Source organism: Trachypithecus francoisi, unplaced genomic scaffold (genome assembly GCF_009764315.1).
Source record: "Trachypithecus francoisi isolate TF-2019V2 unplaced genomic scaffold, Tfra_2.0 Lachesis_group9, whole genome shotgun sequence".
NCBI classification, from domain to species: Eukaryota; Metazoa; Chordata; class Mammalia; order Primates; family Cercopithecidae; genus Trachypithecus; species Trachypithecus francoisi.
The window spans coordinates 18,589,255-18,877,612 of record NW_022681474.1 but is presented as its reverse complement, the minus strand read 5'-3'; the positions used below and the strand labels follow the sequence as shown (position 1 = coordinate 18,877,612).

Below are 288,358 nucleotides of genomic sequence, written 5' to 3'. Positions count from 1 at the left end.
AGGGCTTGTTTTACCTTTTTGGGGAGATACGTTGGATGGAAATATTCTTGGATGATCGTTGTTCAGGGACGAATGCTTTTCCATGAGAATATTGTCAAGGTAGTAGGAGTCGATTGTTACGGAACATGGTTTGTTGACGTTTGAAAATAACTATGGTGCACACGTTCTTTTGGAATGTTCCATCCAATGTCGTCGTACGGGGCCGGGAGGTGCTTCGCTTTGCAGACACCTGCTCCTCTGGCATCGCCACTCCACGCTTTTACTTCCACCTCGCTCTCACCAGCTGTATTTAGCATGCTCTAGCACCTTCCAGGGGTGTTTTGTGGGTGAGATTCTTAGATGAAACACTTGGGATTCTTGGATGCTAGGGGCTGTTGTGACAAGCTTCGGCTCTTCCCTCCCCGCCCACAGCCACAGTTTTGCTTGCAGCCTACGGGGCCTGTTGGGGGCATGAAGCGGCTAAGGCTCTCCCCTAGCCAGAGGCAGCTCCTGGATGAGGCAGTGCCAGGGTTCCACTCAATTCCTTGCTGATTCATGGAATCTTCTCATAGATCATTTTTAACATCAACCTTAAACCACAGACATCTTTATTTTTAAGCTTTTTGCACTTGCAGACCATCAGTTTTTCTGAGACTTAAAAATCTGATTTTAGGCTGGGCACCATGGCTCACACCTATAATCCCAGGAGGTCTGAGGAGGAGGTCTAAGGCCAAGGTAGGAGGATCGTTTGATGCCAGGAGTTCCATATTAGCCTGGGCAATATAGCAAGACCCTATCTCTACAGAATATTTAAAAATTAGCCAGACATAATGATGCGCACCTGTAGTCCCAGCACTTTGGGAGGCTGAGACAGGAGGATCTATTGAGCCCAGGAGTTTGAGGCTGCAGTGAGCTATGATCGCACCACAGCCAGGGCGACAGATCAAGACTCTGTCCCTCAACTAGGAGGAAATGGATGAAAAGTGTTAAGTCTGCTGAATCTACCCAGGGCTACAGTTTTTTTTTTAAAAACTTTAAACTCTTCATTCTTTTTCACGATTTTTTTCCCCCAAAAAACTCAGAAATGTGAAAGTGAAAAAAGAGAAGGATGGAGTTCAAAGTCTCATCTCCTGTTGCACTCTTAGAGATGTCTTCTCCATTATCACATTGCCGGGTGTTGACTTGCTTCTAAACACCACTTGGCCCTTTCTGCACACCAGCATGTTCCCTTGCCCACAGAGCTGGGCTCCTCCCTGTCACCTGCCAGTAGCTCAAAGATTGGCATCGGGATGGAGGAGAATCACAGACGAACTTGAGATGCTGTGTTTGTGGCTAGTATTTGCCACTTCAAAGAGAACACGGCTTACATGGGGAAGTTTGTCTTTGCCAGGGAAGTGGAAAAAGGTACCAGATGGAGTTTCTCTGAGCTGCTTCTGCCTAAAGCCCACCTGGAGGATAAAGCACATGTAGGTAGCTGGGTATTTTCTGGCATTGATTTCTAAGGATTTTTAAAATATCATTACTCTATTATGTTTTTGTTTTTAAATAGACATGGGGTATTACTGTGTTTCCCAGGCTGATCTTGAACTCCTAGGCTCAAAGGATCCTCCTGCCTCAGCCTCCCAAAGTGCTGGGATTACAGGCGTGAGCCATTGCACCTGGCCTGCTCTATAAGTGGAACGTGATTCACCTTCCAGAAAATCCATGGGCGATGGAGGAGGGGAAAATAATGCAACGACTGTCTAAAATCTCATGATAATGGCTGGGTGTGGTGGCTCACCCCTGTAATCCCAGCACTTTGGGAGGCTGAGGCGGGTGGATGGCTTGAGTCTGAGAGTCCAACACTAGCATAGGAAACAAGGCAAAACTCCATCACTACAAGAAATGCAAAAATTAGCCAGGTGTGTTGGCATGTGCCTGTAATCCCAGCTACTGAGGAGGCAGAGGTTGCAGTGAGCTAATACCACTCCATTGCACTCCAGCCTGGGTGACAGAGCGAGACTCTGTCTCAGAAAAACTCATGACAATTATAGATTATCATGCCATAATTTAACCAGAGCACAGAAGGAATCTTAGAGGTACAAGACTTACATGTAGAGTTACATGTAGAGTTTCATGTAACATGATTTGGTTAAGGGGTAAATATGTTAATATTAAAGCAATGTGCTCTACAGGGTTCCTGGGCAAAGCATGTAAGTTCCATTCAGATGCCCAACCCTGACCAGGTTGAATCCTCTGCCTGGAGTGCTCTATTTTAGTGAGGTCTGGCACATTCCAACAGAGCGCCTGCTCAGTGGGCGATATCTGCCGTGGATATGAGATGGGGAGTAGCAGTGCTCAGGCCAGATTGTTACTACCCCTGTTTAGATTCAGACGCCTCATTTTCTGTTTGGGGAAACACAAATCACCCTGCTAGGGGATGAATCCCAAAGCCTTCTGAATTCCAATTCACCGTTCTTTGCCCTGTACTCTGAAACCTATAGGCCTGAACTTAGATTGAATGTGATGTCCAGCTTTCCACTGACGTGGTGTATTAGTCCATTCTCACATTGCTATAAAGACATACCTGAGACTAGGTAATTTATATAGAAAAGAGGTTTAACTGGCTCCTGGTTCTGCAGGAGGTACAGGAAGCATGGCAACTTCTGCTTCTGGGGAGGTCTCAGAAAACTTAGAATCGTGGTGGAAGGTGAAGGGGGCAGGCACACCACCTGGCAGAGCCAGAATGAAAGAGTGCAAGGGGGTCAATGCACGCTTTTCAACAACCAGATCTCGCAAGAACTATCACGAGAACAGCACCAAGGGGATAGTGCTGAACCATTCATGAGAAACCACCCCCATGATCCAACCACCTCCAACATTGAGGACTATAATTCCACAGGAGATTTGGTGGGAACACAGACCCAAACTGTATCACATGGCCATGTGTCACCTGCTGTGGTGAAATCATCAGGTCACCTGGGCAGAGAGAAACTGAGAGGGAGGGATAGTGCCAAGAGCAGATGGCCAACAGCCACAAATAGGGAGAGGAAGAGGAATATCAGTAGTGATTCTACTACCACTATGTATGGTATGCTTTTACCGTTTGTCCTTATTGTAAAAACAAGACAAAGCAAAGGCTTCTCTCTAGATACTGGCATCCCTTTTCATGGGACACCAGAGCTGTGTAATGTCACTACATCTAGAGCTATGGGACAATGTGTGCCCCACATGGTTTCCTTCACATGATATTGCTTAAGGCTTCAATAACTTCACATATACAACGTGGCAGAGAAGCTTCCTGTCCGCACGCTGCAGGAGTCCTGCCCTGGTGATTACCAGCTTAATGACTCAGAAGTCACGAGCGACCCTCAGCTGCCCATATAGGAGCCTCGTGTGGCCAGAAAGACTCTAACCCTTCCATGATAATAAAAATTCATTCTGATTTTTTTTTCCCAACAGAAAGGGAATAAAACAGTACTTTTATGTTAATTTTAGTTGAGCCTGGTGACTTGTACCTGTAATCCCAGCTACTCAGGAGGCTGAGATCACTTGAGGTCAGAAGTTTGAGACTAACCTGGGCAACAAAGCAAGATCCCATCTATAAAAATAAAGTTAAAAATATATATATAATGTTAATTTTAACTGAATTCTTTTATAAATAACTAGTATCTTAAACTAATTCTTATTAACATTAAAAATAATTAACATTCTATAAAAGTCCTTTGTGCCTTAAAGGAATTTAGTAGAATCACCCTGATCACGGTACTTTAAAAAAGTATCCACAAGAGGACAATGGCCTGGCTCCCAAAAGGCCTCATGAAGTAGCGCTGCAGCACCTTTATTGAGTACCTAGTCTTCCCTTTAGCCTTAGAAGCCCTGCAAGCTGGCAAGGCGTGCCTGTAATCCCAGCACTTTGGGAGGCTGAGGCAGGAGGAACTCTTGAAGGCAGGTGTTTGAGAGCAGCCTGGACAACACAGTGAAACCCCCCCTCTACTATTTAAAAAAAAAAAAAATCAGACAGGTATGGTGGCACGTGCTTGTGCCAGCTACCCAGGAGGCTGAGGCAGGAGGATCACTTGAGCCCAAGAGATGGAGGCTACAGTGAGCCGTGATCGCACCACTGAATTCCAGCCTGGGCAACAGAGTGTGACTCTGTCTCAAAAAGGAAAGAAAATGAAACCCTGCAGCAAACTGAGGAAAATCGCGTAAGAGGAGGAACCAGAATTCCACAACAGAGGATAACCGCCCCCAAAGATGGGAACACTTGCCTCGGTCTGCACAGCACACATCACTTTGGTAGACAGCTCCAGGCGGGAAGCTGATGGTAGTCACCTGATGAGTGTGGAATTGAGGACATCAGGAAGTGATCCTGGGCTCAGATGTTCAGTCACTCCGTATTTTGGGGGTGACAATTGTGTACAAGGCAGCAGGCACTGGAGAAACAGAAATGATTTACGCCTAGTCCCTGTCCCAGAGGCACTAATGATCTAGTTGGGATCCATGTATTTGGATACCTGTAATTCTTCCTGATAAGCGCAGCTATATATACTTTCATTCAATCAACCAACAAACATTTGTAGTGTGTCCCGGGGACAGTGAACAAGACAGGTAAGGCTCTGGTGCTCTAGGAATGAACCTTCTATCAGGGGAGGCAGGAAACAGACATCAAATAACTAGATGGTGATGAGTGGCGTGATGGGAATGAACGTAGTCAAAGAAAGTGTGGGGAAAGACGACCTGGCTAGGGAACTCACATTTGCAGTAGACCAGAGAGATGGTGTGTTCGTCAGGACTCAGCATTGCTTTGATTACAAGGAACACAAGGCCTAAGAGGGAGGGGGATTATTTGATGATTTTACACTAAACATCCTCCAGCAATACAGCTGACTTTAGGCATGGGGACCCACACAACGTCCCTGGGCCCAGTCTCTGTCCTTCGCTTCTGCTTTGCTGGTTTCTCCTCCAAGCAGGCTCTCAGCACAGTGCTAGGACAGGGTACCGGCAGATCTGGGCTCATCCTTCCTACTTCAAGTAAAACAGGAAAGAAAGGACTTTTCTTCCCACGCGGTTCAAGCTCCAATATGAGGCCTGTTTTTCTCGTTGGCTCTCTTTGGTCCCGTGCTTGTGTGTAAACCAGTTACGGTACCCAGGGTGACAGGACACCCTGACGGACCTAAGACTGAGTCATGTTGACACCAACATCAGGGAAGCACAGCCAGACCCCGGAGTCTGAACACCTGTGGTCACATCACAGTATTTAAACTCTGTGCCTCTGTTTCCCCACCTGTCAAATGGGAATGGTGGTAGCGTCTGTCTCAGGGGGACCTTGGGATGAGCTTTCCAGGTAGAGTGAATCGCAACGGGAAACAGAAGCCCCTAAGGAGCTGGGATCAGGGGCGTGGAGGGTCACGGCAGAAGATATGGAGGTGAGCTGGTCAGAAGCTGGACCGTGCAGGTGTGGACCGCGTGTTCTGGGTGGGCAGTGCCATGTTGTTTTCGGTGATTCCTCCTAGACACATAGTCCCACCAGGGCATCCACAGAACTCACAGCCGCTGGTCCCCACTGCCTGCATGTTCTCCCCGGTTTTCAGTTCTGACTCTGGTGGGCAGGTTCTCTCTCCAGCTTTGTTGATATCCCTGGTCTGCGTAGAGTCGAGGCGCGCTGGTCTGGGAGTTATGCTGGTGTTATTTTGGGTGACTTTTCATGTTTCCGCTTTGATCTATTCTGTGTTGATTTTTATTACTTAACACGCAGGGGAAAACCTTATTTCCCCATACATTCAAGTTTTGGGGTGGTGCCTCACTCTTGCCCCGACCAGAGTCATCCCCAGCTAATTCTGTGTTGGCAGGGCATAAAATCGGAAGCAGGTTATGTTAATATGGACCAAAGTGGTCATTGGTGACTGCATCCTATCATCATCCAGCTAGCTGTTTTAAGAGGTCCATTAGATAATTACTATTTAGATTTTGAGAGCTAGATTCAAGTTAGTGGATTTTCATAGTAGTGTTTTTGAAGAATAATTTTTAAATGGGTAAATTGCCCATACGAAAATAGTTCCTTACTTCCTTATATTTATGAATAGGTTTCTGTATCGCTGTATTACAAGCACATATACAGTTGGATGTCTCTTTTTAATCTCTGCAGATGCCAAGTACTAAAATAATTATTTCTTTTCATAAATAAAAGAAATCCACTCCAGGTACGACGTCTGTCAGGGACGTAGCTTGTTTGGGAAACTTACCAGTGCCCTTGGACTGATTTCCTTTTTGCCTTTGAGTTTATTCTGGAAATTGCAACATTTAGCACTTTGCAGTTTAATTTAAAAGGATTACCCATTTTCCTAAATGCTTAAGCAGGGAAGCAAGCTGCAGTTATTGATTTTTCTCTGCATGTATTCCGTGAAAGCTCCTTCCCCAGGGAACATACCTCCTGAACTGCATGCCTGCTGGTGACAGCTTGGACCTCTGATACATAAACCAAAGACCTCGCCTAATATCCTTGCAAGTGCTCCGGGAATTTTTATTAAGTAAAAGCATCATTAGAGTAGACAGGATGATGAAGTTTAATGAGCATCTTTTGTGCATGATATTGTTAGTTTTGCTCTTCCAGAATCCTCATTTCTCCCCTCCAGTGGGGCAGATCGTGAGTCTAAAATATATGGCTGTTTTGAAATCTGCCTTATATATTATAGCCTATTTTTCATATAGCTTGCTTTCTGTCTTAAGCCAACTACACATTTCCTTGTGGCTGTTTATATAGATGCCATTTGCACATGCATGTTTATACTTTCTTTCTCCACTATGTTGGGAACAGAAAGCAGGTTATAATGGAGAAGAATGTGACAGACACACGCTGCCATTCGTAAATTGCATGGAACCATCTCTTGGAGGTTTGATCTCAAAAAAAAAAAAAATTCATTTCCTTTTGACTTAATGAGACTTCTTACAGGAATTAGGGTAACTGTTAATTTTTTTTTCTTTAGGGCTCAGCAATTTACGTGCTCAGGTTCTGTCACCAGCCCCTGATAGCTGCCGGATAGGAGAAATAAAGCTATTGCCAAGTGCTTATTAATAATCTCAGCTTCACACTCTGTCCGCAGATCTATTTGTGGAGATGTTAAATTTAGGATCCTACCAGAAGATTACAGATTAGAAGCAAAATTATTTTTCTCCATTATTTTCACTGGCCATATCCTGAGATTTTAAAATTGGTTCTTTTCTTGGTCTGTATGAGGACTTGCCATGGAAACACCCAAAACAACAGTAGGGATACATATGACACGAGCAAACGACTTCAGAACAGCATATTGCACCTCTCATATACCTGGCATTCTGAAAGACAATATTTACATAGCACACAATGTGTTTCTAGCAGTGCCTGGAGTGTATAGACTACAAAAGAAGTTAAGCCTGCACTCCCTGCCCTGCAGAAAATGGTAGACTTCTGAAGAAAACAAAACCCAGATGGAAGATGAAGTAACTTAGTGCTTTAAGAGTTTGAACTTTGGAGTCATTGCCTGGGTTTATCAGAGCCTCAAGCTACTAAGCCTCAATTTCCTCATCTGACAAATAATGATCATAATAGTAGCTTCCTCGTTGGGTTGTTGTAGCAGCGAATAATGAATGCACGTTAGCTGCATTGGAAATGTCGTGCTGTGATCACAGCACCCTGCTGATGTTTTGAGATAACACGCCAAGGTCAGGAATCACTTTATGTATCAAGGACTTAAGGATGAGATCCTGATACATCCCGTAGGGCTTTGTGACAGCAGAACGGAGAAGGTGAGGAGGAAGCTGTGGAAGTCCTCAAGGCCTCAGAATACGGACAGTTGCAGAGGGGACCTAAGCAGGCATTCCTGGCAGTAATAACACAGATAAGCAGCAACAACAGAAACAAGCCAAAAGGAATGTTGGCTGTCAGGAAAGGCTTATCTCAGGCCTCAGATTGATTTAGCCTTCTTTTCATTTTTCAAAACACTTCAGAGAGCCCAGGCCAACCTGATTATCAGTTCACCCGCCAGGTAGATAATGGGCGAATACTCCCCTTTTCCAGTTCAGATGGCAGAGGTTCTGGAAAGATACAGGACTCTGAGGCTACTCAGCTAGTAAGTGACAGAACTCACACTCACTCCATCTTTCCTGCACGCTGCCCTGCTTGCCTTAGTGCAGAGAGAGAGGACATTGGGTGAGCCAGGTCCCCCAACCGCTTGCGCTGTGGCTGCTCTGTGCCAGGTGCCAGGCTGGGTACCCCATCCAGCAGCCAGAGGTTGCTGTTTTTCAGGCATGCACCAGGAAGAGTTGTTCAGACATCCTGTGTAGTCACCTGGATCAGGGAAGGGAAGTCACCTGCATCAGGAAGACCAAGGAGGGAACCATTATAATAATTGAATGGCCATGTGACATGGGCCTGATTAGGAGAAAAAAAGGAATGGATGATGGAAATAAGAATAAACGAGGTGCCATAAAATAGCTAGTTAATGAGTTACGGATCTTTTGAGGAGCTGATGAAAGCTATGGTCCCTTTCTGCTGAAATATACACATACAACTTTAGAGTTTCAGACACTTCTGGGGTCCTAGGCTAAGAACGTCTACTGTAGAAGAAACTAAACTTCTATCAGACCTGATTAGTATGGTGACCAAAAAAGAGAATGTCAAAATGACTTCAGCATTTGCTCCTGAAGTTCTAGAGACATGGAAGGACAGACCTGTGGAAGGTGAGGTGAGGGACTCTTCCCTGCCTTTTGGGGTTTGATAGCCACCATGTCCCAGTGGGCTGAAGAGGATGAGGACTTGGAGAGCGGCTGCTCAGAAACAATCATGAAAGTTATAAAATTAGATGGGAAGAAGACACAAAGACACACAAGGACCAATGAGGTGTCCAGAGAGAAAAGAATCAGGATGACATCCTAGAGCCAAGGGAGAACATTTTTAAGAATGAGTGGCTTGGCGGAGGGCATTGCGGGGAGGAGGGGCGGTTTCCTTGCTGCTGCAACAAAGGGATGTAAGACCCTTGGATCTGACGTAAGACTCGGTTTTTTCAAAAATAAAGATGCCCATATTAAATAAAATCCACGTATCAGCCAGGCACTTACGCCTGTGATCCCAGCACTTTGGGAGGCCGAGGTGAGAGGGTTGCTTGAGCCCGAGTTCACAACTAGCCTAGCAACATAGTGAGACCCCTATCTCTACAATAAGATTTTAAAGTAAGCTGGGCATGGGGGTCTGCACCTGTAGTCCCAGCTACTTGGGAGGGTGAAGCAGGAATCCCTTAAGGCCAGAGGTCAGTGCTGCAGTGAGCTGTGATCATGCCACTGCATTCCTGGGTGACAGAGCCATACCCTGTCTCAGGAAGAAAAAAAAAATCCACGTGTCGTGTAATAGAAAATCATGCATCATACATACTGCTTACAAAAAGAAAATGTTGCAAAAGTTATTCTGAGTACAGTAGACTGGAATTTTTTGCTGTACAGTCTTAGCCATCCATACATGGCAGTGGTCAGTCGCAAGGAGCTTGAAGCGGCCTGTGTGCAGGCTGTTTTCACAGCACACCACATAGGTCACTAGCCTGCCGACCCAGGCAGTCTCCAGGATCATTTCGCAAAGATCCTTCTACAGGTGGGCTTCAGCAGGGGTTCCTGGGGTGGCTGCTCAGGGCAGGGCCCACTCCCACGTTGGTGTTGGGGCTTCACCGTGAGATCTAGAGCCCGTGAGCCTGGCTGTCTGGTTCACTCATCTCCCACCACTGAGAGCGTCGCAGGCATCTCATCTTTGAAATCATTTTCAGCAACAGAAGCCTGTTCATCGGACTCTGAAGAGCAATTGATCCTCTCGTGTCACCTCAGAGTGCTCTTCCTCGGTTTTTCCCACATCTTAATTGTCTCCCAGTTCTCTTCTCCAAATCCTGGGTTTCAGGGGAGAGAAGATGTTCAAGGGCTCCATGCCAAAGGGTTTCATCCAGTTCCTGGGCTGAGCATTTTACCCACCAGCCACTGCAGCCCCATGGGTGACCTTGGGCCAGGCTCCCTTTATCACACTTTCCAGCTGCATAGCTGAGTGGCAGTGCCCGCCGAAGCTTTCCCAGAAAGATCTGCACCCAAGTGCAGATTCCGGGCAGCACGAGGGCGTGGCAGCAGCCTGCAAGAGATGGAAGGAGCTGGCCCCGGTAGCCTGCGTCAAAGAAGCTTCCCGAGAGGTTAGAGGCGGCAGCGGTCATTGTGAAATGCCTACTGTGTGCCCAATGAACAAGAGCATTTCCCTAATTTAATCTCCCAAACCCTCCATGGTAGCTGGGAATCTTCATCTTCCTTTTGCAGATGGAGACATCAGACTGTTGGAGGTGAGCGAGGTTCCCCAGGGCACACATCATTCAGGGCCAAGCAGGGTGTGGAAGGCAGAGGTGATTGTCCATCTCAGAGACTGTTCTCCAGGAATCCCCAGTGCAGGGTGCAGTGGGCTCCTGTAGGGCCAGACAGGTGCCACATGAGCAGAGAGCTGTGGTGGCCCCGAGGGTACACGCTGTCTAGGAGGGGACAGCGGTGCCAGGGTCTGAGGGATGGTTGGGGTTTCCCAGGTGCAGGAGATGGAGAAGCTGTGTTCACCAAGGCCCTGGGGGGAAAGTACAAGTTACGCGAGGTCAGGACAAACGTTTTTCACCAACACTGGCACTTCCCCGCATGGCGCTGCGTGCTGTGGCACAGTCTTTCCTCTCAGGAACTGCAAGGAATAGGATGTCTTTCAATGGCACTGACTGCTCTGTCCTCTGTAGTCAGTCACTGCTACAAATTCAATCCAGGTCCATGCAAAACACAAGCCACGAGTGTTAGCTTCAGAGGATGGGGCGACAGGGACCAGCCAGTTCATAGTAGCCAGGGGACAATTTGCAAACCTGTTTTCACTTCCACTCATAGAAACTACACCCATTTTTCCTTGGGGACACACCTTGCCTCTCTGAACCTTGGTTCTTTCATTTTTCCATCTTTCTAATTTATACCAGAAATTCATTTTTCCTGTTGAAATTAAGCAGAATCCTCATGGACAGTCCACCCTGTCAGGCCCAGAGATGCCCACCTACTATGTTAGTTCTCTACTGCTGCTCTAACAGATTACCAAAAACTTAGTAGTTGAAAACAAAACGAATGTGTTACCTGGTAGTTCTGGAGGTCAGAAGTCTGAAAGTGTTGCTAGTAGGTTGCATCTTTCAGATTCTAGGGAAGAGGTTTCCTTGCTTTTCTGGCTTACACAGACCACCTGTGTTCCTTGGTTCATAGCCCCTTCCCCCATCTTCAGAGGCTGCAGTGTAACATCTTCAAATCTCTTTCACTCTGACCCCGTTTTTATTGTTGATTGATTGTTAAGGTCTTGCCCTATGGCCAGGCTGGATTGCAGTGGGGTGATCATGGCTCACTGCAGCCTCAAACTCCCAGGCTCAAGCAATCCTCCCAATGCAGCCTGCCAAGTAAGTAGCTGGGACTATAGGTGAGCTCCACCACACCTGCCTAATTTTTTTTGTACTTTTTGTAGAGATAAGGTCTCCCTACGTTGCCCAGGCTGGTCGCGAACTCTTGGCCTCAAGCAGTCCTCCCACCTTGGCCTCCTAAAGCGCTGGGATTACAGATGTGTACCCCTGCACCTGGTCCCTCCTGCTGCTTTCTTATAAGGATGCTTTCGATGACACTGAGCCCACGGGATCATCCAGGATTCTCTTTCCAGCTCAAGGTTCATAACTAAGTCATGCCTGCAGAGTCCCCACTGCCACGGAAAGTAACAGTCACAGGTTTCAGGGATCAGATGTGGCCATCTTTGGGAGCTGTGATTCTGCCTACCACACTTACTTACCCAGTTGAGGCCCCGTGGCTTGTAACTGGCAGAGCCAGGAATGGAACACCAGACTGTGGAGTTTGTTGTGACTACACCGCCACTGCCGTAGCCACATCCCCGTGAAAATGGCCACTCATGGCCGCTTAGCAAAACGCCAGCTCTCCTCTGCCCACACAGCTGGAGGAGGTAAAGGATCGTGCGGCGGACAGCAGCGTCATCCAGCCCTGCCGATGACTCACTGAGGAAGTGGGCCATGCATCTAGCTCTGTCTTAGTTGCTTGCTTCAAAGAGGATTAAAACCTTTGTTCCAGCGGTGTTTGGGGATTTAACGTTGATAGAAAATACCATGTTATTTTGCAGGGGAAACAGCCCTAAAGAAGGAAGGTAATCATATAATTATGATGATTTAATCACTCGACTGTAACCCCACGTCTGTCCTACTTTTCAGCAAGCACTCGCTGGCTGCTTCCAGTAGGTTTGCCATGGTGCTGGGCTTACCGAACCAGCCTGCAATGAAGACAAACGACATCTCTGGCTTACAGATAAAGAAACTGAGGCATGGAGAGGGAGGCGAACATTGGTAATCATTTGCCCAGAGTCAACATCTAATAAATGTAAAAAGCAGGATTTGAACAGCAAGTTCAGGGCCGCCGGCTCCCACCTGGCCCTTTGTAGTGACTTGCTCTGCAGCTCCAGGATGTTCAGACACACACTGTGGGATCTGAATGTAAAAAGGCAGAGACTGAAACACGAACATTGCAGTTCACTCTGAAAAAGGAGAAGGGCCCTGCAGCTTTTGCAGCCCCTTCTGAAACTGCTTGCCTGGATTCGCATCGTCAGGGCCCAGCTGAACACCCACCCCTTCTGGGAAGCCCCCACACCCACCTCAGCCCTTCCCTCATTCAAGACATGACACAAAGGGCCTTGCCAATTCTTCTCAATTCCCACTGCTCCTCTCCCTCTACTGACCTCTTATCATTGCCAAGACCCTTTCCTTACACTCAAGTATTGCTAGGTTTCCATGGGCATGAACTGTGGAGTCATCTGTCGACTTTTAGAATCCTTACGGTTTGGAGGCCAGGTGCGTGGCTCACACCTGTAATCCCAGAACGTTGGGAGGCCAAGGTGGGTGGATCATTTGAGGTCAGGAGTTCGAGACCAGCCTGGCCAATGTAGCAAAACCCCATCTTTTCTAAAAATACAAAATAGGCAGGTATGGTGGCAAACGCTTGTAATTCCAGCTGCTTAGGAGGCTGAGGCACGAGAATCACTTGAACTCAGGAGGCAGAAGCTGCAGTGAACTGAAATAGTACCACTGCACTCCAGCCTGGGTGACAGAGCAAGACTCCATCTGAAGAAGAAAAAAAAAAAAAGAATCTTTAAAATTTGAAACTATCTTTGAATAAGAACATACATATACATATATTTTTTTTGCTCTGTGCAGATAAGGGGTTGGGAAAGAGAGGGAAGATCTCTGAAGCTGAAAGGAAGCTGTGTGTATCGCTGAAGCTGGGACAGGGCTACTGTCTCCATTACACAAGCAAAAAGACCTCTAAATTCCTACAGATGTGGAAAGCCAATTTGCAGGCTTTCATGTTCTGTCTAGTACATATGGAACCTTCTTGATGCAAAGGAATGGCCTCCCCTTTTCCTGGAGAGCAATCCCAGCACCTGGCTGGATGTGCACACCCTGGCTCGTAGGTCTGTCTCTGGCCAGCTCTGAACCCTGCGTTCTATACTCTGTGAGAGTTACTGTCGATGGAACCTGCTTGTACTGCCTCCAAGGTGACAGTTGGAAGACTGGAATAGAATATAGCATGGCCTCTCAAAACCATAGTGTCCAGCTTTCCTGGATCACAAAATCAGTTGGGCAGTTCCATCTGCCAGCCCTTCCCTTCTGCCTGTCAGCCATGGTGCAGATGTTATCCAGAACACTAGTGTTGGAGACCAGGCACAGTGGCTCATCCCTGTAATCCACTTTGGGAGGCCAAGGCAGGAGGATTGCTTGGGGCCAGGAGTTTAAGACCAGCCTGGGCAACATAGTGAGACCCCATGTCTATGAAAATAATTTTTTTTGGCGGGGCATCGTGACTAAAGGCCTGCAATCCCAGCACTTTGAGACGCCGAGGTGGGTGGATCACTGGAAGTCAAGAGTTCAAGACCAGCCTGGCCAACATGGTAAAACCCCATCGCTACTGAAAAATACGAAATCAGCTGGGCGTGGTGGTGCATGCCTGTAAGCCCAGTTCCTCAGGAGGCTGAGGCAGGAGAATCACTTGAACCTGGAAGGCGGAGGTTGCAGTGAGCCAAGATCACACCACTGCACTCCAGCCTGGGCAACAGAACGGGACTCAGTCTCAAAAAATATATAATATATATTATATATATTATATTTTTTTAATTATCTAGGCATGGTGGCATGTATCCGTAGTCCAGCTACTCAGGAATTCTGAGGCATGAGATCACCTGAACCCAGGAGTTTGAGGCTGCAGTGAGCTATGATCGTACCACTTGCCTTCCAGCCTGGGGAACAGAGTGACAGAGTGAGACACTCCAAAAAAAAAAAAAAAAAAAAAAAAAAAAGCCAGACGCCAGTATATGCTAAACAGCCCAAGATGCCGGCATCCAGAGAGTGTGTATATTCCTTGTGTGGATACTGGAGCTGGGGCCACCTGGTACAGGGACGTCAGGCTCTGTGCCAACCCTCATTCACAGCGACTACAGGCTGTGGAGCTGGGTATGCCCTTGCTGTAGAGGACCTGAGACACCCGCCAGGCTCTCTTGGAGACACAATTATATCAATAAAAGAAGTTTGTGCTGTATTTATTTTAGGGTGGCTTTTAATTTATTTTAATCAGAATTACTCATAAATTATCGATTAATTACCTTCTGCCGTTCAGTTAAATCCTCTCAGCCACAGAGCCAGCTTCGCTGTGCAATGAATGCCATCCACCGTAATTATAGGGCACTTTGTCAGCATTTAATCAGCGGTACTTATTAATGTGGCATTGATGTGTGGTAGCCACCCCCACGCTATCCATCATGGGTGAGCAGCCAGCACAGATTCGAACACCATTGCTCTCTGTCCCATTAGCCAGCCCCTGGGCTTTCGGGCCAAGCATCATGCTCACCTTTCACTAAATGGACACTCTGTCTCGTCCATTCAATTCCATTTTTATCATTGTCGACTTAAACACTCATAAGCTTTTGAACTTCAGTCCAGAACGGCTGAGCAGGGCCTGACCAGTTCTCCCAGTGAGTGTGAAATCCCAAGAGACTGGTCCGTGATCGGACGTCATGGCATGGCATGCGTGTGTAAGAGAATTTTATGTTCAACACAGCATATGACCCAGAGAACACAGAAGTGATCTTTTGGTTTTCTTTGGCTATTTCTGGATAGTCTTCTATTCCTGAAAGCTCTTCCAATGAAAGCTATGTTGTGTTGGCAAAATAGATCTGACGGTGTCCTTTCTCTTGTCTTTGCAGCCTCTATGGCAGACACATGCAGGCCAACCCAGAACCACCAAAGAAGAATAATGACAAATCGAAGAAGATCAGCCGGAAACCCCTGGCAGCCAAGAACAGATAAGGAAGGGGTTGTCATCGGCTGGCCTTCCAGCACCTTCTCTCTCCAGCACTTCATTCTCTCTTGCTCTGTCTCTCAAATAAACACAATGCGTGTGTGGCCTTTTTTATTTTTCTTTTCACTCTCTAATGCTTCCCACCTTACCTTTTAGATTCTTTTGGTAGGTGGGAGATTGTTGTAAGGTCTTTAAACCATTTCCATTTATTTCTTTAAAATTACCAAAAGCAGGGAACAAAGCTCTTATTCAACTGCAGATTCCATAGTGGGCTCAGGCTTTTCTTGAATAGACATCACAAGGTTGCTTATTATCAAAAGAATAATTAAAATCATGTAACCATTTAAATGTCACTGTTAACACTTTTCACTCTTTCTGTTGATTCACACAACTCATTATTTTGCTTTATTAAAAATCTTCACCACTGAGATCTGTTAATTTAACTTACAAATGATTTTAATAAAATCTTGAGTTTGTATCACATGTTACTTGTCGACCCAGAATAAAAGAACAGTCTGATCTTGGGGTATAACACATTTTCATTTACTTTTCTCCCCCAAAATCATCTTGTCCAATTTTATTGGTTATACATGATAAACTTTTCATGAAAGAAATGCAAAATTAAATCACAGTTCGTTTCTTCTCACATTAATTTGTCAAGTTTTTTTTTTTTCTTTGAAGACTTTTTCTAAATTAGGAAGCAGAAAAACAAATCTCTAGGAGATTCTGCCAAAGGATTTTGGAAAGTAGCATTCCTTCGCCGAAGAAATGGTGATTTCTGCCAGGGGCTGGTAGACAAGAACTGTGAAAGGGAGAGAGAAAAAACCTCAACTATGTTTTTTGTCACGGCAGAAAATCTGCTCACATCAAAGCATTCTTCTAAGCGACTTCGATGCCAAGGAAGTTGTGTAAATGTGCACAGGCTACACCACACCTAGGGTAGAAATCACAGTTGCAGAGTCATTGAACAATCAATTGTTTAACATCTGTGAGAGGCAGCTTTCCTTCTTCTCAACAGGGAAACCTATGACAATGAAAATAAATGGAAGCTCAGGTTTTGTGCTCACTGAAAGGGCTGCCAACCCCAGAAGGCCTCCAAAAAAAAAAAAAAGGGTGTGTGAAGATGCACTGTCTTTCCAAATGGCCTTAGAGAGGGGGCCTACCCTTCTCTGCTGTGTCCTTTCAACTTCCCAATTGAGCTCCCAAGACCAGGACGCACTGGGGCGTATAAAAATCCAAAATCAAAATCAAGCAACAAGTTCTGAGTTAATTAGGAAACAGACTTTGCATTTCAATCAGAGAGGCCAGAGAGCAAGGTCTAAACTTCTGGCTTCTAGACAACTTCCTGATAGAACATTTCACTGTGGGAAGAGGCTTCCCCAGGTCCCATCTATCCCTGTTTAGGGATAGAGTTGATAACATTTTTATAGGTGGCATGTTTGCCTCTACCTGAATTTTTTTTAATTGATTTTTGAGCTTTTGAGATTACAGGGAGGAGAACAAGGCCTCTGCTGTTGTGGATAGGAAAGGCTTAACCTAAAATTAAACCAGCAAGGAAGCGTTAGTAAAAATCTAACAATATGAAGGGTTCTTATGAGTGATTTTTTTCAAAAGATGGAAACTCCAGAAACGCACAGGAATGAAATACCTCCCAGAAACATGAAGCAATCATCGAAGACTCACTGGTAATATTTTTTAAAAGTATACAAATCAAAGCAAAATAAGCATGTGTAACAATGAGAAATGTGCAAATATTTTTTAAGGCAGTACTAAGTGCAAGAGGAGTAACACGAAATAAACATTCTTTCACACGGCTACTGGGAATATAAATTTCTCTCCAGAAAGGTTGTAGCAGTTTGACGATAGGTGGCAAAACCTGAAGATTGTGTACTTGGGCACAGAATTTTTATTTCTAGGAATGTATCCTGAGGAAATTATTAAACTGCAATGTTTAGAAATTGTCCGTATAGCATTGTATACACAAGAAAAACAGAGAAAAGCCTGATGCCTGTCAGTGGAAAAGGGGTTCAATGAATTATGGTGTATCTGCATGAGGTTTCCATGACATTAAAAATTGTTGAACAATGGCCACGCACAGTGGCTCATGCCTGTTATCCTAGCACTTTGGGAGGCCAAGGTGGGAAGATGGCCTGAGCTCACGAATTCTAGACCAGCCTGGGTAACACGGTGAAACCCTATCTCTACTAAAATACAAAAAATTAGCCGGGCCTGGCAGCGTGCGCCTGTAGTCCCAGCTACTCTGGAGGCTGAGGCAGGAGAATTGATTGAACCCAGGAGGCAGAGGTTGCAGTGAGCTGAGATTGCACCACTGCACTCTAGCCTGGTCGAAAGAGCAAGATTCCATTTCCAAGAAAAAAAATTGTTCAACAATAAGGGCAAAGGGAGAGAATCATAACATCTGATTAAATAGAAAAAGCAAGATTTTTAAAACGACCTATGTAAGGATGGTCCCTGCTGTGTCAAAAGGAAGCTGTGTTTGTAATATGTATGCATAAAAAATTAAATAGAGATGGAACACAATTTTAAGGCAGATAAATTATCTCCGTATTGCGAACTAAGACTTTCTAGAATTTTACACTTACTCATTCTGTACTTAAATTTTTTCTAATGAACACATATACTTTGTAATCAGAAAATATTAAATACATGTATTTTTCAAAATGAAATTGGTATGTCATGGTATGTTATGCGATCCAGGAAATGCATAAGCTCAAGGCATAATATAAAATGTCAGGAGGATTTTTTCTCTTTTTGTTACCAAAATGGGTTTCACATCTCTTCCTGCAGTTTTTAGTTACTTTATATCTGGATCAGCAAACAAAATATCTGAAGTTTGAAAGGTGGCCCTTTTTTTTTTTTTTTTTTTGAGATGGAGTCTCACTCTGTCACCCAGGTTGAAATGCAATACCATGATCTCAGCCCACCGCAACCTCCGCCTCCCGGGTTCAAGCGATTCTCTGTCTCAGCCTCCCGAGTAGCTGGGATTCAGGCACCTACTGCCACGCCCAGTTAATTTTTGTATTTTTAGTAGAGACGGGGTTTCACCGTGTTAACCAGGCTGGTCTCAAACTCCTGGCCTCAGGTGATCCATCCGCCCACCTCGGCCTCCCAAAGTGCTGAAATGACAGTCATGACCCACTGCGCCTGGCCGAAAGGTGGCCTTTTCACAAAGATAATCTAACCTTTTCGCCCAGTGATGAGATCAGCTGTCCCCGTTGATACCTTGCAGTCCGGTCTTCCAAGTGCTAAGAGCCCACGTGGGAACCTGTGCATATATTTTTATTCCTCATTTGAAACTTCTTCCCCAGGGTTTCTCCCCTTTATGTAAAACACTTGCCCACGTGGCTAGGTATCTTAGAGATGTTATGCAAAATACTTTCATGCACATAATCACATATGGTTTGTGCGAGAGTCTTGTGGGATAGGCAAGGCAGGTTATTTGAGAATAAACTGTATAAAGGTTCTCAGATCTAGGAGAGAAGTGTTTCTTTTTATTTGCTGGAGGTGATATAATGTTTATTAGGAGTCTATTGATTTTTTTTTTTTTCAATTAAGGTAGGAGCAAGTAGAAAAAGTGGATGGGCCATTCAGCCACAAAACCACTTCTCTAAGCTTTGTACCACCCCACGTTGGGAAATACTCCTGTGGGATAAAGCAGCAGGCCCCCAGTCCCATCAGGCTCACCCTTTGGAATAGAAGCGACTTGTACACCACTCTGCAGAAGTGAATCTTCACTTTGATAAACTTAAATATAGAAGAGAAATCTTGTGACTGCATAGAGAACGGACTTGCCCCAATCATTGTGTCCGTATTCACTGAAAACAGAAGTTGCCCGTGTCCATGTTTTATCCTGTACTTTTACTTCCTTCTACAGACTCTACTCGACACTTGTTTGTTGCCTCGAATTCCAAAGTCAAGTCACTAATAGTTCAATTTCTAATAAAGCTTCATAGTCATAATATCCCATAAGTACCATGTTAGAAAATCCTCTAGGCTCTACCTGTAAAACAACCCGAACTGAAGACTTCGCACCATCTTCTTCCCTGCTGACCCAGGTCACCCTGCCCTCTTGCCTGCTGCACTCTGCTATCCTCTGGTGGGGCTGCTGCTTTTGCACTGAGATCTCCATGCAACAGAGCACATCTTTATATGCTGACATCACAGCAGGACGCTCTTCTGCCCCCGGTCTTCCAGTGAAGTCCCCTTGTCGCTTTCACTCAGAGTGAAAGCCTAAGTTACCCCCACTCCTCCAGGTTCTTCCCCTTCAAGATTTTTGTGCAGTTGATTCTTTTCTAGAATGTTCTGCCAAATATGGACCTATAACTCCTTCGCCAACTTCAAACCCTAGTTAAAAAGTCACTTTCTCAACAGAACCTCCCCTGATTACCCTGCTTTAAATTTGCAATTTATTTGGTCAGTCACCTGCCTCCCACCCCCAGTGCACTGGAGGCTCCTCCAGGAAAAGGGTCAGCCAGCTACAGTTCAGAGGCACCCAGACGCCAAACCTGGTCCACGCCTGTTTTTGTAAATAAAGTTGTGGGAACACAGCCATTCCCATTCATTTACTTAAGGTCTATGGCTGTTTTTTTTTTTTTTTTTTCTTTTTTAATTTTGGAGAGGGCGTCTCCCTTCGTTGCTCAGGCTGGAATGCAGTAACACAATCTCAGCTCACTGCAACCTCCACCTCCGGGGTTCAAGCAGTTGTTGTGCCTCAGCTTCCCAACTAGGTGGGATTACAGGTGTGCACCACAGACCCGACTAATTTTTGTATTTTTAATAGAGACAGGGTTTTGCCATGTTAACCAGGCTTGTCTCGAACTCCTAGCCTCAAATGATCCATCTGCCTCAGCCTCCCAAAGTGCCGGGATTACAGGCATGAGCCACCATGCCCAGCCAGTCTGTGGCTGTTTTTATGTGACCACAACAGAGATGACTGACTGACAAAGAGATCCTATGGCTCACAAAGCAAAAGGTTTCTACTATCTGGCCCTTTCCAGAGAAACTTCTGCAGATTTCTCTATCAGCTGTTACATCCCCAGCACTCAGAATGGTGCCCTGTATACAATAGGGGCTCCATAATTATTTAATTGAATAGACTACAAATTGGATAATTGTGATTTGGATGATATAAAGCTAATATTAAGGTAGAGGGAAGGGAAAAAATCCTAGACATTCCTTTTATACTTTGTCATTCAAGGCTACTTTATCAAAGCTAAATTCTCCTAAGGGAAAAAAACCTGTGAGTATTATTACAGGTGAGAGTTTATGCAACCCTGTAAGAGTTCAAACCTTTACGTGAATGTTTGGTTTTCCTTAAAATTATCCAATTGTTTCATACTTGACCGTTGAGCCTACCTCAAACAACCATCAATTTCTTCAGTAACAAAACCAGAAAGGCCTGGCACCCCAATTTACCTGTATGAACCCAGAAGAAGGGTTCGTGTCAAAGGTAAAATCCAAACTGCCCTCGTCAGTGTGAGTCAATTCAGATGTTTAGAAGCAGCAGAACTGGCAGGTGAAGTGACAAGTCTCTGTTCTCCGGACGTTTTATGACCTGAAATCAGGCATTAATCGTGTGTATCTCTCTATTTATAGTATCATGTGATCCTACCATATATGGTGTGTCCTTGTTTTTATAATTGATCTTCCCATCAATAACAGCTTTGGGAGACTCCTGGGCTCTAACATCCTGTTTCTGTGAAGACTGCATAAACATGTTGTATATTACCTCTTACCACATGCTTATTGCATACACAATAGAATGTGGTGATGTGCCACTGTTAAATTTCCCCCTTAATCTATTTTCTTCTACTAATAATAGCACTCATTGATTGAAGCCTGTTCATGTGTCAGGAACTTTGTTTCCGTTCATTCTCACTCAATGGACATCCTCATTTTGTGGGAAATGTGACCTCTGAGCAATTAAGGAACTTCCCGCAGGAGCTCACAGCCGGCAAGTGGCAGAGGAAGGATGCAAAACAACGTGCATTTGACTCTAGAGCTAATGTCCTTTCCTCAATCCCACATCACGCTCTGCTGTCAATCAAGACTCCCTTGGCCTATCCAAAGGCAGCAATTTTCCTTCCCCATGACTTCATAAATTGGAGTTTCTGCTTTTGAGCTCCTGAAGTGTTCATTTTATTAACACATTTAAGTTACTGCACAATGACAGCTTTACCTCATTTCTATAAATGACAGACCTTTGGTTTCTGCTGTCTCTGTTTCCCATGCTTGGTCAGGCAACAGCGTCTCTCTGATGGTTCAGTGATGGATCGAGCAAAGCAGATAAGCCTCATTTCTGAGAATAAGTTTGCCCTTTCTCCGTCTCATCCAGAAATTCACTTCCCACACTGTCCTATCAATGAACCATTTTACTCCAAAGGGGATTCCCTCATATGACCCACCCAAAGAGCAGCGCTTCCTGAAATAGGTAGAAAGTGGCTTTGGGTTTCATTTTGAAGCAGGTTTGGGTTGGCATGATCAGATCACCTGGAGACTTTGTTTTTAGTCATTCAGAGACAGGGCTGGGTGAGGTGGCTCAACATCTGTAATCCTAGCACTTGGGGAGACCACGGTGGGAGGATCGCTTGAACTCAGGAGTTAAGAGACCAGCCTGGGCAACATAGTGAAACCCTGTCACTACAAAAAAAAACCCTTTTTTAAATTAGCCAGATGTGGTGGTGCATGCCTGTGGTCCCAGCTACTGAGGAAGCTGAGGTGGGAGAATCACCTGAGCCTAGAGATCAAAACTGCAGTGAGCTGTGATCTTGCCACTGCACTCCAGCCTGGGTGACAGGGTGAGACCCTATGAAAGAAGGAAGAGAAGGGGAGGGGAGGGGAGGGGAGGGGAGGGGAAGGAGGGGGGAAGGGAGGGAAAGGGGGGAAGGAAAGGGAAGGAGGGGGAAGGAAAGCGAAGGGGGGGGAAGGAAGGGAAGGAAGGGGGGAAGGAAAGGGAAGGAAGGGGGGAAGGGATGGAGAGGGGAGGGAAGGGACGGAGAGGGGAGGGAAGGGACGGAGAGGGGAGGGAAGGGAATGAAGGGAGGGGAGGGGAAGGAATGAAGGGAGGGGAGGGAAGGGAATGAAAGGAGGGGAGGGAAGGGAATGAAAGGAGGGGAGGGGAGGGAATGAAAGGAGGGGAGGGAAGGGAATGAAGGGAGGGGAGGGAATGAAAGGAGGGGAGGGGAGGGAATGAAAGGAGGGGAGGGGAGGGAATGAAAGGAGGGGAGGGAAGGGAATGAAGGGAGGGGAGGGAATGAAAGGAGGGGAAGGGAGGGAATGAAAGGAGGGGAGGGGAGGGAATGAAGGGGGGGGAGGGAATGAAAGGAGGGGAAGGGAGGGAATGAAAGGAGGGGAGGGGAGGGAATGAAAGGAGGGGAGGGGAGGGAATGAAAGGAGGTGAGGGAAGGGAAAGGGAAGGGAAAGAGGGAAGGGAAGGAGGGAAGGGAAGGAGGGGGAAGGAAAGCGAAGGGGGGGGAAGGAAAGGGAAGGAGGGGAGGGAAGGGAAAGAGGGAAGGAAAAGAGGGAAGAAGGGAAGGAAGGAAGGGAAGGAGGGAAGGAAAAGAGGGAAGAAGGGAAGGAAGGAAGGGAAGGAGGGAAGGAAGGAAAGGAAAAAAAAATCAGAGACTGAGGAGAGATCCCATCTCATCCATCCTGGTCTCACAGCTAGTGTGGTACCTGAAACCTTGGACATTCAAACATTATTTCATGCACGTTCTGTTTCCACTGGATATTTCTAATGCCCTATTGATGTTTTTCCCTAAGCGTTTATACTCCCCTTATAAATGGAGAGACCGTGTCCCATAACGGCATATAAGAGTCAGCCAATATCTCTAATAAGTTTTCAGACCCAGCAATTAGGAGTGAATTAAGCAATCAGGGTTGGATAAGAATATAGCATTATCAGAAAAGACTTGTAATTAGAATTGCTCATCTCCAGTTACTTAAGGGATGTGTGAGACCCTCCTTAGAATCGACAAGCCTTCGGTTACATAGCTGACATACACACAGCTCCCTGGAGTTAAGAATTGTGCTGTCCCCCTACATCCACCCCAGGAAGCCTCCCTGTCCGCATTCACAGGACCAAATTTATCTGTCTCTGGAGACAGTCTTCTGGATACGTCTACTGCCCAGCACACTCTGACACTGCCATTTCCAGTGTACAGATGTTGTCAGCAAAACTGACTCCTTCCTGCCCCAGGAAGAAAGCTCTTCCACTGACTAATAGCTGAAAGCAGGGGAAGAAGCGCAATCCATTCATAACTCCCCCAGAGCACCACCCAGAATAGCCGTGCCACACCAGGTGGACAATCTCGCTGTTTGTGTGGGCTGCTGTATTTGTCATTGTGCAATCAGGATTCTAACAAAGAGCCACTTTTTAACTCACCGTGCACAATGCAGCTGTGAAACCCAGTATTTTCATTAAGGAGGGCTGGGTCTAAGATCCAGACCGTCAACCCATTTAGCAGCTCCAGTGTGAGATGGAGCTTTGCTGTTGCCGGCTAGGATCAGTAACTGGAAGGATTTGAATGAAAGGCCATAAAGACATGAGGCCAGGCATGATGGCTCATGTCTGTAATTCCAGCACTTCGGGAGGCCAAGGTGGGAGGATCTCTTGAGGCCAGGAGTTTGAGACCAGTCTGGGCAACATAGGGAGACACTGTCTACAAAATTTTTGTTTTTTGTTTTTGAGACACAGTCTTGGTCTGTTACCCAAACTGGGGTACAGTGGGGCGATCTCTGCTCACTACAACCTCTGCCTCCCGAGTTCAAGTGATTCTGCTACCTCAGCCTCCTGAGTAGCTGGGATTACAGGCATGCGCCACCACACCCAGCTAATTTTTTGTATTTTTAGTAGAGATGGGGTTTGGCCATGTTGGCCAGGCTGGTCTTGAACCTCTGACCTCAGGTGATCCATGTGTCTTGGCTCTCCCAAAGTGCTGGGATTACAGGAGTGAGCCGTCACCACACCAGGCCTACAAAAAACATCCTAAAAATTAGGCCTGATGGCAAGTACCTGTAATCCTAGCTACTTGTTTCCTAGGCACACTATATTCAACTACCACCAAAGTGATGGCTTGTATTCTCTAACATTGCTCTTCATCATGAACAGCAATTAGCACAAATTGAGTTCACCATTGCACCGATGTTTAACAAACTATCATAAAATCAGAGCTCTACAAAGACACTAATATGAAATATTTTAAAATAGTCTTTGCAGTTGTAGTTAGTGATGTTAACTACATCACTAGGTAGGCTGGGGCTGGAGGATTTTTTGACCTCAGTAGTTCCAAGCTGCAGCAAGCTATGATCATACCACTGCCCTTCAGCCTGGGTAACAGAGCAAGACCCCAGCTCAAAGAAAAAAAAAATGGTATGAGAAAGTAGTTGTTTAAATCTCAGGTGTGTAAAAGATACTGGTATCCCTGCTGGCTGGGAAGACCCCACAGAGAGTTGGTCACACCTGCCTGCCTTGGACACTGTTCTGGGTTGAACAGTGTCCCCCAAAGATTCACGTCCACCAGAACTATCAGAATGTGACCTTATTTAGAAATAGTCTTTGCAGATACAGTTAGTGATGTTCAAATGAGGTTATTCTGGATTAGAGTGAGCTCTAAATCCAATGACAGTGTCCTTATGAGAAGGCTGTGTGCCAACACAGGGACATGCAGGGAAGAGGGCATGTGTGAAAGAGGCAGAGATTGGAGGGATACAGTAATCAGCCAAGAGAGCCTAGGACGGCCAGAAACAGGAGAAACTGGAAGGGTCCTTCCATCAAGCCTTCAGAGGGATCGTGGTCCTCCTGACACCTTGATTTTTGGACCTCTTACCTCCGGAAATGTAAGATAACACGTTTCTGGAGTTTAAGCCACCACAACATTGGTGGTACTTGGATATAGCGCACCTAGGAAACAAATACAAGCACCCAGAATGAGCTCAGAGCAGATGCTGCGACATGAAACGTTGCCTGCGGTGGTTGCCCCTGTACTGAGAACAGAGAAGCTAGAGCAAATCGGGGCTGTCTGGCTCTGCATTCCGTTGTTGGCAGGCACAGAACTGTGTGTCACCAACTTCCTTGGATGCGGCAAATCAGCCTGGGCAGTGAACCCCCCTCAGAGTGCCTTAGGGACATTCCCTACCCCAGCCTTGCGTTTCTGGCTCCCCATTTAAGAATCCAAATGGGGCCAGGCGCCATGTCTCACGCCTGTAATCCCAGCATTTTGCAAGGCCAAGGTGGGCAGATCACCTGAGGTCAGGTGTTGGTGACCAGCCTGGCCAACATGGCAAAACCCTGTCTCTACTAAAAATACAAAAATCAGCCAGGCATGGTGGCAGACACTTGTAATCTCAAACGCTCGGGAGGCTGAGGCAGGAGAATCGCTTGAGCCCCAGAGGCAGAAGTTGTAGTGAGCCAAGATTGTGCCATTGCACTCCTGCCCAGGCAACAGAGGGAGACTCTGTCTCAGGAAAACAAAACCAAACCAAACCTGAAGGATTCCTGTCTCATCGGGTAACTTCTGTTGCTAAAATAGAATCTAAGAACAGAATTATCTCTTTTATGGAAAGACAATCTTTTTGGCTATCTCATTAAAGGCCTCTCTCTTCTTTGTAGGAGTTGGGTGACATTCTGTAATCATGTTGATTTTCTGATCCAGAGCTCTAAACAAAGACAAGAAGATTCAATATGAAAAGGTGTTTTTTTTTCCCCCTGAGCTGGCTAAATTATGGGGTTTTTGTTGTTGTTGCCTAGGTAAGGCTTACTCAACACCGTTTTATGAACAGAATGAGAAGCTCTCATCGAATTGCCCCCATGAAAAACTTTCACGATGGGTTTGCAATAAGAGCGATTCATGAATTCATTCATCAAAAGACTATTTGTTGAACATATGTGAAATATATGCTTATATATTCATAGATTATCTCGAGAATGAGATCTAAGCAATGTAAGAGGTTGCATCTGGGGATAGAAAATGAAGACTTATTTTTGCTTTTTATATGTATACCCTTTTTAAAAAAGCATCAGTGTGACAATCATCATTGTAATAATCATCAATGTGTATGTATATGAAATATTTAGAATAAAATTTGTTTTTAATATGGCAATGGTTTCTCTAAAATACACACACACACACACATATTTTTTTCGAGATGGAGTCTTGTTCTGTTGCCCAGGCTGGAGTGCAGTGGCACAATCTCGGGTCACTGCAACCTCCATCTCCTGGGTTCAAGTGATTCTCCTGCCTCAGCCTCCTCAGTAGCTGAGAATATAGGGGCACACCACCACGTCCAGCTCATTTTTTATATTTTTAGTAGAGACAGGGTTTCACCATGTTGGCCAACCTGGTCTCGAACTTCTGACCTCGTGGTCAACCCACTTCTGCCTCCCAAAGTGCTGGGATTACAGGTGTGAGTGACCACACCCAGCCCTCTAAAATATTTTTAAAATAAGTACTTATTGGGTGGTCATTACATGTCTATACTGTACTAATTATGGAACACACATACACGTTTTTTTTTTTTTTTTTTTAACTTTCAGGTGCAGGGGGACATGTGCAGGTTTGTTACATAGGTAAGCTCTTGTCACGGGGTTTGTGATACAAATTATTTCATCACCCAGGTACTAAGCCTAGTACCCATTAGTCATTTTTTCTGATCCTCTCCCTCCTCCCACCTCAGGCAGGCCCCAGTGTCTGTGTCCACGAGTTCTCATCATTTAGCTCCCACTTGTAAGTGAGAATATGCTGGATTTGGTTTTCTATTCCTGCATTAGTTTGCTAAGAATAATGGCCTCCAGCTCCATCCATGTTTGTGCAAAGGACATGATCTCATTCTTTTTCATGGCTGCGCTGAATTCGATGGTGTGTATGTACCAGGCTTTCTTTATCCAGTCTTCCACTGATGAACATTTAGGTTGATTCCATGTCTTGAGCATACAGTTTTAAATGAAGCAGACACGATCTCTGCCCTTGTGGAACTTAATAGCCTAGTCTAATGGAAGAAACTATAAACTAATATTCACAAAATAATTGCGTCATTCAAAATTGGATGCTTATGTGAAAGAGAAGAATTTGGTACTATAAGAATGAATAATAAAAGGGACCACGTAAGATCAGAGCATCTTGGAAAACTGTTGAGGGAATTAGGAGTCATCTGAAAGAAAGCAGAAGTTAACTAGACAAGAAGAAGGAAGTTAGTGGCATGATGAAGCTCTTGAGCAGAACAGGAGCGTAGTCTGTTTCTCTAACTGGAAGAAGGTCAGCGTGGCCAGAGCAGAGTGAAGAGGTAGGAAAGACAAAACAGGGACAAGATCTTACAGGATCTCTATTCATTCAACAAGCATTCACTGGGCACCTACTCCATGCCTCCTGCTGTTCTCAGCACCAGCGACACAGCAGTGAACAGACACAGAGCTATTCCAGCCATCTAATGCAGGTTGGATTTGCTTACAAACCCAAAGGGAACTCACTGAAGGATTTGAAGAAGAGAATCCATATGATCCCATGTAGTTATTTAAAAGACCACTTGGGAGAGGTGGAGAATAGATGTATCAGACTGTCTTGGCAGAGGAGCCCCTGGGTGATGAGCTGTGTCAGGCCATTTTGCTGCATGGAGACCAAGGTGAACAAGACCAGCATTGATTGTACAGGCCTTAAATAGCAAAATGGCAGCCATTCTATTCCACACAATGGTATATCCATACCCATTTCCATTCTTGTAGAAAACCAAGAACTGGGAAGATGGCGTTTAATCTGGTTATTGGTTTTGATTGCTAACTTTTTAAAAGGGTAATAAACTTCTTTTCACCATGAGGAGCAATTAGCACAAATTGAGTTCACCAGTGCACCAACATTTAACTGTCAGAAAATCAGAGCTCTACAATGACACTGGTTCGAGTCCAGGCACCAAATCGTCACACGGAATCAGATAATGACATTCCTGTTATAAGACAACTTTTAATTTTGCCATTTTACTCTTCAAGGGCACTAATACAGCCCTCCTAGCTGCTCATTGATTACTTTTTCTACATGATTTCTGACTGCAAGAGAACAGAGATCACCAACTTTATAGAGATCATATGTACACATTATAAAAGAGTTCTTACCACATTTACATTTTTCACATTTTCCCAAGAAATGCTTCCTTGCATATAGTTAGCAACTTATGCCATTATATATGGAGACAAGAGTAGATAGATATAAGTTTCCTACTCAGCCAATTTTGTTTAATCAAAGTTTTGGGGAAAAAAAAAAAACTGTCATCATCTTATCCATATCCCCCTCCTCCTCTTATACAAAGAGCATAGTCTGAAAACTGGATGTCAGAGAACCTTGAAGGATGTGCTCAGGCAAGGCTTCCAGAGAACATCTTGTTCAGTCCCTTTATTTGGCTGATGAGAAAATAGAAGCACAGAGACAAGTTGAGTGATCCCAGAAATTCAAGAGTCTCACAGCAGATTAGCGGCAAAATCAAGACAAGAATCTGGACATCCAGACATCATTAAAGAATCATCTCAGTAAAATACCAAAGAAGAATAGAAACAAACCAACGAAATGTATGCTAATGTGGTCTATCCTCAGAATTTCATTTTTTTTCGTTTTCTTTTTGAGACAGGGTCTCATTCTGTCACCCAGGCTGGAGTGCAGTGGCATGATCATGGCTCACAATAGCTTTGACCTTCCGGGCCCAAGCGATTTTACCACCTCAGCCTCCCAAGTAGCTGGGACCACCCACAGGCACGCATGAATCAATCAATCTATCTATCTAATATATACATAATATGTATATATATATATACACACACAAAAATATATATATATATATATGTACCTCACTCTCCTCATCTGAAAAGTGGGAATGACAGTATCTGTAGCTTTTGTCTCTTTTATGAGGAGTTGAGTGATTTAGGAGATTTGCTGTTTGGAGACTGCATGGAGTTACCAACAGCAAAGTGTCAGCAACCTAAGAATGTGGCATAATGGTTATTTTGCCACAGTGCAAAACACTCAGCCCAACCCCTGGATTTGAAGGCAAACCACCAGGGTCAAGTCAAGCTGACCCAAAGCCCACATGGCAAAATCCCTGATATCTGGACTGTGATATAACAAAATGTTTATTTGGATAATGTCGGAGACTGACTGAGATTGGGATGAAAATACAACCCAAAAGATCCAAAACAACCCCCTTTCGTTAATTATCTCAGAAAGGCACAGTAAGAGCTCATGCAAAGAGGAGCATATTTTGTTCAGAACCAATGAGGAAGATCCAGTAAACTGAAGGGCTAGTAAAACAGAGCTGGTGCTTTCCTACAGCTTTTGAAGACTGCCTGAAGCAGAGAACTATATGTGAGTTAAAAATCCATCTCAATCCCCTCAGCAGACACATATATGTCCAGCAGGTTTCTTGTAGACCATTCCGTTCATTTGGAACTAGATTTCTCTCCCAAGCTAACAAAGAGCCAGAAGATAAAGAAAGAGAACTAACTATCTATTATTTGACCTGGTCTCTGATATGTTCTGGCTCCTTACACATTGTTTCAGCTAAATTCAAATAACTCCAGCATAATATGGCAGTACTAAGTTGTATGTTTACATATCTCCACCCATTGGTCTTTTTCATTCACCCAGGGTGGGACAAACATTAAACCTGTATGAAATGGACAGCAGCATCCTGTTACATCTTCTCCTCCCCTGCTCTCTCTCACCCCTATAAACCCTCAATCTCCTCTAAAATAAGGATACAAGCCCCAAGCTGCTCTCCCTAAGAGGGAGCTTGAATCCATAAAAAATAAGGAATCCCCAGAATAACTAATTATCTAGAAAGATGTTCAAGGGATAGCCCTTGAGTAGCCTTGTTCATGGGCATCAAAATCTTAGAACTGCCAGAATAACATGGAGGAGGTAGGTGAGGGTAGCAGAAAAATTGTTGTGAAAAATCTGCATGACAATAAAATAATCTGGGTCATTAATAACCAGAATGATGGGAGTCACATTTTCAGTATTATTTGGAGCAAAGGCAAACAATCCTAAACTGCCTTCATCACGTCTCTATTTTGGACATGTAAATTTGGTTAAAGTTTTTTGTTTGTTTTCCAGTCAGATCAATTGAAATCCTCCTCTTAAGGGTGTTCATTCTCCTCCCTCTGGAAATATACAGCCAAGCAGTGGACTTCCGCCCTCTTTTCAACAGAAAAGTTTAACATGGCAGAAGTTTTGAGAATGATGTTGTCTACCATAATTTTATGCTTAGATCTGTGTGTGGCGCAAGAGTTGTTAAGCATCGGTACAGGCTCTAGCTAAATTCCACTGCTTCAAAGGTGCCTAGGGAGTGAGCTCTGAAGCTTGCAGAGTCACAAAAGGGTTCTGCACTGGGTGGAGGGGGTTGACATTACGGAAGAGTCTGTTATAGATGTGAACCTCTTGCTGTATTTCAAAGGCTGTTTCTTGAAACATTTTAATGTCCTTCCTCAGTTGGAATCATCTGTGTCCAAAATAACAAATGGTCCCCCTGTTTCCCCCCTCCCCCCTGCCCTGTATCTCAGGAGGCTTGCTTTTTTGAAGTAGATGGAAATTGGTGTGGAAATCATGAGGTTCAGAGAAGAATCAAATCAGCCATTCAAAGCTGCCATCAACCCCTGGGCCCCCTCTAAATTGCTATTTCCATGTCACAGGATTTTTTCATTTTAAAACATTCTGAGATATTTTCATGGTGTTGTGGCTAACCATTTTTAGTCAGTTAAAAAAATGCCTTTATCACCTCCCACCAGGAAACTCATGGAACACACTGTTGGAGATGTTAAAACTTTTTTTTTTCATTTTCTCCTTTAAAAATATTAATGGTAAGCATTAAAAAAGAAACAAAAAGTCTTTAATTTGGTTTTCAGACAGCTTAGTTTGAAATTAAAAATTGTTCATATCACCGTGAATCAAGCATCTGTGAGTAATCACCGTGAACCAACCTGATCATTTTTATCCAATAGCAGGGTAGGTGCCAAGTTCTCCATCCCACCGAGTGGGTGTAAAGTGCCAGTGTGCACTGGTGGAAATGGCTCTGGGTTGGAGGGCTCTGAGTTACAAAATTAAAAAGCTTCAGTTCACAAACAGTAAGAGGTCTGGTGGATGAGAAAGACAAAGGAAGAGGAAGGTAGCCAGGATCTGGGATAAATGAAGAAGCCAAGACCAGACAGCTTCTCAGCTTGGCATAATGAAGAAGGCTGCAATCCACCTGATGACCAGGAGTCTTTGTTAGGTCTCCTCTCAGTTTCCATCTCTTTCCAGCTCCCAGGGCTCCCTCCCATCCAGTTTCCCTCCAGGCCAGGGGCAGATTGACTATGGTCCTAAATGACCATCCAGATGATCTTTGTGTTTCCCAAAAGCAGCCGAGAGTGCTCACTCAACTTTTCATAGCTTACAAATCCTTCCTGCATCCAGAAGAGCCTGAAAGTTGGTAAAAGGTATGTTTTGCTTTGGTTGGTGGACTACATAAACCATGGCCAACTTCCAGCCACAGTCTCTCATAGAAGAAAAGGATGGCAACAAGACAAAAATGCACTCACAAGCTCCTGGCCATTGGTATTTTCCCCCATTGTGGGAAGAAATGCAAATGCATGCAATAGGATTTTCCCCCTTTTTCTTAAAAAGAGCAAGAAAATAAGTGAAATGAAATCAGAAGAGAAAAGAGTGACAGAAACAAAACCAAGGAAGATAACATAATTATTTATAGAAATAGCTCAGTATATGCACAATTTCCACAACAGCTTTCACCTCCAAGTGGATCAGAAATCCACCCGTAGTCAGAGAAAGGGAACGTGCTACATAGAACGGAGACCCAGTATACTGAACACTTGGCCAAGTTCTTATTTCCTCACCTATTTTCTCTCTCTGGAAAGATTATTTTAAAATCTTTTTTAAAATCTTGTGTAAACAGACACGTGAACTAAAGCACATAAATGAGTAGTGCTCTTAGGGTGAATTATGCCTCCCCAAAAATTCGTATGTTGAAGTCCTCAGCACTGGAACTTTATAATGTGACCTTATTTGGAAATACAGTGACTGCAGATATATTTAGTTAAGATAAAGTCATAATGGAATAAGGTGAGCAACTGATCCAATATGACTGATGTTATTTTTTTAATGTTATTAAAAAGAGAGACATACAAATAAAGAAGATAATGGGAAGAGACACAGGGAGAAGATGAATCTAAAGCCAAAGAGAGGTTAAGACAGATCCTTCCTTCTCAGCCCTCAGAAGGAACTAACCCTGCTGTCACCTTGATCTCAGACTTATGGCCTCCAGAACTATGATAATAAATTTTTATTGCTTAAGCCACTCAGTTTTTGAGACTTTTGTATTAATCTGTTCTCACTCTGCTAATAATGACATACCCGAGACTGAGTAATTTACAAAGGAAAGAGGTTTAATTGACTTACAGTTCTGCAAGGCTGGAGAGGCCTCAGGAAACTTACAATCATGGCAAAAACGAAGCAAACACATCCTTCTTCACATGGTGGCAGCAACAAATGCTGAGCAAAAGGGGAATAGCCTCTTATAAAACCATCTGATCTCATAAGAACTATATGGGAACAGCATGAGTAACCACTTTCATGATTAAATTGTTTCCACCTGGTCCCTCCCACAACATGTAGGGATTATGGGAACTACAATTCAAGATGAGATTTGGGTGGAGATACAGCCAAACCATAACACTTTGTTATGGAAGCTCTAGCAATCCAATAAAAGGAATTTCTTTAGAGCAAGATAGTATCAGATAATATCAAAAGTAAATGAAAGCTAAAATCCATTGAGCAATTTCTAGGTGCCAAAAACTATGCATTGTATATGTATCACTTCTATTAATCCTCACAGTTTCAATCTTCAGTTGCATCAGGATTTGATGGCTGGAGCTGTGGCAGCCATTTTTATCCACAAGCGTGAAGACTGAAGCCAACATACTGAACCTATCAGGGTTGAAAGACAGAAAAATCTGAGTCTCTCATGATGACACTGGGCCACTGAATCAACCAACTCTAGAACCCTCTATATCTTAAGACTTTTTGATGCAATATAATAATATTTAAGTCACATTTTGTTGGAACTTCTGTTACTTGCAGTCAAGAGCATACCAACTGATACATTTCCCTCCTAGTAAATGTTTTTTACTAACTTTCTCCAAAGGTAAGGGTTATGTTATGCTCATTTTTACATTTCTAGATCCAACCACAGGGACTGTGATATGGAGGAAAATTCAGTCAGTGTTTGTTGAATAAGCCAACAGGTAAATTTCTCCTCAACAGATGCCAGGGGTGTCTGACAGATGGAGAGATGAAAACTCCATGAATTTAACTGATTTGCTGAAGACCATGCAATAGTTCAGTGATTCAATGACAGGGCGGGGGTCCCGTGACCACCTCATTCTCACACTGCACTGCCTCTTTTATCATTTTGTGTAATTATGGAATGTTCTCTGTAATTCTCTAATACTCTCTCTTCAGTCTCCTCTCCAATACTTTCAACGTGTACACGATGTGCATACTTCCTACTTGTCCATTGTTTAGAATTTTATTTATTCTGCCTGTGAATACTTTACCCATTTGTATAAGTAAGAGTCTCAAAGCCAGAGAACGTATCTGTGCTGTTATCTCTGTGTAACACCCGATATAGCTCAACTTTAATTTGGCAATAAATAAATCCTCCTGGATGATGATGGTATCTGAAAACATAAAATGAACTCCGCAGAGAAATAATCTTCTCTTCTCAGCCCATATCCTATATCCTCTTCAGGAGGGAATGGCTAAATGAGAAATTAATAGGATTGGAAACATATTGTACCTGTGGACTGAACCACACATATATATATATTTAAGTTTGTGAGTTTATGACCTTTGTACTTTGTGCAAGTTGTAGTTGTGGAGAAAGTATTCACACTGTTTTGAGGTCATGTCTCCACATTTGGAACTGGTAAATGTGGAATGATTATCTTAAAACGCTGGTCTTTATCTCCAATTGCCAAGTAGTCATTTCTTTTCTTTGAGAGTCTTGCTCTGTCACCCAGACTGGAGTGCAGTGGTGCAATCTCAGCTTACTGCAACCTCTGCCTCCTGGGTTCAAGTAATTCTCCTGCCTCAGCCTCCTGAGTAGCTGGGATTACAGGTGCCTAGTGGTCATTTCTATTGGAATGTCTCATTGCGACCTCTATTTCAACATGGTTATGAAAAAACCCACGATCACCTGTGAATAAAAATTGGTGTTTTACTCCAAATCTTGTCACTTTTATTCCCATCCTTGAGGCCACCAAGAACGAAAACTTTATCTGTTAATTATTCCCATCTTTTCCCCTCCATATCTAGCCAAGTTCTGTCCATGTTCCCTATAAAATTCATCTCATCTATTACCACTCCCTTCTGTTTCCCTTATCACCACCTAATTCAGTCCCCTAGCTGCCAAGGACACTGTTATATCTTCCCAATTTGTTTCCTTGAATCCAATCTGTCCCCCATGAAATCAATCCTTTCAGTGCAGGAAAGCCAGCTCCCTTACACATACTCACTCATCAGGACAGTTCCACATTCCAGCTTCACAGTGACCTATTTCTTTTTGTATCTAAATACATTTGTATTTCCAATCCTATCCTAATTCTCCTATGTAACCATATTGCCTACTATTCACTCTTGTAGATTAGTCCTTGTTGATGGATTGGTTTTAGTATATTCCCAAGAAAATCAGGGTTGAAAGAAAACTTCTAGGTCTCTCATGATGACACTGAGTCACTGAATTAACCCACTCTAGAACCAGCTTGAGATGTTTTTCTAATATGAGATAATATTATTATTTAAGCCACATTTTGTTGGAACTTGTTACTTGCAGTCAAGAGCTTAACGACTGTTACAGGACAACTGATACAGGCCTTGGGAACTGATATTTCCAAGCCATTCGAGACACAAGAACATACCTATGTGTGTTCAGAAAACCAAAACGCTCTGTTTTGTTTGGTAGAACCAAGTATTTTAAGTTGTAAATATGTTGTTTTGCCCAACAAGGTAAATCATCCTACTCTCTCAGTCTATTTGGGATGTTGATAGAGCCAGGTTCCAGAGAGGAGAATGTTTCTCCTCAGGGACTCATATAGTTTATTATGACTCTAAAATCTATCTACATTCACGAGGGAAACCTTTTAAATATAAAAACATACAGCACAAAATTAAAAATAAATCTTGGTCTCACCCTCCAGGGATAACCACTGTTAATATTTTGATTTATTCATTCAATTTTTAAAAATGAATATACAGGGAGGGTGGGAGGAGTAGGAAGGATAAAAAATCTCCATATTGGGTACAACGTATATGACTTGAGTGATGGGTACACTACAATCTCAGACTTCACCACTCTACAATTGATCCATGGAACCAAAAAACACTTATACCCTTAAAGCTTTTGAAATGAAAAAATTAAAATGAAAATTAAACAATGAGTACATATACCTGAATATATTCTAAAATGTAAAGAGCATTATATGTTCAAATACTTTGCATTTATTTATTTATTTAGAGACGGAGTCTCACTCTGTTGCCCAGGTTGAAGTGCTGTGGCACAATTTCAGCTCACTGCAACCTCCACCTCCCGGGTTCAAGAGATTCTCCTGCCTCAGCCTCCTGAATAGCTGGAATTACATACCCATGCCACCACACCCGGCCGATTTTCTTATTTTTAGTAGAGATGGGGTTTCATCATGTTGGCCAGGCTTGTCTCGAATCCCTGGCAGCAAGTGATCTGCCTGCCTCGGCCTTCCAAAGTGCTAGGATTACAGGTGTGAGCCACCTCACCTGGTCTACTTTTATTTATTGTTTTTACTTTTTTGAAACAGTGTCATTCTGTCCCCTAGGCTGGAGTGCAGTGGTGTGATCACAGCTCATGGCAGCCTCTGCCTCCCAGGCTCAAGCCATCCTCCCACTTCAGCCTCCTGAGTAGCTGGGTCCACAAGTGCGTGCCGCCACGCCTGCTAATTTTTTTGTTTGTTTGTACTTTTATTAGAGATGGGGTTTTGCCATGTTGCCCATGCTGGCCTTGAACTCGTGAACTCAAAGTGATCCGCCTGCCTCGGCCTTCCACAGTGCTGGTATTATAGGCATGAGCCACTGTGCCTGGCCTACTTTACTTTTATTTGAAACACACACACACATTTTTATTGCAGACATCTAAGAGTACATAAGATGACAAATAAAATATTATCCTCCCACCTTATATTCATCTCATGAATATTTTCCTATAGCGATAACCCCTGTTAACAATTAACCTGTATCTTTCCTGTTTTTTCTATGCATATGCAAATATATATTTTTATTTTTACAAAAATAGCATATTGTTATGCATCATATATGTTTCTACATAATATATTTTGAATAGCTTCCGACATGGTAGAACTCTATCTCTTTCTTTTAATTTTACATTGTAATGCCATTGAATAAATGTAGCAAAAGATTCTTAACCAATCTCCAATTATGGCTTGTTGGATTCTTTCTGCTTTTGCTCCGACAATCGCTTTTGCCAAGAAAGTTTCTGTACACACATATTTCAATACTTGAGCAAGTTTTACTGTAAGACAGATCTGAGAAGTGGAAACACTGGGTCAAAAATGTACAATCTAAATTTTGTAACATACTAGCTATCTGCCCTCCAAATGTTTTCTGATTAGCTCTTAAAAATGAATTTATTTGGATCAAAATGGTTGAAAATTACTAGAGTTTTAGTAAAGGATTCACATGCGCAACTACTATTCTTATTTTAATTTTCTTGCAGTATAAGCTCAAAACTATATCCCAAATTGACTTTTTAAAAAAACTGTGCGTACATATGGGTACATGAGATCTTTTGATCCAGGCATGTAATGTTTAATAATCACACCATGGAAGATGGGGCTCCCATCCCCACAAACATTTGTCCTTTGTGTTATAAATAACCCAATTATACTCTTTCAGTTATTTTTAAATGCACAATTAAATTATTTTGATTACAGTCTCCCTGTTGTGCTATCAAATACTAAGGTATTATTAATTCTTTCAGGTTTTACTTGTAGCTGTTAACTATCCCCACTTCTCCCTACCCCTTGCTACCCCTTCCCAGCCTCTGGTAACTATCTTTCTACTCTCTTCCAGATTGACTTTTGGTTTTGGGTTGAGTCTATCCTTATTCTCTGTGCGAAATCTCTCTCCCACTGAACAGAGTTGGACTGTCTTTGATGTCTGAATAAGTAGGCACCAAGGTTTCCAATAGGAGAAGTAGTACACCTTGGTGACTGTGAAGTCAGACAGATTACATTTGACTCCTACCTTTTTAAATCATTAGCTGTGTGTCCTTGGGGAAATGACATGACCTCTCTTAGTTTCTGTTTTCTTTTCTGCAAAAATGGAAATGACAAGAATAACTGCTACCTTGTAGGGAGGTTTGGAGAATTAAAACTCGTTCTACAGTGCCTATTACGCAACAGATCTTGTTGGTTGGTTCCTTTTCTTTTTTTCTGTTTTTTTTTTTTTTTTTTTTTTTTTTTTTGAGATGGAGTCTTGCTGTGTCACCCAGGCTGGAGTGCGGTGGTGCGATCTCTGCTCACTGCAAGCTCCGCCTCCCAAGTTCATGCCATTCTCCTGCCTCAGCCTCCCAAGCAGCTGGGACTACAGGCACCCACCACCATGCCCAGCTAATTTTTTTGTATTTTTAGTAGAGACGGGGTTTCACCGTGTTAGCCAGGATGGTCTCCATCTCCTGACCTCGTGATCCGCCCGCCTCGGCCTCCCAAAGCGCTAGGATTACAGGCGTGAGCCACCACGCCCGGCCAGTTGTTTTCCTTCTAAGGGTCCAATGGGGATGGCTCAAGCAAGAATGAAGCCTATTACTGAAGATGATCCAAAATGAGATGCCAGAAGGTAGACATCAGACCAAAAAGTCTCACTGTCCACATCAGGCAGGCAATTGGCATTGGTTAACTCTAGAAGACTTTTAAATCATCCTTATCATTTAGTTTCCCTAATAATGACAAATAAAAACAAAGTGGAAAATGAGATGCCTAGATTCCCCTGCAACTAGATTTATCTTAACAGCAAAGGTGGCCAGGCGCGGTGGCTCACGTCTGTAACCCCAACACTTTGGGAGGCTGAGGTGGGTGGATCACAAAGTCAGGAGTTCAAGACCAGCTGGCCAACATGGTGAAACCGCATCTCTCCTCAAAATACAAAAATTAGCCGGGCATGGTGGCGGGTGCCTGTAATCTCAGCTACTTGGGAGGCTGAGTCAGAGAATTGCTTGAACCTGGGAGGCAGAGGTTGCAGTGAGCTGAGATTGCCCGACTGCTCCCCAGCCTGAGCGATAGAGTAAGACTCCATCTCAAAAAGACAAAACAAAACCAAACAACAACAAAACAACAACCTAAAGGAGACTTTTCCGCAGGTGTCAGTTGACAGAGTTATAAACCTTGCACCTCTAGGATGAACCAGACAAGAAGCATTTTGCAAAGATCAAGGCAGCAAGGAAATGTTGTCATTCTTGCATAAGCGAAGGCTGTGTTATTCTGCTATAACCAGAGCATTCTGCATTTGTGCAACAATTCTTGCTCTTATGGGTACACCAGAGCTCAAGTGTGTCATGAAAAGGTAATGGCAAGAAATTCCACAAAGAATGAGTGACAGTAATTGGAAGGAATTTGAGCAGAAGGGATATGAAAAAGTAGCTTTTGATTATTCTCTTCTTTTTTATAACATAAACGATCATTGGTAACACATCTAATTTGACAGCAGTCCAAGGCCTTAAAAAATATTCCTACGAACCAGTTATAAACTGTGATAATCAATTTCCTGGCGATTATACTGATTAAGGAAATTATTCATCTACTATATTTTTCATCTCAGATATTTTTCAAATGTCATGTGAGTCTCTTAAGCTTAAGAAAACCTTACTCTTAGCCAGTACACACAATAAATGTAAAACTGATGGCACCAATATTATGAATAGTACCTCTTAGGACAAAATCTGATTTGTCTGAAGGCAGATGACATTATAAAGAATAGTCAAGATGTCACTAGAGGGACTTGGTATGCAGCTTGATTTACTTAGCATCTTTGTCACTTTATAGATTGAGATATGATTGATGGTAACATTAATATAGAAAGCATGTTAATATTAGAACAGGCTTTAAGATCCCCTACTAGAAAATTCTCCCCCTCCTCAAATTGATATAATTTGGAATAAAATGCCCTAAGGATGCAATGATTCTTAGTCTTGCTAGCCCCTTGATGTAAGCTTTTTTTTTTTTAGAAAATTAAATCAGTTTTATTGAAGTATACTTTATATACAATAAAATAATATACCCAATTTATACATTTTCGTTAAGTTTTGACAAATGTGCACACCCGTGTAACCATTACCACAATCAAGGTACATTTCATCACCACAAAAGTTCCTTTTTGGTCCTTTCCAGGCAACATCCCCTACTCCTCAGCCCTAGGAAACTGCTAACCTATTTTATGTCACTATGAATTGGATTTCTCTTTTCTGAGTTTCATATCAATCAATCTTACAGAGTGTAGAATTTTGTGTCTGCTTCCTTTACTCAGCACAATGCTTCTGAGATTCACCCACATTTCCTGTGTCAGCCGTTCATTGTCTTTTCTCGGCTTTTGAGAACATAGCATAACGTGTGTAGACATTCAATTGATGGCAGCCATTTTTGTTTCCAGTTTGGGGCCATTATCAGTGAAGCTGCTTTACCTATTCATAAATAAATCTTTGTTGTGGACATATTTATTTCCCTTGGGTCAACACCTAGGAATAGTATTGTAGGGCAGCAGTCCCCCATCTCTTTTGCACCAGGGCCTGATTTTGTGGAAGACACTTTTTCCACAGACTGTTGGTGGTAGGGGATGGTTCTGGGATGAAACTGTTCTACCTCAGATCATCAGGCATTAGATTCTCATACAGAGCATACAACCTAGATCCCAGACATGCACAGTTCACAATAGGGTTCCACTCCAAGGTGGGTGGATCATCTGAGGCCAGGAGTTCGAGACCAGCCTGGCCAACATGGTGAAACCTCGTCTCTACTAAAAATAAAAAAAAATTAGCTGGGCATGGTGGCATGCACCTGTAATCCCAGCTACTTGGGAGGCTGAGGCAGGAGAATCACTTGAACCTGAGAGGCAGAGGTTGCAGTGAGCCAGGATTGCACACTGCACTCCAGCCTGGGCGACAGAGTGAGACTCTCTCTTTTCAAAAAAAAAAAAAAAAAAAGATGTATTATGATTCTGCAATCTGTGGCCTGCCTCTTCATTTTCTTAACATTGTCATTTGAAGACGAGAAGTTGTGAATTTTGATGAAAAGAGACACTTTTCAATATCTACTTCTTTGCCTCCTCCACAGCTTTGAACTTGGAATTGGGCTTTTTTGAACACAAAAGTAGAGGCTTAGTTAATCTTTGTTTATTCACAAATTAGAAAAGGCAAAAAAATTCACTCTGAATTGAGAATTCTCTTTTATATATTGTCATTCTTGCTTCAAGTAAATTATGCACAGTTTTAAAATGCAGTCCCATGAGGTCAAAAAATATCACTGCTCCCATTTCATAGAAAAATAACCCGAGGTGTGAAAACCTGAAGCCCATGACCCGAGGTGATGAAAAATGACTGAGGCAGAGCAGGGGATGCAGTGAAACTAATTGGTCACAGTGAAGGGTCTTGGCCGAGCCCTCTGGGGGCTGACGCTTGTGCCTAAACTCACTGAGCTAAGTAATTACAGCGAGGCTGAGCCTGGAGGGATTCGCCCAGGTCTACTGCTGTTGACTCTTCTCGCTTCATTTTCTCTTCTCTTTTTCCACCCTCCTTCCCTCTCTTCTTTCCTTCTCTATTCTTTTTTGTCTGCCTTCTGTTCCATATGAACTCCATTCAGCTGTGCTTGGTTCTGCACTTCTTTGTCTCTCCATTTCTTTCTTCCTCTCTCCTGTCCCTCCCTCTTCTCTTTGGCGTGTCTCTCTTCCCCTCACTCCACGTCTCTCTCTGCCTCTTCCCCCTCACTCTTTCCCTCTGTGTCTCTTCCTCCCACTCCACCTCTCTTTGCCTCTCCCCCTTTATCTCTGCCTCCTCCCTCACACTCTTTCCCTCTCTCTGCCTCCCTGCCTTTCTGTGTACCCCCTCACCTCCCTCTGCCTCCTTCCCCAGTCCCCCACTACTCACCTCCCTCTTTGCCTCCCTCCCCATGCCCCACTTCCCTCTCTCTGCCTCCCTCTCCACCCCTACACCTCCCTTTCCTCTGTGCCTCCCCCCTTCCCCCACCCCCCTCCCCGTCTCCCTCCCCATGCCCCAATTCCTCTCTCTCTCCCCACCCCCCTCCCTTTCTCTCTCTCTCATTCTGTCTGCCTATCTTAAGTGAGGAACTCTCCTTTCGTAACTGATCAAAGCTTGATCTCCATGTTGTACGAGAATATACATGTATGGGTACATCTACGTCCTCTTCTGAGGGTGACAGGACCCAAAGCAATGGCCAGACTCCCCTTCAGCGGCAGATACCAGCCTGGGCTAAAATACTGACTGCTGAGCGGCCGTTCATTGGAACTGAAGAACACATCTCATTTTAGCGGAAACCCGAGTATGTTCTGGATTGTTTTTCTCTCAAGTTTACTAAAAATGATAATTTTCCTATGACTGTACCTCTAAAAAAACATCTGTCACCTCTCTAGACTTTAAACATAGTGATTTTCTCATGACAGGACACTTCTCTGCCTCAAACTTGGATGAAGTCCTAAATGTTTCAGGCAGCCTGCAAGGTCCTATCAAATTAGGATCGCTCTCTGCCCTCCCGGCTCATCTCTGAACACTCCCTCATGTTCCACTGTTGGGTTTTTTGTGTGTGTTTCCTTGTTCGTTTGTTTCACACCAAGCCCCTCCCACTTCAGACTATTCCCATGAGAACTCCCAGTTCCGGAAATGCTCTTCTTCCTGTTCAGTTGACTTCCTGCCCGTCACCTCCTTCTTCATAGTAACTAAGAACTATGTTTGTTTACCAAAAATGCAATACGCTTCAAATCAACAAACTCAAGCAATACAGAGCTCAAAATACAATCTTAAAAAAGTCAGTTCACCACTAATTACTATCATTCACACTGAACATTATTTCAAACCTTGTTTATATACACAAATGTATATGTATACATGTTTAAAACACATAGTACATATTACATACACATACACATAAAATACATTTAATATACATTTGTATGTACATACATTTCAATGTCTGTATGTTACATACATATAAAATATGTATATATATTTTATACATGCTTATGTGAGATATATTACTTACACACACATATATACATGTAAAAAGTACTTCATGCTGGGCGCAGTGGCTTATGCCTGTAATTCCAATACTTTGGGAGGCTGCGGCAGGTGGATTGCTTGAGCCCAGGAGTTTGAGACCAGCCTGGACAATTTAGTCAGACTTTGTTTCTACAAAAAAATTTTTTTTTCGAATTAGCCTGGCATGGTGGTGTACCGCTGTATTCCCTGCACCACTGCACTCCAGCCTGGGTGACAGTGAGACCTTGTCTCAAAAAAAAAAAAAAAAAAAAAAAAGCCACGTGCGGTGGTTCATGCCTGTAATACCAGCACTTTGGGAGGCTGAGGCAGGTGAATCACCTGATGTCAGGAGTTCAAGACCAACCTGGCCAACATGACAAAACCCCATCTCAAAAAAATTCAATTGTCTACTGATAAGTTTTTCAGAACGGAACCCTCTGAATATTACTAATGGTTGTTTTATTTCTATTTTAACAAAGGAGGTAAGGAAAAAAAAAATCCCAATCCATGTCATACTTTGGAATTAAGAAACAACAAAGCCTTGTAAAAGCAAGCCAGGAACTGTGCACACTCTGTAAGGATGTGTTTACACTTCATAAACAGCTAAAGGGCAGGAGTAAGAATGACTGCTGTGTGGCAAATAAACCCTGTTCTTTATACTTCCCCCAAGTGTTCCTCTTCTGCCTGGCTGCCACCCCCAACCTCTCCAAGCATTTTGTCAGTATCTAGTGCGGCTTCCCTCACATATAGGAAACAAGCAGCCGGGTGCAGGGGCTCACGCCTCTAATCCCAGCACTTTGGGAGGCTGAGGAAGGTGGATCACCTGAGGTCAGGATTTCGAAACCAGCCTGGCCAACATGGTGATACCCCATCTCTACTAAAAATACAAAAATTACCTGGTTATGGTGGTGGGCGCCTGTAATCCCAGCTACTCGGGAAGCTGAGGCAGGAGAATCACTCGAACCTGGGAGGTGGAGTTGCAGTGAGCCAAGACTGCACCACAGCACTCCAGCCTGGGCAACAAGAGTAAAACTCTGTCTCAAAAACAAACAAACAAACAAAAACAAACAAGGAAAATCCCCCTAAAGTTAATAAAAACACAGACTAGTAAGTAGACTTATTCTGTTTTATAACAGCTTTCTAGAGCTGTACTTGACGAATAATAAACTGCACTAACTCCAAGCATCGGAGGTGGTAAGTTTTGTGTTTGTACATGCCATGAAACCATCTCCATACTCAGAAGAGTGAACACACCTTCACTACCAAAAGTTTCCTCATGCACTTTTGCAGAATCCTTTCTTTTATCCTTCCCTGCCACCTTTCCCCAAACAGATGTGCTTTCTGTATCTATAAACTATCGATTACTTTGAATTTGTTTCGAGTTTTCTATAAGTAGAATCATTTGTCTGGTTTATTTCACTCTGATAATTACTTTGAGATTATTTGGTGTACTGTTGCATGCATCAGTAGTTTATTCCTTTTAATTACCATATTTCATTGTACCTATATACCACAATTTATTTGTCATTACCTGGTGATGGACATTTGGGTTCTTTCCAACTTGGGGCTATTGCAATGATAAATTGAACTTCTTCAAAAATTTAAAGCATCTGCTCTTCAAAATACATTGAGAGGAAAAAAAGACAAGCCACAGACCAGGAGAAAATATTTGCAAAGCACATATCTGATAATGGGTATCTGCGTTATATAAAGACTCCTCAAAACTCAGTAAGTAAACTAACAACCCATTATAACTTTTAAATGATGCATTTTGATTTTAACAGATTGTTGACTCCTTGCTACAAAAGATTAGAAAATTAGCATTCATACTTTCTCCTACAATTTTCCCCTCCTCCTTCTAGTTTTGCAGTTTTATTACTATTTTTACGTTGTCAAGGTTTATAAGGTTTTCATTGTGGCTCTAACCACAATTACCATTGTGTTTCTCCTTAGTCCTTTATCTAAATGGATTCAGTGCTTGCAGTTAGTTCTTCCACTGTATCATCTTAATTACTAAATTTATTTTATTTTATTAATGTTTTTAGAGACAGGGTCTCACTATATTGCCCAGACCAGTCTTGAACTCCTGGGCTCAAGTGATCCTCCCACCTTGGCCTCCCAAAGTGCTGAGACTACAGGCGTCAGCCACCACACCTGACCTCATTACTAAATGTAGACGAAATTTAGCAATTAAACAAAAATTTTTAATTTGTATTTATTCATGACCTGCTGGATCTGGTCAGCAAGCAACTTTGTCCAACAAGGGCTCACAGCACTCTGTTCCTTAGGTTCTTGAATGCTTAACATAGCTTTCTATTGCCCTCACTCCTCATGCTTAGTTGTGTCCATGTACCTTCTGTCAAAACTCAGCCTAAAAAGTTGTAATTTTTTTTTTGAGACGGAGTCTCACTCTGTCGCCCAGGCTGGAGTGCAGTGGCCGGATCTCAGCTCACTGCAAGCTCCGTCCCCCGGGTTTACACCATTCTCCTGCCTCAGCCTCCCCAGTAGCTGGGACTACAGGCGCCCGCCACCTCGCCCGGCTAGTTTTTTGTATTTTTTATTAGAGGTGGGTTTCACCATATTAGCCAGGATGGTCTCGATCTCCTGACCTCGTGATCCGCCCCCGTCTCGGCCTCCCAAAGTGCTGGGATTACAGACTTGAGCCACCGCGCCTGGCCAAAAGTTGTAATTTTTAACCCTTTCCCTGTTTGCCCCGAGAATGCTCACTGGCAGTGCTTGCAGCTGCAGCATTTACCCCGAGATAACTTTGCCACAAAACAGCTCACTTTCATTGTTACTGTATCGCTCTACTTTATCGACTTTGGAAACCAAAGACATCATTCTATTTATAGCATTCTGGTTTTAGTAGTGGTATTTCCATTTACAAAATATAGTAATTCTCAATTGCTGAAAATGGCAAATTCTAGAAAACGTCGCATTCCTACACATGATGTGAATATGATTCTCTAACAGCCATTGGTCGAAAATTCATTTCATGAATCTGATTTTTCTGAAACAGACAATTCTGATGATTCAGATGGTTCTGATGTTAGTTTTGTTTACAAATAACTCTAAAAACAGGCTTTTTTTTGTTTTTGAGATGGAGACTCACTCTGTTGCCCAGGCTGGAGTGCAGTGGCCTGATCTCAGCTCACTGAAACCTCCGCCTCCTGAGTTCAAGTGATTCTCCTGCCTCACCTTCCTAAGTAGCTGGGACTACAGGCACCCGCCGCCACACCCAAGTAGTTTTTGTGTTTTTAGTAGAGACGAGGTTTCACCGTGTTAGCCGGGATGGTCTCAATGTCTTGATCTCGTGATCCGCCCACCTTGGCCTCCTTAAGTGCTTGGATTACAGGCATGAGCCACCACACCCAGCTATGTTTTTATATTTCATTTTCACATTGAAAATCAGTCAGATTTACTTTAATTTCAGAGTGTGTTTCTGTAAAATTAAATGAGTGTTGGCAGTGAGCTGTACTTTTTCTAAATGCGAAATGGGTAAGTAAGGCTGCATTAGTCCATGCTCGAACTGCTATAAAGAAATGCCTGAGGGCTGGGTGTGGTGGCTTGCACCTGTAATCCCAGCACTTTGGGAGGCTGAGTGGGGGAGTGGTGGGCGGGGATCACTTGAGCTCAGGAGATCAAGACCAGCCTGGGCAACATGGTGAAACCTGTCTCTACTAAAAATACAAAAAAAATAAAAATCAATACCCAGGTGTGGTGGTGCATATCTGTGGTTCCAGCCACTCCAGAGGCTAAGGTGGGAGGATCACTTGAACCTGGGAGGCAGTGGTTGCAGTGAGCCAAGCTTGTGCCACTCTACTCCAAGCTGGGTGATAAAATGAGACCCTGTCCCAATTTAAAAAAGAAAAAGAAATGCCTGAGACTGGGAAATGTATTTTAAAAAATAGGTTTAATTGGCCCATGGTTCTACAAAGCTGTACAGGAAGCATGATGCTGACATCTGCTAGGCTTCTGGGGAGGCCTGAGGAAACTCAAAATCAGGGCCGAGGACAAAGGGGGAATGAGCACTTCACATGGCCAGAGCAGGAGCAAGAGGGAATGAGGTGGGAGGTGCCACACACTTTTAAACAACCAAATCTCATGAGAACTCAGCATAGTGAAGACGGCACCAAAGGGGATGGTGTAAAACCATGAGAAACCTCCCCCATAATCAACTATGTCCCACCAGGCCCCAGCTTCAACATTCTGGATTATAATTCAACATGAGATTTGGGTTGGGACACAGATTCAAACCATATCAGAGGCCTTCCATGAGTTTAGGATTCGGCTAATCAACCTGTACCTTACTTCCAACTTACATAAGACTATAACTCATCAATGATTTGGCCACTAAACAAAAAAAAAATTCATGTAAATCATTGATGAGTTATGGTCTTATGTAAATTGTTGTATGTATGTATGTTATTGTATACTTAACAAGTATGGTATACTTAAGTATGTTATGGTATACATCCATATCATGGATGAGTTATGGTCTTATGTAAATATGCTATATGTTGTCATGTTCACATAAATGATTGATGAGTTATGGTCTTATATAAGTTGAAAACTTCTAAAATATAAATTTTAAGGGTAGAAATTTTGTCTTTCTTGTTTACCACTCTCTCTCAGAACAGTTTGTGGTTCAAAGGTGCTCAATACATTGGCTTATGTATTTAGTATCTATTGTTTGAGGAACTGGAGATACTGTAAATCAAATAGCCAACAACAAAAAATCTCTGTCTTCATGGAGCTTACATTCTGGTAGGGCAAGGCAGAAAATGAACCCATAAACATATATAGTATGTACAGTGTTTTGGAGAAATAATAAATACAATTTCTATATATTAAATATATAGTATGCAGAGTGTTTCAGAGAAAACTAAAGAAAGGTAAAGGGATTATGGTGATGTGAGATGCATACTATTTAAATATGGTGGCCAAGGAAAGCCTTACCTGCAAAGCGACATTTCAGAAAATAGCTCAAGCAGGCAGCATTCACTCAGGACCAGGACGAAGATGATAAGGAATGAAGACAAAGTGTGACTAATACAAACGTGAGGAGGAAGAAAGCAAGCTTAGAATGGATAGCTAATCTCTTTCTTATTACAGGAGTCCACCTTCAACTGGGAATTTATTCTGAGCTAAGTGGCAGAAATATAATTTGGATTTTCTGATTCACTTCTTTCCCTCAACCATCCCTGTTACTGACCAAGGAAGGAAAGGATGTTGGGAAGCCCTCTCAGCCCTCTGTGGAATTGCTAGATCTCAGTCACAAAATAGGAACGAAAAGTAACCACCTCTCTAAACCAAGGAATTTTAATGAAATAACTCCCAAAAGGTTAGGAGCTTCTGTTTTCTGTTCATTTCAGAAGAGGCAGGATAGAGAGGATTTATTCATTCTTTCAATAAATTCCTGTTGAGCATCTTGCATGTACCATAAGCTGTACAACGTCTAGGGGATACAGCTCTGCGCATAGTAGATAAGGGTCTGTCTTCCACACAGCAAGCTTTCAGCTTAGTGATTAATGCTGGAGGGTTACACACTAGATTTATACCACAGAAATGGGCAAGCCCTCCAAATCAGAGCTTCATTTATTATTTGTTGATTTTCCAGGCTTAAAGTGATGGAGAAAATGTTACGTTGCATATAGAACAGAAGCATGAGGCAGTATTCTAGTATTCAAAAATTGTTACCTGAGAGGGTACGAACATCACAGGGAGAGAAATGGCAGAATAGGAGGCAGGACTTCTCTGCATCTTCCACTTTGATGGACAGAGCAGTGTGTGGAGACCTACATCTTGAACTTTTGTTCCAAGGACTACCGCAGGAACATACCAGGAAAGCTAAGAGAATCCACAGACCCTCTGAAGAAGGTGGATTGCTGCTGCAGCCTCCATGGGACAACGGAGGAACTGTGAGTCCGCTTGCTTTTGGAGCTGGGAGACTTGTATCCTGGGGCAAGTTCTCAGCCCTGCTCACTGGCTACCTGGAAATAAACTTGATGCTGTTGGTGGGGCATGGTTGGAAAGAGAGGAGACTGGCCTTTTGGCTGCAGGCTGTTTGAGAGCTGGGTGAGGCCTGTGTGTGGCTACCTGCTTTCCCTCACTTCTTTGGTGACCTGTGTGATGCAGCAGAGACTGCCATAATCCCCCTGGGAACGTAACTCCATTGGCCTGGGAACCACATCCCCATCCCCCACAGCAGCCACAGCAAGCCCTACTCAAGGAGAGTCTGAACTCAGACACACTTATTCCTGCCCCCACCTGATGGTCTTTCTCTACCTCTCCTGCTAGGCAAAGACAAAGGACATAATCTCTTGGGAGCTCTAGGGTCCCCTATACTACCACAACTGATGTGCTTTTGAAAGTGCCAATTCCTGATTGGAGGACAATACAAAACCAGAACACTTAGCAAAAATACAACCAAGGACCCTCACAGAATCCACTTCACTGCGCTGCTACCTTCACCAGAGCAGGTACTGGTATCCATGCCTTAGAGCCCTGAAGACAGATCAACATCACAGGACTCTTTGCAGACGCTCCCCAGTACCGGCCCAGAGCCCAGTAGCTCTGCTGGGTGGCCAGATCCAAAAGAGAAATAACAATCGCTGCGGTTTGGCTCTCAGAAGCCCCATCCATAAGGGAAAGGGGAGAGCACCACATCAAGGGGGCACTCTGTGGGACAAAATAATCTGAAGTCCCAGATCTTCCCTCTGATATAGTCTACCCAAATGAGAAGGACAGGAAAACAATTCTGGTAATATGGCAAAACAAGATTCTTTAACACCGCCAAAGATCACACTAGCTCACCAGCAGTGGATCCAAACCATCATGAAATCTCTGAATTGCCAGAAAAAGAATTCAGAAGGTCAATTATTAAGCCAATCAAAAAGGCACCAGAGAAAAGTGAAGTCAAACTTAAAGAAATTTAAAAAATGATACAGGATATGCATGGGAATATCTCCAGTGTAACAGATAGCATAAATTTAAAAAATCAGAACTTCTGGAAAGCAAGGACACACTTAGAGAAATGCAAAAATCACTGGAAAGTCTTAGCAATAGAATGGAACGAGTAGAAGAAAGAACTTCAGAACTCGAAGACAAGGCTTTTGAATTAACCCAATCCAACAAAGACAAAGAAAAAATAATTTTAAACAATGAACAAAGCCTCCGTAAGTTTGACATTATGTTAAACAAACAAAAACCAAAAACCAAAAACCTAAGAAATTGGTGTTCCCTAGGAAGAAGAAAAATCTAAAAGTTTGGAAAACATATTTGAGAGAAAAATTGAGGAAAACTTTCCTGGCCTTGCTAGAGATCTAGACATCCAATATAGGAGGAGCTCAAAAAATGCCTGGGAAATTCATCACAAAAAGATCATCACCTAGGCATATGGTCGTCAGGTTATCTAAGGTCAAGAGAAAGGAAAAAGTCTTAAGTACTGTGAGGCAAAAGCATCAGGAACCCATAAAGGAAAACCTGTCAGATTAACGGCAGATTTCTCAGGAGAAATCTTACAAGCTAGAAGGGATTGGGGTCCTATCTTTAGCCTCCTTAAACAAAACAAATATCAGCCAATAATTTTGTATCCAGCAAAACTACCCGTCATAAAGAAAAGATAGTCTTTTTCAGACAAACAAATGCTGAGAGAATTCGCCACTACCAAGCCAGCACTACAAGAACTACTAAAAGGAGCTCTAAATCTTGAAACAAATCCTCGAAATACACCAAAATAGAATCTCCTTAAAGCATAAATCTCACAGGACCTATAAAAAACACAATGAAAAAAAAAGAAAAAAAAGAAACAGGGTATTCAGGCAACAAATAGCACAGTGAATAGAATAGTACCTCACATCTCAATACTAACATTGAATGTAAATGATCTAAATGCTCCACTTAAAAGATACAGAATGGCAGAATGGGTAAGAACTCACTGACCAAGTATCTGTTGTCTTCAAGAGACTCACCTGACACATAAGGACTCACATAAACTCAAGGTAAATGGGTGGAAAAAGACATTCCGTGCAAATGGACACCAAAATCGACCAGGAGTAGCTATTCTTAGACAAATCTTAAAGGAACAGCAGTTTAAAAAGACAAAGAGGGACATTATATAATGATAAAAGGACTAGTCCAACAGGAAAACATCACAATCCTAAATACATAGGCGCCTAACATCGTAGCTCCAAAATTTATGAAACAATTAGTATCAGACCTAAGAAATGAGATAGGCAGCAACACAGTAACAGTGGGGGTTTAATACTCCACTGACAGCACTGGACAGTCATCAAGACAGAAATTCAACACAGAAACAATGGACTTAAACTATACCCTACAACAAATGAACTAAATAGATATTTTCAGAATATTCTACCCAACGACTGCAGAATATGCTTTCTACTCATCAGCACATGAAACATTCTCCAAGATAGAACATATGATAGGCCACAAAACAAGTCGCAACACATTTTTAAAAATTGACATTATATCAAGTACTTTCTCAGACCACAGTAGAACAAAATTGGAAATCAACTCCAAAAGATACCTTCAAAACTGTGCAAATACATGGATATTAACCTGCTCCTGAACAATTGTTGGGTCAAAAATGAAATCCACATGGAAATTTAAAAATTCTTTGAACTGAATAGTGGCATAACCTATTAAAACTTCTGGGATACAGCAAAAGCAGCACTAAGAGGAAAGTTCATAGCATTAAATGCCTACATCAAAAAGCCTCAAAGAGCACAAATGAACAATGTAAGGTGACACCTCAGAGAACTAGACAAATAAAGATCAAACTGAAACCCAGCAGAAGAAAAGAAGTAACCAAGATCAGAGCAGAACTAAATGAAATTGAAACAAACAAACAAAAAATAATACAAAAGATGAATGAAACAAAAAGCTGGTTCTTTGAAAAGATAAATAAAACGGATAGACCATTAGTGAGATTAACCAAGAAAAGAGAGAAGATCCAAATAAGCTCAATTAGAAATGAATGGATGATATTATAACTGATACCACAGAAATACCAAAGATCATTCAAGGCTACTATGAATGGTTGCCTTAATGTGCATAAACTAGAAAACCTAGAGGAGAAGGATAAATTACTGGAAATATGCAACCCTCCTAGACTAAACCAGGAAGAAATAGAAACTCTGAACAGATCAACAAGCAGTGAGATTGAAATGGTAATTAAAAAGTTACTAACAAGAAAAAAAAAAGCTCAGGACCAGATTCACAGCTGAATTCTATCAGACATTCAAAGAAGAACTGGTACCAATCCTACTGATGCTATTTCAAAAGATACAGAAAGAGAGAACCCTCCCTAAATCTATGAAGCCAGTATAACCCTAATACCAAAAACAGGGAAAGACATAACAAAGAAAGAAAACTACAGACCAATATCCCTGATGAACATAAATGGAAAAAATCTTAACAAAATACTAGCTACCAGAATACAACAGCACATCAAAAAGATAATCTACCATGATCAAGTGGGTTTCATACCAGGGATACAGGGATGGTTTAACATCCACAATAAACGTGATACACCACACAAACAGAATTAAAAACAAAAATCACATCATCATCTCTGTCAGATGCAGAAAAAGCATTTGAAATAAGCATTTGACAAAATCCAGCATCCCTTTATGATTAAAACCCTCAGCAAAATTGGCATAGAAGGGACATACTTTAAGGTTATAAAAGCCATCTATGACAAACTGACAGCCAGCATTATACTGAGTTGGGAAGAGTTGAAAGCAACCCCCTGAGAATTGGAACAAGACATGGATGTCCACTCTCACCACTTGGTACTGGAAGTCCTAGCCAGAGCAATCAGACGATAGAAAGAAATAAAAGGCATCCAAATTGGTTAAGAGGAAGTCAAAACGTCACTGTTTGCTTATGACATGATTGTACACCTAGAAAACCCCAGAGACTCATCCAAAAAGCTCCTAGAACTGGTAAATGAATTCAGCAAAGTTTCAGGATACATTATTAATGTACACAAATCAGTAGCTCTGCTATACACCAACAGTAACCAAGTCAAGAATCAAATCAAGAACTCAACCCCTTTTACAATAGCTGCAACAACCATAAAAATACTTGGGGGAATATACTTAATCAAGGACGTCAAAGACCTCTACAAGGAAAACTACAGAACACTGCTGAAAGAAATCACAGATGATACAAACAAATGGAAACACATCCCATGCTCATGGATGGGTAGAATCAATATTGTGAAAATGACCATACTGCCAAAAGCAATTTACAAATTCAATGTAATTCTTATTAAAATACCACCAGCTTTCTTAGCAGAACTAGAAAAAATAATCCTAACATTCATATGGAACCAAAAAAGAGCCCACATGGCCAAAGCAAAACTAAGCAAAAAACAAAAAAGACCCACCAGATGTGGAGGCATTACATTACCCAACTTTAACTATGCTGTAAGGCCATAATCACCAAAACGCCATGGTACGGGTATAAAAATAGGAATATGGAACAATGGAACAGAATAGAGAACACAGATATAAAGCCAAATACTTACAGTCAACTGATCTCTGACAAAGCAAATCAAAACAAAGTGGGAAAAGGATACCCTATTCAACAAATGGTGCTGGGATAATTGGCAAGCCACATGTAGAATGAAATTGGATTCTCATCTCTCACCCTATACAAGAATCAACTCGAGATAAATCAAAGACTTAAATCTAAGACCCGAAACCATAAAATTCTAGAAGATAACACTGGAAAATCTCTTCTAGAAATTAGCTTAGGCAAAGACTTCATGACCAAGAACCCAAAAGGAAATCCAACAAGAACAAAGATAAATAGATGGGACTTAATTAAACTGCAAAGCTTCTGCACAGTGAAAGACATAATCAGCAAAATAAACAGATAACTCACAGAGTGGGAGAAAATCTTCACAACCTATGCATCTGACAAAGGACTAATGCCCAGAATTTACAAGGAACTCAAATCAGCAAGAACAAAACAATCCCATCAAAAAGTGGGCTGAGGATATGAATAGACAATTCTCAAAAGATCTACAAATGGATGACATGAAAAAATGCTCAACGTCACTAATGATGAGGGAAATGCAAATCAAAACCACAATGAGATACTACCTCACTCCTGTAAGAATGGCCATAATTTAAAAAATACATGTTGGAGTAGATGTTATTGGGGACCGTGCCAGGGGTGGTGGTGAATGAACAGACACAAGAGACAAAGACAAACAGAGAACATGGCGGCCGCGCCTAGAGCCTCCGCCTCACTTTATTTATACTCCATAAATCCCACGTCAGCAAAAATAACACAATGCAAAACAAACTTTCTGCACCCAGATATAACCTTCTGCTTAGTTCCTTGTCTCTAAGCTCTTTCTTATTTTGTCTGCCTTCTTGGCGCCTACTAGAGTTCATTAAAAGTTCAACTAGAGATACTGTCCTTGACGACTCGAGTTCATTGAAAGTGCAACTAGCTAGAGATACTGTCCTTGAGCCTTATCTATTCTTAGCATATTATTTTCAATGGCCCCTGCAAGATGTGGTGAAAAGCGAACACTTTTACACTGTTGGTGGAATGTAAACTAGTACAATGTCTATGGGAAACAGCGTGGAGATTCCTTAGAGAACTAAAAGTAAATCTACCATTTGATTCAGCAATCCCACTCCTGGATATCTACCCAGAGGAAAATAAGTCAATATACAAAAAAGATACTTGCACATGCATATTCATAGCAACACAATTCACACTTGCAAAAATATGGGACTAGCCCAAATACCCATCAATGAGTGCATAAAGTAAATGTGGTCCATATGTATATGTGTGTGTGTGTGGAGGGGGGGCATCTACCATGGCCTAATACACACACACCATGGAATACTACTCAGCTCTAAAAAGGAATGAAATAATGGCATTCTCAGCAACCTGGATGGACTTGGAAACCATTATTCTAAGTGAAGTAACTCAGGAATAGAAAACCAAACATGGTATGTTCTCACTCATATATGGGAGCTAAGCTATCAGGATGCAAAAACATAAGAATGATACAATGGGCTTTGCTGAGTTGGGGGTAAAGGGTGGGAAGTGGGTGAGGGCTAAAAGACTACACATTGGGTACAGTGTACACTGCTTGGGTGATGGGTGCACCAGAATCTCAGAAATCGCCACTGAAGAACTTATTCATGTAACTGACCACTACCCCTTCCCCCAAAACCACTGAAATTAATAAAAGTTATTACCTAAATCAGCAAAGTAGCCACTCACATCATTGACAAATGAGTGAAATTCGTATATCCATTTCCTTTGTTGTTTTACTTTCCTTTTTCACTCATTAAGCTGAAGGAAAATATCAACCAACATTTATGTCAGAACTATGCTCCTTTGTCCTTCACACAGCATGGCCACAGATACAGGTATTCATCAAATGGCAACATTCTGAACAATCAGTTGGCTCACATTAGAATCCATTGTTTTTTCTGTCCACAGCATCATCATGATCTTGAAATCAAAAGATAGAAGGGCAAATGCTCTGCATTGCTTGTTGGTTTGTAACCAAACGTCTACCATGGCCCAAGGTGAGTAATGGCAGTGGCTGAATATGCAGCAGGGTTAGCAATATTGGGTAAACTGACCAGGATCAATTGTAGAAAGTTTTGGGGACACAGCTGTTTGTATAGCAGATACACACACACCACATCAAGCTTCCAGCTTAGTGATTAACGCTAGAGGCTTACACACTGACATTTACACCACAGAAACAGGCAAACCCTCCAAATCAGAGCTGGATTTTTTTTTTTTTTTTTTTTTGAGACAGAGTCTCGCTCTGTCGCCCAGGCAGGAGTGCAGTGGCCGAATTTCAGCTCACTGCAAGCTCCTCAGCCTCCCAAGTAGCTGGGACTACAGGCGCCCACCACCTCGCCCGGCTAGTTTTTTGTATTTTTTTTAGTAGAGACGCGGTTTCACTGTGTTAGCCAGGATGGTCTCGATCTCCTGACCTCGTGATCCACCCGTCTCGGCCTCCCAAAGTGCTGGGATTACAGGCTTGAGCCACCACGCCCGGCCCAGAGCTGGATTTTTAAAATTAAATTTTTTTTTTTGAGATGGAGTCTGTCACCCAGGCTGGAGTGCAGTGGCATGATCTCTGCTCACTGTAACTTCTACCTCCTAGGTTCAAGCAATTCTCCTGACTCAGCCTCCCTAGTAGCTGGGACTACAGGCATGCGCCACGATGCGTGGCTAATTTTTGTATTTTTAGTAGAAACAGTGTTTTGCCATGTTGGCCAGGCTGGTCTCAAACTCCTGACCTCAGGTGATCCACCTGCCTTGGCTCTCCAAAGTGCTGGGATTACAGGCATGAGCCACCGTGCCAGGCCCAGAGCTTAATTATTTGATTTTTTGAGGCTTGAGAGAGTGATGGAGAAAGTGTTAATCATGCCAATTAAACTGAAAACAATTTTTTTTTCAACTTGCATCTGAGAAGGTACCTCTACTGAGCCTCCATCGTGCAGATTTATTCCTGGCTCCTGACTGTGAGCTCTGCTGCGTTGAATTGTTCTCTCCTTCTGTTTGCATAAGGCTACCATTGGGCTACTGATGGGTGAGGCAACAAGTTACCTCTAAGGATCAAGTCAGCACTCATAAAACAGTGTTACCTCTGTGAGAAACACGGCTCTCCTAGGGCACTAATCCACAGCCCAGGCTACTAACTGGCTCTTTAATGCATATTCATACATAAATGTTAGATAAAGAGCTGCAACAGCAGCTCTACTTTTGTGGGTTGAGCCTTTGCATTTGAGCATCCCTTCCTCAACATTTTCCTGCAGACTCCAGGCATAAATGGCATACCATATAAAGGGCAAGAAAGTTTATATTCTGTAACAGTCTAGGAATTCACTCCTTTGAGGAAGTATCTCTACATCAGAATGTGCCAATGTGACCAGATGAATGGGTTTCTGAATAACTATGGATAAAATATGTTTTCCAATGACCAGGACACTCAGCATACACTTGTTTTCAGTGCTTGCTAATTCTGGGCTTTGTAGATTTAGGCAAGTGATGCCAAGTACCTATTGAATGCATGAGATAATAGTGAAGGAGGAGGAAGTAGAGTTTTTCTTCAGAGTCCCTGGAACTGGATCAGCTCCTGGCTCAGAGGACGAAGGACACAAAGATTTGTGGCGTCATGGATTAGATGGCAAAGCTGGATTTGGGATTCTCAATTACGTAAATGATCTGTCTAGCAAAGCGTTTAACCTGTTATACTAAGTGCAAGCAAGCATTTTCCTTTAGCAATTTATTAATAAGCTAAAGCATTAAGTGGCAGAAGACCACTGAATGTGCTTTGGGTCATTGTTTAACTAAAACAAAGTTATATATATATATATGTGTATATATATATATATACACACACACACACACAGGTTTACCATGCCACTCTAACTGTGGGGTCCTGATGGAACCCCACTGGGCTTGAAGTGCAGGGCAGAGCCTCTCCATCTGCTCCTAGGGTGGGTGTGGTAGAAGGGGACACCTAGCACCCTGATTGCTCCTTTTAGTCCTTCAATGTGGGTAGGGGCTTAAGAATCTTACACTTTTTGGTTTTCTCTTTTAAAAACTTGCAGCTTGGCTTGGCTTGGCACTCAACTAAGGAATATCATCTATTTTATCTCAGTGCATCAGTTGAAATTTATTTTTTCCAGATAGGGAATGTTAGAACTAAGGGAATCTCCTGCTTGCATGAAGAGAACATGCCCACATCTTGAGGGAAATGGATGGATCTTCCAGCCTCTATTTTTTCTCCTATAGTCAAACTGTCCCAGATACAGCCCTAGGGATATCACTTGACTTTAGAGACCAAAATCCAACACCACACTCCACAACTTTCCCACCTATGCAGGAATTCTAATAAACTTAATAACTTGGACAACTGTCTGTGAGCATTATCAAAATCATGTTTCATCAGCAAGCTGTCATAAGCAACTTTAGTTGACTTACAGCTCAAAAAAAAAAAAAAAATCAACTTCATTTTCCCTGCAGCACTCATGTTACACCTTGGTGTTTCAAAGATTTCTCATGTCTCAACATTGAAACATCCATCTTGACTAATGGCAAAATTATACCCACGGGGTTTTACAAAAGACAAAAATTTGTCCTCATTTTCTATCAGAGTATCTCCTAGAATGTTTCAGTCCAGTATCTTTGAAATACCATGTTTCATCCACTGTATTTATCCCTATGTTGCTGGCAGACCCCTTACGGTTTATCTTCTTGTCTTGCTGATACAATTGCACATGAAGGCATTTTGTGTGTCACTAATTAAGAGGAAAATAGCACAGTTATATCAGGAGAAGAGAGACAAGTTGTTCACAGAATAAAAAAGCCTACATAAACTGCACTTACTAAGTGGTTATCATACAATACATGATTTGTTAACCTAAGCACAAATCCCCCTTTCCAAACTTGGATTCTGCCATTGTCCTACACATTTCTTGTCACTCACATTTCGTATTTTCCGCAAATATCAATTTTCAATCAGAGTTCCCCAGTTATAAACACATTTCTCTTTGCTTGGAATGACTTTCTCCCTTGTGGCCTGATATCCAGGGATTAATTCAAATGTCTGTTTCTCATATTTAGGCAGAATTGGTTTTTCTATTCCTTGTAATCCCCTAGAACAGAGGTTGACAAACTACAGTCCTGTGGGTCAAATCCAGCCTACCACCTGTTTTTATAAATAAAATTTTATTGGAATACAGTCACCTTATTCACTTACATATTGTTTGTGGTTGCTTTCTTACTAGTATGTAGAGTTAAGTGGTTGCATCAGGGACTGTTTGACCCACAAAGCCTAAATATTAATTATGTGGCACTTGACAGAAGAAAACGGCTGACACCTGCTGTGTTAGTCCCTTCTGACATTGCTATAAAGAAATATCTGAGATTGGCAATTTACAAAGAAAAGAGGTTTAGCAGGGACATGAAGGAAGCTGGAAACCATCATCCTTAGCAAACTAACAAAGGAACAGAAAACCAGACACCTCATGTTCTCACTCATAAGTGGGAGTTGAACAATGAGAACACATGGACACAGGGAAGGGAACATCACACACTGGGGCCTGTTGGGGTGGGTGGTGGGAAGGGGAGGGAGAGCATTAGGACAAATACCTAATGCATGCAGGGCTTAAAACCTAGATGATGGGGTTGATAGGTGCGGCAAACCACCGTGGCATATATATACCTATGTAACAAACCTATATGTTCAGCACATGTATCCCAGAACTTAATGTAAAATAAAAAAAGAAAGAAGAGAGGTTTAATTGGCTCACAGCTCCACAGGCTGTACAGGAAGCATGATGTTGGCATCTGCTCAGCTTCTGAGGAGGCTTCAGGAAACTTACAATCACGGTGGAAGGCAAAGGAGGAGCAGGCAGGTCACATAGCCAGAGCAGCAACAATGGAAGTAGGAGGGAGGTACCACACACGTTTAAACGACCACATAGAGAGAACTCACTATTACAAGAACAGCAGCAAAGGGACAGTGCTAAACCATTCATGAGAAATCCAATCACCTCCCACCACGCCCCACCTCCAACACTGGGGACTACATTTCAACATGAGATCTGGGCAGGGACACACATCCAAATGATATCACCTGCCCTAATACATTGCATATGTACAATAGGACCCTTGTCATCCTGGATGGAAATTGTTTGCTAACTTACAAGTTCACTCCCTGCCGCCCTCAACGGTGATAGTCCTTCAATGTATACACCATGAAAAACAAGGTGTCTGAAAGTTTCAAGTTTTAGCTCTGCCACTTAGGAGTTATGTGGCCTTGAAAAAACTATGTAATATGTCTGGGCTGCTGGTTTCTCACTTGCAAAATTGGGATAATAATAACCGCAAAGGTTTACTGTGAGGATTAAATGAGATACACCAAAAGTGCTTCAAATACTGTCTGGAACAACAACAAAAAAATGTTAGTGATAAGTAATCTTTTTATCCCACATACCATGGAAGTAGCCCACACTAGTAGAGCGCCTGAAATCTAGTGTCTTCTCCATAAAGTTTCCTGCATTTGTTGGCAGAGTGAATGAAAAGAAAAAAGATATAAATATTCCTGGAAGATTAAAATAATGGAAAATATCCAGTCATAGACTGATTCCATGCACAAAGCAGAAGCTTGACTCAACATAAAGGAGGTACAATAAAGCAAAGACGTAAAAATCTTCATAGAACGATGTCTTACTCCATTTGCATTGCTATAAAGAAGTACCTGAGGTGGGGTAATTTATAAAGAAAAGAGGTTTATTTGGCTCATGCTTCTTCAAGCTGTGCAAGCACGGTGCCAGCATCTGTTTGGCTTCTGGTGAGGGTTCAGGAAGCTTAGTGGTAGATGAAGGGGGAGCAGACATGTCACATGGCAAGAGTGGGAGCAAGAGAGAAGCCAGGCTCTTTTAAAGCACCGGTTACTGTGTGAACTAACAGAGTAAAAACTCGCTCATTACCATGAGGAGGGCATCAAGCCATTCATGAGGAATCCACCCCCCCACCAAGACCCAAACACCTCCCACTAGCCCCACCTCCGACACTGGCGATCACATTTCAACATGAGATTTGGAGGGGATGCATAACCAAATCATTTCAAAGGAGAAAAACTGGAAAGCTTTGTTAAAGAATAGAAATCCTCCTTGTGTTACATGGTTAGTTTGTGTCAGATGGAAATCACAGAAATGTAGTAGGAAAGTCTACCCTCCACTGCCACCCCCCGCTATTCTTTTGAGTTTCAAAGAAGGAAGACAAGACACCAACGTAATCCTCACCTGCAGTTCATGCTAAGCAAGGAGCCTCCGTAAATCCTTATGTACCATGACTTTTTTTTGAGACAGAGCCTCACTCTGTCACCAGGCTGGAGTGCAGTGGCATGATCTCAGCTCACTGCAACCTCCACCTCCCAGGTTCAAGCGATTCTCCTGCCTCAGCCTTGTGAGTAGCTGGGACTACAGGCGCATGCCACCATGCCAGCTAATTTTTGTATTTTTAGTAGAGACGGGGTTTCACCATGTTGGCCAGGATGGTCTCGATCTCTTGACCTCGTGATCCGCCCACCCCAGCCACCCCCCATAACTATTGAATTAACCAAATCATGTTATACAAGAAATACCCACAACTTGGCCCCAAAATGGGACTAGATACTCCTCCAGCTTGTGCTATACCCAGAGCCTCACCTGCCCATCTCTTTCCTAAGTCTGCAGGTTCCTATGGTCTTAATTCTGCAGCCTCTCTGCAGAACCCCAAGCCGTAGTGCTGTAGCTCTGTCACTGCTAAGGGGGAACTGTGCTCACTTGCCATGATTAGAAGATCTTTGAAGGTCTTTGGCAGTTTTTATCAAGGCATAAAAAGCAATTATTGCAATTAATGCAATTTACCATGTGTTACTCTTCCAGAAAAGCTATTTCAGGGTAGGTCTGCCATCTGTCCCTTTCAGAGTGATAAGCCTTATCATTTAACACTGTCCAGAATCTCAGGGTTTGCATGTAAAACCTCAGGGAATATCCTCAGATAAATCCACTCCAGCATTCTCTGTTGGGCTCTTCCAGGTCTCAGGTTCATAGACAGTCTTTACCTCCAATAACAGAAAGGCTTTTGTGTCTGGGTAGGAAGAAGAAAGAATGTGGTCTCGAAATGGACATTCAGATATTCGTTTCTGCAGAGGGAGCCATCAACCAGCAGAGGGAGCTTACTTTTTGCTGTCAACAACCCTTCCCTTAACACAACACTGATGCTTGAAGATATAGTCTACCAACATTGCTTCTGACAACCAGGAAATACAGAGGAAACACCATAACTGGCATATGTTGTTGCACGAGCCAAGGGGAATAGAAGAGTTTCTGCCAAAGAGATCCAAGCTAAACAGGAAGGAAAGGAGACAAAATCACGACTTCTAGTTTATATCGGGTGATTTTTCAAACATAAAAAATAATGGACATCTAAGATCAAAGTCCAACTATCAAAGATCAAGTTAAAATCCACCTGCTATTTTTATTCTTTTGGAAAAAAAAAAAAAACACCAAATACTTGATTCCTTTTTAGATGGGCGACTTGGGAAATATGAAGTGGTATAACCCACTTTAAAAAGCCTAGTGCCAGCCAAATGGCTGGAAAACTCATACTTTGCTTCTCACCAATCTCCCTCATTCCTCTCTAAAAAATCTGGCTGCAGGGCTGCTAAGTGTATCGTGAAAAGAGAAAAAGGGCAGGCTTTCCCCCGTGAAAATAAGATTCACGAAGGCACTGAGAAGCAAACCAGCTTTTCTCCTCGTTCACACATTTGGTAGAAGCTGCCATTTTCCAAGTTTGGCACCTTTTTCCTTTCCAATAACCAAGAAGATTTTATGTATAAAATATTTATGTATCTATCAAGTACTGTCTCTATGCTTTTTAATGACTAAATGTTTTTATAATTCTTAAAATTCCAATGCTTTGGTTTGTAGACTTTTTTTTTTTTTTTTTTCCTTAAACTGTGAGCCCTGTAGACCTTGGGTTTATGAAAAGTTGGAAAATAAATCAGGCTCTTCAGGATGATCTTTGGAACCCTCTGCACTTGTTTATCAGGAGACAGGCTGTTCCCTCCTTGCCTACCTTCCGATGAGCCTAAGGGACTGGGACAATGGTGTCTGAGGTGTAATGACAGCGTGTCCTTCTTCAGTGGAAAGGGCAGGGGTGGGACAGAGAGTTATTTTGATTGTTCCTGAAAACTTTCCATTTTTCTCCAATCGTGAGCCAATGCAGTGCTGTCATTTGCTTTTTAAACCATTTTTTTTCCCCCCAAAAGATACTTCTGTACTAAGGGCTTTTATTTATGTGGTAAGGGAACTAGAGATGTCAGTTTCATTGTCAGTTTCTTAAAAGACGGTTTTCTTCACAATGTTTGAACAGCCTGTCCACTGTAACATTTTATATTTGCTATCAGGCATTTGTTGACAAGATAGATATTTAAAAATTTCTACTGGGGTTGGGTGCGGTGGCTCATGCCTGTAATCCCAGCACTTTGCAAGGCCGAGGCGAGAGGATCACCTGAGGCCAGGAGTTCAAGACCAGCCTGGCCAATGTGGTGAAACCCCATCTCTACTTAAAAATACAAAAAAAAAAAATTAGCTGAGTGTGGTGGCAGGCACCTGTAATCCCAGCTACTCAGGAGGCTGAGGTGGAAGAATCGCTTGAACCTGGGAGGTGGAGGTTGCAGTGAGCTGAGATCACGCCACTGCACTCCAGCTTGAGGGACAGAGTGAGACACTGTCTTTAAAAAAAAAAAAAAAAAAAAGTTGCATTTAAGTTGTTTAAATATTTGAAGCGTTCAAATTTTAAGTTATTGAATACTTGAAGTTTTCAAACAAGATTCAGTTTTGCATATCCGATGTGCAGATGAAATTTGCAAAGTAAAGTTAATAGATATGAAAATAACCAATGAAGAGATTATTATTGTTCCAGCAATGCCCCACCTCCCTGCTTTTGTTTTCCTCACACTCTTATGCCATTTCAGATTGATGAGCTTTGAAGAACACAGGTGATAACTGCGATTCACGTACACAGAATATGAAAGCAAGGCACCCCATGTGGTCACAGACAACTCAACCATTCCTTCTGCAAAAGCAGCCACTGACTGGACCAGAGGCTTGTTGGGGGGCCCACAGATAGCCCGAGAGCCACTGGGCACAACCCACAGAGTCCCACAAAGTGCCCTAGACAGCCTGGCCGTAAACCTGTCCAGTGACCTGACATGGCCTCATACAAAGGACTCTTCCCAAAGTCGCTGTGGTTATGAACTAAACAAAGGAGATGAATCCTCTCTGGAATCAAAGAATACATAAGGGCAGGGTCAGTGAGGACCGACAGGAGAACTGAGAATCAGGGAAACAAGCAGCCGTACTTAGGAGAGAACATACAGACCAGATGATAAAGCCAGCACAAAGTCCGTCTTTGAACACGACTCACTTCCTAATGGTTTTTGCTCCAGCCCACGTGTGTTTTTATGCTCTACGCCACTTTGCTTCAGTTGCTCAAGGGAGGCTGTGTTCCTTCTTTCCAAATAATCCTAGCACCACAGGTGAGGTCTACTGTAAATAACTCAGTTTACTCCCTGGAAAAGAGAGTGTTGTTATTCTTAAATATCTTGTAAATGTGCTTTTAAACCTGTTGTATTAGTCCGTTTTCACACTGCTATCAACATACTACCGGAGGCTGGGTCATTTATAAAGGAAAGAGGTTGAATTTACTCACAGTTCCACAGGGCTGGGGAGGCCTTGGGAAGCTTACAATCATGACGGACTGGGAGGCAGACACCTTCTTCACAAGGTGGCAGGAGAGAAAAGAAACCCAGCCTAACTGCCATTTATAAAACCATCAGATCCCGTGAGAACACCCTCACTATAACAAGAACAGCATGGGTGAAACTGCCCCCACGCTCCAATCACCTCAACACCTGGGGATTACAATGTGAGATGAGATTTGGGTGGGGACACAAAGCCAAACCGCATCACCTGTATAGAATAAAGATAACCACTTTTTCATTTTCACTTAGTACTCTGTAGACTCAACTTCTGGTAACAGGGTATATTTTTTGCTATACAAATGCCATACACAAGATTAAACAGTTCTCTAGAGAATACAGTTACCTGGTGCCTACCCACCTAGAGAACCAGGTGCCCCTAGAGACTTCTCTAGTGAAAATGGCAAGAAAAAATATGATATTTGTTTGCTTGCAGCTGTTCTTTTTACTTACGTGATTTCAAAAATAAATTTGGAGGCCAGGTGCAGTGGCTAATGCCTGTAATTCCAGCACTTTGGGAAGCTGGGTGGGAGGATCTCTTGAGGCCAGGAGTTCGAGACCATCCTAGGAAACCTACCTCTACTCTACTCAACCTCATCTCTACTAAAACTTCTTTGTAAAAAATGAGCTGGGCATGGTGGCACATACCTGTAATCCCATTACTCAGTAGGCTGAGGCAGGGGGAACACTTGAGCCCAGGAGGCCAGGGCTGCAGTGAGCTGTGATTGCAACACAGAACTCCAGCCTGGGTGACACAGTGAGCCCCTGTCTTGAACTCCTGACCTCAAGCGATCCTCCCACCTTGGCCTCTCAAAATGCTGGGATTACAGGTGTGAGCCAGCACGCCAGGCCCTCAGCAGAGTTGGCTACAGGTCTTCACAGCTGTTATGAGTTTACTAGGGCTGCCGTAACAAAGTACCACAGACACGGGGGCTTAAACAACAAAAATGGATTGTCTCGTGGTTCTGGAGGCTGAACCCCATGATTCAAGGTGTTTTCTTGACCAGCAGGGCTGGTTTCTTCCAAGGGCAGTGACGGAAACCTGTTCAGGGCCTCTCTGCAGGGCTTGTGCATGTCCATCTTCGGGTTTATTCGGTGTCTTCCCTGTATATGCCTGTGTTTCTATTTCTCCCTTTTATAAAGACACCAGTCATATTGGATTACAGCCCACCCCACTCCAGTGTGACCTCATCTTCATGACATCTCCAGTGACCCCATTTCCAAATAACTTCACATATTCTGAGATACTGTGGGTTAGGACTTCAGTATAGGATTTTTTTTTTTTTTTGGAGGGGGTGGGGAATATAATCCAGCCCGTAACAACAGCTTTTGTGAACCTGGGTCTTCCAAAATTGTACATCAGACCAAGTCAGTCCCATCCTCCACCTACACTAAGATCCCTTCAATGAAAGAGTGAACCCTAATGTAAATTATAGAGTTTATAACAATGTGTCAGTATCGATTCCCCAATTGTAATAAATGTGCCCACTAATGCAAAGATTAACATCTTTAATAATAGGGGAAACTGAGGCAGAGGAACAGGGGAGAAGATACTTGGGAACTCTGTATGCTCTGCTCTATGTTTCTGGAAACCTCAAACCGCTCTTAACAATAGTCTATTAATTTTTTTTTTTGAGACGGAGTCTCCCTGTGTCACCCAGGCTGGAGTGCAGTGGCGTGATCTCGGCTCACTGCAGCCTCTGCCTCTCGGGTTCAAGCGATTCTCCTGCCTCAGCCTCCTGAGAAGCTGGGATTACAGGTGCACAACACCAAGTCTGGCTAACTTTTGTATTTTTAATAGAGATCGGGTTTTACCATGTCGGCCAGGCTGGTCTGGAACTCCTGACCTCAGGCAATCCGCCCACCTCAGCCTCCCTGAGTGCTGGGGTTACAGGCGTGAACCACCGTGCCCAGCCCATTTTTTTTAAAAGGAAAAATCCTATGTAAACAGAAAAAAAAGAGCTCTTTGACTGGCTATAATGACCAGAGCCTCCAGGGACCTTGGGGTATTGCTCCCTTCCTTCTGGTACCCCTCCTCCTGTTCGCTTCACTCTGCGCCAGCCATAGGGACCTTCCTTCTGTTTCTAGAGCCTGCCAGTCCTGTTAAAAATCAAGCGCCTTACATGAAGTTGTTCCCCCATCCTGGAATCTTTTTCTCTCCCCAGATTCTCCAGGTCCCGCTTTACCTGTCAGTCCTCCCAGAGGACAGTGCCCCAGCTCTCATTTTCCTCCCTGAATTTATCATTGCTAGGTTTGATTCCCTCTTCTATTACCTGTTTCTTCCTTTTCTGTCTCTGATTCTTGCTCTCATTGGGCCCCCTCTGTCTCCACCAACACCTTCTGGTCTAAGCCACCATCCGACTTGATCCACAGCAACTGCCTTCTCACTGGTTATCAATAAGAAACTAATGAAGACAGGTGGAAGTCCTTGAAGAGGTATCCAACAATTTTGTTCTTTCACTGCAATCTGAATTTAATGCACAAGGATTTGTTTCCTCCCTATTTTCTCCTTGAACAGTGTTGCTGCAAACACACACACACACACACACACACACACACACACCACACACACACACACTCTGAACACCCTTCTTCCCAGAAAGAGCTTTGTTTAGCATTTCCGATTGAGCATCTTGGAACTGTTAGGGTAACCACCTGAGTTGATCTCAGCTGGTACAGTTGAGAAAGGTGATCCTGAGAACAGCAAGAATTTATGAGGCAATTTAGAAAGAGATAGATTTAAAAACATTGAGTGTTCCTGGTAGATTTGGGAGCACAGGTGTACTATCTTTGATTTGGAAAAAATTGCAAAGAAATGCTGTCCAACACTGAACATGAGCTGATGTGTGGGAACAGCTCCTACATTACTGTGGAGCAAATGGGCTTTAATAGGTAATTGGAGAGGTAGAGAGGAGGGCAGGGTTTTTATGCTTTGTTTTCTGAAGGAAATCACCCCTATGTCTCAAAATATGATCACAAGGATGAGTGAGTTAATGGTTGTGTTTTGGTTTTTGTTTGATGTTTGTTTTGTTTGGGGTTTTGTTGTTGTTTTTTCAAACAGCAGAAACAAACTCAAACCAGTTTAAGTGAAGAAGTGGGGGTTGACGGCAGGGACTCAGGAGCATCGAGTGGAAAAAAAGGGCAGAGATGGACATTGGCTCCGGGAAGCTCCCAAGCCCACTCCCCTCTGCCCGACTGCCTAGTCCTCTTTCTCTGTGAACTGCCTTCATTGCTCTGTTCCACAAGGTAGGCATCTGCTGCCCCTTTTCCATTGCCTAAATATAAAAGTATAAGTCTTACAGCCAGAAGAGGATGCCGTGAGTCTCTTGGTCTCAGTCCAAGTTCCTGGAAGAAGTAAGCTGCACGGTACAGTGTCCATCTGTGGTCCAGTCTACTATAGCCAAGATGAGGGGTGTGCAGAGACTCATGGTACAAACACTCCTACTTTCCCTCCGTGCTTTGCACACTGTGGAGGAGAAATGAAGAGACAGGGAAGTGAGATGATCCTCAGAGAAGGGAGCTGCTGGAAGCTCAATTAATATTCCCCAAGAGCCCCACAGAATGGGTATATGTGTCATTCATTCATTAAAAATTTACGGAACCACTACTACAAGTGGGCAGAATTTCAGGCCTTAGGGACAACTCTCCCCTTTAGAAGCTGGGATGCTAGCTGGGAATCAAAATATTGCATGCATGAGATTGTCAGGAAACATGTACATAGGAGCTTATTTAGGAAAATATTCACTGAGTGTCTGCCATTGGCAAGATACTGCAGGGTGTTAGGGAGCAAGAGTACTAAGAACTAGCACCCTTCCTCCTTGCCCAAGTTCTAAGCCAATTGAGAAATGAGATAAAGCCAATAGAGACCAAAGCACTACCTCTATGGCCAACAAAGGCTAGGTTGGATGTTGTAGTTTATAGAGGCAGGCAGATGGGCTTCCTTTTCTAAACCCCAGAATGAGGCAGGGATGGGCAGAGCCGGGCACATGCGGACAGGCAGAGCTGGGCACAAAGAATGGTCTTCCGAAACCCATTCACTGAGCACCTTCTGCCCGCCAGGCATTGCTCTAGATAAGGAGACACTGCAGTGAACAAAACTATGTTACGGCCCTTCTGAACTTAATTTCTAGTGAGGGATTATAGACCCCCCTTCAAAAAAAAAAAAAAGTTAGATAGTGGTATATACAGCTGTGTTACTTTGCTCAGGCTGCCATAGCAAAGTAACATGGACTGGGTAACTTGAACAACAGAAATGAATTTTCTCAGCTGGGCGCAGTGGCTCATGCCTGTAATCCCAGCACTTTTGGAGGCCAAGGTGGGTGGATCCCTTGAGGTCAGAAGTTGGAGACCAACCTGGGCAACACGGCAAAACCCCATCTCTACTAAAAATACAAAAATTCGCTGGCCATGGTGGCATGAGCCAGTAATTCCAGCTACTGGGGAGGCTGAGGCACAAGAATTACCTGAACCTGGGAGTCAGAGGTTGCAGTGAGCCAAGATCACGCCACTGCACTCCAGCCTGGGCGACAGAGTGAGACTCCGTCTCAAAAAAAAAAAAAAAAAAAAAAAAAAAAGAAGAAAAGAAATTAATTTTCTCTCAGCTCTGGAGGCTGGAAGTCGGAGATCAAGGTGCTGGCAGGGTTGGGTTCTTCTGAGAGTCACGAAGGAAGGTCTGTTTCAGGGCTCTCTTCCTGGCATGTAGATAGTCTTCTCATTGCGTCTTCACACGGCCTCTCCTCTGTGCATGTGTATGTGTGCTAATCGCCTCTTTCTTATAAGGACACCAGTCATACCAGATCAGGGCCCATAAGAATGACCTCATTTTAATTTAAAGATCACCTCTCTAAAGACCCTATGGTCAACAAAGTCTAGGTTGGAGGATGGAGTTTTTAGCTGCAGGCAGATGCGCTTCCTTTACTAAACCCTAGAAGGAGGCAGGGATGGGCAGAGCTGGGCACATAGAATGGTGTGCCAAATACAGTCTAAAGACCCTATCTCTTTACTTCCAAGACTGGGCTATAGAAAAATAATAATAACTAAAATAAAAAATAAAAATAAATAAAAAAAGACCCTCTCACCACCTCACCTCCCTTCTGGAGGCTGTAAGTCTGAGATTGAGGTGTCTGTGGGTTGCTTTCTTGTACAGTCCCTGTCCCTGGCTTGCAGACAGCCACCTTCTCCCTGTGTCTTCACACGGTTTTCCCTGTGTGTGTGTCTGGGTCCTAATCTCCTCTTCTTAGGAGGGTACCCGTATGACCGTATTTGACCCTAATTACCTCTCTAAAGACCCTTTCTCCAAATACAATCACATCCTGAGCTAACTAGAGGTTGGGACCTCAACATACAAATTTGCGGTGAGGAGGTACAATTCAGCCCATAACATCATAAAGAAAAAGAAAGCAGTGTTACAGGATTTTGGCTGATGGAGCACTATTTCACACAGAATGACCAGGGAAGACATTTCTGAGAAAGTAACATTTGAATAAAAGCTTTCTTTTTAGTTGAGTGCAGTGGCTCACGCCTGTAATCCCTACACTTTGAGAGGCCGAGGTGGGAGGATTGCTTGAGCCCAGGAGTTTGAGACCAGCCTGGGCAACATAGCAAGACCCTGTCTCCACAAACAATAATAAATGAATGAATGAATGATTGAAAAGTTTTCTTGTGATGAATAAGTGCCTTGAGACCTGGAGCTCTTGGAGGCATTCTAGATGAGTAGCATAAACAAGAACCTGGGCCTTGACATGTGTGAGAAATGTCATGGAAAGTAAGAAAATAGATCTGGGGGTCATAGAAGGTTTTTTTCAGTTTTGTTTTCAGTAGCAACAGAAATTAATGTCTTATGTAGGGTGATATCTAAAGTCATAGCAATAGAAATTACAGTCAGAAGTCAAAGACTAAATAAAGTCATATAGGTAGCTGATAAAGAACAATTAATGAGAAGTTAGGGATTTGGGATTAATCTTGAGACAACTGGGTTGAGAGAGTCCTTTGAAGTTTCAGGGAAATGGGAGGAATCATGAACATGGTCTCACAGGTAGAAGAATCTGAACTCGGTACATAGAATGAATGAGAATTGGGATAAACTAAAAGGCCAAGTGACTGTGCAGGAAGCTATTCTGAGGCCCCGTGTACGTGGTCATAAAGGGCTGCCTTAAATTGCAATTGTAGCAGGAGAAATACAAAATTGGAGATGATTTCAAAGGAAGAATGGACTGAGTCAAAACTGGCATTGAAATCTCTTAGTTACATGAACTAAGTCACACTCATTAAACTCCCTGGAAATGGTAACCTAGAAAGAAGCTATGCCATATCTACAGCTCATCTGATGCCACAATTAAAATGCATGAGGCACAGCCACACTCAGATTGGAAAATGCTGAACAGGTCTCCGGTCTCAGGAGATTGCAAGTTCCAGGCCATGCTGTGACTGGAATTTTCATCATCCCTTCTTCTCTCAGGTATATTCACACCTAACACCACTTGTTAACAGCTAAATTGTGTCTCTCCCAAATGCGTACATTGAAGCCCTAACCCCCAGTACCTGAAAATGTGACTGTTTTTGGAGATAGGGTCTTTAAAGAGGTAATTCAAGTAAAAATGAGGTCATATGGGTACCCTTCTAAGAAGAGATCAGGACACAGACATGCACAGATGGAAAACCACGTGAAGGAAGACACGGGGAGAAGATGGACATCTACAAGCGCAGGAGATGGGCCTTAGAATAAATCAAGCTGCTGACACCTCAGCCTCAGACTTACAGTCTCCAGAACAGCGAGAAAATTAATTTCTGGAGTGAAGCCACCCAGTCTGTGATACGTTGTTAAGGCAGCCCAAACAAAAGAATACACCATTCATGCTTACTTCTGAGCATGCCGGGGGCTTCCAGGAACCTTTCCTGATCCTCTTTTCCAGTGATTTGGCTCACGGCCAATACATAGCCTCATTGCTTCCTCTTAAATCCATTTTCTCTTGTTCTGTCCTTTAATAGAGAAAAGGAATTCATATCATCCTCATCATACTGCATCATCTAACACATAACCACTGGTCACTTATGGTTATTTCTTTCTTTATTTTAGATGGAGTTTCGCTCTGGTTGCCCAGGCTGGAGTGCAGTAGTGCGATCTTGGCTCACTGCAACCTCCACCTCTGGGGTTCAAGTGATTCTCCTGCCTCAGCCTCCCCAGTAGCTGGGATTATAGGAGTGTGCCACCATGCCCGTCTAATTTTTGCATTTTTTGTAGAGACGGGGTTTCACCATGTTGCCCAGACTGGTCTCAAACTCCTGACCTCAAGTGATCCACCCGCCTTGGCCTCCCAAAGTGCTGGGACTACAGGCATGAACCACTGTGCCTGGCCCACTTATGGTTATTTAAATCCAACTTAATTAACATGAAATACAATATAAAATTCAGATTCTTTCTTGCAGTAGCTACATTTTAAGTGCTCAATAGCCACACGTGACCAGTGGGTAACTTATTGGACGGCATATATAGAAGATTTCCCCTATCGTAGAAAGTTCTCTTGGACATGCTATAGGAGAAAGCTTAAATCCCCTCTTTTAGAGCCCCAACCTGGTTGTATTTGTTAAGGTTCTTTCAGTTGTAAGCAACATAAACCTGCTCAAGGTAGATTTTTCTTCTTTTTTTAAGGTGGAATAGGAAGGTAGTGGTGGGCCTTATTGGGAGATATAAATACCCCACGAGATCAAAAGGACAGCTGGGAAGAACCAAGGGCAGCTCTGATGACTTTGACAGCAGGCTTTTGTGGCCTTTCCTCTATGGAGCTGCCAGTGGTCTTCAGTTTCCATGTCTTTTTTTTTCTGAGAGTCTCACTCACTCCGCCGCCCAGGATGGAGTGCAGTGGCGCGATCTCGGCTCACTGCAACCTCCACCTCCTAGGCTCAAGCGATTTTCTTGCCTCAGCCTCCCTAGTAGCTGGGACTACAGGCTCCTGCCACCATGCCTGGCTAATTTTTGTGTTTTCAGTGGAGATGGGATTTTGCCATGTTGGCCAGGCTGGTCTAGAACTCCTGACCTCACGAGATCCACCCACCTCGGCCTCCCAAAGTGCTGGAATTATAGGCATGAGCCACTGTACCTGGCTAAGTTTCCATGTCTTTTTCTTTTTTTTTTTTTTGTGAGACAGAGTCTCACTCACTCCGTCGCCCAGGCTGGAGTGCAGTGGCGCGATCCCGGCTCACTGCAACCTCCACCTCCTAGGTTCAAGCGATTTTTTTGCCTCAGCCTCCCCAGTAGCTGGGACTACAGGCGCCCACCACCACGCTTGGCTAATTTTTGTGTTTTCAGTAGAGACAGGGTTTTGCCATGTTGGCCAGGCTGATCTAGAGCTCCTGACCTCACATGATCCACCCGCCTTATCTCCCAAAGTGCTGGAATTATAGGCGTGAGCCACTGCAGCTGGCTAAGTTTCCATGTCTTTTTGTTCCAAGTCTCAAAAATCAGGAAAGAGAATCTGATCGGCCGACGTCGGGACAAGGGTTCACTTGGTCAAATGTGGCTGGTGAAAATGTGGCAACTGGGTCTTCAAGGACAGAGGACAACATGGTTACCGGTCGCCCATCCCAGTGTCTTCCCAATGAACCTGGAGAACAAGGAGTCACTCTGAGTGGGGCCACGACCTCCACAAGGATCCAGGGTACTGGATGAAGGTGTCCCTTTAGTGGCTGATCTAGACCCTTCATTGTACCATAAGAACTGCAAATGCTTTGATCTTAGCTTTACACAAACATGCTATTTCTTTTTACTCATTTGGAAAAAAACACTTATTGTGGCCTTACTTGGTGCACAGGTGCTTGTATAGATGTTCTGGGACATATAAAAGGGAAGAAGATATGTTTTGTTGCAAATATATCCAACCCCTGAATACAGACTTTTTCTATCCAAAACTGAATAATTTGAGAACTGAAAGGAAGCTGGCTTCTTTGCTGATTCTTTCTTTAACAGACTTAAGAAATATTTTTATGATTTTGCTGCTTCATCATTATGAAAAACGAAATCAAACAAAGAGTGCTTGAACCTGGGGCCTCCCTTCGAAGAACTCCATTTACTTGAACAAGGTCTTATTGCCAGAATCAGCAATGGCATTTATGTTATCCTCCCATAGCCCCAAATCTTCTGTTACGGAGAAAAATCCTATCATTTTTCACTTTCATGAATAGTTCATCCAAAAAGATTTTTCCAACTCCAATCGTGTACATTTTATTTAAGTCCATGAAGATATCCTCAATCATCCCACTATCTCGGACTCTAGGATTGCAGCAAAATTCCTCCCAAAGACTCCAAGTCCCCTTAAAACAGGCTATCTACCACAAAGAGGTCAGTTCATTTCAGAGAACTCAGTATAAACTTTCTCCTCCTTTAAATTTAAAAAGATTACACATGTGAGGCCAGGCACGGTGGCTCACGCCTGTAATCCCAGCACTTTGGGAGGCCGAAGTGGGTGGATCATGAGATCAGGAGATCGAGGCCATCCTGGCCAACACGGTGAAACCCCGTCTCTACTAAAAAATACAAAAATCAGCTGCGTGTGGTGGCAGGCGCCTGTATTCCCAGGTACTCAGGAGGCTAAGGCAGGAGAATTGCTTGAACCGGGGAGGTGGAGGTTGCAGTGAGCCGAGATTGTGCCACTGCACTCTGGCCTTGTGACAGAGCAAGACTCTGTCAAAACAAAAAAAAAAAAAAAAAATTACACATGTGAATAATTAAAATGATTGCATTTGTGGTTAAAAAATTAAATTATGAATGATTCCAAAATTAATAATTAGGAAACAAAGGGAGGAGTATATAAAGAGGATGATAGCCAAAATGAATCTCCTGGTTAACAAAACAGTGGAGATTTTAGTTTGGAGTTGCCCACTCCCAGCCCTCCACTCAGAGCACACATCCATCAAGTTTCTGATGAGTAAAAAGGACCATGGTTTATCATGCCACCAGGGCGCTCATTAAAGATGACAGTAGATTTTGAGTTGGTGGAAGAAACTGGCACACAATAGCATGGCAGACTTTCACATTTCCTCTCATGCCTCCCTTCTGGTTATTTTCTTTATTTATTTCTCTCTTTCTTCTTTCGTTCCTTCTTTTTTTTTTTTTTCTTTTTTGAGACAGAGGTTCCTGCTGTCATCCAGGCTGGAGTGCAGTGGTGCGATCTCAGTTCACTGCAACCTCTGCCTCCTGGCTTCAAGTGATTCTCCTGCCTCAGCCTCCTGAGTAGCTGGTACTACAGGCACATGCCACCATGCCTGGCTTATTTGTATTTTTAGTAGAGATGGGATTTCACTATGTTGTCCAGGTAGGTCTCGAACTCCTGAGCTCAAGAAATCTGCCCACCTTGGCCTCCCAAAGTGCTGGGATTACAGGCGTGTGCCACCATGCCTGGCTAATTTTTTGTATTTTTAGTAGAGATGGGGTTTTGCCATGTTGGCCAGGCTGGTCTCAAACTCTTGGTCTCAGGTGATCCACCCACCTCGGCCTCCCAAAGTACTGGGATTACAGGTGTGAGCCACCGCATCTGGCCTCCCTACTCATTATTTTTAATTGCACTGAAAAATAGTGTAACTGTTGTTTCAAAGAGCTTCCAATTTTTCGATCTTTCCATGACCATGACGGGATTCAAACAATGAACTTGAATATGCTGCCATGTTTAAAACTTGAGTTATTCTGAGAAAGCTTATCTATAAAAGCCCTCAAATAAAGCAGCCAAATTATTTTCCTCTCCCATTTAGACTCTCCTTTACTAATGTAAAGTACCCATATTTATTCTTGCATTTCTTTTTTTTTTTTGAGACGGGACTGGTCTGTCACCCAGGATGGAGTACAGTGGCACAATCATGGCTCATTGCAGCCTCAATCTCCCAAACTCATGCAGTCCTCCCACGTCAGCCTCCCAAGTAGTTGGGACTACAGTCACATGCCACTATGCCTGGTTAATTTAAAAAAAAAAAATTCTGTAGAGACAGAGTCTCACTGTGTTATCCAGGCTGGTCTCGAACTCCTGGACTCACACTATCCTCTTGCCTCGATCTCCCAAAGTGCTGGGATTACAGGTATAAGCCACCATGCCTGGCACATTCCTGCATTTTTTTCTCCCTAGCTCCATTCTCTCTTGTGTTATGTAAAAGTATTTACTTCCCCTGTTTGGACACGTAGTTTCTTATTTTGTTAGAGCAGTTTGCCTGTTCTCTTTTGATGATGGAAGAGTGTAACCTTTTGAGCAGTTTTTGGTCCTGGGTGTTAATGCAACCATCACAGGGATGGCAGTACCTTCCGCCGAACCCATTTCCAGTTCATTTGCATTGCACAATACACATTTCCATATCTGTGTCTAGATGTAAGAGGAGCTGAAGATCATTAAAATTCTTACTATACTGAATGCTCAAAAATCTTCAGAAGATGGCTGGGCGCGGTGGCTCACGCCTGTAATCCCAGCACAGGGAGGCCGAGGCGGGCAGATCATGAGGTCAAGAGATCGAGACCATCCTGGCTAACATGGTGAAACCCTGTCTCTACTAAAAAATACAAAAAATTAGCTGGGCATGGTGGTAGGCGCCTGTAGTCCCAGCTACTCGGCAGGCTGAGGCAGGAGAATGGCGTGAACCCGGGAGACAGAGCTTGCAGTGAGCCAAGATCACGCCACTGCACTCCAGCCTGGGCGACAGAGCGAGACTCCGTCTCAAAAAAAAAAAAAAGAAAAAACTTCAGAAAAGTAATTGGCTGTCTCAAGAATACCGTGATGCCTTTACCTTGCATATACTTGTCTGTATTTTGGAGATTTTGAGTAATTATGCAATGACTTACTATAGGGCAAATTAAGGAGTTACTGGGGTTGAAATAAATATTCTAAGTTACAAATTAAATGTGAGGGGGAAATGGCTTTTATATTTGCAGTAAGTAGATCAGTGGTTGCAAATTCAAACAGGGTGCATATAATTGTTAGTTTTTTATTAGAGTAGTTCCCAGCAGTTATGAATATCATTATCAAATAGTGTTGACAATCATTTTCTGTTTTCAAAATTGAAGATTTCAGTGTGATTTTGTTAACTTCCTATTTGCTCAAGGTTGTGTTTTTATAATACAAGTAGTAACATTTTTATATCTATAGTAATTCATGGGTCAAAATATTGTAGGCATGACTTGGGAACAAATCTGCCAAATTGTTTAATTTTTTTTTTTTCTGTAGCTAGTCACACACATTTGACTGATCTTTTCAAATTACTTACTGAAAAGAAACAGAAATGTGGAATGTATTTGCATTCGTTCTAGCTGAGTTTCATCACTCCAGTGATAGCATTTACTGCACTTTTGCTTTTGATTTGAAAATGAGTTGTCACTCCTTCTGGTGGAAACTTCAGTCTCTGCTCTTCAATCTATCCCATCCATTCTGTTCTTGCTAATTGTGCATTTTCTTGGGGTAGTATTTGCCTGTTATTCAACATGTCAGCTTTCTTTGAATGAATTTCAAGGTGTTCTAGGAAATGGTGAACTGGGTAAGACTTGAACTGCTTTAGTGCCTCATTGAGAAGCATTTCTTTATTTTCTATAAAGCCACCTTTAATTAGTATCCATGACATTATTTTATATCCCTCACTTGATAAGTTCTTCCCAGAATTTTGTGATAGGAAAAAAATCTCCTGCCTCATGAAAAACTGGAATGTTTATTTTAAAAAATCATAAGATAAGGGTAACTTGTAGTGTTTCCCTTTTTGCCTTGGCTATTGGGAAACTCAGACAGTATTTTTATTTCCCATATAGCATAGCACATATAGCTATGACATAGCACTTCTGGTACAATTCTTTCTTTTCCATGGCCATTCTTTCCGTCACATAACTGTAGGTCTCTTATTTTTATTTAAAAAAAAACCTATTTTATATGTCTAGGATATAGACGAAATACTTGTCCAGAAACCTTAAAGAGATGAGGTGAAGAACTTCATAGAATATCCACTGAGGTACATAATTTAGGTGGTTCATATGGGCATCATCTTGGGCAGAAATCTGTGAGAAAGTCATGTTCTCTTCCAGTGACCACAGTGCAATTTCTGCTTCCACCACACACGGTGTGAGACATTTTGAAAATACAATAGTTAAACAAATCTAATCATATATTTAAACTACTAGAACCAGTTCCAAATATCAGCGAATCTGCAAGCATCCCTTCCCATCACACACAAGGTGTGACATCCAAGGCCCTAATACATTTTAAACTTCAACTCTTGTGCAAGTTATCTCTCTGTTCTTATCTTTACTTCTTTTGTAAAGAATTGACACTAAGCTGCTTCTTAATCTAACCTTTCTGGCAGAGTTGAAAGTGTCCAGTCCTTTAGGGAAGGTGGGTCATAGAAATGTCTAATTTTCAGTCCAGGATTGTTCACTACATCTAGATTTGTTAAATTTATAGAATAGTTTGCAAGCTGGGCTGCTCATTCCCCATTCAGCCATTCAAATAAACGAACATGTTTTTAGCCCCAGTAAATGTGTCCTTAGTGCCTGGGTGTGGGAGTGAGGGTGGGGTTGGAGACTAGAGATTAAGAGACTTCGTATTTCTCTCAATAACAGGAAAAAGGAAGAGGTTATATGGCAAAAGGAGAATGAGGTAAGTGTTTCAGGAGGAGGCATTCAATGTGCTTGGGGGCACAGGAAGAAAGATCCAGTGGTTGGCAGTTCGGGGCTAAGGGTAGAGAGATGGGGAAGGAGGTGACTTTGCAACAGGGTCTTGAAAGAGGGTTAAGATCAGGAGGAGTGAGAGTGGGGCGTGGTAACTGACGTCTGTAATTGTAGCACTTTGGGAGGTGGAGGCAGGAGGATCACTTGAGGCCAGGAGCTTGAGACCAGCTTGGGTAACATAGTGAGACCTCATCTCTTAACAAAAAAAAAAAAAAAAAAAAAATGCCTGTTGAGGTGGCAAGTACCTGTGGTTCCAGCTACTTGGGAGGCTGAGATGGGAGGATTGCTTGAAGCTGGATGCTGGAGGCTGCAGTGAGCCATGATCATGCCACTACATTCCAGCCTGGACTGCAAAATGAGACACTGTCTAAAAAATAAAAATAAAAGAGAGAGAGAGAGAGAGAGAGGGAGGAGGTGGGTTGAAAGAGTCAAGGGGAAGGCAAAATGAGAAATGACAAGGCCATTTGAGGTGTGAACACCCGATAACTGAACAATGGAGTAGAAGAGAAGGCCAGTTATGAAAATGAAACCTGGGAATTTAGAGAAGTTTTGCACCCATGGTGCAGGGCCTGGCACCACGGAGTCAGACTTTCTGACAACGTGGACAACAAGGAAGGATATCATTGTTTCTGAGCTGAGTGGGCACAGGCTGTGAGCAGTTGATAAAGGAAGATGACCACTGACACCTGTGTGAGACAGTTTGGAGATGGGAAAGGCTGGAGGAAGAGGAATGGTCAGCGAAGTCCACTTCTCTTCTTCTATGCCTTAAATAAAATGGAATTAAATGTTACACATTAATGAGAAGACAATGGAATGGATATACCCAGAGAATTCATTCTAACCAGTGCAGTCAAACATTAGATTAAAGCATTGGAATAGGGCCGTCTGGCTCTTTCCGAATTTCTGAAGGAAAGCTTGATTGTGTAGTCTAGACTCAGTGCATGACTTTTTAAAAAAGTGTTTTATTTTTGAGACAGAGAGGGTCTCAATTTGTTGCCCAGGCTCAAATGCAGTGACACCATCACAGCACGAGGCCTGGCTAATTGTTTGTTTTATTCTTCATCCCTATGTTGCCCAGGCTGATCTCGAACTCCTGGACTCAAGTGACCCTCCCACCTTGGCCTCGCAAAGTGCCGGGATTACAAGCATGAGCCACCATGCTTGGCCCAGTGCGTGATTTTTGTTGAGGATGCTTCTCCTAAAATCCCTTTTAATTCGCTCCTTTGTTTTTTTTCTCTTTTCTGTTCAAGAAGTTTTACAAAAACTGCCACTGAGGCTGAATGCCACCCTCATTCCGGGGGAACATGGGCAGAGGGCCAGTCGGTTGTCTGTGTCATTACAGAACAATGTTCCTATGTACTGGGGCTTTGGACAAAAAGAAACCATCATGAGTACTCAATATCTGACCCTCGTTATGTAGCCATTGAGACCCTCCGCCCACCTACAAAAACAAATTCTTAACAGTAAATGTAAAAGAAATAATATACATATGCATAATGGAAGGCATACACACAAATACATAATGGATAATGGATATCCTATTGGATAATAGACATGTTCAGTTAATCCCCTAATTTAATTGATCGTTTTAACTTTTTTTCACAAAGGTGCCCACTGATAACAAAACAAAAACCAACCAACCAACCAAACAAACAAACCTTACCTCTGTCCTTGTCCCTGCAAAGTTGCTGGCTTACTGGAATGGTTCAAACACCGCAGCTGCAGGCTGCTAAAACTCCCAGGATCATTAGCATCCTAGAAGCGGCTAGAATGGGGAGAAACATCTTAACTGCTGATATGTAATTAGACGGGCCTGTGTGAAAACATAGACACCTTTGTGGGTATTGGCAGGTGTAAGGATTTCTACTTGTATGTTGACTAATCCAGGAAAAACGAAAACTCCAAATCTCCATCTCAGTAGGACCAACTTTTACGGACTTTTTCCACTTTCCAGAGCCAGAGACTAAATTACTGATTAATGAATTAAAGCATGAATTATTACAGCTACTTTCAATGGGAAACACTGAGGGATACAATTACTTATATGGAACATACAGCCACTTACGATAGGTTACTTTTGTCTTCTCTCTTCTCCTCCTGCAACTTATTACAAATCTAAAATACCTTCACAATTTACTCTCAGGATTATGGTTTCAAATTATATCTATTTTTACATGTTATAGAACTACCCCCAAGAGACTGCCTGCATTAGGGAAAAGCTGATATGTCTATTTGCACATAAGTAACCAAGGAGCACGGTATTTGTTTACAGGATGTGCTGCTCCTCGTTGAAGGTGACTTGCTCTGAAGCTACATTCACAGAGGAATGGAGCTGAATACACTTTCTCTTGGTGTTCATGTCTCCTCCGGCCTTATTACTTCAAGAGCCAGATTCAGATTCTAGAAATATCAGCCACTCTTGGCACGTCCTGGCTGTGTTGGGGACTCTCTGCAAACTCTGATTTCAAAATGCGTGATGCTTTAGGTTTTTTGAACAAAACAAAACAGTACAAGAAGACAACTTCGATTCTTATCACTGCCTGCCCAGTTGACAGCTTCTCACCTGACTTCCTATGATGTATCTTTTGTTTGAAAGTTCCCTATAATCTAATGGCAGCTGCTTTTAGTTCTTTGAATTCACTTATTTTCCTTGTGTGAAGAGTTATCATGGCCATAGTTTAGGAGGACTTGCTAAGCTCTCAGATCTCATTCTTGGTAACTTTTCCTTTAATTCTATATCAAGTAAGATTGAACATTCTACCCATGGCAGGTATAAAGTGTCACATCCATACTTGAGATTTCATCCTTCTCTTGACTGATAGAAGTTTGGACCAATATGAAGCCATACATTGTACACTGAGTCTTATGTAACCATCTCCATTTGGCAGTTCAATAATTTTTGACAACACACCTGCCAAGCTAGCTTTCCAAATCGCCTTCTATGGAAAGTTTCGTGTTGAAAATTCCCTACAGTGGTGACTATGACTTAGGTGTCTTTCAGAGGGACTGCTCTTCTAGTTCATGTACAAAGCAGGGCCGGGCACAGTGGCTCACTCCTCTAATCCCAACACTTAGGGAGACCGAGGTAGGTCGATAATTTGAGGCCAGGAGTTCAAGACCAGGCTGGGCAACCTTGCAAAACCCTGTCTCTACTTAAAAAATATTATATATATACACAAAAATTAGCTGGTATGGGGGGTGCATGCCTGTAATCCCAGCTATTCGGGAGACTGAGGCATGTGAATCCCTTGAACCTGGGAGGCAGAGGTTGCAGTGAGCCGAGATTGTGCCACTGCACTCCATCCTGAGGGATGGAGTGGGACCCTGTCTCAAAAAAAAAAAAAAAAAACAAATAAATAAAACAAAACAAACCCCAAAAAAACGACAACAACAAAACAAAGCGGCCCTCTCTGGTATGTTTGCTTCTTTGAGAATTGTTATCCACAGAAACAGTTCCTTAATAACGACCACAGTAATTTTTAAATACACTTGCAACTTGTTGACTTGGGGAATTCCTAGAGGACAAAAAGCACGCGTTAATACATCCAACTAGGTCTTCCATCTGAAAACTTGGGCTATCAAAGTACAATGAATTCAAATGACCTTGATATAAAACTTTGTCTTCTTACTTTGGAGAAGGGTAATGTGATCCTTGTTTTGAGTTTTGTTTTGCTTGGTATTACAGGAGAGTACACCTCGGCAACTCTCCTAGAGAACTTTCGTGTTCCCGTCAGTTTTATCCAAGTCTATCATACTTACTGTTCATTTTATGCCACTTGTCTTAAGTCAGTCCCTTTGGTTTCAGCTTCCTTTACTAAGCCTTGCATTCTTCCATTCAATTCATAGGCATACACTACTCAGTAGTCCTACAATATGCTAAGTTGACAGTTGGCAGTTATTAGGCTCTTATTATAAATTGGGTATCATTGTAATTATATGGATTAACTCACTTAATCTTCACAACAACCCTATAATTTAGGTATTAGTGTTATTTCCACTTTACAGAAAAGGAAATTGAGCCTCTGGGAGATTAAGTAACTTTCACAGCTCCTAAATGAGGGAGCTAGGATTCAAATTAAGACCCATCTGATTCCAAAGCCATCAGGACATACGGCTTCCCTACATAACTCCAGGCAGACTCTTTCTAGTTAGAAATGTACAGTTCTTCAGTCAAAGGAGTATATGTTCTGAAATGCAAATTGGAGACCACAAAATTAAAGATAAATAGTAGATCTAGTTCCAATTTTTTTTTTTTTTTTGTATTTTTTATGTCTGATTCTCTAGACAGTCCTCGGGTTTGTTAATTTATTTTATTTTTTTCCTGTTCTAAGAAATGCTATTTCTGCTTAAGTGCTGCTGCATTTGGAAATCATTTTCATGACTAAATATTTGTTTGCCTGGTAAGAGCCCAGCGTAGGGCTGTGCTGTCCGTAGATACTCAATAATGATTAATGGATGGCCGTGCACGTCTGTGTGGGAGTCGTGTGCTTAGGATCTGCTCAGCTTTCTGAAAGCAACAGAAATGATGTGGGAAAGATGAAAATCACAGGATTGTGATCCAACTACAATCACGGCTTTCTGGATTGGACTTCATCGTCTGGAGGGTCTGCAAGGCCCAGGTACAGGTGGAACTGGGAGTAGGGAGCCTGGTGTTTTCTTGAGATACGGTTGGGAGATGCTGCAGAAATGAGATTCCAGGGCACACTTCCAAGATTCTTATCAAATATGAAAGAAAACTTGGTTCTCTAATGAGGACTGAAGAAAATCAAATATTTTTTTAATTGACACATTTTCTATTATTATATACATATAAAGATGATGAGTAATATGCCATATCAGATGGTTTATCCAAACTGTCGGAACAAGAGCTGAAGCGTGAGTAACTTTGCAGAGAACCTTCTGGGAAATTCAAGCAGTAGAAAGTGGCAAAAACCAGCCATAAGTTCATTTACTACCAAGTCGTCCTTGAAAATCATGAGGGAACCAAAATGTTCCCCCAAAGTGCACAGTGAGACACTTCTAGAGGAGAGGAAGGAGACCAAGAATTTATTGCATCACTACAAAGCCAAATATCCATGCGTTGCCCAGGCTTGTGCAGTTAATAGAAAGTCTGGGGTCAGCCACGTGGCCTGGGAGGGAATGCTTTCGTAATGAATGATGACTGCTGAGTGCCTTTCTAAATCTTAGCAGAGCTTTAAAATGTGAGGGCACTCACTTGCAAAATCAAATTTGCTTTGGCATCAGAGAAAGTAGAAAGAGGAAAGCCTCAGTTACTAGAACTAGTATGACCAGTCTCAGGCTGGGATGGGATGTATCCATATAGTGCAGAGGGGAGTGCAAGCAGCAAGCTCCTTGAATGGCGCTGATCCTCCTGGAAGCTCATTTCGGTCTCATCATCTGCATGAACAGAGGGTCCATTTCAACTCTAATATTTTATGAGCATTGATGAGCATTTTATGAGCATTCGACTCTAATATATCTTAAGGATTAGTCAATGGGAAAACTCCACATAGCTTGAGGTTTTGATGAGAACTTCTCTATGAGTCTCTACCTTTTAAAAACTCCTTTTATGTCACCTACAGAACTCTTCGTAGCAATAGAAAGGCCTTATGAAATTTGATAATTTGGTGCATCAGAGTTTTATTAATACTCTACCCCCCTGCTCCCCCCAGTGCTGGCAGCAAACCTCACCATTTTGTCCTCTAAAAGGAAGGTGACTTTTAAGAAGCAATCCAGAGGTGTGTTAGGAAATAAGATTGTGGCCAGGAGAGAACTTATTATGTGTTTGCTGCTTAACAATTTGAAAATAAGGCAGCTCATGTGAACAAAAGTATTATGGAAGTATGTGTACAATTATGCCCAAGCAATAGGTGCACATTTATAAAACCACTACCCTAAAATAAAAGTTAAAGGCTTGAGAAGTGGGAAGGACTGCTTTCCAATTCCAGGAGCAGTGTGGCTCTGTCAGTAGCCAGGAGGTGGAGACCCCCACCCCACTGGGCCACACAGCACACCTCTTAGGGTTGATTCTCCCAGCCAAGGCTTGAAGGAGCTACTGACATTTCTCTTAAAAGAATCAATGAATCTTTGTTTCCTTCTGTCTGCTCATTTGACCTTATTTTGTTGTGAAACAGAGAAGAAGAAAAGAAATAATTAAATTGGTGGGGGGGACTGGAGTAGGCTGGGGGGCAGGGAGGTTGAGGCACAGGGAGGAAAGGAGAAGTCCATGCTGTGACACCCGCAGACTAGATCACAGGCTGCTTGATCGTCACCCAGGATGTTATTGTTTGCTTGCTGTAGTTTTATTTGTTCCTGTTTCTCATTTCACATTCTCACCCTGATGTAATAAGTCACCGTCTTCCCAGCCATCATCCTCCTATTGACAAGCAAATGTCACCCACGTTTGATTGACATCTGTTGCTCCTGAATGCAGAAATATGATTTAGGAATCAATTCTACTTATTTATTTAAAGCCATTCTTGTGTGTCTTATGTATTTGTTGGTGGGATAACTTGCCTGATATCTACCCTGGGAGCTTTCCAGTAATATGATAAACCATCCTGTTCCTTCTGCAGCTCACCCACTGAGAATGGAGGCTCTTGTTTCTTGTATTCTCCTATTTCTCCCCTCCCTCAGTGTACATTTGGGAAATCTGCTATGGAGCTTATAAGAACTCTTCCATATCCTAGGAAAAGACCTTGCCCAGCACTTGTGTAAATGCTCCTTGCTTGATCTTTTGATGCCATTTTGACACGTGATTATTTCTCGTACATTTAGCGACTTTAAGTAAATGCAACTTCAGGTCCATTGGCAGTATCCCCTGAAAGACTGCTAGAACTGTAAGCCTGTAAGTAGAGTACATATGTATGCACTCACCACGGTGCAGCATTTGTAAAAAGGACCAACCCCCCCCCCCCCAGATGAGGTGGACATGTTCATTTTATTTCACTCAGAAATGTTATTTGGCTTTTCAACATACCTCGCTGTTTTTGGGGTAACATCTTATTCATTTAGAAGGCAGAGGAAGAAAACCATCAGGTTAAAAGAAAATCACATCTACCATCTGGAAAATTCTAAAAGGCCCTCCTTCTGTTAAAAGTGGCATTTTGAGAAACACCTGAAGCACTGATTGTAGAGGAGCCAGCAAAGAAACATTGTCAACTCAGCCACCCTCCTTTCAACCTTCACCTCCACCCTCCAACTGGGGCTGCTTGCAGTGGGGAAATCTGGGACTTAGGTGTGACCCTTGAGCCCTGAAAGCTGTCGCACAGCTGTCTCTCTCCCCCAGGTGGGTCCAGCAGGACCTGCCATCGCTTGGTTCAGCAAGGGAGTATTCAGAATCTCACTGAATACCATGTGCAGAGAGAGAAAAAAAGAGAGGCCGAAAAAAAAATCCCACATTGTCAGAGTAATGCCAAACTCTCTCTGAGTGGGATGAGCAGAGCAGATGCTGCAATGAGATGCCAAAGCGGCTCCCCTTCCTCTGTGCCTTGGGTGCCTATAAATTGCTCCGGCGCGCGTTTGTCAGCCTCCTCTTCTCCTGGCAGGTGGTACCCAGGCAGAATTCTGCCTTCAGTCTCTCTCTCGCTCCGCTCCCGGCCGTGAGGCGCTCGCCGCTGCTCGTTCGCTCCTCCACCCCAGCCCCGAGCCTCGCCGAGCCGACAGTGCCCGCCGCCGCCGCCGCTGGGCGCACCCGGGGGACGCCCGGGCCCACGCGGGGCTTTGGGGTGCGCGTCTATTCGAGTTGTGGTGGTGGCAAAGGAGGAAGAGAGAAAGGAGGCAAAAAAAAAAAAAAAAAAAGGCAGCGGACGGGCGAACTGAGCGAGCGAAAGAAGAGGAGGAGGAGGCAGAAAAAGGCAACTTCAGACGGAAAGTTGGTGCGAACTGGCGCAGTCTGCAAAAACGGAAAAGTCGATCGCAGGCGGCGGCGGCATAAAAGTGTGAGCGGCCCAGGCGAGCGCAGGAGGCGGCGGCTGGCTCTGCCCTCCCGGTGGCCGCGCCGGCGCCCGCTGCAGCCACAGGTGCGAAGGAGCTCGCGGGAGGCGAGGGCGCCCCGCGCACCCCTCCCCCGACCCCCACCCCAGGCTCGGGACTTCGGCTCAAGTCACTGGGCGCCCGCGCTCCCTCCCCAGCCGCAGCCTCCGCGGGGGGAGCAGGAGTCGGCAGCAGCGGCCGGCGCGCGCCCGCCCAGGGGAGTTGGGGTTCGCTGGGGGTTGTTTTCGGCTCTGAAGAGGTCGCCGCCCAACCTTCAAAATTCTGTCCAAAAGCAGACAAGAGGATCGCCCCGCGCTGAGCCGGCTGGTGGGCAGCAGGAGGCGCCTGATCGCCGCCGGGGCGCTGGGGGTGGTGATGGTGCTGCTGCTGGTGATCCTCATCCCGGTGCTGGTGAGCTCGGCCGGCACGTCGGCGCACTACGAGATGCTGGGCACCTGCCGCATGGTCTGCGACCCCTACGGGGGCACCAAGGCGCCCAGCACCGCTGCCACGCCCGACCGCGGCCTCATGCAGTCCCTGCCCACCTTCATCCAGGGCCCCAAAGGCGAGGCCGGCCGACCCGGGAAGGCGGGTCCGCGCGGGCCCCCCGGAGAGCCCGGGCCGCCGGGCCCCATGGGGCCTCCGGGCGAGAAGGGCGAGCCGGGCCGCCAAGGCCTGCCGGGCCCGCCCGGGGCGCCCGGCCTGAACGCGGCCGGGGCCATCAGCGCCGCCACCTACAGCACGGTGCCTAAGATCGCCTTCTACGCCGGCCTCAAGCGGCAGCACGAAGGCTACGAGGTGCTCAAGTTCGACGACGTGGTCACCAACCTCGGAAACCACTACGACCCCACCACCGGCAAGTTCACCTGCTCCATCCCGGGCATCTACTTCTTCACCTACCACGTCCTGATGCGCGGAGGGGACGGCACCAGCATGTGGGCTGATCTCTGCAAAAACAACCAGGTGAGCGCCAGCGGGCGGCGGGGAGGGCGGGGAGGGAGCGCGGGAAGGTGCGGGAGAGAGGGAGGAGACCCCGGAAATGGGGGTGGGAGCCCGCGGAGGAAGGGCGCGGCGGCCGGGCTTCCCGGAGCGACGGCGAGGGGGACGCCGTCCCACGCTGGAGAGGCGGGGGTCGTGAGCGCAGGAGGGCGCCCAGCGGCCTGGAGAGGGCGGTTCCAGAGTCTGGGACCCTCGATCGGTGCGCGCGCCTGCGAGCGCAACCCTCGAGGGGCGGGAAGCCGGGAGCTGGGTCCCCGGGACAGCTCGTGCGCTGGTCGCCTACGGGCTTTCTGGGGAGTGGAGAGGGCTGGGGGAGTCCGGAATGGGCGTGGCAGGGTGACCGACTCGGGGGTGGTAGACAAAGGCCCGAGGGAGAAACAACGGCCCCAAAGGAGTGAGTCCAAGCCGGGCGCAGCCACAACGGAGGAGCGACCGTGGGGCCCGCGGTCGCCAGGTCCTTGCGGCGTCCCGGGCCGTGAATCTCACATATAGTCAATTTCAAGGCGCAAACTCCAGTTTCGTTTTCACCCAAAAAATAGCGGAGGGGAGAGGCAAGGAATGCTGATAACAAAAAGAATAGTTGAGATTCGGGGGTTCATGCAGTGAAACACTGCGCGCAGCTAGACTCAGAACCCAAACTCTCTATGGAGTCAGAGGACGCTCGGGCAGGTGGCTTGCGGGGGCGACCGGTTCGAGCCCAGCCCCGAGTCTATCAGCCTCTGGACCAGCCGGCCAAGGGATTTGATTCCCTGAGCCAGCCGGCGCCGCTGCAAGGGCTACGCATGGGTCTGCAGTATTCTGCTGGGGCCACTTTACTGTGGAGAAATTCGAGGTCATTGCAAAACCGAAGATTGATCTCTTAGTCAGAGGAGGAAAATAATATTTGCAACTAACTAAAAGTGTAATGGGACCTCCTGTGCAAGCTGAAACAGTAGCCACTGGGGCGAGGCCTTGCAGCCTGTAGCCTGCGGTTGGGGCTGAGTTTCTGGGTTTTAACTTTGCTTATTGAGTGGCATAGGGGATGGCCCGCGACCGTGGCATCGCCATCAAGAGACCTCCTCTCCTGCTGCAACTTGGACTTAAACGAGGTCTATTGGGCTTTAGGTAACTCGCCCCCTGGACATTCAGAGATTCTTAGCTATCACCCAGGTTTCCGTTAAGCACCATTCAAGCAGGATTCGGAAGACCTAATTCAGGGTCAGAGTTCTTTCCAAAGTGAAAGAACAACAACAACAAAAAAGATGTCCTAAATGCGTAAGAGAGAAAGACAGAAAACGTCCTGTTCCCTACCCTATCCTACAAATAGCTAAGGGACCCTCAGGACACATAGAACAAAAAGAGGAAAAATGGCCACCAGGAGGCACTGACAGGGTTGTTTATTACAGTTGTTATGCATGAAAATAATATTAAGATAAATAAAAATTATTCACAGAGCAGTAAAACAGTTGTAGGCAAATGGCTAAAACGGGCATGACTCACTGTACCAGAATGGAGCTATTGAAACACCCTCACAAAAAGGCTTATGAACAGCCCCTCAGCAGGCAGCCATGAGACACCCCTTTATTTGCAAATTGGCTGTCTTCTGACTCAAAGGTCAGGTCTGGAAAATACAATCGGGTTGAAGAGATGATTTTTAGAGGTATCGATTAAAACCAAATGATTCCAATTTTATCAGCAAATGTATAAAAATGCTCACATCTTTAAATATCTGGAAATTGCAATTGCATGAAAAAAGCAGGGATTAATACATTTAAATTAGTTTAAATGTTAACGTCTAGACGGCTGAGCCTGTGTATATTACACTGATTCCAAAAAAGTAACACCAAGTAGGTGTTCTATGTGCATTTTGTTTTTAAAATTATTTCAATGTTTGGGGTGTAAAATCTTCCTTTGTATCATGCTAGCACACACATTCCATGAAGATCAGGAAAAAGAATAAGGTAAAACAGCTGACCTTATAATGCATAATGCTTTTCATTGGGAATATTAAGCTGCTGCTTCTGCAAAAGGTATGCAACAGGTAATTCAGAAAAATAAATCTATAGTGGTAAACAACATTGTTTTCTTAGTTCAGTGTGGACTATTTTGGAAAATGGTTACTACACTACTACTGTTAAGGAATTTTATCTCTAGACTAGAACTATTTTGTCAAGTCCAGTCTGCAGGCAGTTACAAATGAGAAATCTTATAAAATCTTTTCATTAATTTTAAATAACACTTCACTCTTTCTTTTCTATTATATTCTGGGTCTGATCACTTCTTAGAATGGCAGGCTCCCTCTCTGAGCTGACCTAATTTGTTTTCATAAAACAGAAACTCAGAGATCCATGTCAGCGTAACGTTCTATGGATTAAGTGGATTTTGAGAAGCACAAAAATTAAACTAAAAATTAAACTAAGAGAGAGAAATGCTTCTGGACCATAACCGAATGAGAGCCATTTTATTTATGCTTTGTGTAGAATGTAAGATCACAGATGGAAACATCAAAGACTGGTAAATTAACCTGATGTGCTACTTAACCTTTTGTTTATGATTCCACAGAAGTACAATGAAAATGAAATAATGAGAACATCAGTGGCAATTAATTAAATTACAAATGTCACTATAAATATTATCTCTAATGATAGATCCTCACTAATAAGATAATGCTAAAACTACACAATCTATTGCAGACACAGATACATACCCCTAAAAGGACCGCAGCTCTCATACTCCCTATGAAGCCATCAACCTAAATTTAATCCTACCATTTGTTGAAAGCCCATGACAGTGCATATTAAAGGTAAAAGTTCGACTCAAATAGCTTTACATTTGAAAGGAGGAAATCTCTTTAATGTTTGTAATCCTCTTAGCAGAAAACATGAAGAAAAATTGCTATTTGAATACAATTACTCTAATGCCACTATAATAAATAAGCCACTGTAATGAATACTAAAACTGTTTCAGGATTAAAAGCATAAAATAAGTAAAGACCAGTTGGTACTCTTAAACATTTATTAGTTATGGCACTGATGCACATGAAATATTTTTAAAAGGATGAGTGGTTTGTGGGTTGGTATTCACTTATTAGAGAGATCAATGACATGTCAAATTAATAATCTTTTTAGGGTTAAAGAAATATGGACTAAAGATAAAGCAGAATCTAAATAGTTATCTTGTAATAAGAAAAGATATTAGAGTAAATTTAGGTAGAAATCGGTCAATTGCGCTGAAGAAAGGATGGATTGTATTCCCAGACAGAATGCTGAAATCAGTGTACACTTAGGAATCTGGAAATAGCCTCCAGGGTGAACACATTACCTTCCTCAATAGTTTGATGGCTTGAAAGAATTGTTGAAGTCACTGAGCTGGATACTAGAGCTTGAAATCTCAAGTCCTGTTATATCTTTAGAGTATGATCAGGTGAGCAGGCATACCAAAATCATGCCAAGTACACTGGAGTATGGCAATTATTTAATTGGGACAGTCTTACGGTACAGTATAGGTTAAAATCTTAGAGAATTACCTTCATTAAAGAGCAACCACACTGGCTTGATCCAACAAAGGTGGTGGAAACTGTGAGGGTAACCTTTCAGTCTGTGGAATCACTCTAATGCATTCATAGGCTTTTGTGGTTACACCTGCTGAATGAAAATGGTGACGTTTACTTGGTTTTGTGGTTACACCGTGGAGAATAAAAATGGCATTCTATTTTTAAAAGGATTATTGTGTCTAAATCACGTAATTTTAGTGTGTCCTGTTTCTCCAATACCTTCATGTAGAAAACCATGTTAAAGCCCAATAACCATAGAATATGTCCTAAACACCCAAAGCACTGAATAAAATGTGTCTGGTTTTTAGTAATAGCTGAGGAGTATATTATGGGTTGATAACTAATGTATTACTAATATAGCTTAATATTTTGTTTTTAAATGTTTTCACCCATTAAAAATCCACAGATGAGAAAAAACACAAGTCATAATACCAATATCCTTCTTGTAGATTGGTTTCCCTGGGAATTAATGGCTAGATGAAATAAATGAACCAAAGCATTCAACTCCTACAAACTCATGATTAATTTTTAGAAAATATTATGAAGTCAAACTGCATTATTATTTAATGGTCAAAATGGACCACTTTACTAAATTGGCATATACTTTGGAGTCAAGGCTTCCAAGCATAATTACATGGTATATTGCTTTCATTATATTAGTGCCTGTTAGTACAGTGCTAAGCAATTCTAAATCCTTTAGGTCATTTTCTCCTTTTGCTATATGATACCCAGAAAGACATTTTAAAGATACTACTCAAATGACTTTACAGGTTCAGCAGTGTTAAAGAGCCTTCTCCTTTTTTTAACGTTTCAGCATTAATGTGAGAACATATCACATGAAAATTTAATTGGAAAACCCATCATTTAAATTTTGGAAATTCTGAACTTCTGTCTCGTTTCTCTCATTTTTCCAAGTGATAAAATCCAGCATATTGTACCCCAAATCATGCATTATTACATAGTGCAGGTTTACAAAACCACTAAATCACTTGCTATGTTATTCAGGGAAATATCATTATAGTGGAATAGAAATGAAACAAGCCACAAAGTAGATGCTTTACTGAAATAAATCAAATCTAAGTCTGCCTGCTGAAAGATTTTCCAAGGCAGAATCAAAATATATCTAAATGAATATGAAGCCTAATTTGAGCTAAGGATCTGACAGAATGTCCACAATGCATGAGATAAGCAATTTGACTGTTTGTAAATGTCTATCAACTCACTAATGAGATCACAGGCTTACCATGGGCAGATTATAAGCAGCCTCTGTCCTCAAATCAAGCCACATATTTAGAATCTCCTAAGTGTAAGTGGATATTCAATGAAATCATTCAAAAACTCTTGAAACGTGAGAGGCCTCAGAACATGAAAATTTAGTCCCTTCTTTAAGTTTTAGATATGTTGAGGTTAAATTGTTGATTTAAATGCACATGTCATAGTTAAGTAATAAAAAGACACGATGGAAAAAGGAGCTCTGAAAACTTGGGTGATATAATCAAAGATGTATAAATGAGCTAAGCTTCTGAAGCAGCCTGGTAAAGGGGGCTTTACATGAATTAGATCTGGAAAGCCCTAAATCAAAAGACTTCTTCTTTTTTTTTCTGTGTAAGTAGTAGAGGAGTTGGTATTTTCCTGGGTATTTTTAGCTATTACATACCTCAGTTTTCTAATAATTGTGGTGAACAGCTGAACTTAGACTTGAACTTCTGTACTCATGAACAGCTGATAAGAATATTGCTATTTGGCTTAAACCAAAATGCAAAAAATACTATTAGTTTCATTTCAAAATGTGATTGGGCATAGGGATTGAAGGAGTTAGAAAAACAAGTGATACAGGAAGATGATAAATTGTATGCATAGTTTAGAATGTGGAGTTAGAGAAGACTGCCAGAATCATCCCCACTGAAGCACTATTTTGTCCCTTTCTGTCCTCCTTCTCACCAATGTAGCTGAAACTGCTACAGCACTATTCTCATAAAGCTCTGAGGCCAACATGGACTTTCCTATGCTAAATTCTGTGCTATGGCAGCAAGTCAGCTTGTGATGCTGCATGAATGGCAAAAAAGAAAACTTGAGAATTCTCATTTACGCATCCTAATTCTTGTCTGTTTCACATAGGTGCGTGCTAGTGCAATTGCCCAGGATGCTGATCAGAATTACGACTATGCCAGTAACAGTGTGGTTCTTCATTTGGAGCCGGGAGACGAAGTCTATATCAAATTAGATGGCGGGAAAGCCCATGGAGGGAACAACAACAAATACAGCACGTTTTCTGGATTTATTATTTACGCTGACTGATAACGCAGAGACTAAGCTTATTCTGAGTTTGAACACTGGATGCGTATGGCTAACGTCAGTGAATCAAGGATCCCAGGGGATGCCAATGGCAGGGCACCTCGGTTGTGTATATGTGGGGAAATCAAACGCTACCTGACTCACATCTGTATCACTCAGAAACATTATGTAAAAAATATCAAAGCAAGATAAGCAGATGTGTGATCCACTACCGCCAAAGCAAATACTCCTTATCGTTAGTGTCCATGTGAATGAAGTCCTATATAGATCACAAATTTTTATAGACAAATCTAAGACATTGAATTATTTCTTCAATATATATGATACTTTGGTGTACTGTGATCTTGCTGCTTTTATCCATATGTCGGCTTTGGTTCTTGTGAGTTTACCTGCTTATTATGATACTTGGAGTCCATTCATAGTGTGGGGAAGAATGATTTTTACCCTGCAGGAGAAGGTCTAATTGAAATAATGCTGCTTGTCCCCAAAGAAATTGTTTGCCTTGTACTCTTGTTAACTTTAGAGCTAGACCTGGGAATGATTCAACTTCAAGCCTTAACCTGGAATTTTCTGGATTTGAGGGAATTCCCAAGCCTATGATCATTTTCACATTTTCTTTTTCTTATATGAATTTTCTTTTCTCTCTTTTCTGGTGATAGTCTTTAAAAATAGAGATTGACAGTGTATCATAGGATTACCCTCTAAGTGTGAAAATGTGTAATTATGTACGGTATTTAGAAAAAGCCCTTATGTGTCCATTTTGTCAACTGAATACATTTAGATTCACTGGGAAAGTCAGAGAAATTTATTCTTTAGTATCAAATCAAGCCGAGGCTTTTGCCATCTTTGGAACAAAAGATTATTCATAACCCAATGCACAAAGGTTTAATTTGAGCTGCTGCATACGTCACCAAGGGGACACTAGGTGAGGCCTTCAAACGGTTACTACAAGTCTGTGGCCTGAGGTTATTTCAAAATTAACAATTTCACATATAACCCATATGACAACAGTGTTTATATTTTATACAAATATCTGCTAAACACGCACACATATACTCACACACACATATATGTTAGATGAAATGTTTTATATACATATAAAACATATCTATATATATGGCTTTATTCCATAGGGCACAGTGGCTGTATAGCCTCAAAATTTTAATATAAAAAAGCATATGCATATATACACACACAAACATGCATAAATTATTTAACTTATTTTGGGTTAAAATATATTTTGAATGACAATATATGGAGTAGCAAAAACAGGTAAAACAACTTCTCTTTAAGAGTTATCTAGAAAATTAATTGTGTTAGGTAAAAATGCCCTTTATTTTAAGGTCTGTAAGTTAAGGCTATGGTTGCTGTATTACCATATGCCAATCAATACTTTAACTGCATTCTGTGACAGATTGTTAATATGAGGACTGCAGACACCAAGTGGCTCTCCTTTGCAGTGTTTATGAATTATATGCATTTGAGCTATCAATTTTTTTTTCTTTTTTCTCAGGTGGACTGAAGCTGACAGTACAGTAGATTTGGAGAGTAATACAAATCTTTTCTTGCTGGTTAGAACACACTGTCAAAAGCCATCTCTTTCATCTAAGGAAAAGATTAAAAATGCATGTTGATATCTCCTAACTATCACAAAACTTCCACTATTACAATGAAAAATCTGTTCCCCTTTCATTGCCTTTGAAAACTCTTTGACAAGTAGATTTCAAAAACAGAAATTTTAAAAATTTGCTTGCTTTACTGGTGAAGGACACTTGCATTTCTTTTTATTTAAAGGAATTAATTTGTTCTCCTGGCTCATTCCTCTTTGTTACTTTCTGTTCCAATACACAGAAAGCTTGATCATCTCTGATCAGCCGAAATATCTTTTATTTAGCAAAGCTCAACTTCCCAAGAGTTATGCATGGTGTGCCTATCTGAAGGTGGTGTTAGCTCTGTTGAAATGCCTGGGTCTGAGTAACTGTCACGATTTTTATGATTAAAAACAGACTTTTCATCAAGAATAAGGACTAATTCTAATTGGCCTTTGTGATATGTAAGATAACTGATAAATGAATCGCAATGGATTTTATTTCGAATTAACTATATATTTATCAAAGAGGAATTGGCAGCAAGGGTTTGGAGAATATTTTTAGGTGCCAAATAGCATAGTGAGGATTCAACCAAAAGATGAATTTATAAGCAGCAGTGGCCATCACCTAAGTGTTTTAATTAAGAGTTTTTAAAATGTTTTATTTACACAAAATATCAGGGCTGGATACCTTTTAAAGAGGAGGCTCTAGTATCAGGCTGTCATTTCCAATAGATCTGACCTTTTCTTCAGATAAATAAGCATTATTTTCTCTGTTTAGGTCCAAGGAAAAACACAAGGTAAAGGAAATAAAGGGAATATATATAAGGCAAACATTTCTCCTTTTTTTTTGCATTATATCTTATCAGTTAATTAAATTGTGGCCTTTGTTATTATAAATGTAATGATTCATTAAACTATATTATGTAATATATTTTGACTTTTATGATTGAATTTTTATAATTCAGTAGTGTTATGTGTTCTTACACAAAGGTTGCAAAACAGCAAAATTTACGGCAAAAATAGATACCAGAAAGCCAAAGATATCAAAACCATTTTATTAGAAGAATATATAGATAGGTGGACAGCATAAAATTAACCTTTCAAAATATTTTTATCATTGTGAATTGGTAATCGTATTACAGACAGTATCCTTTGGGGAAAAAGTCTCAAAATTTAACTTCCCTTGTTGAAGAAGCTATTTTAAAGTGCCATATTATTCATTAGGCATTAATTAAAGAACAGCAGGATAATTAGTAGGATCATCAATATTACAAGAAACATTAGATCGCTCAAGAAGGGAATAATTCAACTAGAAACACTTTACATTTTCTGAAGTAGTGCAGCTGATAGATTAGGGAGAAAAACAACTCCACTTAGGGGATATAGACTTTAAATCATTGTTTAGAAATAGGTACTTCTGTATTTATTTTGTTAAGGCAAAATAATAGGGCTTAATTAGGCTGAGTAACTCCCTAGAGGCACAGGTGTAATAGCTGGTCTCAGAGAAGGCAAACCCTCCCACTTCTCATCAGAAGGAAATGATCCGTCATTAGTCCTAGGTAACTGATGAATAGCTCTCAGTGGACTGGAAATCGCTGAATGTTCTCCGCCAGTTTTACACTCGAGGTGCGAATTAATAAGCAACCATCCTATTTGAAAGTTAGCCATTGCTTAGGGTTCTCTATTAGAATCTTATCAAGCACATTCTCAGTCATGCCTCTCAGTAACATTTTAGGAACAACGTTAGTGAGTATATGAGAATAGCCGTGATCTCTACATTTCATCAGCCGGGTTTTCGTATGTATGTCATGTGCTACCAGAATTTGATCTTCATAGCCCTCCTCCACCAGGAGACGCACCCTGTGAAAAACGTTAACTCATTAGATGTCATTTGTCTTTCATTTTCGCTTTTCAGGGTGCTTTTGACTTTTTACTCATTAACCTATTGTGCTTATCGTAAAGATACTGCCTTCTACTGTGGCGTGTGTACTGAGAGAACTTTAATAAATATTGTGTGGTGATGATAAAAATATTGCTGCATCCTAGCAGGAACATATCCTTATTCCATTCACACAGAAATTTCTAACCTGTGATATGTATGACAACGCCCGGCAATACCGCATTAAAGATAGCTTCTAATAGGATGTGCCAGTTTGGATGAATGACCACTTTGGCATTTTGCTAAATAACTTTGTTCTGGATTTGTATTCAGCAGTCCTCTCTCAAATGCCTCTCTCTGTGGGCCCATTTTTCAGATCTCATTCTTGCTCTCTCCTTTTATCTAGCAAATCAATAACAAGGACTCTTTGTGATTAAAATAGGGAAACAAAAGGAATCTCACTACAAGTAAAATATTCTGAGAGCCAAATCAGTGGATCTGCAAGTGAGGGGCACTTGGTAAGCTACAAAGTCACTGAAAAAAAGGTTGGTCAGTATTTTAACCATTTGTCCCTTTGAAGTCTATGGCAATTTTGATTTAGTTGTGGTCTCTGAGGACTGGATTCAACTGACCAATACAAATGTATTCCGTCTTCTTTCCATGTCAGCAAGATTGCTAAAATAATAAGCTATTCCTTTAAATTTGTAATCAGTGGACTAAAGAACAGCTTCCTGACTATTCTCTAAAAATGAAATCCTTTTTGCTGTGTTAAATGCTGGAATCTGTAGTGTGAGTCACCTCCTGACAGCTACCATCTGTACGTGTCTGGACTCTGGGCAGTGTCTGTCGTGACTTCCATGGGTCTTTGATGGTGGAAGATGCCACTCGCAGACAATGGCTCTTCTCTGGGATTCTCTAAATAGTTTTTTCAGCGTTTAGGTTCTAAAGTGGATCTAGACGGAGGGACAGTGCCTTCCCCCAGAGGCTGATTATTTGAAAGGTATCTTTTTTGTTTCAAAAGCATTTCTTGGTGTCCTAGTACATGAGTCATATTTAATTACTACAGTGAGCAAAACGTGGGGCACTACACACACACAGAAAAACTCAGGCACAAAGCCCTGCCCTCCGAGAACATATATTTTAAAATAAGTTATAATGGAAGAATAGACTTTGTATCTGCAGGTCAAAGGAATGCAAGCACCAGCAGAGAAGAGCCATGCCTGTCCTGTAAGCGCATGGAACGACTTTTGTGCCACTGCAATTTTTTGCCTCACTGAAATTTGTATAATATCCTACAGTTCTGATCTGCAGTTACCTTTGGAACACACTCAGTTTAGGGGAATTATCTAAGGTAAGTTTTATGATCACATTAAAAAAAAACCAAAGAGAAGGATTTGACAGAATGCATACACAATGCTGAACCTTAGTATGACAAACCTTGATCCACAACTTCAAAGAAGTATCATGGTATAGGAGGTTTCAGGAAACACTTTCTCCCTGATATTTTCTGGGCATGTTCCAAAATTTTTGCCCATGTTTCTTATCTGAGAAATAGAATTTCTCATACTACAAAGGCAGATCATGTGGATAAACAAATTCCTCTAAGATGTCTTGTGTCAGACCTTGATGTTATCAAATAGTGAAGTAGAATGAAAGAGTACAGAGGACAACATACTCCTACTTCAGACCGGGAATCCTTACAGCCCATCAAGTCAAGAATCTGGAGACTACTTATCTCAGAAGAAAGATAACGTTATGGCTCTGGACACACAATTGTATCCTGACCATCCAGAAAACCTGCCCCGTCCCGCGTACATAAAAGATCATCTCTCCTGTTGTGCCATTTTATGGAAGAACAGGAATTACAGAGATGCTGCCAGAAAAGGGGGAGCCACTACAGACGAGAAGACAAAAAATCACGGTAATTATAGAAATACAAATGAGTTAGTGTTTGCAAACAAATATTAGAGAGAGACTACAAAGTGTGAAAAGGCAGAGATATAATAAGATTTGAGAAATGGAGCAGAAGATTGAAAACAGGTGTTAGACACAGAATTTCTGGTGCTGAACACCAGAGGTAGGCAGAAGCGTGCTTCTGTGTTCATGCGCTTCAGAGGTTTAAGACTACAATGGCTCAGAAAAGGACTGATGATGCATGATGAAAACCAAGTGTGCAAGACAGTGGGGGACTGGAGCACTTGCAACCCAAAAGGGCATTCGGTGCTTAACATGGGCTGTCCTCGGGTCAAGTGATAATGCATGGTTTAATTTAAGGAAGATTAAGCACACATACATATACATATGTATGGAATAGCACACATGCATTATATACATATACACACATTTATATTATAATAATTTTTACTAATTCCATACATCCAGAATGGCTATATTTAGCACAGTCAAGGATAAACAAATGGCCACAAGGAGCTAAGAAGGAATGCTGGGGGAGCCATTGGTCATCTGACCCTCCTATCTCCTTCATATATGCCCCTTTACAGATCTTTTTCTTGTTCTAGAAGGTCTGGGAGCCTCATGTAAGACACAGATGTGCAAAATATGCACCTTACTACCACAGAGGGGCTTGGGAAAAGGAAGCCAATCCGGAGTGCAAAGTTCCCATTTCCAAGATGATTTAGAAAATAAAATATGTCTTGAGGCCGGGCGTGGTGGTTCACGCCTGTAATCCCAGGACTTTGGGAGGCTGAGGTGGGCAGATCACAAGGTCAGGAGATCGAGACCATCCTGGCTAACACGGTGAAACCCCGTCTCTACTGAAAATACAAAAAATTAGCCGGGTGTGGTGGCGGGCACCTGTAGTCCCAGCTACTGGGGAGGCTGAGGAAGGAGAATGGTGTGAACCTGGGAGGCGGAGCTTGCAGTGAGCTGAGATTGCACCACTGCACTCCAGCCTGGGTGACAGAGCCAGACTCAGTCTCAAAAAAAAAAAAAAAAAGGAGGAAATAGAACATGCGTTGAGGGCATTGATCAGAAAAATCATGTTTTTGAGATTATGAAAGATGAGAATGACTGAATGCACTGTCCTATTTTAAATTCCAGATCCCTTTAGGCAAGGAATAGTCTCCTCTGAGTATAAACTAACTACTAGGGCTTTAGGGAAACAGGTTCACCTGTATTGAATCGGGTTCCTGGGCAAGTAAATTAAAATAATAAAACAAAAATAAACAAAGAATCAATACATCTACCTGTCAAATAACCGATCTGAGTATTAAAAGAAAAGACAGAGCTTCATTGGTCAAGGCAGGTGAAGTCATTTGCTTATGTAGAGTTGAGTGTTGCCATCTTACCTAACTAGAGCAACATTGATTAACTAGCTTTCCCTGCTGATACTAAACTTGAAGCATAGTACCATTAATGAGGTGATCAAGGCAGAATGCCAGAACGTGGAGGCAGCAGAAGGCATAAGGACATAAATGTCGACTTCCCAGGGAAAGATCCTCAGGATGTCCCAACTATGATCACGGGGTCAAGATCTTCCCCTCAACCCAGTGTGCCTTATTCGACTATCAATACTTGAATCTCATGGTTCCTGGACATAACTTCTCAATTCCAGCTTTGCTACTTCCATTGCAATCACTTTTCTGTTCTCATAATTATATTCTAGTTCTTGTCTGAATATCTCAATCTTCAGTTTCCTACTCTGATCATGTTACCTCTTTCTACTTTTTCCACTCAATTCTTCTACTGTATGTGTGTGTGTGTATATATACATATATAGTATATATATTTGAGCATATATATGCTCCACCTACTTCATTAAAGCCTGCAGTCCAGTTATTTGCCCTGCTATGCTTTTCTGTCTATCTGCCCATGCCTCTCTACACTTTCTTCCCTCCAGCTTAGATCCCATGACCCTCATCTCAACCCCTCCTTTATTATCCATCTCTTTCAGACAGAATCCCAACCCTCAATCTCTTGAATTATTCCTATTTTCTGCTTGTATGCACACAACTTCTCTGGTTCCACTACCAAAACGCAAAACATTCTTGCTTTTGGAAAATAATCACGAAATCAAGTGCATTGGTGCCGATGCACAGGCACGCAATCATGATTTCTAGACTCAACTATGTCTCACACATAACACACCCATGTCAAGGTCTCTCTCATTGACCCGACAGCCATTCCTAGCCTTCCTCCTGCTCTACATGGTCCTGCCCTAAATCCACTCTTTATTTCTCAGGAGATAACCATGTCCACCTCACAGAGACACTAAAGGACATGTGTCCTCAGTCTCCTGTTTCCCTCACTAAGACTTTTATTTGCATTCACCCCATTGCTGTGTCACGCCCTCTCATTTCAATGGAGAAAGCATCCTTTCAACTGACATTCTATTTGTTCCCCAGATTCCATCTATTTGTTGCCTTAGGAACCTTGCTCTATATTTCTTATCTATCCAGAGTTTCTAAAAATCAACATCTATTGAACACTTCCATATTCTACACCAGACACTCAGATAAAAACTTGGAATACATTATTTCATGTCAATTCTATAGTAACCCTGTGGAATGGGCACCACTTCCCTGGACTCATTTTCTCTGGCCATCTCTCTGCTCTTGCTCTTAGTCACATAAACATTTCTCAACTCTTACTAGAAACTTCCCTTGATCCTTTGTTGTGCTCTAACTCCAGCCTCAACTCCTTGCTTCCCTCCACTGCCACACTTCTTGAGTCACCTCGGCATCCTCTCTCCTCTTCCTCACGGCCCACTCATTCCTCAAGCCTTTTCCACTGAGACTGCACTTACTGTTTATAAAATGTCAGCCTCCTAATTGTGAAATCCAATGGATGCTTTTCAATCTTTATTTCCCTTGATATTTGTCACTTATTACCGGCATCCAAGCCCTTCTCCCCTGAGTCTTCCTCTCTACTGACTTCCATAACAACATATATCTCTCATGTTATCACTTTGAAAACTTCTTCTCAACCTTTCCTTGAGTGACGGTTCCTACTCCATTCCTTAAATGTCTCTGTCCCCAGATCTCTGTCCTTATCCTCTTCTCTGAGTGATGTCATTCATTCCCACGGTTCAACTATCACATACAAACCATATCTTAGGGCTTCACTGGATAGCAACACTTAGATATTCCCAAATGAAAGTCTTCCTTGTCAATCTCCAATTTATTTCTCCTCCTAGATTTTCTAACTTGGTTCATTCAATCTTCATATCACCATGTAACCAAGACCAAACTAGGTAGGTATTGTTGACACCTAAAATTTTCTACTTGATTACAAAGAATGACTCCTACAATTATCTGCCAGCATCACACATTATACAATTTTGGAAGGTTGCATTCATTTTACATGATGTTTAGTCTTTAGACCTTACACTTTTAGCATTTAACTTGAAATCACCTTTTTAATGAAAACTTTTAATAAAGCATTTCAAATATTACTGGTAGGAAGTTATGGCTTTAGTGTGGTCAACCTGAGAGAGGAACAGCTTATTTCATTAGAGGTAAAAAGAGGAAAATGTCTTTTGTTCTCTGATTTTCATGGCAGGGGTTGGGTATTATCTGTGTTTCCTGTCAGCTGCCCATCTGCACTGAACTTCTAAGGCTCTGCTAAGCTTTAGCCTACTTAGGATGACTCATTTTCTCCTTAAAATAATATAGAGAGATTTTCTCCCTGAAACAGCATAGATATATTTTTCTCTGCAAGTCTGTGGTTCAGCCTGCTTACTGTTTTCTGAATCTTTGCTAATACTTCCCTAGATATGACAATCAAAAAGGACTAGGGAAAGGGAATGCTATGAGAGACTTTACCATATTTACCTTCTAATTCTTTTGTTATCATCAGGCATGTCAATATCTGGGCAGAGTTGGTAATGAAGTAGTTCAGTACCAAAGAGGTCATATTCCAAGTAGCAGCCAAGTTGAGCAAACTCCAAGAGCTCCTTCTTATCAAATATAGTCCTAGAAACAATACAACAGATATATTGTTATTATGAGGAGCCCATTTTCCACATGTACATACTAGAGGTTTTAAGCACACTATGTACAAGAACATAGTTGAAGTCAAGTAACAGAAACTTCTGAAATGGCTCTTAATGATGTGAGTATAAAATAGTAAGTTCAATTTGTTACCAGAAATAACAGAACTTACTCATCTAAAAGGGAGTTTTCCCCTCTAAAGTACTTGAGTACTACAGACTTAGTTTAATGATGCTTCCATTATTGCAAAGCAAGTTTGGAATTCTCCCTCAGAACTGTGTTCAGAATACGCCCCCACACTATTTTGAGAATCCTTAATGGAGTAAATTTTCATCCTCTAAGGACTGCTATGAACTGTGAAAACTATCAGAGGAAATCTGGCCTCAGGTCTGGCAAATTAGGTGAGTAATGCTAATCTGGGTAACACATGAGGCTTTGCCTTGTGGTAGCAGGGTGATTTTCTTGTGAAGATTGTAAAGTGGTTCTAAAATTAATTCTAAAGCCTTTAAAGAATGCCGTTCCAACAACTTTAAGGCACAATACTCATACAGATATTTATGTTCTGGAGTGCTTATTTTTTAAATAAAATTTATTATTTTATGATAAATTTTATGGATATCTTCTCATTTCAATAGCTATCATATAAAGAATATAACTATTTTAGGATGTAAGATTATGTAAATGAATGGGAAAGGAGAGAAATGTAAGACAAGTACAGGCTACAGAGAAGAGTACAGAGCAAGAGTAGATTATCTCAAGAAATTTACATTATAACAAGTAAAAAGAGATGCACTAAGGTAACCCCAAAATGCCATTGTAGAGATCCAATCACACAGAGAGCTAAGAAGGAATAAAAACATCCTAGCAGAAGAACAATATGCAAAAAAAAGTGAAAGAAAAATATACCCCATTAGACATTTCATGAAGGGAAGGAAGACACTGCACGAAGGGAATGGAGGAAAAATATACCCCATTAGACACTGCATGAAAGGAATGAAGGACCTACAGATTTATAAGGGATTGTTTGGGATCCGAAATTGATCTGGAGATGAGTTGAGAACATTAGACAGTCATTGTCTTATTGGCTTTTAATTCATGCTGATATTTCTATTACTTTGGCAACTCCATGATGTGAGGATTAAAGCACTATTTTGAGGCAGGGCGTGGTGGCTCAATCCCAGCACTTTGCGAGGCCAAGGTGGGTGGATCACTTGAGGTCAGGTGTTCCAGACAAGTCTAGCCAACATGGTAAAATCACATCTCTACTAAAAAGACAAAAATGGCAGGGTGTGCTGGCTCACACCTGTAATCCCAGCATTTTGGGAGGCCGAGGTCCATGGATCACCTGAGGTCAGGAGTTTAAGACCAGCTTGGCCAACATGGCGAAACCTTGTCTCTACTAAAAACACTAAAAATTAGCCGGGCATAGTGGTGGGTGCCTGTAATCCCAGCTACTTGGGAGGCTGAGGCAGGAAAACTGCTGGAACCCAGGAGACGGCGGTTTCAGTGAGCTGAGATTACAATCGCATTGCAATCCAGCCTGGGAAACAGAGTGAGACTCCGTCTCAAAAAACAAAAACAAAACAAAAATTAGCTGGGGATGGTGGCAGGCACCTGTAATCCCAGCCACTTGGGAGGCTGAGGCATGAGAATCAACTGAAACCGGGAGGTGGAGGTTGCAGTGAGCTGAGATCATGCCACTGCATTCCAGCCTGGGTGACAGAGCAAGACTCCATCTCAAAAAACAAAAAGCACTAATATCTGGCTGGGCATGGTGGCTCACGCCTGTAATCCTAGCACTCTGAGAGGTCAAAGTGGGTGGATCATTTGAGGCCAGGATTTTGAGACCAGCCTGGCCAACATGGTGAAAACCCATCTCTACTAAAAATAAAAAAATAAAAAAATTTAAAAAATTAAAAAAAAAAGAAAGAAAAGAAAAAGAAAAAAAAAAAGCACTATTATGTGTCCATGAATCTACTTCTAAGAGGTCAGAAGAATTTTCAAAGTTTTTTTTTTTTTTTGAGGCGGAGTCTCCCTCTGTCACCCAGGCTGGAGTGTAGTGGCATGATCGGCTCACTGCAACCTCCACCTCCCAGGTCCAAGTGATTCTCCTGCTTCAGCCTCCCATGTAGCTGGGACTACAGGCGTGTGCCACCACTCCTGGCTAATTTTTGTATTTTTAGTAAAGACAGGGTTTTGCCATGTTGGCCAGGCTGGTCTCGAACTCCTGACCTGAGGTGATCCACCTGTCTTGGCCTCCCAAAGTCCTGGGATTACAGTCGTGAGCCACCACGCCCAGTCAAAGCTTTCCTTACAAACCACAGGAGAACCAATTAAACCACCATGTACCATGGGTGCGGGAGGTGTCTCCTTTCCTGTGAGATTTCTGGGAGTTGACTATTGACTTTCATTCTGAGCTATCATCCCCTGGCTGGCTCCTTTTCATTTTATTCACCAATTTAGCAGAACTTAGAGTTCACGATGTTGTTTTAGGCAGGGAGGCTAAAAAATCTTTCCTTTATACTATAAAATATACATTAGTTCTGTGCTATCTTCTATTAATACTACTCATTTTCCATCTTCTTACCATGGAGACCATCTTTTGCTTCCAAAATTACTAGGCTGAAAGAATATGTGTTTTTCTATAGAAAACATATTCTGTTTTCCCCAAAGAACCATACTTGAAAAAAAACAAAATATACACAACTAAAGTAACGTAAGCGGGAAGAGGTAAGTTTAGTATTTTTTCCTTTTGAGTAAATTTAGTGTGTTAATTATCCAATATGGGCAGGGTACTGGGGGAGGGGAGGAGTCAGGAGGGAAATGGAGCCACCAGTTACAGGTTGGATCATACTCTTATTTCTGCTCCTAATGTCTTTTTGTTTCCTTTGGCCCAATGCCTTGAGAATCACTTTTCTAAATTTTCATTGCTATATTGAGGCATATACTTCGTGAAAAGTCCATGGTAAATGTAAAGCCTTAGAAAAATCTTTAGCCTCAGCTCCAACTGAAAATAAAAAGTAAAGTCACTTAGCATCATTATCATCTTGCTTACAATTATGAGAACTCACTATGTGTCTGACATTGTGTGAAGTGCATTACATGTATTATCTCATTTAATACTCTCTATAATCCCAGCAGGTCTCAATTTTAAAGACCGAGAAACTGGGACTTGAGCGATTAGATACTCACTCAAGGTGATGTGCTAGAATTTAAATTCCTCCTTGTTGGGGGAGAATAGGAGTGATGGTTTAGGGATGTGAAGTTTCTTTTGAGAAAACGAAAACATTCTAAAATGATCATGGTGATGGTTGCACAACTCTGTGAATATACTAAAAGCCATTGAGTTGTGTACCTTAAATGGCTGAATTGTATGGAATGTGAATTACATCTCAATAAAGCTTTACAAAAAAGAAAAAAAAAAAAGAATTTAAATTCATCTCAAAGTTAGAACTTACTCTTCTAAACCACCGTACTGTAGAGTTTCTCCTATTGCTAAATATTGTTTTTTACTCAAAGGACATTTTCCAGAATTACAATGACTGAATGTGCACAGAGTATGCTTTAGTTTTTAATTTGAAATTTGATTTCCTCCCCATGGTACCCTCCAACTGCACTTGGAAAATGGAGAATTTACCATCAAAGGGTAGTATGCGGGGAAGACAGTGAAAATCCCAGAAAGGGAAGAAGGGATTCACTTGTGGAGATTTTTAATCACTAAGTCAGAGGGTAACTACATAGAGTAAGCAGGATTACATCTTTACTGTTATTTTAGACAATTTGAATGACATGATCAAAGAGAAAGGAACTATGGGAATCATGACAACTGCTTACTTTCTTACTATGGGGTGTGTGTGTGTGTGTGTGTGTGTGTGTGTGTGTAGTTATTCATTTTTTTAAACTGACATATAGTGATATGACCCCTTCTGGATAACTAAACACTAGTGTGAAGTCAATTAAGAAATGAATATTACGAATATTGGCGGGGCATGGGGGCTCACACCTGTAATCCCAGCACATTGGGAGGCCAAGGTGGGCGGATCACTTGAGGTCATGAGTTCAGGATCAGCCTGGCCAACATGGTGAAACCCTATCTCTACTAAAAATACAAAAATTAGGCAAGCATGGTGGCTTGTGCCTGTAGTCCCAGCTACTTGGGAGGCCAAGGTAGGAGAATCACTTCAATTTGGGAGGTGGAGGTTGCAGGGAGCCAAGATCACATTACTGCACTCCAGCCTGGGCAACAGAGGGAGACTCCGTCTCAACAACAAAAAAAAAAAAAAAAAAGAAAGAAAGAAAGAAAAAAGAAATGAATATTTCAAATATTAAGGGGCACAGAGGCAACTTCCATCACCAGATCAGACCTCCCTCCTGAAGCCAAACCTGAAATGCAACTGCCCGCTTGCCATCTCTACTCGGATGCTTAATAGCGACTTCAACCTCAGCATGTCCCAAACTGGACCTTTCTTCTATCCCTCAAACTGGCTGCTCCAACACCCTTCCCTATCTCTGTTGACAACAACTCCATTCTAGCTGCTCAGGCCAAAAACCTCGATCATTCTTGACTGCTTTCTTCCTCTGACATTCTACATTTAACCTATTAGGATAGCATGGGGGCTCAGTCTTCAAAATACAACCAGAATCCAGACCTACCATCACCTCCCATACTACCCTCCAGACCCAAATCACCCTGGTCTCTTGCAGGATCACTGCAATAGATACCAAATTATTCTATTATAGTCTATTCTACATACTGCAATTAAAGTGCCACCTCCACACCTAAGTCAGACTAGGTCTCTCTTCTACTCAGAACCCACCAATGGCTTTCTATTTCCCTCAAAAGTAAAAGCCAAGGCCTTACAGTGGCCCATGAGGCATTATGTGATCTCTCTCCATGTGGTCTTGCAAAAGCCTCATCTAGAAAAGGAATGGGGCTGAGCGTGGTGGCTCACACCTGTAATTCCAGCACTTTGAGAGGCTGAGGCACGTGGATCACTTGAGGTCAGGAGTTCGAGACCAGTCTGGCCAATACAGTGAAACCCTGACTGTACTGAAAATACAAAAATTCGCCGGTGTGGTGGCACGTGCCTGCAGTCCCAGCTGCTCAGGAGGATGAGGCAGGAGAACCGCTTGAACCCGGAAGGCAGAGGTTGCAGTGAGCCAAGATCGTGCCACTGCACTCCAGTTTGGGTGACAGAGCGAGACTCTGTCTCAAAAAATAAAAATAAAAATAAAAATAAAATAAAAGAGGAATGGGGAGGTGGCAGGCATGGTGGCTCATGCCTGTGGTCCCAGCTACTTGGAAGGCTGAGTGGGGAGGACTGCTTGAGCCCAGGAGTTCAAGGCTGCAGTGACCTATGATGACACCACTACACTCCAGCTTGGGTGACAGAGTGAGCCCCTGCCTCTAAAAAATGAAATATAAACAAACAAAAAATAAAAGAGGAATGGGGACTGTAGGGACCCAATTCTCCAGACGCAATGAAATATGTTACCTACGTTGTAAACGTTAACTGAAGAATGTCACCATAAGCAGAGATGTCTTTCTAGGGGAAGACTAACACTGTTCCATAAGATTCATCCACACATGTTAAGTTTCAAAAGTAACCCCTGGCCAGGCACATTGGCTCACTCCTATAATCCCAGCACTTTGGGAAGCCAAGGTGAAAGGATCCCTTGAGCCCCGGAGTTTGAGACTAGCCTTGGAAACAAAGCAAGATCCTGTCTCTACAACAAACTTTAAAAATTAGCAGGGCATGGTGGTGTGTGCCTGTGGTTCCAGTTGCTCAGGAGGCTGAGGTGGGAGGATCATTTGAACCCAGGAGTTCGAGGCTACAGTGAGCTATGGTCGCACTGCTGCACTCCAGCCTGGGACAGAGTCAGACCTTGTCTCAAAAAAAAAAAAAAGTAATCCCTGTGAATTCTTACCCCGTCAAAAATCTTATGTAAAGGGATGTGACTTTGGGGAAGCTGTTTCCTCTGTAAAAACATTCTTAAAAATTTCACGGTCACATGCGAGGGGAGATTGCTTCAGAAGGGAAGCAGTTAGGCTGATATTTTAGACATCAGGGAAATGCAGTTGAAAAAGAGGGGCAAGGCCAGATGCAGTGAGTGGCTCATGCCTGTAATACCAGCACTTTGGGAGGCCGAGCCTCTGGGAGGGTTGCTTGAGCCCAGGAGTTTGTGACCAAACACAGAGAGACCCTGTCTCTATAACAAAAATAAATAAATAGAAAGAAAAAGAGGGGAAGAGAAATTTGCTGTCATTAAAAAACCAAGACATACATACATATATATACAGTTTTTCTTTCTGATTTTTTAACTGACATTTATTGATATGACCTCCTTTGGGTAACTACATATTAATGTGAAGGTAATTAAGAAATGAATTCAGCTGCGCACGGTGGCTCATGCCTATAATCCCAGCACTTTGGGAGGTCGAGGTGGAAGGGTCACTTGAGCTCAGGAATTCCAGACCAGCCTGGGCAACATGGCAAAACCTGATTTCTAACAAAAATACACACATCAGCCAGGTGAGGGTGGTGCACGCCCATGGTCCCAGCTACTTGGGAGACTGAGGTGGGAGGATTATTGGAGATCGGGAAGTCGAGGCTACAGTGAGTCATGATCAAGCCACTGCACTCCAGCCTAGGTGACAGAGCAAGCAAGACACAATTCCAAATAAACAAATAAATAAATAATTAAATTAAATTAAATTAAAAAATAAAAATAAGGGGGATGAATTCATTTAAATTATTCTTATTGACAAAGCAAACTGATTGCAAAATCCAGGGGAAGAAAATAGTGTGTGATCACACATATTTTTCAAAGGAAAGTCCTGTAAATAAGTAGAATGTGGTGTGAGATATTAATGAGGGGTGGGACGGGAAATAAGAAAATCAACACCTGATAGGCATCAGGTATTTAATATCGCCCCAGCTTGTTTAATCCTTACAGAAGCTCTATCAGGAAGGTGTGACTGTCCCCATCTTACAGATGAGGACTTTAAGTCTCAGAAAAGATAAACTCAGGTCTCAAACTGAAAGAGCTTCAAAAAAACCCAAACTGCTTTTGTGTTCAGAGGCCTGTTCTTAGACCAGGCTGCCCCTCCGGGGTGTGAACGCTCCAGGCACCAGGCAGCTCCATTCCTCCTCCAAGGCACTCACACTCCGGAGACACACTCACCATCACAATGACATCTAGGAACAAGCACCTTGCACCATGAAGGTCTAACAAGGTGACTTACCTATGTGAAACTGACATTCAGCTGGATGGCTTCCAGGGACTGCCAAAGTGCTACTGAAGTTGCATTTATGCAAGTGAATTTCTTTTTCACTTGGAGAGGATTGACCCCAAATGTCAGTATGCTACCACGGGAAAATGAACTCTGTGTGCCATCCAGCAGATGAGGGTTAAACAGACGTCCTGCCCCTCCCTGTCACCAGTGATCTCACAGCACATCTTGGAAGAGTGGAGGTGCTAACCTCAGCCAGTTTTCTTCATTCTGCATTCCATATCCATGAATAATTCTTGAGAGTTGTTTTTCATTTTATTTTATTTTTTTTGAGATGGAGTCTCACTCTGTCGCACAGGCTGGAGTGCAGTGGCGCGATTTTGGCTCACTGCAGCTTCCACCTCCTGGGTTCAAGGGATTCTCCTGCCTCAGCCTCCTGAGTAGTAGGTGGGACTCCAGGTGCCCCCAACTACACCCAGTTAATTCTGTATTTTTAGGAGAGGCGGGGTTCCATCATGTTGGCCAGGCTGCTCTCAAACTCCTGACCTCAGCTGATCCGCCAGCTGATTTGCCTGCCTCGGCCTCCCAAAGTGCTGGGATTACAGGTGTGAGACACTGCGCCCGGCCATCCATGAATGATTCTATTCTTTCTTACTCCAATCTTTCCCAGCTTTTAAGGTAGGTAGTTTTCGCTTCTTCCCCTGAAGAGTCAGTGAAGTGATTGTGACACACAGAAGAGCTACCGCATTTGACACTGAAGAAATGTTCCATCTTCAAGGTGGATGAAATGATTGCAATGTCATTTACAAAATATCCTGGGATTTCCCAGGAGGAAGATGAGATTTTTGTATCAAGTACTTGTTCATGTCATTCGTATGATATCATTTCTTCTGCTGCATATTTTATACTTTTGCTCAACTAATAAGTAACTTTTCTGTATATAAAAACAGGCATAGATTTAGGGAAAATATATTGCCATCAGCTAAAAAAAAGGTGTCCAAAGTGATTTGGCTTGTTATTTTCAGAATACAGTTATCATTTACCCAGTTTCTTAAGGCTGGTACTATAATGCAAGACAGGTGATTCTATTTTCAACCCCCTTTTATATTCTAGATCTTATCCATATACTGAGGGGTTTAGTTTAATGTCAAAATATACTCTGTGTGGAAGAAAGGAAGTCTGAATGAAGTGATAATTTAGACAAGGGTCTGTGGACTCCCTAGGTAGAAAGAACTAAGGAGCAGAGGAAAGAATTTGATCCGTGGGTAGGATCAAGATAACGAAAGCACCTACCATTTGTCTTGGGCTTTACAGTTTCAAATAACTCTCAGGTACATTATTTCATTTCACACATTGAAACACACCTTCATAAATTAATTCAGTGAACATCTACTATCAGCTGTCTTGTGCTATTCTCTGTGTTAGGAATATAGACACGAATAAAAAATTTAAGATGCTGTCTCAAGGAACTGAAAGTCTGCAGAAGGTAGATATTTAAGCCAATAATTATAGTTAAATGTGTTAAAAACATTTAAGTACAAATAAATACAAAGTATTACAAAAGAAGAATGAGGCAATTCATTTTTTTCACTTGATTCACTTTGATTCATTTGAGTTAAGCCTTGAAGGACACTATTTAGACAAATGTTGGTAGGGTTCCAGATGAACAATCCAGAGAGGCTGGGCATATGGCTTATGCCTATAATCCCAGCACTTTGGGGGCCAAGGCGAGTGGATCACCTGAGGTTAGGAGTTTTGAGACCAGCCTGGCCAACATGAGGAGACCTTGTCTCTACTAAAAATACAAAAATTAGCCAGGCGTGGTGGCAGCTGCCTGTAATCCCAGCTACTTGGGGGGCTGAGGTAGGAGAATTGCTGGAACCCAGGAGGCGAAGGCTGCAGTGAGCCAAGATCGTGCTACTGTACTCTAGCCTGGGCGACGGTGTGAGATTTTGTCTCAAAAAAAAAAAAAAAAAAAAAAAACCCAGAGAACCACCTGCTGAGAGGCAAAAAGGGAGCTTGCTGTTCCTGAATATAAGGGTGTAGTTTATCAGACAGGAGGGGAGAAGAGAGGGGAATCATCCATCCATCTATCCATCCCTCCATTTAATAAGAAATTGTTACTTGCAATCAGCCATGAGCTGGGAAAACAAACACAAATAACACCAGTCCCATATTGGAAGCAGTTCAGTATCTACTACGGAAAACAGACACGGAAACAAATACTTGCTGTAGAGAATTTACCAAGTGTCATGGTAAGAGTGCTACTAGGAACTAGGTTGGCAAGAAGGAGCTATCAAACAGTGCTTGGCTGGTTCTGGAAAAGCTTCATAGAGGAGAAAACCCCTGGTGAATTGCATTTTGAAGAAAGATTCTGCCTAGTAGATAAGGGGAAATAGAACATTCATAGCAGAGAGAAGAGCACGCGTGAGATGCATATAAGGACAACCAATACAGGGCACTCGAAGACACGGTTGGTGTGGCTTTGGCCCAGAGACTGTGTGCATACTGGGAATAACGAGAGAGAAGCTGAAGGGAGGTGAGGGAACCAGAAGACCAAGACCTTTGCCTGAGGCAAAGGTGACCCATTGGAGGGTTTTAAGTCAGGATCAGGGATATAATTAGATTTGCCTTTGGAAAGATCTGGTGGATTGTGGAGGCTAGATCTGGGACCAAAACTAAGGGAGGGATTCGTGTTTGGAGACTTACAATAATTCACATGATAAATGAGGGGCTGAATTCAGAGAACAGCAGAGGAGTGGATAGGAGAGCTTGTATTTGGAGGTCTTTAGGCTAACAGCTGGGTAAATAGCGCTGTTATTAGCCAGATTATGGAGTACAGCAGCAAGAGTGAAGGATGAGGTATTAGCACCACAGGGACAGCCATGCAGGAGGATAATCACGAGCCTGTCTTGCTTGGGCAACTGATTAGATGTTGGCACCATTAAATAACAAGAACAAGGAGCAGGTTGTGAAATTCACAATAGACTGGTGAAATAGTTACATCACATATTAATGTCATTGCACGAATAAAGAAACTAAAACATGGGTCTTCTTTAAAGTGATCAACAATGCAGGTATTCCAACTCCTAATCCAGTGCCCTTTCCATTGTGCTGAGCTTTGATTTGATTGTAACTCATCAGCCATTTGATTCTGTGAATTCCTTGGGCAAGTGGTGGGCCTGTGAGGGCAGTTCTATGTAGGGTCGTGGAGCTAGCTCAGGCACTGACATCTGAAGAATCATAAATTGCATTCCGTGATAAAACTTACAGACTTGGCCGGGCGCGGTGGCTCAAGCCTGTAATCCCAGCACTTTGGGAGGCCGAGACGGGCGGATCACGAGGTCAGGAGATCGAGACCATCCTGGCTAACACGGTGAAACCCCGTCTCTACTAAAAATACAAAAACTAGCTGGGCGAGGTGGCGGGCGCCTGTAGTCCCAGCTACTCGGGAGGCTGAGGCAGGAGAATGGCGTAAACCCGGGAGGCGGAGCTTGCAGTGAGCTGAGATCCGGCCACTGCACTCCAGTCCGGGAGACAGAGCGAGACTCCGCCTCAAAAAAAAAAAAAAAAAAAAAAACTTACAGACTTGATCAAGTATGTTTTAAAAATTGGCATACAAATAAAATAACAACAGAATTCTTATATATACAACTGATTTATTGAAAACGTTGAATTTCAATGACTGATCATTAAAAATTGTTTCCCAAAAAAGTAATTCCAGGCTGGGCATGGTGGGCTCACACCTGTAATCCCAGCACTTTGGGAGGCTGAGGTGGATGGATCACTTGAGGCCGAGAGTTTGAGACCAGCCTGGCCAACATGGCAAAACCTTGTCTCTACTAAAAATACAAAATTGGCTGAGCGTGGTAGTGCATGCTTGTAATCTCAGCTACTTAGGAGGCTGGGGCATGAGAATCACTTGAACCTGGGAAGTGGAGGTTGCAGTGAGCTGAGATTGCACCACTGCACTCCAGCCTGGATAAGAGAGCAAGACATCATCTCAGGAAAAAAAAAAAAAGTAATTCCAACAAACTTTGTCCTCCTCCCCCTTGAGTTGATCAATTTAGAACCAATGAATATTTGTACAACTATGTGGAATTCTTATGTTTTTAAAGTTTTTCAACAACTACTTAGAATAATTACTAAACTCAACTAGAATTATACACTTAATAACCTAAAATTAACGTTAAAATGTTTATAATGCAATATTTTAAAAAAGTAAATTACCATAATCGAGTGATTATAACCTAATTTACTATACTCTGATTTGATATTAACAGAATTTAAAACATTATTCATGTCTACCTTACAATGCTAATGACAGCTCCACTGCAACTACGAGATCTGAGAAATTCTTAATTGATGGAATTCAACTGATCTCAATTAACTAAAAATAAATTTAAATGTCAAAAATAGAAAGTAAACAGAGATGATATAAGTTTTTAATGTGTGGTCTAAACATTGCCTATGATTAAAAACATATAATTTGCTACTTCCACTAACAATTTGCCAAGAATTTTAGTTTGATCCAGACTCAAGCCATAAATGACTACGTTTGCATTAATATACTAGTTTATGCCCAAATATGTAGGTATTTTAAAGATTTATTTTTTATGGGATTTTTTTTGCATGAAGGCATGACATTTATTGAACAATATTTTTGATACTGGAGAATAACTGGGAATGAAATATAATTTAAAAATTCAGTTTGCTATTATCTATATTTTAACAAGCATCTCCCCCCACCACTTCATTCAGTTCTCTGACTGCTTGGGTCGCTAAAGAAATGTTTAATGACATCATAGGAAGGAATGACGTCACCCTTTCAATATTATGACTTAAGTGTAGGCTTAAGCAAAAGGAACAGATGGCTGCAAGAGAGAAAAACCCTTGTTTAAATTAGACTAAACCCAGAAGTTGGCTCCAAATTACAAAGTGTAATTAAAACTTTATTTTAGAATGCATTTCACAGTTTATACATCCCAGGAAGAGCTTTTCACCATATGAACTCTTCAGCTACCACATAGCACAAAAGAGGCTGCGTTTTTCATGTAAGGCAATACACAGTTCAGGGAATGACGGTATTGAGGAGAGTGAAGATAAATCTCATAGACATGGCAATCCTATTTGTTAAAATGTCACATTTCATGAGAATGGTGTCAGAGTCATGAAAAATTGCTTTAGAAAAAAAATTACTAGTGGAAGGCTTTGGTGGGTTGAATGTACTGCATAGAGCACACGACCAGCACTTCCCTTTCACCTGGCAGGCAGGTCTGCCCAAAATAGTATAATTTGGGATACTCCACAATTAATGATTAATTATCACCATAACTTTATTACATTTTATTTGGCACTATTTATGAATATAAAGAATTTTGGTGCATTTCACTTTGTCAAATGTTTGCCTAGATTTCTCTCTCTCTCCTTTTTTTCCTTCTTTCTCTCCTTTCTTTCTCCCTCCCTCCCCTTCCTTCCTTTCTGCCTCCCTCCCTCCCTCTTTCCCTTTCTTCCTTCCATAGGTTCTACATGTTGAGAGAAAATACATAGTAAGCAATAACAGGGCAGGGGTGGGGAAAATTTGCATAATACTTTAGGGTTAAAAATCATTTTTCTGGCCGGCTCAGTGGCTCACGCCTGTAACCCCAGCATTCTGGGAGGCTGAGGCAGGAGGATCGCTTGAGGCAGGAGTTCAAAATTAATTTGGGAAACAGCAAGTCCCTGTCTCTTTTATTCTCAAAAATTTAAAAAAAAAATTGTTTTTGAGAATAAAAGAAACTCAGTGCCATATTCACAGGATTGCAGTTGTTACAAACAAATACATGCACATAGCATTTCAATTGTTCTTAAACACCACTGTACTACTTAACTATATCAAGATGTTTTGCTCAATTTGTTTGTCAAATATTTGCTTGGAATTGTTTTTGAATGACTTCCCATTAATTCACAAATATTCACAGGGATTAAATTGTGTAAGTTCCAAGGAAACCACATAATTATTTTTTGTGGCTTTTCACAGAAAACCTTAAGGTTAAAAATCACCATAATTATAATTAAATAATGACTTTGAAGACAGAGAGTGGGCTGTTCTTCAGGCTACAGCCCAGCGTCTGCTATATGGTAACTAGACACGCAAATATTTGTGGAACGAATGAATGATGTGATATCCCACTCTCTTATTTCACCTAATTAAGAGCATGAAAAAAATATCAAGATTATATCTTTCAAGAGTTTGGCCAATTTGGCACGAATGATCAGAAACACACAGAATAAAATGTGCTGTTGGCCAGTTCCCTAAACCTTTCCCTCTTGTTGTCTTTCAGAAACCCTTAGGTCAATTCCTCTACCTTCCTCCTCAGTCAGGAATTTTCAAAGACAGTGATGTGCTATTTTCCTTCACTTAATTATCATTGTGCCCTTAATCAAACTCGAGGCCCTGGATTTCTATCAAAGCCCTTTGGCTTGTTAAATAGATAACCAAGTAGAAAAAAGAGTCAGGCACCGCACCTGTCTACTGCTCCTCCAGGGGGGTAAAAAAATTAATCAGTAACTAGTTGCTACCCAAATACCTGCCAGCCATGCTGTTTTACTCAGCTTTCATTGGTAAATAATTTTGTTGTCATAAAAGTACCTACGGCTACTCTCATAGTCCATTAAGGATAAAATCTCCTTGAAGATGAATGGCAAAAAGGATATATGTGGGTTTTTTTTTTTCAATTGCATCTAGACTATATTAGACCGGAGGCCAAGGCAGTGCTATCATTACATGTCACCTGGACATGTGGGTAGAGTTTTAACAGGTAGTAAAATTATAATAAATGATTGAAAGGCAGAAAGCCTTCATAGATGAAGATCAAGAAGGAACCCTTAAGTGCCGGTGCTCTTTTCCAATAAATGTTGACTTTGGGTGGCTGTAACCATCAAGGGCGGTCCCCTGCAATGTACCCTAGGGTTAAATTCACAGCAGCCAACAGGCCCACGTTTCTTAAAGGGAACAGATGGTTAGGGGAGGGCCTAGACACAGAAGCAGATTTATCTTGTCAGGCTGTTATCTCCTAGTAAATGACCTTAAGCAGGTCATCAATGGTCACATGACAACAATGTAGTTCAGAGGTCTCCTAAGGTGATGGCCATTCATTAACTCTTCCGTCTCGGGGTCCCAAATGCCCCTTTTGGATAGCTATGTAGCAATTTGTTGTTGTTGTCGCAATGTGTGTATGTGTGTGTGTGTGCACCCACACAAATGCATGAATCCTTATGAAGACTGTACATCTTCAAAAATATTTACCTGCTTCAGTGTGATTGGGGGCATACTGTAAGATTTCACTGTGTATACTCAGATGATGCAGATGATGGAAATACTACTATAAAGGGGAAAAATAAACTAGTCATGGGTAGGTAAGACTGAGGGTGAGCCCCATTGGAGAGTCCCAGCATTCTGGCGGGCTCTGAAGCAGAGCCACTGCCTGATTATCTCCCAGTCACAGGGTAGCTTCAGAGCCTTGTTTTGGTTTTTCATGTCTGAAAACGCATGATGGGGGAAATGAAATAATTTGCCATTTTGTCTTGGTTTTTATTTTTTGGAGGCCTTGTTTTGGGCATGCGTGTCTGTTTTGTGAGGCTTCTGTGCATTTCGTTGCATGAAATACATGCCCTTTGTGATGTGTCCCCATTACAGAAAGCTGAAGTCCTTGGCCTTTCAGTGCGGCTCAGATTGTATGCACAGTCCTGCAGACCTCAGAGAGTCTGTGAGAGGCTGACCCAGTCAGACTTCAGCATGGCCACTGTCTTGCTGTGAGCAGCCACTTCAAAGAGCTAACGATGCCTGCATCTGCCTCCCTGATTATTTTTTTTTCTGTTACTTTATTCGGTATGTTTTTCCAAATGCACTGCTTCTTCTAAAGTCATGTTCCCTAGCTGCCTCTCTACTGAAATGCTCATACTTTCATGTATGTCTTTTTCATGCACTGGAACCCTGAATAATCCATCAGATAGGTACGGAATGGATGGCTGCTCTAGCGATGGTCTCAGAATTTTCTAGAATGTTCTGAGTTTGATGTCAGGTCAACCTTTCCATTCTGTTCTGAGTCATTCTAGAGAGATATATTGAAACTGCAGCCAAATGGAAATCTGGTAATGTATCTTTATTGTTTAACAGAAAAAAAATACATATGTGTGTGTATATATATAAATATATACATATGTGTATATATAGGTGTAGTGTATACATATATGTATATCACTAGGCAATAAAGAAAACATTTGCAATTTATATATTGTTTGATTTTATGAGCAGAGAAATACTACTGTGGTAGAAGCAAAGGTTTATTTCACATTTTCCAATGAAAGCTTGTTTTCTATTTTGCCAAGCATAATTTTCTAACTTACATACATGTCTAACTGTAAATAGATGGAGATAGAAAGATTCTTCTTTACGAATCATCTTGAGCCAGTTTCAGGCAGTATGGCAGACTAGATGTTCACAGAAAACCTTTCCAGCAGAATGCATGTAAAATACTACATTATATTGAAGAGAGGGGAAAAAAAAAAACACCCTATTTTGAAATGCTTGGTTTAGCTGGTGGGAAAGTAACACTTACTTGCTCGGGGGACAGAGACAACAAGAGAGCTGAGAACATGAGGAATAAGGTGAAACCTAGAGCTAGCATTTGCCTAAAAGGTATTAATGAGCCAAGTAAGACAGAGCGTGGACTTGAACCAAGTGGGAGATCAGATTGGAGACATATAAAGGGCTACTCCCTTCATATGGAAGGCAACACACCCTTGAGGATGAAGTAGGTAAAAACTTGGTCCACAAACAGGTTTTGGAGATTACAGATGGTCCCTGGTTAGTTTGCCTTAATGCTTTTTGGACTTTACAATGGCGTGAATGCAATATACACTCACTAGAAACTGTACTTCAAGTACCCAGAGAAACATTCTGTTTTCCACTTTCAGTACAGTATTCAACACATTACATGAGCTATTCAACACCTTATTACAAAATAGTCTTTGCGTTAGATGATTCTGCAGAACTGTAGGCTAATATAAGTGTTCTGAGCATTTTTAAAGTAGGCTACCTTAAGCTGTGGTGTTCAGTAGGTTAGGTATATTAAATGCACTTTCAGCTTACAATATTTTTGACTTACAATGGCTTTATTGGAACATAACCCATTACAAGTCAAGGGGTATCTGTATATATCTTTCTCAGTCTTGGCTTCTAGTGAAAGGAAGGTAAGTTGAGAAAAAGTCTCCCTTTAGAATCCATAGCCCCATTCCAGCACTTGCTAAGCTGAGGGGTCAGAATTCATAGCACCTGTGTGGGTCTAAGTCTCTCAAGTCTAAAATTTAGTTTAAACAATCACAGAAAGCGTTATGTGATTCCATCTACATGAGCTACCTAGAGTAGTCAAATTCACAGAGACAGAAAGTAGAATGGCGTTTGTCACAGGCCATGGGGAGTGAATACACTCAACATTACTGAACTGTACATTTCAAAATGTTTAAAAGATGATACATTTTATGTTATGCACATTTTACCACAATTAAAAAATTTAGTATAAAGTTTCCCATGTAGGTAGTGCCACAACTGCCTACCAGAAATAAAAAATAAATAACCAAAAAAAAAACAGGGGTAAGGGGAAACTAACTTAACACTTATAATAATTTCTAAGAAGTCTGATCTCATAACAAAAAATTCTACTCTAAAACATAAGGAAATAACCTCATAACAATGACAGCCAGAAGAACTAGTAAACTACATCAGAGTAAAAAAAGGCAGCAGAAATCAGATTTATCAATTACACGTTATACATTGTATGTTTAATATTTTTTTAAAGGTTGAATTGAAACCATGTTGAAAGGAAAATAAATGATCAAAATTAACCAAGCAGATTTGAAAAGTAACCAACTAGAACTTAGTAGGTAACAGAAAAAACTATACAGTTCTCAATATTATAAACCAAATAAATTGGCTAAGCAACAGATTGATTCTGTTGGAAAGAAAAGTAGTAAATAAGAAGATCGAACTGAAGAAATTACAGCTCAGTGATGCATGTGGATGGAAATATCAAACAGATGTTAAGAGATACAGAGTACAGGTAAGAAAGCCCTACATATACCAAACTGGAGTTTGTGATACAGATGATAAATAACATGTGAGTGAAACAATATTTAAAGAGATAATGGCCGAGGCTTTTCAGAAACAATGAAAGATACATCCTTACATTCAGGAATCCCAAGGAATGCCAAGCATGCAATTAAAAGAAATTTGTGACCAGGTACAATGGCTCATGCCTATAGTCCCAGAACTTTGGGAGGCCAAGGTGAGTGACTTGCTTGAGCTCAGGAGTTTGACCAGCCTGGGCAACAGGGAGAGAACACATCTCTACAAAAAATATAAAAATTAGCCAGGTGTGGAGGCACATGCCTGTAGTCCCAGCTTCTTGGGAGGCTGAGGTGGGAGGATCACTTGAACTTGGGAGGTTGAGGCTGCAGTGAGCCAAAGTCACGCCACTGCACTCCAGCCTGGGCAACAGAGAGAGTCTCTCTCTCTCTCTCCATATATATACACACACACACACACACACACACATATATTTAAATTAGTAGAAATGCAGAATACTTGAACAACATGATAAACAATTATGTTCTAATAGACACATAGAACACTTATACCGTGTAATAACTTCAGAATGCAATGCTTTTTTTTTTTTTTTTTGAGGCGGAGTCTCGCTCTGTCGCCCGGACTGGAGTGCAGTGGCCGGATCTCAGCTCACTGCAAGCTCCGCCTCCCGGGTTCACGCCATTCTCCTGCCTCAGCCTCCCGAGTAGCTGGGACTACAGGCGCCCGCCACCTCGCCCGGCTAGTTTTTGTATTTTTAGTAGAGACGGGGTTTCACTGTGTTAGCCAGGATGGTCTCGATCTCCTGACCTCGTGATCCGCCCGTCTCGGCCTCCCAAAGTGCTGGGATTACAGGCTTGAGCCACCGCGCCCGGCCCAGAATGCAATGCTTTTAAGAATCTAGGCCGGGCATGGTGGCTCAAGCCTGTAATCCCTGCACTTTGGGAGGCCAAGACGGGCGGATCATGAGGTCAGGAGATCGAGACCATCCTGGCTAACAGGTGAAACCCCGTCTCTACTAAAAAATACAAAAAAACTAGCCAGGCGAGGTGGCGGGTGCCTGTACTCCCAGCTACTTGGGAGGCTGAGGCAGGAGAATGGCGTGAACCCGGGAGGCGGAGCTTGCAGTGAGCTGAGATCCGGCCACTGCACTCCAGCCTGGGCGACAGAGCGAGACTCTGTCTCAAAAAAAAGAAAAATTCTAAAACATTTTATAAAATTTAAAATTATTAGTAATACATTTTTGAAGGTATGACATACTTCACAATGTTTAAAAAGTATCATCATTACTGAATAAATGTGCTACATATATCCCATATCATACAAGGTAACATTATAAAATACATTGTTTTAAATTCAATTAAGCTGTCCAAGATCTTACACCAATGAGAGTCAGAATTTAAAGTTCTCACTGGGTCCGAAGAGTCTAGTTTTCACAGCCTGATGCATTGGCCCTGTGACCATTATAGAAGCCTGCCTCTATCTTATCAGTGCAACCAGAAGATTCCTGAAGATAGCCAAGTATGGATCTTGATAACAACCCGGTTGCCAGGAGAATTGCCTTTATCCTATTGTGCCTCAGTTTCCCCATTAATGCTGACTTCTCTGTTCTGCTATAACTACACCTGTTTATATTTCCTGTACATGATTTTACAATATTTTTTATTAAGTAGAAGAATTTTTTTTTTTTTTCTTGAAACAGGGTCTTGCTCTGTTGCCTAGGCTGGAATGTAGCGGTGTGATCATGGTTCACTGCAGCCTCATAAGGAGAGGCATTTTAACAATACATTTTGTAGGACTGTTAGTTTATTAAGTAGCAATGTGTCCGGTCTGATAATCAGGATTTATCAATATGTGAATATGGCTTTACTCCAATAGGCAAGATAGAAGTACCTGTAATATATTATTAGTCTCACTGGTGCTGTATTAATTCTGTAATAAATTCAATTTAAGGCTAATGAGTAGCCTCAGCAACACTGTTAGACTTGTTCATAAAATTAACAGCAGCTGGCATTTCTTCATTTAGTCGTTTGCTTTACTGTCCCCTATGCATCTAAAATAATATGTAGGGATTAAATGGTTAACTGCAACAAGATACGTCCACATTCTAACTCTTGGAACCTCTCAAAGTGGCATTATTTGGCAAAAAGGTCTTTGCAGATATAATTAAGTAAATGATCTGAGATGAGATCGTTCTGGATTATCTGGACGGGCCATAAATCCAATGGCAACTGTTGTTGTAACAAACAGAGGAGAAGACATAGACAGTGAGGAAAAGGCTATGTGAAGACAGAGGCAAAAACTGTAGTTATGCAGCCACGAACCACGGAATAGCTGGATCTCAGGCTATGGAAGAAGCAAGGAAAGATTCTTCCTGCAGCCTTTGGAGGAAGCGGGGCCCCGACAATGCTTCATTTCAGACTTCTGGCCTCCAGAACTTTGAGAGACTAAATTTCTGTTGTTTAGGGGCACCCAGTTGGTTATAATTTGTTACAAGAGCAATAGGAAACTAATACATAATACCACCCAACACATGCTATGCTTATTACTATTATTTTTTATAATTGCATTTTCCAAAATTCAGATGATTCAAACCACAAGTGACACAAATGTGAACATTTGTATTTGTGGTTTTCTTCTCTGGGTGAAATCATTGACTTTCCCTCCCTTTATATTTGTGACAACTTTATTACTCCAACTACTGTTAAACACTGAGCAAGTGGAATTGGCAGCTACTTTGATATCATCCCATGAGACAAAGAAATGAAGTAGACGGTGACACCTATTATGAGTTATAAAGGATTGAATAAATTAAACAAAATGACTTATGCAAAATACCTTAGGCAAAATACCTAGGATACTATCTGACACAGAGAGGCACAAAAATGGCAGCACTGACTTTTATTAATGTCAGTTGTAAAACTTTATAAATACTACCTTCCATATAGTTAGTGATTTTCTCTACATGATTAGTATTACACTGACGGATTACTGTAGATTCTTAATTTGATCATGTATTAATTATATGGTGGTTTGCATCCATTTGTAACATAGCCTGCTTACCTATCCAGATGTGACATGACTGTTTTAGAGATGTCTGCACCTGCTTCTTGCAATATTCGGATAATCTGAAATGGTGCGCCCTGGAGCTCCGTCCAGGATGGATAATAACAGGACAACCAAGCTGAGCCTGGGCATGAGCTGTGGCCTGAAGAACCTTTTTTTCACTCTCAGTCAAAGGCCAGGAACAACCAATTTCTCCAATAACGCCACACTTAATACTGGTTCCATCAGCTCCATGGAGAATTTCATTCATAAGGACATCCGTAAGCTAAGGAAGAGTGAGAAGGAATATATTTTATAGGTTGTGAAATTTATCAAAATTGATCCACCACAGTATGTGAATGAATTTACTTATTTAGTCATTCATTCTTTTAAAAATGTATTCAATAGTTATCAATCAATGAAAAAAGCATTTTGCTGGCCAAATCACAAATCAACAAGTTACACTAAATCCAGGATTCGATAATATCACACTGTGATTATTTAACAAGAAACGTATAGCTTTAGGAAGCTGGAGGGGGACAAAGTGACTTAATGAGAGTACATTCCGAGTGAAGGAAAAAAATCAATAACTTAACCTGGGGAGCAGCATCTTGAATATAGAAAGACCGCCAATGAATCGAATCTATGTCCCATGTATCAAGTCATTCTTTTTCTTTCTTCTTTGTTTTTTTTTTTTTTGTTGTTTTTTTTTAAAGAGGTAGAGGTCTCACCATGTTACTCAGGCTGGACTTGAACTCCTGAGATCAAGGGATCCTCCCATCTCAGGCTTCCAAGTAACTAGGACTACAGGCTCGCATCACCGCACAAGGCTTCAAGAAATGCTTTAATTCTCTCCTATTCATTCAGTCTTTTATCATAGACAGCATAGAAAATTCACAGCACACTATACTACTATGGCACTTTTTGGTTCATATGCATAGTTACCACGAAGAGTGGTTGAAAGAATGTATAATACTCATCATCAGCATAGTCTTTAAATAACATAAATATATTTAAAAACATAAAGTCCTGGTTGGAAAATAATGCAGATAAAATTTTGAAATACAAAATATTCTAGAGAGTAAGTGATCTTTTGCAAAGACTGAGCTGACACCCTATGCCTGTCATGCAGGTAATGGAAGATACATATGAATATATACATATATGTGTAAACATGTATAAATAGATACATGTGTGTTTAGAAAGAGAACACATACAGGTGCAAAAAAAAGTTTTACAGCTTATTCTTTTTATCCCTAAACAATTTACTTCCTTCTGCCCATTCTTGCTTAAGACCATATTACGTGAAAACACAGGGGAATGAATTTTCTTCCACCTCTCCTGTTTTGTGAAAGGAGACTGAAACATACTCACAAATGTGCCAAGTCTCTGCCTGCCAAGTTTCACCCTACAGTGAATCTTCATTGCTGGTTATTATAAAATCCTGGGTGAAAGAAATCGAGGTAGCATAACTGAAGACGGAAAAGTGAGGTTTACAAATAGACTGTGGTGCCAATACTGAGGACAGATACGATATACATAAATCTAACTATTACCATGTTGAATTTTCCAACGACCAGTGCATTAAGATCTCTTTTCTTGACACTTATTATTATTATTTTCTTTTTTCTTTACCACAAGGCTTGCTTGCAAAATTGGCACTTTCTTTATGAAATACAATATTACTAATTGGGGTCCCAATTGGCAGATGTCCTGGCTAGCTAGCAAATTTCTGTAGCATGCCCAGCTACCTCTGAACCCAGGGCATTTCCAAGGTTCTGGCTGTCCTGAATTTATGAACAAATATTGTCAAAGAACTTAGGTTTTTTACCTGCTCCACTGACATGGCTCTGGTCTCTGAGGAGTGAGTTGCACCCACATAAAACCCGGCTCCGGATATGATATGGACGCCAGTCTCTTCTGCAAGCCTCTTCAACGTCTGTGTGTCTCGGCTAATCCCAGTGGTTGTGTTTTCCACCAAAGCCCCTCCACCATTAGCTTTAAAATACAACAATTCTTCCTTTATGGCTTCTGTCTCCTGATTCAACTGAAGGTTTTCTTTATGGGAATAGGCGTTTTTCTGAATCCAATATAAATTTTTCATCATGATAGGTTCTTTGGAAACAGCTTCCTGGCACGGGGGAGGTGGACAGTAACAGCAGTCGAAGGTCATGGCCAAGTGTTCATGGGTGAGGGTGCGGCCCAGTTTGCTTGGCTCTACAAGGCCCAAAACTGTTTGGACTTTTCCACTTAAGGAAGACATTTCTGATGGTACCACCAAGAGATGTTCTAAAAAGAGGATTTTTTTTTTTTCCTAAAGACAAACAAACAAACAACTACAATCAGAAAATTTAATACACACATAAACTCTTGTCCGTAGGGGGTGGGAGGCTGTGAACATATACCCATGTATGAACGCAAATCAACAAAACTAGAGATGCGATCTCACTTATGATCCTGCCGACGTCAGCATCTATCCTCACTGCAGATCTAAGTGACATGTGTGGTGTTCACTGCCTCCCACCCCTTCCACTGGGAGTCCTCTGCCTGAGTTAGTCCTAACCTTATCTACTGGAATTATTCTTTGATATTTCATTTTTCTTTAGCTTAATTGTATCTCTTAGTCATAGCTATGCATTCTTGGATAAATCAATAGTAATTGTAATTTTAAAAAATTATTCAGAATCTATAACTTACATCCAAACTAACCGTGTATCAGTACTGTTTCATTTGTCACTTTTTAGCTAAATTAAATATCCTGAAGCAACTGATCTTTCCTCCTTTTTTTTCTTTTTCTTTTTGAGAGACTGTCTTGCTCTGTTGCCCAGGTTGGAGTGTAGTGGTGCGATCTCAGCTCACTGCAACCTCCACCTCCGCCTCCTGGGTTCAAGGGATTCTCCTGCCTCAGCCTCCCGAATAGCTGGGACTACAGGCATGTGCCACCAAGCCTGGCTAATTTCTGTATTTTTAGTAGAGACGGGGTTTCCCTATGTTGGCCAGGCTGGTCTTGAACTCCTGACCTCAGGTGATCTGCCTGCCTCGGCCTCCCAAAGTGCTTGGATTACAGGTGTGAGTCACCGCGCCTGGCCACAACTGATCTTTCTACTGTTCATCCACTACCCAAGCAAACAAATTCCTGCTGAAGGTCCATTATGTGCCAGAAATTAGAGCCATAAATATGCAAAAGACAAGATCTCTGACTCACATGACTTCATAGAATATGCCCCTCCCCAAAACAATTGAGGAGCACACTTAGGTTGAACAATGAAATAACAAAAATAAATGAACCTCTTCACTTTGAATGCTTGATTGTCTAGGGCACACAGAAACACACTTCAAAAATACTGAAAAGCAAAGATTCTCAGCCATCATGAAAGCGATTGTGATTTACTGAAATTGAAATTGGCTATCTCTAAAAAGAGCAAAGCCCTCGCTATCCTCAATTTGCTTTCATTTGTAGCACAAATTAAGTGTTCACCAATGTCTATCAGTGACACCAAGAACCCCAATTCCACTGCTTTCCTTTAAAAGTACATTTCCTTTTAAAAAATTTGTTTAAATTAAAAATTAAAGGGCCAGGTGCAATGGCTCATGCCTATAATCCCAGCACTTTGGGAGGCTGAGGTGGGAGGATCACATAAGGCCAGGAGTTTGAGACCAGCCTGGCCAATATGGTGAAACCCCGTCTCTACTAAAAGTGCAAAAAATTTGCTGAGCATGGTGGAGCGTGCCTGTAATCCTAGCTACTTGGGAGGCTGAGGCAGAAGAATTGCTTGAACCCAGGAAGCGGAGGTTGCATTGAGCCGAGATCGCGCCACTGCACTCCAGTCTGGGAAACAGAGCGAGATTATGTCTCAAAAAAAAATTTTTTTTAAAGTACATTTCCTAAATGAAGGGTTTATAAAGGAACGAGAGCTACTGAAAATAGTGAGGGCAAACTCCTGCGTGGCCAAGAGCAAAATCAGGACTTGTATCCCACACTCTGGGAACTGAAGAAAAGGAGCAGCACGTGTTTCTAAGCCCTCAAACTGTTCCTTCAAACGACATTCTGAAGTCATCATTTCCCCCATATCCCTTGAAAGCCTTCTCTGACTTCCATTTCTGTCATCTGTAAATTAAAATAACCAAGCACATTTCACAGACTGTCATCAAAATAAATTAGATACCACAGGTAAAAATACCTGTAGACGCGTTTGGCGCACAGCCCATATTCAACAAATAGTAGCTTTGTTCTGCGAATTCTAGGAACTATTCATGTATTTCCTAGGTTATTTCTTTTCAGAGGAAGTGGCTGATGAGAGGGGAGGTGATTTGGGGGAACAACGGCAAAATCTGTGAAGGGTATAGTACACACGTAAGACAAGGTGAAAACAACATCAGAGCTCAGAGGGTGACAGAATTGTAGGCCAATTTATAGCAAGCCACTGCAATTATCTGGAACTCAGGTGTTTGACATATATTGGCTCATAAGGCATAAATGATGGATTTAGACTTTTGGACAGAACTTAGGACTTGTGGCTAACATGGCCATTGATTTTGCTTGATAGTGCCCTTCTGGAAGCCAAGCTTCTATCAGCTAGGCAATTCAAACGGTGGCTAGGAGAAAAGCAGGCAGTGTCTGTTCAGAGAATCACCATACAGCTGCCAGGCACTATCCAGGGCAATATTTTCCATTAATGATGGATAGGAATTTACTGTTCAATGTCTTATTCCCTGCTACTGAGAACAAGGAGTATGCAGTTCATACCTTCTGTTGATGAAATTGCAGTACCATTAATAATAGGTGCAAGCTTCCATATGGGTTAATTTGCCATTTCTTTCCTTCTGGCTGACCATCTCACAGAACATGTTCCAGAGAGTTACAGAGGGGCAGAAACTGAGCTAAATTGATAAAATGCTGTCACTTTTGCTAGGAAAGTACCAAACTGCATATTTAATTGATGTATATTTGAAAGAGCAATGTTGGTACGTTTCAAGCTCACCAGCTGTGAGTCTTCCTGAAAAAAAAGAAAAGAAAATCACTTAAGAAATGTCATGCCTTCTGGGAAATTCCTCTAATGCTCTTAGGCAGAACTGGCTGGCACTTCCTATGATCACACACAATGTAACCTCCACTCAAAGGATAAGCAACGATTAAAGAACAAACTGTAGCCAACATTGCTCTAAGCTAGAATGTCTTTGAGTGGGGTGGAGTGTGTATCTCAAATGCACGCTTCCTGTGCAGTGAGGGAACCCTTTTCCGTCTGCATTCAGCCTGGAGGTTGCTTTCTTCTCAACATACAGGCAAGGGGCGGCTATTCATGGCTTTCCCCCATAGAGACGAGAGTTCACAGACAAGGAGGAAGGTAAGGAACGATGAGAGCAGCTATACCCAATGGTGCAAACAGAGTGACTACCAACAAACAAAGCAGGCTTCTGGCATTTTCCAGAGCATGCCTGAGAAGCTTAAGCACCACATACACCAGCACAGAAGCTAGTGAGAAAGTGGGTAGCTAGAACTATAAACACATGGTTCAAAAGTTCTGTTGCACTTCAAATGTGAAATCTGAACAATCTGAGAGACTGAGGATAGACTGTAATTACTATTACAGCCTAGCTAAGGGGAACAACCTTTCTAATTCTGATGGATCTAGAACTGCAAAAGAACAGAAGACTATAAAGACAAAAAAAAAAAAGGGACAAGAGAAGAGAATCAGAGGACAGTCCTCCAGCACAGCTGAAAGCCAGAAATGATAAATAGAATTTGTCTTACTTAAAATATGCATGTTTAAAATATGCATATTTTAAAAATCTATGCATAAATCAACTTCCATAAAATATTTAGACAATTCACCTAATTGTTGAAGATTTGGTGTGCAGGACAGTAGTTTGGGGGCAATTTTAGTTTAGTTTCACTGAGAGTTCCTCACAGCTATTTCACCCTTGCCATTATACTTAAGATGATTCTGTCTATGTAGATTGAATATATTTTTCAGTGGCATTTTGAATTTCAGAGGGTAGGACTTTCCAGAACTCTATTTTACCTGTGAATGAGGAGAGCTTCTCTTAACTGCAATACACCGTCCTTATTTCATAAACATAGGCTCTTCTCCCACCCGACTCAGTTATACTCAGCCCTCGACCTGGCTGAAGGTACTTGTCTAACAATTTTAAATGCAGTGGTCAAATTAGGTCAGGCACAGTGGCTCATGCCTGCAATCTGAACACTTTGGGAGGTTGAGGCTGGCAGATCACTTGAGCCCGGGAGTTTGAGACCAGCCTGGCCAGCATGGTGAAACCCCGTCTATAAAAAATACAATTAGCCAGGCTTGGTGGCACGTGCCTGTCATCACAGCTACTCGGGAGGCTGAGGCAGGAGAATTGTTTCAACCTGGGAGGTGGAGGTTGCAGTGAGCCAAGATTGTGCCACTGTACTCTAGCCTGGACAACAGAGTGAGACTCCATCCCCCGCCCCCTAAAAAAGCAACAGTCAAATAGTCAAATTAGAAAATTGAGTTTTGGTGGATCAGTTTTCAGTTGACTTTCTCAACTCCTCCCCCAACCACGAAAGGTCTCATTCTTATCATACATCTCTTGTTTCATTTTACCCACAGTATTAGGTTGGTGCTAATGTAATCACAGTCTTTGCCATTGAAAGTAATGGTAAAAACTGCAATTACTTTTGCACCAACCTAATAGTTTTGTGGCTCTGAACAAACTCTAACTAACAAAAAAGAAAAAAGGGGGAACGCATCTCAGGGATTTATGCAGACAATATGAAGTGAAGAGCCTGGCAGACAATATGAAGTGAAGAGCCTGGCAGCCATATACGAATAGATGAAGGGAGGGGGCCCACTGTACCTGCAGGGAGTCCCATAGGATGTCGCTATTATCCAGAAAAAAATCAGGTAGTGTCTTGTCTGAGATGACACCAGTGGAGATGGCAAGAAACCAGAAGCAATAGGAGGCAGAGCAGATGGAACTTTCTAACTGGACTTGCTGGTACTATAAAAGTATCCTCCAAATAAATGGACTTCTAAGAAAAAAGTGCTGTCTGGCCCAAATAGATGAGCAGTTCTATTTTTTGAAGTGTTATATCACAGAGCGTGGCTGCACTCTAGAAACACTGCACTTAACACTGACATTTGATTTGTGACAAAAATATTTTTTAAATGCATCTTTTTTTTTTTTTTAAAGCTTGTTTGAATACTTCCATTGTACATACAGGTTCAGACCTGCAACATGTCTTCTTTGAAGCCGCCCGGGCCTGGACGCTGACCAATGGTGACACCAGGAGTTCCTCCTTGGACACAGTCACCATGCTTCTACTTTCTCAGATATTTATGGCGTAATGGCCCTACTGCATGTGGATTTATAACTTTTAATATTAAACACTGTCAAAAGAATCAATAACCATGCCTGAATGAAGAGAAAGAAATCCCACCACTTCAGGACACAGAGCAATAATGGGACACAGCAAGTTCTTTAAACTGTGACAGAAATAAAGCAAAACCGCTCACCGATACAAATGAGCAGCTTGTCGTTGGAGGAAAATGTTGGGTTTCATTCCCAACCTTTTTTTTTTTTTTTTCTTTTTTCAAATTGACTAAGAATGTAAGAAGAAAACGTGAGGAAATTTACAAATTCTAAACAATTACAACGACTATGGCAGTGATGCACCCAGCAAGTGACAGAGCTGGGAAAAGGCCTTTGCAGACAGGTCAGCCTGGGAAAAGTCCCCTCCTCTGTGTCAGCTCAGGCTTTCAAAGCCATCCTGCATTCCTTGACATGAGCCATTCATCTTAAACTGGTAAGTAAATCCATTGAAGCCATTCAAAAACCCAGGAAACACATCAGGCTCCTTGAATGAAAAAATCAGCTTGTGGCTTCATTGACTCTTCAATTTAACATGGGTCAGTCAACCTCAAGTCACCAGGGTTGAGTAGACGGCCTTTGTGTAGACTGTGGTCTACAAACTTGTAACTAGTACCACTGGCTTCCCAAATTTCTCTATTTAGTGGCCAACTGAAAATATGGTTTTTTTTGCTTGTTTAAAATGGGGCTGGGCTCAGTGGCTCACGCCTGTAATCCCAGCACTTTGGGAGGCTGAGGCGGGCAAATCATCTGAGGTCAGGAGTTCAAGACCAGCCTGGCCAACAGAGTAAAACCCCATCTCTATTAAAAATACAAAAATTAGTCAACTGTGGTGGCAAGAGCCTGTAATCCCAGCTACTCGTGAGGCTGAGGCAGGAGAATCGCTTGAACCCGGGAGGCAGAGGTTGCAGCGAGTCGAAATCGTGCCATTGCACTCTTGCCTGAGCAACAAGAGCAAAACTCCGACTCCAAAAGAAAAAAAAAAAGGAAACGTGGGAGGAAAAGGGAGAGGGAGGAAGAAAAGAGTATTTCAACCCAGATCGAAATGCAACATTACTCACTATAGTAACATCCTAGAGTTGGGACAAGCGCAATATTATTGTCAAGACACTGTCGGAATAACTGACCTTTAAATTTTACTTAATTTGAAAAAGGGAGATCTCATCTCTGCCCTTTTCATTCTCAGAAGGTTCCACACTCAATGCCTTGAGAATGTCTGATGTAAAATTCTTGATTTTGCTAGCAACATATATTCCTGAGAGTGAAACATACACCAAGCTACTGGAATACAATGGTTATCACTTGCTTTTCTTCATAAAGAACTGTCCACGTTGAAGCCCATCCTCTGCTTTTTCTAGAGGGGACTTTCTGTCCCGTGGAATCCTAGTCATAGCTTGCCTCCCAGAAATAGCAATACTTCGAGTCAGCTGCACAACTGGTCTTTAGCTGTATTTGATCAGTAAAGTGCTTAAAATTTGTATTACTTTTAAGTCCTGGCAAACCATAGACAGATGTTTTAAACATGGAAAATATCTATATTCCTCTCATAGTTTCATCCGGAAGGCTATTCTTGAGGTGCTGTGGTCTAGTTGGTAAAATGATGGGTTCAGAGGCAAGAATTCATGGCTCTTCACTAAATAGCTGTGTGGGTTTGGGCAACTTCGTTAACCACTCCACACATGTTTTTCCCATCTGTGAAATGAAGGGGTTGACCAGGTAACTTCCAGATGGCATCCACGCATCTGTGATTCCTTTAACTTGAATGGGTATTATTGACCGTCTATAGATCATTAACTAACAATGAAAGCTATACTTTTAGAATAGATTTTTAAATGTATATTTTAGGCTGGGCGCAGTAGCTCACGCCTGTAGTCCCAGCACTTTGGGAGGCCGAGATGGGTAGATCATTTGAGGTCAGGAGTTCAAGACTAGCCTGGCCAACATGGTGAAACCCCATCTCTAATAAAAAATAAAATAAAATGTATATTTTATATGCATGTGCAGACAGACATCTATATATATCTATCTCTCTCTCTATATATATATATATAAAGACAGAATGAATTTCCATTTCACATCCTTCAAAGTTTAAAAGAGAACTCCAGGCCCAGCATGGTAGCACATGCCTGTATCCCAGCACTCTGGGAGGCCAAGGCAATCAAGGATTGCTTGAGCTCAGGAGTTTGATACTAGCCTGTGCAACATGGCAAGCCCATCTCTACTAAAAACAAAAAAATTAGACAGGCATGGTGTTGTGTGCCTATAGCCCCAGCTACTTGAGAGGCTGAGGTGGGAGGATTGCTTAAGCCTGGCAGACAGAGGCTGCAGTGAGCCAAAATCACACCACTATACTTCAATCTGGATGACAGAATGAGACCCTGTATCAAAAAAAAACAAAAACAGAGAGAGAGAGAATTCTGGGATGGAGGGGTGGTTTTAAGAACACCCCAATGCCAGGCACAGCAGCTCAAGCCTGTAATTCCAGGACTTTGAGAGGCTGAGGTGGGACAATTGCTTGAGTCTGGGAGTTTGAGACCAGCCTGGGCAACACAGCAACACCTTGTCTCTACAAAATTTGCTGGGCATGGTGGGGCACTCTTGTGGTCCAAGCTGCTCTGGAGGCTGAGGTGGGAGGATCCCTTGAGCCTGTGAGGTTGAGGCTGAGGCTACAGTAAGCCTCGATCACACCACTGCACTCCAACCTGGGCAACAAAGTAAAACCCTGTCTTAAAGAAAAAAAAAAAAGAACCCAAACTTGGAGTCCTGGCTCCAATGTTTTCTGGCTGTGTGACTGTGGAGCATTTAAAAGCTTCTCATGACTTAGTTTCCTCACTTGAAAACTGGAATAATACCTGCCTGATTAACCACATAAGATTTGAAATAAAAAGCAAGTAAAACAATACCTAAAAGTACCACTTAAATAATAAAGTACCGGACTGGGCATGGTGGTTCAGGCCTGTAATCCCAGCACTTTGGGAGGCTGAGGCGGGCGGATCATGAGGTCAGGAGTTTGAGACCAGCCTGGCCAACACAGTGAAATCCTGTCTCTACTAAAAATACAAAAATCAGCTGGGTAGGCTGGCATGTGTCTGTCGTCCCAGGTACTCAGGAGGCTGAGGCAGGAGAATCATTTGAACCCCAGAGGCATAGGCTGCAGTGAGCTGAGGCTGTACCATTGCACTCCAGCCTGGGCAACAGAGTGAGACTCCATCTCAAAATAATAATAATAATAATAACATACTATACAAATGTTCAGGATTATGATTAAACTGATAAGAACAGACACTACACTTGATCTTAGCCAAAAGGCCAAGAAGCGATAGGATTATGATTATACATCAAATTTTGAATTATTTTCCAAATATTTGCTGAGTATCCTTGGACAAATCAGCGTAAACTTGTTCTTTCAAAAAATAAGCAATAAGGGGCTGAAGTTTATGAACCAAACTGAAGCTGTAATTTGCTTATCTTGTAAATGAATTTCTTCATTTGAGGCCTGTGATTATTAAAAGTAGATTGACAGCTGCAATTGACATTACAACTCATTAGGTTTTTGGAAATGATGCACCAAAGTGACTACAGCTACAGGGGGTCCTCATTATCCATGGCTAAGCAGTACTGGAAATGACGTTTTCAATGAATGTGCTTCCTACAGTGGGTTAAGTCTCCATGATGACCTTCAGTACTTTCCAATATTCAAATCCTTGTGTAGCCCCCTTCCACCCTGTACCTGAGCTGGCCTGTGAATCACTTTAACCAACAGAATGTGAAGAAAGTGATGCCAAGCCAGTTTGCGACTCATATCATTGGAAGCAGCTTCTCCTTTTGTACCTTGGGAAACCTTGAGTTGCAATGTAAGAAGTCTGGCTACCTTCCTACATGGAGAAGAAGGGGCCCTGAGACGATATGGAGAGAAAGAGAGAGGCCCCAGCCATCCCAGAGCCCCCATTCATCTCAGCCTTGCAGCCGTCCATGTGAAAGTAGCAGACAAGTGAGTTACCCTGGACATTCTAGTCCAGCCAAGATCCCAAATGATGTCTGGCCCAGCTAAACGCAACTGGGAGAGTCTGACCAACCCACAGAATGATGAGGGACAACAAAATGGTAGTTGTTTGTAACCTCTGGCTTAGGGATGGCTGTAAATGTATGTGTCCCTCCAAAACTCCTATGTTGAAATCCTAATCCCCAGTAACAGTATTAGCAGGTGGGGCCTTTGAGAGGTGATCAACTCATGAAGGTAGAGGCTTCATAAATGGAATTAGTCCCTTTATAAAAAAGATCCCAAAGAGCTCCCTCCTTCCTTTCACCATGTGAAGACACAGCACGATGACCATCTGCAAACCAGGATGCAGGCCCTCACCAGACACCAAATCTGCCAGGGCTTCGAGCTTAGACTTCTCAGCCTCCAGAATGATGAGAAATAAATTTCTGTTTTGTTTTGTTTTTTTGAGATGGAGTCTCACTTTGTCACCCAGGCTGGAGTACAGTGGCGTGATCTCAGCTCACTGCAACCTCTGCCTCCCGGGTTCAAGCGATTATCCTGCCTTAGCCTCCTGAGTAGCTGGGATTACATGTGCACGCCATCATGCCCAGATAATTTTTTGTATTTTTAATAGAAATGGGGTTTCACCATGCTGGCCAGGCTGGTCTCGAACTCCTGACCTCGTGATCTACCCACCTTGGCCTCCCAAAGTGCTGGGATTACAGTCGTGAGCCACCGCGCCTGGCCAAATTTCTGTTTTTTTGTAAGACACCCAGGCTATGTTATTCTGTTAGAGCACCCCAAACAGGTAGGTGGTTTGTTACACAGCAGTAGATAATCAAAATATAGAGACCAACGCCGAATAATATGTCATTTTTAAAGGGCTTAAGATTTTATGCTAAAAAAATGAAAATAAGTCATCATTATAAATATGCCCTAATGGTTAGAACAAAGAATTAGCTGAGTATTAGATCTGGTGGGGAGGGAAGATCATTTTTCTGACAAAATTATGTGAGACGACATTCTTTTCTTGACTTTTGTACCCCAGTGATGAAAAAAGTTCTGCAAAAATATTTTTGAAGAGTATCATATTTTTTTGCCAAAGTCCTCTATTAACTGGTTGTTATGCAACTTCTTCTATTCTGAAGCACTTGTCTTGATACCATTTCTACTGATTTCTCCTCTTGGGCTGTTAAGGGTCTAACTCCCGGGTTCAAACAGTTTTCCTGCCTCAGCCTCTCAAGTAGCTGGGATTACAGGCATGTGCTACCACAACCGGCTATTTTTTTGTATTTTTAGTAGAGACGATATTTCACTATGTTGGCCAGGCTGGTCTCGAACTCCCGACCTCGTGATCTGCCCGCCTCGGCCTCCCAAAATGCTGGGATTACAGGCCTGAGCCACCGCGCCCCGCCTGGTACTTTATTATTTAAGTGGTGCTTTTAGGTATCATTTTACTTGCTTTTTATTTCAAATCTTACGTGGTTAATCAGGCAGATATTATTCCAGTTTTCAAGTGAGGAAACTAAGTCATGAGAAGCTTTTAAATGCTCCACAGTCACATAGCCAGACTTTGGCTTCAGAGGTATTTTGGCATTTCTCCAGTATCTCTTTCAGCAGCTTCATGACAAACTGCATCTTTAAGGTACTCAGTTTTAGTTTGCAATCTCTTTCCATCATATGACTTGATATTTATGAGCATTTACAGCATTCGGCCAGCGACAAAGAAAAAGACGCGGAGATGCAAGGCAGGAACAGAAACTGATATTAAGGACACAGGAATGCTTACAGGAGAGCTAATTTTTTTTCCCCCCCAGACAGAGTCTTGCTCTGTCGCCCAGGCTGGAGTGCAGTGGCGCAATCTTAGCTCACTGCAACCTCCCAGGTTCAAGCGCTAGGATAACTAATTTTTAATAGTTCATTTGTGCATAGATTTGGTTTATCTAAGTAACTTACTAGCTGGGGTGTGGTGGAGATGAGGACTCATAATGAATACATCATGAAGTTCCACAGTATATCCCAGCACGGCATGGATTTGTCTTCCTTTGACTTCAGCAGGGGCTTCGTCAGGCTAGAGGTGGCGTGAGCAGAAGGTCTCTTTTATCCCCAATAGTTATATAGTATCTAGTGTTTAGTTTGCATCAGTGAGACTCAACTGAAATGAATAGAGAAAACGAAAGTATAATAACTAGTTTAGACGGCCGGGCGAGGTGGCTCAAGCCTGTAATCCCAGCACTTTGGGAGGCCGAGACGGGTGGATCACGAGGTCAGGAGATCGAGACCATCCTGGCTAACACGGTGAAACCCCGTCTCTACTAAAAAATACAAAAAACTAGCCGGGCGACGTGGCGGGCGCCTGTAGTCCTAGCTACTCCGGAGGCTGAGGCCCGAGAATGGCGTGAACCTGGGAGGCGGAGCTTGCGGTGAGCCGAGATCCGGCCACTGCACTCCAGCCTGGGTGATAGCAAGACTCCGTCTCAAAAAAAAAAAAAAAAAAAAAAAATAACTAGTTTAAACCTTAAAGAATGAAAGAGCCAAACGGTTTATTCCAAAGTGTATAAAGTACAATGTGCTCTAACTCTAAAATTCCAATAAAGTTTTTCCTTTTTTGAAGTTTGCAAGGAAATTGAGCATATAACATGGAGAGCTATGCCCTGAGACCCACTAGATTAAATTACTCTACAAATAATTACTTTTTCTTTTATGTCCAAACAGGAAGTCTGCTTTAAATTTTGACTTCTTAGTGAGAAATGAAGAGAATAGAAGCTACGTACATAAAATTCTCACTTCTACAAACTAAACCTGAAGCACAGTGTATTTTACTTTCATAAATTGCAGAGGGTACAACATAATAGAAAACTGTTCAAATTTCAAAAAGCTGTCCAAAAGTCCAAATACCAAAGAAATAAAGTATTTATTAGGAATTATTATCCCCAGATAAGCCCCAAAACGTGGTGGGGGAGAAGGACTGTATTAGTCTGTTCTCATGCTGCTAATACAGACATAACTGAGACTGGGTAATTTATAAAGGAAAGAGGTTTAATGGCCTCATGATTCCATATGGCTGGGTAGGTCTCACAGTCATGGCGGAAGGCGAATGAGGAACAAAGCCATGACTTACATGGCAGCAGGCAAGAGAGCTTGCACAGGGGAACTCCCATTTATAAAACCAGCAGATCTCCTGAGATTTATTCACTACCAGGAAAACAGTATGGGCGAAACCGCCCGGTGATTCAATTATCTCCACCTGGCCCACCCTTGACACGTGGGGATTATGACAATTCAAGGTGAGATGTGGGTGGAGACACAGTCAATCCGTATCAGGCATACATGATTCCAGTTTTATCATGGGATAAATGCTAAATAATAAAAATAATATCTGTATAATATTTAAGGAACTTATAACCAGCAATGCAAGAAACACCAAATAACCAATTGCAATTTTTTATTTATAGATATCCAGCTTCACATTGAAGAAAAAATCTTTCCATTTAAAATGGTAACTTAGTCCTTAAAAGTTAGCAGTAGTCATATTGTGGGAATCCCATAGAAAGCATCACTTGAGAGACGGTTACAACAAATCCAGCCCATTCATTGACTTGTTTGTGAAAACAGGAAGACTGTCGTGAGCGTGGAGATATGACAACCTCCTAGCCACAACGCTGGCAAAAGTACAAATTTGCCCAACTTGTCTGAAGAGTAATTTAGCAGTAAGTATCCCGAGTCTTAAAAATGTTACTCTGCTGGTGGGAATCTGTCTTAAGGGAATATTTAGACATGTGTAAAAAAGATTTATGCTCCAAGAGTCCATTATGGCATTATATAGAATGGCAACAAAATGTCTTATAACACAGGAATGTTTACATATAAACAGGATGGAACATTATGCAACCGTTCAATTATATTTGCAAAAAATATTTAATGACATAGAAAAATGCTCTTATATTCTGTATGCTCTTTGATGTAAAGAAAAAAATAAGGAAAATAAAGAAAAATGCTTTTATTACCCAAGAAAGCAAAACACAAAACTAGTTTAAGTATTTTACGTATGATAAAAATTTATATGGAGTGTATGTATCTACATATAAGTAGGCCTTAACAGACAGAGATACTAAAATGTTAAGCTTATCTTTGAGCAGGAGTGAAGACAGATCTTTTTTTTTCTTTCATTACAATTTAATGTATTTTCCAGTTTTTAATGTTTATGACATTTATAATCAATAAAAGGTAGTAAGATGGGAAAAGATCAATGCTACTAGTGTAAATCCATCAGATGCTTATACTAATGTCACAGGTAAAATAGTAAAATATACATTTTGAATCCCCCAACCAAAACACACAGGCAGGCAAAGAGTTATGAAGTCAAGAGCTATTTCAGATTCTTTATTATCACAAAGTTGCTAATTGCCTGTCTTGCCTGAAACTTGATATTGTTCCTGCGCAATATTTCAGATCAAATTACATGCCTTTCTAGCGCTATGGTTCATTTTAATTCAATTCAAGCTGTTTGAGGTAGTCCATAGCTGACTGATTTTGACTTTGGTGGAAGTCTTGAAGCCCAGTGACAATTCTGGAAAAAGTTCCACGGCCTGAATCATTTTTATCACAGTTAAGCCAGACCAGGAACAAGATCTCATTTGAACACACTCATGCGTGGGGTTAGCAGTGGAAATGGAGGCGGGGGTGTCATGAAGGGAACTTCCTATCAGAAATTAGGAAGTGCAAGTCATCATTTGTAAGTTAAAAAAAAAAAAAAGAGAATCAAGAACAACACATTTTAAGTAAAGATAAACCATAAAAATAGAACCACAGAAAGAAATATTTTTAAAGAGTAGACCTGTAAGAATTATTTTTTGTTTGAGATGGAGCCTCACTCTGTCGCCCAGGCTGGAGTGCAGTGGCACAATCTGGGCTCACTGAAACCTCCACTTTCCAGATTCAAGTGACTCTCCTGCTTCAGCCTCCCAAGTCGCTGGGATTACGGGCACCCACCAACATACCCAACTAATTTTTGTATTTTTAGTAGATATGGGGTTTCACTCTGTTGGCCAGGCTGGTCTTGAACTCCTGACCTCAAGTGATCTGCCTGCCTCGACCTCCCAAAGTGCTGGGATTATAGGCGTGAGCCACCGCTCCCTCCCAGGAAACCTTTTTAATGGAGGGCAAACAGCCTCAACAAGATGAAATAAAAAGTTACTATGGATTTGATAAATATGTATTAAGCAGTTAATAAGTGTAAGATGCTATGTGGAGCAGGTAAGGTCTATGGGAGATACAAAGATAGATAAGAGTCCCTTGGCCTCACTTGGAGGCTGGGAATCAATAATCATGCCTTGTGTTCATTGACTAAGCCCCTATGTGTTGCTTAAAGCACTTTACATCTCTCATCTCAAATTCTCACGAATGCATTGCTGGCTTGATATTCTATGAGGAAAGTGAGGCCAAGAAAAGTCAAGAAACTTGCTCCTGGACTGAAAGGCTGCAATTCCAACCTGAATCTGCTTAGAGAAAGGCAAATATTGACTACGAACAGCTCTTCATATAGAGTTCTGTTAAGATTAATTAGACTAGTTTAGCCGACAATGACAAAATAGAATGCAACCTTATTGGATAATTAAAAGCCCAGCACTTGGTAATTTACATGACATGTCTACATTTTCCACATTCTCTCTGATGCAACATCTACAAATGCTCCTATTTAAATTAAAAAAAAAAAAAAAGCCAGGCACGGTGGCTCATGCTATAATCCCAGCACCACTTTGGGAGCCTGAGGCAGGAGGACTGCTTGAGCCCAGGAGTTCGTGATCAGCTTGGGCAACAAAGTGAGACCTCATCTCTAAAAAAAAAATTCAAAAATTAGTCAGGGGTGTTGGCACGCACCTATGGTTCCAGCTACACAGGAGGCTGAGGCAGAAGGATCACTAGAGCCTGGGCTCGAGGCTATAGTGAGTCATGTTCACAATCTCAGAAATGAACAAACAAGAAAACAAAACAAACTCAGATTTCATCCAAGACTCCTGCCTCACCCACACCTACTCAGTTTCTAAATCCTGTAAATTCCACCACTTTAATAGCTCTTCGGTTCATCTCTTCCCCTTCCCTCTCACAGTCACGATCTTAGCAGGAACCACCATCACCTCACAGATGGATTCCAGTAAAAGCTTCTCAGCAATCTCTCCGCTTTCCAGTCCACCTTAGGAAGCCTATACACGGCTCTTTCTAAAATGCAGACATGAACATGTCTCTCCCTGAGTCTTCTAACCTTAAAAAACAAATCTGAACATAGAGTCTGATAGTACCCTGTGAACCCACTCTGCACTTGCCTGCCCTTTCCTGGAATTGACATCTTCTCCCGTCCCAAGGTCTCTGAGCAGGTTTCTGCCTCTGCTCTCAGCTTGTGAACCCAACCCACTCCCACTCTCCTCCCTGACCCTTTCCCAATCCTGGCCAACTTCTACTCAGCCTTCAGTACTCTTCCTAACTAGAAGACTGTCCTGTGGTTCCTCCTTGTTGCTCAAGCAATACAGGTAAGATGTCAATTCTAGGTACTGACATAGCACCTCAAGTTTCACCTTAATAATGCACTTCTTCTGATTTTTGTTTTTTTGGCCTTTTTATTTATTTATTTTTTTAAAGAGACAGGGTCTCACTCTGTCACTCAGGCTGGGGTGCAGCGGTATGATCATAGCTCACTGCAGCCTCAAACTCCTGGGCTCAAGTGATCCTCCCACCTCAGCCTCCTGAGTAGTTGGGACTACAAGGGCATGTTGCCACACCCAACTATTTTTTTATTTTCTATAGAGAAAGGGGTCTCCCTATGTTGTCCAGGCTGGTTTTGAACACCTGGACTCAAGGGATCCTCCCACCTTGGCCCCCAAAGTACTGGGATTATAGGCATTAGCCACCGCACCCAGCTACCTTCTTCTGTTTTATGTCTTTTCCATCAGACTTTGAGTTCGTTGGGGTGAGTCATATCTTCTTTGCCTCTCAGTCCTCAGTTCCCTGAAGTGCCTGGTACATAATATGTATTTAATGAACATCTAGATGCTTGCTTGTTTTAGTCCAGCTTTATCCACAAAGGGTTTGAGGAAACTTACACAAACGAAGCATATAATAAAGTAAGAAAATAAAAATTAAAGCAGAAGCAAAGAAATTATAAATAGAAGTGGAATTAGCACTAGAAAAGAACAACATAAATGTGTAGTTAATAGAGGTTAAAAGTCATTAAAAAAAAAAGAGCTAAACATTTTTCTGGAATCTTTTTTGTTTTGAGATGGAGTTTTGCTCTGTCACTCAGGCTGGAGTACAGCGGCTTGATCTTGGCTCACTGCAACCTCCGCCTCCCGAGTTCAAGTGATTCTCCTGCCTCGGCCTTCTGAGTAGCTGGGATACAAGTGTCTGCAACCACACTCGGTTAATTTTTGTATTTTTAGTAGAGACAGGGTTTTGCCGTGTTGGCCAGGCTGGTCTCAAACTCCTGACCTAAAGTGATCCGCCCTCCTCTGCCTCCCAAAGTGCTGGGATTACAGGCATAAGCCACCATGCCTGGCCATTTTCCTGGAATCTTTATTCAATATATTTCTGACAATAGATAATTCTGAGATCACAGCACAGCCCTTTTATGGAATATCACATTATTTTCTCAAATCGGAAGAGCTAAAAATTATTAAAAAGCATGGAAAATGTTTTTCCAAAAGTGTTTGGGCTCTGGATTTTGAAGCCAGGTTTGTTTTTTCAACTTTCCTGTATCTTCACACTCCAAGTTATCAGAAGGCAGCAAATATACTATTTTATTTTACTATTATTACTTTTTGAGACAGAGTTTTACTCATGTCACCTAGGCTGGAGTGCAACCGCACAATGCAACCTCCACCTTCCGGGTTCAAGCAATTCCCCTGCCTCAGCCTCCTGAGTAGTTGGGATTACAGGCACCCATCCACCACACCTGGCTAATTTTTGTATTTTTAGTAGAGAGAGGGTTTCACCATGTTGGCCAGGCTGGTCTCGAACTCCTGACCTCAGGTGATGCGCCTGCCTCAGCCTCCCAAAGTGCCAGGATTACAGGCATGAGTCACTGTGCCTGGCAGCAAATGTGCTATTTTAGATTATTCTTCTTTACCCAACTACATAGGAATACATGGCCTTTTGTTTTGTTTTGTTTTGTTTTGGACTTGTTTTTGTTTTTGTTTTTTTTAACTTTCCCTTACTATCCACAGTAGTGCCCTCTTATCCACAGAAAATCTGTTCCAGGGTCCCCAGTGGACACATGAAACCGCAAATAGCACCTAACCCTGTAGAGACTATGTTTTTTTCCCCCATATATACATACTTATGATAAACTTTAATTTATAAATTAGGCACAGTAAAAGATTAACAACAATAACTAATAATAAAATAGAAGAACTATAACAATATGCTGGAATAAAACTTACATGAATGAGGTTTCTCTCCTCTCTCTCTCTCTCTCTGCCTCTTAAAATATCTTAATATTTTCAGACTGTGGTTGACTATGGGTAACGGAAACCACAAAAAGCAAAACCATGGGAAAGGTTAGAGTAGTGTAAGAACCAGAATCTTGAGCATATAAAAACTAACAGCAAGTGACTTCATCTCCAAAGACATTTCCTATCTGCATTGGTGGAAGTCAACTGAAAATCAGAAAACTAAAAATACTTAGTAAAATTACTGCAGGTGATTCATGGCCGTAAGTCTTCCTTTATGAAAAGTAAACCTGGATAATGGCTCTTAGGCAAATGTTTTAGATGTATGGACCACCCGCAGGAATTTCTTTCTAAGGCCGTTTAATTTTTAAATAAACTTTGAATCACAGAAAGGCTGTGTGATTCAGTTGCACAAATAACAATACTATGTTTTGCTAATCCAGAGTTCAAAAGAATCAGGCCAGGTGCAGTGGCTCATGCCTGTAATTCCAGCACTTCAGGAGGCAGAGACAGGCGGATCACTTGAGGCCAGGAGTTTGACACCAGCCTGGCCAACATGGCGAGACCCCATCTCTACTAACAATACAAAAATTAGCTGGGCGTGGTGCCATCTGCTTGTAATCCCAGCTACTTGGGAGGGTGAGTCACGAGAATCACTTGAACAGGGGAGGCGGAGGTTGCAGTGAGCTGAGATGGTGCCACTGCACTGCAACCTGGGTGACAGAGCAAGATTCTGTCTCAAACAAACAAAGAATCAGTGCAGGTACATGTTTTTAGATGGTCTAACCTAGCCTGTTAGGTGTAAAAAAAAAAGGTAGTTATAACAGAAAAAGGTCTGTCAGACACCAGCAGGGAGCTCAGAGACTTCCATTCTGACTCTAGCCCTTGCCTTGCTCTGGTCTGCTGCCGGCCTGGACACCTGTCTGGGAAACTCAACACCATAACCAATGAAAGGGAGAGCTGCACTTGTAACTAGATTTTGTTTTGATTACTAACTCCATTCCCATATTTGGAACAGTATATGCAACTCTAAGCTATAACAGTGATATGGTTTGGCTCTGTGTCCCCACCCAAATCTCGTCTCAAATTGTAATCTCCATCATCCCTACATATTGAGGGAGGGAAGAGATGGGAGGTGACTGGATCATGGGGACGGTTTTCCCCATGCTGTTCTCATGATAGTGAGTGGGTTCTCATGAGATCTTCTGGTTTTATGATGCAGTTTTCCCTGCTCTTACTCACCCTCTGTCTCTCCCGCTGCCATGTAAGTCATGGCTGACTCCCCTTCCACCATAATTGTACGTTTCCTGAGGCCTCCCCAGCCATGCGAAACTATGAGTCAATTAAACCTCTTTGCTATTACAAATTACCCAGACTTGGGTAGTATCTTTATAGCAGTGTGAGAACAAACTAATACAAACAGCGACTGCACAGAGTACGATGCTCAATAAATGTCTGCTCAACCAATGAGCAAATATTTACTTCTGTTCTATCCACCCTTCAATTCCACATTGATGGAATGTAATTTCAGCCACAAGCAAACCTACGTTTTCATTGGCATTATGTCCTTTTTATAGGCTTGTGACCAATGATCTTTAAGCTTCCTGAAATATTAAGAAAAGCTGCTTTGATTTACAGATCTGAGGGGGCAACACGGGTCTTAAAGTTCTCAGGGCATAGGAAGGGAATGCAAGGAAATCAGCTTTCCAAACATGTGCTAATTTCACCTGCATACATTCCAATGTAATGTAGCAAATGTTTGCTGAGGATCTACTAACTCCAACAGAAGATTTGCAGGAAAACAAAGATGAAAAAGAAACAATCCTGGCCATAAGAGAGGAGCCACCAACACAGTGTCTGGCACACACATAGTAAGTAATGAGACACTCATTGTTTTATATATTAATAGGATATTTATGATACAAAGCAGAGTGCAGTAAATACTAGAAGAGAGGTACTGATATGGCTTGGCCATGTCCTCACCCAAATCTTATCTCGAATTGCAGCTCCTACAATTCCCATGTGTCATGGAAGGACCCGGGGGAGGTAACTGAATCATGGGGGTGGGTCTTTCTCATGCTGTTCTCGTGACAGTGTTTAAGTCTCACGAGATCTGATGGTTTTATAAAGAAGAGTTCCCCTGCACAAGTTCTCTCTTCCCTGCTGCCATGTAAGATGTGACTTGGCTCCTCCTTCCCTTCTGCCATGATCGTGAGGACTCCCCAGCCATGTGGAACAGTGAGTCAATTAAACCTCGTTTCCTTATAAATTACCCATTCTTAGGTATGTCTTTATCAGGAGCATGAAAATGGACCGATACAGGTACAAAGCAAGTGCCCTGTGAGATTGGTATGGACAACATTCACTGATACTAGAGGAATGAGAAGGCTTCCTGGAGGAGGTGGCATGTCACAGAGACATTCTGATGATATGAGTAATGAGAATCATGTTTCCAGACTTTAAAGCATCCCATAAAGGCTCATTGTAGGTTGCACATTAGCTTACAGTGAAAAATACTGACACAAGGGCTTGACCCAGAGGATGAGAACTATATTAGGGTGATCATTAAGTAGGCAGTTGGAGTACAGGTTGAAAGCTGGAGAAACCAGAGACCAGGAGATGAGCCAGGAAACAAAAGTAATTTTCCTTGTTCCTCAGGGATCTTAAAAGCAGGACTGTCTGTCAGGGAAAACACAAACCTGGATAAATACTCTTTTCCCCTCTGCTCCAACTTATAATAATCATAGTTTGAAAACAAAATAGAAAAGCCTTCAAAGTTGAGTAAAACCAGTATGACCTGAATACTTAACTGATCTCTCGAATGTGTGTATTGACAGGAAAAAAGTTACATCAACATGTTTAGAACAATTAGAAAGTTCCTAGGAATTGAATTCTGAACTCTCAATCCCACAACAGTGACCACTACTAATGAAGTATTGTATGGATGTGTCTTCATAAAACTCTGACTATATTAAAGCCTCAGCTTTCTATATTGCTGGTTTCATTACCTTCAAGAGATTATGGAAGATCAGAAGTGTTATCTACCATGATAATGCTGTGTGTTTCTCTGAAGAGCTTAGATCCTCTACACACTTTAATTAAATCTCCTAATGTCCCGGTGAAATAGGTAAGGGATCAACAGAAGGTGAGTCATCAAAAACAGTGGAAGACCGGACCATCGGATGTACTTTCAGACGAAATCCACATTTATTATCATTGTTCCCATTTCGCCAATGAGGAAATGGGGTTATTATTGAGACAAGAATGATGAGCTATATTTCACTTTCACTAAAGGCAGAATCCACTGCTATAGGTTCCGTAAGCATCCCGTGGGAGACCTTTAAAAATAGGAAAACAAGGCCGGGTGCGGTGGCTCAAGCCTGTAATCCCAGCACTTTGGGAGGCCGAGACGGGCGGATCACGAGGTCAGGAGATCGAGACCATCCTGGCTAACATGATGAAACCCCGTCTCTACTAAAAAATACAAAAAATTAGCTGGGCGAGGTGGCGGGCGCCTGTAGTCCCAGCTACTCAGGAGGCTGAGGCAGGAGAATGGCGTGAACCCGGGAGGCGGAGCTTGCAGTGAGCTGAGATCCGGCCACTGCACTCCAGCCTGGGCGACAGAGCGAGACTCTGTCTCAAAAAAAAAAAAAAGGAAAACAACCATGGCCTCTGAGATTTCTCCTTTGGGAGTTGACCAACACTTACTAATAAACATCTAAAATGTGCACCAAAGAAAATATGCATTGGCTGGGCGCAGTGACTCACGCCTGTAATCCCAGCAGTTTGGGAACCAAGATGGGCGGATCACCTGAGGTCAGGAGTTCAAGACCAGTTTGGCCAACATGGTGAAACTCGGTCTCTACTAAAAATACAAAAAATAGCTGGGCATGGTGGCACCTGCCTGTAATCCCAGGTACTCGGGAGGCTGAGGCAGGAGAATTGCTTGAACCCGAGAGGCAGAGGTTGCAGTTAGCCAAGATTGTGCCATTGCACTCCAGCCAGGGTGACAAGAGTGAGACTTGGTCTCAAAAAAAAAAGAAAAAAAATATGTATCGCCTGTTTCTTATAAAATAACACAGGACAAGAATCCCAATTTATCATGATAATCCCAATTATCATTTATCATGGTAATCTCTTAGCTTTAAGTAAGTGGTTTATCAGGAGCTTGGCTGAGTTCTTCCCTCTGTCTCCAGTTTTCCCTCAGTTTGAGAGATAAGTGAGCATCAGTCTTTTTTTTCCTTTTTTTTTTAAGACGGAGACTCGCTCTGTCATCTAGGCTGGAGTGCAATGGCACAATTTCAGCTCACTGCAAGCTCCGCCTCCCGGGTTCACGCCATTCTCCTGCCTCAGCCTCCCGAGTAGCTGGGACTACAGGCGCATGCCACACGCCTGGCTAATTTTTTGTATTTTCAGTAGAGACGGGGTTTCACCATGTTAGCCAGGATGGTCTCAATCTCCTGACCTTGTGATCCACCCGCCTTGGCCTCCCAAAGTGCTGGGGTTACAGGCATGACCCACCATGCCCGGCAGGCATCAATCTTAAGGAGGTAATGTTGAGTAGATTATGTGGTCGGGCAGAATCACTTGAGGCCAGGAGTTTGAGACCAGCCTGGCCTACATGATGAAACTCCATCTCTACTAAAAATACAAAAATTAGCCAGGCATGTTAGTACATGCCTGTAATCCCGGCTACTCAGGAGGCTGAGGCAGGAGAATCGCTTGAACCTGGGAGCCAAAGGCTATAGTGTGCTGAGATTGCATCACTGCACTCCAGCCTGTGCAACAGAGCGAGACTCTGTCTAAAAAAAAAAAAAAGAGTAGATTATGTGTAAGACAGTACAAATCACAGGGCTGGAAAAATTGCCAAGACTAGAAAACTCACAACAAGTCTTAACTCTTAGTTCTACCCTTAGGATACTCGTATAAACAAACCTTAAAGTCAGACGCAGAAAAACAAATATACATGCAGCCACCATATGTGATTTAATTTGTAAACCAACTGTACGTCTTATAAAGGAAATAAATAAAGTAAGCAAACCACTTTGACAGATTATCCACTGCTCTCTCAATCTAACTACCTCTCAAAAAGTCCTAGGAAAAGTCTGGGGGTGACAGCTCACACCTGTAATCCCAGCACTTTGGGAGGCCAAGGTGGGCGGATTGCTTGAGGTCAGGAGTTCGAGACTAGCCTGGCCAACATGGGGAAACCTCATCTCTACTAAAAATACAAAAATTATCCGGGCGTATTGGCAGGTGCCTGTAATTCCAGGTACTTGGGAGGCTGAGGCAGGAGAATTGCTTGAACCCGGGAGACAGAGGTTGCAGCGAGCCAAGATCATGCCAGTGCACTCTGGCCTGGGCGGCAAGAGAGAGACTTCATCTCAAAAAAAAAAAAAAAAAAAAAAAAAAGTCCTAGGAAATACGGCCATGGCTTCCAATAAAACAGAGACCCCAGTTTGAAAAAAAAAAAATCATGAAAAAGATAAATGTTATTTTAGGTAGTAATTTGGTATCACTCAAGTCTTAACAAGTAATGGAAATGCATATAATGAAACCCTATGGCAATATATGGTTATAAAATAGGGATATGGATTCAGAATATGCTTAAAATGGTTTGGTGATTATAAAAATGAAAAGACAAAATCAAAATTTTGTTGAGAGTTTGTGGAACTCCAAGTTTGAAAAAATTGCTTTAGAGGTAGCCTTTATTAATGGTCTAGGAAAGAATTCAAAGTAACAAATTTTGCCTAGTCCTAAGAGAGTGTGGCACCTGACAGGGAAGTGTTTTGGGGAAAGACTAGCATTTGATGTACTAAAAGTAAGGTAACAAACAGGAGATTTCAACTCCTGAAAGCTGATTTACTATAATGGGGTCAAGGGCAAATCTGTAATGACTACATGTGTCATAGAGCAATAATCACTCTTTCTCGGTCTTTGAGATGGCCAAGAAAATACTCTAACTGAATTCTAAGTTCTCTCGAGAAAAAGCCACGTAAAAATAGAAAAAATCTCTACCATCAAATAACAAATTTTAATTAACTCATTTATATATAAAATTATATACGTAAGTAAAAAGGAATTTAATTATATTTAATTTGCTTAAATTTAATTTGCTTATATATTTTCCCCATAAAAATAAGCTGCATTAAAATATTTAGAAAGGTTTGTCTAGCACCATAGCTTAATTTAGCACCTCAATCATTGCTATCACCTGCTTCCTAAGAATTCACAGAAAATCATGTATTTAAAATATTACACTTTGGGAGGCTGAGGCAGACAGATCAAGAGGTCAGGAGATCGAGACCATCCTAGCCAACACAGTGAAACCCTGTCTCTACTAAAAATACAAAAAAACTAGCCGGGTGAGGTGGCGGGCGCCTGTAGTCCCAGCTACTCGGGAGGCTGAGGCAGGAGAATGGCGTGAACCCGGGAGGCAGAGCTTGCCATGAGCCGAGATCGCACCACTGCACTCCAGCCTGGGCGACACAGCAAGACTCCATCTCAAAAAATAAATAAATAAATAAAATAAAATATTATTTGACACAATGATTTATCTATATACTTATATAATTTTGTAAGTAAAAATCTCCTTTCACTGTAGTTTTAACTGTACTTTAACAATATTGCTGATATATCAAATGACTGTAATTTTCAGCCAGGCACAGTGGCTCATGCCTGTAATCCCAGCACTTTGGGAGGCTGAAGTGGGCGGATCACCTGAGGTGAGGAGTTTGAGACCAGCCTGGCCAACATGGTGAAACCCGTCTCTATCAAAATTACAAAAATTAGCCAGGTGTGGTGGCGGGTGCCTGTAATCCCAGCTAATCGGGAGGCTAAGGCAGGAGAATCTCGTGAACCTGGGAGGTGGAAGTTGCAGTAGGATGCCTGGGAAACAGAATGAGACTCTATTAAAAAAAAAAAAAAAAAAGACTGTAATTTTCATCTCTTTTCGATCAACTTTATATCTGCAACTTTAATAATTTAATAAATTTCTCAAAAAAAGAAAGTTTGAATCAAATTACAAATCTACTGCTAAAAAGTATCAAATTATTACAAGTCATCCAAGTGAGGACTGGTTTTGAATTTAGATTAATGGTTTTTAAAGTAGGTAAAATATGTTATTAAATATTAAAATGTATAATGCTTAAAATGAAAATATTTGCATTTCAATTAATGTTCAATACTATTTGATTTTAGAATTTTTGAGCTGGAATAAATGATGGAGATCATTTAATTTGATGACTTCAATTTTAGATGCTAAAATGGAATCCTTAATCTTTGGAAGGTCAGATAGCCTAAACTAGAACCCAGTCTCTCAACTTGTCCAACGTTTGTTTTACTAAGCTATGTAAGTATTTATTATGAACATCAAAAATAGTTATTCTTGTCTCCATTAATACGGAAGTATTAACCCAAAGTGACATCACATCTTAGCCTAAAAAAGAAGCTATGCTAACCTAGGACCAGAAGACCTAATCTCAATTCTACTGTTCACTGCATGACACAAAGCAAGCCCTTTAACTGCAGTGTGCTTTCCTTTTCCTAATTAGAAAAATAAGACTCTAGTAATTTAAACTGTCTTCTTCATTTGGTCATTGCAAGAGGGGTAATAAAAATAACTCTGGGCCAGGTGCAGTGGCCCCCACCTGTAATCCCAGCACTTTGGGAGGCCAAGGAGGGCAAATCACCTGAGGTTGGGAGTTCAAGACCAGCCTGACCAACATGGACAAACTCCATCTCTACTAAAAATACAAACTTAGCCAGGCATGGTGGTGCATGCCTGTCATCCCGGCCACTCGGGAGGCTGAGGCAGGAGACTCGCTTGAACCCAGAAGGTGGAGGTTGTGGTGAGTCGAGATTGTGCCATTGCATCCCAGCCTAGGTAAGGACAGCAAAATTCGGTCTCAAATAAGTAAACAAGCAAATAAATAACTCTGAAATATACAGCATATCTAAGTGCAAAGCATATACTTAATAACAAAAACTCAACTATATTTAAACCAAGGAGCTGTTTGAGTCATAATCAGGAGGGAATACATACGAGCTGCTGTGTAACCTTAGAACATCTAAACTAGCAGATGCAGGGGTGTAGCTAACAAGTTCTGTAGTTCCTAAATGTTCCTAGTTTTTAAAAACTAATCTATGGTTATCTAAACCATACAATAATTACCAGTTTGAGAACAAATTAGAGCCCTATGATTTCTCAAAGGCCCCATTGATTCCTTAAACAGAGACAAATGTGGAGTAGCGATAGTACTGCTAGTAGAATCTGAAGAATTTACTATAGACCCATCCTGTAACTGACATATGCAGAGTATAAACCTTTCCAAGTATGATTCTTTAATAGTAAAATATACTTGTCCAAGTGACACGTGAAATTGTCCAGCTCGAGCTGACCTTCAAAAAACAAACAAAATTATCAACTGGAATCTCTTGGATAAGAAACAGATCTTGCAACTGGAAGGGGTGAGAAGACTCACTAAGTAGGTTTTAAAAGTGCTGTAGAATGCAAATTTTTGAAGAAAAATACATTGATATTATGCATGGAGAACAGTCTGAAAGAAAATACCCAGAGATGCTAATACAGGTCATCTCTGGGAGTAGAATTTTTAAAGATTTTTAAAAATCTTTTTTCCCTTTGCACTTATCTGTTCTGTCTGATTCTGAATATGGAGTAATTTTGTTGCATATAAAAAAGGTTATTTTTCATGGAAAAAACTTTGCTTTAGTCTCTCGTATTGAGGGAGGTAAGGTGCTTCATGCCTACTTCAAAAATGAAACAAAAAGGCTGTCAATGTTAGCGGTTGTGATAGGATGGAAATTGGACCCACACTTCTTGTGTCTTGGTACTGTTTTTGGCTGCTTTAGAGGACCAGCAGAGAGGGAGAAAATCTGGAGAAGCACTGTCGGTGACAGCTTTCACACCCAGGAAGTACCAAAGGGCAGAGTTGCAAATGGTACCTTGACACTATTCTAAGCTTACACTCGCCATACACTCCTTCCCCACAACTTTCATTTATGGATTGCATGTCTCTGTCTCAAATTTAAACATGCATTGCTTTCAGTGTTTAATTACAATTTAATGGAACTATGACTTGCATTCAAATTAGCTTTTGCTTTTCACATCACAAATGTGCATCCAAGTTATTGTGTCATTATAATCTCATGTTATAATGGCTTCATAATACAAGTCCCTGCAGGGTTGAATTAGTAGTTTCCTATGGTAATTGCCCATCACTATAATATCATAATCGCATAAGCACAGTCCCCACATGCATACACTGCAATCATTTTGACATTGTAAGAGCATTTTAATAGTATTAGCATAGATTCTCCAGAGAAATCATCTCATTGTCACTGCATTACCATATAAGATTAATAGTGATGGAGCCAAGTTGTTGTGATACGAAAGCTTAAAAAAAAAAGTGCTGGGCAGCAGTAAAGCATTTCACTTCTCAAAAGGTCAATCCACTTTGCAGTCAGGTCTTCCTACAATCCTTAATTGAATACAAGGTTCTTCCACAAGATATTAGGGTTTCTTTTGTTTCATTTTTCTTTTTGTTTGCTGACAGTTCATACAACAGTAATAAATTGGGTCAGACCCTCTCTGCCGTAGAGATAGGAAAAGCAGACATGGTGCCTGTCTTCAAGGAGTTTGCAATTTAATCGGGTTTATAACAAATTTTATACAGCATGTAGGTAAACGGAATGAATACACTTATGATAAACAAAGTACTTTGAGGGTCCTGCATGGTGGCAGATGCCTGTAATCCCAGCACTTTGGGAGGCCAAGGCGGTTGGATCACCTGAGGCTGGGAGTTGAGACTAGCCTGGCCAACATGGTGAAATATTGTCTCTACTAAAAATACAAAAATTAGTTGGCTGTGGTGGCGTGCACCTGTAGTCCCAGTTACTGGGGAGGCTGAGGCAGGAGAATCGTTTGAACCTGGGATGCGGAGATTGCAGTGAGCCAAGATCGCACCACTGCACTCCAGCCTGGGTGACAGAGTAAGACTCTGTCTCAACAAAACAAAAACAAAGTACTTTGAAGTAACTGACATTACATAGCAGTGAGAGTAACTAAACAAGGCTTTCCTAAAGAAGAAATGCTTACTAATCAACTAAAGGGTTAAATGTATCAAAGATAATGACTATGAGGCAGAAATGAAGCGCCTGTCGCCCAGGCTGGAGTGCAGTGCCCGGATCTCAGCTCACTGCAAGCTCCGCCTCCCGGGCAAAAAAAAAAAAAAAAAAAAAAAAGAAAGAAATGAAGCGCATGTAACTGGCTGAAGTCTTTGTATTCACTAACTCAGGGACTCTGGGAAGAAGGAAGGCTGTTTCCAAGCTGCTGATAAAGACATAACCGAGACTGGGTAATTTATTTAAAAAAAAGAGGTTTAATGGACTCACAGTTGCACGTAGCTAGAAAGGCCTCACAATCATGGCGGCAGGCAAGACAGAATGAGAGAGCCAAGTGAAAGGGGAAATCCCTTATAAAATCATCAGATCTGGTGAGACTTATTCACTACTACCAGAACAGCATACGGGAAACTGCCCCCGTTATTCAATTATCTCCCACCATGTCCCTCCCACAACAGGGGAAGTTATGGGAGCTACAATTCAAGATGAGATTTGGATGGAGACGCAGCCAAACCACATCAGCCACCAGACACTAGCCATGGACACAGCCACAGCCCTATCCAAGAAGGGAGCAAGAACAGGTAATGTGCGGAATTCTTCTCCTCTGTGGGTACCTCTACTGCTTTCAGTGGAGAGAATGGAAGGTGGGACCTTGTTCTTTATTGCTAACAGAAGAATGAGCAGAGCTGTTCTTCTGAAGCCTGAGACCAAGAGCCAGAAAAAAGGAAACTCCTATGCCGAAAGGATTGCCTAGCTTCCAAGAGTCTCCTTGGTTTGCTTTTCATAGTTGCAACAATGGTGTAAAATGTCTATCCCGTGTCAATGACAAATGAGGCACACTGCAGAGACTGGCAGGATATTGTGTTCTTTTGAGGGGCCTCTAATCTCCTGGCATTCTCTGGGGACACCACGAGAGAACTACAAAAGGATTATCATAACTCTTAAAGAATCATCTCTGCTCAATGTTTAAGTGAGAACAGCATTACAGACAGCATTTAGCACAATGGATGGCCCATAGCAGGATTCTGTAAATGTTTATGGGTGGATGGATAAATGAACTTGACTGGAAAGAATGTACATGTTTTAGAGCTGCTTTGAGTCTGAAAACACAGGTGAACAGATTTAGAATATGTACTCTCTGGTAGCATTAACAGAAGAATTAACAACTGGCAATGTCTTTTGTACGGTGAGAACTCACTTGCCTTCTTGGTTATGGCAAATCACAGCATTCTGGGGATAATGGTTGCTCATTCTCCCTGTCTCAGTTTCTGTTGGCCTGGGAGACCTCAGAACTACTTGGAGGCTCGGTTTCAAAAAAAGAAGTAATAACACTTTTTAAATTGGAACACACTAAGGATAAAGATGTGTTCTCTAAGTGCTCAAAGTGACTTTTACCAGCAAGCTGTGGAGCAATCCAGCATAAACCTATTACAAAAACAAAATTAGCTGTCCTTCCTTTGAAATTATTTTTACCTTCATAGGTAAAGTCTCTGTGGCACTTGCTATGCTATTCTTGAGTTCTTGTTTAGGTATCAGATGAAGTTAAACCTTTACTTCTTGGCTTGTTCATTTCTTGAGAGGGTCTCGCTCTGTTGCCCAGGCTAGAGTGCAGTGGCATGATCGTGGCTCACTGCAGCTTCAGCCTCCCAGGTACAAGTGATCCACCTCGCTCAGCCTCCTGAGTAGCTGGGACCACAGAAATATGCCATCTCACTTCACTCATTTTTTTGTTTTTAGTAGAGATGAGGTATTGATATGTTGCCCAGGCTGGTTTCAAACTCCTGGGCTCAAACAATCCTCCTGACTCGGTCTCCCAAAGAGTTGGGATTACAGGCATGTGTCACTGTACCTGTTAATTTGTTTGTCATTGACACATGATAATCGTTTTATACCACGGTTGCAACTATAGAAAGCAAACCAAAGAAACTATTAGGGCCTGGGCAGTGCTTTTCTGCATAGAAGTTTCTTTTTTTTCTGGCCCTTGGTCTGATGCTTCAGGAGAATAGCTCTACTTATTCTTTGTGTTTTGTTTTGTTTTGAGACAGGGTCTCTCTCTGTCACCCAGACTGGAGTGCAGTGGCATGATTATAGCTCACTGCAACCCCCGACTCCCAGGCTCAAGCGATCCTTCTACTGCAGCCTCCCTAATACCTGGGGCTACAGGTGTGTATCACCATGCCCAGATAATTTGTGTATGTTTTGTAGAGACAGGGTTTCACCATGTGTCCCGGGCTGGTCTTCAACTCCTGGGCATAAGTGATTCACCTGCCTTGGCTTCTCAAAGTGCTGGGATCACAGGCATTAACCACTGCACCTGGCCAGCTTATTCTTTAGGTAACTTATTTCATGCAGTTTTCATTATGCATTAAAATGAAAATGTTCTTTTATTACATTTGATTATCAGTTTTTATTATTTCACTACTATATAGTACTTATTATTTATCAGTTTATTATTATGCATTAGTATTTATTGTTCTATTACTTATTGTTATTAGACATAATTATAGATTAAAAATCAAGAACTTGGAATGTTTAAATGTATGTATACTTACTAGCCATAAAAACGGAAATTATATTTATTATGTATATCTTGACATTGCTTAGAAAAATATGTTTTCCTCTCTTGTTTAAGTATATTAGAAACATAAATAATTCCTGATTCAATAGGTTAATTCTCTAATTCAATAGGTTTTTTTTTTTTTTTTTTGAGACAGTCTCACTCTGTTACCCAGGCTGGAGTGTAATGGCCTGATCTTGGCTCACTGCAACCTCTGCCTCCCAGGTTCAAGCAATTCTCATGCCTCAGCCTCCTAAGTATCTGGGATTACAGGCATGCACCACCACGCCTGGCTAATTTTTTGTATTTTTAGTAGAGATGGAGTTTTGCCATGTTGCCCAGGCTGGTCTCGAACTCCTGGCCTCAAGCAATCCACCCACCTCAGCCTACCAAAGTGTTGGGATTACAGGCATGAGCCACAGTGCTCGGCAGGTTAATTTTGTATTTATACAAATCACAGGAGTTATAAAGTATCTTCTGTGCCACCAAAAATTAATGTTCACTTACTGTATTTCAAAAATGGCTTAGAAGTGGAGTTGGGTGACCATGGAATTTCTGTAATTTAAAATAAAAGTGGATGTTATTTCATTGTCCCCCAAAAAATTGACTCCCCTACAAAAAAATGGACACAGATGGGGCGACATAATGCTTTCTGAACATATCACTATTTCCCCAAGAGGAAGAAAAGCTAAAAGTTTACCAACTGCAAAAATGTGACAAAGCTGATATTCCAGGAGCATGTATTTGGGCCACTTAGTCTGAGGACCTCAGTTTTCTCATTAATAAAACAAGGGAGTTGAACAAAGTGATTTCTAAGCTTCCTTCCAGATACAAGTTGTAATGGTCTATGTGGAGAGATGTTACATGGGCTGTAAATGACCTCTCCAGAAGCTTCTCCATTTGTTCACATCTGTTTAAACATTAAACGAGATAGGGATATATGTATAGTAGAAAATCAGACAGACCATTTTGTTACAAGGAATGTGAAACCTATTGATATCTTTCTCGATATGAATTCTTTTTCTGATGTCCCATTAGGCAAACCATACTTAAATGAACCATATTCCAGTATTTACTTTACTATAAACTTAGTATAAACAACAGATTATTACAAACAGATGCATGAAATAAAAATACCTCACAACCCAGAAGTTCCAGATTGTTATTTATTTATTACCATTCTTCATACTGCTTGTGAGTAAGAATAGAGGCACAAGAATAAAATAATGGTGTCTTTATAGTAGCCCTCAGATACATGATGCTGACTGCCTAAGCAACTGAAAACGGTTGGCTATAGCCCAAACAAAAGTTTATAAAATCTACTATCTAGGCATATGGGTATATATGTGTGTGTGTATATATATATAATATATACGTATATATGTGTGTGTGTCTATATATACACACAGTTTTTAGTTTCCAATAATTACAACACAACTACAGAAACTACTCTGAAACTTTTGTGCCCACTTAACCAGGAATAATTTTATTCTTTAGTGGATGGTGAAATAAGTGTTAAAAAAAAAAAAAAATCGATAACCTGGCCAGGTGCAGTGGCTCACGCCTATAATCCCAGCACTTTGGGAGGCTGAGGCAGAAGAATCACCTGAGCCCAGGAATTCAAGATCAGCCTGGGCCACATAGTGAGACCCCACCTGGGCAACATAGTGAGACCTCACCTCTATTATAAAAAATAAGAAGAAATCGCTGGACACAGTGGCTCATGCCTGTAATCCCAGTAATTTGGGAGGCTGAGGCAGATCACTTGAGGTCAGGAATTTGAGATCAGCCTGGGCAATATGGTGAAACTCCATCTCTAAAAAAGTACAAAAATTAGCCGGGTGTGAGGGCACGCCTGTAATCCCACCTATTTGGGAGGCTGAGGCAGGAGAATCACTTGAACCTGGGTGGCAAAGATTGCAGTGAGCCAAGATCATGCCACCACACTCCAGCCTGGGTGACAGAGCAAGACACTGTCTCAAAATAATAATAACAATAATAATAAATGAGGAAGAAGCAGAAGTGGAAGGAGAAGAAGGAGAACCAGCAGCAGCAGCAGCAAGAGAAGAAGGAAGAAGAAGAGGAAGAAGGAGGAGGAGGAGGAAAAGGAGAGAAAACAAAAAGTCATAGCTGGGCGCAGTAGTTCAAGCCTGTAAATCTCAGCACTGTGGGAGGCTTAGGCAGATGGATTACTTGATGTCAGGAGTTCAGGACCAGCCTGACCAACATAGTAAAACCCCACCTCTACTAAAAATACAAAAATTAGCTGAGTGTGGTTGTGCACACCTGTAGTCCTAGCTACTCGGGAGGCTGAGGCAAGAGAACTGCTTGAGCCTGAGAGGCGGAGGTTGCAATGAACCGAGATGACACCACTGCACTCCAGCCTGGGTGATGTGTGTGTGTGTGTGTGTGTGTGTATTTATATAAATTATATATATCCCACTGGTGGTTCAAACTGATTTTAGGTGATATATGGGCATTTGAAACTTTTTAAAACAAGTTTTTATTTATTTTAATGTGTTTTAGAAAAAAGAAAGTAATCAACATTGTAAGCCTGTGATTTCATAGATATTATTGCTTAGGATAGAGCTAAAGTAAAAAAGTGGATTGGTTTAAAGAAAAACTATTAAGTAATTAGTGGTAAAGGTAGTACACAGGCACAGCAAACACTCTGGAAGATGATACAAGCATAAATCAAGTTTCACAAGAACTGATAAAAATTATACTGAGTTTCCAAAAATTAAAAAGCTTAGCAACATCACCACAATGTCTTGTAATGAATTCATTTAATTTCATCTGTTAAAGAACTGACTCCTTTTCTGGGGAGTAATAACCCTCCCAACACATCAGATATATAGCTTTGACTTCTAATTAGGCAGAGAAAGCTATCATCCAATTTTATTTATTTATTTTTGAGATTGTGCCTAATCTGGGCTTACTGCAACCTCTGCCTCCCGGGTTCAAGCGATTCTCCTGCCTCAGCCTCCTGAGTAGCTGGGATTACAGGAGCGCACCACCACAGCCAGCTACTTTTTTTTGTATTTTTAGTAGAGACAGGGTTTTGTAATGTTGGCCAAGCTGGTCTCGAACTCCTGATCTCAAGTGATCCACCCGCCTCGGCCTCTCAAAATGCTAGGACTACAGGCGTAAGCCACCATGCCCGGCCTATTATCCAGTTTTAACTCTTAAACCTTGTGATGGTTAATATTGAGTGTCAACTTGATTGGATTGAAGAATGCAAAGTATAGTTCCTGAGTATGTCTGTGAGGGTGTTGGCAAAGGAGATTAACATTTGAGACAGTGGATAGGGAGTGGCAGACCCAGCTTCAATCTGGGTGGGCACCATCTAAGCAGCTGCTAGTGTGGCTAAAGTAAAGCAGGCAGGAGAAGATGAAACAACAGGCTTGCTGAGCCTTCTGGACTTCATCTTTCTCCTGTGCTGGAGGCTTTCTGCCCTCAAACATTAGACTCCAAGTTCTTCAGCTTTTGGACTCTTGGACTTACACCAGTGGTTTATCAGGGGCTCTTAGGAGTCACCACTTGGTTAAGCTTACAATAATCCACTGTCATTCTCCAAGATCCATCTGTCTTCTGCACAGGCCAAATAGGAGAGTTGAACAGGGATGTGGTGGGAATCACTACCCTTGCGTCTTTCAAGTCCTTCATGGTGGCACTAATCTCTGCCGTCCCTCCAGGGATGTGATACTGTTTTTGATTTACTATTTTTCTAGGTAGAGGCAGCCCTAATGGCTTCTATTTGGCCTTTCCCAGCATAGTAGCCCTCACTCTACCAGTCAGAGAGCCACTGTGGGGGTTCTGCCAGGTGCTAAGTATGTTTATGCCAATTATGCATTCTGGCACTAGGGAAATGAGCACATGATGAGTCCTGGGACCCACTGGACCCACTGTCAGTCAGAACTGAGCTAAAACTCTATTAAAAGATGCTCTTTCAGCTACTCTTGGATAAGGATTTCAACAACAATTTTCTTTTTTTTTAGATGGAGTCTCACTCACTCTGTCACCCAGGCTACAGTGCAGTGGCGCAATCTTGGCTCACTGCAACCTCCACCTCTTTGCTTCTGCTGTCCATTATGGTAACGATGCCCACGTTGTCATTGATGGTTGAGTGTTGCCACTTGGCCTCTGCCACCTTGGGATCCAATTATTCCCACTGCACTTAAATTTTGTAGTTGAGTGACTGTGGTTCTCACTGTAAGATCTGGCATACAAAGAAGAGCAATCACAGAGCTCTTCAAGGATGCAGGTGTTCCTCTCACAAATCTTTTTCACAAGGTATTGGTGAAGGACATCTTCTGGGCCCTTCCAGCTGGAATGGGTAGGTCTAAAGTGACTAATCCACTCTAATATCTTAATCTCCCTAAGCCCTTGGATCCCTTCCTCTACACTAAACCAAGGGAAATCTGGCATTTCTAGCTCACACACAGTGGGTCATCTTTTGTTCCACATTTCAGCTAACCAAACAAATAAACTATTAGAACCTTTTCTAACTCCCTGAGTTACAACATTAAATGCAGAATCCCTGCTTAGTGGGCCCAAATCAGTAAGTTCAGCATGACCCAACTTTATGTTCCATCCACCATTGTCTCACACCCTTAATATCCATTCCCAAGCTTGTTCTCCAGATTTCTGCCTATATAAATCAGAAAACTAAAGCAATTCTTTTGTAGTGACCCATCTCCTTGTGGGTCATACTCTGAACCTCATCTCTAGGGGCCTACTAGGGCCTTAGTCTAGTTATATATCTAGAAGCAAATGGGTTTTGAGAGTGGGTCCTGAGGAGAATCAACATTGTCTTGCCTGGCAACTGCCTCAGGAGAGGCCATCATCACTGTTGCCTCAGGTAGTGCATCGTTAATCTCCTCAGACAAAGGGGGAAAGGCTGTTGGCAGCATGGGTAGAAGAGGGAATGTTGCCACCACTGGGGATGGGAAAGCTGTTTCCTCTGGTAAAAAAAAGGCTCATAAGAGTTTACAAGCTCAGCGTCCCCAATTTCATCTGGGTCTTCCCACACGTCCCCATTCCAAGTTGCTGGGTCCCATTCTTTTCCAGTCAATGCCCTCACTTTGACAGCAGACATCTAATGAGACTGAGCTCCACCTTTCATTGCAGGTCAGCCACTCACATGATAAGAGCTTGTGTCTGATTTTCCACAATTTGAGCCCTTTGTCTACAGAGATAAGACTCTCCCTCAGGGCAATCTTAGAAGCCCTGAGGCTCAGTATGTGCTTCTGGAGCTGGAAGTTCGAATCCCTGAACTCATTCATCCTTTGCTTCCTTTACCTTGTCCAGCGAACTTAGTAGCAACCAACCAACTTTATTATATTCCTTTATTCTCCACATATGGTCACAGGTATTATGTACGGAGTCACTAAACCCCTTGCCCCTCACGAGTGGTGAATCAGGAGTGTCAAATGCATCTCTTTTGCATAACTCTTTAAACAGTTCACACTAAGGACTATCAGCGTTCTCCATACTATTAGAAGTAGAGTACTCAGCATTTTTGGATGTCATCAGATTAAGCACCCAACTCTAGAAACCCCAAAACGAACTAAAGAACTCCATCCTTTTTAAACTCCAGCCCGTTTATCAAGTGACCTGAAAGGCTGCCAGTTTTGAATGGGGTCCAGAACAGGAGAAGGCTCTGCAACAGGTCCAGGTTACTGTGCTAGCTGCCCCGCCACTTGGGCCATATGACCCAGCAGATCCAACGGTGCTTGGGGTGTCAGTGGCAGATAGGGATGCTGTTTGGAGCCTTTGGCAGGCCCCCATAGGTGAATCACAGCAGAGGCTTCAAAGATTTTGGAGCAAGGCGCTGCCATCCTCTGCAGATAACTAGTGTCCTTTTGGGAGACAGCTCTTGGCCTGTTACTGGGCTTTGGTAGAAACAGAATGTTTAACTATGGGTCATCAAGTCACCATGTGACCTGAACTGCTTATCATGAACTGGGTGCTTTCTGACCCACCTAGCCAGAAAACAGGGTGTGCACAGCGGCATTCCATCATCAAATGGAAGTGGTATATAAGTGATCGGGCTCGAACAGGTCCTGAAGACACAAGTAAGTTACATGAGGAAGTGGCTCAAATGCCCATAGTCTCCACTCCTGCCACCCTGCCTTCTCTCCCCAGCCTGCACCAAGGGCCTCATGGGGAGTTCCCTATGATCAGTTGACAGAGGAAGAGAAGACTAGGGTCTGGTTCACAGGTGGTTCTGCACAATATGCAGGCATGAATATATGCAGGCATATATATAAATATGATGTATAGTGTAAAGAATATGGACCAAGACCTTATAGTCAGAGATAGTATAGCCGCTTACAAAGCTTTCCAATATTTACAGATAAAAACTCTAAAGTTTAATACATCATTCTCTGTATAGAAACAACTTATAAAAAATTGTCCTTAATGCTAATGTGAAATCGTTATGTAATATAGTAATAATGAATGTAAACCTATTTTGACCAAGGTATTACTAACACAAAAATAAAAACAGAGAAGTGAAAACAGGTTAACAAAAAAACTGGTGTCACTACATAATGCAATACGAAAATTCCACATAAAAAATATTTTACAGGCTTAGTGCAGGGGCTTACACCTGTAATCTTAGCACTTTGGGAGGTTGTGGCCAGAGGATCACTTGAGGCCAAGAGTTCAAGACATTGAACTGAGCAACATAGTGAGAACTTATCTCTACAAAAGTTAAAAAAAAAAAAAATTAGGTGTGGTGGCATGCACCTGTAGTATCAGGTATTTGAGAGGCTGAGGTGGGAGGATCACTTGAGCTATGATGGCACCACTGCACTCCAGTCTGGGCGACAGAGCAAGACTCTGACTCAAAAAAAATAGAAAAAAAGACCAGGTATGGTGTCTCATGCCTGTAATCCCAGCACTTTGGGAAGCCAAGGAGGGCAGATCGCCTGAAGTCAGAAGTTCAAGACCAGCCTGGCCAACATGGCAAAACCCTGTCTCTACTAAAAATACAAAAATTAACTGGGCATGGTGGCGCACGCCTGTAATCCCAGCTTCTCGGGAGGCTGAGGCATGAGAATTGCTTGAACCCAGGAGGCAGAGGTTACGGTGAGCCGAGATCGCACCACTGCACTCTAGCTGAGGCAACAGAGGGAGACCCTGTCTCAAAAAAAATAAAGAAGAAAAAAGACAAAGAAAAAAATATTTTACAATCTTGATGGTCTATCAAAATAAAAAAGAAAGAATTTTAAAATTAAGCCTTTTGACCTCACCATGGCAACAATAACTAGCAGCAACAGTCCATGAAATGTTTCTAATGCTAAGAAACTGTATATGTTCTTTAATATATATAACAAATCTAACAATTAAATTCAATACACAAATAGAACTACGTAGAATCCTCATGGAGAATATTTTAAACTTGAACTTTTAGCTTGAAATATTTTGATCTCTCTATCCAACTACAGTAACAGGCAAGAGTGAAAAGATAACACTTGGGAGGAATGAACGTCAACAAGGGGCCCTGCACCAGCCTGACCAACATGGTAAAAACACGTCTCTGGTAAAAATACAAAAAATTAGACAGGCATTGTGGTGCACACCTTTAATCTCAGCTATTCAGGAAGCCGAGGCACAAGAATCGCTTGAACCTGGGAGGCGGAGGTTGCAGTTAGCCAAGATCACACTGCTACACTCCAGCCTCGGCGACAGACCAACTCTGTCTCCAAAACAAAAAAAAGTTGCGGGGGGGGGTGGCGTGCATTGCGCATCTATTTGTAAGAGCCGAACCCCACCCCCGAACATTCAAGATCAACTATGGCTGCAAGTCCAAGTCTCAGTAATGTCAGTATTTGAAATAGCAAATTCTTTACCACTTATGCACTGAGGTGCTCCGAAATATTTGGCACACAAGAGAAAGAGGAATACTCTTGAAGATGTACTTTACTAAATGATAACGGGGCAAGCTCAAAGCAGCACCGAAGCAAAAGGGAATCATCTATGTTAGGCCTGACACTTATGCAGAAATGTGAGCGAGACTCACAGGCCCAGGACAACTTCTAATCCTAGATATGGAGGCTGAGAGGACTTGGATGGGCTTTGGCCATGCCATCCCCTCAGGAGGCAGTGTCCTCTGAAGAACACCCAGGAGAGAGCGTGGCTTCCTTGGTGTCAGCCTGTAGGATCCTTCCTCCAACAGCAGGGAATGTTTTTAGAGAAGGTATTGAGCAGAAGGCACTAGCTACTCATGGTGCATCGGTGCCTCAGAGGCAAGTGGCCTCTTTGTAAATTTCTGTGTTCACTGAATTTGCAACATGGCTAATAGGCTCTGAAATCAAAGACTGAACTTAGAGACACTGCAGCCTGAGAGCCTGGGAAACGTTAACTAGGAGAAAGGCACTGACTCATGGAAGTAATAGACATGTCATATGTCAGAGAAGGATAAATAAAAACATGTCTCAAATAATCTAGGCCAAAACTAGGAAAGATGCTCTTCCAGCTACTCTTGGATAAGAGTTTCAATAATAATTTTTTTTTTTTGAGATGGAGTCTCACTCACTCTGTCACCCAGGCTAGAGTGCAATGGTGTGCTCTCAGCTCACTGCAACCTCCGCCTCCCAGGTTCAAGCCATTCTCCTGCCTCAGCCTCCTGAGTAGCCAGGATTACAGGTATAAGCCACCACGCCCAGCCTCAACAATACTTTTCTACAGACGGATTGGTAGTTAAAACCATACTCAACTTATTATTGTCTAACATAGGCATGCATACCTCATTTAATCTGTGCCTTATGTAGGTATCGAATTTTGCATCACAGGAGGCCATATATTTCATTCATTTATTCTCCTTTTTAAAAAATAACTTTTATTTAAACTTTTTAATATGGACATTCTCCAAAATTCACAAATGTAGAGAGTGTAGTATAGTGAACCCCTACGCATCCATCACACAGCTTCAACAATACATTTCCACTTAAAACAGTTTTAAAGGGAAAAGTGCTTTACAGCCCATTCAAAACCTCAAGTTTTACAAACTATATACTCTTACATACCCACATAACAACCCTCTAATATTTCTGACTACTAATTTACTACAAAAGATTCTTTTAAGGATTAAAAAAAAAACCCTATTATTCTGAAGGAACGTTGTAAAAGCTCATCAGAATCAAAGATAGTATGCATTATAGATATGGACAGATAATGTCAAACTGAGGCCTTCTGTGCCTTCACATTCCCCAATATTTATTTGAATATAAGAGCTTTGCTAGCTGGGTGTAGTGGCTCATGCCTGTAATCCCAGCACTTTGGGAGGCCAAGGCGGGAGGATCACTTGAGCCTTAGAGTTGGAGACCAGCCTGGGCAACAGAGTGAGACTCCATCTCTACAAAAATTTTTTTTTAAATTAACCAGGCGTATCCCTGTGCCAGGAGCCAACCTGGTCTTCCCAAAGGGTAGTACCCCAGTGAAAATAAAAGCAAGAGAATAAAGTTCCCTGTAGGTCCTCTGTCCAAAAAAAAAAAAAAATTAACCAGGCATGGTGCTGAGCACCTGTAATCCAGCTACTCAGGAGGATCACTTTAGCCCACAAGCTCAAGTAAGCTATGATCACCACCACACTCAAGCCTGGGCGACAGAGCAAGACACTGTCTCAAAAAAAAGGAAAGAGGTGGGGTGCAGTGGCTCATGCCTGTAATCCTAGCACTTTGGGAGGCTGAGGCAGGTAGATCACGAGGTCAAGAGATTGAGACCATCCTGGCCAACATGATGAAACCCTGTCTCTACTGCAAATATAAAAGTTAGCTGGGTGTGGTAGCACATGCCTGTAGTCCCAGCTACTCGGGAGGCTGAGGCAGGAGAATCGCTTGAATTCGGGAGGCGGAGGTTGCAGTGAGCCGAGATTGCGCCACTGCACTCCAGCCTGGCAACAGAGAGAGACTCCATCTCAAAAAAAAAAAAAAAAAAGAAAAGAGCTTTTTTAGCTTCTTAGGCTCACATCTCTTCTCAAAGACCTTTCTGTTTTCAGTTGATAATATCGTGACAATTATAAGACACAACATATTTAAGCAAGATAAGCACAAGACACCACTTTATAGAAAGAGCAGATAGGACCACAGCATATTCTAGAGATCCTCTTGTCCTTTTTGATGGTACACCTAAGTACATGGACTCATCATAGTAAGTGTCTGATTTGGAGAGGAAACTTTTTGGTAAAAATATCTGCAAGTTGTTATAGCAAATATTTGGATGTTTGTGGTTCAGACTGCAAGGTACGCTTGATTATGTACATTTTTTTCTTAACTACTTGATGAACTCTATCCAATTCATTTAATAATGTTGCTTCCCTTTTTTACCTAATTCAAAAATGTTTAAAGTCACAAGCATTAAGCTCTCCTCCAAGTAATGTTAGCTAAAAAGAAGTTCCTGAACTGAGGACATTCTCCAAAGATGTGTAGTCGTCACTTGGAAGGTCAAATTTAACAATCAAAGAAAATAACTCCAAAAACAGCAGTTTCCAAACAGACCACTACTATTGCAGGGAAGCATTTTGGACTCAATTGTGTCTCCCCCCAAAATTTGTGTGTTGTAGCCCTAACCCTCAGCACCTTAGGATGTGGTTGTATTTGCAGACAGTCTTTACAGAAGTAATTAAGTTAAAATGGGGTTGTTAGGTTAGGTTCCAATCCAATAGGACTGGTGTCCCTATAAAAGATTAGTCCACAGACATGCACAGAGGGAAGACTGCCATCTGCAAGCCAAAGAGAGAGACCTCAGAAGAGGCCAACCCTGCTGACACCTTGATCTGGGACTTCCAGCTGCCAGAACTGTGAGAAAATAAATGTCTGTTGTTTAAGCCACTCAGTTTGTGGTATTTTGTGATGGCAGTCCTAGGAAAACAAATATAGTGAGTAATGAAGGTCATCTAATCTAAGCTACAGAAATGGCCCTTAATGACACCTGGGGGCTCTGATTTTTTTTTTTTTTTTTTTGAGACAGTCTCACTCTGTCACCCAGGCTGGTATGCAGCGGCACTATCTTGGCTCACTACAACCTTCACCTCTTGGGTTCAAGCGATTCTCCTGCCTCAGCCTCCTGAGTAGCTGGAATTACACGTGTGTACCTGGCTAATTTTTGTATTTTTAGTAGAGATGGGGTTTCGCCATGTTGGCCAGGCTGGTATCGAACTCCTGACCTCAAGTGATCCGCCCGCCTTGGTTTCCCAAAGTGCTAGGATTACAGACGTGAGACAATGCGCCTGGCCTGCAGGCTCTGAATTCATAAAGTGAGAAGAAAATCTGTCAAAAGAGCTAGCCAGGCACATGCAAGTCAACCTAATGCTTTATTTATTTACTTATTTAATAGAGATGGGTGTTTGGATGAGCGGAGGCAAGATGGCGCAGTTCTGGGTTTTTTGCCGTCAACTTTCCCGCGCCCTGGAGAGACGCGGGTCGACTGCGCAGGCGCAACCCGACCTCCAACGGAGAACGGGAACCCGCCTAGCCACGCCTACCGCCCCGCCCCCGACCCGCCTATGTCCCGCCCACTGCCCGCCCACTCCCGGGCCCAGGACATAAAAGCCACTCCCAGCAGGCGCGTGGTGCGAACTTCCTGGGCCCCTCCTCCTCTACGCACTACCCGGGAACCTTGTCCGAGAACGCCGGAGCGAACTTCCTCAGCCCCTCCTCCTGCGCGGGACCCAGGAACCTCGCCCGAGAGCGCTGGAGCGAGCTTCCTTGGCCCCTGCTCCTGTGCGGACCTGGGAACCTCGCCAGAGAACGCCGGAGCAACTTCGTCGGCCTCCACCGCCGGAGGCCGGTGAACCTCGCCCCTCCCTCACATTTGGTTTGTAAATAAAGGTTTTTTTTTTGCCTTGCCTACTTGCCTTTTCTCTGGCATTTGCTCTGGGGGTCGCATTAAAGCCAATCAATGGGGTCTCACTATGTTGCCCACGCTGGTCTTGAACTCCTGAGCTCAAGCAATCCTCCCGCCTTGGCGTCCCAAAGTGCCAGGATTACAGGCATGAGTCATCATGCCTGGCCAACCTAACACTTTTAAACAAATTCTGATGACAATCAGATGACAGCTCAGGGTATGGGCTCTGACCAAATAAATATTTCAATTACTCAATTACATGATCTGGCTTTATCTGTCCTCCAAATTGTTAGAGAGCAAGACTGATATTTTTAACCTTTAGATACGCAAGGAATGTAGGCGATGAGACATGTCAAACTGTGAAGGCATAAACATAAGATAACTTTGAAAATTTATGAAAATTTAAAAAATATTTTTAAAAATCAACACAAATAATTTTGAAAATCAGCCACATCAGGAAAGAAATTTTGTGGGTACACAATAACACAAGGATTTTGTGGTCACAATGGGCTTTCAGTTACACAAAAGAGCATGAAATTAACAATATTTACCAACATTCTCTTCAAAGTGCTTTTCAGACACCAAATAATTACCCAATTAAACCACTGCAAGATAAGCTGCTATTACTCTGGATTTAGTGAAAAGAACTAATAATTATTCTTTTAACAGTTTCTGTGAAGAAAGAACTCAATGTTTACCATATACAAGTGAGGACATCCCACCCTTTTAATGAGTAGGGACAGGAAAAAAAAAGGCTGATTATGTAAGTGAATTCAGTGGAGGACAGAGATGACTAAGAACCACAACCTGTGAAAACAGAGGATTTAATATGTAAAGCAGAGACCACCATTGGCAAAAGGCTATTTATGAATACTGCCAATACTTAGCATTACCGACTGACAATAGGAGATCTTCGGTCATGTCCTGAACAACGTAATTCATCACACTAGTGCTTGGGGCAGTTATGTCCAAGCAATTTATCATCATCATATCACTCGCCTGAGTATGAGAGGGGGAGAACTTTGATTGTTAACCTCTAGGGAGACTGGATTTATAGCCAGCATCCCCTAAGAATGCAGCACAGCTCTGCCCAAAGCACAATGCTCCCTGCTTGCCTTCTGTTTAACTCAGAATAAAAGAGTGAACACATTGCCCCCAGGACATTAACAGCAAAACCTAAGTCTGATACTCTTAGATTGGAAATCAGATAGCCAGGAAATCATATTTAAAGTACTCTTTGAAGCTGCCTGAAAAAAATGTATTAGTCAATGGTAAGTATGGATGATTCATTTCAAATGTCCTTCAGTGACAAAATAATTTCTGAAATGCATCCACTGATAACTGCATTTGGGAAGAATCATCTTTTCACAACTCACCCACGAACATTCCTCTGTATTGGAAAACTTGGAAGTGCACTGAAAATTGTTAAAAATATATAAATTGTGTTTTTCAAAAAATGAAAGCCTTGATTCCTATCCCTTCCAGGCATAGAACCTTAACCCATTTTACACTTTAACTTGGTCTGCCCTTACAAAATGTAATTAAACATCTAAATGTCATTTTTGCCACTTTTGATTAAAATCACAAAGCAGACTGGAGCATAATGGGAACAGCACACCTGCCATCTCCCACACAGTAAAAGCATGATTCATAGGACAAGCCTCTTTCAGGGCCCTCCCCGCAGCTCCCAAGGTATCTGGTAAACCAGAGCCAGAAATCCCCACATACACGCAGCTTATCTGATAATACTCATTACACAGGCTTGACCAGGCTAGGCCACAGTAACACACAAATCCCCAAATCTCAGGGTCCGAACACAACAAAAGTTTATTTCTAGCTCATCATATATGTCTAACACGGGAAGAAGGCAGGGGGGCTCTACTCACTGTTCTCTTTCTGTGACCTGGGCTGAGACTGCTGCCTCTATCTGGATGGTCACTGTGGCAGAGGGAAAGTGATTGTGACACATCTTTCACTGGCTCTTAACACACTTTTACCTGGAAGTGACACAGGTCACTCCACTTGTGTTTCATTAGCCAAACAAGTCACACGGCCATACCTGCCTGGAAGGAGACAGGGAAATGACTGGCACAGCTCACACTGAGCAGGCAGAGAGGTATTTGTACTCAGGTGGTTATTGTTTTGACAAAATAGGTAGAACCACAGAGCCAGTTTATGCCAAATGGAACCAGATATTTTATTTTTCTTAGTCTTTCTTTTCTTTTTTTTTTTTTAATTAAGAGATGACGTCTATGAATGAGAAGCCTTTTGTTATAAAAGTGTTATTAAGGGCCGGGCTTGGTGGCTCATGCCTGTAATCCCAGTACTTCGAGAGGCTGAGGCAAGTGTATCACCTGAGGTCAGGAGTTCAAGACCAGCCTGATCAACATGATGAAACTCCGTCTCTACCAAAAATACAAAAAAATTAGCTGGGCGTGGTAGTGCATACCTGTAGTTCCAGCTACTTGGGAGGCTGAGGCAGGAGAATCACTTAAACCTGGGAGGCAGAGGTTGCAGGGAGCCAAGATAGCGCCACTACACTCTAGTCTGGGCAATAGAGTGAGACTCTGCCACAAAAAAAAAAAAAAAAAAAAAAAAAAGTCTTACTAGGAAAACCTGGACCACTGTAAATACACTAGAAAGAATAGCTAAAGAAAACAGAACAAAGCCACATTTGATGTATGAAAAAGTATTCAACAACTATCTCAGTCAAGTTCCTAGGGATACTGAGCAGACTAGAGCTTGATCAGAAATTCTCAGTATTGTTACTATATGGCTTACTAGGGTATTTAATAGATTTGAAGTTGGCTGGGTGCCGTGGCTCACACCTGTAATCTCAACAGTTTGGGAGGCCGAGATGGGAAGATCACTTGAGCCCAGGAGTTCAAGACCAGCCTGGGCAACAAAAGAAGACCCCCATCTCTACAAAACTAAATAAACAAATACATATTTTAAAAAGAAGATATTTGAGGATAAACATTCCTCCTGTATGAACACTTCAAAGCACACGGAAGCAAAGGTGGACGTTTACCAAGCTCCTCTCATGCTATACAGTTCATCATTTTGTCTTTAAGCTTAAATCCGAGAGCAATCTCTCAACCCCCTGCATCAGGGCTGCTTACTCAACTTAAAATAGTCACAGGGATGCTATGGCCAAGCCCTGGCACCAAGTACGGTCAGGTACTTCTCCAGATTCTACATGATCTATTTTTGTGTTCTCTTGCTCTCTGCTTCTATTTGGCTCAAAATTTACTGACACTTCAAAGGATATTAAATTGCGTTTTTTTTTTCAGAAATGCTTCTCACTTTAGCCATATTCAAGGTATTTTCTGTCCTTCACAGGGAAGGGGAAATTTGCCCAGTGAAACTGATCTTTCCGTAAGTCCTTCCAGAAAAGCCACTGATTTTCCTCCTGTCTCACTAGCCACCTTCTGGCTGGATCCTCCCCTGCTGACCTCTAAAATACACATTTACTGATTTTTGATTGAATAAACAGATCCTTCCTGACTACCTTGTAATTTCAGCAGCAAATATGACCCAAAATTGGAAGATCTCTGAATCTATTCTGGTTTGAGGGCTGTCCAATTAAAAAGGAAAAAAACTGGCCCAAAATATCATTCAATGGTAAAATCAGGATCTTCTCTTCATAAATCCATAGATTATTAGATCCACTAGACTTAGAGACCACTTACCTTTTTTTCTTTACTTTTTTTTTTGAGACAGAGTCTTGCTCTGTCACCCAGGCTGGAGTGCACTGGTGTGATCTCAGCTCCAAGCCACCTCTGCCTCCCAGGTTCGAGCAATTCTCCTGCCTCAGCCTCTCCAGTAGCTGGGATTACAGGCACACCCACCACTATGCCTGGCTAATTTTTTGTAGAAAAGGGGTTTCACCATGTTGGCCAGGCTGGTCTCAAACTCCTGGCCTCAAGCCATCCACCTGCCTCACCCTCCCAAAGTGCTGGGATTACAGGTGTGAGTCACCGTGCCTGGCCTGAGACCACTTACCTTAATGTGTCTAGAAAACATAGGCAGGCCAGGCACAGTGGCTCACACCTGTAATCCCAGCACTATGGGAGGCTGAGGCAGCCACATCACCCAGGAGTTTAACACCAACATGGGCAAAATGGCAAAACCCCATCTCCACCAAAAATACAAAAAATAAAGTAGAAAATAAAAACTAGCCGGGCATGGTGGTGTGCACCTGCAGGAGATTGAGCTGAGAGGATCACTTGAACCGGGGAAGTGAAGGTTGCAGTGAGCTGTGATAGTACCACTGCACTCCAGCTTCAGTGAAAGAGTGAGACTTAGTCTTAAAAAGCAAAAGAGGCTGGGCGCGGTGGCTTACGCCTGTAATCCCAGCACTTTGGGAGGCCGAGGTGGGTGAATCATGAGGTCAGGAGTTCGAGATCAGCCTGGCCAATATGGTGAAACCCTGTTTCTACCAAAAATACAAAAATTAGCTGTGTGTGGTGGCGCACGCCTATAGTCCCAGCCACTCTGGAGGCTGAGGCAGGAGAATCGCTTGATCCCAGGAGGGGAGGTTGCAGTGAGCCAAGATCGCGCCACTGCGCTCTACCCTGGGCAAGGACGAGACTCCGTCTAAAAAAAAAAAGCAAAAGAAAACCAACTTGTCGAAAGTCACTGAGCTGGAAACAGAACTAGAATAGGGCTCTACTCATTCTGGGTCCAAAGTTCTTTAAATCAGCAACCCCTCTTACTGCCTATGTAAGGGTATACCTTTAGTTCCTGTTGACTTGTGATGTACAAAGAATGAGGTGGTCTAAGAGTAAGAGCACACAGGCTGTGGAGTCAGAAAGGCTCCACCTTTAAACTTTGTTTCCATCTGTAAACTTCCCAGCAGTGTGGCCTAATCTTTCTGTACCCTTAGGTTTGTCGTTATCACTAGAATCCTTCACAGGGTTGCAGAGTGGATTAAGCAAGAGTGCACAGGACTCAGACACATGACCGCTGGTGATCAGCTTTTACAAACTGTCAAAAAATATAGACCTGTAATGCCAGCACTTTGGGAGGCCAAGGCAGGCAGACTGATTAAGCCCGGGAGTTCAAAACCAGCCTGGGCAACATGGAGAGACACTGTCTACAAAAAATACAAAAATTAACCGGGCATGGTGGCACGTGCCTGTAGTCGCAGCTACTCCGGAGGCTCAGGAGGCTGAGGCAGGAAGTTCGCTTGAGCTCAGAAGGTCGAGACTGCAGCTGTGATCGCACCAAATGCACTGTAGCCTGGGCAGCAAAGCGAGACTCCGAATAAAAAAAAAAACAGGAAAAAAAAAGCTTATTAAAGGAGGCTTAGCAGGGAATAACCGCCCCCACCCAGCACAGCAAACCGATGACGCCCCGGGGCATTGCTGTCGAGTCAAAGGGAGCTAGAGCCGCAAGGGACCGGCGCTCTTCGCAACGTCCCTCAAGCACTTAGGGAGAGGCGGCAGGGCCCACGCGCCAGTGGCTTGAAAATCCTTCCTTCCGGCAGGACCCTCGCGCGGAACTCTGCAGCGAACTCCGGCCGCGCGGACTCCGCGGTCGGGCCCCACTCTTCCTACTGGGCCCACAGTTCCGGCTCCTGCTCTGACTCCTGAGAGCCTTACCTCGGGTACAACGCGCCGCCTTCTCCCCTGGGAACTTCCGCCAGGCCAACTTCCCGGGCCTTTTTAGTCTCCTCTCTTCACTCCCACTTCGCCCTTTTGTTCTCTCCCCGCCCCTGGCCCGAGGTCACGCCCTCACGGAGTCCTAGGACACGCCCCGTGGGTCCTCTTCGTAGGACACACCCTTCAAACCCTCGCCACGCCCCACCCTGGTCCCGGGCCCTTTCCCGCTAGTCTCTGCCTAGCCACAGCCTCCTGCAGGCGCTGTCTAACTGACTGTAGTTTGGCTGAATGAAAAAAATTCCGGGCTAGATCCCCAAACGGAAAGAAACTGTTGCTTTTTCCCCAGATCCCAGTTCTCCATAGAACAGCCTGGAACAAGGGAGCATTCCGTAGCTCTTTTAGTTTTCCCCAAGAATAAATCGGAGGTGGCGCGCTGGCAATTTGATGTCACAGTGGGTTCTGGACCCTCATGCTGCATACGGAGAACTTTGGTTTTGTGTTCCCACTTGTCACCGTTTCCTGCCCTGGGGCCGCGTTTCCTTCTCTTTAGATTAGAGTGCGGTGCTAGAGAACTTGAACTGGCCCTGGTACTTGCGGTGACTGAAATGAACTTAGTGAGAATGTTTGAGTCTGTTGGCAAAACATGATGCTTGGAGCAGCTGCCACAATGAAGAGTCATACCTTTAGGTATTGTAGGGGGCCAAGGGCAAACCTCTTCTTCATCCTCTGAAGGTTTGCTGAAAATCAACTGACAAAAGGCAGTTTCGCAGTAGAAAAGGCCTACAAATATACTTGATCATAGCTTTATGTGACCCAGGAGCCTTCAGAATGAAAACCCAAAGATGCAGGGGAAACGGTCCATTTTTTTTTTTTTTTTTTTGCTTAGGTTCAACAAAGTATGAACCGCCATGTATTCAGCTGGTGCAAAAGTAATTGCGGTTTTTAATGGCAAAAACCACAATTATTTCTGCACCAACCTAATAGACACTACGATGGCATAAGAAGGGTCTGCTCTAATGCTAATAGACTCAGTGACAAAGCCCTGTCTGTTTGGATTCTTTTTGGCTTTTCTGTGCAGTGTTCCTTTCTTCTGGGTATAGGGCAGGACCCTTTTTGGAATGGAGGTCTTATGACCTACAGTCAAACAGAGCAGGCCAGAGAATTTCTTTACGGCCAGTTTTGACGCAGAAAGGCAGGGGTTACGTAGAGTCAAACTTTTAGGTTTTAGGCTTGGCTTTGGGGATAGGGAGGTTCTGGCTTCTGTGAATCACCTTGGGGAAGAGGGATTCCAGTTTCTAGAATGAAGGGCCAGAGGCAGGAGGACATGAGGTTAGAGAGAGCTGCTTCTAAGGCCTTCATTTTGGGGTATCATTTTCTGAACCCCAACAATATTACACTGTAATCAATTATTATTATTTTGAAATGGCTCTGTTGCCCAGACTGGAGTACAGTGGTGTAGTCATAGCTCACTGCAGCCTTGAACTCCTAGGCTAGAGGGATCCTCCTGCCTCAGCCTCCTGAGCAGCTGGGACTACAGGTAAGCACCACCACACTCGGCTAATATTTGTAATTTTTGTAGAAATGGAGGTCTCGCTATGATGGCCAGCCTGGTCTCAAACAGCTGAGCTCAAAGGATCCTCCCACCTCAGCCTCCCAATGTGTTAGGATTACAGGCACGAGCCAAAGCACACGGCCTAGTCAATTAATTTTATCCTGAATCCTGAGAAAAAAAAAAGAATAGGTATGCAGATGGGCAGAAGCTACAAATGTCATTTCAAAGGAAAGTAGAGATTTAATAATAATAATAATAGATGATGCTTATGGGGGCCAACTCTGCCGGGTTTTGTAATGGGTGTACGGTATTTTGTTTAAGATTTTGAGCAACCTGCATGTAGCAGGAGCTATTTCACTCCAATTACAGACAAGAAAACAGACTTAGACAAGCACCTTGTTCAAGGATAGGACTAGGGACCCAGATTAGTTGATATCAGTCACTACACTATGCCTTCTTAGTAGAGAATGGGGAACTTTTGTTTGTTTGTTTTTGAGACAGAGTCTTGCTCTATTGCCCAGGCTGGAGTGCAGTGGTGCAATCTTGCCTCACTGCAGCCTCCACCTCCTGGTGTCAAGGGATTCTCCTGCTTCAGCCTCCTGGGTAGCTGGGATTACAGGCGCGCGCCACCAGGCTCAGCTAATTTTGTATAATTTTAGTAGAGATGGGGTTTCACCATGTTGGCCAGGTTGGTCTCAAACTCTTGACCCCAAGTGATCCACCCGCCTTGACCTCCCAAAGTGTTGGGATTACAGACGTGAGCCATTGCACCAGGAGCGAATGGGGCACTTTGATAGGAGATTAATAGAAATAAATTAATTCATTTAAATCAGAAAAAAGGAGAATAAAAGGATATACAGGTCTTGTTCTCTGTTTTTTTGTTTTTTAAGGGTAAAAGTACAAGAAGTTATTTAGAAAAGGGGTTGGTTGGTAAAGGATAGTCAGGGAGAAGATATTGAGGAAAAAATTGGTTCTTAAGGAGGGTGGCTGGGTAAATCCTAGAAACATTAAAGGGATAAAAATAAGGTCTAAGAGTAGAAGAGACAAGAATAAATGGAGGGGTTAAGAACCGCAGAGGCATGAGTGCCTGGATATTAGTAGCAATGATTTGGGTGCACACTGAGATTCTATAATGAGGAGACGGATCCGGATCCAGGGAGGCTTCCGAAGTGATTTCAGTGCTAGTTCCCACTTCGTGTGTGCTACAAGTGTGGAGCCGTATAAATGTGTACCTGACAGTGGGTGTTAACGGGAGGCTCGCAAGTCGATTATTTATAATGTTACGTATTTCAGTAGTCCATGCTGCCAGATGTTAAATGATACATGAAGTCCTTGTTAAAAAATGACTTCAGGCCAGGCACAGTGGCTCATGCCTACAGTCGTGCCACTTTGGGGGGCCAAGGTGGGCAGATCAGTTGAGGCCAGGAATTGGAGACCAGCCTGGCCAACATGGTTAAACACCGTCTCTACTAAAAATACAACAGTTAGCTGGATGTAGTGGTGCACGCCTGTAGTCCGAGCCACTCAGGAAGCTGAGGCATGAGAATTGCTTGAACCTGGGAGGTGGAGAGTGCAGTGAGCTGAGATCACGCCACTGCACTTCAGTCCAGTGACAAAAAGAGACCCTGTCTCAAAAAAAAAAAAAAGAAAAGAAAAAAAGGAAAAGAAAAATAAACTTTAGTTTTTCTTTATCGAAGTTACTAAATTCTCCACTGCCCACATTAAATCCACTGAGTAAGATTTGTGATGGATTTCAAATGCAGGCTCTTATTTCTGTGGCTTTACTCCTTAGAAAGATAGTGGTAAAGAGATTTTATTTCTCTTTTGAAAGAAGCAGCTACAAAGAAACTTCAAATTAATATGCAGCAGATTTATTTCAGGAACTTTCTCAAACTATTGTGCACAGGTGTGTTCAAAGAAACACAGAGACCAGGTGTTGTGGCTCATGCCTCTAATCCCAACAGTTTAGGAGGCCGAGGAAGTCAGAAGTTTGGCCAGTCAGTCAGCCTGGCCAACATGGTGAAAACCCATCTCCCCTAAAAAAAAAAAAAAGAGAAACTACAGGCCAGGTGCAGTGTCTCATGCCTGTAATCCCAGCACTTTGGGAGGCCAAGGAGGGTAGAGCACAAGGCACAAGGTCAGGAGTTCAAGATCAGCCTAGCCAAGATGGCGAAACCCTGTCTCTACTAAAAAAGAAAAAAAAAAAATTAGCCAGGCGTGGTGGTGGGCACCTATAATCCCAGCTACTTGGGAGGCTGAGGCAGAGAATTGCTTAAACCTGGGAGGCGGAGGATGTGTTGAATGAAGATCATGCCACTGCTCTCCAGCCTGGGCGACAAACTCTAACTCAAAAAAAAAAAAAAAAAATTAGCTGAGCGTGGTGTGGTGCACCTGCAGTCTCAGCTACTCGGGAGGCTGAGACAGGAGAATCCATTAAACCTGGGAGGTGGTGGTTGCAGTGAGCCAAGATCTCACCACTGCACTCCAGCCTGAGAGACAGTGAGACTCCATCTCCAAAAGCAAAAACAAAAACAAACACAAAGAACAGTAGTGAAAATCATGTAAATCCAATGCACAAGAACAGAAAACTTTTTAGCATATAGCATCTGTGTACATACTGTAATCCTATTTCACTAAGCACTCTTGTTAGTTAAGCACCAGATGCTATAGTATGTTTTAGAAAGTAAAATAAACATTCTTCACTACTGGCCTCAAAATCTACTAGCCCTGGGATAGGCGGACAAGAATGGGTGAAAAGTGTCCTTGATGATGTTCTGCTGTCAAACAGGATAATCTGGCATCAAGCGTGTGCCCAACTTTATTTTTCAGTCTTTCTTCCTAGAGAAGCTTAACTTGGAAATAATTTTTGAAACTGAGAATATCAATGTACTGTCGTATGTCTGTGATGAAATAGCAAAGTTGAAAATCACATTATTAAGGAACTGGGTTTCCAAATCAATGTCTCAGTTAAAGGTTTAGTTCAAATGCACTCTCATTTCTACAGTACTTGCTTTTCATTTTCATAGTATCTTTGAATTTTGACAGTACCTGTACCCAGGAACAGTAAATTGGCAAAAAGAATGAAATCAAAAGCAAACATCCAAAGCTCCTGCTGTTTGGGTTAAACTTCTAGAAAACACCCAGGTTTTCATCACCCTAGTTAGTTGTTTTAAATATTTACACAAAAGTAGTCGATAGAAACCATCTGGGGAGGACACAATAGAAAATAATCCAGATAATTATCAGATAAGCAGCAGGAAAAAAATGCAGAACCTGTGATGTCAATTCTATCAGTAATGTTGCTGTTAGGTTTTAATTGTTAATTGGAAGCTGAAATTTATAGTGCTGCAGAGATTTTCTTGGTTTAATTTTGAGTCATGGTGTGATAAGCCATTCCTATCATTTAGAGGACATCTATTAGATACTAATGTCACAAGAGAACTAGAACAGAACTTTCAACACACAGATCTTTTTCTATCAAATTCCTATTCTTTGTATCCCCCAGAAAATACAACTAACTATTCAAGGTATATTATTATTTCACTTAGAAGCAAAGGAAAAGAAATTTAAATCATTCTAGATTTATTTTATTTTATTTTTTTTGAGACGGAGTCTCTCTCTGTCGCCAGGCTGGAGGGCAGTCTCAGCTCACTGCAACCTCCGCCTCCCGGGTTCGAGTGATTTTCCTGACTCAGCCTCCTGAGTAGCTGGGACTACAGGCACGCGCCACCATGCCCAGCTAATTTTTGTATTTTTAGTAGAGACGGGGGCTTCACCATGTGGGCCAGGATGGTCTCCATCTCTTGACCTCGTGATCCGCCTCCCAAAGTGCTGTAATTACAGGCGTAAGCCACCGTGCCTAACCTCATTCTAGATCTTAAAGGGCCAAACTGAGAACACATAACCCGCAACTGAGTGAACCTTTCATCCGGGACTATGTCTTCATCAGTAAGTTTTTACAACCTTTTGTAGAAGCCAACTACAAGTTTGTCTTAAAAACTATTTTGACTTCATAGCTGCTGTGGATAACGGGGAGGCAATTCGTCAAAAAATATCCATCATAATTGCCAGGTGATCCAGCAATTTCACTTCTTGGTGGAATTCTACCCCAGAAGTAAACTCAGGAGCTCAGTGTTTTATAGCATTATTCACAATAGCCAAAAGGTGGAGGCAACCCAAATGTCCAATAGATGAGCAGATTAAAAAAAAAAAAAAAAAAGTGGCATATAGGCACAACAGAATAGTATTTAATCTTAAAAAAGAATAACATTCTGGGCCGGGCACAGTGGCTCATGCCTGTAATCCCAGCACTTTGGGAGGCTGAGGTGGGTGGATCACCTGAAGTCAGGAGTTCGAGACTAGCCTGGCCAACATGGTGAAATCCCGTCTCTACTGAAAATACAAAAAATTAGCCAGGCGTGATGGTGACACCTATAATCCTAGCTACTCGGGAGGCTGAGGCAGGAGAATCACTGGAACCCAGGAGGCAGAGATTGCAGTGAGCCAAAATCACACCATTGCACTCCAGCCTGGGCAACAAGAGCGAAAATCCGTCTAAAAAAAAATAAAATAAAAAAGAATAAAATTCTGATAATGCTGGAGCTTAGATGAACTTGGAAGACATTTTGCTATGTGATATAAGCCAGACACAGAGCAGACATTGCATTATTTCACTTCTATGAGATACCTTAAGTAGTACCTTTATAGAGATAGAAAGGAGAAAGGTGGTTACCAGGGGCTGAGGGAAGGAGAAAATGAGGAGCTGTTATCCATCTGGGATGATAAAAAAAGTTCTGGAGAGCAGCAGTGTGCATACTTGTACAACAATGTGAATGTACCCATATTGAACTGTACTTCAAAATGGCTAAAACCAAAAATAATAATAATAAAAGGTTAAAATAGTAAATTTTATGTTATGTATATTTTGCCACAATAAGAAATATTTGACTTTGGATGGCTGTGTAGATAACCAACAACAACTCGAATTAGAACACCTATTACACTCACTAATATTTGCTTATATATATATATATTTTTTGAGACACTGAGGCTGAAGTACAAGGCATGATATCAGCTCACTGCAACCTCTGCCTCCCGGGTTCAAGCAATTCTCCTGCCTCAGTCTCCTGTATAGCTGGGATTACAGGCGTGTGCCGCCACGCCTAGCTAATTTTTGTATTTTTGGTAGAGATGGTGTTTCACCATGTTGGCCAGGCTGGTCTTGAACTCCTGGTCTCAAGTGATCCACCCACCTTGGCCTCCCAAAGTGCTGGGATTACAGGCGTAATCCCAGCCTATATATTTTTTTAGCTTAGCAATTTCTTTTGGTATCTGCAACGGTGCCCAGACTACGTATTTTTTTAGCTTAGCAATTTCTTTTGGTATTTGTGACAGAGACTTAATGGTATTTGGTGACTGTGCTCACCGAACCCATTTCCCACTCCTCCTGGACACATGGCTACACTACATTTCCCAGTCTTCCTGGCAGTTAGGTGTGTTCCTGCCACCACATTCCAGCCAATGGGATGTGGGAGAAGTAGACATGTTCCTTCCAGAACCGACCCATCAACAATCATCCTTCCTCTCTTTGTTCATCTGTGGGCTGGCTAAAGAGAATTCTCTAGGACCTGTGGAATGCAGCTGCAGGAGGGCAGGGGGCTATATTTGAAGAGCTATGTGAAGCAGAACTCTCCTACCAACCCTAACATCTGATATAAATATAAATGATATAAATAAGAAACATAGGCCAGGCATGGTGGTGCACACCTGTAATCCCAGCTACTCAGGAGGCTGAGGCAAGAGAATCGCTTGAACCCAAGAGGCAGAAGCTGTAGTGAGCCAAGATTGCACCACTGCACTCCAGCCTGGGCAACAGAGCAAGAGTCTGTCCCCCCCCCCCCCAAAAAAAAGAAAGAAAGAAAAAAGAAAAGAAAAGAAAGAAAAATGTAGTTTTATTGTCATAAGTCACTAAGATTTGGGGATTATTTGGTACAGCAGATAGCCTACCTTAATTAATATGGTATTTGTCCTAGTAAGAGAATTCGAAGAATCTGTATGCAAATTGAAAACTGCCTTTCTTTAGCCAGCCATTAATAACTAATATTAAATAGGTCCCAGGATGACTTCCAAATCCTTGGGAGAATTATTTAAATACTAGAGGCATCTATTAGCACACAATAATGTGATTATTGGTCTCTAATAAACACAGTGTTGAGAGCTGGATTAATTAAACAGAAGGAATTAAACCCTCAAAAAGATGGCCAGGAAGCTATTTATTAACTGGAAGCTCAACCATGTGTATCTGTGAAGAACGCCAAATGGTGGTGTTCTCAGTGTTGAAAAACAATGTGGTCTGGAACCAAACATTGCAAGGATAAGTTGAATTTATAAATCAAAGTCATTGACTTTTTTTCTTTAAGTAATATGAATAATTTGTTTTCATTTGAAGGTCTTCCAAAAAAAATTTTCTGCCATGGAGTTAGTTAAAAATTCTAATCAGAAACTTTGTTTAATACTGTTTTTAGGCCAGGTACAGTTGCTCATGCCTGTAATCCCAGTGCTTTGGGAGGCTGAGGCAGGAGGATCACTTGAGTCCAGGAGTTCAAGAGCAGCCTGGGCAACATAGGAAGAGCCTGTCACTACAAAATTGAAAAATTAGACATTAGGCGGGCATGGTGGCATGCACCTGTGTTCCCAGCTACGTGGGAGGCTTAGGTGGGAGGATCTCTTGAACCTGAAAGGTCAAGGCTGCAGCGACCCGTGATTGTGCCACTATATCCCAGCCTGGGCAACAAAGCAGATACCCTGTCTCTTAAAAAAAAAAAAAAAAAAAAAACTCCTGCTTTTGATTGTACTATGTAAGGAACACATGCCTTTGCAGCTTTAGTTACTAAAGAACTCCTCTGCATGTGTAGTTTGCAAAATTGTGTCACTTACTTAGTAAATATTACCAGGATATATAAAAATATCTAGGATATATAAAAACATCTAGGATATATAAAATTATATATAAAAATAAAAATCGTATATACAATACATAAAAATTATGTTGCAGCTAAAATAACCAGAGTTTGATTCAATCTCCTAGCTAGAATAAAGGAGAAATATCAGAGTCTTGTCTCTGGAATGAATCTCCTGCCAGGGTGTGCTGCAACACGTGGATTCTCTGTGAACATTGGGGACCAGGTGGCGTAGACCAGTCCATTGGAAAGTAGCTCTGCAGTCAGATAGACCTGACTTCAACTTCTGACTCCTCTCTTTTCTGGCTATGGGACCTCTTAATATCTCTGAGTCATGGCGTCTTCATATAAAATGGGGATATTAGTACATCACTCTGGCCAACTCCAGGTTGCCTCAAAGATCCTTTTCCCTTTCTGTCACACTACTAATTTAGTGAGGTTCATGGCCTCCCAGTTAAAGATGACATTGCCCAGCATCTCTTGCAGCTAGGCATGGCCCTACGACTAAGAAGATTAAGTGCATATCCCACCCCACTGGGAGACGATGAGAATTGAAGAAGCTTCCTGGAAACCAGTGTTGAGGATGGCAGAAACCCTGTACCTTTGTAGGGTTGGTGTGTGAATTAAATGATACACAATATGAAAGTGTCTTATTTGGGGTCTTTAGAACAACACTGGAGTTAGCTAGACAAGAGAGGGTAATTAGGATTTAAGTACAGAGAAGTCAGAAATAGCAAACAGAATTGAGCAAATAATGTGCTTTTAACTGAGGTCAGGAGTTCGAGACCAGCCTGGCCAACATGGCAAAACCCCATCTCTACTAAAAATACAAAAATTGGCCAGGTGTGGTGGCATGTGGCTGTAAATGCCAGCTACTTGGGAGGCTGAGGCAGGAGACTTGCTTGAACCCGGGAGATAGAGGTTGCAGTGAGCTGAGATCACACCACTGCACTCTACCCTGGGCAACAGAGCGAGGTTCCAATAAGAAAAAAAAGAGTGGGGGGCAGTGGCTCACACCTGTAATCCCAGCACTTTGAGAGGCTGAGATGGGCAGATCACCTGTGGTCAGGAGTTCAACACCAGCCTGGCCAACATAGTGAAACCGTGTCTGTACTAAAAATACAAAAATTAGCCAGATGTGGTGGTGCCACACCTGTAATCCCAGCTACTCGGGAGGCTGAGGCAGGAGAATCACTTGAACCCGGATGTGGAAGTTGCAGTGAGCCAAGATCATGCCACTGCACTCGAGCCTGGGTGACAGAGCGAGACTCCATCTTAGAAAGAAAAAAATAGTGCTTTTAGACAGGAGGGTAGGTGGGACTCAGGGTGTGGTAGCCTAAGCAATCACCGTGCAGGGAACATCTGCCAGAAACCCAGGATCCAAAGGTCAGGAGAAGGGATCCAACACCATGACTGCGGGCCGGAAACCAAGTTATCAGTGCTCTGGACCCAGAGTCTAGGTGCAATGATTTAGGAATGATTTAGTCAATATAGTGGCAATAACAATAATAATAGTGACAAAAATAACGATCATTTGTTGACAGTCTTGCTAGTCTCTATTCTAGTAGGGCTTTGTAAACATTTTAAAGGTTTAGAGGCACATAATCCCCATTTTACTGATGCTCAGAGATGTGGCCTTTTCGCTCAAGGACTCATAGCTAATAAATAGCTAAGTCAAGATTCAAATTGATATGGTCTGGTTGTGTCCCCACCCAAATCTCATCTTGAATTGTAGTTTCCATAATCCCCATGTGTCGTGTGAGGGACCTGATGGGAGGTAATTGAATCATGGGGGCAGTTACCCCCATGCTGCTGCTGTTGTGATAGTGAGTGAATTCTCACAATACCTGATGGTTTTATGAGGGGCTTTTCTCCCTTTTGCTCAGCAATTCTCCATCCTGCCACCATGTGAAGAAGGACGTGTTTGCTTCTCCTTCACCCAAGATTGTAAGTTTCCTGAGGCCTCCCCAGTCCCACGGCACTGTGGGTCAATTAAACCTCTTTCCTGTCTAAATTACCCAGTCTTGGGCAGTACTTTATAGTAGCATAAGAACGGACTAAGACAGTAAGTCTAGGACGAGCAGACTCTAAAACTCAAACTCTAAGAACTGCTCAATAATCCAATCCCAGTTATTTGGGAGGCTCAGGAAGGAGGATCGCTCAAGACCGGGAGTTTGAGACCAGCCTGGGCAACATAGTGAAACCTCATCTCTTAAAAAAAAAAAAAAATTAGCTGGGCATGGTGGCAGGCTCCTATTGTTCCAGCTACTCGGAGGCTAAAGTAAGAGGGTGGCTTGAGCCCAGGAGTTCGAGGCTGGAGAGAGCTATGATCACACCATGGCGCTCCAACCTGGGCAACAGAATGAGACCCTGTCTCTTAAAACAAAACAAAACAAAACAAAACAAAACAAAACAACACAGTAATCTAAGTGAAGCATTTAGCACAGTGCATAGCAAAGGGATCAATAGACGTTAGCTGTTATCTAGACAAGGGATTGTTAGGCACAGATCAGCAGAAGCAAAGTGGAAACTCACCTGGAGGCCCTGTGAAGGCAGGCTCCTTATATACTGGTGTATGTGTGTGCGTGTGTGTGTGTGTGTGTGTGTGTGCACGCATGTGTGCCTGCATGGGTGTGTGGAGGGGAAGCCAGTGTGTAGGTGGAGGGACACAGTGGGAGGTGTTCTGGTGAGTAAGGAAACTTGACTCATATCAGAGAGTAAAGAAGTGAGGAATCAGAAAGCAAAGGTGTTCCTAATCTCAAGCATTCTTTGTTCTCTTCAATTGTGCAGAGAAGGAATGAGATGCTTTCATAATAGGGAAGCTGGAAAGAAAAGCTAACACTCTTCTTGGTTATCACAGAATCAGAGATGTTTAGAGCCAGAAGAAGATCTTAAAAACAATCTAGTGTCCAACCCTTTCCTCTTGGAAGTAGGCAAAGGACATTCACTGGGATTTTTAAAAATCACCATCTGCAGAGAAATAAGCAAACTCAAAAGGGCTTTTAATGCAAAGAGCCTGAAGTCTCAGAGAGAGGTTTTATAGAAGCAGGGTGAGTCAGAAAGCACTTCATAATCACAGCATATGTGTGAGATTAAGGTTAGAAGATGTGTTAATAGGAACAGATGTAATAGGAAAATTTTCATATTAGGCTTTGGCATTCTTTTTCTTAAGATTCCTTAAACTGTTTAAAAATAGAGTATTTCATTATTCTGATATTTAGATGGTAATGGGATGTGAGGATAATTGGGTCATTTTCATAAGGAACTATCTTTGGCTGGGTGTGGTGACTCACACCTGTGATCCTAGCACTTTGGGGGGCCGAGATGGGAGGATGGCTTGGGCCTATGAGTTGGAAACTAGCCTGGGCAACATAGCAAAACCTCATCTCAAAAAAAAATAAAATAATTAGCTGGGCTAGGTGCAGTGGCTCATGCCTGTCATCTCAGCACTCTGGGAGGCCAAGGTGGGCAGATCACCTGAGGTTAGGAGTTCAAGACTAGCCTGGCCAACATGGCAAAACCACATCTCTACTAAAAATACAAAAATTAGCCGGGCATGGTGGCACATGCCTATAATCCCAGCTACTTGGGAGGCTGAGGCAGGAGAATTGCTTGAACCTGGGAGGTGGAGGTTGCAGTGAGCCAAAATCACACCACTGCATTTCAGCCTGGGTGACAGAGTGAGCCTCCATCTCAACAATAACAATAACAAAACAAAATAATTAACCAGGCGTGGTGTTGCATGCTATAGTCCCAGCTACTTGGAAGGCTGAGGTGGGAGGATGGCTGGATCCCAGGAGTTTGAGGCTATAGTGAGCTATTATTGCCCCACTGCACCCCTGCCTGGGTGACAAAGCAAGACCCTGTCTCAAAAGAAGAAAAAGAAAAAAAGACTATTTTTTTAATCTAAGGATCATAATTGTGGCAGCTCTTATTTGAGTGCAAGCAGACAGTTTTTTTTAAAAATTGATACAGAAGAATAATGCAATATATATTACATAATTTATAAGGCCCAGTAATAAGGTAAACAGCTGTGAACCCAACCCAGCATTGTCGATGCCATTGATGTTCTTTGCATATCTCCCCACTCCCACGTTTCTCACCTCCCCACTGCAGGCAGCCACCCTTCTGAATTTTCTGTTAATTATTATTATTTTTATTATTTTTTGAGATGGAGTCTCACTGTCACCCAGGCTGGAGTGCAGTCGCATGATCTCGGCTCACTACAACCTCCGCTTCCTGAGTTCAAGTGATTCTCCTGCCTCATCCTCCCGAGAGGCTGGGATTACAGGTGTGTGCCATCATGCCCGGCTAATTTTTGTATTTTTAGTAGAAATGGGGTTTCACCATGTTGGCCAGTCTGATCTTGAACTCCTGACCTCAGGTGATTCATCTGCCTCGGCCTCCCAAAGTGCTGGGATTACAGGCGTGAGCCACTGCACCCAGCTTATGTTAATTATTCTTGTTATTTTTAGAGACACCCAGATTGCAGGCCCTTCACCACTACTACCTCCTGCAGGCAGGATACAGAATAGTGGGAAAGTGTTACCCTTGAAAATCAGACCTGCAAAGTGACAGCAAATGCCATTTTTCTTAATACAGTTTTGTTCAAGTGTAACTTGTCTTTAAAGTTAACAGTGGTACTTTTCAGACATGGAACATAAGACAAAAGTCACTTATAAAAGTTCCTTCAAGCGCCAGAATCAACAACAGTTTTCAACACATAGTATGCTGGTTAGATGCTATAACAAATCAATACATTTGACTTTGCCAAAGCTTTTTTGCGATAAAAATTCCCAAAGGGCTAATTTCTACAGTAAGTAATTACTTACTGAAAGACTGTTCTGTTTGTCAGATTTTTGTTTGGTTGTGGGGGGTAATGGTGGGGGTCTCACTACACTGCCCAGGCTGGTCTTCAGCTCCTGGGCTCAAGCGATCCTCCCGCCTTTGCATCTCAGTGCTGGGATTACAGGTGCTAGCCATGACACCTGGCCATGTTTGGCAGATTTTGAATGATTGAGAAGACTTCCTGGCTCACTCCTCTGCTCCTTAATTTAGAGATCCCAAGGGTTTACTGGTGAACCTCTATATTGTAAAAACAGAATGACTCTATTTTTGTAGGCACAGTGTGGGCTGGGGAAGTTCTGCAAAGAGGGTAAGACCTCGATAGGGACAGTTCTGGCCACACTGGCTTCCCTGTTGAAGTTAGAAGAGGAGAAGACTAAGAGCGTAAGCACCAAGACTTCAGGATCTATGGGATCCACCTCAAGTCCCATTGAACCTTCAGAACCTCAGTTCGGATCCGAGGAATACCATGGATAATAGATCGTCCATCTTAATACTGCTTGGGCTCTCCCAGTGAATCGTCTTGACTCAGGTCATTCAACAGAAGGAAACCTGAGAACTAGAGTCCCGGAACCAATGATGATTTGGGATACGAAGGCATGTGACTGTCAGAGAGTGGAGTGGAAATGAAGAAGAGAAGAAAATGCAAGGCAGTCCTGGCTTTGTCTTTCTCTCCAAATAGTAAGTCACTGAATAAAGACAATGATGTGAAATAATTTGCTTTATTCTTTTGAGTATTTGATATCAATGGTTTGAAAAGGAATACTGGTTGTGTCTTATTTTGCAGCGAATTTTGGCACATTTCTCTCTGCCTCTAGTTTTGTGTTCCAGTAATAACATTGGCAAAGGTCTCAGAATGGAGATGCCGGTGGCTAATACGTGCCTGCTCTGAGACAGTTGTTTATGTTGTGCTCTGTTGAAATGCTACCACGAGCTGCTGAGTGTTGCCGTAGAATTCCTGTACCTGATTAGCAGATTAGATAAGTTCCCTTTGCCTGGCTTGAGAGTTATGCTTTGCTAATGAATTGCATGAACACCTAATATGGTTCTTAAGGGCTCACACCTGATCTTGTAGTTGCACCTGTACCGAGTGATTCCTGTGGTACTGTTCACATTCAAAACCCTTAACCAGCCTTATTTAAAGACGACTTCCTAATTGGTAGGGGGGATAGACAGAAAGGCAAGGAGAGAAAAAGTTGGAAAAGACAGGATTTGAAATTAATCAGGGACTTATTTAAAAGAACAAGCTATTATTACTCACATTACTTATTATAGTAATAGAAGACAGCCTAATTTTGTTTGGACATCAGGCAAATTCAATATTTTACAAGAAATCTTGTAGGAATAAGATATCATTTGGACCCCTCAGAGATGGGATTATTGCTTTCCTTCTGGCATAGGTGCAATCATAGAAATGTTTATTTCCCTAACTTTGTTGCTTGCCTTCTTTCCTCTTTTAGATAACAGGACAGCCTGGCTTATCAGCATAAAAAATATTTCTGTCAGCATCCAGAGAACACCAAGTAAGTGTAACAGGATAACAGTTAAGTCAGCCTGCACTTTTAACCTAAGCCTAGACACCAAGGACTGTCGTAAATTAAATAAATAAAAAAAAGTCTCAGGCTGTCACACTAATTAACAGATGATAAGGTGTAAATATGCTAGCACATCGTATCACAGGCAAATTGCGCCTTTTGACAGGCGATAGAAACCTCACATGAAAATATTTAATCGAATATGAGTATTAAGGTGGAAAACGTGACTTTAGGTGGGAAGAAAAAAAAAAACCCTCTTGCTACAGCAAGACACGTTTTCCCTTCATTTGGAAAAGGATGCAGTTCAAAATAACAGTCCACGTGTGTTTCGTGTCTTCGTTGAATTATGATACTGACATGATCTGCTCATCTCCCAAAATAAAAGCACTATCACCACTTTCTTTTGAATTTATTCAGTTATACTGAGAGGTGATGTTGGAAAGTCCTTTTAGGATCAAGTGAATTCCTAATTCCTTTAAACTGAGAAACTTAATTTTAAAATTGGAATAGTGTTTACATATAAATTCGGGGTCTTGACTAAAACTTCACTTTACAGAAGAAATTCATATTTTATGGGGGTTCTATTATAGGTGCTTTTCCTTGGAGGCAAATCTGAAACGCTCGTCATAAGAATAAATTCCAAATACAGAATTAAAAATTGTGTGCTTTCGAGTAATGGTTTGAAAATAAGGAAATTAACCCATTTTCCACAGAGAAGCGGGGGAATTAAAATGTGGTTGTTAAACTTCAGAGCACTGGAGAGTCACAGAGTATTGAGTGTTAGGCTGTAACTTCGTGTTTCTGAAGGTCTCCACTATTTTGCACACTGTAATTACATCCATTTACAGTGTGCTGCAGAAAGAATCACCTTTGGGTGACTTCCTTAGAAGCAGCCTATAATGGCTGGCTGCCTCTGGAAATGAAAAATGGTGGATTTTACTTTTCTGATAAGGGTAGTTCTACGCAAAAGATTTCCATGCACAAAAAAAAATGTCTTTAGACTGGGCGTGGTGGCTTATATCTGTAATCCCAGCACTTCTTTGGGAGGCTGAGACAGGAGGATCGCTTGAGCTAGGAGTTCGAGACCAGCCTGGGCAACATAGTAAGACCCTGTCTCTACAAAAAAAAATTGTTTAAAAAATTAGCTGGGCACAGTGGTGCAAACCTGTAGTCCCAGCTACTTAGGAGGCTGAGGTGGGAGGATTGCTTGAGTCTGGGAGTTTGAGGCTGCAATGAGTTATGATAACCCCACTGCACTCCAGCCTGGGCAATGAAACAATACCTTGTCTCTATTTAAAAAAAAAAAAAAAAAAAAAAAAAAAAACCCAGCCAGTCACGGTGGCTCATGCCTGTAAACCCAGCACTTTGGGAGGCCAAGGTGGGCAGATCACAAGGTCAGGAGTTCGAAACCATCCTGGCCAACATGGTGAAACCCTGTCTCTAGTACAATACAAAAAATTAGCCAGGTGTGGTGGTGCATGCCTGTAGTCCCAGCTACTAGGGAGGCTGAGGTAGAGGAATTGCTTGAATCCAGGAGGTGGAAGTTGCAGTGAGTTGAGAACACGCCACTGTACTCCAGCCTGGCGACAGAGCGAGATTCCATCTCAAAAAAAAGAAAAAGAAGGAAAAAAAGCCTTTAATATCTCACCATTTTCCCAATGCCCTTCCGTTTCTGTCTTTTTGATGATTCTCACACATGCTCTCTGTTCTCCATCACATGCTCTCCTCACTCTGGGGTTTCTTGTAATTGTCACTGGGTAGTGCTGTACATGAGTTCAGCTGCTCAGCAATTTTCCTCGTCCATGCCCTAGCACTTGCTAGGATCACCATTCTCCCTCAATCACACCAACATGAAAATCCCTTGTTGCTGCAAATTTCAAGTTTTTTGATGAAAAAAATAAAAAATCCTTACACCTGTAATCCCAGCACTTTGGGAGGCTGAGGCAGGAGAACCACCTGAGGCCAGTAGTTGGAAGTGAGATCCCCACAGCTACCAGAAAAAAAAAAAAATTTTTTTTTGCTCAAGTATTTACACAGGATAATGGATTCAGGAGTTTCCCATCTAGTTAGGACATTTGCATACTGCCATGCTCTGAATAATTGTGTCACCCCACCCTGAAATTTATACATTGAAACCTAGTCCCCAGTGCAATCGTATTAGAAGGCGGAGATGTCGGGATGTGACTAGGTCATGAGAATAGAGCCCTCTCATATATGGGATTGGTGCCTTTATAAAAGAAACTCCAAAGAGCTAGCTAGCTCCTTCCACCATGGAAGGTGACACTGAGAAAGTGCCACCTATGAACCAGAGAATGAGCTCCCAGCAGACACCAAATCTGCTGGTGCCTTCGATCTTGGACTTTCAGGTCTCCAGAATTGTGAGCAATAAATGTTTTTGTTTATAAGCCACCCCATTTATTCCGTTTTTGTTATAGTAACCTCGTCAGATTATAATACATACTCTCAGTCACCTGGGAAAGATGCCTTTTTAAATCTGAGTAAAACCAATCTCATAAGATGCATTGTAAAACAGTGTCCCATTGCCAGTCAGGTTTGAAAAATACTGCCTGTTATGTCACATTTTTTGGAGATTTGTAATGCTTAGTTTTTCCAAACACCAGTAAGTTCTACGGTAAATACGACGATTTCTTTAAATCTGGGATTTCTTTACATTCATGGACGTTCATGGACATCTGTCTGTGTGTATAGTTTTTTCTTAGTATGACATGGTTTAATGCTCTATGGAGTACACACTTAGAGATATACACTGCCTTCATTCAAAGTAGTGATTTGTCTGATGGTGTGGGTTTCAGATACTGTGATGGCAACTTGGGATAAAGTTTTTTTTTTTGTTTTTGAGATGGAGCCTCACTCTATTGCCCAGGCTGGAGTGTAGTGGCACAATCTCAGCCAAATGCAGCCTCTGTCTCCTGTGTTCAAGCGATTCTCCTGCCTCAGTCTCCCAAGTAGATGGAATTACAGGCATGCACCACCACACCTGGCTCATGTTTGTATTTTTAGCAGAGATGGGGTTTCACCATGTTGGTCAGGCTGGTCTCGAACTCCTGACCTCAAGTCATGCACCTGCCTCAGCCTCCCAAAGTGCTGGGATTATAGGTGTGAGCCACCATGCCCGGTGGGATAAAGTTGTTTGTTGTTTTTGTTTTTGAGACTGAGTCTCACTCTGTTGCCCAGGTTGTAGTACAAGGACATAATCTTGGCTTACTGCAGTCTCTGCCTCCCGGGTTCAAGTGATTCTCCTGTCTCAGCTTCCAGAGCAGCTGGGATTACAAGCAAGCGCCACCACGCCCGACTAATTTTTGTATTTTTAATAGAGATGGGGTTTCACCATGTTGACCAGACTGGTCTTGAACTCCTGACCTCAGGTCATCTGCCCGCCTCTGGTTCCCAAAGTGCTGGGATTATAAGCGTGAGCCACTGCACCATGCCAGCATAAAGTATTTTGAATTAGAGAATCTTTCAATACTTTTAAAGTCAGGCTGTGTAAATAGCTGTCTATTCCATAAATGAGGTGTTAGCTTTCTTATCCAGTTTACATTAACCAATAATCACTTCTATTTATTTGGGGGTTTAATTCAAACAAATCATTTACATAAGAATATTTATCCCTTCTTTCAGCTGCTCATTCAAGACAGAGGACTGTGTGGCCACAAAGAAAAGCCTCATCATGTTTCTTCCAGCCAAATTTTGACCATTTCTTTTCATCCAAAGGAGACAATCTGTAATAATAAGGATCATTGCTCAGAGCATGTCACTCCCACGAAACATAACTCGCAAGGGCCAGCGATCATTGTTGGAATCTGGAAGACTGAGAGAGGCAATCTGTTTCCCTTTGCCCTGGATCAGCTCTGCAGGAGATGCTCTATGAGTGTGAGCTGGGAGCTATCTCAAGGACTCCAGCTGCCATTGCAAAGCTGCACTGTCCAAGCATGTATGCATAGGAAATGTCTTGCTTTTATTTAGAGGCGTTTCTTCACATAATTTGGGATTAGGAATGGAGAAGCAATGTACAGTGTCAACGAAAAGAGTAAAACTCTGTAAAACATTTGAAGAGATTTATTCTGAGCCAAATATGAATGACCATGGCCTGTGACACAACCCTCAGGAGGCTCTGAGAACATGAGCCCGAGGTGGTCAGGGCACAGCCTGGTTTTATATATTTTAGGGAGGCATGAAACAGTAATCAAATAAAAAAATACATTGGTTTGGTTCAGAAAGGTGAGACAACTCCAAGTGGGGGGCTTCCAGGACGGAGGTCGATTTAAACATTTTCTGGTTGACAATTGGTTGAGTTCATCTGAAGACCTGGGATCAAGAGAAAGGAAATGTTCAGGTTAAGATAAAGGATTGTAGAGACCAAGTTTTATTGTGCAGAGGAAGCTCTCAGCCGACTTCAGAGGGAGCAGGTTGTAAAACGTTTCTTATCAGACCTAAAAGGGTGCCTGGCTCTTAGTTGATTATCTCCTGGACCTGGAAAGGAAGGAAGGAAAACAAAGGGGAAAGGGGATTCTTCCCACAGGAGACTCTGCGGGGCAATGTCTTTCTTTCTTTCTTTTTTTTTTCTGCAGGGCAATTTCAAGATATGGCAAGGAAATACATAATGAGGTTAAATATTTTGGTTTTTTCCCTTGTCTCATAATGTTATGCCAGAATCAGATTGGAAAGTAAGTCATGAAATATAGGGCCAAATAAAACCCATCTAGCTGGGTGCAGTGTTTCACGCCTGTAATCCCAGCAATTTGGGAGGCCAAGGCGGTCAGATCACTTCAGGTCAGGAGTTTGAGACCAGCCTGCCCAACATGGTGAAACCCCGTCTCTACTAAAAATACAAAAATCAGCCGGGCTTGGTGGTGTGTGACTGTAATCCCATTCAGTTTGGGAGGCTGAGGCAGGAGAATCACTAGACCCTGGGAGGTGGAGGTTGCAGTGAGCCGAGATCCCGCCACTGCACTCCAGCCTTGGCAACAAAGCAAGACTCCATCTCAGAAAAAAAAAAAAAAAGACATCCAAGAATTTCAGGAGTTGTATGGCAGGAAACAGGGTTGAAGACCAAATGTGTATTTCATAATATTACAGTCTCTCTTCAGCAACTCTGTCTGGCATACACGCTCACTCTTCAGGGAATTAGAATCACCTGGTCCTCACATACGATGGCATCAATAATTTTATTCCTCTATAAATTGGGAAGAGATTAGAAATAAAAACCTTAATAGAAGCACAAGTTTTGTTAGTTTAAATTACTCTAGGGTGTGTAATTTCTGGTGAAAAGTAAAGAGTATGTACTGGTTTACAAAAGAGGTTATCATGGAATAATTTACTAAAGAAAAGTAGATTCGGCCGGGCGCGGTGGCTCAAGCCTGTAATCCCAGCACTTTGGGAGGCCGAGACGGGCGGATCATGAGGTCAGGAGATCGAGACCATCCTGGCTAACATGGTGAAACCCCGTCTCTACTAAAAAATACAAAAAACTAGCCGGGCAAGGTGGCGGGCGCCTGTAGTCCCAGCTACTCGGGAGGCTGAGGCAGGAGAATGGCGTAAACCCGGGAGGTGGAGCTTGCAGTGAGCTGAGATCTGGTCACTGTGCTCCAGCCTGGGTGACAGAGCGAGACTCCGTCTCAAAAAAAAAAAAAAAAAAAGAAAAGTAGATTCATTCATCACACAGTATTTTTCTTGGACTTTATTTAAGAATTTACGGTGGAAGATACTGTTCTCCAAAAACCACAACAAACAAGAATTGGTAAAAATGGCACACATTAGAAGCTTAATTTTGTTCTAAAACAATGTAAAAGACATTATATTTGTCTGTATTTCCTAATACTTTAACATGACTTTTTTCACGCATATAATCCCAGCAATTTGGCAGGCCGAGGTGGGTGGATCACTCGAGGTCAAGAGTTTAAGACCAGCCTGGCCAACATGGTGAAAGCTTGTCTCTACCAAAAAATACAAAAATCAGTCAGATGTGGTGGTACATGCCTGCAATCCCAGCTACTTGGGAGGCTGGGACAGGAGAATTGCTTGAACCTGGGAGGGAGAGGTTGTAGTGAGCCGAGATCGCGCCACTGCACTCCAGCTTGGGTGACAGAGTAAGACTCTGTCTCAAAAAATAAAAAATAATATAAATAAATATGACTTTAAATAAATAAATATGACTTTAAAAAATATTGCTCAGAACTTTCAAATATTGCTCATAAAAACTATAATTTTAAAGATGTACAGGTCAAATTCTGCTAAGTGAGAGTCTTGATAAACTCCACTCAATCTGTTTACTAGAAAATTATACTGGGCATACAGTAAATTTTATGGATTATAATAGTGTGAAAGTATTACATAACAAATATGAAGCAGATCAAATTGCTATTATTATACCGTAATTCAAATTTCTTTTGGGGTAAAAGTTATAAGGAAGCAAGCTATTCTGATTAGAAAACGTAGGCCACTTGTGGTGGCTCACGCCTGTAATGCCAGCACTTTGAGAGGCCGAGGCGGGCAGATCCCCTGAGGCCAGGAATTCGAGACCAGCCTGGGTAACATAGTGAAACCCTGTCTTTACTAAAAATACAAAAATTAGTCAGGCGTGGTGGTGCATGCCTGTAATCCCAGCAACTTGGGAGGCTGAAGCAAGAGAATCTATTGAACCTTAGTGGCGGAGGTTGCAGTGAGCTGAGATTGTGCCACTGCACTGCACTCCAGCCTGGGCGACAGAGTGAGACTCCATCTAAAATAATAATAATAATAATAAAACATAACTGTGGCCCCATGCTAGCAGACCAACGAGCCTCACAGTGCCTCTGTCTCTATGCTTCAGCGAAAGAATTGGAATTTTGAATGCTTGTCCTCAAACACTGACTGACCCTAGATTCATGAGAACGAACTAAAGAATATTTTCTACCTTCTAAGGAAAGAGTTAATGCATCTAGGAAAGTTGTTCAATAAGCAGGATTGAAGTGAAAATGTTTTCTGTTTAACCCAGAGTTAAACAGAAGTTTATCATTGTTAAAAATTATCAAGCGCATTCAAACTGACCACAATACCTTTTAGTGAATATTTATACTAACCCAGGGGAACAGTGACTTTTCAGAAAAAGGGTACCAGAGGAAAAAGGGTGGGCATAGGATCACTACGAGTTAAAATGCATATCAGTGTGTTCCATGTCAAGAGATTCTGATGCATTGATTTAGGATGAGGCTTAGTAATTTTACCAGTCAAAAATCATGACCTCTTGGCCGAGTGAAGTGGCTCATGTCTGTAATCCCAGCACTCTGGGAGGCCGAGGCAAGTGGACCACCTGAGGTCAGGAGTTCGAGACCACCTGGCCAACAGGGTGAAACTTCTTTTCTACAAAAAAATAACCAAAAAAATTAGCCTGCCATGGTGGCACATGCTGGTAATCCCATCTACTCGGGAGGCTAAGGCATGAGAATTGCTTGAACCCAGGGGGCGGGGGCGTGGAGGTTGCAGTGAGCCAAGATTGCGCCACTGCACTCCAGCCTGGGTGACAGAGGAAGATTCCATCTCAAAAAAAAAAAAAAATCATGACCCCTGGCTGGGGCAGTGGCTTATGCCTATAATCCGAGCACTTTGGTAGGCCAAGGCAGGAGAATTGCTTGAGACCCCAAATTTGAGACCAGCCAGGGTAACAAAGTGAGACCCACTCCCCCACCTCCCCACCGCCGTCTCCACAAAAAATACAAAAATTAGCCAGGCACAGTGGTGCATGTCTATAGTTCCACTTACTCAGTGGGCTGAGGCAGGGGGATTGCTTGAGCCACACAGGTCAAGGCTACAGTGGGTCGCTATTGCGAAACTGTACCACAGGCTGGGAGACACAGGGAGGCCCTGTCTCAAAAAACACAAAGAAACAGAAGAAGAAAAATCGAAACAGATGACCCTACCCCTCCTATCCTCACCCTCACCCCAAATGCCTCTGGTGGTTTTCACGCAAGAGGTCTGCAAATGCACTTTGAGAAACTCTGCCTCTATCTTATCGCCAGGTTGTTAATATTTATCTTTATAAAATGTGTCCTAAATACATGCATGCAGAGTTCTGGATCACAGATAGCTTTCATATCAAACACCCCATAGTAAATGTAATAAGTGCGCTGGTACCCCTAGCTTCAGTCTTACCCCTGAGGTAACGTGATGAGAGCCAGGTCAATTGTCCTACAGGAGAAGGCAAGAACAAGGAAAATGATTTCTCCTGTTCCTAAAAGGGTAGGAGGCAGTTGTTCCCTCCTCTCCTGAGAAAGTCTCCTCCTTATCTTATCCTTTTGTGTGTAAATAAAATCTAGCCAGAAGCTGGATAGCTTGGGTGTGTCTGCTGTTATGATCTTGAGACCTCTTTAAATTCCCAGCCTTGGCAGGATGTGGTGGCTCACACCTGTCATGCCAGCATTTTGGGAGGCCAAGGCAGGGGGATCACTGGAGACCAGGAGTTCAAGACCACCTGGTCAACATGGTGAAATTCCGTCTCTACTAAAAATACAAAAATTAGCTGGGTGTGGTGGTGCACACCTGTAATTGCAGCTACTTGGGAGGCTGAGGCACGAGAATTGCTTGAACCCCGGAGGCCAAGGTTGCAGTGAGGTGAGATTGCACCACTGTACTCCAGTCTGGGCAAAAGAGAGAGACTCTGTATAAAAAAAAAAAAAAAATTCCCAGCCTTGTTTCTCTTTGAAATGCAGATACCTAGAAATGTAGCATTGCTGCTTCTCTTGCAACTTGAATTCAGGCTAAGGTGCCTACTGAGGCTGTAACTCTTTGGCTCACCTGGGAAGATAAGAGAAGTTAGTACTGTTTCAGATGGGAACAATTAACTAGACAAATGGCTACAGATGAAGGCTAGGGCTTCTTACAGAAACAATGGAAAAAATTCAGGAAAGTTTTCTTTCTCCCCTCATGTTTACCAGGAGGAGAAGGAAAGAGAAACTTTCTAGCTGATCAAAGCTGCAATAGAAGTAATACTGTCTCTTGGACCTTATGATTTAGCAAATTCAATAGTGCCTGTGCTCTATTGGGATGGGTTATGGAACTTGTATAAAACCTTGCTGGATTTAAGTTGTAAAGCAGCCATTTTTATGAATGGAGATCCAATAACAAGAACTGTCAGGAAGGCAGGTAACAAGGCCATAAATAAGGGGGAAAGGAGACTAAGCAACACAGGACAACAGAGCCAGTCCAGGGGCCCAGTATGGTGGCTCATGCCTGTAATCTCAGTACTTTGGGAGGTCTGAGGTGGGAGAGTCACTTGAGCTCAGCTCAGGAGTTCAAAAGCAGCCTGGACAACATAGCAAGATCCCATCTCTCTTTTTAAAAAAGAGCATTTTTTCTTTCTTTCTTTCTCTTTCTTCTTTCTTTTCTTTTCTTTCTTTCTCTCTCCCCCTTCCTCCGTTTCTCTCTCTCTTTCTCTCTCTCTCTCCCTTTCTCTTTCTTTCTCTTTCTCTCTCTCCCCTTCTCCCTTCCTCTTCCTTCCTTCCTTCCTTCCTTCCTTGCTTCCTTCCTTCCTTCCTTCCTTCCTTCCTTTCTCTTTCTTTTTTCAGGCAGGATCTCACTCTGTCACCTAGGCTAAAGCGCAGTGGCACAATCTCAGCTCACTGCAGCCTCCACCCCCCAGGTTCAAGTGATTCTCCTATCCCAGCCTTGCAACTAGCTGGGACTACAGGCACTCACCACCACGCCCAGTTAATTTTTGTATTTTGGTAAAGACAGGTTTCATCATGTTGGCCAGGCTGGTCTCAAACTCTTGACCTCAAGTGATCCACCTACCTTGACCTCCCAAAGTGCTGGGATTACAGACATGAGCCACCGCACCCAGTCCACATTTTCATTTTCATTTTCACTGCCGCTGCTGCTCTTAGGCAAACAGCCATTCATACCAATGAATGCTATGCTGTTAATGCCACATAGGCTCCAGGAAAACACTTCTGGACATCTCTTTCTCTACATCCTGGAAACAAAATGCCACTCTACCCAATGCTGTGAATGTGGTAGCATCCCTGCCAATGTTAGAGATGAATACTGCTTCAGGGCACAGGGAAAAAGATGAGCAAAAGAACTTAGGTAGGAGAAGTGCAAAATTAACTAGTCAGATCCATCTCAGACACTATCATTGCAATTTATTCTTACATAGGAAACAACATTTCTTAGCAGAAATGTTGAACATCCAAAGATCAGGCATGGTGGTTCATGTCTGTAATCCCAGCACTTTGGGAAGCTGAGTCAGGTGGATCACTGAGCCCAGGAGTTGGAGACCAGCCTGGGCAACATGGTGAAATCCCATCTCTACAAAAAAAAAAAAAAAAAAAAGTTGAACATCTACTTTACTTTCCTGCTTCTTTTCATGTTCTAATTTGTACTCCTGATGATGCTCACAAATTAATGTGGTCTTTGCTGTAGTGACACGTGGTGGTTGAGGACATTTTTGATTATGAATTCATGTTACTCTTAAATTTGTAAATCCTTAGGTCTAGTCTGCCATTATCCTCTCTGGAAATTGAATGCTACTGCCTTTGCCACCAAAAAGTTTGAGTCATTTGATTCTCAATTCTGAGTGAAGAGTTTACGTATTGACAGATCAAGGGTGCCTATAGACCCAGTGCGTACCTGCAAGGGATTTGGTATTGTGGGGCTTCTATCAGAGAATGTGGACTTTGTCTCCTACAAGTTCCCAAATGGTGCTTATTGTCCAAGTATAGGAAAAGGCCCAGATGGTGTAGGTAACCAAAAAAGCAAAATAAGACAAAATGCAAAAACAACACCACAAGTCTGTTACACTGTGTAATTCACACTGTGCTATGTGAGCAATAGGACTGTGCTATAAGAGTGATTGATGTGTGCTTAGATATTGATTACTTTTCTTTTAAAAATCTCACCAGGAGGGCCAGGTACAGTGGCTCACACCTGTAATTCCAGCACTGTGGGAGGCCAAGGCGGGCTGATCATGAGGTCAGGAGATCGAGACCATCCTGGCAAACATGGTGAAACCCGTCTCTACTAAAAATACAAAAATTAGCTGGGTGTAGTGGCTTGTGCCTGTAATCCCAACTACTTGGGAGGCTGAGGCAGGAGAATCGCTTAAACTAGGGAGTCAGAGGTTGTGGTTAGTTGAGATCGCGCCACTGCACTCCACCCTGGTGACAGAGCAAGACTCTGTCTCAAAGAAAAAAAAAAGAAAAACTCACCAGGAGACTTGCTATTGCTACCATTGAAGATAACAGCTTTTACAGTTTTTCGATTCTCTGCTTCCAGTACATTTTTTGAAATTAAGCTTCTAGCTGGTCCTATCTTTTCTTTTTTTTTTTTTTTTGCTTCATTTTCTTTATTTTTATTTTTAAAATTCTATTCTTGGGAGCCACGAATAGTCTTTGTAACCACTTTTTCAACACAACGCACAAGCACATTTGCTTTATATATTTTCTCAAGGAAGTTACTGGGTGATTTGTGTCTGTCATCCGGGTAGCTGTTAAATACAGATTACTGATTTATGGACGTGAAAATTTAAATGTTATATACAATTATGCATCGCTTAATGATGGGGATGGGTTCTGAGAAATATGTCATTAGGCAATTTCATCATTGTGTGAACACTGTAATATACTTACACAAACCTGGATGGTGTAGCCTACTACACACCTGGGCTAGATGCTACAGCCTGTTGCTTCTAGGCTACAAATCTGCATCAACTCCTGACCTCAAGTGATCTACCTGCCTTGACCTCCCAAAATGCTGGGATTATAGGCGTGAGCCACCATACCTGGCCAAAACATGCGTATCTTGATATATAATGAATCTCTCTACTCTATTGTATGCATTTTCATGCTCCCTCTCTATTTCTTTGCAGACTTCCATGTTTAAGTAAACAGATGTTTCATGAGACACATGAAACAGAACCTCATACTTCTGTGGTTCTTCATGTAAAAACAAAACAGCATCAACAACACAAGGTAAGGTAAGAGAGCATCAACAAATATGTAACAGGTACCTTTGCTAATGTAAACCAGAACTGTGTAAACAGGGATGGAGCGAGGTATGCATTTCTACAAACACAGAAATTTGTGCCAGATTTCCATGGCATCACCCTCTAGATCTATTATTATTCCCTTCCATTTGAAGAAAGCAAACATATATTTTAAATTCACAAATATTGAAAATTTGGGCTTACTCTTCCTTATCTCCTCCATCATGAATGCAACTATTCATTTTATTTTATTTTATTTTATTTTATTTTATTTTATTTTATTTTATTTTATTTTTTTTGAGGCAGAGTCTCACTCTGTTGCCAGGGCTGGAGTGCAGTGGCCGGATCTCAGCTCACTGCAAGCTCCGCCTCCCAGGTTCACGCCATTCTCCTGCCTCAGCCTCCCGAGTAGCTGGGACTACAGGCGCCCGCCGTTTCGCCCGGCTAGTTTTTGTATTTTTAGTAGAGACGGGGTTTCACCGTGTTAGCCAGGATGGTCTCGATCTCCTGACCTCGTGATTCGCCCGTCTCGGCCTCCCAAAGTGCTGGGATTACAGGCTTGAACCACCGCGCCCAGCCTACAACTATTCATTTTAAAACATCATCATCCAGGCACTGCTTTGCAGCAACTGTTCTTCAAAAGAACACCGGTTGCATGAATGTTGAGTGTGGATATCCTGGGCACACTGTTGATCACGGGAGTCTTCCACCAGCAGATCGGTGGCTTTTGAGGCTTTAGAAAATGTGAAATTAGTCCAGGTTACTCCCTTATTGCAGTTGGCCAGGCTTTTAGGAGCTCATAGGAGATAAGATATGTAATGAGGCGGGGCAAACAAAGAAACAACCTTGAGCGCTGAGGTTTCAGAACTTCTGAACTTTTCCCAAGTTTAAGGAACTTCACCATCAACAATGCTACAATGTTCCCAGCATACAGTCATATTACCTCATTCCCTCTTTCACTCCTTTACCAAATCCCAGTCATGATTCAGATTCTGCAGGTCATATAGCTGTGTGTGTGTGTGTGTGTGTGTGTGTGTGTGAGAGAGAGAGAGAGAGAGAGAGAGCGCGAGCATGCAGGCACTGGTTCCTTAATCATGTTGATAACTTATTCTTTTTTGTTTGTCTGTTTGAGACAGTCTCGCTCTGTTGCCCAGGCTAGAGTTCTGCGGTACAATCTCGGCTTACTGCAGCCTCTGCTTCTGAGTTCAAGCGATTCTCGTGCCTCAACCTCCCGAGTAGCTGGGATTACAGGCACCCGCCACCATGCCCAGCTAATTTTTTTGTATTTTAGTAGAGATGAGGTTTTGCCATGTTGGCCAGGCTGGTCTTGAACTCCTGACCTCAGGTGATTCATCCGTCTCAGCCTCCCAAAGTGTTAGGTCGTATCTCATGTGAATACATAGAAACATAATTTTATTTCCTTGAGATTCAGTACCTAACACTAGTCATACTTAAAATTGAAGTGAGAAAATAGAAATAATTCACCCAGTTGGTTTTGAGGCACACACAGTCAATTTTGGGGTGTGTCCTACTTGTGAATATTATGGGAATACATTTTAAAAGCAAGAATCAAAGTAGCTCACAGCCATTTATCCTAGAAAATGTAAAAGGAAGCCATATTCTTTCATATGCCTTGTTGCTATGGGACGTTTCATGGTCGAGCTATGCACCCTAAACTGTTTTCAAAAATGAAACAGACAATGCAATAAAAGTGAAGTTCTTTGTTTTTCTACACATTTAAAACAGAGGTAGCATTTGATCATAAAATGTCTAGGATTTCTCTTCTAATAACATGAAAAAGAAATTGTCTTCATTTGTAATTTTTATAGAGGCAAGACCTCCTTTGTAGCTATTCAAAAATAGAGTGATAAAGCTGGGTATCACAGAGATAACATACATGACACCCAAAAACAGACACAGAGGGAGACACATGCAGGAACTGAAGTGCCAGAGCTGAAGACACGTGCACAGAATGCTGACTGCAGGAAGTACACAGTTCGATGGATTATTGCCAGATGCTCGTTTGTTTAAACGGAAACAAAGGCAGAGAAACATTTAAGAGAGTAGAGAAACATTTAAGAGAGTAGAGAAGCAAGACACTATCAGGTAGGAGCCCAACCTTATGTGCAAGGCAAATGAAAGGACTCCGTGACCAACATGATCAAAAGCAGCTGCCATTTCTAACACAAATAAGATCCGAAAATGTTGGTGGAACTGCTTATAGGTCTCTTCTGACTCCCAGAGAAAGACCCTATTAAGTCAAACTAAATTGTTCCAAGTGCCTTAAAGAGATGGCTGTCTGTTTTAATTTTCCCGACATTCCTCACCGAGGCTTGGTCTAATAGTGATTGTATGGAACTATTAGGAATGCATTGGATAGAAAAATGCAATTGTCAGCTACTGCTTTATTATTTTGATGCTATACAATAATTATTCTCTTGACCGTTGTTACAGTAAAAGGATATATTGACCTACCATCTTACACCCTAATTAAGCAACAATAAAATTTTATACTAATATTGAATTCAAAGGGATGATTGTATTGAAGATTGCATGTATCTTCAAACCTTGCCCCATTATTGTTAGTGTGCTGTTCTAGACATAAAGAAGTCCACTTTAAAAATGGATTTAACAATTCAATGCATTTTGTTCATTTTTTTTTGAAATCTAATTCCTTAAATTAGTTGAGTTTTTAACTCTTACTATCCCTTTAAAAATGAAGGCTAGAATAACTTTATATCTGGCAAAGACATTTGGTAGGCACCTTTTTTTTTCTTGTAATACAAAAATAGATGCTATAGAAATGTCACACTGCACTAATAATATATTTTGATTGTTTAAGTGATGAACCAATCTGAGCAGATACAAATTAACCTGAAAGAAATGAGGAGTTCTTTTCCAAACAGGAGACCACTTCGAAATTAATAAGAAAATTAATAAGGTGAAATTAGTCAGCTAGTGAAACACAATGAAGCAAAAAAAGGATTGATCACCGCTTGATTCATTTGTGTTTATTTTAGGCACACATACTTTTATTTCCATCTTTGTACTTTCATAGTTTGGTATTTCCTGGCCCTGACCGTCATAATCATTCAGCTGCTTGCAAGAGCCAAGTGATCTGTGCCGACTGTGTTCCTGCCTGCTTCTCCTGACCACTCCTTACGTCTCAGTGCCGTCAATTTTGATTCTTGTCCTAGTTTGTCGAATACTGCTTCGGCTCCCACTGGCCCTCTGTCGTTCCTTTCAAATTGGAAGCAATATATTTTCAATTTCTGGTGAAAACAGTACCTCCAGCTGCTTATAGGGTCTTTACACACAATATCATTTAAGCAGCAACATTTCTATAGGGAAGTTATAATAATTCTAATTGTTTTCATGTAGGAAGCCAAGAGTCAGGAAGGAAAATGACTTGCCAAAAAAAAGTATCTCATCGCTGCTAAGTGGCAGGGGCAGGATTTGAACCCAGAGTTGTCCAACTTTGCAATAAGTGCTCTTTCCCCCTTGTGAGCCACACCTTCTAAATAGAGACCCTGAAAGCATTTTGGTGGATGTCTTGATCTGTTTGGGCTGCTCTAACAAAGTCTCATAGACGGAGTGGCTTATTAATAGCAGAAATTTATTTCTTGCAGTTCTAGAGGCTGGAAAGTCCAAGGTCAAGGCTCCAGCCAATTCAGTGTCCTTGTTCTTAGATGGCCATCCTCTTGCTGGGTCTTTACATGGTGGAAGAAGTGAGGCAGCTCTCCGGGGTCTTCTTGATAAGGACACTAATCCCATTCATGAAGGCTTCACTCTCATACCATGATCATCAAGACCCGATCACCTTGGGGATTAAGCTTCAACCTATGAATTTTGGGAGGGACACAAATATTTCATCTATGGCAGTGAAATTGTCAGCCAAATGCCTGAGAAAACAAAATGGTCTGTGGAGGGACCATGTAGGGGGAAATAATGCTTAGGGTGATTGGCTAAGGATAGGATGGGTTAGCACATTCGGAGGGGAATCCTGAGATATTCGAGAAGCTGATGGTGATAGCAGTTGTGTCTTTGGGGCTATCTGAGTGGATAGCGGAGTGCCCAGCAGTGAAAACCAGAATCGGCTCTAGTGCAGCAGTCCCCAACCTTTTGGCACCAGGGACCAGTTTTGTGGAAGACAATCTGGGTGGGGAGAGACGAGGAATGCTTTCAGACTGATTCAAGTGCATTACATTCGTTGTGTACTTTACTTCTATTATTATTACATGCTCACCATAATGTAGAATCAGCGGGAGACCTGAGCTCGTTTTCCTGCAACTAGACAGTCCCACGTGGGGGTGATGGGAGACAGTGACAGGTCATCAGGCATTAGACTCTTATGAGGAGCGCGCAACCTCAATCCCTCACATGCACAGCTCACAATAGGTTCACGCACCTGTAAGAATCTAATGCTGCTGCTGTTCTATCAGGAAGCGGAGCTCAGGAGGTAATGCGAGCAATGGGGAATGGCTGTAAACACAGATGAAGCTTCTCTCACTCACCAGCCACTCACCTCCTGCTATGTGGCCTGGTTCCTAACAGGAACTGGTACTGATCAGTGGTCTCGGGGGTTGGGGACCCCTGCTCTAAGGCAGTGGTTCTCAACCAGGGGTTAATTTGTGCCTCCCCTCCCCCGCCCCGGGAACAGTTGACAATTCTAGAGACATTTTTGGTGTCTTAACTTGGTTGGAGGGTGCTACTAGCATCTAGTGGTAAAAGATCAAAAATGCTGCTAAACATCCTACAATGCACAGGATAGCACCCCATAACAAACACCCGGCCCAAAATGTCAGAAGCACTGAGGCTGAGGAGCCCTAGGCTAGGGTGATCCAAAGATATCAGAGTGAGAGAATGGCGCTTCAACATGGTCCATTTCACTGCCCTAATTTTTCTATGTGTGGACAACTGATTTCATTATTTGCAGTGAGTTGGATTTAAATTATTTTAAAATGAATGAAGCTATTTTCAGCTTGTTCATTTCTGTTGGATTGGTAGCTATTTCACTGCTATGCTATAGATGCAAAGTGTTTTCTAATGTATCTTCCTTCATTATTCTTTGACCCTCATGACTTTGAAGTAACTACTACCTTAAAAACAGCACTTTGGGTTGGCGTGGTGGCTCAGGCCTGTAATCTCAGCACTTTGGAAGGGCAAGGCAGGAGGATCGCTTGAGCCCAGGAGTTCGAGAGTATACAAAAAATTAGTGGTGAATGACGGCCCATGCCTGTAGTCCCAGCTACTAGGGAGGCCGGGGCAGGATGATTGATTGACCCCGGGGATCCAGGCTGGAGTGAGCCATGGTTGCACCACTGCACTCCAGTTTGGGTGACAGAGCAAGACTCTGTCTCAAAAAAACAAAAACAAAAATGAAAACTCAGTACTCCACCTTGTGATGGAGGCAACATCTTCACTCTTTGCATTGTTTTTAAACCAGAGGTAGAGCGATTTTGAGAGAGAGAGACAGAGAGAGAGAGAGAGAGAGAGAGAGAGAGAACTTTATTTGCAAACCCCTCCTTGAGTTTGTGTCGAATCCCACAAAAATCAGCGAAGGTATGATGGCTTCTGACAGGAGACAACTTCTCAGAATGTGGTATCACGCTGTCCAATCTTTAAGTGAAGATACTTCTTCATTCTCTGTAGGTTTCTTTTCAAAACACCACAATGAAATTCCTTTCTCCCTCCAAGATGGAATCTAAGATCTAGCAGGGTATCAGTGGCTCATATATTCATCAGCCTCTTTTATTTTTTTGAAGATAAGGTTTCTTCTGTGTCGAGTATGAAAAGGCATTTTAATGCTATCTCTCTGACTTATTCTCCTGTGCACTTCCCCTTCCATGCTCACATTATTCTCAGTGATATCCACTCTTATTTCTTTTTAAATAGTGTGGCTTTTGATCAGGGTTGACTCTGGTGGAAATGATCAGGGAGGATTTCATAGAAATATTGCTTCTAGCGAAGGCTTTAATTCCCCTTCTAACAGACTGAACGAGAACAGTGTTTGTCCTTTTTCAGTTCCACGGCCCAGAGAATATTTACTGCTCTTCTTTATCAAAATCTCCTGTGCTGGAGGTTCTTGAAAGATGAATCTGAAGTAAAGTATTTTTTTCCTATTCCAGCTATTGATAGGCCACTCGGTGTGAAAGGATATTGATTATGATCTTGGATAGAGAATAGAGCAGAACAGGAGTGATTCTCTGCTACGTTGCTCGTTTTTATTTTATTTTATTTTTTCCTGACAATTTGCTGCCTCCACAAAGCAGTCACTTGGCAGCATCTCACTTGGGGCCCCAGTGTCCTCATTTACTAGAAGTAATGCAAGCTGCCCCTTCGGTCCCCCACCTCTATGCAAGGTACCTGATGCTCCACAGATAATGGCGCATAATAAATACAGGATTCTCGGGAATTTCAACTACCCAACACAGTTTTACCAAGCACTCATTAATAACCAGATTAATGAGGCTTGAACACAATTGTTCACATGTTTAGAGTCTGCTCCAGGTCTGCATTTGTGAATACTGTTGTCATAATTAAGTTCAAAAGGCCAGACCATGAACCCATATTTTAAGGATCAAAGGTTGAGATGAGGCACATTGCAGTTAAGTGGAAAACTTCTTACTTTTAGGTAACCCCCTAAACTAGAACCGAGCTGAGGGAACCACATCCTGGCTGGGATTGTCACGTTTTGCTGTTCTATGAAACTACGGTAAAGTTCATGGTAAAGTTTATCTCTTTCTGCATTTCCCTCCTACCCACCTCTCTGCAAAAGGATTTGTTGTAAGCTGACAGGCACTCTCTCTATATACACAATCTCCCCCGTTTGATCTTTCTCTAGCAATGTTTCATCTTTGTTCTTCTCATACTTATTGGACACTAATTAAATACTAGGCTTAAACATTCAGACATTTCCAGGATGTAGGTACCAGTATTAGCTCTCATATCACAGGTAAGAGGCTGTGATTTGGATACTTAGCACCTTGCCCAGAGTCACCCAGTGAACAAGTGGTGCCACTAGACCTTGAGCCCTTAAAGTTTTGAGGTAAGAGCCAGGACTTGCCTCAGGAAGTGGGACTTGACTCTGAAGACAGGGTTCTGACACTGGGCCAAATTGAGGAGTTGAGTTAAAAAAGGGACAGGTAGGGCATGGTGGCTCACGCCTATAATCCCAGCACTTTGGGAGGCTCAGGTGGGCAGATTACTTGATGCCAGGAGTTTGAGACCAGCCTGGTCAACATGGTGAAACCCCATATCTACTAAAAATACAACATTAGTCAGTCATGGTGGTGTGTGCCTGTAATCCCAGATTCTTGGGGGGCGGAAGCACAAGAATTGGTTGAATCCAGGAGGCGGAGGGCGGAGGTTGTAGGGAGCCAAGATCACATCATTGCACTCCAGCCTGGGCAACAGAGCAAGACTCAGGGACAGAGCAGAGGCACTTTTCATAAGGCACACCCACCAGTGTGCCATGGGAGTTTACATTGCCATGGCAGCAACCAGAAGTGACTGCCCCTTTTCATGGCAATGACATAATGACCAAAATGTTACCACCCCTTTTCTAGAAATTTCTGCATAATTGCTCCTTAATTTGCATATAATTGAAAAGTAAGTATAAATAGGACTGCAGAAGTGCCTCTGAGCTGCTACTCTGGTCACGCCACCTATGAGGTAGCGCTGCTCTGCAGGGAGCAGTGCCTCTGCTGCTCTTGTGCACTGCTGCTCCAATTAAGGTTGTTAAGACCCCTGTAATCTCAGCACTTTGGGAGGCTGAGGCAGGCAGATCATGAGGTCAGGAATTCAAGACCAGCCTGACCAACATGGTGAAACCCTCTCTGTACTAAAAATACAAAAATTAGCTAGGTGTGGTGGCACATGCCTGTAATCCCAGCTACTCAGGAGTCTGAGGCAGGAGAATCGCTTGAACCTGGGAGGTGGAGGTTGCAGTCAGCTGAGATAGCACCATTGCACTCCAGCCCGGGTGACAAAAAGAGACTCCATCTCAAGAAAAAAAAAAAAAGTTGCTAAGACCACTGGTTCACCTTGAATTCTTTCCTGAGTGAAGCTAAAAACCCTTCCAGGCTAAGCTCCAGTTTTGGAGCTCACCTCTCCTGCATCAGTTTAGCTTCAGAGTCAGTTATGTCTACTGTATCTGACAGACTGCTGTGTTCTTCCACCACCAGAGAAATGAATTAGTGTTCGATGCACGTTTGTTTCTCTGAACGATCTTTGTCCTTATGGCCGTGGAAACCTAGAGATAGTATGAGCCACCTGTTTACCCTTGTGGATGGCCAAAGATCACCCTTCCAGCTATAGTGAAAGGACAGTTCTTTATGTTCTTGGTAAAAAGAACGGAATCCTAACCTCCTTATTCAGAGGCCCACAACTATAGTAAAGAGTTGTGAAAGTGGAATCGAAATAAAAATTTTGGGAGAATGGTAAGTTCTTTAAAAAAAAACACGAAGTGTAGGCCAGGCTTATGCCTATAATCTCAGCACTCTGGGAGGCTGAGGTGGGAGGATCACTTGAGCCAGGAGTTCAAGACCAGCCTGGGCAAAAAAATGAGACCCCATGTTTACAAAAAGGAAAACAATGAGCTGGGCATGGTGGTGCACACCTGTAGTCCCAGCTTCTTAGGAGATGGAGGCAGGAGGATCGCTTGAGCCCAGGAGATAAAGGCTGCAGTGAGCTATGTGTGATCATGCCAGCCACTGCACTCCAGCCTAGGCAACAGAGTCATACCCTATCTGAAAAATAACAACAACAACAAAGTGTATGATACATTAGGGATAATTCTGTCTATTTACAAACTCATACTTAACATGATATAATGGAGAAACACATTACAATCTCAACGAGAAGTATAAGGTAACTTTCTTTTCCACTTCCTTAGATCACTTACCAGTGGTTTTGACATTTTAGTTTTAGAGAATTTTACTGGGCCCTGGCTTAATGTCTGTTACTTCTCACACATGTCTGTTTCCTCATGGTGCTTGAGTGAAGTGTTTTGTTTTGTTTTTTTTTCTTCTCCGGTCCCTGGATAGACCTTCATTTTGTTTAGACAAAATTGAAGGCTCCTATTGCTAAAAATAAGAGAGATGAATTGATAGTTAAATGTATTAAATAAAAACATTATACTTGGCTGAATATGAGACTAGCAAGACATAAAAAATACCATTATAATATATTCCACTTCTCTTAATTTGACACTAAACGGCTTGCTTTCCTTTATACATAGTCAACATCAGCTCACCAGAAGGTTTGGTAGTTAAGAAACAAGCTGTTAAATATTAAAGCTGTATCTATGCAATTGAATGTTTTTGGTATGGCTGTGTTCTAAATATATCCTATTAAGATACTGTTCTACAGAGATATTTAATTACTGACATCTAATCATGCTACTGCTGTTTCTTTAACCAAGCGAAAATATGAAGTGCTAGAAAAAAAACAGTTTCATTTTAAATAGCAACATTTTATTAATCTCAGCCATAAAAGCAAACTCAGATTTCCAAATGAAATCATGCCATTTTTAAAGACAGCATTTTTCAGTTTGGTAATCCTTGTGTAATGCAGAGATATATGGCTATACTTAAGGCGTTAAAACATTCTCACAAATAATGCACACAATAAAAGTTAATTATGCTCATTTATTACATCAAAATAAAATCTAAACTATGAAATTCACAAGGAGAATTTCACAGTCAACTGTGGAACATTATTTTAGATGTTTATGACCCTAACATTTTTAATACTGTAGACAATTTAGGAAGACATTAAGACCATAATCAGATAATAATAATATCTTTCACTTCTGGAGTGCTTTCAGAAATTCACGAACATTACCTCATTTTATCAGAACAGCAGTTCTATGAATTAGGTGGGGAAACTATTGTTATAATCATTTTGACATATGGCGAAATTGAGGCCATGGAAATGTGTGTGTCTTCTTTCAGTTCACAAAGTAAGTGGCAAAAGTGGAATTGTAATCCAAGACTCTTAATTTCCATTTTTCAAAATTAGAAACTAGGTTAAATATTAGTAGTTTTTAATAGTGGTTTCTGGTGTTCAATCTTATTTTTTTTTTGAAATTAAGGAGGTGCTATTTAAAGTGATGTGGCAAAAGTGACTTGATCAATAAATATTTTCCCTCAGTCCAACATACTAAAAGTTCTAACTTCGTACAAAGACCACAAAATTACTACAAAGCCATTTTGGTTAGAAGGTAGTACTGGGGGGGAAGAAGCCTATTTATTGATTTTTCTCCTCATTCTCACTAAAAATATTTACTCTTAAAAACACGTTAATTTTTCCCTCTGTTTTTTTATTTTGGATATAGAATCTTGCTGTGTCACCTAGACTAGAGTGAAGAGGCACGATCGTGGCTCATCATAATCTTGACCTCCCAGGCTCAAGTGATCCTCCCACCTCAGCCTCCTGAGTAGCTGAGACTACAATCACGTGCCACCATGCCTGGCTGACTTTTGTATCTTTTTGTAGAGATGGGTTCTCACTATGTTGCCCAGGTTGGTCTTGACCTCCTGGGCTTAGTGATCCTCCTGCCTTGGCCTCCCAAAGTGCTGGGATTACAAGCAATGGCACTGCACTTGGCCAAACAAGTTGATTTCTATCAAAAAAAAGAAAGTGACTCTTTTTAGTGTCTGTGAACACATTCAGAAGAGGCAAGTAGGAAGGAAATGATGCACCTTGAATGCTGACAGGAAAGTTGCCCCTGACATGATGATTTTGTCCATGTTCACAATGAAGGAGTTAGGAAATTTAAAGTTTGATCTTTGAATAAGAAATGGGATATACCACTCTCTCATCCCAGCTATCAAGATATTCAAAATAAATAAACTGACCAGCTTTATAATTTCATGACTGTGGATTAAAATGTCAGCCCACTAATCTACTGGGTAAGAGATAGCCCAGCCAAAGAGATGGACAATCCATCAATATCCATGATAGTGAAATACATGAATTCAGCTTTCTGATTTTTGGGGTTTTTTTGTTTTTGTTTTTGTCACACCAAGCACGTGAACCCATGAATTCAGCTTTCAGAATGTTTAATCTAATCTGCTTTAAACAAAATTCTGACATTTTTTTGAGACAGAGTCTCGCCTTGTCACCCAGGTCCCGTGGTGCGATCTTGACTCACTGCAACCTCCGCCTCCCAGGTTCAAGTGATTCTCCCGCCTCTACCTTCTGAGTAGCTGGGATTACAGGCGTGTGCCACCATGCCTGGCTAATTTTCGTATTTTTAATAGAGACGGAATTTCGTCATGTTGGCCAGGCTGGTCTCAAACTCTTGACCTCCAGTGATCCACCCACCTCACCCTCCTAAAGTCCTGTAATTACAGGTGTGAGCCACTGCACCTACCCAAAATTCTGATTTAATGATCCTTTTGTAATTCATGAGCATGACCATTGGGTGTTTACATGCTTGTGTGAGATATGCCACCCTCTGAACCTTGTTACGACATTGGCATGTTACCCGTCTAACCCGAAAAATAATTCTTATTTAACCTTTCTAATTATCTAGACCAGTCATCAACCAACGTCTTATGTAAAGTTCCAGACAGTAAACATTTCAGGCTTGCAGGGTGTACAGTCTCCAGTGAAACTACACAACTCTGCCATTATAGTGCAAAAGCAGCCACAGCCAGTATGCTACAAATGGGCCCCACTGTGTTTCGGTAAAACTGTTTTGTTTTTTTTTTGAGATGGAGTTTCACTGTTGTCGCCCAGGCTGGAGTACAATGGTGCAATCTCGGCTCACTGCAGCCTCTGCCTCCCGCCTCCTGGGTTCAAGTGATTCTCCTGCCTCAGCCTCCTAAGTAGCTGGGATTACAGGCGTGCGTCACCACACTCAGCTAATTTTTGTATTACTAGTAGAGGCAGGGTTTCACCGTGTGGGCCAGGCTGCTCTCAAACGCCTGACCTCAGGGAGCCACAGGCTGCAGTTTGCTGACCCCTGATCTAGACAGGTTAGATTTCATTGTTTTGTGATATCTATGAAACATTATGACAAAATTATGAGTTTCATTGTGCTTTTTCTTCCAACCATTTACTTTGGCCGGTTGATTTTATTTGCTTGTCAAATAATAGCCTTAAAAGAAAATTGTCCTTGCTCTCTTTTTTTCTTAGTTTTCTTTCCCACAAATATTCAGTTAAATTTATTGAACATCTGCTAAGTCATAGGCAACATTCTAGGCCCTGGAGAAGCAACTTGAAGACCCAAGATACCTCCCTCTGGGGATAATAGTCTTTTCTTTTCTTTTCTGGAGCTGGAGCCTCGCTCTGTCGCCCACACTGCAGTGCAGTGATGCGATCTTGGCTCACTGCAACCTCCGCCTCCCAGGTTCAAGCAATTATCCTGCTTTAGCCTCCCAAGTAGCTGGGATTACAGGTGTACGTCACCACACCTGGCTAATTTTTGTATTTTTAGTAGAGATGGAGTTTTGCTGTGTTGGTCAGGCTGGTCTTGAACTCCTGAGCTCAAGTGATCTACCTGCCTTGGCCTCCCAAAGTGCTGGGATTACAGGCGTGAGCCACCATGCCCAGCCAATAGTAGCCTTTGAGGGTGACTTCTGTAAACAAACCATCCCTTAGTGTTATGCAGCTGACACGGATGTTTCTAAATGGAAAGTTGGGCTCACAATGGGTAGACAGAATAATGGTCCCTCAGAGATGTCCACGACCTAATCTCCAGAGCCTGGGAATATGCAACTTTACATGGGAGAAGGGACTTTGAGATGCAGTGTGGATCTCAAGATGGAGAGATTATCTTGGATTATTTTGGCGGGTCCAATGTCATCAGAAAGGTTCCAGTAAGTGGAAGAGAGAGGCAAGAGAGTTGCTGCGGAGAGGGAGATGAAACTTGGGAACAGAGATGAGAGTAATTTGAGGAAGGGACCACGAGCCTGGGAATACAGGCAGCCTCCAGAAGGTGGAAAAAGCACAGAAACACATTTTTCTTCAAAGGCTTTTAGAAGGAACACAGTTCTGCCAATACTGTGATTTTAGGACTTCTGACCTCTAGAATTGTTAGGTGTGGCCAGATGACACCATTGCACTGCAAACCTTTTAAGTCATTAGGTTTGTGGTCATTTGTTACAGCAGCAGTAGGAGTAAAGATGAGTGGCTGAGGGTAGAGGTAATTCTGTTGAGCAGAATGGGAAGTAGAAAGGATCATGATGGGAGACCAGGCATGGTGGCTAATGCCTAGAATCCAAGCACTTTGAGAGACCAAAGCGGGAGGATTGCTTAACCCCAGGATATTGAGACCAGCCTGGGCAACATAGTGAGAACCCATCTCTACAGAAAAATTGAAAATTTAGCTAGATGTGATGAAGTACGCAGGTGGTCTCAACTGCTCGGGAGGCTGAGGTGGGAGGATTGTTTGAGCCCAGAAAGTCAAGGCTGCAGTGAGCTGTGATTGAGCCACTGCACTCCAGCCCCACAACAGAATGAGACTCTGCCTTAATAATAATAATAATAATAATAATTTCATTATATTTAATTTAATTATTATTTAATGATTTTAATTCTTCTTCTTCTTCTTCTTCTTGAGGAGACAGTTTTTGAACTGGTTTTGAAAGATAAGGTTGTGTTCTAGAGGAGAAAAGGGTTTGGGTGGCAAAGGCCTTTCCAGGCAGAGTGAACAATTCAAGAACAGATTCAGAGGCACAAAATAGGCTGGTGTCTTTGGGTAATTTTGAGAAACTTGCTAATTCACTTTGCTAATTTAACATCTTGGTTTTGTCCAAGCAGGGCTACAGAGACAAAACCTGGAGAAGGGGATAAACTTCTAAGTCATTGTGAGTGGGAAAGCAGTGCTTCCTTCTTGTGTCTGAAAGCCCCTGATGTCACAGCTGGAAGAAAGGGGGCCATACCCGTGCCTCTGTCCCCTGTCACTGAAATTTTGCAACTAGAGGCTAAAAACAAAATTTTGCAGCTAAATATTTTTGGCCAGGCTGGTCTCGAACTCCTGACCTTGTGATCCACCTGCCTTGGCCTCTCAAAGTACTGGGATTACAGGCGTGAGCCACCATGCCCAGCCACTTTTCCTTTCTTAAATTCGAATTCTCCTGTAATTCCAGAACTTTGAGAGGTTGAGGTGGGAGGATCACTTGAGCCCAGGAGTTTGAAACCACGTTGGATAATGTGGTAAAATCCCATCTCTCCAAACAAACAAACAAACAAACAAAAAAACCAAAAAACAATTAACTGGGCATGGTGGCATATGCCTGTAGTCCCAGCTACTTGGGAGGCTGAGGTGGGAGGATCACCTAAGTCCAGGAGGCAGAGGCGGCAGTGAGCTGAGAAGGCACCAGTGCCCTCAAGCCTGGGTAACAGAGTGAGACTCTGTCTCAATAAATAAATAAATAAACAATGAAATTCTGCTTCCTAAGGTTTAGTCCAGAATGCTGTATTTGAATGGAAACTACTAGAAAGTGGGAATCCTACCTATTCATGGTTGCCTCTCCCACAGTTCCTAATAGAGTATTTTACACATTCTAGGTGTTTAAGTCCGTGAACAAATACACGGATGGGTGAATGAAAAAAATGAATTAGGAATAAAGAAACAAACAGATTGCCCTGCTTTATCCTGGTAGATTTGGAATGGAGAAAATAATGGAAACATCAATGGCATTTTAACCCTGCTACTTATAGCTATATGTTATCACATTTGCCAAATTATCCTGTTATATTAGATTTCTTTTGTGCTGATTATCCTGTTGTATTAGATTTCCTTCGTCACATGCTGACCCCCTTGTTATAAGAGGAGCACCATTTTTTCTAGGGATTGCTGAACAAAGGCCCACCAGGTTCACATCAGGTTCATAGGTCTTGAATCAGGAATTCAATCCGACCCTGGCAAACCATTGAAATTCTGATCCCTTTCCCCATCCAGGTCTGTGCTGTGAGGGAGGATATCATATTGCTGAACTTGTAATAAGATTCAGTCATTCTGATAAATATAAATTATTTATCACTTACTCCCCATTTTATGGGCTTGATGGTATTTAGAATTATATTACCCGGCATCATAAGGCTCCCTTTTCCGCATCTCGCAGTTCTGAGCCCCTCTGCTAACGGGAAAAGTTGGCACATGTGGTATAAGGGTGACAGGCTTTCCGACAGATAGATGAAGTGATTGTATAATTTAATCCCAGCCACTTACTGCATAGAAGCCTTTATGAAGGAGAGAATCACAGTAGCTATTTTTCCCCTTCAAGGACATAAGCCAAATGATAGTAATCATTGATGATTGAAGTATTGGTTTGACCGGTTGGCAAAAATGTAGCAACCTTCACCAACAGCAGAGTACCGTATGAGCTATGTGGGTTGTTATTCTTCCATAACTGCCTGATGAGGAACCTTCCGCTAGTTCAAATCAGAGGGTATCTGGAAAGAGGTCCCCTGGCAGATAGCTGAGCATCTAATTCCAGGGAGAGAAATATGAGTGCACTAGAAAAGTAAAGATCAATGTACAGTGACTTGCTGAGCTTATTAACTCCAACACCCTTACAGTTGACCTCCAGAGTCCAGTAGCTCTATTCCTGGAGGTGAGCAGCATTTAGCAGAAACTCGACATAAAGCAGAGAGAAAGTCAGGGGTTTTGTCTGATAATTTAAGACTCTTAGAGCTGGAGCCATTCACCATTAAAGATGCTTGCAGGTGATGAAGAGACATCCTACTTTAAAAAAATACAAATGTAAACTGAAGCAATCCTGGACTTGGGGCTTAGAAAGGTAGTTTGCATCTCTCCTAATGCAAGGCAAACAGGACCGGGGTTCGAGATCATTTAGGCAGAGATCGGAAACAGCTACCTCAAGAATCAGGGCACTGTGTATGTAATTCAGGTAGACAGTACAAGCTTGTGCATGTCCAAGATGCACACGCTGATAGAACCAACAATAGATACATTAATTAGAAAGGAGGTTCTGGCTAAAAGACAAGAAAAATGAAATAATCAATATGTCGGGGGAACTTGTTTGCAGTGATGGATGGAACATCTGGTAAGTGGTGACCCCTGGAAAGCAGTCAATATTGATGGAGTTAGACGGTCATTTGGGGGCTGTTTACAAAGAGGGTGGGGCAGAAAGGTGCTGCCCTCTCTGAATGAATAGACTGCAATGCTTTGGAGAAGCCAGTCAAATCTTGATGCGGAATAGATTTCACGAATAAGCAATCTTGGGATTTCTCTAGGCTGAAACATCCTCATTCTAATAAGTCCTTCTTGGCACAATTAGCCTTTCCTTTCCCTCCTCACATTTTCTTTTACTTTATTCTGTGTCCGTTTGCAGGAGAAAATTACCCAACTCCCTCTCATAATGCTCGCCTTATAGAATGTAAGCTCTGTGAAGGTGGGGGCATTTGGCTTGATTTTCTTCTCCCCTGCTGTATCTCCAGTGTCTAGAGCAGCATCTGGTGCTTAGTACATGCTCCATCCATATTTATTGGAATGTCTGCATTTCCCCTCTTGGTTTTTCTTTCTACTCCTCACTGCTTTTCCCTCAAATTTTATTTGTTTATTTATTTATTTTTGAGACAGAGTCTTGTTCTGTTGCCCAGGCTGGAGTTCAGTGGTGCAATCTCTGCTCACTGCAACCTCTGCCTCCCCGGTTCAAGCGATTCTCCTGCCACAGCCTCCTGAGTAGCTGGGATTACAGGCGTGCACGACGACACTCAGTTAATTTTTGTATTTGTAGTAGAGATGAGGTTTCACCACGTTGGCCAGGCTGGTCTCAAACTCCCAACCTCAGGTGATCTCCTGGCCACAGCCTCCCAAAGTGTTGGGATTACAGGTATGAGCCACCGCGCCTGGCCTCTATTCCTCATTGCTTTCTACTCACTCTGCTGTTTCAACTTGCTGCCAGAAACCTGAGCTAGCTAGCATAAAAACAAATAATAGAAACCCTTCTGTGGTGCTGAAAGCATCTCAGATTTATTCACTCCCTTCCTCAAACACTCTCAGTAGAAAGAATCCATGGGGTGAGAATTCTGGCTGAGTCATCATTCAGTCTGTGCTTGATTACCTCCACAACGGGGAACTCACTTCTACTCTGAATTCTCTATTGCATTTCTGGAGATATTGAATGGGTTTCATTGTCTTTTCTAACATGTAATGTGATATGAACATGTAATGTGATATGCCTTCTTAGGATGTTCATATACCCACGATCTTACATGGCGTCAACCCAGTAAGTCTATGGACAGTCTCTTATTTGAAGAAAGACACGTTCCCGTCCCCCACCTCCAAGCTAAACATAGTAGTTTATGGATTCTGCATCATGCTGGAAATCCACTTTTGGCTCCATGGTAACCTGAGGATGTCTCCTTTTAAAATGTCATGCTCAGAGGTGAATCTGTTGAAAATAAAACAGTGGTTTGACTGGCATAGAATAGAGTAGGATTATGTCCTTTCAAGAACTGAAAAATCACACATATATGAATTGCAGGACCAGTAAGGCTCAAACAACTTTTGCAATGACATTTCAAAAAGCATCCTCAGCCAGGCACAGTGGCTCACGCCTAGAATCCCAGCACCTTGGGGGACCAAGGCGGACAGATCACTTGAGGTCAGGAGTTTGCGATCAGCCTGGCTAACGTGGTGAAACCCCGCCTCCACTGAAAATACAAAAAAATTAGCTGGGTGTGGTGGCGTGTGCCTGTAATCCCAGCTACTTAGGAGGCTGAAGTGGGAGGATTTCTTTAACCCAGGAGGCAGAGGTTGCAGTGAGCCAAGATCACGCCACTACACTCCAGCCTGGGTGACTGAGCGAGACGCTGTCTCAAAAACAAACAAACAAACAAAAACCATCCTGATGTTTTTCCTTTTCATTCATGCTTCTGTCCATTCCATGATCTTACTTGTTTTTGGTTCTTATGCCAGCCTGTGAGGGTTACTTTGCAACTTGATCATTATCCATTTCTGGGTATTTATTCCTTCTAGATTTGTATTATCTGCATAGTCCTAGGTCTGCATCTTCCTAGGTAAGGTGAGCACATATCCTAGGTCTCCATCCAAGCTACCGATAACAGGGTTGAACAGGACATCTCCAGAAAGCAGCATCTTGTCATCCCACTAGAAACCTTAGTTGAGGTTTCATGGCTGTTATCTACTTTCTTCAGGAGGGTAGTATCTCTCTGTGCAACAGATACACATTCAGCTAACATTAGACCATCTCATACACCTGATCTTGCTGAAATCATGACGTATGTCTGAATAGCATGTTCTTCAGCTGCAATTGTAGTAGATCTATCAAGAAAGAAAATGTGGCCAGGTGTGGTGGCTCATGCCTGTACTCCCAGCACTTTGGGAGGCCAAGGTGGGCGGATCACTTGAGGCCAGGAGTTCAAGACCAGCCTGGCCAAGGTGATGAAGCCCCGTCTCTTCTAAAAATACAAAAATTAGCTGGGTGTGGAGGCACACACCTTTAATCCTAGCTACCTGGGAAGCTAAGGCAGGAAAATCTCTTGAATCCAGTAGGTGGAGGTTGCAGTGAGCCCAGATCATACCACTGCACTCCAGCCTGGGTGACACAGCAAGACTTTGTCACACACACACACACACACACACACACACAGAGAAAATGTGAAAGAAAAGATCAAATCCAACAGAGCTTAAAGGGGAAAGGAAGCAAGGAAGGAAAGAAAGTACACAAGCCAGACACGTGCACCTTACTGTGGAAGAGAGGGGAGAGGTTGAACTGTGAGTTGAAAATTGGACTTCTGGCCATGCATGGTGGGTCACTTCTGTGATCCTAGCACTCTGGGAGGCCTGATCACCTGAGCTCAGGGGTGCGAGACCAGCCTGCTCAACATGACGAAACCACATCTCTACAAAAAACACAAAAATGTTAGCTGGGCATGGTGACATGCACCTGTAGTCCTAGAAGGTTGAGGCTGCAGTGAGCCAAGATCGCACCACTGCACTCCAGGCTGGGTGACAAAGTGAGACCCTGTCTCAAAAAAAAAAAAAAAAAATTGGACTTTTGATGAGCCAACTGGAATTTACATAGGATCCTGAAAACGATTTGATCAGTTCTTTATTTCAGGTTCAATCCATAAGCAGGGGCTCTTTAAATGGAATTCAAAATCAGCTGGTGGGGAGCTTGTTTAAAAAACAGAATCCTGAGCTTCACCTTGGAGGTCCTGATTCAGTGGGCCATGGTAAGCCCGGGGAGTTTGTGTTTTCATTGAGGTTCCTTAGGTGGTTCTGTTGCTGAATGCCAGGGGTTCTTTCTAGGTTTGGTTGCTCACCACACAGAAAGCTAATTGCTGAGACAAGGAGCATTGCCAGGAAAGAAAGGCTTTACTACAGGTAACATTAGTTGGAGAGACACAGGAGGTAAAACCTTAAGACCCTCTCTACTCCCCAATCCCTTTGACTAAAGGCAGGGGTTTATATCACGGGGAAGGAAAACAGAAGGGGTAGGGAAGAGGAGGTGACCACGAGGCCGCAGGTGCATTTCATTGTCTGGGTGCCGTGATCCGGAAAGCCTCAGTTTCCTGATACCATCTGAAAGGCCTGGTCAGTTTCTAAGAAAGGAACTCAAATAAGGCCGTGCTCAGTGGCTCATGCCTGTAATCCTAGCACTTTGGGAGGCTGAGGCGGGCGAATCATGAAGTCAGGAGATCGAGACCATCCTGGCTAACACGGTGAAACCCCGTCTCTACTGAAAATACAAAGAATTAGCCAGGTGTGGTGGCGGGTGCCTATAGTCCCAGCTACTCCAGAGGCTGAGGCAGGAGAATGGCATGAACCCGGGAGGCAGAGCTTGCAGTAAGCCGAGATTGCACCACTGCAGTCCAGCCTGGGCGACAGAGTGAGACTCTGTCTCAAAAAATAAATAAATAAATAAATAAACAAACAAACAAACATTAAAAAAAAGAGAAGGAACTCAAATAAGACAAATGTAAGTTTTTCAAACTTCAAGTCTATGGGAGTATTGGGCCCTGTTCAGTTCTGATGCAGTTGGACGATAGACTGCATGTGCACGAACAGCCACACTGAGCCAATGCAGTGCTTCACACTCAACTCTTGCTCTCTAGCCTCCGAGTCCCCACCCTGCCCTCCAAGATGCAGCTCCCCCAGAACCCTTGCAAGTGCTATTGTGTGTGTGGTTTTTTGTTTGTTTGTTTGTTTTTTGAGACAGGAACTCTCTGTCTCATCCAGGAGTATAGTGGCATGGTCCTAGCTTACTGCAGCCTCGAACACCTGGGCTCAAGGGATCCTCCCTTGTCAGCTTCCCTTGTAGCTGGGACCACAGATGCTCACCACCACACAGGCTAATTTTAACATTTTTTTGTAGAGACGGGAATCTCACTATGTTGCCCAGGCTAGTCTTGAACTCCTGGGCTCAAGTGCTTATCCCACCTTGGTCTCCCAAAATGTTGGGATTACAGGCATGAGCCACTGCGCTCAGCCCATGTTTCTGCTCTTCGCTTTTACAATTCTTTTTCCACATTTAAGTTGACCCATCCTGTGATCCGTTCACTTGCAGCCTAGCTTCCTAATGCACCTAAATGAGGTTACATGTGTATAATTAAGGCTTTTTAAAAAAAATTTTTTGCGATGGAGTCTTGCTCTTGTCACCCAGGTTGGAGTACAATGGCATAATCTCGGCTCACTGCAACCTACATCTCCTGGGTTCAAGCGATTCTCCTGCCTCAGCCTCCCGTGTAGCTCAGATTACAGGCGCCTGCCACCACGCCCGCCTATTTTATTTTATTTTTTGTATTTTTATTAGAGGCTGGGTTTTGCCATGTTGGCCAGGCTGGTCTCGAACTCCTGACCTGGGATTACATGCGTGAGGCACCATGCCTGGCCACGTGTAATTAAGGCTTAAACCTCAAGTGTTGCTAGAGATTGGGCCAGGTGTCTTAGCAGGCTCAAGTGTGGCATATTAGAGGATGGGTTAAATTTTGTATAACCTGTAAGCAATGCCATTATGTGGTTGCCTTCTCTACATTTACCCAGAGACAGATCCAAACCTATAACCTGTGAATCTGGTGACAATAATATTGCTTATTGGACAGTGACTAGGGGCCAGTTACCTTGTATTTATTATCCTTTTTAATCATCTGACAAGGGCACATCTGGGATTTGTAGGGCCTGAAGTTTGTATGATTTGGGGAGCTTGGTTTAAGAAAATGAATAAAGCCCAGGTGTGGCCACTCATACCTATAATCCCAGCACTTTGTGAACCCAGCATGGGTGGATTGCTTGAGCTTAGGAGTTTGACACCAGCCTTGGCAACACGGTGAGACCCTGTCTTTACAAAACAAAACAACAACAAAAAAATTAGCTGAGCATGGTGGTACGTGCCTGTGATCCCAGCTACTTGGGAGGCTGATGTAGAAGGATTGAGGCTGCAAGTGAGCCATGACCACTGCACTCCAGCCTGGGCAATAGAGTGAGACTCTGTCTCAAAAGGAAATACCCACCCCCTCTGTCAAAAAAAAAAAAAAAGAGAGAATGAAAAAAAAGGACAAATACAAGATGAGGTATAGGACCTTGGGAGAGACTCATGGAAGTGGGCAGTCCTGGTGATTCAGTTTCATTAGCATCGTTGCAAAGCCCCCTGGGTCTTTGACAATGCTACTAGGCAGGGGTGTATAACCGGTGGTGCAATTAACAAAACTGACTCAGCAAGTTTGAACACCTTGCAGGGTATCCTGCAGCTGAATATGGTAGACGTGGGAATTGAACCCAGGTGTGCCTCAGTCCAAGGGTTACACCCCTGCTGCCCTGACGAGTAACAACAGGCCTCTTCTAGTGAAATGCTTCCATGGCTGCCTGCTGCTCTTGCTTTTGGTGGCGTCTTGTTTTAGGACTTCCCTGCACATCCTGATTTGAGGACAAGAACGAATGAGAAGATTTAAAGTGAAAAAGGACATTGAGTTGATTTGAAAGAGAAATATATCTGCAAGGAGGTATGTAGATGAGTGTGTTCTGTCTCAGTCTCGCTAATCAATTTCCGAAGGATTCACTAAATTATGTTTCCAAGAGTTTCTTTTTCTTTTTTTTCCTTCCTTCCTTCCTTCCTTCCTTCTCCTTCTTTCTCTCTCTCTCTTTCTTTCCCTTTTTTTTTTTTTTTTTTTTTTTTGAGACAGGGCCTTGCTCTGTCCCAGGCTGGAGTACAGTGGTGCAATCTTGGCTCACTGCAGCTTCAACCTCTTGGGCCCAGGTGATTCTCCCACCTCAGCCTCCCGAGTAGCTGGCACTATAGACTTGTGCCATCATGGCTGGCTAATTTTTTTTTTTTTTTTTTTTTTGAGACAGAGTCTCCCTCTGTTGCCCAGGCTATAGTGCAGTGACACAATCTTGGCTAACTGCAACTTCTGCCTTCCGGGTTCAAGTGATTCTCCTGCCTCAGCCTCCCAAGTAGCTGGGACTACAGGTGCCCACCACCATGCCCAGCTAATTTTTGTATTTTCAGTAGAGACGGGGTTTCACCACGTTGCTCAGGCTGGTCTCAAACTCCTGACCTCAAGTGATCCACCTGCCTCAGCCTCCCAAAGTGCTGGGATTATAGTCGTGAGCCACGGTGCCTGGCCGGCTAATTTTTTTGCTTTTTCTTGTATAGAGGAGGTCTCACTATGCTGCCTAGGTCGTTTTTGAATACCTGGGCTCAAGGAATCCTCCCTCCTAGGCCTTCCAAAGTGCTGACGTTACAGGTGTGAGCCACTGCACCCGGCCAGGTCCAAGGATTTAAACACTATTCTTTTCTTTTGCGTTTTGTTTTCATGAAATAGCAAATAGAACTAAAATAGAATTTTGTTATTTAAGAATAGTAAACACAAAGTCTTGATAAAAACATTGCTTGTGAATGGGAGGGAAGGGAGAGATAAGTAACTCATTTTTTGAGAGATTATTGCATGCTAACCATATGATCCTCAATGTGAAGCTTAGGGCTAGACACACATCTCAATTTCACCAATGATCGAGGGGACTGAGACTCAGGTTAAGTAAATAGGTCAAATCTATACTATCACAGCAGGGAAGAGGCTGCTAATTGTTTTAAGACAAAGAAAATTTCTACAAAACACACCATGTCAAATCCACATGTATTTTAACAAAAGTTAATTTTACCCAAGATAGTGGTTTTCTGCAAAAGAAAAAAAATGAGTCTCATTTTCACAGATCTGAAATATGATTTATCCTATATGGTATTGCATCACTGACATTTTTTAATTGCAGTCTATTTATGGGATTGGTTAAAAAGAGTTTGAAGGACCTATTAACACACAGTACAAAAATGTGACAGAAGACTAAGAGAACAGACAATCCCAACTTCTAATTGTGAAATCAGACCGTGCTTGGGTTCAGTGCGGATTTGCAGCAAGCTCATTAAAGTCCTGTAAAGGACCATCTCTCTACCCAGAGCTGACTGTGTTGAGCCCCCCGAGAAGTGATCTGACTGTTAGCCCAAGTCTTTCTTTCATATAGGGCTATATGTCAACCTCTGACCTTACAAAGGTGGGAAATTTCCTTGAGGGCTTAGAAAATATTTCTCTCCCTTGATCATCTGTAGAGAACTGTTCCTAGATTATTCTCGACACAAAAGGAAAGTAATCGTTGTGAACGCAAACTTTGAAGGCCTTTGAATACACAAAGTGATAAAGAATAGTATATCTGAGCCTCACAATAGGTAATAATGGGAATGCAAACCTTAACTTCTGCCTGGAACAATTTTATCCCAGCTTTATTCAGTGAGAACATGCCAATTTCACACAATAGTAAGAAACTATAATTTTGGTCTCTTTTTGGTACCCTGGACATATATGTTGTATTATAAAAATTATACAATAGAAATATATTTTCTCTTACAGATTTCCCACTTTATATTTCCTTTTCTTTTTTGGAAACAGAGTCTAGCTCTGTTGCCAAGCTGGAGTGCAGTAGCCTGATCTTGGCTCACTGTAACCTCCGCCTCCCAGGTTCAAGCAATTCTCCTGCCTCAACCTCTCAAGTAGCTGGTACTATCAGCATGTGCCACCATGCTCGGCTAATTTTTGTATTTTTAGTAGAGACGGGGTTTCACCATGTTGGCCAGGCTGGTCTTGAACTCCTAACCTCAAGTGATCCACCCCCCCCGGTCTCCCAAAGGGCTGGGATTACAGGTGTGAGCCACTGTGCCCAGTCCCCTTTATATTTTCATCTTTTCAGAGGATGTCTCAAACAAAAGTCACCAATTTATTTAGGGTCAATATAGCAGAAAAAAATATTTAAAGAGTTTGTCCTTTAACATAGTGTCTGCAGAATTACTGTAAAATCTAACAATTCATAATGATAACAGTGTTTAGGTTTCTATTGCTTTCTTTTCATCATTTTCATGGGATCATGCTTCCTGGATTTTTCTCAGACTGTGTTGCTGGTGGTTCACTGATTTCAACCCAGCTCCATTTCTTCGGATATCTGTCAGGACCCTTTCCTGGGGCTGAGCAGGTCTTTATTTGCAGAGTGCTCACTCAGACCACCAGAGCAGAGGCAGCCAGCTGGGCGCATCAGCAGTTGGCATGCCTTCCCCACTCAGTTTCCAACCATATGCCTCATTCCACGTTTTGGCACGGGCTCTGCGCGTGTGTGTAGGAGCAGCCTAATGGACAGCAGCAGCCTACTCCAAGGAGGTAACCCTTCTGAGTTAATCAGATCTGCTTCCTCCACGGCTCTGTGAATTTTACCTTGCCCCTCTACAGGGCGAGAGCCTCTGATGATTGCCATGGTGATCAATTTGTCCCCCGGGAACCAGCCAGAGACCATCACACTGATTCTATGCAGGCCATTAGGTAATGCTGAGAATCTTGGAGAGAATTGCATTTTTCTATGAAAAGAATCCCTGTGGACAACTGGTGCGAGGTTTAATTGGACTGGATAGTTAATGCTGACTGAGAGGGGACAAAGGGTCTGGGGAAATAGTCACAGAAGTGAACTGACTGATGGGTTAGTCATATTCTGCTCCATTGTTCTTTTTTAGATATTTAACAGGAAGGAGGTGAATCTCAGTGTTTTAGGGCCAAAAGCGAGGGGCTATTTGCAAGTAATGGGTTTGCAGATAACAAATAGTTGGGACATTTTTAGACTACAGCATGCATTTAGGACTTCATTGCTAGGACACCTGAAAAGTAATTGTTGCTTCTTAGAGACCAATTACTAGACATCAGCTCGGCTAGAGACCACATTCCCTTTCTTCCCAGTTCTTGCTGAGATTTTGCCATAGATGAACTAACCACTCACGGGCACCTTTCTGGACCTTAGGAACCTCGTCTCTATCTTTGCAGACATTGTCCAATCAACCTTGTTCTGATACTGAACTCCATTGTGGGGTTGAGCACCGCAGGCCTCTGTGAGCTCCTTCTGTGGTCTTCAAACAGTGATTTTAGGATGGCTACTTAAGCCATACTATGTGGATTCATAGGCATGATCCATTTGTTAATATCTCTGCAATTAGGTGCATGCTGTTCTATGCTGTGTCTATAGGCCCTCAAGTAAAAGTCATCAAGGCGACTTGCCCTGAGTGGTCATACAGTCAATTAGAGGAGGGAGGCAAGACTAATATTAAAGTCATCTGGCTTAAATTTAATGTACTTTGGCTGGACGTGGTGGCTCACGCCAGTAATCCCAGGACTTTGTGAGGCCGAGGTGGGCAGATCACGAGGTCAGGAGATCGAGACCATCCTGGCTAACACGGTGAAACCCTATCTCTACTAAAAATACAAAAAATTAGCCAGGCCTGGTGGCGGGTGCCTGTAGTCCCAGCTACTTGGGAGGCTGACGCAGGAGAATGGCGTGAACCCAGGAGGCAGAGCTTGCAGTGAGCCAAGATCACGCCACTGCACTCCAGCCTGGGTGACAGAGTAAGACTCCGTCTCAAAAAAAAAAAAAAAAAAAAAACAAACTGAATGCACTTTATGGTTACAGGATTGCATTGGCTTTGCTTGCTATTCTTTGCTGTTCAGATTTTCTAACTTCAATGTGTATTGGACTAGTTTTACAGAGTTCCAACTATGCTAATTTCTATGTTCAGATTCTCTTTTCCTACTGGGATTTCCATGCCTAGAAAATAAGAATGTCAGCAGAGAAGAAGAGCATCCCATTCTGGAATATTTAATCCAGTACCAAAGCCTCTCCCTACCATGTAGATTTCCACAGTCACCTTAATATCATTTCTATTCAAGGCTCTCTACAACTTCACCTTCCTTTATACCTTCCTGTACCTCAGCCCATGGTTTCTATTTATCTCAGGTGCGCACATACAAGGTGTAATTTATTAAGAAACAGGGTCTAGCTCTGTCTCCCAGGCGGGAGTACAGTGGTGTGAACATGGCTCACTACAGCCTCGACCTCCTGGACTCAAGTGATCCTCCCACCTCAGCCTGCACATAGCTGGAACTATAGGTACATCCCACCAAACCTGGCTGATTTTTAAACATTTTGTGGAGACAGGAGTCTCACTGTTTTGCCCAGGATAGTCTTGAACATTTGGCCTCAAGTGATCCTCCTGCCTTGGCCTCCCAGAGTGCTGGGATTAGAGGTGTGAGACCTTGCACCCAGCCCACAGGGTGTTATTAAGTTGGTGGAGACGCTGCTTGGAGCCTTCTTCTCCCCCAGAACACTGAGCTGTTTCTCTCTCACCTACCACTGGAAATGCGGTTACATCCCCTACTCTTCCCTGCAGCACCCCAAGAGATGAGAGTAAAGCTGACCATTCCCTTTACAGGGAGTAAGTTAAACTCAGTGGCCCCCTTTCCTTATTGCCATCTTGATAATCTATGTCTTAATGTATGTTATCAAGATATATTCATTTGAACAACTGCTAAGCCACATGTTTTGGACCATTTCTGATAAAGTTTTCCTCTTCTGTGTTCGTATCACTGATGATCTTTGTCAGCCTAACAAAACTAGCAAACTATTATGCACTAAATGTGTAACAAAGTAATGTGTTAGGTGAAAACTAAGAACACGTAATCACTGCAAAGGCACATATACACCAAATAAACGGGACCTAAACAGTCACGCTCAATGGACATTTAGTAGATGCTTCCAGAAGATGATGGTGATGATTCATGAGATTTGGTTAAGCAAATCACAGCTGCTCAAAATATGATTGAAAATTCCTTAATTTTAGTTGATGGCCTCAAAACTCTTTGGATTGTAGATTTTATTATTATTATTACTTGGTTATCTAGCAACTTTTCTGATTTTGTTTAATGTCTGTGAAGTTTTATTCTTTCTCTTAAAGGTCAAGGTTTTTTTTTGAGATGGAGTTTCATTCTTGTTGCCCAGGCTGGAGTGCAGTGGCCTGATCTTGACTCACTGCAACCTCTGCCTCCCAGGTTCAAGTGATTCTCCTGCTTCAGCCTCCTGAGTAGCTGGGATTACAGGCATGCACCACCATTCCAGGCTGATTTTGTACTTTTAGTAGAGACGGTGTTTCACCATGTTGGTCAGGCTGGTCTCAAACTCCTTATGTCAGGTGATCTGCCCACCTCAGCCTCCCAAAGTGCTGAGATTACAGGTGTGAGCCACCATGCCTGGCCTCCTTCTTCTCCTTTTATATTTGATTCTTTTTCTTTCTAAAACTTAATTTCTGTTTCATATTCATTTTCCCATAGCTTCAGAACTTCCTGCAAAACGCTATTGTCATAACTCAGCAATATCCGTTCATCATTTGTCTATATTCTGGTTGTGATAGCATTCTCCCTTGGTGAAGACACTATAAGTAGCAAAGGAAAAACAAATCCTTGACTCATTAATCATTTTCTCAGTCTCCATGTCAACTGAGACCATGACAGAGGTTAATCATGAAGCAGGTGTACATCTGTACCGGGCAGTGCTCATGAACAGCGGTCATCAATGAGTCATCTCTGAATCAAGAACTTCTGTAGATGATTGTGTCCATTTCAGATAAATAAAGGTCAACCATCTGGGCTAGGTTAAAACCACTGGTTGAGCCAAGGTGCAGAAAGTCATGTACAAGTCCAAAAAATTGACGTAACATTAGCTTACAGTGGTTTTGAAACTTGGCACTCTTTTAAAATAAGGTTCCTTATTAAAAGAAGCCTTTTAATAGGTAAGTTAAGTTTAGTAAGGTTTCTTTAACACATCCATTTCTTTGCCAAAGAACTTGATGGACTAAGAGTAGTTTCAGATGACTCTAAAATTTCACTCATAAAATTCATTAAATTATATTTAAGTGTATTTTATATTTTATGAGCCTCTCCACCTTGTGAAAATTGCATCACTTTTTAAAGTTAATTCCATTAATCTTCAAAGTCATTCCTTGATCTTATGAGATATGAACCAATGAGTTCTCTGAAAAAAATGTTTATATCTGTTTAAATTCCTTGTTAATTTCTATTGAAATATGCTTAAAATGTTATGGTATAGAAAAATTTCGTTTTTTAAAGCAGTATATATCAGACAAGGTTGTATTTATTTTTAATAGGCTTAAACATTGTATCTGAATTAAAAATCAAAAAAAAGAATAATTGGAATGGGTTAAGAGTTGAGATAGGGCCAGGTTTAGTGGGTCACACCTGTAATCCCAGCACTTTTGGAGGCTGTGTTGGGGGGACTGCTTGAGCCCAGGAATGGTTGAGACCAGCCTGAGCAACATAGCGAGACCCCATCTCCACACAAAATTTTAAAAAGATAGCTGAGTGTGTTGGTGGTGGTGCATGCCTGTAGTTCTAGGCTGGGGAAGGAGGATCATTTGAGCCTGGAAGTTCGAAGCCACATTGAGCTATGATTGCACTGCACTCCAGCCTGAGTAACAGAGCCAGACCCTATCTCAAAAAAAAAAAAAAAATTGACTTAGAACTGAAGTTAATGGAGGAAAGTTGTTAGAATCAAAACAGTAGGTACAAGTATGTCCAGCAAGCAAAAAAGGGAATGATAAGGACAAGGAGTTCTGAAACTAGCAGACCTCATCTGAAGTCTAGGCCAAGCCCTAACTGGCTGTGAGACCTGGGGTAGGTGGGTGCACTGCTGAGTTGTGCTCACGTGTGGAGTGGAGGTGGTGATGATGATGCCGCCTCGCTGCCTGTGTAGGGTCTTTCTGAGCAACACAGGAGCAGAGTGCTTAGCTGCATGCTGCACAGCATGGACTAAATATTTTATTTTTTAAAGTGGGCTTGTTCACTTTCTGGTTTTGTTTATGTTTAAAAACTAGAGAAAAGCTTTTTCTTTAGAATACTCACTAGAGGGTCAGGCATAGTGGCTCATGCCTATAATCTCAGAACTTTGGGAGGCCAAGACAGGCAATCTCTTGAGGTCATGAGTTTGAGACCAGCCTGGGCAACATGGCGAAATCCAGTCTGTACTAAAAACACAAATATTAGCTGGGCGTGATGGCACACCCCTGTAGTCCCATAGTCCCAGGTACTCAGGAGGCTGAGGTGGGAGGATCACTTCAGCCTGGGAGGTTGAGGCTGCATTGAGCTGAGATCACATCACTGCCCTCTACTGTAGCCTGGGCAACAGAGCCAGACTATGTTTTTTTTTTTTAGTAAAAAAGATACTCAATGTGGGTGGAAGACCTGACTCAAGATATTCCCATGCTTAGGAGAAAAATGCAAGGATACAGCTAAGGCCTGAGATGTAAAGGAAGCACCATTTTCATCTACTCTGGGTGAAACTGAACCTAAGTCTTCTTTGTTTTGGTTTCATTTGACAAACAAGAATTAAATATACTTACAGGGCACAATGTGAAGTTTCTATACATGTATGCATTGTGGAATGAGCAAATCAGGCTAATGAGCTTATCTATTACCTCAAATATTTATCATTTCTTTATAGTGAGAACATTTAAAATTCCTTTCTATTCAGCCTCAATACTAGAGGACAATTAGCTAAAAATCCACCCCCCACTTTTTTTTTTTTTTTTTTTTTTTTTTGAGACAGGGTCTAGCTTTGTTGCCCAGGCCAGAGTGCAATGGCATGATCTTGGCTCACTGTAACCTCTACATCCTGGGTTCAAGCTTTTTCCTGCCTCAGCCTCCTGAGTAGCTGGGATTACAGGCATGTGCCACCATGCCCAGCCAATTTTTGCATTTTTAGTAGAAAGGGTTTCACCATGTAGGCCAGGCTGGTCTTGAACTGCTGACCTTGTGATCTACCCACGTTGGCCTCCCAAAGTGCTGGGATTGCAGGTGTGAGCCACTGCGTCCGGCCATTGGGACTGGGCTTTGAATAGTGGATGTACCTAATTAATGGGAACACAAACGAATTAATTACCAAAGTTTTCCTCTCAAACGGTATATACCCAATAGATTCTTGTATAGCAAGTAGAACCTAAAAACTGAGATCTCAAAGCTAAAATCTGAACCTCAGTAGAACCAAGGAGTTAGTTTTTAGCTTTCCTTCCTTTCCCCACTCATGGTTCTGGATGTACTGAGCAGTGTGGAATTTACAAGAGAGGCAGGTATTTACAGAGGAGCGTTTTGTTGCATTAAATGATTCATGTCATTCTTAAGTTTCTACATATAGTCCGGGAGCGGTGGCTCACTCCCGGCTCATGCCTGTAATCCCAGCACTTTGGGAGGTCAAGGTGGGCTGATCACTTGAGCCCAGGAGTTCAACACCAGCCTGGACAACAAAGTGAGACCTCAGCTCTACAAAAAATAAACAAAATTAGCCTGGTGTGGTGGTGTGTGCCTGTAATCCCAGCTACTTGAGAGGCTGAGGCAGGAGAGTCGCTTGAATCCAGGAGGCGGAGGTTGCGGTAAGCTGAGATCATGCCACTGCACTCTAGCCTGGGCAACACAGCAAGACTGTCGCAAAAAATTAAAAAATTAACTGGGTATGGTGGCATATGCCTGTAGTCCCAGCTACTCCAGCTGAGGTGGGGATGAGAGGATCCCCTGAGCCTAGCAGATTGAGGCTGCAGTGAGCTATGATCACACCACTACAATCCATCCTGGGTAATAGAGTGAGATCCTGACGTGCCAGAAAAAAACAAAACAAAACAAAACAAAAACAGCAAAAACAAAAATAGCTTCTACATACATGTAGGCTTAGGAGTGTAAAGTGGATACAAATTCTCTACAATGGCTATTAAGTGAACATTGAAGTCTAGAATTACAAGTAGTTGCATTTTTATGAGTATATTTAATGAGATAGAATCAAATTTTCCACAACTAAATGTTTAAATTTAGCTAATTAAAATTGTTACATACATTAATTATAATGTATATTTTCCCTTGATTTTAATCTCTATTATAGAAGAAAACACCTTTTTAAAGAGAACATACAAATATTTGATTTTTCACATTTATATTTACCTTTTGGATAAAATATGCTCAAGTTTTGGACACAAAAAATTTAAAAATTCTTTAGGTGATGACGGATAATTGAGCAAAAATTATGTAAATATTTTCATTATAATAGCATAATTATTGATTTTTGTGGAAAGGCAAAGAAACTATGAAATTATAATTTGTGAAGTATATATCATTATTACTCATCTAATCATCACTGATGCTTTGACAAAATATTCTGACATATACAAAAATAAATGCAGTCACCTGCTGTTTTATTGATTTTTAGTTACATAAAATTCATAGCTTAATATACTGTTTTTTATTAAGATATATTTGTAAGGGGGAAACAATAAACAATTTTGTAGATTTTTAGCTGGATTTTTCATGTGAAAATATTTAAACAAATATATGTATCTACATTTGTCAACTTAACCTTCTATTCCCCAAATGTTAGCAGCAGGTCTAGAATGAGGCAGGGTGGAGAATCTAAGGGGAGACAGTTACTCTCATTTCCCTACTGAATTCTAGAGAAGATTTTATAGAAACATCCTTTATAGCTACATGGCAGAAATGACTTTGTACTGACCTCATAGAAATTGACCCATGTATATCTGTTTGGTTAATTGTGGTTCCATATTCAAAGTTCCTTGACTCGAGAAGTTGCTGTGTCTCTCATAGTCCTTGTCTATAAAAACAGATACTCTGATAGTAGAATTGCATCAAATACTGATCAAGAGAACAAAAAGGAATTAGAGGGTAGAATTTATAATAACCACTCTTTAAAAAAAAAAGTGGGGTTGATGTCTTATTGTGGGAAAAATTAGAGACATTTTAGAGATGTCATTTTTACCAAAACTGTGCTTAGATTTTATGTCACTTTAGCGATGAACATATTTATGTACTCTTTCTCTACAAAAAAGTTATGTACCTACTTTGGTATTTACATGAAAATGGAAGCATTCTAGATGAGTTAGGAACGGTCTTATCATATGAGGTATGCATCATACTGTTTTTACGTGAATTCGAGATAAAAATACATTCAAAGTTCATTCTTTACAGAACTTACCGTCTCAGTTCTATTTTTTCCTTATAAGAGTACTTTAAAGTAAAAACAGAGCTTTTTGTACTATCAAAACACACATCTGTGAAAATGGGATTGCGTCTGTGCTGATGTTAAAGTTTACTGAATTTTTCTCACTTCACTGTGAGTGAAATTAATCTGGAGAGTTTTACGTGTGGGTCATGTGACTTGCCTCTAGGGAAAAGTCTTGAACTTTTCTCCCTAGAACCTGAACACAAATGCCTGTCGCTCTTCTTGTTAGTTTGAGACCCTCTTCCAAAAGATAAAGGGTGGCTTTGAGCAAAACTGATCTCTTTTCCTAACAGCTGCTATATTTATGGGAAAATGTCCCTGCCTGTGACTATCTGATGATTCTGTCATCTTATCTGTTGAACAGTTGAGTAGCTTGACATCGATGATTTCTCATGTTTCTTGTGACCTTCAGGGCTTCCTTACCGGAGGCTTCAAGGGTAAAGACCTGAGCTATAAGCTCCTTAACTCCTGGAGAGGAAAGAACCTACTTTTATCTTTCCATGTGTTCCAGATACAATACTTTAATTTTCTAAGCGTCCAATAGTCAATGAAGTGCCTTTGCCTGCAGTATTGATTCCATCAGACACCCAGAAAGCATGATTTATAAATACTCAATGCCTTTTTCTATTCTTAGGCGAATGGAATCTACAGTAGGTATAGTGAAAATTAGATACTGACGAGACTTGGTGTCCAGGTAGACATATTATAAATTTTAAGTGCTGATGATTAGCTCAGAGCAGAAGTTTTGTGAAGTGATCCGAGGGCATGTACTTGTCATCAGGATCACCCACATCGCTTTTATTTTATTTTATTTTTGTTTTACTCTCTTTTTTTCCTTAAGCTCTGTTGGACTTGACCTACATAGCATTTAAAGATTTAAATTCCTGGCGGTGTGCTGTGGCTCATATCTGTAATCCCAGCACTTTGGGAGACCAAGAAAGGAGCATTGCTTGCAGCCAGGAGTTTGAGACCAGCCTGGGCAACATAGGGAGATCTTGTCTCCACCAAGAAGAAGAAGAAAAAAAAAAAAGAATCAAATTCCTGAGCCCACTCTTTACCTACCAAAATAAAAACTGGGGCGGGGGACAGTGAGAGGATGGAAGGAGTTGGAAGTTAGGCTGTTGATGTTCTACTTGCCTCTCCGCATTCACGCTTCTGTCTTTACTTGGTACCCAAGAGGCTGGTCTGTATGGACGTCACCGAGCACCTTGCCTTCTGGCTTCCAGGTGTGTTCAGCAAAGTGGGAGGCAGAGCAGGTGACAGGAGGGAGTGGGGAGAGTGAGTCTGGATATTTCTCTCTCCTCCCCCGACCTCTCCCTGCAGGTCATTTCTAGCTGGCTGCCTGCCTCCTAAAGATCCTATTCAGGTGGTACTCTCTACAAGACTCCTTTTTTAACTGAGACAGAGTTTTGCTCTACTCTGGAGGCTGGAGTGCAGTGGCACCATCATGGCTCCTTGCAACCTCGATCTCCTGGACCTAAGCTATCCTCCAGCCTCAGCCTCCCAAGTAGCTGGGACCACAGTCATGCGCCATCACGCCTGGCTAGTTTTTAAAACTTTTTTTTTTTTTTTTCCTTAGAGATGAGGTCTCAGTATGTTGCCTAGACCAGTCTTGAAGTCCTCGACTCAAGTGATCCTCCCACCTTGGCTTCCCAAAGCGCTGGGATTGCAGGCATGAGCCGCTGCACCCAGCCTACAGGACTCTTCTTTATCCTGGTGGCCACTTCCTTCCTTGTGCCTGTGGTCTTGGGGCTGTTAGCCCTCTGTTACTGCACTTTCTCTTATGGTTTTCTTACACTCTGCTCATATCTTTTAAATAATCCCTTTATTAAATTCTCCTCAAATGACCTAATTTGAGTATGTCATCTCTTTCTACTTTTTGCTAGAATCCTGATACAGAGTTTTAAATAGCCATCTAAAATTTGCAAGATCTCTTTGTTCCTGGAGGTAGCACGTTGCTATATATCTTCTGAGTATACTGAGTTTATGTAGAATGAGTTCTCATTCTGTGCATGCCTATAAATGGGAATTTTTTAAAATTTTGACTTTTGAAATAGAATTTATTGCACCCATTTTAAGTGTAAAGTTTGAGTTTTGAAAATCGTATATGGCTGTGTCATCATCTTGACAATCAAGTTAAAGAACATTTCCATCACACCAAAAAGCTCTCTTCCCTACCTGGCTCCTCTCTATACCAGCCCCAGGCATAAATTGATCTGCTTTGTCGCTACAGATTAGTTTTGCCTCTTCTAGAATTTTATATAAATGGAAATTTGTAGTATTTATTCTTTTAAGTTTTGAGACAGTGTCTGAAAAGACCTGTAGGTGACAGGTGCACTAAAACCTCAGACTTCAGGCCAGGCGCAGTGGCTCACACCTGTAATCCCAGAACTTTGGGAGGCCAAGGCAGGTGGATCACTTGAGGCCAGGAGTTGGAGACCATCCTGGCCAACACGGTAAAACCCCATCTCTATTAAAAATACAAAAATTAGGCCGGGCGCGGTGGCTCATGCCTGTAATCCCAGCAATTTGGGAGGCCGAGGCAGGTGGATCACAAGGTCAGGAGATCGAGACCATCCTGGCTAACATGGTGAAACCCCGTCTCTACTAAAAATACAAAAAAAAAAAAAAATTAGCTGGGGGTGGTGGCGGGCGCCTGTAGTCCCAGTTACTCAGGAGGCTGAGGCAGGAGAATGGCATGAACCTGGGAGGTGGAGCTTGCAGTGAGCCGAGATCACGCCACTGCACTCCAGCCTGGGCGACAAAGCGAGACTCCGTCTCAAAAAACAAAACAAAACAAAACAAAAACAAAAACAAAACAAAACAAAAAAATTAGCCAGGTATGGTAGCGTGTGCCTGTAATCCCAGCTTCTTGGGAGGCTGAGGTAGGAGAATCGTTAGAACCTGGGAGGTGGAGGTTGCAGTGAACCAAGATTGTATCATTCCACTGCACTCCAGCCTGGGCAACAGAGTGAGACTCTGTCTCCAGAAAAAAAAAAAAAAAAAGCCAAAAAAAAACCTCCTCAAACTTTACACTACACAATTGATCCATGTAACAATAAACCACTTATACCCCAAAAGCTATTGAAATAAAAACATAAAAATATATAAAAACCTGTCTGTTGCCAGGCTGGAATGCAGTGGCACAATCATTGCTTCCCCCAGTCTTGAACTCATGGGTCAAGAAATCCTTGCACTTCAACCTCCCAAGTAGCTAGGACCACAGGTGTGTGCTACCACATTCAGCTACATTTTTAAATGATTTCGTAGAAACAGGATCTCTGTATGTTGCCCAGGCTGGTCTTGAACTTCTGGGCCCAAGGGATCCACCCTTCTCAGCCTCCCAAAGTGCTAGGATTACAGGTGTGAACCACTGCACCCAAAGTATTTACTCTCATGTCTGTTTTTCTATTCATCATGTTTTTGAGATGCATCCTTCTTGTGTGTCTATCATTGCTTTGTTCTTTTTTTATTGCTCATTAGAATTCCAATGTATAAACGTACCACAATGTGTTTATTCACTTTGCTATTAATGAATATTTCAGTTATTTCTGGTTTTTGGCTATTATAAGTAAAGCTGGTATGGGCATTCATGAATGTGTTTCTGTGGGTATGTTTTTATTTTTTTTCATAAATATCTGGGAGTGGAATGGCTAGATCACAAGGAAGGTATGTATTTAGCTTCATTAACTGAAACTTTCATAATATTGCTCTTGCAAACCTTAAATACATTTATCCATTGACTTAAATCCTATTTAATTTCTCCCAATAGCATCTTACAATTTTCAGTATCAAAATTTTACACACCTTTTCTTAGATTTATCTCCAACTTGTTATGTTTGTTGATGCTATTTTAAATAGCATAATTATTTAGACTCTATTTTTTGTTGCTGGTCTTTAGAAATACACTTGATTTTTATACACTAATCTTGGAACCAGCAACCTCGCTGAATTTATTTGCTATTTCTAATAATCTTTCTTTCTTTTACATGTTGTCTGTGAAAATCATTTTAACTACAAATAATGAACAATTTTTTTTTGCTTTCTAATTCTAATGCATATTTCATTTTTCTTGCCTTATTACACTAGCTAGACCTATATGATTTTCAATAAAATTGCTACTAGCATCTTTGTCTTTTTCTCAACTTGGCGAAAGATTTGAATATTTCAGAATTAACTATGGATTTTGGGGAGACATTTTTAGATTAAGGAAGTCTCTTCCATTCTTACTTTGGTAAACGTTTCTTTGTTATCATAAATGAAGACTGAATTTCCACAAATGCATTTGGGGGTTTATTTACCTGATTATCTTTTGTAGAACTGTAATCTGTAGATTGATTTAAAAATTCATTTTTTAAGAACCTACTCGTACTTTATATCTCCACCATCATTTGGATAATTATTTAATTTGCTGTCTTATTTATTTGCACATTTCCCCCAAACCTCTGAGTAAACTCTTATTACAATGCTGAGTTTAAAGAAAGGTGTTTTTTTTTAAATTTATGTTTTATAATTTTTATAAACTTTGATTAAAATCACTTTTCCATTTTTTCTTTCTTTTCTAATACAGAGTCTCACTCTGTCACCCAGGCTAGAGTGCAATGGCAGGATCTCGACTCACTGAAATCTCTGCCTCCTGGGTTCAAGCAGTTCTCCTGTCTCAGTCTCCCAAGTAGCTGGGACTACAGGCATGCACCACCTTGCCTGGCTAATTTTTGTATTTTTAGTAGAATAGGGTTTCACTATATTGGTCAGGCTGGTCTGAAACTCCTGACCTCAGATGATCCACCCACCTCAGCCTTCCAAAGTTTTGGGATTACAGGCATTAGCCACTGTGCCCAACTGCTTTTCATGGTTTTTTGTATGGGTAATAAAAGCATATGTTTTGCAAGGTATGGTGGCACATGGCTGTAATCCCAGCACTTGGGGAGGCTGAGGCTGGAGGATCTCTTGAGCCCAGGAGTTTAAGACCAGCCTGGGCAACATAGCAAGACTCCATCTCAAAAGAAATGTATATCTAAACTCTCAAACCTGTTAATGTTTTCAATTTGTTACAATCTGTATGAGTTGTTTTATTTACTGTGAACCTACAACTCAAATAATTATTACATCTAATTTTAGAATGAGTGACTAACAAAATAAGTGTGAGTTATATGTAACCAAAAATAGGGAGATAATAATTGGTAAAATATTATTTGAAAAACATATTTGCATTCTTATTTCTAGTGCACTCAAAATGTGAAATTCTTTGACTTTTGGGCTCAATCTGATGCTTATTTTCAGAGGCCCCATTCAATGGCAAACAGGTTCTCAGATGGAGATGAGCTTCCAGGTTTATTAGGAAATTTATATGTAAGGGAGGTAGGGAAGCTAAACGGGATCAATGGAGAAGTCCAGCTGCAACACAGCCATAATAGAGACCTCAGTGATTCTCACAGAGACTTTTAAACTGAGATGTCTTCAGTGTCACCCCACCTTGAGGCAAGGAGTCAAGACTTTCCACTCCTCTTTGGGGCAGTCACTGGAAATGGGCTTCCCTCTGGAAGGCATGCAACCTTTGATTAAGGGCAGTTCCTGGAAAAGGATCAGTGCTGGGGATTCTGTCATCAACATTTCCAGCAGTTGGGGAGTGAGGCCTTCAATTCTGATGGGGAGATCTGGGCAGCACAGCTCATCGTCCACTACACCTTGGTGTTTAAGAAGATAGTATATTAGCCTCGGCATGGTGGCTCATGCCTGTAATCCCAGGACTTTGGGAGGCTGAGATGGGAGAATTACTTGAGCTTAGGAGTTCGAGATCAGCCTGGGCAACATGACGAGACCCCATCTCTACAAAAAAAAAAAAAAAATTGTTGAAAAGAAGATATGATATTAAACTAAATAATTTAGAATTGGGTTAATCTTTCTTTCCCTCCCTCCCTCCCTCCCTCCCTCCCTTCCTTCCTTCCTTCCTTCCTTCCTTCCTTCCTTCCTTCCTTCCAGATGGAGTCTCACTCTGTTGCCCAGGCTGGAGTGCAGTGGCTAGAACTTGGCTTACTACAACCTCTGCCTCCTGGGCTCAAGCGGTTCTCCTGCCTCCGCTCCCGAGTAGCTGGACTATGAGCACACGCCACCGTGCCTGGCTAATTTTTGTAATTTTAGTAGAGATAGTGTTTTGTCATATTGGCCAGGCTGGTCTCGAACTCCTGACCTCAAGTGATCAGTCCACCTTGGCCTCCCAAAATGTTGGGATTACAAGCGTGAGCCACCGCGCCTGGCCCATCTTTCTTGACAATGCTTTGATTTTGTTTATATAGTGACCTACAATAGTTTCTACTGTGCTATGGTACAAAGAGGTGGAAATGAGAGTTGGAAGGCTGTGTTTTTTCATTTCAGTTCTGCCATTTTGCACCTCTCTGTATACTTTTAAGCATGAAGTATGGTCACTTAAAGCATCTGTATCTTGGTTTTTCTATTAAATGAAAAGAATAGTATCCTTTAAAGTCGAGACGCATGCGAAATTAGTAAACTGTTACCTTATACTTTGCTTTTGTATTTTTGCAGAAGAATTTTCCAATAGACATTTGTGGATTATTTAGTTATTCACAAACCAAATCTCATGGAGTGACTTGAAAAATATTTAATTGCACTATTTTAGAAGCTGGCTGGGATAGCTGATTCTAAGGACCTCTGAATAACTTAATTAGTCTCACATATTGACTTTCTCTATAATACATAGGAACTAAAAGGCAATGGCCATTTTAATAGGACACCTACTTGAACTCTGAAGAGCTCTGCCGTCATGGTTGGCATTCTAGTTAGTTTCACAGGAAAAGCATGTCTTTAATAGAAGACCAAATGGACTCTGAAAGTTGGTATTATTACTATGCAGGGATGCAGTTTTGCACTCAAACACAAATATTAACATAAATAGACACATGGAGTAATCCATGCTACTGAGTTACTAATTTCCAGGAAAACGACTCCTAAAATTGCCCTGCTGAAGGCTGCATAGCGGCTCTTCTTTGAGTAATCTTTTCCTTGTTTCGTATTTGAAGTAATCACTCTTTTCCAATGGGACGTATGTGATCGTCTTTCCTTTTCTGTGGCACGATTATCAATTCATAAGCAGTGGCTGCTTGAGGCTGAATTTTAATTTCCCCTGCACTAAGCTGGATATTTTTCCTGTAGCTGGTCCTTAAAGAACACACCGAACCTGGAGGCTGCAACTAGGTTCACCAAGTGAGGTGAAGTGGCAGAAAATCACCTGGAGTTAAAAAAAAAAAAATAATAGCTAGTTGTTTCGTCTTCCTCTACCTTTGTTATTCTATGTGACTGTGAGATGTGTTATGTCTCCTAAAATGTTCACTAAATTGTATTTTCTCCCCACCCATGCCCCTGAAATGACATGATGAGATTTCCTCTTATATGCAAGTTAGTTAATAGCTAAATTTCATCAAAATCAATTTGTGAATAAGTAAACACCTCATAATAAATAACCCACTTTCGAAGTACATGTTTTCCGGGATTGATCTAACAGCATCCAATACGTTCTGCCAATATCATTTCACATTAACTTCTGTCATGTTTAAATGCTTTTATAGGCTAATGGAGCAGTTTGTAATTTTGCCATACCTACGCTATTACTCAGATACATGGCATATGACGGATAAATAAGATGTCCGCAAAGGTATTTGTATTAAATGTTCGCTGGGGGGTTCCTCTCTTACTGCCCCCACTCCTAGAAGCTACCCTGGGAGATGAATGTGCCAGGATAAGTTATCTGGGGCTCATAAAATCTTTTTCAGAAGATTGAAATAAAGTCAGTGCTTGCAGAAGACAAATCAATTGTGACATTTCTGAATAGAGTGCGATGCATTTAATTAGCACAAGACATACTAGCAAATGCTGAATTACCCAATAAATCACTGGATGCTGGAACCCGCACAGAGCGGGGAATCAGCTGTCCTGTGAGATGTACAGCAAGTGATAATAGGGAATCTGGCCATTTGTATTGTCACTTTGCCCCATTTTCTGCTAATTTTTTTCTGTGTTGACATTTGCGCATACAGCCCCTATAATTATCCTAAACTATCAGCAAACTCTGTCCCCACCTACTCTGAGAATATTTTACAAATATTTGCATTTGCAAAGGACAGTCACTGCTGTTGATGTGATATGGCAGATGTGGCAGTAAGGTCCTTGGTAGAGCGCGAGTGTGTGGAGATAAAAATCTTTAGCACAGACATACCGAAAAAGCAACTCACGAGGTCACTGGATTGCAGTTCATTGAAAATATTGAAGGTGTTGCTTCAGTCATTTTTAAGTCTCGCAGAGATATCTACCAGTTTAGGCAGAAAAATGGCTCACTTTAATGTTTGACACCTTTGGTTTTTGTTTTGTTTTGTTTTTCTGTTTTTTTTTTTTGTTTTTTTTTTTTAACCTGGAACTCAGATGCTACTTCAGTCTGTCTTTGAAATGCTGCAGCTTGGGAGCATTAAGGCTTAAATCCAATATTTTGGTGATGGAGAATCTGGGAGAAAATTGAAAATGAATTCTAAATGAGTCTTGCTGGCTCTGGAAGGCAAGGTGAAACATTCCCTCCAGTGAGGAGCACCTTATGGATACACTGGTGACTGTGCTAGTGAGGTTTTAATTGAGTAGCTTGCTATGATGTAAACATTAAGTAGCTTACCTAATGAGCACCAGGTCATACAGAAGACGCCTGCTACATACCCACTGCACTCTGCTTTGATACCAGGTTAATTGGTGACATTTCATACGTAGGTCAAGATAGATCCAAACAGGTTTTCATTTATAAAAATATCTCAGGTCTGCAATGCTGGAATCTAATATTCTAGAGAAGTGAGACTCCAGAAATACCAGCACCGTTTATCTGAAGGCATGGGAGTCTAGCTTGTGTTATTGGGGCTTACGATCATGATGCAGAGAGGAGAAAAAAAAATCTCAGAATAACCAGAGAAGGCTTTCCAAATTATGTAAAGGCCCTTTCCTCCCCACCACCCGCCTCCCGCCCCGCATCCATCCCAGGCATCCTAAAACATGAACAGGAAAGAATTCTCCTTACCCCAAGGAATCAACAGGGATGGAGAGGCAGACAAAACTAAAAAGATGGAACTCATAGGCAACCAACATTATCTGCTGCATGGACAATGTCCAAATCCATCCTCACCCACCATCACCTTTCTTTGTTTTTCTTTCCTTATGATAGTGTCTTGCTCTGTCGCTCAGGCTGTAGTGCAGTGGTACCATCACAGCTCACGGCAGCCTCGAACTCCTGTACTCAAGCAATCCTTCCGCCTTAGCCCCCCAGTAGCTAAGACTATAGGCATGCACCACTACAGCTGGCTAATATTTGTATTTTTTCTAGAGGCCAAGGTCTTACTGTATTATCCAGGCTGGTCTCGAACTCCTGGTCTCAAGCGATCCTCCTGCTTTGACCTCTTTTTCTTGTTCTCCCCATCACTGCTTGGGGAAGATGACGTCCACATCCCCAGGCAGCTGAATCTTGATTAGGGTACACCTGTCCTGTCAATTCCCTTTCCTCAGCCAGTGTCTGGTTGAGGAAAGGGGGACCTCAGATAGTTCTGGCCAATGGGATGTCTGGGGAAATCTGTTGGACAGTTTCTAGGACAGTTTAATGCTTTAAAATAGAGGTCCAGAAAGAGAAATAGCCTTTTCTGTCTCTGAATGAATTTGAATGTAGAGAACTCGAGCTGATGTAGTCATTTTTAGCAATGAGAGCACAGGCCCCAGGACCAAAGCTAGCACCCTGAGGGTGAAAGGACTCGTGGGGTGACCAACCATCCAGGTTTATCTCCGACTAAGGGGGTTCTCGGGACATCTTATTTGAAGTGCTAAAACCAGGAAAGTCCCAGAAAACTGGGACAAGTTGGTCACCCTAGAAAAGAAAGCGTTGGATGTTTGATGATATCATCACTGCTAAGTTAAGCAGCTCTGTGGAAGGTCTACCTCTAGGCTTCAATCCTTGTGACAAGTGTCTTTATTGTTTATGCCATTCTGAACTGTGTTTTATTTTATGCAGCTGAAAGTGTCCTAATGACCAATATAGAAGGAATTTTGTTTCAAATAAAAGCCTACTCAAAGAGCTGAATGTGGTGGCTCATGCCTGTAATCCCAGGACTTTGGGGAGCTGAGGCCATAGAATAGCTTGAGCTCAAAAATTCATGACCAGCCTGGGCAGCATAGTGAGACCTTGTCTGTACTAAAAAATAAAAATAAAAATAATTAGCCGGGTATGGTGCTGTGCCCCTGTAGTCCTAGCTACTGGGGAGGCCAAGGAGGGAGGATCGTTTGAGCCCAGGTGTTGGAGGTTGCAGTGAGCTAGGCACCACTGCACTCCAGCCTGGGCGACAGAGCGAGACCCTGTCTCAAACCCTACAAATATGAGTGGTGCTATAGTAATAGGAAGATAGGGCCTTTCAAATATGCTCTTCTTAATCTTAAACCTTTCCTTTTATAGTTGTTAACTAATACAGGGATATTTATTAAAATGTGTTTAGGCCGGGCACGGTGGCTCAAGCCTGTAATCCCAGCACTTTGGGAGGCCGAGACGGGTGGATCACGAGGTCAGGAGATCGAGACTATCCTGGCTAACACGGTGAAACCCCGTCTCTACTAAAAAATACAAAAAACTAGCCGGGCGTGGGGGCGGGCGCCTGTAGTCCCAGCTACTCGGGAGGCTGAGGCAGGAGAATGGTGTGAACCCGGGAGGTGGAGCTTGCAGTGAGCTGAAGTAAGCTGAGATCCGGCCACTGCACTCTAGCCCGGGTGGCAGAGCGAGACTCTATCTCAAAAAAATAAAATAAAATAAAATAAAATGTGTTTAGCAGAGATGAATAGTTCATCACCAGCCATATTATTTTGCCTTATTTGCCTTATTTTAAATTACTACTCTGCTCTTAGAGTGTGATGAATTCTTAGACATACAAATGACCATACAGCAGATGTATTATTGGTGAAATATCTTTTACATCAGCAGCAATAAATGTCAAATAAGCAGGTACGAATTCAAAATGTGAGATAAAGACTTCATTAGCAGCTTCAGATGATCAAAGCAGCAAGTAGCTTAAGAAGCACCAACAGAAAAGGGACCTCAATATTATCATGTTTGAAAACTTACAGATCACTGTGATTCACTATTAGCTTTCTCTCTTTTGAGACAGAGTCTTGCTCTGCTGCCCAGGCTGGAGTGCAGTGGCGCGATCTGAGCTCACTGCAACCTCCCCCTCCCATATTCAAGTGATTCTCCTGCCTCAGCCTCCCGAGAAGCTGGGATAAAGTGCCTGCCATCACTCCTGGCTAATTTTTGTATCTTTTTTTTTTTTTTGTAGAGATGGGATTTTACCATGTTGGTAAGGGTGGTCTCAAACTCCTGACCTCAAGTGATCCTCCAGCCTTGGCCACCCAAAGTGCTGGGATTACAGGTGTAAACCCACTGTACCCAGCCACTATAAGCTCTTAATTGTTTGGAGATTTCTTACTCTGTGCTTCCAGGGAGAAGGGTTCTATTAGAAGTCTGTCTTAAAGTGTAAGCAACCATGAGGCAGAGACTTGTCTTCTTCAATATGTCCCTTACTTAACTTTATCACAAATACTGAGGAGTTTATTTGTAGAGTGATTGTTAAGTACTGGCCTTGCACAGGACTTCAGACAACCAATCTCATCATTTCTTTAAACACAGAAGAATGGTAGAAATTCACACCAACAGAATTGCTTAATTGCCATAGGTATCATTGTAATTGCAACTCTGGAAAAAGCCCTAGAGAGAATTGGGCATTATAACATTTGGCAATAGAAGTTCTGTTCAGCCTGGTGCAGTGGCTCATGCCTGTAATCCCAGCACTTGGGGAGACTGAGGTGGGAGGATCACTTAAGCCCAGGAGTTCTAGAGCAGCCTGGGCAACATAATGAGACCCTGTCTCTACGAGAAATCATGAAAATTAGTTGGGTCATGGTGATGGGTGCCTATAGTCCCAGCTACTAGGGAAGCTGAGTCAGGAGGATTCCTGGAGCCTGGGAGACCGAGGCTGCAGTGAGCCATGATCACGCCACTGCACTTTAGCCTGGGTGACAGAGTGAGACCCTGTCTCAGAAAAAAAAAAAAAAAGTTATTAGAAGTTTTGGTCCAGGATACTATCTTAGTGCCTTGGGATCCATTTCTATCCATTGCTCCTATAAAATGGGCTATGATACCACTCGAGAAATGAGGAAATGGTGTTGGCAATAAGACCATCAGCACACTGACAGCACTCAGCTGTTAATGTCCCTTTGTCAGAGCTGGATGGTGGCAGATTTCAACGCCTGGTGAGTTGAGGCTCTGAATCAAAGTGAACCACTAGGACTTGCGATCCACAATCAGGGATGACAGCATCTAGGGGAAATCCGCAGCGGACAGAAGGAGGTCTCACGCTCAGCAGAAGGATATATAATTGTACTTTGTAATTTTTCCAACTTTAATTGGACAATTCTCCTTTTAAAAAGATAAGAATGTTTAAAGGAATCCAAACTAAGCCTTTCTTGTGTCTTCGTATTTTCCTTTTTCAGACCAAAACAAACCGAAACCTGTTAGCAAGAGTATCTGATTTCCACAATAATGTTTTCAAAAATTGCTGTTTTTTTTTCTTTTTTTGTTTTGTTTTTGAGATGAGGCTCCTCTGTGGGCTGGTCCGAAATTCCTGGGCTCAATGGATCCTCCCATCTCAGTCTCCCTAATAGCTAGGACTATAGGCACTCACCACACCCAGTCAATTTTTATTACTTTATCTTTTTTTTTTTTTTTTTATAGAGATAGGGGACTTGCTATGTTCCCCAGGCTGGTTTTGAACTTGGGATCAAGCAATCCTCCTTCATCAGCCTCCCAAAGTGCAACAATTAAAGGCGTGAGCCACTGTGGCTGGCCCAAAATTGCTGCTTTGTAATTGTTAAATTAATGACTCTCCTTGCCTTGCAGTAAGGCAGTTGTTTCTTGAAATACTTTTCTCTCATTAAAGGATGTGGTTACAAATGTTTGATCAATTTGTCATTCTTCACTTAATGTTTCTGGAGAAGCTTCACTCTGCCTCTCTAATTCTCTTTAAGAATGGACCCACCGGCTGGGTGCAGTGACTCATGCCTGTAATCCCAGCCCTTTAGGAGGCTGAGGCGGGTGGATCACCAGGTCAGGAGATCATAGCCATGCTGGCTAACACGGTGAAACCCTGTCTCTACTAACAATACAAAAAGAAATTAGCCGGGCATGGTGGCAGGTGTCTGTAGTCCCAGCTACTCAGGAGGCTGAGGCAGGAGAATGGCGTGAACCCGGGAGGCGGAGTTGCAGTGAGTTGAGATTGCGCCACTGCACTCCAGCCTGGGTGACAGAGCAGGGCTCCATCTCAAAAAAAAAAAAAAAAAAAACAAGAAGAGCCCACTAAGCACTCTGGGTATTACACTCCATAGTAAGTACATATTCCTCTAGCTATAAAAGAACCAGAAATTAAAATCAACTATCAAATCAAATGTCACTTCTGGAAATATTTAGGAAAGGATCGTATAAATCATTTATAATAGCCTCCAAAGAAAATTAGAAGAATTCTGAATTTTCATCTAACCCAATATTCTAGTGCACTCTTTTTTCCTTGAAATGAGAGATGCATAGAAGCTTAGACTTAGAACATGGCTTTTGAGATCCTGCAGACTGAATCCAAATCCTTGGCCACTTGCCTGTGTGACATGCATCAAATTACTTAAATTTTCAAAGCTTCACTTCTGCTCATTTGAACATTGGAGTCATAATACCAACCAAATGGGGTTTTAAATTAGATGATGTAAAGCAATTAGCAGTGTCCAGCACACAATGGTCAATAAATGGTATCATTGTAATAGTAATTGTGTAACCACCCAATGGGTTCACGTTGCCCGCTGCCTAGACAGAGCCATTTTATCAAGACGGGGGAATTGCAAAGAGAAAGAGTAATTCATGCAGAGCCAGCTGTGCAGGAGATCAGAGTTTTATTATTACTCAGATCAGTCTCCCTGAGGATTCGGGGATTAGAGTTCTTTGGGGGCAGGAAGGCCAGTGAGTTGGAAGTGCTGATTGGTTGGGCCAGAGATGAAATCATAGAGAATCGAAACTGTCCTTTCATATGGAGTCAGTTCCCTGGTTGGGGCCACAAGATCAGATGAGCCAGTTTATTGATCTGGGTGGTGTACTTGATCCATCAAGTACAGGGTCTGCAAAATATCTCAAGCACTGATCTTAGGGGCAGTTTAGGGAGGGTCAGAATCTTGTAGCCTCCAGTTGTATGACTTCTAAACCATAATTTCCATGTGTGTGGGTGTGGGTGTGGGTGTGGGTGTGTCTGTATGTGGCAGGATCTTTCTCTGTTGCCCAGGCTGGAGTGCAGTGGTGTGATCTCGGCTCACTGCAACCTCAGCCTCCCAGGCAAGTGATTCTTCTGTCTTAGCCTCCTGAGTAGCTGGGATTATAGGCCCATGCCACGAGGCCTGGATAAGTTTTGTATTTTTGGTAGAGACGGGGTTTCACCATGTTGGCTAGGCTTGTCTCGAAGTCCTGACCTCCAGTGATCTGCTCGCCTTGGCCTCCCAAAGTGCTGGGATTAGAGGTGTGAGACAACCTGCGTAACCCAGATTTGCATTATCTCTAATTCTATAACTTGTTCACTTGACTCCATGTTGCTCTCTCAAGCTCTGCACACTGACCAATCTCCTTGTGAAATCAGCTAATCTCCTTGTGAAATCATCACCTTTATCACCTATTTTGGAACATTTTTCTTATTGTCATGAGTCTTGTAGTCAATAGCATTTTGCTATTGCCATTGACTATTTTTGTTTTCCTATTTAGAGGTTGAAATGATCCTTTTCAGATACATGTGATAAATACACAAACAATTCTTTCTGCACATGACAAGCCATTATCAGTATCAGAGAGACAAGAAAAAAATAACAATCAGAACTTTTTGTTGCTTTTCTTCCCCTGGATCATTTTAAAGGAGAGAATTAACTACTCTACTAGTTTTCTGGGGCAGCCATAACAAATTAACAAAAACTGAGTGGCCTAAAACAACAGAAATGGATTCTCTAGCAGTTCTGGAGGCTGGAAGTCCTAAGTCAAGGTGTTGGGAGGGTTGATTCTTTCCAGGAACTCGTAGAGAGACTTTGTTCTAGGCTTGTCTCCTGGTGTCTAGAGGTGGCTGGCAGTTCTTGGTGTCCCCTGGCTGCAGATGTATCACTCCAATATCTCCCTTCATCTTTACCTGGCCCTCTTCACTCTGTATCTCTGTGTATCTTCAAGTCTTCCTCTTCCTCCTCCTCTTCTTCTTCTTCCTCCTCCTCTTCTTCTTCCTTATTCCCCCTCCTCTTCTTCCTTCCTCCTCCTCCTCCTCATGTCGTCTCGCTCTGTGGCCCAGGCTGGAGTGTGCAGTGGTGGGATCATAACTCACTGTAGCCTTGAACTCCTGGGCTCAAGTGATCCTCTCACCTCAGTCTCCCAAGTAGCTGGGACTACGGGTGTGCACTACCGCACCCAAGTAGTTTAATTTTTTATACAGATGGGGTCTCACTGAGTTGCCCAGGCTAGTCTTGACCTCCTAGGCTCAAGTGATCCTCTTACCTCAGCCTCCCAAAGTGCTGGAGTTACAGTTGTGAGCTACGGGCCAAATCTCTCCCTCCTTCAAAGGACACTAGTCATTAGATTCAGAGCCCACCCTAATCCAGGATGACCCCATTTTAGCTTAATTACACCTACAAAGAATTTATTTTTAAATGCAGTCATTTTCTGACCTTTCTGGTGGACATTAATTTTGGAGGGACACTAGTCAACTCAGTACAACCACAAACAAACGTTCGTTTTTTTAAAAGGGTGAGTAATTAATGTGAGTCTGCAGCAGCTTTCTGAAGAATCTGTCACTAAAGTGGCCCTTTGTATTTGTCCCTGTTACAGTCTGGCCAGAGTACCACAATGTAGCAGTCTCTCCTCATGAGATATCACCCAGACTTCTTTGTCTCATGAGCAAGATAATTAAGGAGCCATGACACAAAGGGTGAGGTTGGAGCAAAAGTTAAATATGCAAAAGAAGAAAGCTCTCTGCCACGGAGAGGGCACCTGGAAGATGGTTGCCCTTTTTATAGTTAAATGCAAAGGCTTTTTATAAAAAAAAAAAACACCAGTGAGGGAGGGGCATCTCATTTGCATAAGGTGTGAGTTTCTGGTAGCTCCACCTCCTAGCTTCAGTTACTCCATATTGCTTTGTTCCCCTTACTGTGCATGTGTTAGGGGACAGAATTTTCCATTGTGGGCATATCTGGGCAAGTCATTTGTGTAGCCTTTGTCTGTATGGCTGTGGGCACGTCTTAGGCAAGCCTCCCTGTGAAAGTTCTCTTACCTGTGCTTGCAAGCTGTTCTGTTTGAAAGAATTCAACCGAGGACCCACCGTAACTGCCTGACCAGTTTCTTCCTTCTCCTCTCTCAACCCCTCCCCCATTCTCAAATTCCCATTGTCATCATTATCACCCCACACAAGGTTATAGTGTACAGAGCTAATGTTTTAAAATGTGTAATTTGATCTGTTTTGCTTTCCCAAGTACGTACATAAATGTGGCCCTAATTGGCTTGCGGCATGTATCTTCTGGGGGTGGGAGACAGGAGATGTAGAAGAATTAGGGTTTGTTAGCTGGGCATAGTGGCTCATGCCTGTAATCCCAGCACTTTGGGAGGCCGAGGTGGGCGGATCACCTGAGGTTGGGAATTTGAGACCAGCCTGACCAACATGGAGAAACTGCATCTCTACTAAAACTACCAAAAAAAAAAAAAAAAAAAAAAAGCCTGGCATGGTAACTTATGCCTGTAATCCAGCACTTTGGGAGGTTGAGGCACGTGAATCATCTGAATCAGAAGTTCGAGGCCAGCCTGCCCAGCATGGCAAACCCTGTCTCTACTAAAAATACAAAACTTAGCCAGGCATGGTGGCGGGTGCCTGTAATCCCAGGAGGCTGAGGCAGGAGAATTGCTTGAACCTGGGAGGCAGAGGCTGCAGTGAACCAAGATCGCACAATTGCACTCCAGCCTTGGTGACAGAGCAAGACGCTGTTTAAAAATAAAATAAAATAAAGCAAAAAAAAAAAAAAATTAGCTGGCCATGGTGGCTCATGCCTGTAATCCCAGCTACTCAGGAGGCTGAGGCAGGAGAATGGCTTAACCTAGGGAGGTGGACAGTGTGGTGAGCCAAGATCATGCCATTTCACACTGGACAACAAGAGTGAAACTCCGTCTAAAAAAAAAAAAAAAGAATTAAGGTTTGTTAAAGGAATAGAAATAAGATCAGTTTTTGACTTTCAATATAGGCCTTTATAGTCAAAATTGTCTTATAAACCTACCTACTTGTTGGAAAGGAAATTACTAAATTATTTTTGCAGTAATCTTTTTATTTTTTGGCATATTAATTGCTAAACCAGGAATTCAGGTCACAGAGTACTTATAAAATACGTAGAAAATATCAGTATTCGTGATTAATGCTTAGCTAGGCATCTGGAATTGGCAAGAAGGAGGTGTATAAAAACACCTGTGTTTCCTGTGTGATAGGAAGAAAATTGGGAGAGAAAGGAGAGTTAAGATATTGGTCAAAAATATCTTCTAGTTAGGATGAAAAAGTTTGGGATAGACAATCATTTCTGCCATAATAAAATGCGTAAGTATAAAATCTAAATATTTCAAAAGCCAGCAGAGGGTGCAAAGAAATGTAAAGGAACTGTTACTGGATGCCACCACTTACTCAAAATTAGCCTTTGGGTTGGGATTTCCTTAGTATTGTCCCTTCCATCGTCCTTAGAATGATGTTACTGGAAAGGGGTCCCAATCCAGACCACACGAGAAGGTTCTTGGATCTCAAGCAATAAAGAATTGAGGGAGAGTCCATAAAGTGAAAACAAGTTTACTAGGAAAGTAAGGAAATAAAAGAATGGCTACTCTATAGGCAGAGCAGCCCCGAGGGCTGCTGGTTGTCCATTTTTATGGTTATTTCTTGACTATATGCCAAATAAGGGGTGGATTATTCATGCCTTCTCTTTTTAGACCATATAGGGTAACTTCCTCATGTTGCCATGGCATTTGTAAACAGTCATGGCACTGCTGGGAGTGTAGCAGTGAGGATGACCAGAGGTTGCTCTTGTTGCCATCTTGGTTTTGGTGGGATTTGGCTGCTGCTTTCCTGCACCTTTTTTATCAGCAAGGTCTTTATGACCTGTATCTTGTGCCTACCTCCTGTCTCATCCTGTGACTGAGAGTGTCTTAACTTCCTGGAAATACAGCCCAGCAGGTCTCAGCCTTATTTTACCCAGCCCCTACTCAAGATAGAGTTGCTCTGGTTCAAAAACCTCTGACAGAACTGCATTCCAGAGAAGGACAAGCCTTTTTTAGGTGAGAGAAAGCTGTAGCCAATTTCATCCCAGGGCAAATTAACAAATTAGGACACGGACAGGCCGATTATTTGATCTGCCACAGACAGAGGACTTTCTGGGGGTAATGAGATACCAGCAGAACTCTAAACCATTGTGGGTAGGCTGGTGACAGATCAGAACACAGAGAAACTTCAAATGCACAGCTAGGTCTTCCTCATTCCTATTTTTCCCCTCCCTCGGAATTTTGCTGAGTTTGAGTAGCTGTGGGAAGCTGAGGAAAGAGCTGGAATATAGAGATTGATAAACATGGCAAATCTTGTCCTTAAGCTATTTGAAACTGGGCCGGGCGCGGTGGCTCACGCCTGTAATCCCAGCACTTTGGGTGGCCGAGGCGGGCGGATCACGAGGTCAGGAATCGAAACCATCCTGGATAACATGGTGAAATCCCGTCTCTACTAAAAATACAAAAAATTAGCTGGGCTTGGTGGTGGGCTCCTATAGTCCCAGCTACTTGGGAGGCTGAGGCAGGAGAATGGCGTGAACCTGGGAGGCGGAGCTTGCAGTGAGCCTATTTCGTGCCACTGCACTCCAGCCTGGGCGACAGAGCGAGACTCTGTCTCTCTCTCTCACACACACACACACACACACACACACACACACACACACACACGCAAACTGAAACCAGGAGTGAACCAAAAATAAAGTGGCAACCCAGCCTCGACCCAGCGCAGTTCCTGATTGGATCAAAGTAATCAATTCCTCACTCTGATTGCCAGACAGAAGAAAGTGTATGTCCTCTCCAGGGGAAAATATTACTTAAGTTTTTAAATAATAGTGTCTGAGATACAATTAAAACAATGTATGAGACATGCAAACAATGATGAGAGAATAGCCAAGAGGAAATAAGAGAAGTTGACTCACAGATGATCCAGATGTTAGAATGAACAGATTAAAGACTTGAACAATTATAAATATTTTAAAGAAAATAGAAAAAATGAGATGAATGAAAACGTGGAGAGTTTTAAAAACTATGAAATGCTAGTAAAAAAACCAAATTGACACTATAGGACTAAAATATGCAACATCTAAAGTTAAGGATTTATTCAATGGACTTAACAGCAAACTGGACACAGCAGAAGAAAGGACCAGTAAACTTGGAGATAGAGAACAGAAATGAGCTAAACTGAAACAGACTGAAAAGAGATGGAAGAAAATAGCATTTGAGACACAAAGGACAGTAACAAATGGTTTAATACATGTGACTGAAATCCCCAGGGTGGTGGGTAAGGGAGGAGAAAGAGAATAAATACTCAAAGAGATAATGGCTTGGCCTGGGCAACATGGTAAAACCCTGTCTACAACAAATTAGCCAGGCATAGTGGTGCGTGCCAGCTACTCAGAGGCTGAGGTGGTGGAATCACTTGAATCTGGGAAGTCAGGGTTGCAGTGAGCTATGATCCTGCCACTGCACTCTATATTTTGTTCAATGGTTTGGGCAAAGCAAACCAATGGCTCAGGGGCAATGGTTTATTGCCCCTGAACCTGGGCAACAGGGGGAGACCCTGTCTCAAAAAAGAGATTAATGGCTGAATGTTTTCCAAAATTGATGAAACATACTAACAGAGTCAAGATGTTCATCCAACCCCAATCTGGACAAATAGAAGGAAAACTACACCCTGGCAAATCATCAAATTGCTGAAAGGCAAGGAAAAAATCTTAAAAGCAGTCAGAGGAGAAAAGATACATTTTATGCTGGGGAACAACAAATGAATGAAATAAACCTCTCATCAGAAGCAATGAAAGTCAGAACACGGTGACATTGCTTCTTCAGAGTACAAGTTAAGAAAAGCCCCAAACCCCTGCCCATCCAAAATTCTATATCCAGCCAAAATAAACTTCAAAATGAAGATAAAGATTTAGAAAAACATGAGCTGAGAGAATTCTTTGTCAGCAGATCCAATACTACAAGAAATAATATGGAAAATATTTTAGGCTAAATGGGAAATACTCCCATCTGTTGAATAACAGGTGTACAGGAATGAATGGAAAGTAGCATAAAGGTAACTTGAACATATTTGGAAGACTACTGGCTATTTTAAGCAATGACAAAAATGCAATGGTAAAAATGTATTATGTAATTTATAACATATAAAGGTAAAATATATGATACCAGCAGTGTACAGGGCACAGGTGAGTGAAACCATAGTTTTCCTATACATGAAGTGATAAAATAATTCAAGGCCAACAAATAAGGATACATATAATAATGTGAAGTATAACCATTAAACAAAATAAAGAAATGTATAGCTAAAAAGTAAAAGTAAAATTAAAAAAAAGTTTTTAATCCAAAAGAAGGCAGAAAAGGTTGAGCAAAGGAACAAAGAACAGAAGGGATAACTGGTAAACAAATAGCAATGGTAAACGGAAACTATATCAATAATTAATTGTATTCAGTGCAAAAGGAATTAATACTCCATTATCAGATTGTGTCAGTCCAAATAACAAAACATCACCCAACTGTATGCTGTTTACAAGAGACACACTTTATTTTTTTTTTAAGAGACTATGTCTTGTTCTGTCACCCAGACTGGCGTGCAGTGATGTGATCATTGCTCACTAAAACCTTCAACTCCTGGGCTCATGTGATACTTCCACCTCAGCCTCCCAAGTGCTGGGATCACAGGCGTGTATCTCCATGCCCTGCTCATTTTTCAATTTTTTGTAGAGAGGCAGTCTTGGTAGGTTGCCCAGGCTGGTGTCAAGCTACTGGTCTTAAGCGATCCTCTTGCATTGGCTTCCCAAAGTGCTGGGATCACGGTCGCGCACCACCATGCTCAGCTAATTTTTAGCTTTTTTGTGGAGATGCAGTCTTGGTATGTTGCCCAGGCTGGTGTCAAGCTCCTGGCCTTAAGCGATCCTCCTGCCTCAGCCTCCCAAAGTGCTGTGATTATCGGCATAAGCCACTACACCTGGTCAAGAAACACGTTTTATATATGAAGATACTAATAGGTTGAAAGTTAAAGAATTGAAAGTAAAAGCTATACAAGCACTAGCTCTAATAAAGTTATTATCTGATATGGCTATATTAATATCTGACAATATACTTCAAGAACATAAGAAATAAAGAGGACTATTTCAAAATCATAACAGGATAATTTCACAAAAGTACCCATAAGGACCCCAAATGTGTTTGCTCCTAATAACATACCTTCAAAATTCTATCATCTGATGTGAGCCATCAGCAGGATGTGACATAAAGTATTACACAGTCTGATGTCAATTGAGAAAAATGGTGAGACAAGTTTCAGTCATTTTAGGAGGTTCATTTGCCAAAGTTAAGGATGTGTGCCCAGGAGACAGATCTATGTCTTTCTCCAAACATGATTCTGAGGACTCCAAATTTAAAGGGGAAAGCGCAATATTGAGAAGTATACAATTTTCATGTAAAAGGGGGATAGGGAAAAATAGTCATTCCTGCCTTTGGTTCAGTGACTCTGCATTTTCTTTTTTTTAATGTAAGATGACATAGATAAATGGGGCAGAGGAAAAATGCAGGGAATCTGCCTTTTACGTAAGATGATATAGACAAAATGGGACAGGAGAGCAATCAGATATGCATTTGTGTCTGGTGGGCTGGAGGTGATTGTACTTGTAAGGATAAGATGTCAATTTACATTGCCACGGTGAAATTTTAACAGAAACAGCTTTAAAGATCTTGCAGTTCACTAGGAATTTCCTTGTGGGCAAAATATGGGGGAGGCGTGTAGCTTTTCATCTTGTAGTCATGTTATTTAGGAACCAAAGGGAAGTGGGCAGGTTTGCGTGACCCAGTTCCCAGCGTGACTTTTTCCTTTGGCTTAATGAGTTTGGGGTCCCAAGATTGAATTTCCTTTCACATCTCCTTGATACCTTTTCTTCACATAGCTTGCAGGACAGCATGTGTGTTCGTGGTTTCCTCACTGGTTAGTAATTTTCAGTCTCTTTTGCCAACATCTCTTCTGTTAGACTTTTTGATATGAGTGTGTTCCAGGGTTCAGTCCCTTTCGTGTTCTCTTCTGAGTCTACATTCAATTCATTGATGTTATCATCCTGGGTAACAGTTTTAACTATTATTGCGACACTAACAAGTTCCAAATTTTATATCTACAGCCCAAACTTCTCTCTCAAATTCCTGACTTGTATAGCCAAATACCTATTTAAATCTCTGTTCAGTGATCTTATATAATCATCTTAAACTCAACTTGGCCAAAACTGAACCCCAGTTCCTTGGCTCCCAATCAGGCTTCCCATATCAGCTGAAGGCAACTATATTCTTTTAGTTGCTACATCTAAAATCCTTGGAATTACTAGTGATTTAGTTTCTTCCTTTCACAGCTCACATGACTGTATCATCAAAATGTGTTTAGAATTAAACTCGTTACCACCTCCATTGTTAACATCATGGTCCAACATACCATGAACTTGAACTGGCTTTCTGCAGTAGGGTTTTAGTTGACTTCTACCCTTATAACCTACTACACAGAGTTATTTCAATATAGAAATATATTTGGGGTTTGTTTTTTTTTTGAGACGGAGTCTCTCTCTGTCATCAGGCTGGAGTGCAGTGGTGCAATCTCTGCTCACTGCAACTTCTACCTCCCAGGTTCAAGTGATTCTCCTGCCTCAGCCTCCTGAGTAGCTGGGACTACAGGCATGCACCACCATGCCCAGTTATTTATATTTTTAGTAGACACGGGGTTTCACCATGTTGTCCAGGATGGTCTCGATCTCTTGACTTTGTGATCCACCCACCTTGGCCTCCCAAAGTGCTGGAATTTCAGATGTGAGCCACCACATCTGGCCAGAAATATATTTCTATACACACATTTATATATATATATAAATATATTTAAAAAGATTTTTTTTGAGATGGGGTCTTGCTCTGTTGCCCAGTCTGCAGTGCAGTGGTGTGATCTCGGCTCACTGCAACCTCTGCCTTCTGGGTTCCAGTGATTCTCCTGCCTCAACCTCCTGAGTAGCTGAGATTATAGGCACGTGCCACCACACCCAGCTAATTTTTGTATTCTTAGTAGAGATGGGGTTTTGCCATGTTGGCCAGGCTAGTCTCGAACTCCTGATCTCAGATGATCCACCCACTTCAGCCTCTTCAACTCCTGGGATTATACGCATGAGCCACCGTGCCCAGCCTATTTTTAGTACTTTTTCATTGAGTTGAAATAAACATGAAACTAGATATTTTAACCTGTACAGTCCAGTGGCATTTAGTACATTCACAATGCTGTATAATCACAGCCTCTATCAAGTTAAAAAACATTTTCATCTGAAAGGAAGATCCTATACCCCTGAGCAGTCACCCTTCATTTCCTGCTCCCTTCAGACCCTGGCAACTATCAGTTGCTTTTTCTTTCTGTGGTTTGGGTTATTCTGGATATTTTATTTAAATACAATTAGACAATATGTGACCTTTGTGATTTCTTTCACTGATCATTTTTCCTTTTCCTTTCATTAAAGTTTTATTTATTTATTTTTTTGAGACAAGAGTCTCGTTCTGGCAACCAGGCTGGAGTGCAGTGGTGCAATCTGGGCTTACTACAACCTCTGCCTCCTGGAATCAAGTGATCCTCTTGCCTCAGCCTTCAGAGTAGCTGGGACTGTAACTGTGAACCAACATGGCTGGCTAATTTTTTTTTTTTTTGGTAGAGATGGGGTTTCGCTGTGTTGCCCAGGCTGGTCTTGAACTGGTCAAGTAATCTGCCTGTCTCAGCCTCCCAAAGTGCTGGGATTATAGGCATGAGCCACTGCGCCTGGTCTTCACTTAAGCTTTCGAGGTTCATTGATGTTGTAGCACATATCAGTACTTCCTTTTCTTTATGGCTGAATAATACCTCAGTGTATGTCCACACCACATTTTATTTATCCATTCATCCACTGATGGACATATGGCTTGCTTCCAGCTTTTGACTATTGTGAACATTTGTGTACAAGTATTTGAGTATCTGTTCTTAATTCCTATTGTTAGTATTTTCTTATTTTGAAACCATGACAAACATATAGAAAAGTTTAAGCATGTACAATGGACATGTATTTTCCTGAATCATTTGAGAATACATTGCCATCCTTATGCCTCAACGCTCCCTAATATCTTCACAAGTATTTCCTACTAACAAGTACACTCTCCTAAGTAACCATAATACAGTCATTAGTCCTCAGATCTCATTCATGTTTTCCCGGCCAGGTGCGGTGGCTCATGCCTGTAATGGTAGCATTTTGGGAGGCTGAGGTGGGTGGATTGCTTGAGCTCAGGAGTTCGAAACCAGCCTAGGCAACATAGCAAAACTCCATCTCTAAAAAACAACAAAAAGCCCCCACACAAATTAACCAGGCATGGTAATGCTCCTGTAGTCCCAGCTACTTGGGGAGCTGAGGCAGGAGGATTGCTTGAGCCCTGGAGGTTGAGGTTGCAGTTAGCCATGATTGCGCTACTGTACCTCCAGTCTTGGCAACAGAGCAAGACCCAGTCTCAATAAATGTTTTTCCTATTGTTCTAGTAATAATCTTTATAGCGAAATGATTCAGTACAGAGTCAGGTTGTATTTATTTGTCACATCTTTTTAGATTCTTTCAGTCTGAAAGTTTCTTTTTCTTTGATTCATCTAACTTTGACACTTTTGAAGATTATAGGCAGGGTTTTTTCTAGAATACCTCTTAACTTGGGGTTCTGATGTTTCTCCATGATTAGACTTGAATTATAAATCTTGGTCAGGGGCGAAGCGTGATGACTCACGCCTGTAATCTCAGCACTTTGGGAGGCTGAGGCAGGTAGATCACGAGGTCAGGAGTTTGAGACCAGCCTGGCCAACATGGTAAAACCCTGTGTCTACTAAAAATACAAAAATTAGCTGTGCGTGGTGGCACATGTCTATAATCCCAGCTACTCAGGAGGCTGAGGCAGGAGAATTGCTTGAATCCGGGGAGGTGGAGGTTACAGTGAGGTGAGATCATGCCACTGCACTCCAAGATGAATGACAGAGTGAGACTCTCTCAGTGGTGGGCAGGGGGGAGGGAGGTGCAGTGCGGCGTGGGAATCTTCGTCAGGAATGTCACAGAAATGGTGTGTTCTCTCAGTTGACACACGATCTCATTTTCTTCCATTGCTGATAGTGTGCACTCTTTTCCCATTTGCAGTTAGCGAGGATTTTGCAGGGTTAATTATTGTAATTAATAATTTTAAAACTATGTTAATATCCCAATGATCAAACTTTAATCAATTTGTCTGTATGGACTTGTGATTTCCTATTTTATTCAATGGGTTATTGATTCTTACATTTATTATAACACTCAAATTGTCCCCTATTTGGCCAGTAGGAACCCCTTCAAGCTAGCTTCTATGTCTCTTTAAGATGTCATTCTTTTAGTGCTTCCGTGATTGCTAGTACAAGAAAATGTTCATTTCTTTTTTTCTTTTTAACTGTTTGTTGAAGCTCTTTTTTTTTTTTTTCTCCTTTCTTTCTTTTTTGAGACAGGGTCTGGCTCTATCGCCCAGGCTACAGTGCAGTGGTGTGATCTCATCTCACTGCAGCCTCTGCCTCCCAGGCTCAGGCCATTCTCCCATCTCAGCCTCCCAAGTAGCTGGGACTGCAGGTGCATGCCACCATCCCCAGCTCATTTTTGTATTTTTTATACAGACGAGGTCTCACAATGTTGCTCAGGCTGGTCTTGAACTCCTGGGTTCAAGTGATCCACTTGCCTAGGCCTCCCAAAGTACTGGGATTATAGGCATGAGTTACCATGCCCGGCCTCCAGATTCATTTTACTCATTCCCTGCACCAACCCTGGAATCAGCCATTTGTCCTAGGAATCTCCCCACCCCATTCCTTGTGGTGAAATATAGTGCTTAGAACCCATGATCTGGGTGCTAGGAGTGCTCATTACAACTGGGGTGTCACTGTTCCTAGTTGTCTCAGTAGACAGAGTTAGGGGATGTATGCATGTATATAAACACACACATAGATACCTTGTTTATTTCCATTACCATATATACTAAAAACCAAGAGCCCATACTAATTAGTTCTAACACAACAGGCTTTATTATCATTTTCTCCCTTTCATGTTTTTTACTCTTTTCTGTAACCATGAGAAACTTGGCTCCCATTATCTTTAATATATTTCACTGTTTGTAACCACTTTTCCATCTGCATTTCCACCTGCTCCCTTCATAAATACCCTCCTTACCCAACTTGGGCTTAATTCCACTTTCTGGGCTGCTCTCCCTCCCACCCCTCTCCCACACACAGATGCTCTCCTCATCCAGCTTGGGCTCTAATTCCCTGCACCAGACCACTCCTCTATAGAGATTCTCTCTGCAGATTCCCTCTACAGACCTTCAGCCTCTACTTCCTCATACTGGGCCACCCATGTGGTGGTTCCCACCTGCTTGGACCCAATGCCAGGGCAACCCGCCACAAAGCAACCTTCCTGGTTCTACTTCACCTCTGGCAGCCCGGGTTAGGCAGACTTCTGATCAGCATGCATGCTCTCTTCACCCTACTTGGGCTATGATACCTGTCTGGGTCACCAAGAGTCCATCCCCCTATTCTTTTTTTTTTTTTTTTTTTTTGAGATGGAGTCTGTTTCCTAGGCTGGAGTCCAGTGGTGCAATCTCAGCTCACTGCAACCTCCACCTCCCGGGTTCAAGCAATTCCTCTGCCTCAGCCTCCTGAGTAGCTGGGAGTACAGGCGCATGCCACCATACGCTGCTAATTTTTATATTTTTAGTAGAGATGAGATTTCACCATGTTGGTCAGGCTGGTCTTGAATTCCTGACCTCAGGTGGTTTGCTTGCCTTGGGCTCCCAAAGTGCTAAGATTACAGGCATGAGCCTCCGCACCTGGCCCATCCCCCTGTCCTTCTGGTAGCAATGCCTACTTTGCTTTGTGTTACCTAATGGCTTATGGACTCAATTGTTCAAGATGAGAAGGGAAGAGGGAGAGGTATCAGAATGGTCCTTTAAAAACCCACATCAAATCAAAATTGTTGTAGTAATTTACATTGCTATGAGTAGTTTATGAGGCATCTCATTCCTTCGTATCTTCCTGAAATGGTTGCCTGCTTCATTCAGAGCAAAAGCCAAAGTCCTCATTATAACATGCTTAACCGCCCTGACTGTTGCCTGTTGTCTTACTATTGTCCTCCTGCCCCTCTACTCTCCACATGCTTTAACTTTGCTTTCAGACACCTGGCTTCGTTGCTGTTCCTCAAGTATGTAAGACAGACTCCTAACTCAGACTCCTTTGTTGTCAGTGTTTTTTCCACATCAAACATTCTTCTCCCAGATTCTCTTTCAAATATCTACACAAATCTTTTTTTCTTAGTGAGACCTAACCTGATGTCTTTGTTTGGTAGGGCTACCATGATAAAATACTGCACACAGGATGGCTTCAGCAACAGGAATTTATGTTCTCACAGTTCTGGAAGCTTCAAGTTCAAGATCAACGTGCCACTGGGGTTGGTTTCTCTTGAGGCCTCTCTCCTTGGCTTGCAGTTGGCTGCCTTCTGGCTGTGTCGTCACACAGCCTCTCCTCTGTGTGAGTGTCCCTGGTGTCTCTGGTCTAATCTCTTCTTATTGTAAGGAAACCAGTCAGATCAGAGTAGGTCCCATCCTAATGGCATTATTTTAGCTTACCTTTTAAAAGGACCTGTCTCCAAACACAGTCACACCAGGGGCTAACTACAGCTTCAAATACGAATTCTATTCTGTCCCCTCTAAAGGCGGACACAATTCAGCCCATAACATCTGGCCACCTAATGTAATGTTGAAATTTACATAAAGCGGGCACTTCTAATTCCTGTTACCTTGTATTATATTTTTATTTCTATAGCTCTGATCGACTTCTGCCATAGTATATAATTTGATCAATATATATATTTTTTATGGTCTGTTTACCCCTACTGGAATATAAATTCTACAAAGGCTTACAACAGTGCTTAGTACATAGTAAGCATTCCATGCATAGTGTTGAATGAATGAATGTAATTAATATATCCACTTGCTGTTAATGAGCATTTGGGTTATTTCCATTTAGCGCTATTATCAATGATGTGCTGCGAATATTATTTAAAATGTATCCAGGAATATACATGCACAGATTCCTGTGTAGTATATCTGTATTAGTCTGTTTTCACACTGCTGGTAAAGACATACCTGAGACTGCACAATTTACAAAAGAAAGAGTTTTAATGGCCTTACATTTCCACGTGGCTGGGAAGGCCTCACAATTATGGTGGAAGGTAAAAGGCACATCTCACGTGGAGGCAGACAAGAGAAGAGAGCTTGTGCAGGGAAACTCCTACTTTTAAAACCATCAGATCTCATGAGACATATTCACTATCATGAGAACAGCATGGGAAAGGCCTGCCCTCATGATTCAATTACCTCCTACCAGGTTCCTCTCATGATATGTGGGAATTGTGGGAGTTACAATTCAAGATGAGATTTGGGTGGGGACACAGCCAAACCATATCAATATCCAAAAGGAGAAATTGCTGGGTCACAGGACATGTATATTGTATTAGTTTTTTAGAATTACCTTTTTTTTTTTTTTTTTTTTTTTTTTTTTTGAGATGGAGTCTTGCTCTGCCGCCCGGGCTGGAGTGCAGTGGCCGGCTCTCAGCTCACTGCAAGCTCCGCCTCGCGGGTTCACGCCATTCTCCTGCCTCAGCCTCCCGAGTAGCTGGGACTACAGGCGCCCGCCTCGTCGCCCGGCTAGTTTTTTGTATTTTTTAGTAGAGACGGGGTTTCACCGTATTAGCCAGGATGGTCTTGATCTCCTGACCTCGTGATCCGCCCGTCTCGGCCTCCCAAAGTGCTGGGATTACAGGCTTGAGCCACCGCGCCCGGCCTAGAATTACCTTAATAAAGTACCATAAACTATGTGACTTAAAGCAACCAGAAATTTATTTATTTTTTCACATTCTGGAGGTTACAAGTCTGTAGTTAAGATGTCAGCAAGGTCATGATCCCTTTGAAGGCTCTAGAGAGGAATCCTTTCTTGACTCTTCCAGCTTCTGGCACTCCTTGGCTTGTGGCAGCATCACTCCAATCTCAGCCTCTGTCTTCATGTGACCTTCTTTTTCTCTATGTGCCTGTGTCTCTGCATCGGTGCCTCCAAACTTCATTTATTTACTCTTTTATAAGGATATCAGTCACTGAATTAGGGCCCATTCAAATCCAGTGTGATCTCTTTTTAACTTAATTACATCTGCAAAGACCCTATTTCCAAATAAGTTTATATTCATTGATACCCAAAGTTAGGACTTGAACATTACTTTTTGGGGAACATAAATTAAGCCATAACGCATGTTTATCTACCTTAGTAGATAATGCTATAATATTTTCTTATGGTTGTGCCAGTGAACACTGCTACCAGTGATCCTATTCCTCCATACCCTTGCCAACACTTATTGTTATCAGACATTGTAAGTTTAGCTCATGTGGTATTTCTGACAGTACCTCATTGATGGTTTAATTCTAGAATTAGGTTGTCAAGTTTCACAAAATAACTGTTGTATTTTGATTTTGATTACATTGTAACTATAAACCAGTTTGTTAACAATTAATGTCTTTATATACTGTCTCCCAATTCATGAACATAGTATATTATGCCATTTATTTAGTCTTCTTTAATGTTTTTCAATAAAGTTGTATAATTTCTCCATTAAAAATAATTTAGGTCCAGATACTTCTCTCTCTAGTTTAGGTTCAGGTAGTTAAGTGCAGACAGATCTGCCCTGCAATGCAGCTAAATTATTACCTGGAACTAACCTGTAGCTAACCTGGAGTACAACCATAGCAAAGTAAACTATGTGGCATGCCATACCAGACAGAGGGAGGGTGTGAGGTTTAGGGTTCTTGTGCCTTTTCATAGCCACTCTCATTTTTGTCCTGGTTCAAATGCTGATAAGCCATGGCTTGTGACTGGCCCACATAGTAGGGAGAAGGGACTGGGAAGCACAGTTGAGGGGTAGGCAGGTCACTTGGCAAGTGGATTGACAATTTGTAGCTGGAGCAAATCAGAAACAAGGCCAAGTGGGCTGGAGTGTCTTCCCAGTTCTAAATAGGCTCAGAGAGATCACACAGCAAACTCGATGCAGAGTTCAGCTGCAAATTTTAGCTAAGCAAGCGACCTGTAGGTTGACAGAGGACATTGGCTCTGAGATTAGTGGATGCAGGCCATTGCCTACCTGAGGCCTGACACAAAGCCCTTCCCTCCCTTCCCAACAGGTGGGGCACTCTCCTTCCTCCACGTACCCGAACATCAACTTAGGAAGAACAGCAGAAGGCAGGGAAAGTATCTGAGAGATGGAGTGTCTTCATCCTGGAGATACTAAGCAATAGATGTAAGAGCTGTTTAAATTATTAAATAGGACTACTTTTAAACCACATTAGACATTTAGTTAATGTTTTCCCTGCTAACCTTTGGGTGTGGGAAAAAGTCTAAATTGAAGACCAAATTTAGGCCAGGTGCAGTGGCTCACGCCTGTAATCCTAGCACTTCGGGAGGCCGAGGCGGGTGATCACCAGGTCAGGAGATCGAGACCATCCTGGCTAACACGGTGAAACCCCCTCTCTACTAAAAATACAAAAAATTAGCCGGGTGTGCTGGCGGGCGCCTGTAGTCCCAGCTACTCAGGAGGTTGAGGCAGGAGAATGGTGTGAACCTGGGAGGCGGAGCTTGCAGTGAGCCAAGATCACGCCACTGCACTCCAGCCTGGGCAACACAGCGAGACTGTCTCAAAACAAAACAAAACAAAACAAAACAAAAAACAAACAAATTTGGCAGGACATCTTCTTTGCATATATGAGTTATAAGCTCAAAAATTGGAGCCCCACTACTAAATCTTCCCACCACTCTGCCTCTTTTGCCACTGGCTCTTTCTGCAGATTGAAGAATTCATTAAATGTTGGTTTATTCTGTTGCTCTAGCTGAGTATATGGAGAGGCTCCCTCTTCTTAATGAATGGTGCATCAAATGCAAACATTCAGTGTTCTTCATAACACTGCCCTAGCCAAAGTACATGAGTGCAGTCCCCACTACCTTGCAACAGGACCCTTGCTCTGTATCTAGTTAGACCCCACTCCTTCTGCACCAGTGTCCCAGAATATTCCATGTTGTTTCTTTCTGAGTCTATGGCCATAATGTTTTCCTTGCTTAGGATACTCATTCTCTCTTATTGAAACACTCTGGCTTCATTTGCACCCAATTTTAAAACCAAGGCTTGGCATGGTGGCTGACACCTGTAATCTTAGCACTTTGGGAGGTTAAGGCAGGAGGATTGCTTGAGACTAGGAGCTCGAGACCAGCCTGGGCAACATAGCAAGGTCCTATTTAAATAAAACAAACAGGAGGAAAAAAAGTAAAAATCAAAAGGGACTTTCCAGTGAGTATAATTTGTTCTAAAATTTAGCCACTTTATTGTCAGTGCTATTTTTTTCTGGTGTATGTGAACTGTATCTTCTATTTTTTTTGAAAACCGTCTTATACCATTTTCGAATTCCCTGTAACAGCATGGGATTATGTAGAGGATAGAGATTCAGTATGTAGCTAATAGTGAACTTGACTCTTGGAGCAGTGGAAAAGATGGGGGAAAAAGGAGCATTGGCTGGGCATGGTGGCTCATGTCCATAATCCCAACACTTTGGGAGGCCAAGGCAGGAGAATCCCTTGAAGTCAGGAGTCCAGGAATAGCCTGGGTAACATAGTGAGACCCCGTCTCTTAAAAACAAAATGTAAAAATTAGCCACCATGCTGGCAGACACCTGTAGTCTCAGCTACTTGGGAAGCTGAGGCAGGAGACTTGCTTAAACCCAAGAGTTTGAGGGTGCAGTGAGCTATGATTGCACCACTGCTCTCCAGCCTGGGCCACAGAGTGAGACTCTGTTTCTAAAAAATAAAATTAGAAAAATTAAACAAAAGGTATCGCCTAGTTATTAGTTGTAATTTTAGTCTTTTCATTGTTGCTGACTTTTTAACTTGTAATGAGTGGCATAGAATTGTTTCCATGCTCCCAGGAACATCTGTATTTCCATGTGCCCAAGTAATGACAAGAAAGTCCTTGCCTTGTCCTTCACTACCCAGATAAGGTATTTGGATCATTTATACCTGTGTCCCTTAGCCAAGGGGGACGTTAATAATTTTGCTTATTGAGTATTCAGAACACTCTAATGAGGTGTTAGTCCCCTTTCTTACAGATGAGGAAAACTAGTATTGATTGGTTATTTGTCAAAACTCGTACGAGTGATGAGGAATAAACATTTGAACATAGGTTGTCTAACTCTGAAGCCTTGGGCTACAAAGTGCCTATATAATAAACTGACATTGAGAACTTACAAAACTCAGAGATCGGGCGCAGTAACTCACGCCTGTAATCCCAGCCCTTTGGGAGGCCGAGGTGGGTGGATCACGTGAGGTCAGGAGTTCGAGACCAGCCTGGCCAACATGGTGAAACCCCGTCTCTACTAAAAATACAAAAATTAGCTGGGCATGTTGGCAGATGCCTGTAATTCCATGTACTCAGGAGGCTGAGACAGGAGAATTGCTCGGATCTGAGAGACAGAGGTTGCAGTGAGCGGAGATCACGCCATTGCACTCCAGCCTGGGCAATAAAAGGGAAACTCTTTGTCCAAAAAAGAAAACTAAACAAAAAACCTCAAAGACAAGAGTGCTGGAGGTTTCTAGGACCTAAAAGAGGGGTCAGGGAAGAAGTGGATCAGTTGAGCAAAAGTTCGACTTCATTTGCTGTGCTCTTTGGTCCTGTAGTTTCATTGGGTGTGAAGGTTCTTGTGTGAGCTTTGAAGGCACAGAGTACTCTGTTGAGAAACTTTTTCTTAAGACTCTGTTTTAAGTTTTTCCAGACTCCCTTTTATTCTTATGAAATAAATGGAAATAGGAGGCCAAGTGCAGTCTCTGGTGTCCAAATCCCAGCGCTTTGGGAGGCGAAGGCAGGAAGATCTCTTGAGCCAAGAAGTTCAAGATTAGCCTGGGCAATATAGCAAGACGTCATTCTACAAAAATTTAAAAGCATTAGCTGAGCATGGTGGTGTGTGCCTGTAGTCCCAGCTTCCAGGGAGGATGGGATGGGAGGATTGCTTGCGCCCAGGAGTTCGAGGCTACAGTGAATGATGATAGAGCCACTGCACTCCAGCCTGGGTGACAGTGAGACCCTGTCTCTGGACCGAAAAAACAAAACAAAACAAAACAAAAAAACAAGTAGAAATGGTCTTAATTGTGTTTGAAACCTAATAAGCCTGAGTTAGGCATCCAGTGATTTTGTGATATGCCATTTCATCATGAACAGTAAGGTGAGAAAATAAGAATAAAATCTAGATATGATTCTCCACTGTCCTACATCCAAGAAACTCCTGCTGTCCCCATGCTGAAGCTAAATATTCATAACAGGGTCTTTTTTCAAGCTAATATACTGTGATTTATTTGTATACTCATAAAGTTAAACATTTAAAAAAAGTAGTGAATATTTATGAAGTAACTAAGCAATTTTGGCCAATGTAGGTGCATTCAGAAAGACGTCAATAAAATCATTCATGGCAGTAAATGAATCTCCATGACACAAGAGAGTGGTAGAAACAAAATTAGATGATGGTTTCATTGTGTTAGGATTCACATTAGTTTTTCTGCTTGTTAGGTATATGAGGTTCAAGACTGTGAAAAATGTGAAGCAAATGCATTGCTGCTAAAGTGGTAGGGGCTTGGATTTTTTTTAAAGAGGAGCCTAGGGTTTCCCTCTTCTCTGTGTGCAACTCTAGGGACTCCAAGGAGCCAATCCATTCAATCTTCCTGACTTAAACATCCTTGCAACTGGGGCCTCTTGGATCCCCAAAGCCACAAATCAGGCAAGAGTGGGTATGGTACTGCCTGCTTCCAGGAAAATCAGCTCACCTGGGGAGGAGGCAAGGTTCAGTAATTCCAAACTCCTTAGGATCCCACAGGAGTCTAGAGGTCTTAATGTGGCAACCCAAAAGACTTAAGGAATTACTTATTTGTATTAATGAGTTGTTAGCTTATGTGTGTTTGATTAAATATGTACATGTTAACATATAATGTTGTGATGTTCATATTAAGTGCTACAAATGTAGCATGCTACATGAATTCCTAGTACTATTTTTTTAAAAACCAATAAAAATGCTTCCCCAAATGCTCATGAAGCTTTTTGATTCCCTCCATTCAAAAGCAGACTGTGGGTCCGTTAAAAAATGCAGCAGTACTAGGCAAACTCATCATGCAATTACAGAAAATTGGAATCTAAATTTGCAGTTTTTTTTTTATTTTTTTTTTGAGACGGAGTCTCCCACTGTCTCTCTGACTAAAGTGCAGTGGTGTAATCATGGCTCACTGCAGCCTCAACCTCCTGGGCTCAAGCAATCCGCTAGCCACAGCCTCCCAAGTAGCTGGGACTACAGGCATGCACCACCACACATGGCTAATTTTTCATTTTTTATAGTGATGGGGGTCTCAGTATGTTGTCCAGGCTGGTCTCAACTTCTGGGGTCAAGTAATCCTCTCATCTTGGCCTCCCAAAGTGCTGGGATTATGGGCATGAGCCACAATGCCCGCCCATAAATTTGCAGTCTTTGAGAAACGAAAAGTAGAAGTTGGCTTCTCACCAACTTATGCCGGATGGAGGGTGAAGGAGACATACAAACCAACTCATTCACTCATTCAGCATGTATATACTAAGCACCTGTGCTGCTCCAGATGCTGAAGTGACAGGTGGGGCAGATGCCGCATTCCTGTTCCCATAGGGTTTATGGTCTAGTAGAGCAATCACTACAGCAGACCAAATAACCAATTAGAAAACGTGCTGACTCATTTAAGCAGCACTTTTGAAGAAGGCATTGTGGTTAAACCTGGAATAGAGAATTGAGAGTTCTTAAGCTGCAAATCTATAACTCAGGTATCCCACCTGACTTTCATAGGCAAGAGAAAATGTTGGCAGCTCATCCTACCTATTGCATAGATGCCTCTATTTTATGAAAAGGATTATATAATTTTGAGGAAACAGTTTTCTTTCATGTGATTGTGTTAGATGTTTGGTGATATGGTTTGGCTGTGTCCTCAACCAAATCTCATTTTGGACTGCAGCTCCCACAATTCCCCCATGTTGTGGGAGGGACCCGGTGGGAGATATGTAATCATGGGGGCTGTTTTTCCCATACTGTTCTCGTGGTAGTGAGTAAGTCTCACGATATCCGATGGTTTTATCAGGGGTTTCCCCTTTCACTCGGCTCTCATTCTCTCTTGCCCACTGCCATGTAAGATGTGCCTTTGCTCTTCCTTCACCTTCCACCGTGATTGTGAGGCCTCTCTAGCCTCTCTAGATTGTGGAAAGGGTCCTTTAAACCTCTTTTCTTTATAAATTACTCAGTCTTGGGTATGTCTTTATCAGCAGTATGAGAACTAATACATTTGGACAAAAATCAAGGCCAGTGTTCACTTTGCTGTGTTTTGATTTTGGTACCTTGGCAAGGTGAGGAATTTTTGTGGGGGATTATCCTTCTGAATATTTCTTTCTGGTTAGACATACCACCTACACTGTCCTTTCATAATCATCATACTCTCCTGTTAGTTTTTACTTTGAAGTTAACATAGGTTAAGTTTTCCCTACTTAGTTATGAACTAACTTACTGTATATCCCATTACTTATAATGGCATTATGTTATACATTTATGCCTTTACAATACCCTTTCAAATACAATTTAATTTTGATAGTACAAATATTTTTGGCATAAGGAAAAGCATTTTTAACAGGTGGGTGGCATTTAAACTATTTTATTGAGATAGCATAGGCCCAGAAAGCTTGTTGGGATTTACAAATATGATTAGATTTATGTTTCACTTTGTAAACCAGGAGAATAACTAATTAGAGCCACGACTTAAAGCCATAAGGAGTAGTGATTCAGATCATGAAAAGACTGGAATGATCAAAAGTGAACATCCATCTCCCTCCTCATCCAGAGTTCAGGGGGTTAAGTGCTATTTATCTCTCAAGGATTTCTTGGCTTTAACTCTATCTTTGTAATGAAGAAGACAATTAACATCTCTCTTCATTCCCTGTTAGGTTGTAGTATATTAATTAGCAAAATCACTCAATTAACAGCACTTGGTAAAACATACCACTGGTTTCTCACCTTTCCTAGTCTATTTGAACACATAAACAAATGTCACATTGAAGAAAATGTCTAAAACCCCTAGAATGCATATTTATTCTTGTTTCTACTGCACTAAGAATAGGTGTCCTGGTATTTTAAACCGGGACTGGTACAACATGCAGATACTGGCATGATCTATTTACTATTTTTATTTTATTTAATTATATAACATAATTGTAAGCTTGTACTCATAACTATGCATACATAGAAATGTCCTCTCTTTTTATGTATTCCTGAGGCTTAGAAAGGCTAAGTAACTGCCTGAGGATACCACAGCTGTAGTTAGTAGTAGAGCTCAACTTTTAACTTAGAGTGTTTTTAGAGTCTGAGTTTTTTTGTTTTTGTTTTTTTTTAACCTACTCGAAGGCCTCCTAGGAATGCATAAATGTTACAGAATAATCAGAGTTGTGGTTAAATATTTATGTACCATGTTGATGTTAGTCATTTTAGCATTATTTAAAATAGTGAAAAATTGGAAAGAGCATTAATGTCCAACAGTTGAAAAAATGGTTAAACAATTTATGGTACAAGAGAATGTGATTCCACCATTACAAATTATGTTTTCAAAACACGGAGCCGTTTGAAGACACGTATACCATAATGCAAAGCCGAGAAGTGGAATTAGGTTACAAGCCAATAGATACAGGATGAGTATATATTTTTAAGGAAAATACACACGTACACATACATTAAAATATATAGGAAAATAACAGAATTGTAAGTAAATAGACCAACAGGTGATGGGATACTGTCTTGATTTGGGATAATGAGTGATTTTAATACTCCTCTGTAAACGTATCTGCATTTTTCTTTTTAGTGTAAATTTAAGGTGTACAATATGATTTTATGATATGTATAGTGAAATAATTATAGCTAAGCAATTTAACATATCCATCATCTTCCATAGTCACTTCGCGCGCGCGCGCGCGCGTGTGTGTGTGTGTGTGTGTGTGTGTGTGGTAAGAGCACCTAACATCTGCTCTCATACTAGGTTTTCAGTAGACAATACAGTATTATTAACTGTGGCCCTCCTGCTGCATGTTCGTTCTCTGGACTTATTTATACCCTTTGACTCACATCTTTGCCTTACCTCCTCCTCCACAACCTAATAACTGCCACTCTACTTTCTGTGTTTGACATTTTTTTTGAGTCCACGTATACACCATACGCAGTGGCTCATGCCTGTGATCCCAGCACTTTGGGAGGCCAAGGTGGGCAGATCACCTGAGATCAGGAGTTCAAGACCAGCCTGATCAACATGGTGAAATTCCATCACTAGTAAAGATACCAAAATCAACTGGGCACGGTGGCATATGCCTGTAGTCCCAGCTACTTGGGAAGCTGAGACAGGCTAATCCCTTGAGCCCAGAAGGCGGAGGTTGCAGTGAGCAGACATTGCGCCATTGCACTCCAGCCTGAGCGACAGGGGAGACTCTGTCTCAGAAAAAACAAAAACAAACAAACAAGAGTCCACATATAAATAAGATCATATAGTATTTATCTTTCTGTGCCTGGCTTGCGTCACTTAGCATAATGTTCTCCAGATTCATCTGTGTTGTTACAAATGGCAGACTTTTTGTCTAAGACTGAATTATATTATATAATATATATATTCCTATATATAATGTGTGTGTAAATATATATGTTATATGTTACATTTTCTTTTCTTTTCTTTCTTCTTTTTTTTTTTTTTTGAGATAGAGTCTTGCTTTGATGTCCAGGCTGGAGCACGCTGGCATGATCATGGCTCACTGCAGAATCAAGCAACCCTCCAACCTCAATCTTCTGAGTAGTTGGGACTACAGGTGTGTGCCATCATGCCTGGCTAATTTTTTTTTTCCCTCCTTGTAGAGACAGGGTTTCACTGTGTTTCCCTGGGCTGGTCTCGAAATCCTCAGCTCAAATGTTCCTCCCAACTCAGCCTCCCAAAGTTCTGGGATTACAGGTGTGAGCTACCACACCTGGCTTAAACATTTTCTTTATCCATTCATCTATTGCTGGTTAGACTGTTTGCATATCTTGGCTATTGAAAATAATACTGAAATGATTATGGGTGTGCATATATCTCTTTGAGATACTGATGTCATTTTCTTTGGATATAAGCTCAGTAGTGGGACGGCTGGATCATATGTACAAGGGTTTCCTTTCCTCCAAACCTTGTTATCTTTCATCTGTTTGATCATAGCCATTCAAACAAGTATGAGGTGATATTCATTGTGGTTTTGAGTTGCGTTGCTCTGATGCTTAGTGATATTGATCTTTTTTTCTTGTACTTGTTGGCCATTTGTATGTCTTCTTTTGAGATATGTCTGGTCAGTTCTTTGGCCCGTTTGTTTTCTTGTTACTGAATTTTTGAGTTCTTTATGTAATTTGGATATTAGCCCCTTATTAGATGTATCACTTGCAAATATTTTCTCTCATTCAGTCAGTTGTCTCTTCACTTTGATGATTGTTTCCTTTGCTGTGTAGGAGCTTTTCAATGTGATGTAGTCCCACTGGTCTATTTTGATTTGGTTACTTGTGCTTTTGGGGGTCACATCCAAAAGCTCATTGCCCAAATTAATGTCATGGAGCTTCCCCCCTGTATTTTCTTCAACTATTTCTACAGTTTCAGGTCTTACACTTAAGTCTTTCGTGCATTTTGAGTTAATTTTTGTTTATGGTGTAACATATAGGTCTAATTTAATTCTTCTGCATATGGATATCCAGTTGTCCCAATATCATTTATTGAAGAGATTTTTCTTTCACTATTATGTATTCTCAGCACCCTTGTCAAAAAATAGTTGGCCATATATGCATGGGTTTATTTCTGTGCTTTTTATTCTCTTCCATTGGACTGTATGTCTGTTTTCACATCAGTATCATATTGTTTTGATTATGAAATCTTTGTAATATAGTTGGAAATCAGGGAATGTGATCCCTCCAGTTTTGTTCTTCTCAAAATTGCTTTGGTTATTTGGTGTCTTTTGTGGTTCCAAATTTTAGAATTGTTTTCTATATCTGTGAAAAGTGCAATTGGAATTTTCATAGAGATTCCATTAAATCCATAGATTGCTTTAGGTAGTATGGACATCCAATTTCACATCTTAAGAAACTAGAACAGCAAGAGCAAACTAAGCTCAAAGTTGGCAGAAGGAAGGAAATAATGAAGATCAGAGTAGACATAAATGAAATAGAGATTAGAAAGATAATAGAAAAGATTAATTAAATTAAGAGTTTCTTGAAAAGATGAACAAAATCGACAAATCTTAATTTAGACTGACCAGGAAAAAAAAGATGAATCAAATAAATTCTGAATGAAAGAGGAGACATTACAACTGATACCACAGAAAAACAGACACATGAGAGACTACGATAAACAATTATGACAACAAATTGGATAACCAAAAAGAAACAGGCCCGGGAGTGGTGGCTTATGCCTCTAATCCCAGCACTTTAGAGGCCTGAGGTGGGAGGCTTGCTTGAGGCCAAGAGTTTGAGACCAGACTGGACAACATAGCAGGACACTGTCTCTACAAAAATAATAATAAAAAAGTTAGCCAGGCATGGTGGTATGTGTTTGTAGCCCCAGTTGCTTGAGAGGCTGAGGGAGGAGGATTGCTTGAGCCCAGGAGTTCAAGGCTACAGTGAGCCATGATGGTGCCATTGCACTCCAGCCTGGATAACGGAGTGAGACCCTGACTCAGAAAAAAAGAAAAAAACCTAAGAAGGAATGGACAAATTTCTAGAAATCTGCAAAGCCAAATCATGAAGAAACAGAAAATCTAAACAAACCAATAATTAATAAGGAGATTGAATCAATAGTCAAAAAACTTCCCAATGAAGAAAAGTGCAGGAGCAGATAACTTCATAAATACAATCTTACAAACATCTAAGTAATTAATACCAATTATCTCAGACTCTTCCAGAAACTTCAACAGGAGGGAAAGCTTTTGTATATGCCTGGGTTTATTTCTGGTGGTGTACATGTCTATATGTATGTTGGTAACCCCACACCAAGGCCAGATAAGGACACTGCAAGAAAATCAAGGGCCAATATCCCTGAGGAACATACATATAAAAACCCTCAACAAAATACCTATAAACCAAATTCAACAGCACATCAAAAAGATCTTATGTCATGATCAATTGGAGTTTGTCCCTGGAATGCAAGAATGGTTCAATATATGCAAATCAATAAATGTGATACACCACATTAACAGAATGAAGAATAAAAATCATATAATTATCTCAATAAATGTAGAAAAAAATTGGAAAAATTTAACATTATTTCATGATAAGAGCATCCAACAAATTAGATCTAGAAGAAATGTACCTCAACAAAATAAAGGCCATATATGAAAAGCCCAGAGCTTACATCGTACTCCTAGGTCATTCTTGATGACAATATCCTGCCACAATTTTCTTGCAGCACTTACCACTATCTACTATTTTATTTGTTTGTTGTCTGTCTTCCTGCAGTAGAGTAGGGGCATTGCCTATCTTATTCACTGTTTTATGCTTAGTACCAATGAAAATGATTAACACAGAGCAGTTCCTTGAAAAACATTTGTTGAAGGAATAATTCGAGGGCAGACAATATACTCTTAGGGGGTAGAGGCCATAGGTAAATCATCTCTTCGTGATTCATAATACCTATGACATTATTTTCAATATTTGTTGAATGAGAGAAAGAGCTCTTCAAATTGAGCCTATGCTACTATGATTTCATGTAAGCTTACTTAAAATGAATTGCTCTGTTTTTAGAAGAAAATACAGTAGAACCTTTGTCTTTATGAATTTAATGTTTGTGATTGTCTCTCTTTAAACGTGATCTGGAAGTTCATGACACGAAATATTTTTCAATTTTTTCTTAGTTTTTTTTTCTTGAGATGGAGTCTGTGTCACCCAGGATGGAGTCCGGTGACACAGTCCTGGCTCACTGCAACGTCTGCCTCTGGGGTTCAAGTGATTCTCGTGCCTAAGCCTCCTGAGTTGCTGGGATTACAGGTGCCCACCACCATGTGTGGCTAATTTTTATATTTTTAGTAGAGATGGGATTTCGCCGTGTTGGCCAGGCTGGTCTCCAACTCTTGACCTCAAGTGATCCACCTGCCACAGCCTCCCAAAGTGCTGTGATTACAGGCATGAGCCACTGCACCCGGTCAATTTTTGCTGAGATTAATTTGAATCCTAAATACTAGTGAACAGGACTGAATCCTTTCGAGACTAATGTAGCCAGATACCAATGTGCAACCTAGGATGTGTGCATTTGGAAGTGGGCTGGGGTTCAATTTATGACCTCATGTATGCATGAAAATTTTTTTACTCTGCCAGAAAATATTGCCTGAACTGACAACAACTTCAAGAGCTGATGAAGTAAAGGAAGGAGACTAAAAAAGAAGTATTAGTTCTTAGCCAGAAAATAGACCTTTTTGGTTAGAGTAAAATGTTAAATTTATGGATGACTAGAATCTGTGATATCAAGCCAGACATATGTTCTTCATGAAAATTTTAAAAAGCAGAATTTGTAAAATGAATTTAGTAAGCATTTCAGGTAGGACAGAAACTGATCATCGAGTGAGAGTTAAATCATTTACATATAATTTTTCAGTTATATGCTACTGCATTGCATAGGGAAAATGATACATGGTATATGAGTTTGGGGATTTTCAAGGGTTTTAGGAACTCTCTCATAAGTTAAGCAATCTATTGTTCTTTAATGAGCTAACGGAGTTGGCATCTTCAAAAACAATAGGTGGAGATTAACCTATAAAAAAGAATTAATTAGAATATACACACTGGCAGAATTTAAAGAAAGGAAACGCTCTGTTCCCGTGGTTGAAGGATCCATTTCTTTGTTGTTTCCTGAAAAATTACTTTCGTGTTTCCTTCTCATCACTGTGTTCTGTTGATCCTTGCTCCTCAATTCTCCTGCCAGCCATTTTCCCTGGAAATGTTCTACCATTAACAAGTGTCTGACTGTTTAATGTTCTCTCTGAAAGTTCAGAAAATGACATAGACAATGTCTAATTATTAGCTTGCACAGTATGACCAGCGTCAACATTGTTACATTTTGCATAATTTTATGGACAGAATCTGTTTTACTTAAATATCATCAGACTAATTTACTCTGGATCGATGGGCAGGCTGATAACAATTATAAGATGATTGTGTAGACATTGCCTATTATAGGGGCACATCCATTTCATCCTAAATGATCAAAAAAGAAGTGGCACAATGTTTTGATGTATTAACTGGTGCATTTTATTTTATTATTGTTTGAGATGAGGTCTCACTCTGTTGCCCAGGCTGGAGTGCAATGACATGATCACAGCTCACTGCAGCCTCAACCTTGTAGGCTCAAGTGATCTTCCCACCTCAGGCACCTGAGTAACTGGGACAACAGGTAATGTGCCACCACACTTGGCTAATATATTTTTGTTTTGTAGAAATGGGGTCTTCCTATGTGGCCCAAGCTGATCTTGAACTTCTGGGCTCAAGTGATCCTTCTGCCTTGGCCTCTGGAAATGCTGGGATTACAAGGTGTGAGTCACTGCACCTGGCCACCTGGTGTGTTTTACATTGTTGCTGTTCCCTTGCATTTCTTGCCTTTCCCCTCATTCGCTCAGTGGTGTGCTGCCGATTCATACATTCAAATATCATCCTGCAACATTTGGATAAGTTGGTATGAACTAAGAGTGCAGGAGTACAAGTCTTAACTTTGGAGTTTGAAAAGCTAAAACCCAAGCATAAAATTTCTTAATTTAGAAGAATATATGGCTAGGCAATTTTTCTTATTCCTGAAAATAGACAAAGATTGCTTGGATTGAGGGAAGGGAAATGATATTAATAGTTGGGGAGGAACAGGAGAGTTGAGCTATGTGTCTTTGAGAATAGGATCATTAGTTTACCTCCATGCCAGACTGAGAAACCCTGGATTGGGGATGAAATCAGATAAAAAATAAATTCTGATAATTTTGGGAAATCTGAAAACAGAGAAATTTTGCCCTGTGCTCCCTGGATAGAACCCAAGAAAGCAGTAAAATCTCAGGTTGCTTGCCCTGTGGGGATTGTATTTAATCATTCACTCACTCATTTATCTGTTCAACAGGTATTTTCTTTCTTCATTGATTGATGGATTGGTTGAGAAAGGGTGTCTACTCCAGCTCTGTCACCCAGGCTAGAGTGCAATAGTGTGATCATAGTTCACTGCAACCTCAAACTTCTGAACTCAAGCAATCCTCCCACCTGTCTCCCAAGTAGCTAGGATTACAGGCATGTGCCACCATGCCTGCCCACTTTTTAAAAAATTATTTTGTAGGGACAGAGTATTCCTATGTTGCCCAGGCTGGTCTTGAACTCTAGGCTCAAGCAATCCTCCTGCTTTGGCCCCTCAAGAGATATTTTCTGCCTACTAAGTGATAGTCACTGTACTTAGCACTGAAGGCAGCCATGTATAGAACTATGGCCCAGGAGGAAAAAATCAGTAGCACCTAATCATTCGCAACAAACCTCTTTGTCTACAGTTGGCCCTATCAAGCTGATGGTAACTCCATCCCTCCAGTGTCCAGGACAAAACTTTGGCATCATCTTCAACTCATCTTTCTCCAATCCTGTAAGAAATTCTGATGGTTCTACTTCAAATACACCCAGAATCTAAACACTTTTCCCTACCTCCAGTGCTACTGAAATAGCTCCTAACTGGTCTCCTTGCTTCAACCCTCTTTCCTTAGTGTGGTCTTAACATAATGACTAGAGCAGTCCTTTTCACATCTGTCAAATTGGGCTGGGCATGGTGACTTACTCTCGTAATCCAAGCTATTCAGGAGACTCAGGTAGGAGGATTCCCAGAGGCCAGGAGTTCAAGGCCAGCTTGGGCAACATAACAAGACCCCATCTCTCAAAAAATTTTTAAAAATACTAGCTGGACATGGTGGCACACACCTATAGTTCCAGCTATTCAAGAGGCTGAGTTGGGAGGATCACTTGAGCCCAGGAGGTCAAGGATGTAGTGAGCTATGAATGTGCCACTGCACTCCAGCCTGGGCTACAGAGTGAGGCCCTGACTCAAATAAATCATAAAGAAATAAATGAGCAATACATAAATTACGTCACTTCTTCAGTAATTATCCATTTCTCTCAGTAAAAGCCCAACCCAATCTTCCCCTCTCTGTTGCCTTCCTGAATGGATCCTTTGATTTTACCACCCTTGCTCACTCCACTCTGCCGTGTTGGCCTTCCTGTTGTTCTTTGAACAGAGCTACTCTTGACTTTGGGCCTTTGCACCTGCTGTTCCTTCTGCCTGGAATGCCCTTCCTCCAACTACTCACCTGACTGTTCACCTCTTTCAAGTCTTTGCTCCAATATCACCTTCTTGATGGACTCCATCTTGACAAGTCTATTTAGAATTTCAAGGAGCCACCCAACCTTGAATTTCTAAGTCCTCTTCATCCCACTCTACTTTATTCCATAGCACTTCCCCATTTCTTATATACTACATAATTTCTTACTTATCGTTATGCCTGTTATTTACTGTTGATTTCCTCATCCCAGCATGCATGTTCATGAGGTCAGAGATTTTTGTCTGTTTTGTTCACTGTAGTTTCCAAGAGTCTAGAACAGTGCCTGGAACACAATAGGTTTTTGGGAGATATTTGCTGCTATAGATCGTTGAAAGAATTGTTTTATAGAAAGGTGCAGGAAGCCCCACATTGATTGCTCAAGCACTAAAAGGTAGCACTATAATAGTGAAAGTTCTTAGTTTCATAGAGTTTCCTGTCCTTGGAGAGGCATGGAAGAGGGCTCAGGACTGGTCAAGAAAGAGCTCAACCTGAGAGACTGAGGGGTGAGAATGGGGCATCATGGCAGTGAACAAAATGGATGGGTGATTGGGACCCGAGAATGAGAGTGATTGGGGAAACTGAGTGGAGGGCAGGGTGAACATTTGTTTACCAACAAGCAGACCACTCATACCGTGTTAGCACTCGGTAAGCCCTCTGTTATTATGATGTAGCTTTGGGTACAGGCTGATTAATATTTCTTCTTCTGGTGTGTCTTAGTCTATTTGCATTGATGTTAAGGAATACCTGAGACTGGGTAATTTATACAGAAAAGAGGTTTATTTGACTCACAGTTCTGCAGGCTGTACAAGAAGCATGGAACCCATATAAGCTTTAAGGTACTTATAATCATGGTGGAAGCAAAGAGAAGTTGGCATGTCACATGGTGAGGGAGAGAAGAGGTGCCAGGCTCCTTTTAACAATCAAATCTTGCAGGAACTAATACAGCCAGAACTCACTCATTACCATGAGGACACACCAAGCCATTCATGAGGGATCCACAGCCATGACCCAGACACCTTCCATTAGGCCCCAACTTTAACACTGGGGATCAGATTTCAGCATGAGATTTGGAGGAGACAAATATCCAGACAATATCAATGTAGAATAGAGATTACAAGTAAAACTTACTATGACACGTAGAAAATGTTACATGGTTTTTGTACTTGAATTGTGAGGACTGAGATTTATGCTCCATACCAAAATAGCTTGGCCAATCTCTGTGATTTCTCAGTGAACTTGAAGCCAGTGAACTCAAGTCATAGCAGACACATGAAGTATGAAGAAATGCAAGATGAATAATGGAGTAGAGAGAAAAAATGACGGCCTTTTACCATTTTTGTGTGTATGGGCAAAAGTTAAGTTTTCATGTCATGCACTGTTTTAAAAGTCTTGTTAAGATTTTCTGATTGTGGTAAAATTTCTCAACACTGAGAGGATATTTTATGTTCTGTCATTGCAATGTTCTGTCATTGCTTGTTCTAATAGGCATAGTATATGTACGTGGCAGACAATCAAGTGGGAAATTCGTTTCCATTTATGCATTTAAGAAGCACCAAATACCCCATGTGAAGAATCTTCTATAAATGAAATGCACACAAGCTGAATTGGCAGCAGCTTTATGGATTTATCTGTCTGTATTCCTCTGGGACACTGAGAATAACATGTCCACAGTGGAACTCATCTTCAACCCCCAAATCCACTTGTTTGCTCCTTTACTTGGCTAAAGTCATCACTGTTCATCTAGTTATCAAGCCAGAAATTCTGCAGTCCTCCTAGAATAGTGCTACTGAAAATGTGCTCTGAAATGAATGCTTGACCAGAGATTACCATAACAAGATTAAGTATGGAAATTGAACATAAACGAAACTTTTAAAGCAACTTGACATTTCATCGATATCCAAGCACATGATCATTTTTCCATTTATTTTACAGAAGCATTGGTCCACAATGGGTTAGAAATTCTAAAAATGGGACTCCACCAAAATGATTTGAAAAGCCCTATTCTAGACCTTTTCTTTTCCCTCACTAAGCAGACATAGATCCTGAAATACCTCCCAAATACATATCAGATCATTTCCTTCTTTCCTTTAAGTTTAGGCTCTCCTCTCTCCTCCCCTCTCCTCCCCTCTCCTCCCCTCTCCTCCCCTCTCCTCCCCTCTCCTCTCCTCTCCTCTCCTCCCCTCCCCTCCCCTCCCCTCCCCTCCCCTCCCCTCCCCTCCCCTCCCCTCCCCTCTCCTCTCCTCTCCTCTCCTCTCCTCTCCTCCTCTCTCCTCTCCTCTCCTCCTGCCTCTCTTTCCTTCTTCCTTTCTTCCCTTCTTCCTTTCTTCCTTCCCCTTCTCCATCTTTCCTTCCTTCCAACAGGGTCTCATTCTGTCACTCAGCGTGAAGTGCAGTGGTGTGATCATGGCTCACTGCAGCTTTGAACTTCTGGGCTGAAGTGAGCCTCCCACCTCAGCCTCCCAAGTAGTTGGGACTATAGGTGTACACCAGCTTGCCTGACTCTTTTTATTTTTAGAGATGGGGTCTTGCTTTGTCGTCCAGGCTGGTCTCAAACTCCTGGGCTCAAGTGATCTTCCCATGTTTGCCTCCCAAAGTTCTGGGATTACGGATGTCAGCCCCTGTGGCTGGCAGGCTCTCATTTTTTACCTGAGCTGTGATAATGGCTAGCTAACTGCTTTTTCTTCCTCAAGGCTGTCCACTCCTTCTCTCACCATATACCATATTACCTCTAAAATAGTATTTTAAGATGTAAATACCATCACATGACTGTCCTTTTAAAATTCTTCTGTGATTCTCTACTAGCCACAGAATGAAGTACATGTTCCTTTGGATGATTTCCAATGCCCTCTGCTATGGTTTGATGTGGTTTATTTGAAGCCATCATGTCTCATGTTAAAATTTGATCTCCAGTACTGGTTCTGGGGCCCAGTGGGAGGTGTTTAGGTCATGGGGATGGGTCCCTCATAAATGGCTTGGTGCCATTCTTGTGGGAGTGAGCGAGTTCTCACTTCCTGCAAAAGCTGGTTTTTGAAAAGAGACTAGCACCTCCTCTTTTTCTGGCACTTTCTCTTTCACCATGTTATTTGCATACACCAGCTCCCTTGGGCCTTCCATCCTTAAGTGGAAGCTTCCTGAGGCTTTAATCAGAAGCAGATGTTGGTGCCGTGCTTCTTGGACAGCCTGCAGGACCATAGGCCAAATAAATCTCTTCTCTTTATAAATAACTTAGCCTCAGTTATTCTTTAGAGCAATGCAAATGGACCAAGACACCTCCATAACCTGGCCCATTTCCATTTTTCAGTTTTGTCTTCTGCTACTGTCTACCGTTTAGTCTATATACTATCCATACAAAACTTTTTGGGTTTACTAAACACACTTGTTTTTTTCGGACCTCTGCAACTTCAAACATTCTGTTCTATATAACCAAAATAACTGTCTGTATTTGCTCCTTGGAAAAATCTTTTTCTGTAAAACTTCACTCAACAGAATCCAGTTGGGATTGGAATAATGGGAAGCAGGACAAAGTTTATTGGTACATCTGGGTCAGAAGTGAAACGGAGGGTGAGTGCCTCAGGGCAGGGCAGGAGAATGTCCAAAGCTTGGGGTGAGGGTTTCTGAGCCACACAGAGCAGCAGGAACACCTCTGGGTGAGTCCAGATTTCAGAGACAAGAACCATGTCAAATCTAACCAAGAATAAGTTGTGGTGTTATTGAGCAGCAAACTCCAAGGTCCAAAAAAAAGGTCACAAAACATTGCCCAGAAGTCACAGCTGGGGAGCACAGCAGGATACTGACCAAGGTACCATCTGAAGTCTCCAGCAGGAGCAGGGAAAATGCAGGCTCCACTTATACTTAAGTCTGCTAGATGCTTTGTTGGTGCTGCAGTTGATTTTTGCTTCTACATATGCAGAGCTTCTCACACTGGAATGCTTTCTATCAAGAAATCTGATCCATTCTGCTCAGATATCACTTCATTTCATCTTCTTGTTATAGTTTGCTTATGTGTATATACTTTTAACCTATTCGTATGCCTGTATGCTTATTGGCTACTGATTCACTGTATTGGGTTGCATTTATTTATTTACATATTTGCCACTCTGCTAGTCAGTGAGCTTCTGGAGTGGGAGTCTGCCCCTTGTTTATCTCCCTATCTTCATTGCCTAGCACTGTTTGTTGGCGTATAACTGGCATCTAAGCAGATGTTTGTTGAATGAATTCTTAAGTGAATACACAAGTGCTAATTTGTGATATTCAAGGAGCTAGATGTAGAGCAACCTTTTGGCTGCCTTTTAGTACATTTTCCTATTGACTGTAAAATCTAGGGCAGAGTCTCATTGAGGCAGTGAGCAAGTTTCCAATGAGCTGTTTGGAGGGGAAATATCATCTACAACTATCACACATCACAGTATTGACTTGTGCAGGACAAAGAAGCTCTGAGTTAGATTCATATAAGAAACTGAATTGTCCAGGTTATGAATGAATCTAGTCAACGGGTCAGCAAGTCTTTTTTTGTTTTGTTGTTCTGTAAAGATTCAGAGAGTAAATATTTTAGGCTTTGCAGGCTATACAGTCTCTGTTGCACCTACTCTAATTCTGGATTTGTAGTGTACAAAATGCCATAGCCAATGTATAAATAAATGAGTATGGCTGCATTCTAATAAAACTTTATCTACAAAACCAGGTAGTGGGCCAGATTTGGCCTGTGTGCTATAGTTTGTCCACTCCTGATCTAGTCAGTTCTTCCAGTATTTCATTACCAGAAGGGGTCTGAGTGTGGGAGAAAAGGATAGACAGTAATGGTTACTACCTATCCTGAGCTTGTTACTTGACATTATGTCATTGATTTTTTGCTGCACTCTGTAAGATGTGTAGTAGTATTCCATTTGATAGTTGGAGAAAGTAAAGTTCAAAATGTGGCTTGATAAGATCATATAAGCAATAAGTGATAAACTCCCTTTTTTAAAAATTTTTTTTTGAGACAGGATTTTACTCTGTCATCCAGGCTTGTGTGCAGTGGAGTAATCACAGCTCACTACAGGCTTGACCTCCTTGGCTCAAGCAATCCTCCCAACTCAGCCTCCTGAGTAGCTGGGACCACAGGTGTATGCCACCACACTTGGCTAATTTATTTTTATGTTATGTAGAGACAGGGTCTCCCTATGTTGCTTAGGCTGATCTCAAACTCCTGGGCTCAAGTAATCCTACCACCTCGGCCTCCTGTGCTGGGATTACAGGCATGAGCAACTGCTCCCCGCTGGTAAACTCTTTTGATTTCAACCAAATCAAGGTGATTACAAAACTCATGTTTTCTTCATTAAAATACACTGTCTCCATTTCATTGTCAGTTGACTCATTGTGAGACAGAGAAATTGTGGCAAGTTTAAAGTTGTCTTTTATCAATCAGGAGAGGTGTGGCTGTGATATGGTAATGACCCCAGTAATCTCAAGCACCTTAAGCACCCATGTGGGCTGTGGAATACAGTGTTGTGAAAGGGGTTTGGACCTTAGGGCCACACAGGTATTTTGTGTGTGTGTGAATCTGATGAGTTTAGTCAATTTCCACAGAAAGTATAGGCTGAGAGCAGAGCGGGTTTTTGGTGATACTAGTTGTTCATCTCAGAGCAGCAAGGTCTCTGCTTCCTGTTGTCCTCACTCTGAGACTCAGGCCTGGGGACCTTCACCCCAGCTACAGGGGTATCCCTGCTACCTATGCCAGGGGGAAGAGAACAGGGCAGATCATGCATATATTTTATAGGTGTTTCCCAAGAATTAGTATACGTTAGAGCCACTCACCTTCACTGGCTACAGTAAGTCAGAATTTTAAAAAATTTAACTTGAAAGTGGGCAGGTAGCTGGCCATGTACCCAGGATAAACAGAACTATAAATATAAGTGAATTAGCTGGAGGCAGTGGCTCACGCCTATAATCTCAGCACTTTGAGAGGTCAAGCTGGGCGGATCACCTGAGGTCAGGAGTTTGAGAACAGCCTGGCCAATATGGTGAAACCCTGTCTCTACTGAAAACCCCAAAATTAGCTGGGCATGGTGGGTGCCTGTAATCCCAGCTATTAGGGAGACTGAGGCAGGAGAATCACTTGAACCTGGGAGGCAGAGGTTGTAGTGAACCAAGATGGGTGCCACTTCTCTCCAGCCTGGAAGAGAGAGTGAGCCTCTATCTCAAAAATAAACAAATAAATAAGTTAATAGCACTGATAACTACAAAGAACTTTAGTAGGAAAACTAAGATTTTTGCTAAGTAGACTAAATGTCAAAAGTTATTCTGTCTGAAATTATGCCAATGTGTGTGGGAGAAAACGGAGGTCCAGACGCCTTCAGAACATATTAATGTTAATATCACCTTATGTTTTAATTGCAAAAAACATTCTTTCCTGACTCATTTACTCCATTGTATATTTGGATGGTGAGTACCTTCTCCAAATATTTTGACAATAGGGAATGGAGGCATTCCACAAAGTGCTGGATGTTATTTAATACCTCGTGCAATTGCTGTCAAGTCAAGGTTTAAAGAAACATTCGTAATATTCAAAGAGGCATCTATATGACAGTGAAGTTCTTCTACTTGGAAAGGGTATATGGAGATAATATGGTCAGTGTGGAAACTAATGTTAATTAGGGAATTGGGTATGGGTAAACTTGGCTCCTGGGATATGGAGCAAACTTCTGTCTTCCATTAACACCATGCAATTTTACCAACACAGCTGAGTTCTTTGTAACTATGTATAAATGCACCTCATGCTATATCCTCCTGATCCCAAGGGCATGAGTAATTGCTGGAGAACTGAAGGGTAATTTGCAAGGTCTCTAAGCCTGTTATTGATTTTCATTGAGCCTTTTTCACTAGTTAAAACCCATAAGTGGGCTGTTCACACATCCTGAGAATATGGATTCTTTCATCACTAGGACCAACAGCTGACTAGAATCTCCAAGAGACTTCAGGGCTCATGCTGATCATCGTGCTGCTTCTCTCTGGTTTCTGTTAACACTTAGGAGGGATGCGTGTGGGGATTGAAGGCAGTTGAGCTTCCTGTCTCCATCCAAGTGCTGAAAAGATAAGAATTACATATCAGGGTTCATGTTTCAGCCTGAAGGTGTTGCGTGAACTGATTCCACCTATATATCCCTTCAACTTCTCTTTGTCCAGGTCAGTGATGCTGAAGGGATTACCCATGTTCAGTGGAAGTGGAAGTCTGAGATGATTCCAAGTCTCTCTGATTCTCTATACTGTGATGTAAAAAACATTAGGTTGGACATGAGTGCAGAAATGGTGGCCAGAGGTTATGGGGTCTCTTTAGAGCAATGAGACTTTTGACTGAAGAGTTCTCTAAATTAAATTTTTAGGAAGGACAACTGTTTTCTAGTCAGTTTAAGAATCCAAGTGAGGCCGGGCGCGGTGGCTCAAGCCTGTAATCCCAGCACTTTGGGAGGCCGAGACGGGCGGATCACGAGGTCAGGAGATCGAGACCATCCTGGCTAACATGGTGAAACCCCGTCTCTACTAAAAAATACAAAAAACTAGCCGGGCGACATGGCGGGCGCCTGTAGTCCCAGCTACTCGGGAGGCTGAGGCAGGAGAATGGCGTAAACCCAGGAGGCGGAGCTTGCAGTGAGCTGAGACCCGCCACTGCACTCCAGCCTGGGCGGCAGAGCGAGACTCCGTCTCAAAAAAAAAAAAAAAAAAAAAAAAAAAAAAAAAAAAAAAAAGAATCCAAGTGATATGGTTTGGCTATGTCCCCACCCACATCTCACCTTGAATTGTAGCTCCCACAATTCTCACATGTCATGTGAGGGACCCAGTGGAAGTTAATTGAAGTTAAAGGAATTGAATCATGGGGGCTGGTCTTTCCCATGCTCTTTGCATGATAGTGAACAGTGAATAGTCTCATGAGATCTGATGGTTTTTATAAAGGGGAGTTTCCCTGCACAAGCTTTCTGTCTTCCCTGCCACCATGTAAGACATGCCTTTTGCCTTCCGCCATGATTGTGAGGCCTCTCTAGCCACATGGAACTATAAGTCCATTAAACTTCTTTTTCTCTTTCTCTCTCTCTCTTTTTTTTTTTTTTTTTCTGAAACAGAGTCTTACACTATCAGCAGGGCCGGAGTGCAGTTGCACGATCTCGGTTCACTACAACCTTTGCTTCCCGGTTTCAAGCGATTCTCCTGTCTCAGCCTCAGCTGGGATTACAGATGTGTGCCACGACATCCAGCTAATTTTTTGTATTTTTAGTACAGATGGGGTTTCACCGTGTTGGCCAGGCTGGTCTTGAAATCTGACTTATGATTTGCCTGCCTCAGCCTTCCAAAGTGCTGGGATTACAGGCGTGAGCCCCCTCGTCTGGCCTAAACCTCTTTTTCTTTATAAATTACCCAGTCTTGGGGATGTCTTTATCAGCAGCATGAACATAGACTAATACACTGTTAAGTGAGTTAAGCTTTTATTGGCTCTACTTTGGACTTACTCTTGATCCTTAGACTATTTCATTGCCTGTCTTTTATTTCCTGTAAACATAAGAGGGCTAAGTCCATAGAAACCTGTCTTTCTTATTGCAACATCAGAAGGCCAACTGAAAAAACTTCTTTAGTAAATTTTCTAATGTTTCTCCATCAAAAAACAAAATCACAATCCTATAAATCACAGCACCATAAGAAATGCCCTGCTGGGTCTGACCAGTACTGCATCCAGCCAGCATCTTGTCCTTGGCTATGATTTTAACCAACATTTTTAAAGGAGAGTTCAGGATAGTGCTCTTTAATGAAACCAATTCCGAATGCACCAAATATTTTTTTACTGGAGGTTTTATTGCGATCTGCTTTTTTCTGAAATCACGTAATAGAGTCATAAAAGTATAAAGAGGTATGTATAAGTCCTCTTGAGATTGTTTTTTGTTTAACACATGATTTGTACATTGTATAGGACAACAAGCAAATCCATTTGACTTCTCTTACTCTTAGAAAAGGAGAAAAGAAGGGTCTATTGAACTAGGAATTGGGTGCTGTATTTTTCTCTGTTTGGTCATCTAGGTTCAGAATTCTCCTTTCTCCACCTTGCTGTCTTCCCTGGGAGGCTGGCCTTTGTAGATGACATTAACCACTCTTGTTTGTCTTCTGACTTCTATTAGACTTCAGTCAATGGGAAGCACTGGCAGGAAGTCAAGTGCAGGAAGAGAGAAAAGTCAGGGTGTTTATTCTCCTGGTTCCTTCTCTCCATGATCTAAGGTTGTCAGGGACCCTATTCTTCTACCAAGGCTGTGGTACCTACTGGGCAGCCCTATCCCACAGCATGAGGTCTCACTGAGTTCTATTACTTATTCCCACTCCTATCTCTTTAGTCCTAGGCCCAGTTTCCCTCTGTGGCTCATCCCTGGGCACTTCATCATCCTTTCTTGGGTACCCTTAACATTGCCTGCCATGTTGCACAGATCCACTTTAACAAATCTCTCCAAGTTCTCTCTTTGAATGAGGCATCTGTTCCCTGGTAGGCCCTTGACTGATGTAGGGTGGTTTATACCTTCTGCCTGGGTGTTGTGCCATTTAGGGTGTGTGCAGAGAGACTGAGTGATGGAGATAAATGGATTTTATGTCCTAAGGACTGGTTTTCTTGAGCTCTGCAGAGTGTCATCTGATGGAAATAACCAATGGCGTTTTTTCTTTTCTGTACCTTGTCAGAGGAAGCATATTTAGTGCCTTTCTATATGCCAAAGAAGAAACTGAACTGAATATACACTTGGATAGTGTATTAGTTTCCTATTTTTGCTGTAATAAATTACTAAACACTTGGTGGACTGAAACAACACAAATTTATTATCTTACATTTATAGACATCAAAAGTGGAGGTCAGGTGCAATGACTCACGCCTGTAATCCCAAGGCAGGAGATTCCTTGAGGTCCCCAGGAGTTTGAGACCAGCCTGGGCAACATAGTGAGATGCCTATCTCTACAAAAAAATAAAAATAAATAGATTAGCTGAGTGTGGCAATGTGCACCTGGTGTCCCAGCTACTCGGGAGACTGAGGTAGGATTGCTTGAGCCTAGGACTTTGAGTCTGCAGTGAGCTATAATTGTGCCATTGCACTCCAGCCTGGGCGAACAGCGAGACCGCCATCTTTTAAAAAAGAAAGACAAAAAATGGGTCTCAATGGGCTAAAATTAACATGTCAGCATGGATGCTTCCTTTGCAGGGGTGAGGCTGGGGGAGAACTATTTCCTTACCTTTTCCAGCTTCTAGAGGCTGCCACATTCTTGGTTCATGGCTCCCTTTTGCCTTCAAAGTCAGCACTAGCTGGTGGAGTCTTTCTCACATAGCATTACTCTGACTCCACCTCTCCTGCCTCCCTCTTTCACTTATAAGGACTGTATTAGCCATGAGAACTTGAGAAAGCAAGATTTGTCCCAGGCAAGCTGAACAAACTTCCTTCCTTCTTTCCTTCCTTCCTTCCTTCCTTCCTTCCTTCCTTCCTTCCTTCCTTCCTTCCTTCCCTCCCTTTCCCTTTCCCTTTCCCTTCCCTTTCCCTTTCCCTTTCCCTTTCCCCCAGGCTGCAGTACAGTGGCATGGTCTTGGCTCACTGCAACCTCCACCTCCCGGGTTCAAGTGATTCTCCTGCTTCAGCTTCCCAGGTTGCTAAGATTACAGGTTCATACCACCAGGCCCAGCTAATTTTTGTAGTTTTAGTAGAGACAGGGTTTCACCATGTTGGCCAGGCTGGTCTTGAACTCCTGACCTCAGGTGATCAGCCCACCTCGACCTCCCAAAGTGCTAGGTTTACAGGTGTGAGTCACCATGCCCAGCCCTGAATTTTCTTCTAACTCCATCAGATAGTGATCATTTTAACAAAGGAAATACATTTTAAGTTCTAGTATTTGGAAAGAAGGCTAGAATTTCTCTTACGAACTTATGATTATGTTGGAAAAGATTCAAGACTCATGACCGGTGTGAACCAATGTCTTTCCAACACCACCTGCAACACATTTAAACTAAGAGTTATGGTTGTAGTTATGGGGTCAAAAATAATGCTCACATTTGCCAGAGGCAATGGCTTACGCCTGTAATGTTAGCACTTTGGGAGGCTAAGGTGGGCAGATGGCTTGAGCTTAGGAGTTTGAGACCAGCCTGGGCAACATAGTGAGACCCTCTCTCAAATAAAATAATAATGATGATAACGATAATAATAGTCACATTGACCTTTGAGCCTTTCCTGTACAGTTTCCCTACTGACTGCATTGACTTTGTTAGAAACTTGGTCTCTATTTATACAATTATATCATTATCCTTTTTTTTCTTTTATAGATGCACTTTTTGCTTTCACAGATATTATCTTTGTTTAAAACAAGAACATGTATTTGAAATAGGAACTGTATTCCATAATAAAAGATTCTTCCAAGGCTTACAAATCGGCTTTCACCTCCAGCCTCCCCAGCAGGAGCCAAAAAGCAATGTGAAAGTGAGAAAATAATAAAACAACAATCCTAGAGCATCCCAAGAAGCAGTGAAAAACGCTTTTCAATGCTAACATATACATGTGAATTGCATGACAGTACATTACGTCTGCTGATACACAGCTGTGGTCCTTGTGCAAAATGCATGGAAATTCAGAGTCATATTTTCTGCAGTGAGATAGTTGCTGGGAGTTTTTAGAACACACATATTTTTAAAAAATGATATCAGACATATTTCTCCAAACATTTATTTTTCCCTTCCAAAAACCATAGTAATAACCTTTTCTAGCTACATAAAAACTGCATTTGTGCCAAAAAAAATTGCAACAGCATATGCTAATTCAGTGCTGTAGTAACTTCACATCTTGATATTGCCTTAGAAATGAAAACAGCCCTCAAACAGATTGGCTGTGACCC

The 288,358-nt window shown here is 42.1% G+C and overlaps 3 protein-coding genes, 1 long non-coding RNA gene, 1 other non-coding gene and 1 pseudogene across 5 annotated transcripts in view; 3 read left to right on the top strand and 3 right to left on the bottom strand.

Annotated features, from left to right (window-relative positions):
* The window catches only part of RSU1 (Ras suppressor protein 1), a 257,697-nt gene extending 241,226 nt beyond the window's left edge, over positions 1 to 16,471 (top strand). Inside the window, 1 exon segment of the mRNA XM_033209683.1 lies at positions 15,266 to 16,471. Within this exon segment, the coding sequence (XP_033065574.1) occupies positions 15,266 to 15,368 (103 nt within the window). The 3' untranslated portion in view covers positions 15,369 to 16,471.
* Positions 16,472 to 66,024: 49,553 nt separating this feature from the next.
* On the bottom strand, positions 66,025 to 78,034 carry LOC117082035. Its single transcript, XR_004436425.1, has 3 exons — positions 77,978 to 78,034; positions 67,355 to 67,520; positions 66,025 to 66,521 (listed from the first exon to the last, which is right to left on the bottom strand). It is a non-coding gene; the product is annotated as an uncharacterized LOC117082035 (long non-coding RNA).
* Positions 78,035 to 85,261: 7,227 nt separating this feature from the next.
* Positions 85,262 to 95,052, top strand: C1QL3 (complement C1q like 3). Its single transcript, XM_033208500.1, has 2 exons — positions 85,262 to 86,669; positions 92,356 to 95,052. Exons 1-2 carry the CDS (start codon positions 86,082 to 86,084, stop codon positions 92,533 to 92,535), a joined length of 768 nt encoding a protein of 255 aa, XP_033064391.1. The 5' UTR covers positions 85,262 to 86,081; the 3' UTR covers positions 92,536 to 95,052.
* On the bottom strand, positions 93,315 to 172,413 carry PTER (phosphotriesterase related). The gene is given in 6 exon segments (XM_033208499.1): positions 93,315 to 95,983; positions 101,795 to 101,935; positions 122,374 to 122,450; positions 122,453 to 122,641; positions 124,187 to 124,668; positions 172,291 to 172,413. Coding segments are annotated over 5 exon segments (1,050 nt in total). The 5' UTR covers positions 124,619 to 124,668; positions 172,291 to 172,413; the 3' UTR covers positions 93,315 to 95,772.
* On the bottom strand, positions 132,850 to 133,029 carry LOC117082934 (annotated as a pseudogene).
* A 38,144-nt stretch (positions 172,414 to 210,557) lies between the features above and the next one.
* Positions 210,558 to 210,662, top strand: LOC117082921. The gene has a single exon (XR_004436843.1). It is a non-coding gene; the product is annotated as a small nucleolar RNA U13 (small nucleolar RNA).
* Positions 210,663 to 288,358: the final 77,696 nt, after the last annotated feature.

What these genes read in the sequence shown, in the direction of transcription:
- C1QL3 (XM_033208500.1), top strand. Translation starts at nt 86,082, where the DNA reads ATGGTGCTGCTGCTGGTGATCCTCATCCCGGTGCTGGTGAGCTCGGCC. An exon ending in ATCTCTGCAAAAACAACCAG is followed by an intron (nt 86,670 to 92,355) that starts GTGAGCGCCAGC and finishes TGTTTCACATAG; the next exon opens with GTGCGTGCTAGTGCAATTGC.